Source organism: Phascolarctos cinereus, unplaced genomic scaffold (genome assembly GCF_003287225.1).
Source record: "Phascolarctos cinereus isolate Bilbo 61053 unplaced genomic scaffold, phaCin_HiC Scaffold_4;HRSCAF=312, whole genome shotgun sequence".
NCBI lineage: Eukaryota > Metazoa > Chordata > Mammalia > Diprotodontia > Phascolarctidae > Phascolarctos > Phascolarctos cinereus.
Genome location: NW_027555847.1, coordinates 612683270 through 612971627, shown reverse-complemented (window position 1 = coordinate 612971627; position 288358 = coordinate 612683270).

Genomic DNA, 288358 nt, shown 5'->3' with positions numbered 1-288358 from the left:
TGTTTTTTTCCTTGGATTTTCATTATGTAGTGGAGAGTTTAGAGCATAGGAGGCATTTATTAAAAGCTTGCTCATGAATGAATGACTGATTGTAAACCTAGTGCTGTAATTTGAAAGTTTTCATAGGTCCTCATTAGGGTAGGGAGCAATCCCCCAATGTACTAGTCTACAAGTGGAGGGATGTAGGAACAATTAATTGCTCAGCTCCAGAGTTTACTAAAAATAGTTTTTTAAAAAAAATTTTCAAGGCAGCTATTCTGCTCTTGATCATTTCAATAGATCAACTATATGGAATTCTAAACCACATCACAGTTTCTTCCTTGGTTTATTTATAAAATAGATTTGTTATCAGAGGGCTTTGACTTGAAACCATTGAAAATATTTCCCTTCTTGTTCAATTATAGACTCTTTGAGACCAAGAATTATGTATAATCTACATTTTTGTATGTGCCCCCAGAACTAACATTTAGCACACTGCTCAGTACATACCACAAGTACTTATTAAGGATATGTTGAATGAACAAATTTAAATTTTTGTCACATGCATGTTGGCCTAACTGCTTAAAAATGACCTTCTTCCTAATTGGCAGCTGGAATCAGCCCAACTTCAGGGGAAAAAAGAAAGAAAAAGCTTATTTCAACTATTGTAAAACAAACAAAAAATAGGCTGCAACAATGCTTGTACCAAGTAAAAAACTAAGTTAATAATTCTAATAATTTTATTTGAATGTTTTCACTAAATTTATGGACTTAGAAATCCATGAAATTGATTTTAAGAATCACTTTTGTTGGTCAAAAAGTAGTAAGGCCATTCTATTGTGGTGTTATTTAGAAAATTATATTTGAATTCGTTAAAAAAGTTGGGGTTTTTTTTGCAATTAACTTAATTATTTTTCAATCTCTCTTAAGATTTCCTCTGCAATTGAATAGATTCTGTCTACCAATTTGCAAAAAGGCTATTTTCTGGAAACGAATGTTAACATATATATTTCATTAGTAAGAATGGAACATTCCTTTTTGGAATTTTTTCATATTTCAATAATATTTTAATTAATATGAAAAATGACACTGTAATTAGTAAATATTGTCAACATAAGTTGTCATTAATCATTTAAATAATATTGTTTTAACTCAAAGTATTGTGGATCTGAATTTGGATAAGTGACAATATACTTACAAAATTTAGAATATCTTCCATATTTATTCTAAGAAGTAGAATTTCTCCCTTAATAATATTGGCTTCAGCCTTATATATACTGATATAATAATGATAATTAAAAAAACCGGGGGAAAATTATTGTAGCTGTCTTGTTTTTTATGTATGACTAATTTGGAACTTTTTGTAGGTTTTAGAATACCTGTTTGCCTATTATCTTCCTAATGGGAGCTAAGTTTTTAAAACAAGTAACTATCATCTAATGCTAATAAATTAGGTCATAATTAAACCTAAGAATTTTCTTAAAAAGCAGGCTTTCAAAATGCTGTAAATCACTATCGATTAGAGAAATGCGAATCAAAACAACTCTGAGGTACTACATCACACCTATCAGATTGGCCAACGTGACAAAACAGGAAAATGATAAATGTTGAAGAAGATGAGGGAAAATTGGAACACTATTGCATTATTTGTGGAGTTGTGAAATGATCTGGCCATTTTGGAGAGCAATTTGGAACTATGCCCAAAGGCCTACAAAAATGTGCATACCCTTTGATCCAGCAATAGCACTTCTAGGGCTAGTGGACATTTTTTTTTTCACTATCTGATTTTTTTTCCCCCCTCCAATCATTTGATTCAAAACTTCAGAAATGAGAGTTAGAAGATGGTAGAGTGGAGGCATGAACTCACCTCAACTCTTACAAATTCCCCTCCAAACAACTGTAAAATTATGCCTTAAATCAAATTCTGGAGTGGTGGAGCCAACCAAATGTTGAGATGAAACAATTTTCCATCTCAAGATGACTTAAGAAGTCTGCTGCAAAGGTTGTCAGTGGTGTTTGGGCCTGGAGCACAGTGCAGGCCACACTGAAGCAATGCAAGCAGAAGGCCTTGGAGGCTGCTGCAACAGCAGCAAAAACAGCTTTGAGTACTCTTGGCCCACAGATGGCAAAAGGGTTGGAGAAGTGGTCAGAAAGAAATTACAGGGAACCCATTGCTGGCACTGTGTTCAAGACTGTGTTGCAGTGCCCAGATTGTTCCAAGTCACAATTCAAGTGCAAAGAGGAGAGGCCACAGTGGAGTAAGGGTCCTAGTCATAGTTAAAGGGTAGAGAATAGTGCTTGGGGTCACTCACAAGGAAGCAGAGGCTCTGGTTTCAGTTCTGAGATGTAAAGGAACACTAGTATTTGCAGTCATAGGAGAGCAGGAGCTCTAGTCACAGTTCAATGGCTAAAAGGAGTGATAGCATATGTGACCACAGGGAAGCAGGGGACCTGGTCATAGTTCCAGAGTGGAGAAGAGTGATTGTGGTCACTTGCAAGGGAGTCGGGGCCCTGGTTTCATTTTCAAGGGAGAAAAGAAGGCAAGCACTTGTAGCTGCAGGAGAGCAGGGAACCTGGTCACAGTTTCAGGGCCAACAAGAGTACCAGCAATTTTTGCTACAGGGGAACAAGGCTCTGTACTGGGTAAACATGAGAGTATAGTCCAGGAAAACAGTGAGCATATCCTCTCTTTAGGTCTCTTTAGATCATACCACTTTGGGAACACCAAAAACTTAGAGACCCCCAGAACTAGCTGTGAAAATAACAACAAGAAAAACCTGAAGCTTGGGACCCCTCCACTGTGGGGGCAGAGTTCAACTTTAACATAAAGTTAAAAGTCATGAAATAGACTGGAAAAATGAGCAAAATTGGGGGAAAAAAAGAACCTGACCATAACTATGGCGACAGGGAAGATCAAGAAAGAAACCCAGAGATGATATCTAAAAAATAAAATAAAGGGGTGAGACAGGAATATGCTGGGAGAAGGAGAAAGGGAGAGGTAGAATGTGGTAAATTATCTCACATTAAACAGACAAGAAAAAGCTTTTATAGTAAAGGGCAATTGGGGGAAGGTGAGAGTGAATGAGTGAATCTTACTCTCATTGGATTTTGGATCCTTATCATTTGGATAAGGAAGGAATAGCATATGCACTCAATTGGGTATGGAAATCTTTCTTATACCCTTCACGAAAATAGTGGCAAAGGGAATAAGAGAAAGGGGGATGATAGAAGAAGGGAGGGCAGATTGGGGGAGGGGGTAATTAGAAGCAAATACTTTTGAGAAGGGACATGGTCAAAGGAGAGAACAGAATAAAGTGGGAGGTGATAGGATGAAGGGAAATATAGTTAGTTTTTCACAACATGACTATTATGGAAGTGTTTTACATAACTGCACATATATAACCTGTATTGAGTTGCTTGCCTTCTCAATGAGGGTGGGTGGGGAACGAGGAAGGGAGAGAATTTGGAGCCCAAAGTTTTAAAAACAAATGTTTAAAATTGTTTTTACATGCAACTGGGAAATAAGATATACAGGCAATAGGGTACAGAAATCTATCCTGCCATGTAGGAAAATAGAAGGGGAAAGGGATAAGAGGAGGGGTACTCAGAATGTATGCCATCTTGGATTGGGGAGAGGGGAGAGATGCAGAGAAAATTTGGAACTCGAAATCTTGTGGAAGTGAATGTTAAAAACTAAAAATAAATATATTTATTTAAGGAAAAAGAAAAGAAAGAAACTCAGAAGACAGCAGTGTCAAAACAGCAACAAGCAAAGCCTCAAAGGAAAAAAAAGTGTATTAGACAAAGCCCAACTAGAATTCCTGGAAGAGCTCAAAAGGCATTTTAAAAGTCAAGTAAAAAAGATAGAGGGAAAATTGTGAAGAGTAATGAGAATGATGGAAGAAAATTGTGAAAAGAGGGTCAGTAGCTTGGTAAAAGAAGCACAAAAATACTGAAGAAAATAACAACTTAAAAAACAATGAAAGCAAAGATGGTAGAGAAAAGGGAGAATTTTACCTGAGGTCCCTGAAATTCCCAGCCAAATAACTTTAAACAATGCAACAAAATGAATTCTGTAATGGCAGGACTCACAAAAGAATGGGATGAAACAATTTTCCAGCTCAAGACAACCTAGCAGCAGTAAAGGTCTATTACACAAGGGTAAGAGTGGAGTGCAATATAGCACAGACCATGCTAGTTCAGGCCAGGGCCCAGCAATTCAGCAGCAAGTCTTAGAGATGACTGAATCACGTGACAGCAGCAGCTTCCGGAACTCTTAGCCTACAGAGGGTAAGGGAGTTGGACAAGTGTTCAGAAGGAGATTGCAGGAGTCTCTTTGTTGGCACTGGGCATAGGACTCTTTTATATTGCCCATATATGGATCTGGGTTGTAGTACTGGATTAAAGTCCCAGGGTAAGGAAGAGAACCAGGGTTTGAGTTCACAGGGAAGCAAGGGCCCTGGTTAGGTACACAATACACAGCAGTAAATGACCATAGTAATCTACTATGGCATAAATCCAAATATCCAAATGGACAAGAACTCAACATTTGACAAAAATTACTGGTAAAACTGGAAAGTAGTTTGGCAGAAACTAAGTCTAGACCAGAATCTCACACTATATAGCAAGATAAGATGAAAATGAGTATGATTTAGACATAAAGAATGATACCATGGACAAATTACGGGAGCATGGAATAGTTCAGATCAATGGATGGGGGATGAATTTGTAACCAAACAACAGTTAGAGAGACTTATGGGTTATAAAACAGATAATTTTGATTATGTTAAGTTAAAAAAAAATTTAGACAAAGCCAATGCAGCCAAGATTACAAATAAAGCAGGCAACTTTGAAAATTATAACAAGTTTCTCTAAGAAAGGCTCCATTTCTCAAATATGTAGAGAACTGAGTAAAATCTGTAAAAAACACAAGTCATTCTCCAATTAATAAATGTTAAAGGATATGAACAGGCAATTTTCAGGAGAAATAATTGAAGATATCTATAGTTATGTGAAAAAATACTTTAAATCACCAATGATTAGAGAAATAGAATTTAAAACAACTCAGAGGTACAACCTCACACCTATCAGATTGGCTGATATGACAGAAAAGGAGAATGACAAATGTTGAAGGTGATATGGAAAAATTGGGACACTAGTATATTGTTGGTGGTATTGTGAACTGGTCCAATCATTCTGGAGAGCAATTTGGAACTATACCTATATTTATATGTATGTATGTATGTATGTATGTATCTATCATCTATCTATCTCCCCAAACCTATATAAAATTATACATTTTCTCTGACCTAGCAGTACCACTACTAGCTCTGCATCCTAAAGAGACAGAAGCAAGAAAAAGCACATATGTGTACACAAATATTCATTGCAGCTCTGTTAGTGCTGGCAAAGGATTGGAAATTGAGGGGATGTCCATCAATTGGGGAATGGCTGAACGAAGTTGTGGTGTATGATTGTGCTGGAATACTATTGTGCTATAGAAATGATAAGGAGGATGGTTTCAGAAAAACCGGGGAAGACTTATATGAACTGATTCAAAGTGACATGAGCAGAACCAGGAGACCACTGTACACAGTAAGAATAATATTGTAAGAGTGATCAACTATGAATGACTTAGCTATTCTCAGCAATGCAATGATCCAAGACAGTTCCAAAGGACTTATATGAAAAATGCTATCCATCTCCAGAGAAAGAACTGGTGGAGTCTGAATGCAGGTTGAAACATACTTTTTAAAACTTTTTCTTCTTTTTTTTTTGGATTGTGTTTTCTTTGCAACACGGTAATATAGAAATATGTTTTGCATGATTTCACATGTATGATCTATATTAAATTGCTTGCCTTTTCAAAGAAAGGAATGAAAGATAGGGAAGGAAAGAATTTGGAACTCAATTTTTAAAAAAAGAATGTTAAAATGTTTTTTACTTGAATTGAGAAAAATTAAATAAAGTAAGAGAAAAAAACTGAGTTTTGGCTCTTAGTTATTACTCAAAGGGCTCTAAAAATTGGAAAATGTGATGGTAGTGGAGGAAAAGTAATCAAAGAAGCACAACTTTCTTTGACAATTTGTGGTAACAGTCTTTATCTTTCTCTGATGTCCTTGGACCTTTCTGTAGATCATTTTTTAAAATGATCCAAAGCAGAGAGGAAGTGCTAACATAGTGGATGAAAAATTTAAAAAAATAAAAGGATCCTATAAGACTTTGACAAGCTGGAATCAAAGGTTAAATCTATAGAGATGAAATTTCATGGGGACAAATGAAAACTACTATACTTAGGTTAAAAAAATTGCTTGTACAAATATGGAGTGGGGGAAGGTGGATGGAGACATGTAATGAATCACAATTGATATGGAAAAAAAATAGGTGTTTTAGTGGTCTTCAAATCCAACATGAATCAACAGTATGACTTGGCAATCATAAAAATCAATTCAAAGAACTGGGTGTATTTAGCTTTAAAAAGCAAAAACAGGTTGGGGATAGGTAGTGCATGATTGTTGTCTTAAATTTTTATTGGAGTGTTACGAGGAAGAAATCCTTGACTGGTTTTGCTAGGTGTAGAGATCAAAATTAGAATGAATGGGTGGAATTTACAGAGAGACAGTTATAAGTAAAAAAAAAAAAACCTCCCAACTAAACAAACAAAAAACTTCCTAACAATCAGAGTTGTCTGAAAGTAGAAGGGCTCTCTCAAGGGTAGTGAGTTCCCTATCCCTGAAGGTCTTCAAACAGATTGAGTGATTACTTCTCAGGGATATTGTAGAAGAAATCCATGTTTATGTAAGGATTAGACTTGGATTCTAAAGTATTTTTTCCCCACTTTTCTGATTCTGTGGTTCTATGTTAGTAATTTCTGAAACATACTTTGATAGTACAAAGTTGTTGTTGTCAGGTAGCTAGGTGGTGCAATGATTTGAGTGCTGGTCCAGTAGTCAAGAAGACCTGAGTTCAAATCCGACCTTAAACTCTTACTGTGTGACCCTGGGCAAGTAACTTAACCCTGTTTGCCTGAGTTTCCTCATGTGGAGAAGGGGCTGGAGAAGGAGATGGCAAACCGCTCCAGCATCTTTTCCAAGAAAACCTTAAATGGGGTCACAAGGAATTGTACATGACTGAAATGACAGAGCAACAACAGCAAAATGTTAGTAATTTCCAATACTACAAAGTAGTACTTTAATTACCCAGTGCCTAGAATTCTAGTAGCCTCAAGTATTCAGTGTTAAGATGAAGCCACATTTCAATCAAGAAAACTCAGTGACACTAAGTGACCAAATCCTTTTTGTGCCTAGAGTTGTGTAAAATCAACATGACTTTAACAGTCTTTAGCAACTACATCCAAGATTGCAGATAGCAATCCACAAGATGGCAATGTTGCCCCATGAAGACTAACAGTATGGCTGTCCAAATGAGATGCCATCCTCCCCAATTTTTTAGAGTATGAATTTAATGCAAATGAGATAGTATCTTAAAACTGACAAGGAGGTTGAGGAGGTTACCAATATTGAAATAATAGTGATGAGTTTCAATATAACTGGAAAGTCAAAGAACGCTAACAAAATAAACACAATTTCACTCAGGGCAGGAAAATAAGGAGATGCCCATTTCATGCTGTACTTCAAAAATCAGTGTTTTAGAAAGGCACTAACCTGTCCAGGAGGTCAATCAGCTGCACATTTCTCATTATAATTTCACAGGAAAGAAGTAAGTGACAAGAAAATAAACAGGTATCTTGGATTTATAGACAATGTTCTCTGTCTTCGCCTTGTCTACTGGCTTTTCTGGCTTCTTTCAAGCCTCGCTTAAAATTGTTTCTTCTACAGGAGACCTTTCCCCATTCATCCCTCCTGGTCTCCACACTCACTGCTAAGTGGCTTCCTTCTAAGGTCATCTTTCATTTACTTTCTCTGTATATCTCATATGTACATGGTTATTTGGGCATTGTGTTTCCCATTAGAATGTGAGCTCCATGAGGGCAATGGACTGAGTATTTGCCTTTCCTTCATCTTTCCTGGCTAACAGTTTTTTTTCTTTTTTTCTTTGCTGAATCATTTAGGATTGCGGTCTTTATCATACCTGAATAATGTATGAATACCACTTCCCAAATAGCTAGCTCAGTGAGCTTCTGATGTGTATTGCCTTCATTGTAAGGGCAGAGCAATGATCTACAGGATCATACCAAAGGGCTCTTTCCACTGGACCATATTAATTCTCCAAATTAGTGGTCTTGTATTCAATATCTGCTGAAAATGATAGGCATCCTTCAGCCTAGAGAATCTACTGTTTGAAATACATACCCAAGTAGTTCAATGAAAAAAAAAAGATGACTCAATATATAGCAAAATATTTACTGTGTTGCTTTTTTTCGTGGAAAAAATAAGAACTGCAAACAAAGCAAATGCTCATTGATTTCAGAAGAGCTATGTAAACTGTGGGATATTAGGATATATTATTAAACTATAAGAAACAGTGAATATGATAAATAGAGAACCATGAAAATATTTATTTGAATTTAAGCAAAACAAATTATGCAGAACCAGGAAAACATTATATACAACAATTAAAGCAATAGTGATATAAAAAATAATGAAATTACTGCTGAATGCTATGTAATTGTAATGGCTAAAGTATGGCCACCAAGAAGATATATGAGCATACTTCTCTCATTTCTTTGCAAACATAAAGGACTATGCTTGTAGAATTTCTTATAAAATGTTACTCTTTTCATATTTTGGTGAGTTTTGCTGAACTTTCCCTCCTTTCAAAAAAAAATTAATCATTTTAAGGGATGGTTGAGAGGGATTTGCAGGAGAGACATAATGGAAATGTAAGTGATTTGAAATAAGAGGATATTAACAAAATGTATTTGAAAAATAAAATTATAGGGACCATGCAAATTTGTAGTAATATGAATTGATCTAGACAACAGAACAGCATAATAGAAAGAATAATAGAAGACCACTGTTTCTAGTCTAGGCTTTGCCACAAACTAGTTGCTTAACTTGGTCAAATTAGTTTCTGTTTCTTCAGTTGTAAAACAAACAAACAAAAAATTAACCTGACACTATCCTATGAGGTCAGATTGGAAATGTGGCAACTAAGCATAATGGGAAGCACATGGGTCTTAGATTGAATAGGCCATGATTTGAATTCTGACTCTACCATTGAAGTTTAAGTAAATCACTCATTCGCACTGTGTCTCAGTCTTTTCATCTTTAAAATGGAAATAATATGCTGACAGCAAATTCTGCAAACAGAATTTATAGACTTTGAAGTACCATACAAATGGGAGTTAAATATCCAGCACCAACATTCAGTTAATGAAAGTGCTTTTTTTCTGGCTTACTTTTGGACCCAATTTCTGCCAGTTATTTCTTTTTCTTGGGGAGATTATTATTTCCACAAATACCTAAAATGTAGCTTTCTGATCCAAGATGGGCCCCCCTTGAAATTCTAATCTTCTATAGTAAATGATAGTATTTGCAAATATTTAGCACCTGCAGTTCAGCCTTTCATCGTTGAGATCTTATTTTCATTTAAGAGTAGAGAATATGACCAAGAATAACAGTTTACAGTGTTCAGTTGTAAAAACAAAAACATTAATGGAATTTGAGTGGTTCCATCTGAATTAGGCAGTTTAGACTGACGCAGTGTGGAAATGATGCTGAATTACTGAGGAATTAATGTGAAGTATATGATTTTGGCACAAAAAACCCCTGTGAATAAGACCAATTTGAGAATTTTAAAAGTCTCTAAACTTGTTTACACAGCTGGAGATGTAGTTACAGCCTGATCTCTTTTCTACATGTTTTCAGGTTATTTACAAATGTGTTTTCCCCTGCTTTTTCCTTTATGCATCTGATTTTCCAGTCTGGACTGTAAAGCCCTAGATAGCAATGGAATATTGCAAAATATATTCAGGGATTTATGTTTGTTGCTACATTATCAATTTTAGAGACAAAGATACAATTGGAGTCTAGACATTTCTTTACGGGATATCACCATTCTGTTTAACTTCACTAAAAATAGAAATTAAAAACAAATTCACAACCCAACTAGTTAGTGATCAAAATGAGTTTTAATAGTCTATCCCTTGGCATTTCTCAGGAAAGAGAATGGCTAATCAAAATTTACATTTTCTTTGTCTCTGCATTTTTAACCCAGAATTCCTGAAGCCTAATCTACATTCAGGAAGATGTAGTGGATAGAAGATGAGATGTGAATTCTAAAGATCTATGTCCTAGTCCCTGGTCTGGTTGCTCGCTCTTTGATGATGGAGAAGTTATTTAACCTCTCCAAGCCCTGGCTTCCCCTCCTGTGCAATGGAGTATTATTTTTCAACTACCTCCTTTGTTATATATTATGAGGCCTAATAAGATAATGGGATAGACTTTCCTTCTTGTGCAAGATAGAGTAAACTCCCTTAATCAGAGAGTAGACAATTTTCACTAGTGTGGAATTCCTATTTTTCCCACAACTGCACATGGACAGTGGCCCTACTTGCTGCTGATCCCTTTGCCTGCCTGTCTGCCTCCTGAACATTTCTTGAAAAGGCTATGCTTTGTACAGTGAATTGTGAAACTAAGGAGCACATAGCTGTGGTAATTCTGCATATATTCACTCTTTGGTTCTACCTTCCTAGTCCAGATGTGACTTTATTAAGGTCTATTAGTAAAGAAGTGCACATTGGCCAATTGATGTGTCCACCTGTATATGGGCAGACTTATCCTTTCTCAAAAATAAAACTTATTTCTCCAAAATTAGTCTATTTGCAAAGGAGCAAAGTGTCTCCTTTAAATGCAGATATTTTACTCTATCTACATAAAAGCTAAAGTATTCAAAATTTATTTCTAAAGTTCCTTGTGTAAACTTTTGAGTGGTGGTCCACTCTAACACCAGAAACCTAGGATCTTGGTGTTTGGTACTTTGCACTCCCCTTTGCTGGGAAGACAGGAATCATGTAGGCAGTGGTAGGGTATTTGTTTTTATAATTTTTTTTACGGTTTCTTTACATTGAATTGAGGTTGTGTCATTTGGGGAAAGAGTTAGTTACACTTGCAAATTATGGGGCAATTTGGTCCATTTTTTGTTTATTATACAGGGGTGGAGAACAGAAAATACCATACAATGTCAAAGACAGTACCAGATCCACCATCTTCAGAAAGAAAAGGAATAAAGATGACTGTGTTAGCTACTTTGAGATCTAACTTCACTCTTCAAAAGGCAATGTAGTATAGTAGACTGGCAGTTTCTTTGGAATTAAAAAAATCTAGACTCAAGTGCCATCTGTCATGTAATATGTGACCTTGGGCAAGTCAGTTAGCCTCGTTTGACCTCAGTTTCCACACCATAAAAACGAGTAGGATTAGATAGAATATAAGGTCTCTTCAGGATCTAATTCTAAGATCCTATCTCCCATACAGGTGAAACATTAGAACAGGTTTGATACCCAGGTTAAATAGCATAATGTGAATATATATATATATTTTTAAAGATCAAATTCATTTGGGAGTCAGAGGGATATTATGGGACACTATTGTGAATGTATATGTATGTTTGTGTGTTTGTGTACCATGTGTGTGCACATTTGTGCATGTGAAAGAAATAAAATCATTATGATAAGGGTCCCCTTGGATGGAAACCTCAAGATACTCCATGGCTAGGAAGTTCAAGGGCAGTACTGGTTACTGAGAATCTCACCTGGGGTATGGCTGTTTTGAGCAAGAAACACAACATATGGTTTTTTGTTTTAATTAATTATCTCCACTAATAAGGTGACATTTTCTAGATTCTATTTTGCTAAAGAGTGCTAATGCTCTAAAACCTCTAAATTTCTGTGCCATGTTATAAAACCATTTGTGCTCTATTCTAATTACTGCTTTACAGCAGAATCTTCCTTCATTGGCTATTGCAATGACCTACACAGTACAGAGCATATCTATGCTTGCTGATGAAGCTGGTTGCAACTACTTCAATTATGTCTTCAAGCAGAATGATGAGAGGCCTTGAGTTCGCAACTTGTGAGGCTCAATAGAAGGAACTGGTATGTTAAGCTTGTAGAAGAGAAAACTTTCAGGTATATGTTAGCTATGTTCAACTATTTTGAGGCTATGGATTTGAGATTAAAGTTGCAAAGAGGATAATTTAGTTTTGATATTGGGGAAAAAGAAAAACAACAAAAAAAACTTTGTAATAATGAATTGTCCAGAGGTGAAATAAGATGCCTCAAGAGGTGATGAGATTTTTCTCTTAAGAGATCTTCAATAAGAGGCTAATGAGCTCTTCTAAAACAAAAATCCCCTGCTAGGATTATTTTATATCTAAACTTGAACTTCCCTAACAATACTCGAAGTCTGTGAATTACTGTTATTTTTCCTTCCTTAGTGTATCTAATATTTAACAAATGGCTCCTTCTTGTCACTTTCATGCAGAATAACCCTGGCCTCTTTTATTTAGCACTTTAAGAAAAGGATCTCTGAAGTCCATTTCTGAAAATTCTGTTTATGTGGTCCTGATTAGTTAAATAAACATTTAATAAGTGCCTACTATGCACTAGACGCTATGCTAAGATCTAGAGATATAAAGAAAGGTAACGTCTCCACTCTCAAGAATGACTAGTCAATTAGTGCATAGTGCCCTTAAATTCATTATTTTACAGGAAAATTGAGCTCCACATCTGCTCATTTCACTCCTATTTCTGGTCAGCTATTCTCCAAGTACATGTCTCTACTTATAAGAGGGATGAGGTGAAAGTGTGGCTTGAGAACTGGCACTTTGCTACTAAAAAAAAATCTAAGTCTTTGTGTATCTTGAGTATAGGGAGTTAATTAGGGAGCTTCTTGATCAACTTGAATTAGTAGGGTACTAAGTATTTGGAATTTGGATTGTATTTCATCAATTCGGGATCAGTTATTTGACTCTGAACTTGTGAAATAGAATCATCCCTTTGTATTTGGCTTATAAAAGAGTTTTCTTTTTTTTTCTTTTTTTTTTTTTCTCTAGAGGGAGAACAGGTCTTTTTTCTTTATCTGTAGAGAGCAAGCCTTGATCTCACAGGGTTCCCTCCCAAACCCATCTTAGTCCTGGGAATTACTAATGACCACCTCTGGGTAGAAGCACCTTACAGATCTGACCCAAGTGACCTGAAAAGAAAGGTTCAGTGCCCAAATCAAAAAAGATCCTGCTGGATAGAAGATGGGGAATTTTGGGGACAATGTTGAGTTCCTGAATGCCAAATTCCAGTATTTAGTTTGGAATAAGCATTGGTATAATTCTTCAGATTGAAATATTAGGGCCACGTAGTAGTTCTCAACAGCCTCATTAATACAGGAGATAGAAGTTTCTGGGCAGCATCTCTCTAGGAATCTCAGGTTTCCTAGTTCTGTGACCTAGCCTTCTAGAAAGATAAGGGTCATACTGGACAGTGCTAACCTTTAGGGGAGAAGAGAAGTACATATATATCTTTTGGAGCTGAAAGGATAGCAAGAGAATAAAGCTAGGGAGTGGGAGAGAAAAAAGACCTGAACCCTTAGTTATTACTTAAAGCTATTAAATCAGACAATCTATGTCAAAAGGCAAAAGAATTAAATTTTTAGAAATCCCAAATTAGTTTCCTTTCCACAGGGAATCTGAAATATGGTGTGTTGCTATGAATCTAGCAGACTACAGTAGGACCTTGGAATTGATGAATATGGGATTCATTAATCTCAACAGGTACTGGAATGCCCTGATTGAACAGATATCCTGGGGGTGGGGCTCTTTCCATTCCTTTCCCTCCTCTCCCAGATTACCTAATGTCCAGATACCAGAGGGTCAGTGAAGTGGGCATCATAGGATATTTTCTCCAAAACTTCCTGGCAATGCTCAATCCTTGCTGGACTCTGACCACCCATTCCTACACCCAGAGGAGAAAACCAATAGCCCTAAGCCCACTCTGACCCCTTAACCTGCTTCCCTGTTATCAGTGGTTATGCATGAAGGGCCTTCCCATCTGCTCTTCTGATACAGTCCTTCCCAGTTTACCCCAGCATTGACCTCTAACCTGAAAATTCACCTTAAGGACCCTACACCTTTGTATTTGGCCTATCCGTCTTCCCCAAGACCACCCTAAAGAAAGATAGGTGGAGAAGGGGACATGAGAAGAGAGTGTCTGACAAAAGAGGAATAGTGATAGTCAGATGCATAACACATTTGAGGATGACAGAGTAAAAGGAGAGAAAGTACCATAAACAGGAGGGAAAATAGGATGGAGGGAAATAGATAGTAATCTTAACTGTGAAAAAAAAATTACAGCAAGTTTCACTGATAAAGTCCTCATTTCTCAATTACACAGAGAACTGAGTCAAATTTATAAGACTACAAACCATTTCCCAGTTGTTAGTCAAAGGATATGAACAGGCAGTTTTCAGATGAAATAATCAAAGCTATCTATAATGATTGGGAAAAAAATGCTCTAAATCATTATTGATTAGAGAAATCCAAATCAAACAATTCTGAGGCACCACCCCACATCTGTCAGGTTGGCTAATATGACAGAAAAGGGAAATGACAATTATTAGAGGTGATGTGGGAAAATTGAGACAGTAATGTACTGTTGGTAGAGTTGTATATTGATTCATCCATTCAGTAGAACAATTTGAATTATGCCCAAAGGGCTATAAAACCAGCAATATTACTACTAGCACTGAATCCCAAGGAAATAACAAATGAAAATGAAAAGGAACTATATGTACATACACACACTCACATGCACATGTGTGTGTGTGTGTGTGTGTGTGTATGTGTGTGTGTGTATCAGTTCTTTTAGTGCAGGCAAAGAATGTAAATTGAGTGGATGCTCATCCATTAGGGAATGTCTGAAGAAGTTGTGATATATGATTGTGATGGAATACTATTGTGCTATGAGAAATGAGAAGCAGGATACTCTCAGAAAAACCTTGAAAGATTTATATGAACTGATGTAAAGTGAAATGAGCAGAACCAAGAGAACATTGTACACAGAACAGTAACATTGTAAGGGTATTCAACTGTGAATGACTTAGCTATTCTCAGCAATACGATGATTCAAGACAATTTCAAAGGACTTATATGAAAAATGTTATCCATCTCTAGAGAAAGAACTGATGAAGTCTGAATGCAGATCAAAGCATTCTTTTTAAAACTTTCTTCATTTTTCTTTTATCTACATTTTCTTTTACAACATGACTTACATGGAAATATGTTTTGCATGACTGCATATGTGTAACCTATATCAAATTACTTGCCTTCTTGATGAGTGGGGGAGGAGAGGGAAAGAGAGAGGAAGAGAATTTGGAACTCAAAATTTAAAAAAATGAATGTTAAAAATTGTTTTTACATGTAATTGAGGAAAATAAAATATTAAATACTAACAAAGAAGTTGCAGGATATAAAATAAACTCACATACATCCTTAGCATTTCTAGATACTACCGATATAACTCAGCAAGAAGAGATAGAAAGAGAAATTCCATTTAAAAACACACAGACAATATAAAATGCTTGGGAGTTCATCTGCCAAGACAACCTAGGGACTATATGAATACAATTACAAAATATTCTTCACACATGTAAAGACAGATCTAAACAACTGGAGAAATACTATTTGCTTACAGGTCAACTGAGCCAAAACAATAAAAATGACAATTCTATCTAATTTGCTTATTCAATCCCATACCAACCAAGCTACCAAAGAATTATTTTATACAGGTGAAGAATATAAAGGAAGTAACTGAAAAAAAAATGTGATGGAAGGTGGCCAAGCAGTACCAGATTTCAAACTGTACTACAAAATGGCAATCATGAAAACCACGAAGTACTACCTAAGATATAGAATGGTAGGTCAGTACAATTGGTTAGGTATAAAACACACAATAGTAAACGAACATAGTAACCTATTGTTTGATAAACCCCCAAATTCAAACTTTTGGGGTAAGAAGTCACCATTGAACAAAAATTTCTGGGAAAAATTGGAAAACATTTTGGCAGAAATTAGGCATAGACCAAATTAGGCACACCACATATCAAGATCAGGTCAAAATGGATAAATGATTTACAAATTTATAAATGTTATATTATTATAATTTACGTATTCCAAATTTAAAAATAAAAGGTAATATCATAAGTAAATTAGGGTAGCATAGAAAAATGTATGTCAAATCTATGCATAAGGGAAAAGTATATGATCAACCAAGAAATAGAGAGGATCACAGGAAGCAAAACGGATACTTTTGATTACATGAAATTAAAAAAAAGTTTTACACGAACAAAACAAATACAGCCAAAATTGGAAGAAAACAGGAAATTAGGGGAAAACTTATAACAAGTTTCTCTTATAAAGGTCTAATTTCTCAAATATATAGGGAAATGAGTCAAACAACAACAACAACAACAACTATGATCCATTCACCAATTGGTGAAAGAATAAGGACAGTTTTCAGAAGAAGAAACCAAAGCCATCAATAGTCACATGAAAAAAGAATTGGAAATTGTGGGTATATCTGTCAATTGGGGAATGCCTGAACAGTTGTGATATAGGGTTATGTTGAAATACTGTTGTGCTATAAGAAATGATTAGCAGGAAGATTTCAGAATATGTTTTGCGTGACTTTACATGTATAATCAATATCATATTGCCTTCTCAATGAATGGGAAAAGGATACGAGGAAAGGAGAGAATTTAGAACTCCAATTTTTGAAAAATGAATGTTATTTTTACATATAATTGGGAAACATTTAACAAAATATATCAATAGATATATGTATAAAGTGTTTTATTTGCAGTACTAGTTGTTAAACATTTTCTAGCATATCCTTATTTATTTGTGTCCCCATATTCCCACTCCTACTACAACCACCCTAGTTTAAATCTTCATCATCTCTTGCCTGGTTTATTTAAACAGCCTCTTAATTGGTTTTCCTGTCTCCAAACTCTTCCCTTTCCAATCCTTCCTCCACATTGCTGCAAAATTTATATTGCTAAAACATAAAATCAAGTCACTCCCCTGCTTGGTAAGCTTCACTGGCTCCCTACTGTGTCTAAGAGAAAATATAAATTTCTATGTTTGACATTTAAAGCTCTTCAAAATGTAGCTCTTAATGTATCTTTTTAGGCAGATTACACATTAACACTCCTCTTTCTTTCCACACTCCATTTAAACTAGCCTCTAATATTTCCTGTGCATGATATTCCACTTTCAGCATCTGTGCCTTTGTAAAGACTGTCCTCCATATCTAGAGTGGTGTCCTTCACCTCTGCCTCTCAGGTCTACAGCTCTTTTAACAGCATCTCAGGTGCTACCTCCTTCAAGAGGCTTTTCCTGGTTTCACCATGCCACTATCTTCCACTTTTTATTTGCTTTGTATAGAACTTATATTTACTTTTCTGTGAAATATATTCACTCAGTTTTTCAACTTCTTGAAGTCACAAATTGTCACATTTCCTCATTTATGTCTACAGCACCTTTCTCACTCTGCCAGGTAACTTACACACACACACACACACACACACACACACACACACACACACACACGTATACATATGCATACATGTATATGTATATATACACATATACTTCATATGTTTATACATACATGTATTTACTGATTATAATTTCATAGCTAATGATGATAGTATCCTTATAACTAGAACTTTCTGCATCTGTGAAGTTGTTCAACAATCACTGTATATCACCAATCCTTATTCCAGAAACTCCATAACAAAATGGAGCTATATATATTTATTTACCCAACCCACAATCCTCATTAAGAAGAGTAGATAGAAACAATTTGCCTCTAGGAGACTGAGGATCTCTGTTGGGAATTTGAGGCCATACTGGGAATGATATAGTCTATAATGCTGGATCAGAATGCCTGCCCAAAAGCTTCTGATCTAGCTCATGTCTCACAGAATGAAGATTCTACCAAAGAGCCAGACCTACATTGGTCTAGAAAATACTGAATGTTTCCCATCTATCCAAAACAGTTATTAGTGAGGAAACCTTGATTCCTAGACATCTATAAATTACTCATCTAGAGGTTTAGCAATGTAGGAAATAGTTGCTTAAGTCTCTCCCTACTGCAATCCATCTTCCTTTTACTCACCTGTCAAATTGATCTTCCTAAAACACAAATCTGGCCATATCATCCTGTTATGCAATAAATTCCAATGGCTCCTTAGTCAGGTACCAAATATGAAAGTTCTTCATAATGTGACATCTTCCTACCTTGCCAGTCTTCTTATGCCTTATTCCCCTCCATATTCCCTGTGATCCAGGGACACTGATCTTCGTGTTCCTCATGCATGATGCTCCATCTTTAGACTCTTGCACTTTATCTGTTTTTCTCTCATGTCTGAAATTCTTTCCTTCCTAATCTCTGCTTCTTCATTTATCTAACTTCCTTCAAGTTTCAGGTAAAGCCCTGCCTTCTACCAGAAAGTTTCCCTTAATGCTAGTGCTTTCCTTTTGATATTACTCCCAATTTATTCTGTCTATATTCTGTTTCTGTGTCATTATTTGCATGTCACCTTCCTCAGTACACTGAACCCCATGAAAGTAGGGATTATCTTTTGCCTTTCGTTTTATCACCAACGCTTAGCACAGAACCTGACCTATTCTAGGTTTCTTAATAAATGCTCAGTGGACTAAGAAAGGGCACCATTAGGAACATATGCTGCAATTATTCAAGCTATGAGAGATAATAAGGGTTTCTAAACTCTGGTACCTCATCTTCCCAAAAACCAGTGAAGTGTAATATGGGACTGAACTTCAGGCTTCTATGGTTTCATCAAATACACATTTCCCAGATCCTCTATGACTTGGATATTCTTGAAGAGTTTCTGTGGTTGACTAATTCATTGCCATCTGGCCAATCATAGATCAATCAAAAACTATCGTTGTGTGCCAGGTACTGTACCAAGATAGTGATGAGTTTTTCTAACCTTAGCTAAGCTTTTCCTCTTATTACAGTGATATTTTGTTAAGAACATTGAACTCAAAGTTAGGGAGTCCTGGTTTTGAATCTTGCCTCAGAAACTTTCTAGCTTTGTGACTTTAGACGAGTTATTTAGCCTCTCTGGTCCTCAGCTTTCTCATCTCTAAAATGAAAAAATTAGATTCAATTGTCTCTGTGGTCTCTTCTAGGAGGGGTCTATGAGCCTATGAAAGACATATAAAAGTCTGAGCTTTTCCCAGTTTGGCAGGACCTACCAAGCCTTGTACCCTGTTGTCACATTCTTCAGAAATCTGACCATGCCCTTACCATAAGGCGTGTAGATATGACTTCCATAGAGGAATTCAACAAAATGTCAAAATTTGATCTCCCAAAGATTAAAGAAGTCGCTGTTGAAATTAAAGATTTAAGAGAAGACAAAATTATTTTCCTTATCCTTTTAGGCAGAAGTAAAGAAGACACAAAACAGTTACTATTAAATTATAAAAAGTAATATATTTAAAGATATAAATAGATATAATAAACATTGGTTGATACTACATTTCCGTGTAAGATACATGAGTCTACATGGGTTAAATGAATCTATAGGCCTGGATCATGTGTGGCATGGATAGATATATCTGGAATCTGGTCCACCCCTCTGTAATTTTTACCTTAAAGGAAAGAAGAAAAACTCTATAGTTAGGTTTGCTTCTCTCTTACCTGTTTCCAAAAAGTTACCAGATTAGAGAATCATATTTCTACCTGCCACCCTGCAAATATTTCTGGTATGAAGGTATAGTTCTTTGGAGTTGCACAGTCCTAATACCACTTTCCCTGGTCATTCTTAAGGGACAGTGAAATCTTTAGTTCACACTTGCCAGCTAAGCTCCTCCCATCAAATGCTGGTTGTGCAAACAACCATTACAAATAATGAATAGTGAATAAAACCCATTTATTCAAGCAAATAAGTGCATAGGAACCAGAAAAAACATCTATGGATTAGAATACCTATATACTAGAAAATACACATTTAACAATTATTAAATTGAGAGGAAGATGAAATTTCAGCTTAAACCAAAACAGAAGGCCAGATTTCAATAAAGGGTTTCTATTCTGGCAATCTCTAGAGAGTCAAGGGACATGCATGTTAAGATACCAGCTTGCTTCTGTTACATGTGTGTTGCTTCTCTCCCCATGTGCCTCTCTCATTTGGGATCACACGTCCCTCTCCCAAGAAACTTGGCCCTAACTGTGTTATTTTTACAGGTACAGAGAATCACCTCACATTTTCTCCAGCAATTGGAATTACATCTCATTCCATATACACAGACACACAATAGACACAGAAATAGATACACACACACACACACACACACACACACACACACACATACAGACCCACACAAATCCCCAAGCTTAGTTGGAAGCCTGGTTACATACACATGTGTGAAAAAATAGGAATTCCAAGAATCAAAGTAGATATAAAGTAAAAATGAAAGGTTCTAGGTTAAGTTATATTATAGGTGAAATTATTAGCATTCGTTTTATAAATTCTGGTTTATTGAAGCTATTTTTCTTCCTTGAACAGGAAAGAAGTGATATCTGTATAAAATGTTCTCATTCTATTCTTGTATGGGATGTTCTGCTGATATGGGACACATGACTCTGGACTGAAGTGAAAAATCTGCCAGGAAGCAGAGAGGTTGTTAACTTGGAATTAGGCTACCTGCAGAGAGGGAATGCTTCTTCTCTTTTGGCTGAATATGTCTGGCTGAAGAGGACAATCAGGGAGGGGTCTGGAGGGAACTTTTCTCCCTTAGCACCTGGGAAACATATTCTGCAACACAAAAGGGAGAAATTGAGCTAACTGTCTTACTATCCTAAACTACACGACTACAATTTTCTTCCATTAATGGTTCCCAATCTTTTTTGGCTTGAGGTATCCCTGTGCATATTCTACAGTTCCCATGACAGCCCTAACTTAAAACAATCTCCTTCTGCTTCTAAGACGGACCTCAGTTAACAAATTGGTAAGCTTTCTTACTCATAAGCCCATGTGTCTTGTTTATGATTGCTTCTTTTCCAGATGATAGAAAGTAATTTCAGTGACTCTGTGTCCATATGTGAACCCCTGGGGTCCATTTTTATATTCCATCATGCAGTGAGCCTCCACCACTCTCTCCCTATCTTGAAAGTGTTTCTCTTCTGAGATTTAGATATGGCAGGTATGGCAGCCAACAAAGGACAAAGTATCTTATGTAATGCACTGAAGAATTATGGTTTCCATTTAGAGGGAGTGTGTGATGATATATATACATATTGACCTAATTCTCAGGTGTCTATAAAATACTTAACTTGAGCCATAAGTGTTTACATAGAGCGAACTGTTATGACTAGGTATCTTTATGATATGTACCATATTTTTCCTGGCAGGGAGTCCCTGGGGTGTGTAAAATTCACAGTGTAAGATGGGATTTGAGTATATTCACTGAGGAAGAGGCCTCTAGCCTGATTTTAGAAGGGTGGGAATAGACAGGGACACATCTTCTATATCAGTAATAGTTTTTGTACCTAGCTGAAGGATTCCCTTGCAGCATGGGAATCTTGTGTGAAAAATGTTATATGAAGTAGCCATTTTGTCTCAGTGTGTTACAGACAGGTAAGTGTGTAGGGATTTAATAGGGTTCAAGAAATAGTTATGGGATATATATATGTGTGTGTGTGTGTGTGTGTGTGTGTGTGTATGCACATATACATACATACACACAAGTATATATATCTATATCTATCTCTCTATATATACACACAAGTATGTGTATAAGTATATATGTATGTATATATACACATATGTATGGGTGTTTGTATAAATGGAAGAATTTTGAATTGGGGCTTAGCCAGTCCCATATGTGATAGTGTGCCAAGAAAACCCAGTTTGGTATAGTCTTACCTATTCATCTGAACCAAAAAACAGCACCAAAATGGGCAGCATGTCAGAACAAACCACTCTTCTGGTTTTAGAGCAGATGTACACCTGGAATTTTATTCCAGGGTCTTATTTTCCTCACAGTCAGGAAACCATAATCCCCAACAGAGACCCACAGACACGAGAAAGTCATGCAAAAACTAGGGTGTTAATGATAACTCACATTTCTATGGCATTTTAAGATTTGTTAAACACTTTCTTCAAAGCAATCTTTTGAAGTAAGTAAATGTTTTATTATTTCCATATTTTTTTTTAACCGATGGGAAAACTGAGGTTCTGAGATATTAAGTGAGACTGTGAGATGGGATTGAATTTAGGTCTCCTGACTCTAAATCCAATACTCCATCTAATCTGCCACAGTTGCCTTTACTTCACAGCTTCCTTCCATTGCTCAGAGACAAGTGGTCAGACAGTGAAGACCTCTTCCAACTTGCCTAATGGAAAGGTTGTATTTGAATTTCTATTAGATTAAGTGTTCTTTGCCTTTTTGTGATGTGTCATGGACTCCTTTGACAGCCTGGTAAAGATTATAGAACTTTCCTCAGAATATTTTAATATAAAAAATAAAATATGAAGATTCAATTATATTAAGATACAGCTACGAAATGTAAATTTTAAAAGTTTACAGGCACCAAGTTAAGAATCCTAGTTTTAGGTGAATGGTACACTTCAAAGAACTGTTGTGGGGTATGTGGGGAAAGTCAGTCTGATAATCATGTTGTTACTGTTCATCCTTTATTTTCCAAAAATAACCAATGCCATCACAGGGTGTTGTCTTGACTTGTTTAGTAATTGGATTTAAGTGAAGCAGAGGTGCACAGAGTCATCAGCCTCACTCTTCCAGAGTCATCAAAGTCTGGTGATAAGACAAAAGTTAGGATGATTGGCAATGGCTCAGAGGGCTGCAGTGGATGACCTTGGGGTCTTCTATGTCTGACCAAGCTCTAAATATTCCTCAGCACCTGCTTCAGCTGCCTTCATAGCTAGTGGAACAAATTGTTCTCATCTGTCCATTCTGCTGGAAGGAGTCTTCACATGCTTAGGGTAGACATCCTCCTAACTCACCAACAGGTTTAAGGTCCTTTGGTTACCCTCCACCTAGTATAGTCCTCAGCCAAAACAGTTTTCCTCTGGTATTACCACTGCTTATGCTACAGCTTCTTGAAGCCACAAGTGAGAATTTGGTGAAATGTGAACAACAAAGGAAGATGAGCACCACTAAAAAGGTCTTCGCAAGCCCTCTCATCAGACGTGCTAGTCCTCCTTGAACACCCCATACACTAGCAAGTCAGGTATGTCCTGTGAAGTGTTTTCCAATTGAGAAGAGTTAAAAGTCAGGAGAATGACCATTGAAATAATGACCGTGGACAGTAGCCATGGTCAGAAATGTCTGTGTTCTGACTGAATAGACTTCAGTAGCTACAATGCTGGTTCCAAAGACAAAAAACACTTGACCACAGATTTTGGGTACTGGAGCTGGACTTCTCTAGGATGATAAAAAATGGGAAGTATCAAAGGGAAATTTGTAAGGTAGTAAAAGGAGCAGACTTTAAGGAGGAGTTGAAAATTTAAACAGTAAGCCAAGGAAGAAAAGACTTCCAAGGTCCTCCTTAGCTCAGGTATGAACATGTCTCTTTGTTTCAAGTCAGAAAAAGAATGTTTCTCCCCTAACTTATTAACTCTTTCTTTTCTTTCATTGTGGAGAAGAATGGGGTCTAGTTGCAAGGAAAGGGGAATGAGAAAGAGGCTCTCAAAGCAATGAAGGGCTTAGTAATAATAACAGTAGAAGGAGTAATAGAAAGAGTAATAATGAACATTTATGTAGTGTTTTAATATATCCAAAGCATTTTAAAAACATCATCTCAGTTAATCCTCACAATAACTTTGGAAGGCAGGTACTATTATTATCCCCATTTTACATATAAGCAAACTAAGGCATTTGGAGGTTAAGTGACCTGCTCAAAGTGACACAAGAATTAAGTGTCCCAGCCTGGATTTCAGCTAAGTAGAGACAACCAAGAAAATTTATTGGTTCCATAAGTATGAAGGTTGCAGGATGAAATCTTCCCCCCACTCTTGAACAGATAACTATTTTTTTGGGGGGAGACAATTGGGGTTAAGTGACTTGCCCAGGGTCACACAGCTAGTATGTGTCAAGTGCTTGGTCTGAGGCTGAATTTGAACTCAGGTCCTCCTGACTTCAGGGCCGGTGCTCTCCCCACTGCACCACCTAGCTGCCCCCAACAGATAACTATTTCAACAACCATTTAAATTCAGATAACATTTATTAAGTCTCTACTACATGTAAAATGAGAGTCACTGAAGATTAATAGAAAGACAACTTTTCTTGGAGTCTGGAAGACCTAGGTTGCTCACTATGAATGCTGTTTCTACATACAACTCACTAAGACTTTGAGGAAGAGATTGAGTCATGTAAAAACAACAACAACAACAACAACAACGAATCAGAGGACTTGAAAAACCTGTCTCATGCTTGGAAGAAGCAAATTGTAAAGAACGAAGGTTTAATACAGGATATTTATCCCTATTACTCATACCTATTGGCTAAGTGGTGATTTGTTTCATTCGAGGTATTTTCCTCACTGGAAGCTCCCCCCTTGGATGAAATCATTGTCTGAAAAACAAACAATTTGAGTCCCTGTTAAATTTTAAATCCTTAGTTTATAAAAGTGGAAGGGGATAAATTTTCTCTATCCTTCCTTGTCTACTTTCTTGCTCTAAGCATAATTGTTTCCCTTTCTCTTTTTGTTTGTCATCTAATAGTTTTTTTATTTTATTTTTAATTTATGAGATAAACTAAGCCTTTCTGTAACATAGCAAAATAAAACAGATGGTTGCTCATGAAGCTATAAATCTAATATGTACAACTTGCTATTACTTTTAAATATACAATAAAGTTATCATGCAAATTATTTTTTCTATCACCCCACCATGGAGATGGCTACCATTAGACACAAATATTTACATTTATGTAAAATCATTCTATATATACTTCTGTCTCACATTCCCTAGCATGTGTGCATGCAAGAGAATCCCATTTCACTTTCAGAAAATTCTAAAAAAATTATGTACACCTCAAAGTAACAAGGAGAAAGAGAGAAACTGAGGCATCAAGTGTTTGAAAACAAAACCTTTACTTCTTTTTTGCCTGCTCTCTTTTACCTTGGTGTCTACTCAGTTATGATCTTACTCTCAAAGAAGGGAAAAGTTGTATCTACCTATCTACACTGACAGCTGGTAAGGTTGTATAACTTACATTAGACTGTGCTTCTTTTTGGTTTGCTCTTTCCTAGTCCAAAGGGGATTTTTTGAGTCTTCTCCCTTTTTTGCATTATTCATAATCTCTCCCCCAGAGTCTATGGAAAATGACCTGTGAAATCAGTAGACTACAATGAGTTAATAGGTTAAAAGCCTCAACCTTTCTGTTATAAAACCTACTTAACAGCAAGACTGGTTCTATTATTTACAGACCATTAGAAATAATTACCACATTCCTCTATGGGGCAAAGAAACTTACTACTTTGATGCAAATCTTAAAAAGACAAGGAAATATTTAGCCATTGTTTCAATGATTTAACAATGCCTTCAACTTTCTGCTTCACCCTCACTGATTTCTGGGGACCTGAAGCATCACTTAAAGTTTACAGAATGGTCTGCCTCTTGTCCTTTGCTCCCAAAATGCCAGCCTCTTTAGACTTTTGGCATCCTTAATCTTTTATTGCTCTGTGTGTTAACTCTATATAGCCTTTTTTATGCAGGATGCCAACTAGAGAGATTTATATTTCCTAGTAATTTGGCTTCATGACAATCTATTCCCATTGGGCTATTTGAACTTCATTGTGTCATTGTTCATAATTTCAGGAAAATTAAACTAGATTCTCCTGATGTCTAAGCCAACCTTGGGCAGCAAATTAGGTTCTTCTGAAAGGTCTATAAACTGTTCCATTCCACAAGGATGTAATGCTATGTGGTTCACTTCAATCCAATTTATTGAGTTCCCACTTTGTACATAACACACTGTGCTGGTAGCCATGGGAGTATAGTAATGAGGACTCCTTTTTTCAAGTATGGATTGGGCTTATAGCAGCTGAAGTTCCTTCTAACACTGAAGTTCCGTAAATCTGTTGTAAAAATTAAAAATTAATTAAAATAAGGCCAAGATTTAAGGGACATCTGAGAGCCAAATGCTTGGTGCAGAAAATCAAAACTTAGAGTTTAGAAGAAGGGAAAGGTGGGACTTGAGCTGCTTAGGCCTTGAATGGGTAAGACACGGCTAGACAGAGAAGATAGGTAGGAATTCCATTCAAATGGATCAATCAGAAAAGATACAGCTGCAGGACTGCTTATGACATGTCTAGGGAATAATGGGTATACTAGTTTGGCTAAAACAGAAGATTTACATGATGCAGTAGTGGCAAATAAGATCAGTGAGGTAGGCTGGGGTTCTTTTGTAGAAGTGATTCATGACCAGGGCAGCTAGGTGCTGCAGTGGATAGAGCACCAGTCCTGAAGTCAGGAGGACCTGAGTTCAAATCCGGACTCAGATCAAACACTTCACACTTACTAGTTGTGTGACCCTGGGCAAGTCACTTAACCCCAGTTGCCTAAAAAAAAAAGATTCACCACCAAAGCAAGGAGTTTGGAATTTACCTTCTAGGTATGTATAGAAGGTCTTTGAAGTAGAAAGCATTCAAACATGGCAGTATAGGTAGATATCTGTAGTTTGGAAAAACTTCAGAAGGCTTCTTGAAAGATGTGGAACTGGAGCTGGTCCATAACAAATGGATAGGTTCTGAATAGGTAGAAAGGCAAAAGTAAGATATCATGAGAGAAGAGAATGGCACACAGGTTGCATTAACATGGCCTATGTAGAGAGTTGTGAAATATCTGGCTTAATGGCAAGGAGGGTTTTATTGGCTTTTCCACTGTTTCTCTCACACACTAAATCTCCTGTTTCTTGCTTTTGAACTGGTAGTCCCTAGGATATACTTCCTATTCACCTCTGCCTCTTAGAATCCTTACTTTCAGTCCAGGTCAAGTCAAATACCACCTTCCACATAAGGTGTTTCCTGATTCCTCCAGCTGCTAATGCTTCCTTTTCAACTAAACTTGTATTTATTTCCTATATACTTAAATACATAAACACAAACATCAATAGAACGTGAGCTGCTGGAGAGCCAGTAATATTGCTTTTGTTTCTGTGTCTCCAGTGCTTTGCACAGTACTTAACACACAGTAGGAATTTAATAAATTCTTATCGATCGACAATTACAGGGCTTGTACTTTTTTTGGACTAGAAATAGCATTTAATTGGTATAGAGAACTACTGGTGAGAAAATTTTCTCTACTAATACAGACCAGCATTTACTCTACAACCTAGTACATTTGAGTGAATTGTCTGGGGTCCAACAATGAGTATGTATCAAAGGTGGAATTGGGACTTATTTCTTCCTTTCTCTGATGCCAGCTCTCTATCCACTATGCCATTCTGCTCATCAAGATAATAACTGACATTTGTGTGGTGCTTTGGGGTTTGTAAAGCACTTTACAAATGTTATTTCCTTTGAATTTTACAAAAACCTAGTGAGGCACATATTATAGGTACTATCCCTATTTAACAGATGATAGAATTGAAACTCAAACAGTTTAAGTGATTTCCCCATGGTTGCAAAGCTAGTAAAGGCTGGCAGTGAGATTCATACCCTAGTCTACTTGATTCCAAAAGTGGTGGTATAGTGGATTCAGGAAAATTGGAGTTCAAATCAAGCCTTGGGTATGTTAGCCTAGGCAAGTCACTCAACTTATCTGCTTCAGTGTCTGCAAATGTAAAATGGGTATCACACCTCCCTCTCAGAGATGTTGTGTGGATCAAATGAGTTCATATTTGTAAAACATTTAGCACAGTGCCTGGCACAAAATAGGCTCCTGTTCTCTTTTCCCTTCACTTCTTATCTCATCTACTAGTCAACATTGCATCCCTAGGAATATAATGAAATAAAATTAGAATGGTTGATTGGTATTATATAAAATAATTTGTTAAGTAGTTCTGCCATGGCACCCATTTGGAGATTGTTTACATGTACAACTAGGCACAATACATAGGGTTGTCAGTTATTATCTTGATGAGCAGAATGGCATAGTGGATAGAGAGCTGGCATCAGAGAAAGGAAGAAATAAGTCCCAATTCCACCTTTGAACTCATCTTCATGAGTTCAAATCCAGCCTCAGTCATTTACTAGCTTTGGGACCCTGGGCAAGTCTCTTAACTTTGTTTGCCTCAGTTTCCTCATCAGTTAAATGAGCTGAGAAGGAAATGCAAACCACTCCAGTATGTTTGCCAATAAAACCCCAAATGGGGTCATGAAGAGTTGGACGTGACTTAAATGACTGAATGACAATAACAACATACATGTACCACCATCAATTTAAAAGGCTATATGACTGGCCCCACAGACCTGCCTTAGTACGGTGATTCACAGTTAAGAGCAAGTTACCTTTATTATTATGGGTTCTTGCCTGTTCCATTTGGCCAAACCCCAAAGAAGCTTAGGTCCTCAAGGTCATGATTTGATGTAAATGTTATTGAAAGTAACAAAAAAAAAGATACATTCCCCTATTTAAAATAGAGTTAGTGTACATTTAAACAATTTACAATAAAAAAAATCTCTATTTACCTTTAAAGATTCTAGGCATCGTTGATCATTGTATTACTTTTCTTGTATTATATCTATGTCACAGAGAATGAATAAGGGTTGAATATGTTTCAGAAAGTATTTCACACCTGAATTCAGGTTATTTCTCTGTAATGAACATTAAAATCCTATTTCACCCCCTACACACACACACACACACACACACACACACACACACACCCCTACTAATTAAGAATAAAGGCAACAATGTATTTTATCAGTTTTAGTTAGTGAAGATTTTTAGCCTTTGTGCACAATATTCCACTCCCCCTTTTTGTGGAGAGAAAAAAGAAGAGCAGATCAATTAAATTATCTTCCAAAATAATGTATAGGCCCGGCTCGTGTGTGGCATGGATAGATATATCTGGAATCTGGTCCACCCCTCTGTAGAATGTGGAACAATTTGCAACAAAAAATGAATATGATGGGGTGCTGTGTTAAAACAACGACTCTATAGTGTGCAATTATATATATGTGTGTGTGTGTGTATGTAATATATATCATAACATGTATTATAATTATATTTTATATATATATATTTATACATGGTCATTTCTTATTTTGAGTGGTAGTTTTCAGAGATCATATGATTTTCTGAGGCCATTTTTCTGTACTGTTCAAATGTGGCCAATTAACTTTTCCATACTCAGGGGTAGGGCCAAGATGACGGAGTAGAGGAACACTCAGTGGAGTTCTCACAGCATTCGGTCCAAAAAAAAATTAAAATAGCACCTCAAATTGAATTCTAGAGTGGAAGAGCCAACAAAAGATCAGAATGAGATATTCTTCCAGCTTAAGACAACTTCTGAGGTCAAAGAGAAATCTATGACACTGGTGTGTAGACTAAACAGGAACCCACATGGATGAAACATCAGTGATGGGACCAGGTGGTGGTGACAGAAGCAGCAGTATTGGGAGCTTTCAAACCAGCATCAGTAAGGAGAACCCAGACACTTGTGGGAAAGAGATTACAGGGCAGCACTGAACAAATGACCAGACTCTGCTAGAAACTCCATTGCCTAGGCCCAGTTCTGAGTCATAGTTCAAGGGCAGAGAGAAGCACTGTCATCAAGAGGGAGTGGAAGCCCTGAAGGGCAGTGTCACTGTTGGCCCTAAGGATCCAGGGACCCTGAAGAATAGTATCTTTCCAGTGCCAAGGGAGGAGAGGCCATGAGAAGCAGTATCAACTGAAAAGCCAAGGGATCAAGGGCCCTTCCTGGATAAGGACCAGTGTGTGGAACAAGAAAGCAGTGACCACACCTCTCCCCAGATCACAACACTTAGGAAGGGCCAAAAAAAATTGGGACCCTCAGAACTAGCTCTGAAAACAGCAGTGTGAAAATGCCTGAAGCTTGAGACAGAGCCCTTTTTATCTCCACCCTCCCACTGGGAACAGAGCCTAACATTAACATAAAGTTCTAAATAAAGAAGTAGAATGGAAAATAAGCAAATAAGAAAAAAGAACCTGACCATAAAAAGCTAACAGAAGAACAAGACACAAACTCTGAAAAAGACAGTGAAGTCAAAACACCTACAAGTAAAGCCTCAAAGGAAAAAAAAAGTGAATTAGACACAAGCCCAACCAAAATTTCTGGAAGAGCTAAAAAATCATTTTCATAATCATAGTAGCGGAGGAAAAATTAGGAAAATAAATGAAATAAAAGGAAGAAAATTATGAAAAGATAATTAGCTTGGTTAAAAAAAGGCAAAAAAAATTATTGATGTAAATGAACAACTGTAAAAGCAGAATTGTCCAAATGGAAAAAAAAAGAGGTACAAAAAAGCTTGCTGAAGAAATTGATTCTTTAAATATTAGAATTAAGGAAGTGGAAGATAATGACTCCATGAGACATCAAGAAAGAATAAAACAGTCAAAAAAATGAAAAAAGAAAAACAACATGAAAAATCTCATTGGAAAAACAACTGACTTTGAAAATATATTGGGCAGAGATAATTTAAGGATTATTGGATTACCTGAAAGCTATGGTCAAAGAAAGAGTGTAGATATCTTATTTCAAGAAATTACCACGGAAAATTGCCTTAATATTTTCTAACCAGATAGTAGCATAGAAATTGAAAGAAGCCACTAATCATCTCCTAAAAGAGATCCTAAAATGAAAACTCCCAAGAATATAAGAGCCAAACTCCAGAGCTTCCAGCTCAAAGAGAAAATACTTCAAGTAACTAGAAATTAAACATTCAAATACCATGGAGTCACATATAAGATCATACTAGATTTAACAGCTACCACCCTAAAGGAACAGAGGGCTTGGAATATGATATTCTGGAACTAACTAGATTTGGAATGAAAACCAAGAATAATATACCTTTCAAAACAGAGGATTATTCTTCAAGAGAGAAAAAAGATATTTAATCAAACAGAGGACTTTCAAACATTCCTGATGAAAATATCAGAGCTGAAAAGAAAATTTTACTTTTAAATAAAAGAATCAAGAGGAACATAAAAAGGTAAATAGGAAGAAGAAATCATAAGGCACTCAATAAGGTTAAACTGTTTACTTTCTATATAGGAAAATGCTACATGTATCTTCTAAGACCTTTATCATTATTAGGTCAGGTGGATTCTGCATAGGAAAAAAAACTAGAAAAAGAATAAATTTAAAATCTCCAGTTGAACACCAACATGGAAAGCCTGAAAATCAATGGAGAGAGAAATAAATATGAAAGTTAAAAAAATTCAACTGATAAAAAGGAGCTAGTTTTATGAAAAAAACCAATAAAATAGACAAACCATTGGTTAGTTGGACTAAAAAAAAAAGAAAACCAAAAACTTGTATCAAAAATGAAAAAGGTGAAGATGAAATTAAATTAAATTTCAATGAAGATGAAATTAAAGCAATTGTTAGGAGTTATTTTGCTCAATTCTGTGCCAGTGTAACTGGCAGTCTCAGTGAGATATATGAATATTTACAAAAATATAAATTTCACATATTAAAAAAGAAGAAATATGATATGTAAATAACTCCATCATAAATTGAATAAGACATCAATGAGCTTCCTAAAAAAAAAAAATCTCTGGGACCAGATGGATTTAATAAGTGAATTCTGCCAAACATTTAAGGAACAATTAATCCTAATACTATTAAATAATAAATGAATAAAATTAAATAAAGAAATAAAAATTAAATAATAAACTATTTGAAAAAAATAGGTGGGAAAAGAGGTGTTACTAAATTCCTGTTATGACACAAATACATTTTTAATATCTAAATGAGGTAGAACAATAATAGAGAAATGAACTACAGACTAATTTCCTTAATGAACATAAATGCAAAAATTTTAAGTAAAATATAAGCAAGGAGATTTCAACAATATATCACAAAGATCATATTTTATGACCAGTTGGGAGTTATACTAGGAAATCAAAGGTGACTCAATATTAGGAAAACTATCAGCATAATTGGCCATATCAGTAACAATAACAAACTAATATGATTATGCCTCTAGATGTAAAAAAGGCATTTGACAAAATACAATACTGATTACTATTTTAAACACAAAAAAGCATATAAATCAATGGAGCCTTTCTTAAAATGATAGGTAATATCTATCTAAAATCAAGAGCAAGGATTATCTGCAATGGGATAAGCAAGAAACCTTCCCAATAAGATCAGGAATGATCAAGGATGTCCATTATTACAACTATTATTTAATATTTTACTTGAAATGCTAGTTGTAGCAACAAGACAAGGAAAAGAAATTGGAGGAATAAAAATAGGGAATGAGAAAACAAAGCTATCATTCTTTGCAGTTGATGTGATAGTATACTTAGAGAACTCTAGAGAACCAACTTAAAAAAACTAACTGAAAGAATTAACAACTTTAGCAAAGTTGCAGAATATAAAATAAATTCACATAAGTCATCAGCATTTCTATATACTACCAACAAAACATAGCAGCAAGATAGAAAGAGAAATTTCACTCAAAATAAATGAAGACAATATGAACTACTTGGGAGTCTACCTGCCAATACAAGCCCAGGGATTATGTGAACATGATTTCATAATACTTTACACACAAAGATAGATCTAAATAATTAGAGAAATATTCATTGCTCGTGAGTAGGTTGAGCCAATATAACTGAAATGGCAATTCTACTTAAGTTAATTTACTATTAAATGCCATACCAATCAAATTAACAAAGAATTATTTTATAGAGTTGGAAAAAATGGTAACAAAATATATCTAGAACAACAAAGGGTCAAGAATATCAAAGGAAACAATGAAAACAATATGAAGGAAAACAGTCTATTAGTTCCAGATTTCAAGCTATATTGCAAAGCAGTAATTATGAAAACAATCTGGTATTGTCTAAGAAATAGTGGTGGATCAGTGCAATAGTTAAGGTACACAATATGTAATAGTAAAAGAATGGCACAATCTATAGTTTGATAAACCCCAAAATTCAAGCTTTAGGGGTAAGACCTCAACACTTGACAAAAATGCTAGAAAAACTGGAAAACAGTTTGGCAGAAACTGGACGTAGACCATATGTCTCACCAATATACCAAAGTAAGGTCAAAATGGATAAATGACTTATGTATGAAGGGTGTTATCACAAGTAAATTAAGGGAGCATGGAAAAATGTACCTGTCAGGTCTATGGATAAGGGAAAAGTTTGTGACCAAACAGGAGATGAGGGGATTATGGGAAACAAAGTAGACCATTTTGATTACATGAAATTCAAAAAAAAGTTTCTGCACAAACAAAACTAATAGCCAAAATTAACAGGAAAACAGAAAGGTGGGGGAAATGTTTTGCAGCAAGTTTCCCTTATAAAAGCTTCAGTTTTCAGAATTGAGACCAATTTATGAAAATAAGATCCATTTCCCACTTGACAAATGATTCAAGGATAAGAACAGAAAGTTTCAAAAGAAAAAAAAATCAAAGCTATTAATAGTCACATGAAAAAATACCCTAAATAATTACTGATTAGTAAAATGCAAATTAAAACAACTGTGAGATTCCACCTTACACCTGCCAGATTGGCTAACATGTCAGAAAAAGAAAGTGACAAATGGTGGAGGGGATTGCAACAATAGAGACACAAATGCACTGTTAGTGGAGTTGTGAATCACTCTGGTGAAAGGTTTGGATATATGCCCAAAGGACTATAAAAATACGCATACCTTTTAACCCAGCAATATCACTACTAGGTCTGTATCCTAAAGATGTTTTTTTAAAAAAGGACCTATATGTGTAAAAATATTTATACAGGGATTTTGTGCTGGCAAAAACTGGAAATTGAGGAGATATCCATCAATTGAAGAATGGCTAAACAACTTGTAGTATATGATTGAAATGGAATACCATTGTGCTATAAGAAATGAGGAGCAAGATTGTTTCAGAAAAATCTGGGAAGACAGAGGAATTAACGCAAAGTAAAATGAGTAGAATCAGAAGAATATTGTGTACAATATTGTAATGATGATCTACTGTGACTTAGCTGCTCTGATCAAGATTGTGACCCAAGACAATTCCAAAGGACCCATAAAGAGAAATGCTATCCACCTCCAGAGAGAGAACTGATGAACTCAAAATGTATGACTAATATGGAAATGTTTTGATGACCTCACATGTGTAATTGAAATCAAATCATTTGCCTTCTCAAGGAGAGGGAGGGGCATTAGGGAAAAAATAATTTGAGACTCAAAATTTTTTTTAATGATTGTTATAATTTTTTTACATGCCATTGAGAAATATTTAACAAAATAAATAAATTAATTGTAAAAAATATGCCTGGTTAAACATTAAGAAAAGTTTTTAAAATATCAAACTTTGAATTATATGACTTTTCTGTACAGAAGGAAAAAAACCCCCTCAAACTGGAAGTATAGGTTTGGGGGCAATAATTCAATGTCTACCTATAATCTCTTGTTGTTTGAGTGTGAAACAATTACATAGAGGAAACAGTTCAGAGTAAATGTAATTTATCTCCACATGGTATGCTTAAAATCACTAAATTAGTTTCTATAAATGGCAGGGGAACTTTCTAACCCCAACTTTAAAAACAAAGCATGAGAAGAAATCCAACAGCCTCTCACTGGGGGAGAAGGAAGCAATAGTTGCCTGGATTGGTAGTTCAGCTTACAGATTTGGGGCACTTTGGGGATGTGGGAACAACAATAATAATAATGATTTATAAATGCATTGGCTGATTTTTATTTGATATAGAACAAAGGAATAAGTCTTTTCAAAGTAGGTAAACTCTAGTGATAAAACACAAACCGAGATAAGCATTATTTACAGTACTACATGGGAAGAAGGTAATTAAATAAATATGTATTTATTGGAATCACAGGAACAGAAAAAAAACTAAAAACCATTTTAGAGGGCATGTTCCTATCAATAAACTTGGTTTGTATACAACCAGAGCATTAGGAAGTGGACCAAATATTTTATTATGTTGCAAATATTTTGTTTACTTCCATGTGTACATTTCCCTACCACCAGAATGTAAGCTCCTTGAGGGAAGGGATTGATTAGTTTCAGTCTTTGCATCTCTAGTGTTTTTCTCAGTCCTTGACTAATAGTAGGTGCTTCATAAAGGTTTGTTGATTGATTGCAATACTAAATGTAAAGTCTAAGCAAGATTTCTGTTTTATTGTAAAAAGAAAAATGTGGATATCAATAAGTATTCTATATCTTAGGGGCAGTGGGGTGGCCCAGTGAATAGAGTGCTGGGCCTGGAATCAGGAAGACACTTCTCTTTATTCCTGAGCTCCTGAGGCCCAAGATACTTACTATCTGTGTGACTCCAGTGAAATCACTTGACCTTGTTTGGCTCAGTTTTCTCTTCTATAAAATGAGCTGGAGAAGGAAAAGGCAAACCACTCAGATATCTTTGCAAAGAAAACCCCAAGTGAGGTCATGAAGAATCAGGCACAATTGAAAAAAAAATTGAACAAAATCCTTTTATGATTTTTAAAATATTTATATGTTCCATAACCACTATGCCCATCATTCACTGTTATTTGATAAATATGTCTTTCCATGACAGCAGTCTTAATCAATGACCTAGAAAATTACAGAATTTCAGAGATGGAATGAAATAAGGTCTCACTTTGACCATCCTCTATTTTACAAGTGAGGAAATTAAGGACTAGAGGGGTAAAGTGACTTGCCCAAGTTGGCATTAAAATGAGAACCCAGGTCTCCAGACTCTCAGAAGAATATTCTTTCCACTATATCATATTGCCACTTTGCTTGTGACAGTGATAGGTACATACAAACTTAAAAGGTCCATAAAAACTAGGGAGTAGGGGCAGCTAGGTGGCCAAGCAGATAGAGTGCCAGTCCTGGAATCAGGAGGACCTGAGTTCAAATCTAGCCTCAGACACAATTTACTAGCTGTGTGACCCTGGGCAAGTCACTTAACCCCAATTGCCTCCCCTCCTCCCCTCTCCCTCCCCAAAAAAACAACCTAGGAAGTAGGTGATTAGAGATTTCTTCTTTCTAGTTTTGTTACAAGGATTAAACTAAAAAACAAAATTGTTTTTTCAGATGATTTGACTGAATCTTTTTTTTTTTTAATTTTTGGCTAAGCAATGGGGTTAAGTGACTTACCCAGGGTCATACAGCTAGTAAATATTATGTGTCTGAGGCTGGATTTGAACTCAGGGCCTCCTGAATCCAGGGCCGTTGCTCTATCCACTGCACCACCTAGCTGCCCCTTGATTGAATCTTTAAAAAACCTTAAAGAGGCAAACAAAATTAATTGCTTAAATTAATAACTACAGTCAAGTTGCAGAATAGAAAATACATCCACTGAAATCATTATTATTTCTATATAATACCAGAGACTCAGCAAGAAAAGATAAAGATAAATTTAAAATAACTAGAGAATATGTATTATACATTAAAATCTACATATCAAGAAATACACAAGAACTATAGAAATTCAGCTATAAACCACTGTTTATAGAAATAAAGGTAGGCCTGATTAATTGGAAAATTATTAATTGTTCATGGATAGGCTGAGCTATATTAATGCTGTATCAGCTAATTTACTTAATCAATGTCATACTAATTAGATTATCAAAGGATTAGTTTATACAATTAGTAAAAATAACAAAATTCCTGTGGAAATACAAGAAGTCAAGACCCTCAAATGAAACTATTTTTTAAGAGGAAAAGGAGGTCTAATATTGGTAGATCTCCCAGCAGTAATTCTCCAAACAATTTAGTATTGGTTAAAAGATAGATCAATTGGTAGAACTGATTAGGTAAATATTACTTTGAATTTTGAAAATTGCCGACTAAAGATATTGGGATCAAATCTTTGATATTTTGAAGTGGCTTCAAGTCTACCTGTAGGAGTTTGACTGAAACAGAGGAAGTAACAAAATACATTCTCTCATGTTTAATTCAAATTTTCTCAACAGAACCTTAAACTTAACTATTTTTACAATTGCAGAACTTGATGGGTCCATGCTATTGCCCTCAAATAGATTATCTGCCTTCCTAACTGTATGTATTAAGGCATATGTCTAGAGAAAAGCAGCATTTTTGTTGGACCCAAAAGCACCCATGTTAATAAGGAAGAAATCTTTCATTAAATAAACCCATTATTTATATGGTAATAAGTCAGTTTAAATAGGCTTAATTTATGACCTCATTATCATTGCCAGCATTAGGAGGTGAGGGAAAACCATGTCTCATCTGATACTTCTAAAAACAACAATCAATACTGTAATTTTTTTTTAAATTTATGCAATCCCTTCCTTTTATAGGATATTGTAACCAACAGTTCAGGTATTATTGAGCAAAGTAGCTCAACTGATAGAAAGGGTAGAAAATAAACACAAGAATTAATGTGTCACAAGTGTTAAGATGGCTTGACGTTTGTTATCTAAGCCTTATCTAACTTTTTAAAGCTTTATAAATTTCTTTAGCTCCAGTCGAAAGAATATGAAGACACAATTTGTGTCTCCTGAGAAAGTGCTTTATTAGAGGTTTGTTATTAAGGTTAGTGCCATTCTTCTTACTGAGTCCTTTTCATTCTTCCCTGTCTCCCCATCGTCCCACTACAGACTGCATGGTTCATTCCTTTAAATGGTAGCTCAGAATGTAATATAAATCAGTTTATCTGTATCTGGAGATAAAAACCAATTATAAAACTACATAAAATAAATAAACAAGGTTTTAAAAGAGCAAGAAGTTCCTGAGGATAAGTGATGCCAGTCTATTAGGCATCAATGAGGCAAGAGAGGAAGAGTTAGTGGAGAGTGAATAAATGCACTAGATCTCAAGGCAGGCATAGTCAGATAAACAGAAAACAAAATTTATATGTCCAGGCAGATTACTGATTAAGTGGGTCAGTGAGCCAGATAGGGTTCTAACTGCTCATGATTATGTTCAGTTTGAGGTAGCAGAACCCAGGGGTGCATCTATACCTACAGACTATTATCCTCAAGATGCTCGAAAGTTCCCCAACTTCCCCTGTCCCTCATGGGTTCTCCTTCCCATGGTCCCCCACGTTTTTCTTTCAACTGGAAAAACTGTGCTTCCCACAAACTTCCTTGCCAAAAAAAGCTTAAAAATTATGAGGCAGACAATCATACTACCAGAGTCTCTGGTCCTATGCTTATTTCCATTTTGTGGTTTATTTAGAATACAATTTATTTCCAAATATGGTAAAACTTTACTAATTTGCAGCAACTGGTAGTAATCTGAATTTGTGAAATGTGAATTATAGATATTTTTAGAAAGAAATACAGATCTATTTATTTAAATTTTTATATCATTTTGAATTATATAAAGTGTTCTGTTAAGGTAAAATCCTTAAAAGGCCCCAAGATATATGTAGATGTAATTAGCTTGTCAATTATTCTATGTATACTGGCTGGAAACTCTATAACTCTGAGTCCCCCTGTTAGCTATCCCAGGTTCAAAGCGCTTTGCGAGTCAAAATTCTCTCCAGATCATAGCTCACAAATTTCCACCAATGTATTTACTTTTATTAGAGGCAGCTGGTAGTGCAATAAAATGGATAATAATAGTGCCTACCTTGTGGGGTTGTTGTGAGGATCAAATGAAAGTATTATTTGTAAAAGCACTTAGCCAGGTGCCTAGCACATATTAGGTGCTGTATAAATGCTTATTCCCTTCCTTTCCCCTTCCTAACCTTTTACTAGCCAGTCAGAGGATACATTAAGTTTACATAAAAGTCACTTAGTGACAAAAGACCATTTCCTCTGAAAATACTGATCTTGTTCTCCTATAAATATATACAGCTTCAGTGGGAAGAACCAACTTACATAACAATCACAGGTGGGATATCTGCATGTAGGGAACACAGAAAGGCAAGGTACTTTCATGAAGGGCATGCACACAGGTACAAAGTGACTAGTTTGTATACATGGAGAGGCAACTCAAGCCTGGTGCAAAGCTGTCAGTGTCTTCTGGTGGTACTACACTGCTCTTTATGGGATGAGCTTGTCATAAATCCCTGCTCTCTATTGAGAGAGTAGTAAAACATACTATTAGCTGCATTCTACTGGACATTTCCCCTGCTCCCTGCTGAATGTTGTTTCTTTGTACCATCTTTTTTCAAGGTCACCAAAATCCCTTTTTAACATTCACTAGGGATGGTTTGCTCAGTAAACATTTTCACTATAAGGAAAGTTATGTTACTAGGTCTTTCACCTGCCTCCGCCATTGACTGGGAAACATTTTGGTTAAAAAGCCTCTCCAATGAAGAGAAAGGCTATACTTTTTTCACATTCTTTTTTTCTTTTATTGTGTCTCATGTATAAAGTTAAGTTCAGGTGCTACCTTCAAAGCCATCTGCTATTCTGTCCAAAGGCAACCCATTCAATAAATGGCCATGGGAACTCTCTTCAGGTCTCCTCACTCAGGTTTCTCAGAAATGATTATGATGCTCTTTTTTCTTTCAGAATCTCAGAATTTCAGAGTTGTAAGGAATCACAGTGGCCATCTGGAGCACTCTATACCTAGAAAAGACTCTAAAATACAAAACACCAAACAAGTGGTCATCTAGTATCTGTTTCAGGATCTCCAATGAAGGAAAATCCACAAACTGTCAAGTCTGTTCATTCTGCTAATGAGTTGGTTTAATAGTTAAGATTTTTTTTTCCCTGAAAGGAAGCCTAAAGTTTCCTCTTTCAACTCCTATCTTTGTAGCTTTCCTTTTTCTTCTTTCTTTGGCCAAATAAAATAAGTGTAATCATTCTTTCACATGATCACACATCAAATACTTGAATTCCATCATAATGTCCCTTTGAGTCATCTGTTCTCCATTATAAACATCTCTTGTTTCTTCAACCAAATGGACTCAAGCCCCATCACGACACTATTCATCTTCCTCTGGATATATTTGAACTTATCAATGTTCTTCCTAAACTGCAGTTTCCAGAACAGAAAACAATATTCCAGATGAATTTGAACATGGCACAGTACAGAAAAGCTATCACCTCAGAATTCCTGGAAGCTATGCCTTGCTTAATGCAGTCCAAGATTATATTAGCTGTTTTTGGTAGCCAGATCATACTGTTGACTCAGAATGAGCTTGAAGTTAACTTAAAACTTCACCCCATTTTCAGGCAAACATCTAACTATGCTGACCACACTTTGTACATGTGAAGTATTTTTTTTTAAATCCAAGAGTAATACTATAATTTATGTCTATTACATTTTATCTATTTTTGGATACAGGTGAATACTCTAACCTGACATCATCTAGTTTGTTAGTATCCCTCACAGTTTTGTGCCATTTGCAAATTGAATAAGCACATCATCTACATTTTTATCTAAATCACACCCATACCCCCCCCCACACACACACACAGGCCAAGTGCACAACTCTGGGACACTCAACTTACCAAATTCCTGTCTTCTTGATCCTCTCCTCTCCCATATTCTCAATACACAGCTCCCTCAATTATCTCCTCTCTAATATTCACCCTCTCCAAGCAACTAATTCCTTCCTCACTGCCTTCAGGCATTTTCATGTTTTCCCTATCCTTAAAAAGCCTTTACTAGACAATACCATTCCTCAAGCTATTATTCTATATATGTCCTCAATTTCTCAGCCAAACTCACAGAAAATAAATCCATCTACATTCATTGCTTTCAAGTCTTTTTCTCTCATTTCTCAATTATTTGTCAATTTAGATTCTGGTCTCATCACTCACTCAAAACCACTTTTTTCTAAACCTACCAATGATTTCTTAATTGGCAAATCAGGTAGTCTTTTCTTGGTACTCATTTTTCTTATTCTCTCTGCTACACTTCACACTGCTGACTACTCTCTCCTTTGGTATACTCTGTCTTCTCTGGGTTTTCATGGCAATTCGCTTTTGATTCTTTTTCAACTCATCCAACGGTTTTGAATATACACACACACACACACACACACACACACACACACTCATATATATATATATATATATATATATATATATATATATATATATATATATATATATATATATATAGATATAGATATAGATATAGATATCTCCCTAATTATGTTGTTTTCTCTCCTGGGCTCTGTTCTCAACTTTCTGTGTCATCTCTCTCTTGGTAACCTCATCAGCTCTCACAGCTGATGGTCTTAATGACTATTTCATTTCTATGAAATCACTTAGAGATCTCTGTATCCACTCTTAATCTCCCTCCTGAGCTCTAGTCTGGAATGACCAACTGCTGATTTTACATTTCAGAATGGATCACTAGAAGACAATTCAAACTCAACATGTTCAAAACAGAACTCAAAGTACTTCTCCTCAAACTTTCCAAATTTCATTATTTCTGTCAATGGTCCCACCACTTTTCCAGTTTCCCAAGTTCATTACCTTGGCCTTATGCTTGACTCCTCATTCTCTGGGATTGAGTTTCTGGGATTGAGTTGAGTTGAAATCTGAATTTTTTTTGTTTTTGTTTTTTTGGTGAGACAATCGGGGTTAAGTGACTTGCCCAGGGTCACACAGCTAGTATCAAGTGTCTGAGGCCAGATTTGAACTCAGGTCCTCCTGACTCCAGGGCCCATGCTCTATCTACTGTGCCACTTAGCTACCCCCATTGACTCCTCATTCTCCTTCCTTCCACAAATCCAATCAGTTGGGAAAGCTTGTTTTTACCTCCACAATATCCCTTCTCTCTACTCACATAGCCACCACCTTAGCTCAGGTCCTCATCACCCTTACCAAGATTATTTTAACAAAATTTTAATTGATCTCCATCTCTCAAGTCTCTCCTCACTTCAATCTGCCTTCCACCCAAAAGTCAAAACATTTTTCCACAATTGCAAATTTGACCATGTAACTGTCCTACTCATCACACTTCTTTAGTTCTCTTTGTCTCTATAATCAAAGATAAACTTTTCTGTTTAGCTTTTAAAACTATTTGCATTCTGTCCCCAACCTATCTTTTCAGCCTCATTATATATCCTTGTTCTGGCCTTTGTTTTTATCCTTAGTGCTTAGAAGAGCGTCTGGCATGTATTAAGTACTCAATAAACACTTTCTGACCAACTGATATTATTTCTCTTTCTGCACCCTGAGATCTGATCAGATTGGCTATCTTTTTATATCTGATTCATGATACTCCATTTATTGTCTTGCATTTGCATTGGCCCCTACTCCCTTTCCTAGTACATATCTATTTTTATATATTTATGTACCTTTTGATTCTTGAGAACAAGGGTTGTTTTACTATTTCTACTTATATCCCTAGCACCCAGCACAGTGTATGACATTTAGAAGATGCTTCATAAATAATTATTGTTTGATTGAAATAGACATCAAACCATTGACAACTATTTTTAATGTCTGCCCATTCAACTAGTTCAGTTTAACTATACTAATCTATAGATCAAAACTCTCCACAATAAAGTTTATCGTATATGTGCTAAATTATATCTCTTGAATTCCCAGATTTCACCATTTGTAATCCATTCAAAAAGGAGCGCAAAGTTTGGCTGGCATGACCTAATATTAATAAAAACATACTGACTCTATGTGATCACTGCTTCTGTTTTAAAATGTTTATTAGCCATCCCTTTAATAATCTGTTCTAGAATTATGCTGGTAATAATAATTATGCTTATTGGCCTATAGTTTGTAGATTCTCTTCATTCAGTACACCAAAATATTAGTAAAGCTAGTTTAATATCACCTTTTAGATTTTGTGATCTAATAATTAATTTTCTCTACCATTGTTTCATGAGAGTCTCTCATTTCAACTGTAATTGAACTTACAGGAAAGACACCTCTTGCATGTTTGTTTTGAAGTCTTTTCATACCCCTCCAAATCAGCAAATATTGTCAAATCTCTACTTCCTCAAACAGAAAAGGAGCTGAGTGATAAAGCTCCAATATGCAAATGGTGTGAATTCTCATTAATTCAGGACTTCCTTTGATGAAGATTACAACCCATTAGCATCTTCCCATCTTGTATCACACTGGTCCCTACCTTCCCAGAAGTTTGCCATATGAGTTCCATACAACTTGCTAGAGGGAGGCCTTCCTTTTATTTCTTCCAATAGTGCAAAGGTACTAGTAGAGCACTTTAACTGTCCATGTGTGATATTATGATGGGGGAACCCTTCTCCCTCCAACACACATCAAAGATGAATCAATTAGAACAATCACACCCCAGCTAAAAACAATATAGCTCGATGACCAAAACCTCTCACCTGGAAGCTTAGGGCTTACAATCATTGGATAGGAGGATTTTCCCTTTGGATACCTTTCTGCATGTATAACTGAAGTAGGTAAGTCAAGTTGCAAGCAGTCATCGACAACAGGATTCTTCCTCTCAGTCACTCATTCTAGAGCCCTTTATATTTATCTTGGCTTGTCCAAGCAATTCAGCTCTTGTTGGTACTTCCCCAGGAATAATCTAGCAGATTAAGAAGCATCTATAAGATAAATGACTTTTTACTTTTGTACTATGTAAATAGATAGGATTGAAAAAGCTAAGTACTTTTGCTCAACACCCCCTACAACAGCATGTCATTATAGGATGATCTTCCCCATGTCTTTCCTCAAATGTACAGCTATGTCTTTAGAGTGCTTGCAAACCATGCATTTTCCTTACATTCTTAATTGGCTGATTTTTTTAAATATGAAAAAGAAAACTAAATTAACTCAGTGACTGGCATACACTTGGCACTTAATAAATGTTTGTTCATTTGAATGTAATTGAGCCTGTCCCTGTTTCAGTTAACACATTTCCTAAATTAGCAAAATTCTGGATTAATAAAATTTCATTGTAGTGAAGTTCATTTGCCAAAATTATTAACTGTCTACTATTTTTCAGTCATTGGGAAATTGGTATCTTACACCTGGATGCCTAGAGAAGCAGTGTGGTACATGGAGTGTTTAGAATGTTGGATTTGGAGTAAGGAAGACAAGTTCAAATCTTTCCTCTGAGATCTACAAGCAGTGTGATCACTATGAAATCACTGAATCTTGTAAGTATTAGGTCTTGAAATAGTAACACTTTGGAGTTGTCTGCCCATGTCTTTGGCACCATGTCAGTTCCTGGCAGCAGCAGTAGCTCCTGCCATTCAGCTTATAGATGTTTCTCCATCTGCTAGATTGTTCCTGGGGAAGTACTAACAGGAATTGAATTGCTAGGACAAGCCAAGATAAATAAAAGGGGCTCTAGAATGAGTGACTGAGAGGAAGAATCCTGTTATCTATGATTGATTACAACTTGACTTACAGAGGCACTCTGCCCTTACCTACTCAGTTATACATTCAGAAAGCTGTCCAAATGGAAAACACTCCTATCCAATGACTGTAAGATCTAAGCTTCCAGGTGAGAAGTTTTATTTAGTGAAAACATTGCATTTAGGTGGGGTATGGTCTTCAAATGGATTCATCTTTCATTTCAAAATGTAAGAAGTGATCAAAAAATACTCAGTATTTGCTTCCTTCCAAACTGGGGATGTTTGTGAAGCACTGTTGGTTAATCTAAAGAGAAAACTCTTGAGTGGGAAGGTACATAGCCCTCTTGTAGCTAATTAGTTCTAAAGCACCTCCTTAGGGAGCCCTTCTCTCAGTCCTCCTCCTTAGGCCATGCTTAGCCAGAATTCCAGGTAAGAGCATGGAAACTTGGGGAGGATTTACTTCTGGGCACATGTAATGTACTTCAAAACTTGTGTTAAAAATCCTTTGATTACATCCTATTGGCAATGATGACTCAGGAGTCTATATAGTGTCCTTACATTGACAAAGATTTTAAATTGACTACTTATCTTTGGAAATACTAATGTGGTGTTCTCCACCCCTGAGGCCTGGCTTCTCTGGCAACTTTTGAATGAGAAAAATAACCTTTCACTCAAGCCTTCTGGGCCTCTACACTTGGTGCCTTTATTTCTTTTATGTTTTTCTTTCCCGATCATAGGTGAATGAATATTCTAAAATTCCCAATTCCCGGGTGATTAGTGAGACAGAAATCAATTAAAGCTAAGTAAAATTCCTACCAATGACCACAGTCCTGAAGTTGGTGGAAGAATTACTTGTGTGTGGAGTAATCTTCACACTACCTAAATGACTCATATTGGTAGTGGATTGACCCCTCAGTGGACTGCAGCATGATAGGATGTAGCTCAGCTGAGCAAGGGAATGATTCTTCCATCCCCAGTGCCTTGGCTGGAAATTAAATTGGTTTGGATTGTACAAAGTTTGGCCAGAAGTTGTAAGGTACCCCCTCAACAACACATGTTTACTACTTGTGGGCCTCATTAATTTTGTACTTTATGTTTTAATCTGCTCTCCCCAGAGACCTTCAGTGCTTGTCAGGGGAGAGTGACCCTCCGTTTGGTTGGATTGTTTTGTAACTTCCGCTCTTGTTAGGCTTTCTCAACAGTTGTCCCTTTGTAAAAATCTAACTAATGCCAAGTGCTTGATTGTTATTGGGGAAAAACTAGTTGAAGCTTGTGTGTGGTAACATTAAAAAGTCTAGTCCTCAGGGTTATCCTTGGAATCCTGAGGGGTAGAGGAGTCAGCTATAGAGAGCTATAGAGACACACCCTTCCAGTGGGAGTGGGAGTTAGGGGAATGTGCTACAGTGAAATTAAGGTTCAGTCAGAAAATCAAGGATGGGGGCAGCTAGGTGGTGCAGTGGATAGAGCACCAGCCCTGAATTCAGGAGGACCTGATTTCAAATCCGGCTTCAGACCAAACACTTGGCACTTACTAGCTGTGTGACCCTAGGCAAGTGGCTTAACCCCAATTGCCTTAAAAAAAAAAAAGAAAATCAAGGGTGAAATATTACCTGGTAAACAATCTGTGTACGTTACATTCTTGAAGGAGCAAGCTGAGATCAGGGGCAAAGGCTTTTTCCATACCAAAGAGTCAGTTTAAGCAATTCAGATTTCACAAAACTTACAGAGGAATAACTAGTTAGTATTCATACAACAACGTCAATCTTGAAGAAGATGAGGTAGGCAATAAAGAGTAGTAGTATAGAATCTAGGCTATGGTTACAAATATACACTGACAAACTTACTGGATGCCTAGAGAAATGGGCTCTTATGTTTCAGGGAATGTGGTGCTCAGGCCTTATTCATTACCTGTGGCAATGTCCATGAAGCAGAGAGGGCCTCCAGAGAGCAGTGAAGTCCTGGGCAGGAAAGGTTAAGTTTGCAGAGTCAGAAAGTAAGAAAATCCCAGGTAAGATTGACTCTAGCTGTTGTTTTAGCCTAACATCTCATGTCCTCGCATGTGGCACTTTGTCATGGGGCTAAAATTTCTGGTCTGAGCTACCAGGGGACCTGTGACCAAGAGAGAGACCAGTTGACATCTATTCAATGTGTGGGAGATATGCATGTTCTAAAGGGACTAGAACAAGGGTGGATGGATGGAGTAATAAGACAAAGGCTTCAGACAGGCCAGCTCACATTAGCAATGATTTATCTTTGTGGGTAATATGGAATAATGGAGATAATACCGGTCTTTGGCATAAGCATGATGTATGGCTCTCTGGGGGCCTCTTTTTCTGCTTCATGCATAAGCATGTCCCCTATCTGTGCCTGGCCTGGACATCAACATCCATTTCTTTCATCTTAGCTTACTTGATTTTTTTTTAACCAGTGCTTAGGAAACTAAGAGCTTATACAGAGAAAACTAGAAGCCCAAGATTGCTGAGGTGTAGAGTTCAGGGAACACAATCCTACAATGCCCCTAACCTGGCTCCAGAGCCAGCTTCCTGGGGCAACCAACTCATCCCATAGACTTCCATGTAAATCAAAGTTGTCAAACATGCAGCCAACAACACTCCAAGTGTGAACTGAGCCAGATTAAAATGTAATTGTGAAATATTGAACAAAATAAGAAAAACAAATATGACATTTTAAACTAAAGTCAATATGTGGACCACAGTCATCCTTATATACCAGTTAGTGGACCATTTCTATACCATTACTGTAAAGGATCCAGCCTGGAGCCTTAGACCTTGTAGAACTAGCATTTTGTTACAAATAATGAAGAAAGAAAGGAAGGGAGAGAGGGAGAATTAGCTACCTACTCTGTGCCAGGCACTGTGATAAGCATCAGGGATGCAAAAAGAGGCAAAAGACAGTCCCTATCCTCAAGAAGTTTACAATCTAATGGGGAAGACAACATGCAAACAAATATATGCAAACAAGCTATATACATCAGAAATATAATATACTTCACTCCTAGTACTCTACTTTTGTTAATACAGCCTTAAGTCTCATTATATTTTTCCATGGTTCTGCCACATATTTTGCTCATATTGAACCTACAATCCACTAAAGCCTTCTGGTGTCTGCCATCTAATTAATGCCAAGGTTGCCACTGTAGGAATTGCTAGCATGGGAAAGAATGGTCAATAGCTGAAAATCAGACAACTTGTACAGTAAAGAGAAATTGTGCTGACCCCCACCCCTAAAAAAACCAAGGCTTAAGAAAATGTTTCACTTTTCTGAATTACACCTGGTTTACTATAACTAAGCATATTGAAATTATGTTTATGTCATATAATATTATTTTAATGATAGACAGATTTACAAAATTACAACATTCAGGTTGATTGATGTGTCCTTCATGACAGTTTTTGAGAATGTATCTCTGATTTTGTTGGTGTAATGAACCCTTGCTGAGGAAAATCCTTTACCAGCTACATGACAGAGGTCATTAGGTGGTGTAACACTGTTGAGGTTTAGGGCTTAGAGGTGCTGGGACCGCAAAATCACAAAACATGGGTCCTTCCTGAAAGAATTTGACCCAAGCCTTCTTTCAGCCAAAGATAAGGTTTATTAGAACATCTATCATATTGGGCAGGTTCTTAAGGAGTCTGAACATTACTGAGCTTAGTCACTAGATTCTAAGAATCTGAGTATCTTAATGGAGACAAGATGGATCTTATATACAGAAAGACTATGGGAGGGATCTAAGAGTGGTCAAGTAGTCTATGAGATAATAGAACCCCACGGACCTGGACCACTTGGCAAGGGAGAATGGAGACTAGATAGGATTAAGGGTGGGAAGTGGCTTGGGACCATACGAGGTAATACAAGGGAGGTCTAGCCTAGGTTAAGGGTAACAGAGAATTGGGTGGTTGGGTGTAGGCAATAACAAAAGACCAGTTGATGGGTTTATGGCTTTAGGCAAACACCAGAGATTTGAGTTTTTCCTTTTTGGCATCTAGATGCCATCCTCATCAACATAAGGATCTAGACCTGGAATCAAGAAGATCTGAAATTAAAACTCTACCTCTGACACTTAATGGCTATATGAACTTGGCTAAGTTACTTAAACTTCTGAGGGTTGTTGAGGTTCAGGGGTTTAGGGATGTTGGGACTCCAAAATCACAACATGCGGATCTTGTCTGAAAGAATTCAACCCAAGCCTTCTTTCAACCAAAGACAAGTTTCATTATAACATATGCCATATTGGCCAGACTTCAGGAAGCTGAACATTAGTGAGCTAATGGCTAGGTTAGAAGGATCTGAGCATTTTAATGGAGACAAGATGGACCTTATATACAGAAAGGTTGTGGGATCTAGGAGTGGCCAAGTAGTTCGGACTGAGGAGGAGGGGGTCTAAAGAGGATCTGGATGGGAGGGGCCAGTAAACTGGGGTAAACAGAATCCTGGGACCTGGACCATGAGGCCAAGGGAAAATAGAGCCTAACTAGGATTAAAGGTAGGAAATGGCCAGGGGCCATAGGGAGGTAAGACAATGGAGGGCTGGGCTAGGTTAAAGGTAACTGAGAATTGGGAGATTGGGCATAGATAGCCATAATGAAAGGCCAGTTGATGGGATTACAACCTCAGGCAAATGCCAGATATTTGGCTATCTGGGACAGTCTAGGGTTTTTCCTTTTTGGAGTCTAGATCCCATCCTCATCTGGGACACTGAGAGTTTGTGGTCCAAAGTGACATGGCCAGTACTTGTCAGAGAGAAAATTTGAATTCAGGTCTTCCTTATTCCCAAGACAGATCTCCCTACTCTGCACTACATTATTTCTCACATTAATTACCAAGGGAAAAAATATCAAAGACATTTTTATTGCTCTTTGTTAATTAACTATTTTGTTCAGTAGTTCAAATTGTTTTTTTTCCCCTCTTAGTTTGTAAAATTATTGTTTAACTTCTTTTTTTCATTCCTTACATATTTTTTAAAAAATCTTTGGGAATAGCACATATTGAGCTGCTGGAAAATAGACAAACTGCAATAGTTACAACAGCACGAACAGGGCTATGGGAACATGGTGTGGGTGTGCTCAGTTGGAAATAAGCAGACTGGCTTTGTACAGGAGTGTATTGTAAATTAAAACTTTGGAGACATAGGAAATCAAAGAAGTCAGATAATATAGAAGCAAGTAGGAAAGATCAAAAGAAAGAAAGACAAGAGAAAATGAAGGAAAACAGGTCCTATGGGCTTAGGGTTTTTGTTTTGTTTCTAATTAGTAATGGGGACAGGATCTGGAGCCCAAAAAGGGAAAGCCCTGGACTTTCCCACAGAGGTGCCAGGCATTTGCCTGGAACACCAGGCCTTTCCAAGTTAATAATCTTTCAACTGCCATTTCATTATGGCCTTCTTTGTCTGCACCTGACTCCACCCTAGATCTACACTCCTTGATTCCAATCTAGAGCCCTTCCACAAGGCCTGAGCTCCTGGTATTCACCTGGGGCACCCCAGTCCTTTCAGGTCTTTCTCTATTACCTTCCAGTTACCCTGACTACTTTACCATTCCTAGATCACATCCAGATCTTCCTACACTCTCACTGTATATGTAAGTGTCCATCTTGCCTCCATTAAAGTGCTCAGATTCCTTAAGAGTCTGGCCTGCTTCTCAATACAAGTGTAACAAATGCTCAGATTCTTAAAATCTGACCAGTAGCACAGACTCAGTAGGAATCTCACTCATCCCAATCAGTGTTCTAATAAACCTTGTCTTTGGCTGAAAGAAGGCTTGGGTCAAATTCATTCAAGGCAGGACCTGCATCTCTTGCCCTTGAATTTTGGAGTCCCAGCACCCCTAGACCTCAGAATTTGGACTATGGTACAAGAAGAGAACAGGGAAATTAAAAAAAAGCAACTATGGCAACTAAGGCAGGTTTTCTAAAAGGAGTACAATGCATAGATACCACCCAGTGAATGATTATGGTGGGTATTCTGCTCTGTTTATTAATTCATTTGAGAGGGATTCCCAAAGAATTATATTTGTATTCATTCAAATCATAGGAAGTAAATAATGTTTTATATGAACCATAAGATCATTGATCACTGAAGCAGCCAAGTGGCATGAAAAGATATTTTTAATATATCTACAATAGAAAATAGGATCATAGAATTAAAAATGGAAGGGAATTTAGACACCATCTCTTGTCTAATCCCCTTATCTATAGATGAAAAAAACCTAGGCCTAGAATGATTGAATGACTTCTCCAAGATCAATCAGCTTTAGGAGGTGGAACAAGGATTTAAACCAGGTCTTCAGACTGCAGATCCAAGATACTGTCCACAGTACTATACTTCCTGCTTTAGTTGGTAGGTGTGACACAAATGCTAGAGAAAGATATGTAATATAGACACAATGAGAGGAAGATGGTTCCAACCATTTCCTGGGTGTTTTCAAATTAAGGACAGAGATAGTATAATGAACAGGCAAAGTCATATTGTAGATGGGATTAAAGAAATCATTTGCATCTGAAGTACAGTGAAGAAGAATGAGTTGGGTATGGAGAACCTCCTGTACACAATAGAACTGCATGTAACTCTTGTGGGAAAAATAAACAAGCAAAACAAAAACACAACTTATTTATGCTAAGTTCCCAATAGTATATAGTAATTCAAAGGACTAGATAACAGCTAGGCCAGTATCAAGGCCCTAGAAAGAAAGGAGAAAAGGAAAACAGGTAGTAATAATGCCTAAATGAATGTCTCATTGGCTTGTAAGAGAAGACAGCAAAAAGGGGTACAGAAAGAGATTATGGGAGGAAAAAAAAGGTGAGTAGTAAAGAAAAAGAAAGCCATTCAGAATGAAAATGTAATATGACCAGAAATGGTCAGGGAGAAAATAGCTGTTGCTGAAGTAGAAAGAAAATAAATGCCTGATTTTATTGTCTCATTACACTCTTAGCTGAACTGATGCAGTTTAGGGGTTTGGGGATGCTGTGACCCCAAAATCACAAAATGCAGGTCCTGTCTAAAAGAATTCGACCCAAGCCTTCTTTCAGCCAAAGACAAAGTTTGTTAGAACATCCATCATATTGGGCAGACTCTTAAGGAGTAAGCTATTGGCTAGATTATAAGAATGTGACCAATGGCTAGATTTTAAGAATCTGACAATGGCTAGATTTTAAGAATCTGAGCAGTGGCTAGATTATAAGAATCCAAGCATCTTAATGGAGACAAGGTAGACCTTATATACAGAAGGACTGTGAGAGGGATCTAGGAGTGGCCAGTAAACTGGGGTGAACAGAACTCCCAGGACCTGGACCTTGTGGCCAAGGGAGAATGGAGCCTAGCTAGGATTAAGGGTGGGAAATGGCCAGGGGCCATAGGGAGGTAAAACAATGGAGGAGAGATTGGGTGTAGCCACAATGAAAGGCCAGTTGATGGGATTATAGACTCAGAGGAACATCAGAGATTTGGCCAAGTGGGAAAGTCCAGGGTTTTTCCTTTCCGGGGTCCAGATCCCAGCCCCATCAGAGCTACAAACTCACCTCTCCCACTTATACTGCCCTTATGCTCTGTGGAGAAGATTGAGGCCATCCTAAGTGAGTTGGGTCTCTTACCCATGCTTTTTCATCTTCATTCCTTATAACTTCTTATCATCATTACTTACTTTATCTTCTTTCCTTGACATCAAAAAAATAGTATTTCTACTACGCACTAAAACTCTAGATCTACTTACTAAAGTCTCAGAGTTCCATTGTTAATAGATCTGTCGATTGATAGCTACAAATGACTTTGAAGTAATGGAGTCCAATCCCCTGGTTTTCTAGATGATGAAGCTAAGATATAGAAAAATTAATTTACTCAGCAAATAAATATTTATTAAGTGCCTATTATATGTGCCAGGCACTATTTTAAGTCCTGGGATTACAAAAAAAGGCAAAAGATAGTCTCTTCCCTTGAAAAGTTCACTATTTAATGGGGGAGACAATATGCAAATAATTGCATACAAACAAGATATATAAAGGATAAATAAGAAATAATCAACAGAGGGAAGGCACCAGAATTAAGAAAGATTGAGAAAGGCTTTTTGAATAACTGACTGACAAGTAAGAGGAGAGAAATTGGAGGCATCTATTATAGACAGTTATCTTGAAGAATTTAGCCACAAAAAAAGGGAGAGATATGGAATGATTATTTTGAGGAATAGATGGATCAAGTGAGAGTTTTTGAGGATGAGAAGACATAGTCATGTTTGTAGGCAGTAAGGAAGCAGTCAGTAGACAGGGAAAGACTGAAGATTGTGAGAGAGTGAGAATAATAGAGAAGACAGTCTGTTGGAGCAGAGATGGGATGGAATGGTATCCCTTGTCAGTCAGTTATTCAGTCATCAGCATTTATGAAATGCCAGCTAGGTAGCAGGCACTAATTTAAGACCTGAGGAGAGAGAGAGAAAGAGGCAAAACACAGTGCCTGACTCCACATAACTCACAAGGAGACAACAAGAAAACAAATATGTACAGAAAAGCTGTATATGGAATAAATAGGAAATAATTAAAAGAGGAAAGGTATGAGAATTAAGAAGTGTTGAGGAAGACTTCTTGTAGAAAAATGAAATTTTAGATAGTGTTTGAAGGAGGGAGCAGGAAGGAAGGGGAATGTCCTAGAAGCAAGTGGTCAGTAACTACTAGAATTTTGATTAGGTGGCAGCTATAGAGTGATTGAACCACAAAGAAGAGGTTATTGAATTATGGTGGTAGGGGGAAGAACCTGGCAGTGGCAATGAGGAGCAAGGAGTAGTCCAACGTCTCCACCTTGACTAGTAAGTTAAGGTGATTTTTTTGTGAAAGTACAGCCAATGCTGGAAAGGGCAGATATCATTAAGTGAGAACCAGGTCTTCATGAGAGAAAAAAGATGGAAGAAGTATTAAAGGAAAAGATTTAAAATGAAAGCAAATTGGCTGCAGAACAGACATTTCAGAGCACTTAGGAAGTGGTTGATAGCTTTGGGGTGGAACATTACATTGAGTGGAAAGGATTGGCAATAAAGGATTGGGCAGTGTGGAACAAGAAATGGGATTTACAGGTGATCTCTGGGGGTTCATAATCACTGGCATGGGGAAGATATTAATAGAGGGGATTTTGCTAATTGCAAAAGAAAAATTCAGATAGATTTCCAATGTCCATAGAGTTTTGGCCTCAGGATGAATTCTTTTCAGAGCCTTGGACAGTTCAGGTAAGGAAAAGAAATTACTTGGAGCAGAGGCAATGGTGATGCTCTCCCTCCCACAAGTCAGGAGACCAGGTAGGAAAATTGATGAATGGTGCCTTCTCTCCTCACCACGGCAGCAGAAACTTGGTGTGATTGAAAGTTTCTGCAGGAGAGGCAAGTGAGATGATATGGCTGACTTTCCCAAGATTGCACAGCTAGCAAATATTTGAGGAAGGATTTAAGTCTAGGTTTTCCCATCTCCAACAATAGTGCTAAATCTACATAAGAATGCAAACTATACATAAGCCAGCTCTAGCTGGATTTGCAACTGGCATCTCCAAACTCAACATATTTTAAGCCTATTCCCCCATCTCTTTTTTTCTTCATTCCATTCCTTTACCTTTCTCCATAGTCTTGCTCTTATTGTCATTTCTGGCTCATACATCTTCAACTTCTCCCTTCACTGGCTCCTTACCATCTACCTATAAATATTCTCAGGTCTCTGAAATCCTTAAAAAGCCTCCTTTGGACTCTTCCATGCTATTTGACTAATGCTTCATTTCTAGAGTCTTTTTCATTGGTAAACTTGGAAAAAATCTATACGTTTCATGTGTCTACTTCACATGACTCCTCCTACCCTTATAGCTCTATGAAAATTGTTGTCAAAGGTTACCAATAGCTTCTCAGTTTTGAAATAGAATGGCATTTGTTCATTTTTCAATTGTTTTCACCTTTAGTACTGTAAAATAGCCATTTCCTGCCAAATACTCTCTCCTTTCCCCCCCCTTAAAACTACTTCTTTTTCTCCCCTGTTACTTGTCAGTCTCCTTTTCTCCTTCCCCATACATTTATCTTGGTTTTCCTCTAGGGTTTGTATTTAGCTGGCATTTTGTAACTTTCTATGTTCTTGTCAATCACCTTTAATCTCAGAATATCCACTACTACCACTTCTATGCAGATGGATCCAAAATCTGTATTTCTAATACTGACATAACATGATGATGATCATAATAATGATGCTTTAGACATGTATTTTCAAGTGCTTATAGTGCATCTCCACCTGCTTGTTCCAATGGAAAGTAAAACTCAACATGATAAACCCAAGCCTATTATAATTTCCCCTAAATTTCTTTCTTCATTTGGTTATACTATTTCTACATGAGGCACGAACATTTATTTACCCAGTCTCTCATTTTCAAAACCTTAGGCTTTCTTCGATTTTTCACTTCAATTAAACTCATTCAAGTGTATGTTCTGTCCAAGGTGCTAGGTGCTTAGAGGTGGGGGAGGAGTTGGTATATGATGCAGCGAAGACCAAAAAATCCAAAACAAAACAATCCCTGTCTTCCATGACACCATATTTTATTGAAACTTGCATTTATCTTTTTAATGAGATTTTTTAAAGTGATATAAAACTTTGTCTTATTTTTCTCCCTTCAGCAATGAATTTTTAATGTAGTGTTTTTATTAGCACAAGAAAGTACAACTTCTCTGAATATAATCCTTACTTCATTTTTTTTTTCATTTCAACTTGGGGAAAATCAGTAACAGCAGCTTCTTTGAGCAGTTTCAAAATACCCCAAGAGCCATTTTTTCCCCTTCAGAACTGTAGTTTTTACTTTTATAAAATAACAACAAGGAATTTTTTAAAGTACTAGTAGACATCTATTTTTGTTTTAATATGGAGATGGTTTGACTTGCCTTGAAGGGAAGAATTATTTGTTTGAATTGAATTTTTTATCAAGTTGGAAAGAAACATCCACTGATCTGTGTGTAAAACACATTCAGAGGGTCACAGGGAATTTGGAAATAAGAGAGAAGATTAAAAAAAATAAATCATGTGGTTATATGCTCTGGAAGAACTGGGACAACACTTAAACAAGAGACTGCATTGGAAAGATGGGTTAGAAAGAAAAAATTATGGTGAGCAATCTGACAACTTTACTCCTAATCTTGTAGTAATCAAATTAGGTAAGGAATACATTTTTTTTCCCTTGAAGTACATAAAACATATTGGACTAATAAGGAAGCCTAGTTTTCAGAGGAGTGGTGGTATCATGTCTTGATATGATATTATTAGCTCAATATGAGCAGGAATGGACTACATTAAGTAGAACAAAATTTTGGGAAATGCAAAGGAGATAATGGCGTAGCCCTCCATGTTGGTCAGGTTTGACTTGGGCTGGTCCCTCCATAGTTTAGACTTGATTTTGGAGCACAAAATAGTAGGGTACACTTAAATGCCTTTTTTTTTTAACTCTACTTAGCCATAGCAATAGAAAGATATTCAGTGAGGACACTGTTCATTCAGATGAGTGCAGCTCTCTTGCCTCTGTGTTGGCCATATCAGGGGCCATGTGGACAGGAAAAACAAGCCTGATCTACATGGGTTAAGGTCTTAGGATATTGCCCTCACTTTCTCCCTCTCCTGGAGGGAAATGAATCTCCCTCTTCCTTTCTACAATAGTAGATTTAGAAATTAAAATGAAGGAGATTGCCCGATTTTAGATGGAGAAGCAAGACCTAGTGACAGGATTATAAAGTGTGATATTTGATTTAGAATTTACTGCTAGAAGAAATTTGAGATGTAAGAGCTACTTAAATAATTAGATAAAAAAATGGTAGAATTAAAGTCTGGAACTAAAAGTATATTTGGAAGTTGTTAAATGTTATTTGAAGCTTCATATTATATGTGTGTGTCTCAACAAAAAAATTTAACAAGAAGATAGAGGGGTTCTGGGCTGCAAGAAAAAAAAATGTCATAAATATAGATTACAGAATTAGGCCTGGAAGGGACCACAAAGTCCATCTTGTCTATGTTCCTCATTTTAAGGAAAGAGAAGCTCAAGAGATGGTTCCTTGTCTAAGGTCACATAATAGTTAATTGACATTAAAAAAAAATTGTAATCAACATTCCCTGACTCCAAAGTTAATGTTCTTGTAGTTCTGCCATATAAAAGTCAGATAACAGCTTAAAATGCAACAAACAATAATTGCTGCTAGGCCAAAAAAAGATCTACCTAGTGCAGCATATCTTGAGATTTTATGATAGAATATTTAACTGACCCAGACCAGAGCACAAAAATAACATTTTCAGATATGCCAACTGTAGGAAAAACAAAAAGGGTGTTTCTACCAGAACCCAGAAGAAAGAATGTCATTCTTACATTCAAATTAACTATTAGAGAATCTAGGAATGGCCTTCAAAAAGAATGAATAAGAGATTGAAACAGCTCTTGAAGTGGTATAAATAGTAGCTAAATTGAGTCATCATCATAGACTTAGAAGTGAAAAGGACCTTAGAAGTCAACCAGCTCACCTCTTCATTATAGAAGTTAAGGAACTGTGTCCAAGAAAGGTGATGTAACCTGCCCCAGATCATGTATGGGATAAGTAGGATTTGAACTTGGTTCCATTTGGCTCCAAATCCAGTACTCTTTCCCTTTCCCAACTCTTCCAGTTCTGCACTATTTTTATTTGGAGTTGGAAGAGAAAAGAGAGGTGCCTTGGAGATTTGTTGGTCATAAATACAGGTTCCTGAGCTTGGCCTGGAGATATGTCTTCTGTAAATGTAGGGTGCCTCAATCATGAGAATTTTAGGAACAAAAAGGAGAATGGAGAAAATCCAGAGTAAATAGCAAAGAAAAACCGATATATTTGTGTTTTTTTTAAGGTAGGAAGGATTTGTCGTAACTGATAGTTTCCCAGTTTGAAATATTTTTTAATTTTATCTATAATTCAACCAGGTAGAGAAAGAAAATCTGAAGGGACAAGCTCTTCCAAATGAATGAGAGAGACATCAGACAATCTTACTGGAACATAAATTATTGGGTACAATTTTAAATGAAATTTGACAGTACCCTCTGGCAAATAAGCTGTTTGGGAGTACATCTTGCATTTCATTTTGACCAATTTCAGTTTTTCACAGGTAATAAAGAAGTGATGGTTTTTAAAAACCGTAAATTTATGGGAATTTGGTTTAATGAAGTATAATTGGCTATGGTCCACTTTCGTGAATACATCTGGTTGGCAATAGTTGGATTAAATTATTTATCTATGGCACATTTGAACATTTCTATGGAATTACTGAAGAAATGGTGGTGTCACATATTTGCAGTTGTAGCTACATTGGTATCAGTAGCTATATTCTAATGCAATCAGCATGAAATACTCAAACTAGGAGACAGACCTTGAGTTTTTCTACTAAGTAAACAATTTATTTATGCATTTAAATGTATTAATTAAATTAGAATCAAGATATAGAATTAAGAGGCATTATGGACAAATTAATAGAGAGTAGCCTTGGAGCCAGGAAGGCCTTGGTTCAAGATTTGATGTACTTCTCCCACATAACTTTGTGATCATGGACAAGCAACCCAAATTCTGAGAACCAATGACAAGTCTCAAACTATAATTTATGCATGAATTTCTGGTTTGCATTATGTGGAGGGATGTTCCATAATTACAAAAATTGCAAGTCCAGACTCACCTCCCCCCCAAAAAAGCCTTATGAAATTGACAGTAATTATTTTTATTTCATGTATAGTTAATAACTTATAAGGTTTCATTTAAGTTTTGTGTTCATAATTCCTAATTATACTCTGAAAAGCATTATAAAGCTATGCAATTAATGGATGGGAAAATATTCTTAAAATATTGGAGTTACCTGTATTGTGATGTTTATGTGATATTCGGGGTAAAATTCTATGTTGACATCTACTATAGCTTCTGGAGATGAACTGCTATTCCATTTCATAGATGATGCAAAATACCCCCAATTTATGAAGTACTGATCAAAATTCCCTGAATAAATATAAACTTATTCAGTGTATCTTCAATGAAACATGTGTTAGAGTCTGGAGACAAGCTCAGTAAGTTGTGTTGAAATAGAACTTCAAGTCGTGAACAAACTTAATGGAACATTTGTTTCTTGCCACGAGGATTGTTAATGAGCTAAAATACTAACTGTGAGAGGTACAGAAAGGCCTCACTTCTCTGAAAATGTTCACAGGGTCCAGCCATGACTTTCAGGATTAGGCTTCTATATCTATGACAATAGATTCAAGGTTAGTCATGGGATTGAGTCAGATTTTCTACCTTTTTTTAACTTTTCTCCCATTTTTACCCTCTTAACAAATTGCAATGCTCAAAGATTTCAAAGCTCAGATCTGATAGCAGAGGTAAAATAAAAACAAAGAAAATGAAACGAAATCTTTACTTTCCTAAGGTGTCTGACTTAGGACACCTAGGAAGCAAGGTTGTTCCTAGATCTTTATCTCACAAATTGATCTGATGTGCAGAACACTCAAAGAACTGACAGAAGATCATCTTGAGGTATAGACCTGATAAAAAGCAGTATTTCTCATCTTCAGCTCTTCAAAGGACTACATCCAGTAAAGAATCTTTTTCAAATATTTCACTGGGCTGCGTAGGTTTCATGTGTGGTGTCTCTTTATTTCTATTTTTTTTTAGGCAGTTGGGGATAAGTGATTTGCCCAGAGTCCCACAGCTAGTGAGGGTCAAGTGTTTGGTCTGAGGCAGGATTTGAACTCAGGTCCTCCTGACTTCAGGGCTGGTGCTGTATCCACTGCACCACCTAGCTGCCCCTTTTCCTATTTTTCTAATGTGGTTACTGATCTATCACAAAATTCCTCATTTGAGGAGACAGTTGCCACCAAATAGAGGAATTAAAACAGGTAGACATGATGGCTTCTTTCTATCATTTTAAGAGAAAAATCCTATGAAATCTGAGAAATAGTAGCAATTCAAATCTTCAGTGAGGATCTGACTACCATGATTGAAGTATCAGTGGAAGATACTTTGAGATAACTAACTTTAACTGAGAAATATTGAAAAAAACCTTTGGGGGAAGCTAGGTGGCACAGTGTATAGGGCTTTGGCCTTGGAGTCAGGAGCACCTGAGTTCATATCTAGCCTCAGACATTTGACACTTACTAGCTGTATGACCCTGGGAAAGTCACTTAACCCCAATTGCCTCATGAAAAGAAAAAGCAAAAAAAAAAGCTTTTAATGGTTTTCTCATTTTTTATTCACTCTGCCCCATTTTGGGGGCTAAACTAAATTAAGGTGGTAGACAGTCTCATAAAATTTTTTTCTTTTACAGGAGGATACAGCACTATTAGACTATATTGAAGACAATATATGCATTCAATTTATATCTTTATTAAGTTTGGGGAATATTGATATTTTGGAGCACAAGAATAGTCATTTTGCCCATAGAATTTACTCAAAGGCTACCTTGGAGGGCATTTGTTGAGTCTGAGTTACCTTGAGTACAAAGTACTCTTGTAAGTCCTCTTGAACTTTGAGAAAATAGAACATATGAGACATGAAGGATAGAACTCTGAATTGGGAGGTATAGTTAGGGCAAGTAAATCTTTCAAAATAGCAGTCTTATCATATTCTTTTGGCACATTAAAATGAATGACAATAGATTTAGAAAATACGTAAGCAAGAACCCATAAACTATTAACAAAACCCAAGAACCATCACCTGAAGGAAACTATAGGAAGAGTAACACTTCCTTATCAAAAAGGAGGAAAATGTTTAATAGATGCTCAAGAATACATGATTAACTGGATAAAAACTTAAAAAAATACTTCTGGAAAAGACTCCACTGCACAGAATATGTATGCTAACAATAGTTTTGTTGCATTGGACACACAAAATGTAATTGATGTTCATTTACTTTGGGAGGAAATTACAGACTAACTAAGATGCCAGAGCGGAACTTAAAGGTCTTCCATGGACAACACCCATATGAACTCAATCAGCAATATGTGGACTAAGAAGCATTGAATAGATGGTTGAGTCATGCTGATTTATTTATAGAAATGGACAGCTTTATGATAGTAATAAAGTATAATACCAGGTCATTGCTATCTGAAATTACAGAAATGCCATCCTTAAGGAGTCCAGACCTATTAATTGACACATTTTTGCAAGGAAACAGTATAGCATGTAATACCATGTAGTAAAATTCAGCGTGTACTGAATATCTACCAAAAAAAAAATCAAAACAAAATCAAGGGGCCAGAATTATACAACAAAGCTTATAGCCATATAATAAGAGCCTATAGAAGAGTATTCCAATATTTTCACTCAATAACAAAAAAAAAGTTATTTTATCTAACAGTATAATAGACCACTTATATCTGAACTTCATAGGAAAAATACAAAAGGAATGTTATAATGATAATGTATTGATAATGAAGATTATGCAAGAAAAGTGGCAGCAACTGTGTAACACTGAGTATGATAAAGATTTTAACTCATTAAAATGCTACTTAATGCCTTTAATTTTCTTCCATTAATTAACAGATGACAAATCCCTGTACTAAATATAAAGACCTTAAAATATCAATAACAATACACATAATAAACTATTCTGATACCAGAACATTATTATAGGCAAAACTGTATGTGTGATGACCTAGATGTAATACTGACCACAGCATCTTAAAAAAATTTTTGCGTAGGTGTTGCCAGTCTAAATACTCATAATCTCCAATCCACTTGGAATGAAAAAAAAGTTTTGAAGATATTAGAGAGCAAATGGAAGAGATCAAAACCATGTAGGAAGAAGATAACATACATGCTACTGGAGTTTTCTCAAGAATACTTTTAGTGGACCCAGAAAAGATGAGCGTACATCTTAATGGTTTATTTAATTACAGAAAAAGCAATAACTTTACCTACCTGTGAAATAGTTCATAAAGCATCAAATATTTTTAAAAAAGGATGGAAACAAGTATTTATTAAGCAGCTAGTATGTTTCAGACACAGTGCTATGCATTTTATAAATATTGTCTCATTTGATCCTCACAACAACCCTGGGAAATAGGTTTTATTATAATTCACATTTTATGCTTGAGAATAGCAGGAGAATAAATTGTATCAGGAACATTTCTACTTGAACACCATTAAAATGGGAAGAATGAGACAGTAATAACAAAAACATAGCAAAAATAATAAATAACCGCCATTTATATAATACCTTAAAGTGCTATCTTTACCCCCAACTTACAGATGAGAATACTAAGAATTAGGTTTAAATTATTGGCAAAAGATCACATAGTGGGCAAATATCTCATGTGTGGGTTCAATCAAGTCTTCCTGACAACATGCCAAGTTGCTTTCCCTTTTAAATACCAAAATCTATACAAATTTAGCTTGGTTCTGGACAATAATCTGACTCATGATTCTTGGGCTTCTATGGATGTAATTTATCTATGTTTTCAGAGGAAATTGTAACACATATAGCTGATTACTCTAAAGCCCTATTTACCATGCTTCATTGTGGTGTGGAGAAGACTTTGGCTTCTTAGCAATAATACTAGTAGAACTTGAACTCTGGCAGGAACCCACAACTGGGAAGGCTTTGAAGATGGGTTTAGTGATATCTGACATCTGAAGACCAGATTATTTAAGTGTGAAGGGAGCAATTGCCTAGTCAGCCACAAAGTGATTAATTTTTTCACCAAGAAAACAATCAGAGATTGTCAAGCCATGGAAGAGTCCAAATTTGCATTAGTGGAAGGGATATACATACACTGACCAAATCAAATCATGAGTCTTTAAAGTATTGATTTAAGTGTTAACTTTCAACTACTTAAAGCTAGACTATATGCACATGAACTATTAATTTCTGAAATACTGATTGATTGGTTATATTTGAAATCCTTGTATGACACTCTTCAATCCATGGGATCATCCGTTTATTTCCTGTCTAACTAGGTCATGAATCATTTCCTTTTTTCCCCTGTATTTCATTTAAGACCTTGTAACACCAGTTCCTCATCAAAAGCTAATGCATGTAACTTGACCTTGTTTCTTGAGAAACTGTGTCTCTAGGGACCTAGCTTATCATGGTAAGGTTTTTTTTTTGGTCATGATTCTTATGCAAGCTTTCTTACTTTGATTTTTTGTATTTGCTTATTTTTGATCAACTCTGCTTGACTTGGTTCTGACTAACTTCAACTGACTGTTTTTATCTGGCTTTCATTTACATCTACACTTTTGGTTCCAACATATCAGTTCCTCCATCATTCCTGTCACTCGACCCAACCTCCGTTTGACAGCCATGGGCTTATACAAGCAGTTTCAAGAGAATGTTGGCTTTGGTCCCAATGGCTGGATGTTTAACCCTTTGCCATCTGTTATATTCCAGCTTGCCTCTGACATTCTCGAACTGTTTATTATAGTGCCTAAATGAAAGAGATTCAGGTTCAAATAATAAAGAGATAGTTAATGTCTGAGCAGTGTGTGAGCTGATGTCAGATCAATGTTGCTTCTTTTCCAAAGTTAAATTAATAAAGCTATTAGATTATCTCTTTGAAACATTATTCAGCCTTTTAAATCCATTGTTTTAAATAATCAAGAATGGACTGTAATTAATAAATAGCTCAGTAAGAATCACAGAAGGCAGTGTGGTATTGTAGAAAAGAGGACAGGATGTGAAAGCAGAAGATCTTGGTTCAATTCTGATTCTGTTACTCTTTACCTATGTGACATTTGGCAATCACTTCACTCTTTAGCGCTTAGATTCCTCATTTATAAAATGAAGAGGTTGCAGAAGAAGAACTTTAAGGTGCTTTTCAGCTTAAATCTATGATTCTATTTTTTAAAATGGTGTAATTCAGGGGTGGGGAACCTGCAGTCTTGAGTCCCTGTATGGCCATCTAGGTCCTCAAGTACGGCCCTTTGACAGAATCCAAACTTCACAGAAAAAATCCTGGATTTGTTCTCTGAACATACCTAGAGGGCCACATGTGGCCTCAAGGCCTCAGGTTCCCCACCCCTGACATAGTCCATTCAACTAAAAATAACTCCCAGTGGAAGAGGGGCATTTCAGTTCTTTTGAAAAAAAAAAGCAAGGGGGGCTTCTGATTGAATTATATTTTAGTACTTTAACACATCCATGATCTCATGGACATGTGTATACTCTATGCTAACTGTAACCCATTTAGCTACTTTTGTGTTCTCAAACTCTGAAATTTTTGTCCTTGTCATTTCATCACTCCTCTATAGAAAGTACTATGAGTATTTTACTCTCTTATGAATATTCTGGCTGCATGAGGACTGTTTATGTCTGTCCAAGATATGCATACTGATAGACTAGCTCAATGTTAGTATCCTTGATTTAATACTGCACTGAAATATTCATAATATTTTTAAAAATAATATGGGATAAAGGATGGCCTGTAGGAAAAGGTACTGAACTCAGAATCTTGGGACCTGAATCTATATGTTGGCTCTGCCAACTTTTGCAAGTTACTTAATATCCCTGTTTCAATTTCTTCATTTATAAAATCACATATACAGAGGTAGAAGTTCCTATCAAGTCCAATTCCTTCTCTTCATTTTATAGATGAGGAAACTGAGGCACAGAGATGTAAAGAGATGTTCTGTGATCTGATCAATTAGTAAGGCAGGCAGGATTTGCACGGACATCTGACTCAAAAAGCAAACAACTTTACAACTGTAACAATAATTTTGTTTGAAAAGTTGCTAAAGTGCCTTCTAGCTATCAATCTGAGCCTTAAAAGCTTGTTTTTCTTCATATCCTAGGTGTTTGGCACAGTGCTTAGGACATAGAAAGAACCTAAATACTGATTCTTGATTAAATAACTATTTTTTAAAAATTCCTGCTCCCTTTTCTCATAATGTAGCTATCATATCTTAATGTTGTCATTATTGTTTTGTTTAGAAATGGCATACACAGAAGCCCTCAAATATCATATGTTGAGTAAAAGTCCAGTGGAAAATTACAGAACACCCATGTAAGTAAAGTTATTTCAATAATAAACCAAGCCCTTAGGGGACAGTTTTGTACTATAAAGAAAACAAAATGGGCTTTGAAACAAAAAGGCTGGTTTACAATTCCCCCTTGCCCCCTCCCATCATTTTATGTAGAATATATGAGGGGAAGCCAAAGTATTGGAATTTTTTTTGAAAGTTGAAGAGCTGGAGTTCCATAAATCCAACCATGAGAAAAGCAAATTGAGAGAACCAAAAATGAATCTTGCCCTCAGTGCCCACTGTTGAAATGCATTTGCTGTTCCAGAGCTCCTGCTGGGATGAAATCCTTTGCATTTGCTAATTTCTATTAAGTTATAAGAAGCCATACTAATGAATGGAATAAATGTAGCTGGGTGGAGAAAACAAAACCAGGAACTCATAAGTTTTGTTTTATTTATAGCTGTATGTGAAAAGTCAGTCTGCATTTCCACTTAAAACCACTGATTTTCAGGAGCTCCTGAGTTATAACAATTTTCTTCCTGGATAAAACTAAGAATCACTCATATTCTCTAGTCATTTGAATGATTTGGGACTTTAAAATGTGTTACCAAAAAAGAAATGTTCTGATTTGATTTTTATTTTGTTCTGTTCATAGTCTTCCCTGTTGTAATTAATATTTTGAATGTATTTAAGAGAATGTAAGCTTCTTGTTGGCAACACTGATCTCACTTGTAATGTATTTGTATACTCTGCCCATCAGCAAGGAACTTGATACATAATAGATGCTTAACAAATGTGGACTGATTGCTTTTACTATGTCTGAAAGGGGAAAAAAGTAGGTTTATAAATGATATTTATCTAGGGTGACCAGATTCATCATTACATCTCTGATATTAAAGTTCACTGTGTCAATTAGTCAAAAACTGGGGAAATTTTGCATGAAAATTGTAATGAATCCAAACAAGTTGTGTGCTGTGAATGAATCACTTGCTAAATAGTATATAGTGAAGCATCTTGATGCCTTCAAAGTTAAAGAACTGACATAAAAATGAATAACTTTACCTAAACTTTTCATGATCTATTTCATGAAATAAGCATTAAGTGACTATCCATGCATTCACTATTTATCAGATCATTTATATTCACTAAACAGGGTTGCAGTAAAAAATAAAAAATAAAAAGAGGGAGAGAATGAGAGAGAGAACAATGATTAATAAACTGTGAAGGGAGAAATTAAAGAAAGATGTAGGAAATGAATTAGAATAACAACAACCTCATTTTCCAGCTTTTGTTTCAGTCAATAAACATATCAATCTTGAGTGAGAAATGAATTTTCTTTTCTTTGGTAGCATTTAGTATAATGCCACATAAATATTATTTTGGTCACATATTTTCAGCTTGGTAGACACGGTGTGTTATTTTATTCTTTTGCTAGATGTGTAGTTTCACCAGTCTGGGTATTCCTGTGCCTGATACAGGACAAATCATTTAGCATCTTTGGGCCTCAGTTTTCTCATTTTAAAATTGAAGATGGCCATTCATGCTTCCCCTACTCTAAATCTCTAATCCTATTGCAACCACTCAAATAACTTCATTTCCATCCAGTATAGTAAAATAATTAAATTCATTTCTATTCAATTAAATTGTCTGATTCAGTCCAAAACATTCATTCAACAAACTTTTATCGTGTTTACCATATACAAAACACTGTGCTTCCACACTTTCTCAACCTTTAAATGAAGACAATGACCTCCATTCCTAATAAAATCTCTTTCAGGATTCATCCAAAGTGCTAGAGGTCATACTCTCATGTGTCTGTGTGAGTGTGTGTGTGTGTGTGTGTGTGTGTGTGTGTGTGTAAAAATGTAATTATCTCTCATATGACCAGAACTTGGTTTCCATAAGCTAAAAATGTTCTGTGTTCTGAGATAAGTCAAGAAGTCTTGTTTTTGCTATTTGAATTTTGCCTTTTCTGGCTTCTACCTGTTTTGATATGCAATGTTGCTTCTGACCAAGCCTCGGGTAGGTTTTCCTGAGGGATGGCTCTTGTATATAAATGGAGAGATGTGAGTTTGATTGCATGAGAGAATGCTGAGTTTAACACCTCACACCTGTCTAAGGGAGTTATTTTAGACATACATGTTGAAAGAAGACAGAGATCTAAGCTGTGGACTTCTGAAAGGCCATTAAGAGTCCTGCAGCAATAGACTTCTAAGGCCCACCTCCAAGTTATGTTCTTGTTGTGTAGGATGATTTAACTACTTTGTTGAAATATTTTTATTACTTTTTATAAAATAAAAATAGCAATCATTTTCCCACTTCAGGTCCAAAGCTTTCAGGTCTAGAGACTGCTAAGTATAGACTCCACCTTGATTAAGTCATTCCATCTTTCCTTGATTGAGCTGAGACATTTTATCTTGCTGTCAGACCAAGTTGATTTACTATTACGTATTCATTTGGTTATGGTAAGCAGTATAATTTTGTTTTCTGTTTGTTGCTTTCTTTTATAAAAAAGCTTTACTAGTTTTTCCATATGTTGGTGGGAAGGGGTTAAACAAGTACATGTAAGCCAGGGATCACCCTACACATTGAAAATGATGAGAGAAGTGTTCTTCACTCTGAACTCAGGCTGTATTTTTAGACAAGAGAATTCTGAGGGATAGAAGACAGCTAGAAAGAAGTCTTGTCTGTCGAATCTCTTGAAGATAGAAGAACCACCCTACCTTATAATTTCAGCAGGCTCTGATCCAGTCTGGTTCTTGCCCCAATTAGCCAGAGCAATCTTTCCCCTACCCTTCCACAAAGGCAAGCCAGATTCCAGATCATCTCTTTCTAAACTGCTATCTGTATCTATCTATCCACACATATAAATATATATTTACACATATATACACACATCTACATCTATATGTGTATATTCACATATGCATGTAATCCTGGGCTTGTCTTGGCATGTCCATTTCACCTAACAAGGAAACACCTTTCAGAGGCCTTTGAAATATATTCGTATTGCATAACATGGAGGTCTTTGCACCCCCTACCTTGTAGATGTGTGTATAACCTCCTTTGTTTGGCTGCCTGAATCTTTAAAACTGGTGAGGCGACCAGGTCCCTTTTTCTGCTTCTCTTGAAACTGGGGCAATGTTCTAAAGAAACTGAACTAAACTCTAACAAAATCATCTTCCCAGTTCCCAACTCCCAAAGGCTGAGGTGGTACAAAGGTGTGGGGGAGGCATTATGCCTCCTATGTGTTGGGTGAGTAAGTTTATTATATTTATTATATTACCTTTCTAAGTAAATATTTCAGTGTAAAAGCTAATGTGAATGTTAGTGGCTAAATGGGACTGGAGTGCAGAGGACCACCATTTATGCAAACTGGAGCCATTTGTAGAAGTCTTAACACCCCTCAATTCTCTTAAGCATTTCAGAGTACCTTGGGGGAGGGGCTGAAATTTAACACACTTGGCATTCAGTCAGTGGCAGCTAAAGTGGTGTGATCTATCTGTCTCTCTGTCTATGTCTTCCTTCCCTCCTTATCCCAGGTACCCTTATATTTTGCAAGTAAATTCTGCTGGATTGATTCAGGCTTCTTGAATTTTTTGGAAGACTGGAAGGAATTTCTTAGGGCCAGCAGAATGGAAAGAGTAATGACAAAAAGTACAAAACAGGCCCAAAGCTCTTTGAATATAAGAATGTATAACTTAGGACTTCTTTTACATCTTACACAATGTTGTGCATATACTACATGCCTGGTAAATGCTTTTTAAATGAATAAATAATACTCTCTTTCTTGGTAATGAGAGCACTCTTTTTATGGAGGAGATGTTTTAACATTTTTAATGTATAAAGGGGCCAGTATAATTTTATCCACATGCTGTCCAATGGATATTTGAATGGTTGACTTGCACTGTAGAAAATTCATTTTGACAAATAGTTGCTCAGCACTTACTTTGTGTTCAGCACTTTTCTAAGACTTTGGAACCTTTTATAGAAACAAATATAAAACACTGTCTCCTCTAATTTCTCTGCTCATTCCATGAACCTTTTGTAAAGTCCTATCCAGCTAACTCTACAGCAATGTTTTTTTTTTCCTGGTGAGGCAATTGGGGTTAAGTGACTTGCCCAAGGTCACACAGCTAGTAAGTGTTATGTGTCTGAGGCCGGATTTGAACTCAGGTCTTCCTGACTCCAGGGCTGGTGCTCTATCTACTACGCCACCTAGCTGCCCCTAAAGCAATGTTTTTTACATTCATTCCTTATTCTCAATTGCCATTCTCAGGGCCAGTCTACTGACTCCATTCCTACATTCCTTATTGTTTGTACTATAGAAACCTAACTGGATTCTTTTCTTCTAGTCTCTTGCCTTCTTCAAACCGCATTTTTCAGCTTGCTTACTTTTACTCATGATACACTTTCCACCTAAAATTTCTTTTCTCTATTTTGACCTCTCAAAATTTCAACCATCTTTCAAGGCCCTGGTCAAATGCCACCTTCTGCAAAACTTTTCATAATCAGACCATCCAAGAAGCATGTCTCCCTCTTTGAACTCCTCTAGTCCTTTGTTCATGCTTCTCTTATTTTACTTATCAAGCACCATTTTGGATTCTAGTTATTTGCAGACATGATTTATCTCCTCCCTCCCTCCCTGATAGATTTTAATCTTCTTGAAGGTAAACAGTCTGTATTCTTTTGTCTTTATAACCTTCCAGTGCCTTTCCCAGAGTGGATGGTTAGTACATTTTCATCAAATGTATGGCTCTATACAAAATTTAGTTAATAATCTGATTGGAAAAATGGCTGCTACTTTTATTTTATAAAAAGTAATAAAAATGTTTCAATAAAGTAGTTAGATCATCCTACACAAAATAGAACAAACCTCCTTTTCTTCTGAATGTAGATTTTTTTTTTTAATGGCACAGGGCTGCCAAATCCTTGCCAATACATTTCCTGTTGGACAAGGGGAAAGAGAAATATTTCAACATCTCAACTCGAGGGCTTTTTTTTTTCTATTTAATTTTTCTAGGACACTTTTAATTATCCATAGTAATTAGGAACAACATGGATAAATGAACTCCACAGAGAATCTCAAAGCTTCTTTTTAAATCATAGTTTTAATCTTCATTTACATGAAACATTGTTCCATAAGTGCCTATAACTAACCAAATTAATTAATTTGAAGCTCATGCCCCTATCTCCATTAGTTTGAGCTGCTGCTGTGTAATGAAATGATCAAAAGGCATATATTGTTGGAGACAAGACCTAGAAAAACCAGAAATAGAATATTAAGATCTGAACAATGATGGTCATTTGTCCAAATACCTTATTCTTCAAATTATATAGTAAAGTAGAGCATGAGAGGTAGCATATCATATTGGGTAGAGGGAATTAGGAAGATCTGAATTCAAGAGCTACTTCCTCCACATATTGTTTAATTACAAGAAGGTCAGGCAACCACTCAGTGAGTTGAAAAATTATTTAAGATCCTAAGTTAAAGAAGATTTTTGCTTTTCTTCATCAGTGCAGCAAGTTTCCATACTGGGAATTCCTTACATGGATGAAATTAAAAATGTGGAATGTGTCCTGCCCCAACTGTGTTCTTACCTCTTTTCCAGGGTGAGGAGTAGAGAGACAGGGAGAAAAAAAATAGATATATAGTTGGTAGATAGATAGATAGATAGATAGATAGATAGAGAAACAAAGAGAGACAGAGACAAAGAAACAGAGACAGAGAGACACAGACAAACATACACATATAACAGAATCTTTGTCTTGTACAGTAGAACAAGGAACACACTATGTATTTGGTTCATAAGAGATCAATATTCATCTAGAACACATTTGTAATAACATAAAATTATATATTAATGATTAATAAACATTATAAAATGACTTTTGTTATCTGTGACATAACTTATGAAGAAGTGATTATAGATGTGGCATAAAAGATTTAAATTCTTATGCTGGGTTTTGTTATTCTATAGCTGCTTGAAATATTAATGAAAAGGGGATAGTACATTTCCAGATAACAGAGTAAAGCATCAATAGAAGAACATGCTTCAGTCCAAGTAAATGCAGTAAAGTCTTTTTTAAATATATACTGATTTTACTACTGTGCTTTGTAAAGTATTTTTGTTACAGATTGGTTTGTATATCAACACACTTTATTAAAAGCTAAAAGTAAGTGTCAAAATAATTTTTATATTTAGTCTTAAAACAAAATAAAAAACCCTCGAACTTTAAATGCCACATTAAATTTTATGTTGGACTCCGACATCAGTTGGGAAATATTAAAATGACTATGGTAGTTTATATTATTTCTATAATTATTAAGCCCATATTTTGAAAATGATGAAATCCCATAGCAGGTTTTATAAGATAATACTCTCCTCCATGATCCTGATCAAACCATATCATTCTGTATTTACATGTATGTCTGTTCATGACAAAGGAAGAAGAAAAACATGGAAGAATTAGGCAAAAATTTGTTCTAATTATAAGGACATATGAAATTATTTTTGTGGTTGAATGTTTTGAGAATTTTGATTGGCTTCAAAAAGCCAAGAATGAATTTCCATGTAAATAGCATGACATAATAGGCCATAACCAGTCAATATAAAAAAACTCCTGATCTATCTACATGTATCTCCGATCTGAATTTGAATTTCCTTATAGAGGAAATCAGCCTCCTATCTGACCTGCACCATATGAATTACACACAATGACATCAGAAATCAGAGTCCAGATTCTTGCTCCTTTCCACAATTGCCATTTCTTTGAATACATGCTAATGGTGATGATTAGTTCCTAGAGGATTGTGTCAATGAAGGCTCTCCTGATTCCCTGGCCTACAGGGACAAGAGTTTGCTCTTGGTCTCAAATGTCTAATGTCTGGGGTATGATGTCTTTAATCTCCCTGACTATACCCTAACATATCTGCCTCCACCCATTTTAAAACCAGTCAACAAGCATTTATTAAGTACTTACTGTGTACGGGGTAGTGTGTTAAGTGTTGGGGATGCAAAAAAAGGCAAAAACAGTTCCTTCCTCAAAAGTAGCTCATCGTTTAATATGGGAAACTATATGCAAACAAATACATAGAAACAAAATATGTTGTTTGTTGTTCAGTAGTTTTCATTCATGTTTGACTCTTTGTGACCCCATTTGGGGTGTTCTTGGCAAAGACACTGGAGTGGTTTGTCATTTCCTTTTTCAGCTCAATGTAAGGATGAGGAACTGAGGCAAACAGGATTAAGTGACTTGCCCAGGGTCACACAACTAGTAAATGTCTGAGGCTAGGTTTGAACTCAGGAAAATGAGTCTTCTTGACTCCAGGCCTAGTACTCTGTGTACTGTGCTTGCTAATTTCCCAGAGAAAATATATTCAGGATAAATTTTAAAGTAATATTAGCAGGAAGGCACTAACATTAAAGGGGAACCAGGAAAGGCTTTTTACAAAAAAGGGAATCTTAGCTATGATTTAAAATGAACGATGTATTTCAGGAGGTGGAAATAAGATGGGAGAGCATTCCAGGAATGGGAGATAGGTAGTGAAAGTGCATAGAGTTGAGAGATAGAGTTTTATGAGAAGAACAACAAGAAGGCCAGTTTCACTAGATCATGAAATACATGGAAAGGAGTAAAATGCAAGAAGACTGAAAAGATGGGGAGGGACCATATTTTGAAGGGTTTTAAAAGCCTAACAGAAAATTGATGATTTAATCCTGGAAGTAATAGGGAGCGACTGAAGTTTATTAAATGGTGTGTGTGTGTGTGTGTGTGTGTGTGTGTGTGTGTGATATGGTCAGATATGAGCTTTAAGAGGATAAATTTGACAGTTTTGTAGAAGATGAACTGGAGGGGGAGAGACTAGAGTCAGAGGGAACAACCAGCAAGCTCTGGCAACAGTCCAAACATGAAGTGATGAGGGTGGCAGTCAGAGGAAAGAAGAAGGCACATATAAGAAATGTAATGAAGATACCACCAGCAGGACTTGGAAACTGATTTGATATGGAAGTATGAAAAAATGGGGAATCAAGGATGTCACCTAGGTTGAGAAGCTTTGATGACTGAGATATGGGTAATGCTCTTGACACTTTCTTTCCCTTAAAATCCAGCTCTCTAGGAAGAGGAGGGTTTTGGGGGAAAGACAATGAATTAAGCTTTGGAAATGTTGCATTTAAGAGGTCAATGAGACATCCAGTTTAAGATGTCAGGAGAGAGGTTAGGGCTGGATAAATAAGTCTGAGAATCATTATTATAGAGATGATAATTGTATCCGTGAGGATTAATGAAATCATCAAACCTAATAATATAGAATTAGAAGGTCAGTACAAAGCCTTATGTGATACCCACTCTTAGAGGATGTGACTTGGATAAAGATCCAGCAAAAGAGACTGAGAAAGAATGGTTAGAGAGGTAGAGAGGAGAATTAGCAAAGAATAGTGTCACTTGAATCTAAGGAGAAGAGAATATCAAATATCAATGGTGTCAAAATCTCTGTAGAGATGAAGTAGGATGAGAATTGAAAAAACATCATTGGATTTGGTAATTAAGTGATCACTGATAACTTTGGAAAGAGCAGTTTTACTTGAATAATGAGTTCAGAAGCCAGAATACAGAATCAAGAAAAGAATAAGAGGAAAGGACATGGGAACATCAGTTGTAAATAGTCTGTTTGAGGAGTTTAGCCAAGAAAGAGAGAAGAGATATAGGACAATAGTCAGGATGGATAGATCAGGAATGACTTTTTATTTTTTTGCAAGGCAATGGGGTGAAGTGACTTGCCCAGGGTCACACAGCTAGTGTCAAGTGTTTGAGGCCAAATTTGAACTCAGGTCTTCCTGAATCCAGGGCCAGTGCTTTATCCAGTGCACCAGCTAGCTGTCTCTTCAAGCATGACTTTTTAAGGGTTGAGAATGTATGGGAATGTTTATAAGCAAGAGAAGCAGGCAGTAGACAGGGAGGGAATGAAGATTAGTGAGAGAGTGGAGATAATAGAGGGAGCAATGCTGGAAAAGATGAGATGGAATGACACTTTGTATTCATAGAGAGGGTTTGTTTGTCAGGTAAAAAATCTACCTTTTCATGTGAGTTTGGGATGAAGGAGAAGGGAATGGGAGAAGACATATTAATGACATGGAATGAGTAAGAGAGGAGAAGAGGGAGTTCATAGTGAATGACCTCAATTTTTCTTCAGTGATATATGATGCAAGTTTCTCATCTGAGAGGGCAGCCTGTCAAACAGGAGTTTTGAGAAGGAATGAAAAGATTTACAAAAGCTACTTCAGTAAGTGGGATAGCAAATCAATTAGAGATGTGTAAAAGGTTGCTTGCTACAGTGAGGGCTTAGTTGAGATTATGTAACATAAATTCATAATGGAACCATTCATCATGGTTTTGTGTTTTTTCAATAGCTTTGTTTAGCAGCACATGAGTGGAGTGAAAACAGTGGGTGGTGAGTGTAATCAAGTCGGGGGCTTAACAGGACAAGATCAGCAATACAATAAGAAGCAAGAGACTCAAGAATAAAGGATAATGTAAGGTTTAACTGGTTTATCAAGCATTCAAGATAGTGGAGGGAGAAGAGTTTATTCAAAATAGGGGTAATTGTCTGGAAAAGAACTGAAGGATGGATGGGTTAGAGGTCATGGTTAGTACAATGAATAGGTTAATAGGTTTCAGTGAAAAGGGAAAGATGAATGATAAAAAATATCATTAGATAAAGGAATTTTAGAGTTTATAAATATGGAAATGGAATACATGTAGGTAGTGACAACATCAAGAGTAATACCATGCTATGTGTTAAAGGGTTGAGTTGGGTTAAAGGAGTAGGTTATGGAAATGAGTAAGTTAGAGACTGGAAAGTTAAGGTGTTTGGGGGCATATCAAAATACGGATCTTGAAGCCCTCCAGTATGAGGTCAGGAACTCAGGAGGAGAGAAATACCATGAACCAAGCAATGCAACTAAGCAATGAACTCACTGCAGAAGGAATGAGATTTTGCTAGAAGTCAGTAGATACCAGGTTCCAGAATATTGATTGGTTGATGAATATGAATTGAATGAATCTCAAAGAAGAAGTTGCTGAGTGATGGTGGTAGAAGGGAGGTCTGAGAGTGTCAGTGGAGAGCAAGGTATAGTCTTACTTCCATACTATAACCTTTGAGTGAGTTCAGTAAAAGTGCAACTGGTAGTACAAAGAATGGCTGGGAATGCTTATGATGAAGGGGTGGATCTGACCCTCAACCATCTGAGGTCATTAAATCACTACCTCCCCTAGTGTTATACTTAATAGTCATCCTCAACATGAGAAAGGGCTGGCAAGTACCCAGATTCAGGAGAGAGTCAGATCCTTCAAAACTTGCCACCTTCATAGGGAGAGGCACTCCAAGTCCTAAATAATGGCTCACCTTCATCTAACCTCATCAAGTTGTTCAGTCAACCTTTATTCATGTAAAGAAAAACCTTTGTAAGATACAATAATTATATGTAGCACAATGGTCTTCCTGTAGTGAATGGGATCCACATCAGTGGACATTCAAGTGGAAGCTATTCATGAAGGATATGAAGGGTAATATTGTTTACATATGGTTTTGCTTAGTTGTCTATAGAGTTTCCTTCAAATTCTGAGATTCCATGAGTTGCATTTCTGCTCAGTTTATAACATGAAGATTTTTGTATGCTCATGACCCATGCTTAAGAATTGAAAACCTAAATGTATCATACATGATACTTTACCACAGCCCCAGAATTTGATATAGTTTTTTTTCTGCTAGAAAGGAGCAAGAACATGTCTGATACTTGTCAGGGATGTTAGATTCCTTACTCTTTTAAAGCATGTCTTCCCTAAGACATTACAAAGATGCTGTCTAAATGCAGCCTTTTTTCTCATGAATATGACTACTCCATTTCAGGTTAGTTTTATAGGCATCCATGGTTCATAAGATTTAGAGATGACTTGTCCTTTTAGCTCTTCAAACAATATCAAATCACACTAGTCTCTTCCCATATTTCATCAATTATATTTTCTCTAAAACAGGTCCTTTACGTTTACTCATCTTTTCACTTCTTTTTCACTCTTCATCCTTGCGCTCTTTTTGGCTTGAAGAAGCTTATAATATTCTTGTTTTCTCCTTTGCAGTATTCATTTTAATTATGTCTGCCTTCCTGACTAAGGCATGTTCAGGACCATAGTAATTTGATATACTTGGGGGAAAAAAGAACAAAAGGTTTACATGAGATCATCATCATCATCATTCTCTCTCATTCTTTCTAATTATCTAATTTGTAATATTTGAGTTATCATATCTCAATCCAGTGAAACTTAGAATCTCAATTGTCTTCATATTTATTGAACTGGGGTAGTTACATCAAGAGAAAAATAAAACTACAGCTCTGTGGACATGTAATTTATGTCACTTTGAATAACCTTTTTTGCTATTTAATTTATCACTTGATATTTTTACATTTTAAAGAGATAATACTTGAGTCTCTTTGTATCAAAGTGTACTAAACTATATCTAATTTGCATTGACCTGATTGAGGATGAAAATTAAATTGAAGAGCAGAAACACTTCCTTTGTCCTTTATTCTCTGAAAGCCCTGTCACTTATTTAATTAATAATCTGTGCATTTAAAATAATATTTGCATAGAAGATGTCAGAATGCAACCTTATTTTTTAAGAGAAATGTTTTTCTTCTCTATTACTATGTGAAAATACTGAATAAATTTCACAATTAATGACATGTTTACTTGGCTCATGCTCTACCTTAAAAAAAAATATTCCCTGAGGCAAAATACTACAGTTCTTCAGTATTTATGACATAAATAAAGCTCAATATAAAGGAAAGCATCAATAAATCCATCTATATAAAATGAAACAGTGATTCCCAAACAATCCTAATTAGGCAAGTCCATTCCTTTGCTTTCATCTAATGAAATAACAGTTCTCAATTTACAACATATTTCCTAGGTATGTGGACCAACTAAGATGTATTAGGTAGCTGGATTTATTTTAATCTACTGATTATAGTCTGCCAAGCTTCAGACAGTGCCATCTTGTTTCTAATTAGGTGTTTACAACCTAGAGTCAGCCAAACCTTGAGCTACAGATTGTCAAATGGGGCTTATACTCAAGGGAAATGAAATAGATGATATGAAAAATTGAACTCACTTTTGGCAAGGTGCTGGGCAAAAATGAAAGTTCAGTAAGTCAATTAATCAACAGGTATTCTTAAGTTTTTTATATTGATATCACTGTGGGAGGATATAAGAAGGGAAAAGGAGAAGACATGGTACCAGCTTCTTGGGCCTTAAAATCTAGCTGGAGAAACAAAACATATGTGTATCTGTATATAGTATGTATCTCTGTGTGTGTGTGTGTGTGTGTGTGTGTACATATATATTATATATGTTATATATATATATATATACAAAGAGAGAGGCAGAGAGAAAGAGGTGGTAGAGAGAAAGGGAGGGAGAGAGAGAGGGAAAGGGAGAAGAAGAGGGAGGGGAGAGAACAAAAATCAAGTATGGTATTTTATGGAGTATAATTAGCTTATCTTGTCAGCTATGTCAAGGAAGAAGGTATCAGAATCACAACCATATCAAGAAGAGGCCTTAGAGGACCAATAGTCTAATACTCTTATTTCATAGAGGACAAAACCGAGTCCTAGAGAGGTGAAATAACTTAATTCTGGATATATAGATAGGAAGTATCAGAGTTCAGGATTTGAACCAGTTCCTCTGACTCCAAAACCAATTTTCTTTCCATTATATTACAAGGTTCTTCCCTATGAGTCAATTTTCCAGATAATTCATATTTATTTTTTTAAACTCTGAGGCATGTTTAATTTTTTTATATTATTTTTACAATCTTCATAAAATAAATTACATAGTCCTTACCTTCTTAGGCAAATATATTAAATGTGATTTAATATTTTCCAGAATAACCTGCCTCCTCACAATAAACTTATAAATTATAAGTTCAAAGTGATGATGCAAGCTTATAATAATTGCTATTTGTTCTGTCTTTGTCCTTTCTCTTCCAATCTGCTGTAATCTGAGAAATCTGAAAATTATGAGGATCATAATTATTTATGAAGTGAATCGGTAAGCTCAATGATGACTTAAAGGTCTCATATAGAGTAAGGAGAACATGAACTTTATGACAGCTAGTTCAGAGAGTAAAATTATTTCTAGCTTAGAACCATAACATTTCAGAAATGGAAGAAATCTTTGAGATCATCTAGATTAGCTATCACTCTTTTACTTTTACTATTAGTACCTTAAAATTTACTTATTTACTTATTTATCTTTATGATAAATGGATAATCCCTAACAGACACTTAAACATATTTTTCACTAAATTCATTTCAAGAAAAGCAATTTCTTGATAACAAAAAGTACTGTGCTCTTTAATTTGCATGGTATTTTACCAATAGAGCTCTGTTTCCTTTCCATTTTGACTTTAACTACATTTTTATAGTCATTGTATAAGTTATTCTTCTGTATCTTCACTCTGCATCACTTCATGTAAACTTCCCATGTTTTTCTAATGTCTTCATAATTGTCATTCTTTATCATTGCATGTGTATATCACCATTTGCTTAGTCATTTCCTAGAGACTGAGATAATAGAGCTAGATCCTGATTAGTGTGAGTGCTGAATACCCTGTCCTGATCCCATACATTCATATTCACACTTTTTGAATTTACATTTATGTAGACTATGGTATGTGGTTTTAATACAATTGAAATATGTATTGAGAATGAGATTAATTCAACTACTTCAAGGGATTCATTATTTGCACTAAAAAAGTATTTTGCTTCTAACTTCCTTGTGATCAGATCCCAAAATTTAAAAAAAATGATGAAACTGAGAACAAGAATGATAAAAAATTAGTCATCCAAAGTCACACAATGTTGTAGTGACCAAGCCAGGAACTGAACTCTAGATTCTTGATTCCCTATATGATCACTTTTCTATATGATGGATTCTCAGCTGTGTTCTCAATGGTTGAAATTGTTAGGACTCAGGGGTACTTTGGAAGATGGAAAGGACTAAGAAACGTGGTAGAGAGAGTACATTCAGAACAGCAACTGAGGTACAATGCATTGTCTGGATATTATTGTGACCCACTCTTCCTAAACATCATTTCATCCTGACAGCATTATTCTTCCTAACGCACTACATTCTTTCGCACAAAGAATAACTTTAGTTAAAGTTGCTGCTTGAGTGTTGAATGACTCTAGCTGTCCTGCCTTAGCAAGACAGCTTAATGAACTGGAAGATCATAGTTTAGTGACCTGGAGTTTTGAAAGCTCTATCATTCTCCAAACAGTAGTTTGGATTTAAAATGATTCTCAATGCTTCATTCCAAGAATCACACCATCAGGTAGGACTCATGTGAATCCCCGCAGAGTCACATTGTGTTGTACAACTGGTTAGGCACTTACCCTGGACTTTCAAGGGCGGGTCAGTAAAATTGTTGGCATTTTGTATGAGGTAACTATCAGAATGGTGTGAGGAGATTGGTGGACTTGAGTGACTATTTACTGCTGTTAACTTTCTCTGTTCTTATCACCTGAAAAATCAACAATACAACAGTTCTGGGGAGTTCTCTCTAGTATTCTTGGGGATAATCAGACTTAAGCTTTCTCTGTCTGTCTCTGCTTATAGTCATGCAATACCTGGGCAACTCAATTTTTTTTGACACTGCCTTGGAGACTCTTATTCTTTGTGTTAGACTAAGGTTTGTTAAAAGAAGGCAGCCTTTTTTGTTTTTTCTGATTAGGAAACTTAAGAAGGAAAAGGAAATTCATTATGAACTTTGGAAAGAGCAGGGTTTTTGCTTTTTGTTTTCATTTTGAGTCTGTATCTCCCTACGACACTCAGGCTGGAAGTGTAGTGGCTATTCACAGGCCCCTGATCGAACAGGTGAGCAACACAGAAGCTTTGACCTTCTCGATCAGATGTACACCAGTTTTTCTGTGCTCCTGGGGCCAAATCATATTAGTGTCAGACATAGTGCTGATACCTGATTGACTTCAGTCCTACAACTCAGAACTGTCAAGCTCAAGTAATCCTCAAGAGATATACAGATATCTCAGTCTCCTCAGGAACAGAGATTATAGGTGCAGTGGAAAGAGCAGTTTCTAAGGGCAGAGTACTTTTTGCAACTTCTTTTCCCATGTAATCAGAGAGTTGCTTTAGAGTGAATAGTCTGCTTTGAATAACCGTGTTTTTCAGAGTTAAACAGGTGCAAGATGGAAACATAAGACACAAGGAAAAGGACATAGTGGATAGAGCACCAAGTTTGAAGTCAGGAAGATATGAGTTCAAATCTGGCTTTAGATGCTTACTAGCTGTGTGACCCTGGGCAAGTCATTTAATCTGTTTTTACCTCAGTTTCCTTATCTGTAAAATAGGGACACACTGGAGAAGGAAATGCCAAACCACTCAAGTGTCTTTGCCAAGAAAACCCCATGGAAAACCCTATGGGCTCACATAGGGTCAGAAATGGTTGAATAACAACAAGAAGACAAAATAAATGCCTATTGGATTAGATTTAAAAAAGAGACAAAGCTTTTTAAGAGGACGACTTGACAGAGGTGTTAAGGGAGTCATGGAAAGTCAGCGGAAAGGAAGGAGGAAATGCAAACTGGGGTGAAAGAATAGGTATAAATGTAATTCTTGTCTATTTCAAGAAATGAAGAGCTTGTGTGAACATGCATTGTGGTGGAGGCCCTTCTTTGAGTATGTGAATGCATTTTCCCATGTAATTAGATGCCTAATTGCGCTCTTACCCTTAGTAGACACATTTACAGCAGCCTATAATTGTGATTTATTTCAAAGCTGTTCATAATATGTGCCTAGCATTTCTTACATGTCAATTAAAAGAGCAATGTTCCGTATTTAATGTTAGACACTAGATGGACTAAGTTTTCCAACTTGCTCTGCCTTAGGGTTTGTGGAATTTCAACTCAACACCAAGTTTATATCTATATGTAAATACGTGTAAAATAGATATAACTATAATATATGCAATAATATATAAGGTAATACTTGCAATGTATGAATGTGTAAATATTACAAATCAGAAGAATCAAATAAAAAAAGCTAACATATACCATCAACTGCAGATTTTTTACATCTGATATTTAACAAAGTCAATTGTCAAATGCATTGTACTAGTTTCTGGTAGAGGAAACAGATACTTATCCATGCTTTATCTTCTTTAGAGATAAAACAGAAGTCACATGTGAATGACCTAAAAATTAAAAATTTTAATGGAAAATGCATTAGAAAAAAAAAGGAAGATGAATAAAGAACTTTGGGTTTGCAGAGACAGAATCAAGGTCCAAACTACAGCCCTGCTACTTACTACTGGCAGTTACTTAGATCATTTCATCTCTTTTGGTTTGTTTCCTCCTAGTAGAGGTTAAGGGATTCTGTTTTAATGATCTTTGGGCAGAGATCTCAGATGCTGAGTGCCGAGGGTTAATTTAAATAGTCTTAAAAGTAGTTGTTTAGGCTTCTCCAATGTACCCTTCTCTTTTTCTATTATTGGAGCCATTTTATATTTTTGTCTATTTCATGGGTCACCAACATATTTAGAGTCTGACACAGTCCCCAATTGTTATTTGAGGACATTGAATTGAACTGAAGAAAGCAAAAATGGGAAAAGCAGTTGGACTAGAACAGGACTGTATATATAGAGGCAGATTTCCTTTTGGTCTTTGTTTTCCCTACAATTAGTATAGTGCCTAGCACAGAGGTGGTGCTTAATAAATTCTTAGTGATCTATTGATTCAGTCGGTGTTAGAGGCACAACACAATTTTGTGAGTATTGAGAGATCAATTATCAAGCTATCTAAAAGAGGGGAAGAGGAGCAGCTAGGTGATGCAGTAGATAGAGCACCGGCCCTGAAGTCAGGAGGACCTGAGTTCAAATCCGGCCTCAGACCAAGCACTTGACACTTACTAGCTGTGTGACCCTGGGCAAGTCACTTAACCCCAATTGCCTAAAAGAAGAAAAAAAAAGAAAAAAAAAGAGGGGAGGGTAACAAGTGCTTAGGGGGAAAAAAATCCCATGTCCTGTGAACCCTTCTGGGTATAGAGAAAAGAAGGCATATCTAAAAACCAAGATTCTTTTGCTGCCTAAATCTGTTACAAGAAAAAGTCACTGAAAGTCAGCATTGGCCCACCTACCTACACCTTAGGAGATCATCTTTATTGCAGTCAGACAACAGGATGATTATGTTATGGGGAGCCCAGGCATTATAGGTATGTAGTTAATTTCAGCAAAGCATCTAAGAAGTGGAAAGGAAATCAGGATGAGTGGCAAAGGATGGGATTCATTAATAAAGTCTAGTTGAATTTGAAAAACCGAAATAGAATTTAGGCATGCCTAGTGAGTTATTTTGAAAACTATTGGGATCATCTTAATTCTCTTAAAATGGGAAGACACCTGAAGCCTTTGAGTAACTGTTTTGTGTACTAACATCATCAACTGGCAAAACCAATAATTGGCATGCTACTTAGAGTTTCTTTACTTGTCAAGCAAATAGGATTCTACACTATAATTTTATCATTCCCCCACACCATAGTTACCCCACCCCACCCGAAAAAAGTAGGAGGTAAGGGGAGAGGAGAAACAGTCAGATATTTGCTGTGCCAGCCTCCTCCCCTTGGAAGAGAGCATATCAAGTAAAGGATTTTTTATTCTGAAATCATAAACAATGCTGGAACTGATATGCACTTCCTCAGAAAAGCACTGCAGGGGATTTTGTGGGGCCTGAGTGATCTTCAGGTTTCTATAGACATTAAAATTCAGTTTTCTACATGGAAGGACACAGTTTGCATTAATGATAGATTACTTTACATAGCTTTTCCTTTTCCCTTCCCCAATGCTAGTGCTTTGTCTTTGAGATTACCTTCCATCTACTTGTCTGTATCTTGTATATATATATACACACATACATACACACATGTAGATATAGATATACACATATGTGTATATATGGCTATGTCTATATGTATATGCATATATATATGTGTGCATATACACGCACACACACACACACACACACACATATATATATAAATAAAATATTTTATATTGTCCATCCCACTAGAATATGAGCTTTTTAAGACCGGAGTTCATACTTTTGTCTTTCTTTGTATCCCCAGAAGTTAAAACAAAGTCTGGTACATAGTAAGTACTTAATACATGTTTATTGACTGACTGACCTATCTTTCCTAAGTTGTTCTGATTTTCCTACCCTATTTCATCACAGACCACAGAAGAATTGATCCAGTTCTCTGAAGTGCTCCTTTCCTAGAAATCTTCTGGGTAAATAGGGGGATCTGAAGGTTAATTTATATAGTATTACAGGTGGCAATGGTCTTTTTAAGAGAAGAGAAAAACCTGGCAAAGAAAGTCAGAGGAGTATGGTGGTGAGGGACCTAGGTTCAAATACCACCTCTGATGTTTACTAATTGTGTGCCCTTGCACAAGTCACTTAACTCTCTCCCCACTCCCAAGTCTGTTTTCTTATCTGTAAAATGATGACTAGATGACCACTAAGATCTCATCCATATTTAATCTACAATCATATGATTTTATTATTCTAACCATACAAATTTGAGCCACCCAATTTGAAAAATGTAACTTTCTTTAATCTTTACTTTGTCATTAGATTAATTTTTTTTTCTAGTCTCAAAAAGTAGACTGGAGAAATGCTAGGTTGCAGGAAGCTTACATCATCCAGGAAATGGTGACTTTCATAGTAATTGTGTATGTTCTGCATTAAAGTTAACAATGTAAGTAAAGAATTGAATAGACACTCACACAGGAATTTCATGTGCATATAACTGGGATGATTTTATGGAACAGGAAAATAACACTATGAAAGTTTCAACAAAAGGGACAATGGGAATACATGTAATTTAAATGAAAATTAGATTTCTTAGATGAGTCAAGAATTTGCATTTTGTAGTCCTCATTAGCCTCTGTTAAGAGGTAGAATGATATGAATAGAGGGCTAGCTTTGGAATCAGGAAGACCTAGGTTCAAGTACTGCCTCTGATACATGCTTGATCTGTGGTTCTTGGCAAATTAGAGTAAGGTAGCATGCCAGATTCTGAGAAGTATGTAGCAGTGAATAAAGAGCTGATGTGAAGCAAAGAAGACCCATTTTCAAATCCTGACTATGGCACTTAATGACTGTGCAACCCATGTTATAGGTAATTCTCTAAGTTGCAGAGAATGTACTAACTTGCATTTGTAGGAGTTATTTCCTCATTGAAGTTCCTTGTACCAATGAAATAATAAATTCAGTCACTATACCTGACTGAACTTGATAAATGCAAGGTGGGAGGACATAATACAGGGAGAGGATAGCCTGGAAGAAATCATTAAACAACTATAATTTAATTGTCTTGTGCTTGCCCTAAAACTTACCTGCCTAAGAGGTATTTGGGAAATAAAGCTCTTTATGAACTTTGAAATGCTATAAAAATGAGAGTTATTCTTAAAGACAATGTGGCCTAGTGAAAAGAGAGATGGTCTACAAGTCAGGAAGACTTTGGTTCAAGTTCTGCCTTAGACATCTACTGACCATGTGACTCTGGGTAAGTCACCTAACCTCTCAGTATTCTGGGCAGGTTTGAGAGTCACGTAGTAGGTGCCAATTTGCTTTGGTAAAGGGAATTTCTTCACCTGGGAGTTCCCTATGTCTATGAAATTATAGATCTAGTATTTGTTCTTATTATTATACAGTATTTTGATAACTGTAATGTAATAATGCCTTTTGTTGATCTTTCTCCCATAGCTCAGTGTTTTAAAAATGTTTTCTATTTTTATTAGCATGCATGTGTGCATATGCATGTGTTGCATGAAAGATTTATTTCATTCATTTGTACAACATTCACTTCCCACAAAAATCAACCTTCAGCAATTGGCACCACAATAAGCACTCCATGTTATTTATTTATAATCTTCTTTCACTCCAAGAGTTTCTTAAGGCTAGACCGTTAACAAATGCTTACTAAGCCTACCATGCTTCTGACACTGAACTTGGACATAAAGAATATAAGTATCCCAGTGTGGATAAGTCACTTGGGTCTTAGCCAACTTAAATCATCCCCAGGATGATTTCATGCAAAAACATAGGAAAGATACACTCAGACTCCTCTAGGTAGCATATCTGAGCATCTTCTCAGTTCCTTTCCAAGGTCAAGAGAGGCAAGGGAGCCTTAACAAGATTAAAAGCCAGGTCAAAGGTAGGATCTGTTTTAAGTTTAAAACTGCTTAGAGACAGATGCCCACGAGTTGGTCTCCAAAAAGGGATTTTGTCTCTTGGTGCTTTATAAAGATCTGAGTTAGGAAAATGGACCTACTTTAACTTAGTTCTGATATTCCTGAGATACCAGATGTGTAGTATAGAGAGTGAGTCAAAAGCCCTCCTTCATTTAACATAAAACCATTTTTACCCAGGATCAAAGGAATTTTTCACTCAATTTATATGTGAATGAAGGACACTTGTGATTAAAGGTGTAAAGTGTGTGCTGCCTAGTTTGCAAAATTTTATAGCAGGATGAAGCAAACTGAACTAGCACAAGAATACACAGATTTTTTACTAACAGGGACCAAGAAATTGACATGGGACACATAAAGTAACTTGACAAGGGGCATTTTCATCTAAAGGTCCGGTGTCCCCAAATTCTGGAGAATACCCTTAGCATTACATAAGATTTAGAGATGAAAGGAATCTTTTAGTTTCTTTGTCCAGCTGCATAATTTAACAGATAATAATAAAGAGGCCCAGAAAAGAGTGAATAACCCAAAGTTATACCAGTAGAAAGTAAAAGAGCCAAGATTTGAAATCAGGTCCTTTGACTCCAAGCCCAGTGTTCTTTTTACTCTGCTACATTTCTCTCTTTCTTATACACATCACAAGTATTTCTGTATCTCCTTTAATGTTCCTGCCTGCTGGCTCTGGTCCCACCTTGATTTACCTTTCCTTTGAAATTCTCTCTGCTCTCCTTTTCAACTTGCTGGCATCTTTTGTTCAAAATTCATTCCAAAGACACTTATTACACTGACACTATATGAAAAGCATTTTTTTAGCTTCTATAGGAGCATTTAAAGATGTGTATGTCACAATCCTTTTTAACATGTAGGATTATTGAGAACAAGTGCTATCTCATCTTTCTTGTTATCTCTTGTATCTAGCATGGTACTTTGCACATAGTAGATGCTTAATAAGTATTCATTGAATTGCATTTGGTTAGCTGAATTGTTCTTGAGAATTTTATAATTTATTCAGAAGAATAAAAGGGAGAACATCCCATAACTGAAAGGAAACTTAGAACCATCTAGTCTTACTTGTATCTGATCGAGAATCTACTTTACATACCCAACAAGTGATCATCAACATCCACTGAAGATTTTTATTGGAAAGAGAATTTACCACCCCTCTAGAATAGTCTATCTTCCAATAGCTCTTAATTCTGGGAAATTTTCCTTATACTTATGAAACTGGCCTTCCTGGGACTTCTGCCTATTGCTCCTAGGTCCAGAATTGCCATAATCTCTATCTTGGCACAATTCCAATGTCGTTTCAAGATAAGACACACACAACTATCTATAACAAAAATAATCTAGCTCCCATTTAGAGAGACTTTATAATTAAAAAATCACATTAATATATGTTAAATATATGTAAGCATGGATATATGTTGATGTAAGGTTTTAAATAATGATATGTTCTCTAAATGGGAGCTATGAATATTTTTGCTATAGTTGATTGTGTACATGTCTTATCTTGAGACAATATTGACCCACTGTATGTGTTTGTCTGTGTAAGTACATATAAAATATAATATATATACATATTACAATATTAGCATTATATATCCATATGTATACATACATATATATATCTTTCCATCTCTTTTATTTATCATCATCATAACATTATAACAATATTGACCCAGTGTATGTGTTTGTCTGTGTATGTACATATACAATATAATATATACACATATTACAATATTACCATTATATATACATATGTACACACACACACACACACACACACACACATATATATATATATATATATATAATCTTTCCATCTCTTTTATTTATCATCATCATAACATGATATAGCAGTTCAGTGGAAGGAGAGGTCATTTGTGAATGAGAGGGATCATGGAAGATTAAATGGAGGAACTGAGAGTTGTATTGGATCTTTAAAAAATGTGTAGGATTTCAGTTAGTGGAAAAGGGGAACAGAGAGGCAAGGTAAGGTAACAAGCATTTATTAAGCAATTACTAGGTGTTGAGAACTACAATAAATGGTTCGCATATAAAGATAAACAAAAACAAAGAGAAAGACAGCCCCTCCCCTCAAAGAAATTGCATTGTAATGAAGGAATGCAATATAGTATATAAGAAGGACCTGAAGGATGGGTCAGGAAAGAAGGAAACAAGCATTTACTAAGTACTCACTATGTTTCAGGCTTTACAAAAATTTTCTCATTTAATTGTCCCAACAACCTTTGGAGGAAGGCGCTGTTATTATCCTCATTTTATAAATGAAGAAACTGAGTCAGACAGAAGGTAAGTAATTTGTCCAAGGGCACACAGTTAGTAAGTGTCTAATGGCAGATTTAAATTCAGTTATTCCTGCCTTCAGGCCCAGGGCTGTAACTGTTGAGTAACCTAATTGCACAAAAGCATGGTGACAAAATCCAGAGTACCTGAAGCACAGCTGCTAAGAGAATGGTGGCTGGCTGGCCTGGGCCTGTCCCCAAAATGGAGATTCATAGAAAGAACCCAACCAGTGGGAGAAGGGAGGATGGCATGGTGGAGAGATATCCCAAAGTGGAAGGCTTTTGACTTATAATGGCAAAAATCCCAAGAATCAGAAATGCATTTGCTAGGGGGATGAAATGGCAAAGGTGGGCCTGTCCTGAAAATAAAGGCCCCTTGAAACAACTTATCAATGAGAGAAGGGGGAAGGAGGTAGAGACATTTGTTTAAAACAAAACAAAACAAAACAAAAAAACAATGAGAGGTCCAGTTGGATGGGATTTGGAATGGGAAGAATGGGAAATAAGTGAGGAAGGTAAGCTGGGATGAGACTGTAGAAGGATATAAATGTTAATCAGGAGTCACTGAACTTTTTTGAGAAAAAAAGGGACGTGAATGAAGCTGTACTTAAGAAAAGAAATTCTGTCTATTGTGAGTAATATTTTTTGAAATGCATTAGACATTTTAGGAAGCCGTTTGAATAATTCAGGAAAGAGGTACTGGTAGTAGTGGAAATAGGTAGAAGTGACTGGATTCAAAAGACATTGACTTTGTACTTGGCTAAGAACAGCATGTAGTAATTATGGAAATAATGATATCTTGTTCCATTCCAGCTGGCCTTGAAGGGCAGGATCTGCCAATGTAAATGTATAAGTGATGGAAGAACTCTGGGAGGTCTGATTGTATTGGAAAGTTAGCTTTTAATGCCAAATAGGAAAGAATTCTTCTGATTCTACTGAGCTTTCATTGTAGTGTGCTTCAAAATACCTCTGCCAAAGAATTCAGAAGAGTACAATCTCACCTCCAACTTAGGAACTGGTTAGTAATGGCAGCTCATAAAGAAAGAACCTTTTAATTTGCAAACTGACACCTTTCATTCAGGGCCTTGACCCTCTGACACACAAACGAAAGAAAGAGTTGTCTTGTTATTGACCTTTATTGATTCTCAGTCCTCCAGAAAGAAGAAGGAGAGAGTTTCAAGTAGGAGAGGTGGTCATCAGTGCCAAATATCATAGAGAAGTTAAGGATAATGAGGAAAGAGAATGCTATGGAATTTAAGGATTAGTTTTTTGTTGATGGTCTTTAATGGAACACTAGAATGGTAAAGATATGTTATATGTTACCAGTTATGAAGACTACATGGGGTTAAGAAATGAACAAGTGGTAAATAATTGGAGATCACACATGTAGAATTCTCTGGCAATGTCTCATAAAGAAGAAAATGATAATGGTAGCTTCTATAAATGGAAGTGTTGTACCTTCAGCATCTAGCACAGAGCTTGGCATATGGTAAACACTTAATAAATGCTTGTTGATTCAACCAGGTATAGGTTTGTTTTTTTTTAAATTAAAAACAATTTTAGACTTCAATATCTTCATAAACCAATGGGAAAGGAATGTATGTTATAGTTCAAGATTTAAAATAAAGGCTAATTGATTTATCAAGGTCCTGAAATAGGTATGAGGGCCTAAGATCATGACTACAGGAAAAGGGGAAAAAAGAGTAGGCATTTCTTCTCTGAGGAAGCAGGATACAATTGGAGAAGATGCTTGAAGATAAAGACAATTTTTGAGACAAATAAGATTAAATTTTAGTGAGCTGACATCTGACAGTCTTGATTTAATTAATAGACATAAGACACTGCTGAAAGTAGTGAAACTGATGGGGCTAAGTGTGCCAAAGTTCCTTCCTGTCAGTGAAGACCAGTGACAGCTCTGATTGCATTCTTCTGCATTCCTTGTAAGTGATATCTTGAGGCACACAAAAACAAAGCCAGTGGGACAGGAGACATTTGTTGTCCATGATAGCTTGAACTTCCAATGGATGTTGGGGTAGCAACACCAAAAAAAAAAAATTATAACCCAGTTAAATTTCTCCTTTTATTTTCTCATCTTTTCTCTCTGCTAACTAGGGGTGGGAAGATGAGAGAGGAAATGAAGGAGACAGATGGGGAGAAGAGGAAAAATACAACCATTCCTACAACTTTTTTGTTTTACATAGAATATTTTGTCATCCTCTCAGGAAGTCTGTTTTGGATGAGTAGGATTATTAAACTGTAGGGTTTTAGAATTGAAAGAGATATTGGGGATCTGCATAAATCATAAATGAATTGATTCTGAATAAAGTTTGGTTTGTTAAAAAAAGGCATAACTCATGTTTTCACCAAAAAAGAAAGAGAGATGGAGAAAAAGTCATATTAAATAGACCAGGAAAAAGATGAAATGAAAGAGTTACTTTATATGCTGATGTTGTTGCCTCTTCCTGGCACAAACACAAAGAAAAAATTAAGACCTATTGACTATGCTTCTGGTTTCCAGTGAAAGATTCTATTAGGTTCTGGCATACTTCCAGGCACTTACTTATGACTTCAAGTTATCAATACAATTCAGGTGCATTTGTACCAAGTTTCAGTGCCATATAAATCTGGTTGAGTCAAGCATGGTACCCTTTTCCAGACATGTAAAACATGCCAGCACAATCCTCCATACAGCCGGAACCAGATTAAAATATAATTGGGAAATATTTTAAAAATAAATTAAAATACAATAAAACATAGATAATGTTAATTAGTGCTCATGTTTAACAAGTCAATATTTATCCATAGAGATCCTCTAGGTTTTAGCGGTCTCAGTTTCTGTTTGAGTTTGACACCATTGCCCTGCCCAATTATCCAAGAGCACATGCTAGTAGCCTCAAAATGCAATGCTGAATAACATCTGGGCAAACTGAAGGCAATGCCCATCCACACGAGGACTGTATAAATTCTTTTTTTTTTAAGCAATTGGGGTTAAGTGACTTGCCCAGGGTCACACAGCTAGTAAGTGTCAAGTGCTTGGTCTGAGGCTGGATTTGAACTCAGGTCCTCCTGACTTCAGGGCTGGTGGTCTATCCACTGTGCCACCTAGCTGCCCCGGACTATGTAAATTGTTAGATGAAGCTAGATGGTGTAGGGGATAGAGTGCTGGGCCTGCAGTGAGAAAGATCTGTGTTCAAATCCAGTTTCAGACACTGAATAGCTGTCTGACCTTGACCAAATAATTTAACCTCTATCTGCTTCAGTTTCTTCAACTATAACACGGGGATGCTAAGAGTACCTACTTCCAGGGTTGTTGTGAGGATCAAATGAGATAATACTTTTAAAACACTTAGCACAGTGCTTGTAATTTAATAAATGCTTGGGTCAGTCCTTCTGTAGTTTGCTTCAAGGCCTACCTCCTGGAGAACCCAATCCTATTGTCACTATTTTTCTGGTTCTTGAATTTTATTGTGCTTACTTACTTACATTCATGTTGTATGTCTTTCTCTTTCTGCTCCTTATCCTCTTCAACTTCAGAATGTAAGCTCTTTGAGGGTGGGGCCCATTTTTTTGGGTTCTGTTTTGTCTTTTTATAGTCCATGCTCCTCATTGTGCCTTGTTCATAGGGAAAAGAACTGGACCCATAATTTCATTAGTATATGGAACTTCCAGGTGGCATATCTTTCTCCACCATTCAAAAGGCCAAAACATTTCCTTTGTCTGAAATTTCTACTCCTAACATTTGCTGGAGCTGAGAGTTTAAGTGACTTGTTCATGGACTCACTATCAGTATGTTTCAAAGGCAGGGCTTGAAGCCAAGCTTTCCTCTTCCTCGTTCTGAAGGTGGCTCTTTCTCTACAATGTCATGCTGACTCTCATTTAATCATCATAATACTGTGAGGTAGTTCTCTTATTATCTTCATTTTACAGATGAGGAAGTAAGACTGAGAGAAGTTAAGTGATTATCCAGGGCTGCACAGCTAGTAAGAGTCTTGAGGCACGATTCAAACTCACGTCTTCCTTATTCCATTACCTATACACTCTACCATAGTAATGAAGCTTGGCCCATGGACTACTTGAGAGAGTTTTGATTTGAGGCCTCAGTTTACTATTATTATGGTTTCATAGCTTTAGAGCTGGAAGAGATAATCGAGTTCATCTAGTCTAAGTGTCTTGTTTTCCAGCTGAGGGAACTGAGGTCCAGTGAAGTTACATCCCTTGCCTAAGGGACTTAGGGATTAACTAACACAGGCAGTAAGAAAGAAATGATAATAATAGCTAGCATTTATTTAGGTCTGCTGTGTTCTGAGTACTCTACTACATGCTTCACAAATATAATCTCATTTGATCCTCACAACAACTGTAGGAGGTAAGAGCTATTTATATATGTTTTGAAGAAATTGAGGCAAACAAAGTTCAAATGATTTGCCCAAGATCACACAGCTAGGATATGTCTGACACTACATTTGAACTCAAGGCTTCTCAACTTGGGGTCCAGAGTACTAACTAGTTTGTAATTTAACTGCCTAAGCAGCTAAGGTATAAGAAAGTGTAATTACTCAAGGAGGAAGAAGAGTGAGGACATTCAACCAGTATTCAGAGCTTTACATCTGGAAGAATATGATGTGAAGAGGCTACTCAGGAGAACTTTTCTTTTTTCTTAACTATTCATTTGGAGAAAGATCCACAGTCTCCCTTAAAAAGCTGTGTTTAACAAGTGTTAATGGCCTTACATCTGGGAATGTCAGTACTAGCTTTAGTGGGATTTCATTCTGTTCCTGCCCAGACACATGGAAATGTGAGAGTTGACATATTAATGCTTTTTTATATCTGTGTCTTGACTACACATTCAACATGTCAATATGAATAAGATCTTTTCCATGAGACCCAGAACATGCACTCTAGTAGCTACCATGCTGTCAACAGTAAGATATATCTCTCCTGTTGCAATCTGATAATTGCAGAAATCAGGGATTCTCCCAGATTTACCTTAATTTTGCACTTACTCTAGTGACCATTTGCACATCAAAGAAAGGATGGCTTTCACATTATGTGGTCATAATAAATTTCTCCTCTAAGTAACTCAATAGCATTTATTTCCCCAGTGTACTTTTTGGTCCTGATAATTAATCAGGGGTGGTGTAGTGAAAAGAAGAATTCAAAATAAGATTACAACATCATATTAATAGTTGGTCTCATTCTCTCCTCATCTATCACAACTGATCTGGTATATTTGTATTTGCAGTCAGTTGAGATTCTGTCTGCTCAGTATTTTGTTTACCTAGATTTTGTTAACAGAAAATCCAGATAGTTTTGCTTTAGTTTAACCCTTGTTGAGTACTTAAGAAAATATACCCGTAACAATCATGCAGATTTTCAAATTCTATGAATTTATATTGCTTGAAAATAGTTAAATAATACACTTATGTAGGATTATATTCACTCCAACATTTCTTAAGTGCTTACTATTGTATAAAGCTCTGGAAAAAACAATTCTTGCCCTCAGGGAGATTATGCTCAACTGACATATATTCTACTGGGCTTAACATTCCAGGAAAATTACAGTGAATGCCAGGTTTTTTATTCTATATACCTTTGTTAGTGAATTGTCTGAGAATGCAACTTCTTTATAATAGGCCCAGCCTGTTAAAATAAGCAAAACAAAACAAAATTCATAAAGCACACATGGTTGAGTTGCACATTAGCATTCATATGATAAAAATGCAGTTGCTCTACCTGGGCCTCACATGGTTTATAGTGAATATTATATGATTAAAATAACAATTTAAGTTGGTAAATAAAGGGTTTCTCTTTATCCTGAGTTCTTCTCCTATTGTCTCCACCTTCCACCTTTACAACCTAATGCCTTCTGGTTTTCTCCACCCCACCCCTCTGATAGGTATTCACCATTTACTCTTGTTGGTTGCTAAATTGAGTTTTAGTTAATATTTTTTGCATTCTATCTCTAATTGTACAAGAAAGATATTATCCTCATAAAAGCAATTGTAACTCATAGCCTGAAGATTTGAAGGAAAGGGCTTTTTTTGTTTGTTTGTTTTTAAAGGAAAGAGGACCAGTAGGTGGTCTAAGTAGTGACAGGTTGTAGTAAAAAAAAGGACAGAATTGGATCCTTTGTTAGCCTAGTTTTGTATCCTTTGTCTAGTATTTACTGCTTATGTGACATGGGGCATTTAACCTCTGTGACTCTCAAGTTTCTCCTCTGTAAAAAAAGGAGATGGGGATGTGTGATCTTTTAGGCCCTTTCCAATGTCAAACCCAACCATTTTCTAACTGTAAGGTGTTCTTTTAAGATAAAACAAATTTAAGTCCTTAGGGTGGTTGTAGTGTGTATGTCAGGAGATAGTAATAATTAGTATTTATACATATATGTGTATATATTAATACACACATATATACATACGTATACATACACACACATACATATACACACACATATACATAAAGGTTTATAAAACACTTCACATATGTTTTTTGATTTGAAGGTCAACAACCCCGGGAGGTATCATCATCATCATCATCATTATGCATCTTGATTTAGCAAATAAATGAGGATTTTAACTTGTCTTCCTGACTCTAAGTCTAACACTCTATACCACATCACTGCCTCTACTTGGAGAAGGGTCAGAAGGAACTATCTGCTCACTTAGAGAAAGCAAGTTTATTTTTTTGGAGAGTAATGAGGTAACAGTGGCAGGAATTGTACAGTTCATTCCAGGGAGTGTTATTCTAGTGGTAATGAAAACTAGCAGGAGCCTGAAGAAAGTTGAGCAAAGTAAACTGAGGAAGATTTGTGGAACTCAGGGTCATTGTTGTTCTTTTCCTAATGTTGAACCTTATAGCCTGTGACTAGCACCAGCCATATGTCTTCATTCACTACCACCACCACCCCCAACCCCAAGTCTGTTTTTGACTCTGGTTGCCACCTTGCTTCTAATCCAAATACTTTTTCTGATCTTCTCAGCAACTTGAATACAAACCAACCACTCAGTCACCAATGGAAGTGTGGATGCTCAGCCAATGTCCAAGATAGAGCAGGTATAATGATGACTGGGGAATCTGAAGAGTCCGCAGGGTATCCTTGCTATGGCCATATCCACATGTCACGGCCTAGTGCTAAAGACATCTCTTTTCACTATATTGTGCTGGTACATCCATATTAACATAATTGAGAAGGAAAGGCTTTTCCTTCTGTAATTTCAGGTAAGGTTAGGCAGGAGTTATAGTCATTGTGCTGAAGTTATAGTCATTGTAACTTGATGCCTGTGACCTGTTTATGGACAAAGCTCTGATTTATGATCATACCTAAATTATGATATATTTCAATGAAGTTAGAATAATTTCATCACATATAAAATGAATATATGACTAAAAAAGGTGCTTTCCACATCAAAAATATGAAGTTATATAATATTATAACTGTAGACTGGGACAGTGAAAAGTTTCCTGTTTGGAGTCTGAGGATTTAGGTCCAAATTATTTCTCAGCTTGTTGCTAGCTTTATGACTTTAGTCAAGTCATTTTTATCTGTCTTGCCTCCATTTGCTAATATAGAACTGGATGATGTCCAATTCCATTATAAATCTATAATTTTATGACTCAAGATAAACAAAGACATTTCTAGGACTATTTGACCTACATAGGTAATGCGTAATTTGAAGACTTCTAAACATTGAAAAAATCTCTCTTGAAATAATTTGCATTAATATATTACATTACATAGTTTATATTAAAGTATGCTCAATTTGAGAAAAAAAAATAATCAACAAGCATGTATTAAGCTTGCATCATCAACAAACATGTGTGCCAGACACTGTAGCAGGTGCTGGTGTGAAATACAGATGAAATAGTTCTTGCTCTCAAGGAGTTTATCTTCTATTGAAGGGGACAATATGTACATATATAAATATATTCCACAGTAAAAACAATATAATTTGAGAGAAATCACTAACAACTGGGATGGAAGATCAGGAAAGAAATCATAAAGAAGGTAGTATCTGAATGAACTTTGAAGGAAACCAGGGAGCCTAATAAGTAAAGATGAAAATTTCTCCATAGACAGTTTTTGATCCTTAAAATACTTTATTATGGATTATTTTTCCTACATTTCATTTTTCTTCAAATTATTCTGTTGGTGAATGGCACCCATAATTTATCCCTCAGTCCTTCCTTCCTTTCTTCTTTTGACAATTAGATTCTTTATGATCAGCAAATAACAGCTCTTGGCACCTAGTAGGCATTTAATAAATGTTTGTTGATCAATGGATGAGGACCTGACAATATCTACTGGATCATCTGGTTTACCCTCCAAATTTCCTGCTGATGAAAATGCTTCTTAAATTTTACACAGTGGCCTATTTCAGGTGGAGCAGATTCCCCTCATATCCCAAGAAACCCATGGCAGAAAAGCTGTCTGCTAAGCTCCCCACACACAAAAAAGTTCTGCCTTGTTTATTTTTACTTTTCAGCATTTCCTCCAACTTGCTTGTTCCTGCGACTGTTAGAATGCAAGATTAAATATAAGATTAGGCCAGCTGCTAGGGTTTGCCAGTTTAGAGTCTCTAGACTTTATTAAACTTCCTGCAGAACTCCAGTGAAGTGCATCTGCTTCCTCTGACACTCAAGCCCCAACCCCCTTTACTCAACATTGCTACTTCTTAGTAGTTTCCTCCACAACCCTTTAAGACATTTCACTCTGTGTGTGCAGGATTCAGCTTGCCAAACTGCTGCACAGGAAATCCTTTTTGCCATTTACCTTCCTCTTCTGATGTGATGGATGGGTCTTATTTTACTCTTTTTTTTTGCAATCATTTTTATTGCTGATTTAAAACTTGAGTATATTATATGCTTAAAAAGGGAAGCAAGTTGTTTGTAATTGAGATTTGCAGTTTCATATGTCATCATCTTTTCCTGTTCTACCTTGTATATGGAGATGCTCAATTCATTTGTTGGTTGTTACGTTGATAATTTTTTTTAAAATGAAGAAAGTTTACTGAAAATGAATTTAATTTCCACAACCCCTTCTGCCAATGATTTCTCCCCTTCCTTCTTAGTTTTAAATATTCTCTGTCCTCCTTTATTTTATTTTTCACTATTTGCATTAAATTTTTCGCACACATATGGGATCCTTCTGTATCCTTCAGGAGTTTCTATGAAGGAGAATAGTTGTAGAAATGTAATGTTCACATATAGGATATCAATGGTGTATACTTAATGAGACAATATTTCAAAACATTTTTTCTCAATGATAATAGTAAAGGTATTTAAATAGTTTCATAGTTTAAGAGTCAGAAGGTTTCATAAGTTCATAGACTCAGAAAAAAGATCTTAGCATCTCAGCAGTTAGGCATGAGTAAAGGATAGCTGAGAGAATTCAAATGATATACTCAAGATCACATGGGTAGGAAGTGATAGATCTGGGATTTGAACTTTCATCTTCAGAATCCAAATCCAGAGCTATTTCTATTGAATCACGGATCTAGAAAGTTAAGTAGCTCTCTATAAGGAGGTAAGTTAGTCAATTAACATTTATGAGTACCTATTTTGTGCCATACACTATGCTAGGCACTGGGCATACAAAGAAAGGCAAAAGTCAACTATTGCTGTTAAGCCTTCCTAGTCTAGTGGGGGAGACAACATGTAAACAGCTCTACAAACCACATACAGGATAAATCGGAAATAATTAACAGAAGCCAGACACTAGAATTAAGGGGAAATCATATAGCAGCCCTCCTTCCTGTAGAAGAAAAAGTTTGTGGGACTGTTTCTATACAAGCCCATCTACAACAGCTTGTTCAATCTCTTTTAACAGGCAGGTACCGCCTGTTAAATAGCATTTCATCACTTGTCCATGATTGAAACAACACCATCTTTTCCTGTAGAATACAAATGTTTGCTGAGAACTACGTATATTACTCAGTCAGAGACTTGGGTTAATATCGCCCAGTAACAGAAAGTTGGTTTGCAAATGAGAATTCATCATTCAAATGGAAATTGATGTCAAGGTCAGTTCTTATCTGCAAATTTGCTTCCCTTTTGAAAAAGAAAACAGAACATCTTTTTTTCAGCATGCACTACTATGTTGGAGGGTACATGAAATATGTCTTCCGGTATTGGAAGTACTGTCACCTGAAAAAGGAATTATTTTTGCTCTTTTTGGCCCCAGAGGAAAGTAATAGGAATGCTGGGTGGAAATTGCAAAGAAGTAAATTGAAACTTGATGGAAAGGAACAAAAAACAAAACAAAAAAAAAACCACTTCCTAACAATTTGAACTATCCAAAATTTCAAAGGACTGCCTCAGAAGGATTTCTCTTTTAGAGATTTTTAATCAAAGAATGGATGGCCACCTACAATGTAGGTTTGAGAGGTGATGCTTGTTCAGGGGAGAGCTGAGCTGGCGTCAGAGGCTTCTTCTGTCATTTAAATTCTATGATTTGATCTTGTCCCTTTATTGTCACCCTTTTAGAATATCATGGTGATTAGGCCTTTTGTTACTTATAGAATTATCATTTTGCTGGCTTTAAAAGAGCCATGGGACTCTAGGGGAATTTAAAGGGAACTTTGTCAAAGTGAACTGAATTTTTCAAACTGAACAATGAGGAGAAACATACACACACATACACCCTCCTCATTATTGTTTTTATGCTAGAATTCTGGTATTAGAATAACTCCTCAAGAATTATTGTGTCAGGTGGATGAAAAATAATTCTATAGGGTAATGAATCAAGATTTCAAAAACAAAGTAAGAGACTCTGTAAAAAGATAGAAGAAAAGCTTTTTTTGGGGGGGCGTTTCAGCTGGCAACTATGCCCAGACCTAAGTTCATATTCTAATAATCAAAGGAAGCCTGCCAATAAGAATTGAATTACTGGTCGGGTGTAGGCACAGGTCTCCCCTTTTGCTGACCCCAGGACACTTACTCCTTGCATGATACATTGATTTGGTATGTTGTTCTTCAGTTATTCACATGAGATTGTGCAGAACGAGAGTTTCGAGTCAGAAATGAGAGACTAAGTAATAATCCTGAATCTTCCGTTTGTTTTCTGTGTGATTCTTCCTGAGGCACAAAATGAGTGAATGAAAAGGGTTTGACTAGATCATCTCTAAGGTTCTTGTCAGTTCTAAATCTCTAATCCTATGAATACCATGCCTCAAATACAGGGTGTTCCAAAAATCTTAGTGAAGTTGTAAGCTACTTAAGCTTACGGCTTTAGGAACACCATGCATATGTCTAGTCTATATGGTTTCCCAAAAGTCTTAATGCAGGTTTAGACTTTTAAACTTTATATTTCAATAAGACTTTTCAGACCGAATGTGTGTGTGTGTGTGTGTGTGTACATGTGTATATTCCCCAAAACACCAACCACAGCATTGGTCACAGTGTGATGAATAAAAATTAGGCCAATTTTCAGTTAGATTTTTTGCATCAGAAGAGAATATTGCTAAGTGGAGTACTGTTGGCATAAAATTGGGGGTTTTATTTTTCAGAAAGAATAAGAATGCCTAACATTTATGTTGTGCTTTAAGGTTTACAAAATGCTTTACAAGTATTATGTCATACCACGCAACCACATTGTTGGAAGGAAAAGCTATTATTACCGTTCCTCTTTCATAGAGATGAAGAAACTGAGGCTTCCAGAGGATAAGCTTGCCTAAGGCCACATGGTAAAGAATCAGTCAGGTTTTGAACTCAGGTCTTCCTGATTTTCAGGCCGGCACTGTACTCACCATGCAAATTTTCACAAAACTATTGCTTATGTGATGAATAGAGCTGGGAGATACAGTAGAGAGATCATCTAGTTGAAGGTTCTTTCCATGACTCTCAAGGTCCTTTCGCATTCTTAGATTCTGTGTATCTATGCTTGGTGTGATTATTTAGGACCATGAGAGCAGAGATGAAATCTTCTAATTTGTGATCTAGAGTTTAATACACTACAAGGGGTGGGGAGCTTGCGGACTCAAGGCCACATTTGGCCTCCTAGGTCCTTGGGTTAGGCCTTTTGACTGAGTCTGAGTTTTACAGAACAAATCCTTTTGTTAAAGGGATTTGTTCTGTGAAGTTTGGATTCAGTCAAAGCACCACACTTGAGGACCTAGAGGGCCACATGTGGCCTCAAGGGCACAGGTTCCCGCCCCTGCCAGAGGCATTGCCACTCAGAAAGGATTTATTACATTTGTGGCTCACTGTAGCTGCCCCACATGCTGAAACACCAGTTATCAAAAACAAAAATATAATCAGAATGACACACATTTTGCTACTTTCTCCTTTTGTTGTGTGTGTTGCTAGTAGTCTTGCATACTGCCAGCCTAGTGTCATTGGACACACATACTTTTTTCAAGTGCGGAGAAAAAAAAGATCTTGCCATACTTTCCTATGACTTCTCTTTTCCAAAGAATTCTTGGTTCAATTATCTCTGCTTAAAACTGCATAGTTATTAGGCCATCTCTGCTTAAAATTACACATTATTGTTACCACTCATCCTCTTCACCTCAAAGACAAGAAATCCATAAGGCTCAATTTTATTTAAGAAAAATGTGGCATTTGTATTTGCATCTCTAAACCTCCCAAAAGGGCTTAGTTTTCCCCTCCACACTAGTAATGAATACTCCCAGAGTGCAGGTAGGGATTGCCTTTGCAATTCTTATTCCCAAGACAGGCTTATACTTGGCTCAAGGAGAAATCAGCCTCTGTCTCAAATACTTTTATACTTGGTTAAAGAAAAGTTGGAGCAGGGATCCAGGAGAATTCCCAGGCATACATGATATCAACCTCAGCCCACCTGTTGATTTTCATCTTTGACTCATCTTGTATTTAATCAATATTGAAAGGTTGATTAACAACAATTTTATCATGTCAGATCACAATGACCTTGCAGTGAGGTACTTTTGTACCAGAAAAAAAAAAGGAGAGATTACAAAATGGTGGTTCTGCTGCTTTGCTTTCAGAATGTTCTTCAGTGACTGCACGCTGAATTAGGAGGTGGATAATTCCACAGTGCTCTGCCATGATTAGATCACATTGGGAATGCTCTGTTCGGTTTTGAGTGTCATATCCTAGGTTGTCCATTGATGGGAAGGATAATGTTCAGAGGAGAGAGCAGAAAGGTCTTGAGAACATATGAGGATAAGTTGATGGAACTTGAGGTGGCTTTGCCAACATAGCCATCTTCAAGTATTTTAAGGTTTATTCCCTGATTTAGAAAGGGATTAGATGTATTCTGCTTCTTTGTAGGGCAAAAGAAGGAGCAACCGCTCCATACTTGTAAGGTGGCAAATTTAAGCTTAATATCAAGAAATTTTTTAACAAATTAGAAATACACCAAAGGGAAATTGGCTACCTTTGTAACATTTTTATACAGTCATTTTCTCATTATAGATGTGATTCTTTCAAATTTTTCAAAACTCTATGTTTTACTTTTTACAGTCAACAAAAACAATAAATAAAACAAAATTTAATATCTATCTTTAGCTACATGGCTAAGCAATAGATTGTCCCCTCTTGTCATCCCTGATCTATCACTTATTTTCAATTTCTCCCTGTCGGCATACACTGATACCTACAAACATGCCCATTTCTCCTTCACCTTGAAAAAAAAAAACAAGCTTATTTGATCCTTCTATCCCAGCTAAATATTGTTCTATATCTCTTCTCCCCATATGGCCAAATTTGTTGAAAAGGTCATGTAAAATAGGTCCGTCTATTTTCTCTCCTCTTGATGTTTTCTCAGATACTCATAAGTGGTAATATGACTTTTTGCCTTATTATTCCATTAAAACTGCTCTCTCTAGTTACTGATGATCTCTTAATCACCAAATCCAATGGCCTTTTCTCAATAGTTCTCCATGACCTCATTGCAGACTTTAACACTGTTGATCATGCTTTCTTCCTTGGTATTCTCTTCTCTCTAGGTTTTTGGGGCACCACTCTCTTCCTAACTATTGAATAGCTCATTCTCTGTGTATTTGTGGGATTCCCATCTGGATCCTGCTCTCTAACCACAGGTGTTCCACAGAGGTCTATTCTGAGCCTTCTTCTTCTATATTTCATTTGGTGATCTCATTAACTCCCATGGCAATATCATCTCTGTGCTGCTGATTCACAAATCTACCTATCTTGCCCCAAGCACTCTACTGACCTCCAATCTCACATCTTCAGCTGCCTTTCAGACATCTCAAATTGGATGACCAGTATGCATCTTAAATTCAAAGTGTTTACAATCAAACTCATTATCTTCCTCCTAAACTTCCCCCACTTCACTAACTTCCTATTACTGTAGAGGGCAACATCATCCTCCCTTTCCTTGGACTGATAGCCTAGAAGTCATCCTGGATTCCTCCCAATATCTCACCCTCTGTGTCCAATTTGTTGCTAAGACCTACTGATTTCACTTTTGTGATATCTGCCAAATATCACTCTTCTCTCCTACATTGCTACCCCTCTGATGCAGGCCCTTATCACCTCATGCCTGGCATTGCAATAGCTTATTGGTTAGTCTACCTGTCTCTATTCTTTCCCCATTCCAATTCATCCACCATTCAGCCACCAAAGTGATTTTCCTAACATGCAGGACCAACCATGTCAACCCCCCATTCAAAGCCCTTCATAATCTAGCCCCCTCCCACATTTCCCATCTTCTTACACCTTACTTCTCACCACAAACTGTTCAATTCAGTGACACTGCCTTCTTTGCCATTTCATGAACAAGGTACTCCATGTCTCAGCTCCCAGAATTTTCTCTAGCTGTCCCCTATCCTTTGAATGCTCTCCCTCATCACTTCTGCATACTGGCTTCCTTGACTTCCTTGAAGTCCCAACTAAAATTCTATATTCCACAGGAAACCTTTCCCAATTATTCTTGATTCTAATGCCATCTCTGTTATTTCTTATTTATTTCCTATTTAGCTTTATTTTCCTTATTTTTTTGCTTGTTGTTTCCCAGATCTTTGAGGGCAAGTACTGTGTTTTGCCTCTTTTTGTATCCTCAGCTTTTAGCACAGTCCCTGGCATATAGTAGGTGCTTAACATTTTTTTTTTTATTGACTAAATGACTAAGGACCATCCTTATAACTTGGATGTCATCCTTGACTCATTATCTGTGACCCATCTCCCTCTGCATCTCCAGTCACTTGCCAAGGCCTATTGATTTCACTTTTGTAACATCAATATTCCTCCCTCTCTCCTCTTATACTACTACCATCAGGGTATAGTCCCTCCACCACCTTTCAGTGGTGAGCAAGATCAGTAGTCAACTATTGACATTCTCTGACAGAATTCCTTTGCACCGTCCTGTTGAACTGAAGTCCCTCAGAACATAGTGCTAAGTTAAAAGATTACTCATGCTTGTTAGAGGGAAAGTGAGATTTTTGTGCTACTACTGACCAGCGGTGGGGGTGACAACAAAGAGCTTGTCCCAAGCTTTAAACAAAGGGAAAGGAGATAGGATAGCAATATTTTTAAAGCACATATTATGTGCCAAGCATGGTGCTAAGTACTTACAAAAATTATCTCATTTGATTTTCACAATAACACTGGGAGGTAGTTAGTATTTTCCCCATCTTAAAGTACAGGAGACTGAGTGAGAAAAAGGGAAGGAAGGAAGAAAGAAAGAAAGAAGGAAAGAAGAAAAGTAGGAAGGAAGTCTGATGACAGAGAGATAGTGTGGTGTAGTGGGAAGGATGCATACTCTGGTGTCAAAAGACATCAGTTCAGATCCTACCTCTTACACGATTTTTGTGAGATAAGTAATTCACCTGTGTGGGTCTGAGTTTCTGTCTCTATTAATTGAAGAAGTTGGAATAGGTGGCCTTAGAGGTCTGTTAGAGCTCTAGAGCTATGATGCTTCTCTGATGTAGAGCTTTAGGAGAGCTTTAGAAGTGCATGGTTTACCATATCACTGCAGATGCAAGTATTATCCCTGATTTATGTCTGAGTAATCATTAAAGAGTTTCCCAAATGAGAGCTGAAGGGCACAAAATTAAGAGAAAGAAAGGAAATGCTTTTACTCACTGGAAACTGCACATAAAAGACAGTATAGATTTACAGTATAAATACTTAACAAATAGTTTAGAAGAATTTGCTGACATAATGAGTTTTTAAAAGAAGCATGAATGGGGCAGGTAGGTGGTACAGTGGATAGAGCTCTGGACTTGGAGTAAGGAGGACTTGAGTTCAAATCTGGCCTCAGACACTTGACACTGACTAGCTGTGTGACCCTGGGCAAGTCACTAAACCCCAATTGCCTCACTGAAAAAAAAAAAGAAAAATCTTGAATACTTCGGGGTTTGGGTGGTATATACATGGGCTTTATTGTTGCCAGTGGTAGGATAAACCACATTTTTCCCACAATAGTTTATCTGGTGACATTGTAAAGTTATAAATTTTAATTTAACAGATAGCATCTTTTGATTACCTGTATTACTGTCCAGCTTTTTGAGGTAGAAATATCCATGATCTATAGAATAAACAGACCTTGCTGACCAATCCCCAGTCACTCCCTGTCTGTAGTCTTAGAGGTAGAAAACTAATCAAAAGCCTTGATTGAGACCTCTTTTCCTGACCATAAAGCTTCTGGTCCTTAACTGTTGTTTTTATTACTCTGATAAGTGAGAGGCCCCAAGCTGCCATAATGTGTAGATTAGCTTAATATGTAAACACAGTAAGGTTAGGTTATTCACTGCCCTAATCTTGAAGGTGCCAGACAAACCACATTGGGTAGATATATTTCTTTTGTCTAATTTCTGAGGCAATTTATCACTTACTCTTCAGATTAAGACATTATAATAAAATGCATTATATAGAGCACTTGATATATTGGACTATTAAAAATAAGACTACTTTTTTGGTAATGCTTTCTCTTCTTTCTCTTTTTCCTATTTAATATACATGTCACTTGGTGCCTTATTAAAAAAATTAATTTTGCATAAGAAATGTGATACTTTAAAGATTATTTAAAAAATCAAATTATTTTCTTCTGCAAAAGCCAAAATATAATATTATTGTATTTTTTTTCAGTGCAGACAGAAAATAATTTACTTAAGTTTTATAGCAAAAAGAATCTTCTTGAAATCATTCTTTAGATTGTCATTCTTCTCAGAAGCTTGCAATGTCTACCAACTACTTTGAGGAGCAAATTAAAATTCCTGCTCCTGAGAATTCTTTCCAATTGTCTTCTCTTTGCCTTACTTTCCTCTGCTCTGCTTCCCTGCTCTGCTGTAGCTTGGCAAAAACCATTTATGGTTGTATAATTCTAGTTACTGCTGATGACCCTCTCTCTTCTTTAAAATTTAAAATTAATTTTTAAAGGTCAATTTCAGTGATACATTTTGTTTTCACATTTTAGACTTTCTTGGCTGTCACTATTAGTCCCCACATACCAAATGAACCTTCTGTTGTAAGAAAGAAAAACAGTTCATCAAAACAAACTTCACATAATGACTGAATCTGGCAGTGTATACAACATTCCACAGCAGTTGCCACCTCCTATCTTCTCTCTTGCATACGGGCTGGTACGTCCACTTTTCTTCTCCTGGTCTAAGATTAGTCAGTATATTTGTTCAAAGTTCATTTTAGTAATCCTTTTGTTTACATTTTTGTGGTTATTGTAAATATTGTTATTCAGGTTCTGTTTATTTTACTCTGCTTCCATTCATATACTTTCACATGTGTCTTTGAATATCCTTTTCTTATGGCATAATAATATTCTGTAATCTTCATATACCACGATTTGTTCAGCCATCCCTCAATAAATTGACCAGCCGTCCCTCAATAAATTGACAAAACTTTTGTTTTCAGGTTTTTGCCTCCACAAAAATGTTGCAGTGAATATTTTGGTACGTATCTATTGGCCATTCCTTCTTCCAGAGGTACCTGTTTTCCTCCTCTTGTGTCCCATCTTCAACAACACATTCATCAATTGAGTTTGTTATGAAGGGGATTTTTTCTTCCATGTGGATTATAGATCATAGATTTGAAATATAAAACACTTTAAGGTACCTTACCTTAGAGGCTGAGTCCAAGCTTCTCATTTTACCTATAAGGAAACTGTGACTTAAAAAGGTTAAGTGACTTCCAAAGGTCACCAGTAAGATTTGAACTTATAACTTCCTGACTCCAAGTATGTTGATCTCTCTATTGTGTCATTTAGCTATATAGTTAGGACTTATATAGATGGTCTTTGGTCCCCTTCCACCTATGATGTTCTGTAAGTTAGAAATTCTGTAATGGAAACCCAATCTTTGTCTGAAGCTATTTCCTTGGTATAGGATTTGAGAAAGCAAGATCATTTCCCCAACATAATTTGGTCTTGGAGGAAGATGTTAAAAGACTTGAGCGCTTAGGTATGAGTATAATTAATTAGGTGTGTTTTTGTTTCCTTTTTGTTTTTTTGTTTTTGTTGTTCAGATATCTTTTTTTTTAAAGATTCATTAATTTATTTATTTTTAGTTCTCAACATTTACTTCCACAAGATTTTGAGTTCCAAATTTTCTCTCCATCTTGTCCCTCCCCCCAGCCCTAAGACAATGTACCTTCTGAATACCCCTTCCTCTAATCTGCCCTCCCATCTATCTCCCCCCACACACTTCTTTTATTCTCTTCTGCTTCTATTTTCCTGTAGGGCAGGATAGATTTCTATACCCCATTGACTATGTATCTTATTTCCTAGTTGCCTGTGACAACAATTTTTTAACATTTGTTTTTAAAACTTTAGGTTCCAAATTTTCTCCCTTCCTCCCTCCCCACCCACCCTAATTGAGAAGGCAAGCAACTCGATGCAGGTTATACTTATGTAATCATGCAAAACACTTCCGTAGTAGTCATGCTGTGGAAAGCTATATTTCCCTTCATCCTATCCCACCCATTTATTCTATTCTCTCTTTTGACCCTATCCCTCCTCAGAAGGGTTTGTTTCTGATTACCCCCTGCCTTCTATCATCCCCCCACTCTCTTATCCCCTTCTGCCCTATTTTCCTGTAGGGTAAGATAGCTTTCCATACCCAATTGAGTGTGTATGTTATTCCTTCCTTAAGCCCAATCCAATGAGAATAAGATTCACTGATTCCCTCTCACCTTCCCCACTTCACCTCCACTATAAAAGCCTTTTCTTGTCTGTTTTATGTGAGATAATTTACTCCATTCTACCTCTCCCTTTCTTCTTCTAGTATAATCCTCTCTCACCTCTTGAATTTATTCTCCAGATATCACCCATTGATCTTCAATTCGTCCTGTGCCCTCTATCTATCAATCTATCTATACATATAATTTTTTTCCCCTCCAACCACCCTAATACTGACAAAGATCTCCTAAGTTACAAATATCATCTTTCCATGTAGGAATGTAAACAGTTCAACCTTAATAGGGTCCCTTACGATTACCTCTTCATGCTTCTCTTGAGTCTTTTATTTGAAAGTTGAATTTTCTATTCAGCTCTGGTCTTTTCATCAAGAATGCTTGAAAGTCCTCTGGTTCACTGAATATCCATTCTCCTCCCTGAAGGATTATACTCAATTTTGCTGGGTAGGTGATTCTTGGCTGTCATCCTATCTCCTTTGCCCTCTGGAATATCATATTCCATGCCTGCAGTCCCTTAAAGTAGAAACTGCTAAGTCCTGTGTTATCCTGATTGTGTTTCCACAATACTTGAACTGTTTCTTTCTGGCTGCTTGCAATATTTTCTCCTTGACCTAGGAACTCTCGAATTTGGCTACAATATTCCTAGGAGGTTTCCTTTGGGAATCTCTTTCTAGAGGTATTTGGTGAATTCCTTCAATTTCTATTCTACCCTCTGGTTCTAGAATATCAGGGCAGTTTTCCTTGATACTTTCTTGAAAGATGATTTCTAGGCTCTTTTTTTGATCATGGCTTTCAGATAATCCAATAATTTTTAAATTATCTCTCCTGGATCTACTTTCCAGGTCAGTTGTCTTTCCAATGAGATATTTGACATTGTCTTCTATTTTTTCATTCTTTTGGTTTTGTTTTGCAGTCTCTTGATTTCTCAAAAAGTCACTAGCTTCCAATTGCCCCATTCTAATTTTTAAGGAAATGTTTTCTTCAGTGAGCTTTTGTACTTCCTTTTCTATTTGGCCAATTCTGCTTTTGATGGCACTCTTCTCCTCATTGGCCTTTTGGACCGCTTTTGCCATTTGGGTTAGGCTATTTTTTAAGGTGTTATTTTCTTCAGTATTTTTTAAAGTCTCCTTAAGCAAGCTATTGACTTGTTTTTCATGATTTTCTTGCATCACTCTCAGTTTTTCCTCTACTTCTCTTACTTGCTTCTCAGAATCCTTTTTGAGCTCTTCCATGGCCTGGGACCAATTCATATTTTTTTTGGAGGCTTTGGATGTAGGTGCTTTGACTTTGTTGTCTTCTTCTGGTTGTATGTTTTGATATTCTTTGTCACCAAAGTAAGATTCTATAGTCTGACTCTTTTTGCACTGCTTGGTCATGATCCGAACCAATTATTTGAGTTATAAACTCTTTGTTAAGGTAGAGGTCTGTTTCCGGTGTGGAGAATGTACTGTCCCAAGCTTTGGGGGCTTTATGCAGGTGTTTTCATAACTACTTCTAGGGACCTGTAAGTTTTCAGTTCTTCCAAGATGTTATGATCAAGGGTGAGTTGTTTAGTCCTTTCCTGGCCTGTGCTCTGGTCTATGAGGGACCATGCCAGCATTCCTCCTTGCCCCAGAACCACCACCCAGTACTGTGACCTAATTACAAGCACAGGAAAAGCAAGACAATCCTGCCTCAGCATCAGCAAAGAGATCTCTGCAATCCCCCTCTGATCAACCACTTGATTCCCCCTCAGTCTGTGGGCCAGAAGCTCAGGAAGCAGCCACTGCCCTGGGGTTGCGACAGGACTGGGGCTGGAACCCAGCTTCTCTATTACTGTGATCACAAACTTTTCCTACAGATCTTCTAAGTTGACTTTGGTGTTTGTGTGTTGAGAAGTCTGGAATCTGCCGCAGCTGCCTGTGATTCAGTCCTCTGATGCCTGCTCCAGGTTCAATGAGGCCTGGTCTTTGCCTGTGGGTGCATCCACACTGACCTGCTTTTCTTTCACAGCCTGGTGCAATAGACCTTTCTAACCAACCATCCAGGTTGTCTTGTCCTAGAAATTTGTTTCATTCTGTCTTTTTGTGGGTTCTGCTGCTCTAGAATTTGTTTAGAGCCATTTTTTATAGGTATTTGGAGGGGTTTTGGGGGAGAGCTCAAGCAAGTCACTGCTTTTGCTCCACCATCTTCCAGATATCTTTTTAAGGTCTGTCCCACTATTAGATGATAGGTTCCCTGAAAGCAGGGACTTTGACTTTGGCATCCTTTTTAATACTGTACAGTGCTTAGCAAAGGGATATAAATATAATTGATGATCGGTAGATACTGACTGGGTGAATTTGTTCATCACTAATCACAGAGTACTAATCTGTCATTGTTCTCTTTAGCAAAACAGGATATTAGGAGTTAAATGTGTATAAACAGATCCCAGGGAATTTGAGAAGTAGCTGTAGCAGCATTAATTCTGGTAAAACAGAGATCATTTAGTGTTCTCAAGCAGCAACTTCTTAAATTATGTAAATTATGGTAGCTTGACAAAATTAATATAGATTCCACAAATGTTTACACTCCTTCTCATAAGCAACTGAGTCCTGTAAAAGGTAGATGAAAAGCTCATTGTCACAGCCTTCATCCAACACATTCTCAAATGTTGATCCTCAAACTTCTTTTAATGAACATACATAGCCTGCTAAAATCCATTTACATTTGGTCTGATAGTTAAAGAAGACTTTCACCTGGATCATAGGATTTAATATATTTATAGCTGGAAGGCACCTTAGACACTATTTAATTCAGCCTCCTCACTGTTGTTGTTGTTTAGTCACTCAGTGTGTCCAACTGTTAGTGAGCCTGTGGATCATACTATCCATGGGGTTTTCTTGGCAAAGGTACTGGAGTGGTTTGTCATTTCTTTCCTAATGGATTAAGGCAAACTGAGGGTAAGTGACTTGCCCAGGGTCACACAGCTAGTGTCTACTGGTGAGGAAACTGAGGCCTAGGAAGGTTAAGTAACTTGTCAGAGGGGCTAGCACTCTTTCCAATGTAAAAGAATGCCTCCGAATTTTCAATCCTTAGTTCTGTGTTTTGGGATCTCTAGAGCTTGTGCAAAATTTCAGCAACAAATAATTTGAAACAAAGTGTATGTTCCACTTTGTTCTAGGTTCTCTAAGGAATATAGGAGAAGTCTTTGTTCTGAAGTTAAAACTATTGAAAAGATAAGGTTTACAAAGTAAATACCAAGCATAAAAAAATAGCTTTTTTTTGAGATTTAAAGATAATTTTATTTTGGAGATGATAAGGAATATTATTCATTATTTGCTTTGAGAATCACATTGCAGGCATTTCTATGAAGATGAAATATTTACAAACCAAACATTTCAGAAATAAACAGGATAAACTTCAATAGAGATGAGGGTAGAATTCACATATATAGAACAGGGAAGGTCCAATTGTGGCTGAGATTCAGAAAAATATCATAGATTGACCTCCCCACCTAGAATATATTTCCTACACCCCTCAATCTCTGAGAATCTCTAGTTTCCTAGAAAACTTAAGAAGTTTCCCACTTCTTAAATGAAATCTTTATCATTCTTCCCCAATCACTTTATATATTTTTCATTTAGCTATCTGTGTATATCTTTTCTCCCAATAAAATATAAGCATGTAAAGCTGAGACATTTATTATTTTCAAAAAATCAAATTGTTCATAAAAGATGGCATAAAAGAGGAAGGGACTTACTCAAATTTACCCAGGGAATAAACAAAAAAATTGAGATTCAAACTTTTTATTTCTTAAAACTTTTATTAAATTCAGTGGTCATCTCAAGTGCCACCTCTTAACAGAGCTTTTTCTGGGAGGAAGGAAACAGGTTTTTATTAAGCTCCTACTACGAGCCAGGAATTGTGCTAAGTACTTTATTAAATATTAACTCATTTGATCCTCATGACAGCCCTGGAAGGTTGGTGCTATTATTATTTCCACTTTACAGTTGAGAAAACCAAAGTAGTTAGAAGTTAAGTGACTTGTCCAGGATTGTGTCTGAGGCAGGATTTAAAATCAGGTCTTCCTGAGTCCAGGATCATGGCTTTCTATCTACATGTATCTATCTACATAGCTATGATTTCCGCCCTCTCCTATATGTTTTCTTTTTATTTATCAATTGTTTACTTCAGTATAGTGTGACATTTTCAATAGAAAGATCTCTCTCTCTCTCTCTCTCTCTCTCTCTCTCTCTCTCTTTGTCTCTCTCTCTCTATATCTCTATATATATATCTATATATCTATATAGCTATCTATATATCTATATATTATATCTATCTATATATCTATATATATCTGTCTTCATCTCTCTCTCTCTGTCTATCTCTATTCCAATATCTTTATCTATCTGTCTATTATCTATTAATCTATTAATGTTATATTTTTTCTCTATATATCTCCAGATCCTAATGCAATGTCTCACACAGATTGTTAAATGAATGCTTGTTTGATTGAAGTAAATCAAAGATAAGTATGCCAGAAAAAGAGGACAGCTTTTCATAAAGGCAGATTGAGAGGTGGCCAGATTGCACTGACAATCATTTACCATCAGGAGATCTAGAGAAAGGTCCCAATCTTTGCGTAAAGGCAAGTAGTTCCCTTGCAGAAGATTTATTGAAGTATATGGAAAAAAATTGCACTGGATGAGATAGCAAGGATGGGTTACAATTTATAATATTGATAAGAGTTATCACATGGATGAGACTACAAATTCAGTGGAAATATTGAAGTCAAGTTTGAAGCTGTCAGCAAGAAAAGAGTTCAGAGAAAAGATGTCTTCTAAATAAAAAAGCAGTCTTGTTGTCAGTTGTCTGGATTGAGCACATAAGTAAGGTTCCACAAGAAAACACATTCAATGGCACCATTTGTTCTTACTGACCGTAAGAATTCTGCATGAATAGGCAAGTGTTACTTGCTCTGGTTCCTAAATTACACCCCCTCAATACAGCATCTGGGTGGGACAGAAGCACAATTTCCTTTCCTTCATGATTTATTAGCTGAAAAAAAAATCCAACAGAAAAACAGAAAATTATGTTTCTGTTAAATCCCCTTCTACCTCAATGACTCCAACCAACTTGGGAAATATAAAAAATCTGTAAACTCAAAACAGTTTAAAAATGCCTATATTGTATTTATTTTATACTTACTTTTATTTAGCCTTTTTCCCAAGTCAGTGCTCTAATCTGATTGGACAACGGACAAACAGGAAAGATTTCTTGTCTTCCCATGGGCTTGAGTGAAAATTAAACATTGCCAACCTAATTTCATGTAAATCACAAGAGAAAATATTAACTTTACCATTATTTAGGGCAAAAAATATTTTTGAGATGTTTATAATAACTTTGTACATGATTCTGGACTGTTAGTATGCTTATAATTCTCGTGGCCAGAAGGTAGGGGTCAAATAGATTGGTGGAGGGTTGGCATTCATATTTGGTCAGCTTTCTAAAGCATATACCCTTTGTTCTTTTCCCACCAGGATGGCATTTCAGTTTCTTTCACTAATTCTTGGATGTTTATAGACTTTCCAGTGATTTCATTAAAGGCTTTGTGAATGTAAAATTTGCATGTAGGGAAAATTTAACATATGTAATTGACTCCAAATATAATCACACTTTTGATGAATTAATTTGTTTGTCTTTTATTGGAATTGAGTCTTTGAAATTTTATCTATACTTAGCTACTAAGACAGGCATTCTTCTGGCTATCCTTCATGCATGCATATTCTCCCTATTCATCTTGGTCTCTTGGTTTCCCAAGTTTATTTCAATTCCCTCAAATCTCACCTTCCACAGGAAGCCATTCACAATCTATCTTACTTCTAGTGTCTTCCCTCTAATGATCATTTCCTGTTTTCCTGTATATATCTTGTTTGTTCATATTTTTTAATATTCTCTCTCCCATTAAACTGTGAACTCCTTGAGGTCAGAGATTGTTTCTGCCTTTCTTTTTTTTTGTAACCCCAGTGCTTAACACAGTGCTTGTTATTTAATGATTGCTTAATAAATGTTTATTGAATGACTTTAGCAATAAAAGATTGATTTATGATGTACCTTCAGCACTCGATAAATTTACCTTAAGTTGGTTAATCATTCCCTTCTTTATTTCACCCATCTTGATACTGAATTAATCAATTATAACTCACATGCCTTATCACCTTACACTCATATCTCCCTATTGGGTAAAATAGATTTCTGTAACCAAACGTGTGTGTGTGTGTGTGTGTGTGTGTGTGTGTGTGTGCGTACGCGCGTGTATGAGAGAGAGAGAGAAAGAGAGAGAGAGAGAGAGAGAGAGAGAGAGACGGTATGTATGTGTGTGTATATATGTACATATATATTTACATATATATATGTACATATATACACACACACATATATGTATGTATATTTTTCTTCCCTCTTTTGAACCAATTTTGATGAAAATGAGGTTCAATCATTGCCCACTACACTCCCATTTTTCCTCTACTCTAAAAGCTCTTCCTTGCAATCTACCTTATGTGAGAAAAATTGCCTGATTCTACCTCTCTCTTCTGCCTTCTCATCGCTCTTTCTCACCCTTTCAGTTTTTGGAGATAATTGCAACATAATCAACTTATGCCCATGTCTTCTATGTCAATTCATTTTAACATCCCTAACAATGATAAACTTCTTAGGAGGTACATGTATCATCTTCCCATATAGGAATATAATAACTTTATTGAGATCCTTACAATTACTCTTTCCTGTTTACTATTTTGTGCTTGAGCCTTGTATTTAAATGTCAGATTTTCTATTCAGCTCTGGTCTTTTCATCAGGAATGCTTCAAGGTCCTCTATTTCAATAAATATCAATTCCTTCCCCTCACTGAAAGATTATACTCAGTTTTTCTGAGTAAGTTATTCTTGATTGTAATCCTAGCACCTTTTCCTTCTGGAATGTCATATTCTAATCCCTTAGCTTCTTTTACATGAATTCTGACGGTAGCTCCATGGTATTTCAATTGCTTCTTTCTGGCTTTGAAATATTTTTTCTTTGACCTAGGAACTCTGGAATTTTGCTATAATATTTCTGGAAGTTTTCATTTTTAGATCTCTTTCAGTCAATCATTGGGGAATTCTTTTAATTTCTATTTTACTCTGGGCTAGGTCAAATCAGGGCAGTTTTCCTTGATAATTTCTTAAAACATGATATCTAGGCTCTTTTTTGATCATGGATTACATAGTCCAACATTTGTTAAACTATAACTCATTAATCTGTTTATCAGGTCAGTTCTTTTTCTGATGAGATATTTCACATTTTCTCTTATTTTGTCCATTCTTTCAACTTTGTTTATTGTTTCTTGATATCTCATGAAGTCATTACCTTCTATTTGCCCAATTCTAATTTTTAAGGAATTATTTTCTTCAGTGGGATTTTGTACCTCATTTTCCATTTGGCCAATTCTGTTTTACAGAGTTCTTTTTTTCAGTGAATTTTTGTAACTCCTTTTCCATTTTACCTGTTCCTTTTAATGAGTTCTTTTGTGCCTTTTTTACCATTAGATAAGTTCTGATTTTTTTAAGATGTATTTTCATTAGTATATATTTTTTGTGCCTCTTTTACAAAGCTGTTAATTCTCTTTGCACAATTTTCTTGCATGACATTTATTTTTTCCAATTTTTCGTCTACCACTTTTATCTCTAGCTTTAATTCTTTCAGGAATTCTGTTGGGCTTATATCCAACTACTATTTCTCTTTCATGCTTTGTTTGTAGTTGTTTTCACATTATTGTCTTCTTCTGAGTTGATGTCTCAGTCTTTCATGCCATCATAGTAGCTTTTTATGGTCAAACTCTTTTTGTTGTTTTGATAACTTTCCCAGACTATTTCTTGACTTTGAACTTTATATTAAAGTTGGGATCTGCTCACTTGGAGTTTGGGAGGCACTGTCCCTAGCTTCAGTCTTTTTTGTACTATTTTCTTTTTCTTTTTTTGTTGCACTTAATATTTTTTTATATATTTTTAATTACATGTAAAGATAGTTTTCAGCATTCATTTTTGTAAGATTTTTGAGTTCCAAATTTTTCTCCTTTCTTTCCTTCCCTTTCCCCTCCTCAAGACAGCAATCTGATATAGCTTATACATATACAATTATGATAAACATATTTCCACATTAGTCATGTTGTGAAAGAAGAATAAGAACAAAAGGGAAAAACCATGAGAAAGAAGAAACAAAAAAAAGTGAAAGTAATATACTTTGATCTGCATTCAAACTCCACAGTTTTTTGTCTGGATGTGGATAGCATTTATATCATGAGTCCTTTGGAATTGTCATGCATCATTGCATTGCTGAAAACAGCTAAGTCCATCATAGTTGATCATTGCAAATACTGCTGGTACTGTTCACAATGTTCTCCTGGATCTATTCAATTCACTCAGCATCAGTTCATGTAAGTTGTTCCAGGTTTTTTTCTGAAATCTGCCTGCTCATCATTTCTTATAGCAAAACAATATTCCATTACATCCATATACCACAACTTGTTCAGCAATTCCCTCATTGCTGGGTATCCCCTCAATTTCCAATTCTTTGCCACCACAGAAAGAGTCACCATAAATATTTTTGTAGATGTGGGCCCTTTTCCCTTCTTTATGATCTCTTTGGGATATAGACCTAGTAGTGGTAGTGCTAGCTCAAAGGCATATACATAGTTTTATAGCCCTGTGGGCATAGTTCCAAATTGCTCTCAGGAATGGTTGGATCAGTTCACAACTCTACCAACAATGCATTAGTGTTCCAATTTTCCCACATCTTCTCCAACATTTATCATTTTCCTGTTCTGTCATGTTAGTCAATCTGATAGGTGTGATGTGATACCGCAGAGTTGTTTTGATTTGCATTTCTCTAATGAATAGTGATTTAAAGCATTTTTTCATATGACTACAGATAGCTTTAATTTCATCATCTGAAAACTTCCTGTTATATCCTTTGACCATTTATCAGTTGTAGAATGATTTCTATTCTTCTAGTTTTGACTCAGTTTTCTATACATTTTAGAAGTGAGGTCTTTATCAGAGACACTGGTTATAAAAATTGTTTCCCAGCTTTCTGCTTTCCTTCTCGTCTTGGTTGCATTAGTTTTATGTATGCAAAACCTTTTTAATTTCATGTAATCAAAATTCTCCATCATACGTTTCATAATGTTCTCGGTCTTCTGTTTGGTCACAGATTCTTCCCTTCTCCATATATTGGACAGGCAAACTATTCTTTGCTACCCTAATTTGTTTATAGTAGCACCCTTTATATCTAAATCATGTACCCATTTTCACTTTACCTTGGTATATGATGTAAGATGTTGATCTATGCCTAGTTTCAGCCATACTATTTTCCAATTTTCTAGCATTTTTTTTGTCAAATAGTGAATTCCAGTTCTCCAGAAGCTGGAGTCTTGTGTTTTTCAAACAGTAGATTACTGTAGTCATTGACTACTGTGTCTTGTGTACCTAACCTATTCCACTGATGCACCTCTCTATTTCTTAGTTTTGATGTTTGCTGCTTTATAATAAAAACTAAGATCTGGCATGGCTAGGCCACCTTTAAAATAGCTTTTTCTAAAATTGTCGATGACATGCTAATTAGTAGATCCAATGTCCTTTTTTTCCAATTCTCATTCTTCTTGTCCCTGCCCCACGTTACTTTGCATGTTTTTAAAAAAATATTTCCCTTGCTATTCTTGATGAATTTTGTTATTTTTTCTAGCTCCATAAAATCTTTTTAGTAGTTTGATTGGCATAGCACCAAATGAGTAAATTAATTTAGTTAGAATTCTCATTTTTGTTATATTAGCTCAGCTTACCCAAGAGCAATTGATATTTTTCCAATTATTTAGATCTCACTTTATTTATTTATGTTTTATCATTGTGTTCATATAGTTTCTGGCTTTGTCTTGGCAGGTGTACTCCCAGATATTTTACATTGTCTACAGTGATTTTAAATGGAATTTCTCTTTCTCTTTCTCTTTCTGCTGGGCTTTGTTGGTAATATACAGAAATGCTAATGATTTATGTGGGTTTATTTTATATCCTGCAACTTTGCTAAAGTTGTTAATTTTTTTAGTAGTTTTTTACTTGATTCTCTAGGGGTCTCCAAGTATGCCATTATATATCATCTGCAAAGAGTGATAGTTTGGTGTTCTCATTGCATATTCTAATTACTTCAATTTTTACATCTCTTGAATTTTTTCTTCTTTTATTGCTATAGCTAACATTTCTAGTATAATATTGAACACTAGTGTTGATTATGGGCACCCTTGTTTCACCCTTGATCTTATTGGGAATGCTTCTAGCTTACACCCATTACATATAATTCTTGCTGATGGTTTTAGATAGATATTGCTTATCATTTTAAGGAAAACTCTGTTTATTCCTGTTCTCTCTAGTGTTTTTAATAGGAATAGGGCTGTATTTTGTCAAAAGCTTTTTTGGTATCTATTGAGATAATCATATGATTTCTGTTAGTTTTGTTATTGATATAGGAAATTTTGCTGATAGTTTTCCTAGTGTTGAACCAGGCCTGCATTCCTGGTATAAATCCCACCTGGTCATAGTGTATTATCCTCATGATAAATTGCTTTCATCTCTTTGATAATCTTTTATTCAAAATTTTTGCATCAACATTTGTTAGGAAAATTGGTCTATAACTTTTTTCTCTGTTTTGGCTCTTCCTGGTTTAGGTACCAACACTATATTTGTGTCATAAAAGGAATTTCATTGGACTCCTTTGCCTATTTTTTTCTAAACAGTTTATATAGTATTAGAATTAATTGTTCTTTAAATGTTTTGTAGAATTCATTCATAAATCCATCCTGCCTGGTGATTTTTTGTTAGGAAGTTCATTAATGAGGTGTTTAATTTACTTTTTTTTCTGAAAAAAGGTTATTTAAGCATTTCATTTCCTCTTCTGTTAATCTGGGCAATTTATTATTATTATTTTTTATAAATATTCACCCATTTCATTTAGATTGTCAAATTTATTGGCATACAGTTGGCCAAAATGGCTCCTAATTATTGCTTTGATTTCCTCTTCATTGGGGGTGAATTCACCCTTTTCATTTTTGATATGACTAATTTGGTTTTCTTCTCTTTTAATCAAATTAACAAAAGGTTTATCTATTTTCTTTTCTTTTTGTAAAATTAGTTCTTAGTTTTTATTATTTTAGTTCAATAGTTTTCTTATTTCAGTTTTATTAATCTCTCCTTTGATTTTCAGAAATTCTAATTTTGCATTTAATTGGGGATTTTTAATTTGCTCTTTCTTCAGTTTTTTAGTGGCATGCCCAATTCATTGATCTCCTCTTTATTTTATTCATGTAAACCCTTATATACAATTTCCTTTAAGAATACGTTGGCTGCATCCCATAAGTTTTGGTATGTTGTCTCAGCATTGTCATTCTGTTTGATAAAATTATGGATTGTCTGATTTTTTTTTGTTTGAACCACTTGTTCTTTAGGATTAGATTATTTGGTTTACAATCAACTTTTAGTCTATCTTTCTATGGCCCTTTATTTTACATAATTTTTCTGGCATCATGATCAGGAAAGCATGCATTTAAATTTCTGCCTTTCTGCATTGGATTGTGAGATTTTTATGCCCTACTACATGGTCATTTTTTGTGTAGTGCCATGTACCACTGAGAAAATGGTATATTCCTTTCTACACTCATTCAATTTTCTCCAGAGGTCTATCATATGTAACTTCTCAAAAATTCTATTTACCTCCATAACTTTTTTTCTTTCCGATTTTTGGCTTAGATTTATCTATTTCTGAGAGGGTGAGGTTGAGGTCCTCCAATAGAATCGATTTGCTCTCTACTTCTTCCTAGAACTCCCTGAACTTCTCCTCTAAGAATCTGGATGCTATACCACTTGATGCATATATGTTTAGCATTGATATTAATTCACTGTCTATGGTACCTTTTAGCAAGATGTTGTTTCCTTCCTTATCTCTTTTAATTAAATCTATTTTTGCTTTTGCTTTGTCTTAGGTCAGGATTACTTCTCCTGCCTTTTTTTTTTTTAGCTTTAGCTGAAGTGTAATATATACTCAGCTCCAGCCTTTTAACTTTACACTGTGTGTATCTCTCTGCTTCAAATGTGTTTCTTGTTAGCAATACGCTGTAGGATTCTGGTTTTTAATCCAATCTGCTATCCACTTCTGTTTTATGGGAGAGTTCATCTCATTTCCATTCACAGTTATGATTACTAACTATGTATTTCCCTCCATCCTGTTTTACACCTTCTTTATACTTTTATCTCCTTTCACCCTATCCCTCCTCACCAGTGTTTTGCTTCTGACCTCCACCTCCCTCAATCTGGCCTCAATTCTATTATCTTCCACTCTTTCTTTTTCTTTCCCCTTTCCCCTCCTACTTCCCTATAGCATAAGTCAAATTTTTATACCCAACTGAATGTATTTGTTATTTACCTTTTGAGCTGATTTCAATGAGGGTAAGGTTTAAACAATGCTCACCTCTGTCCTCTCTTTCACCTCACTATAATAGGTCTTTTGTGCCTCTTCATGTGATATAATTTACCCTCTTCTGCCTCCCCCTTTCCTCTTCTCTCAGTACAATCATTTTTTGCCCCTTAATTTTTTTATATCAAAGTCAACTTATATCCACATCATCTGTCTATGCATAATCCTTCTGCCCTAACAGAGATACAGTTCTCAAGAGTTACAAGTACCGTCTTCCCATGAATGGATGTAATCTTATTGAATAACATGTTTTTGTTTGTTCATGCATTCATTTGTCTGTTTTTTTGCTTTTCTGTTTACCTTTTTATGCTTCTCTTGAGTCCTGTATTTAAAGATAAGATTTTCTGTTTAGCTCTGATCTTTTCATCAGGAATATTTGAAAGCCCCCTATTTCACTGAATGTCCATCTTTTCCCCTGAAAGATTATGCTCAGTTTTGCTGGGTAGTTGATTCTTGGTTGTAATCCAAGCTCTTTTGCTTTTCAGAACATTATATTCCAAGCCTGTCAATTTTTTTTAATGTAGAAGCTCCTAAGTCCTGTGTAATCCTTAATGTGGCTCCTTGATATTTGAATTGTTTCTTTTTTAAAAATTTATTTCTTTATTTTTAGTTTTCAACATTCACTTCCACATTTTTCAATGTTCCAAATTTTCTCCTCATCTCTTTCCTCCCCCATCCCAAGATGGCATGGATTCTGATTACCTTTTCCCCCAATCTGCCCTCCCTTCTATCACCCCCCCTTCTTTTATCTCCTTTCTCTTCTATTTTCCTGTAGGGCCGGATAGATTTCTGTACCCCATTGCCTGTATATCTTATTTCCCAGTTGCATGTAAAAACAATTTTTAACATTTGTTTTTAAAACGTTGAGTTCCAAATTCTCTCCCTTCCTCCCTCCCCACCTACTGCCTTTGAGAAGGCTAGCAAATTGATACAGGTTATACATGTATAGTCATGCAAAACATTCCCATAATAGTCATATTGTGAAAGACTAACTATAATTCCCTCCATCCTATCCTGCTGTCACATTTATTCTCTTCTCTTCTGAATTGTTTCTTTCTGGCTGTTTGCAGTATTTCCTCCTTGACCTGATTCAGCTATAATATGCCTTGGAGTTTTCATTTTGGGATTTATTTCAGGAGGTGATTGGTGGATTCTTTCAATTATTCTTACCCTTGGCTTTTAGGATATCGGGACATCTTTTTCCTTGACAATGTTTTGAAAGATGCTGTCTAGTATCATTTTTTTTCCCTCATGGCTTTCAGGTTGTTCAATAATACTTAAATTATCTTTCCTGGATCTATTTTATGGGTCTATTACTTTTCCAATGAGGTATTTTTCATTTTCTTCTGTTTTTTCAGTCTTTTGATTTTGTTGGACTGATTGTTGATATCTCATAGAGTCATTAGCTTCCACCTGTCCAATTCTAATTTTTAAGGAATTATTTTCTTCAATTAGCTTTTGTACCTCCTTTTCCAATTGGCAAATTCTACTTTTAATGGAGTTGTGTTCTTCAGTGGATTTTCCTCCCATGTGGCCAATTTTATTTTTAAGAGTTGTTTTCTTCTGTCAGTTTTTATTGCTTCCTTTCCCAAACTGTTAACTCTTTTTTTCCATAATTCTCCTGTATAACTCTCATTTCTTTTCCCATTTTTTCCCTCCCTCTCTTACTTGATTTAAAAAAATCCTTTATGAGCTCTTCCAATAGGAGTTTTTACACTTGAGACCAATTCATTTTCCCCTTTGAAGCTTCATCTGTAGGCATTCTGACTTTGTTGTCTTCTGAGTTTGGGTTGTGATCTTCCCTTTTGCCATAGTAGCTTTCTATGGTGAAGACTTTTTTTTTTGTTTTTTTGCTCATGTTTTTTTAAAGTTAAGCTCTGCTGCTGGGACTCAGGGGGCACTGTACTAAGCCTCTTGTGCTGGAGACCAGATGCCTGGTCACTGGCTTTTTGTACCAGGACCTCTCTGGTGACTTGCCCAGTGTGCTGGGATTCTCAGCCTAGTCATGTCTGTTGTGCTGGTGTTTCAGAGCTGATAATTTGTCTTCTGCATTGGGCTGGAGGCCTCACAGATGGGCTACTGTGCCACTAGCCTGCTGAGGCAGGACCAAGGGGCCTCCTGATCTCTGCTCTATCTAAGAGCCTCCTTCTGGTTTGCCCAGACCCGGTCTGCCCTGGCTTGTGCTCCCCTTTCACTCAAGTACGACAGACCTTTTCTGAAGTGCTTCTAAGTCATCTTAAGCTGGAAAATGGTTTCATTCCATCTTTTTGTTGGTTCTGTCCCCCTAGAATCCATTTAAAGGCTTGATTTAATGTTGTTTCCAAGGGAAATGGGGGATAGCTCAGGCAACTTCCTGGCTTCTCTCTGCCATTTTGGCTCTATTGTCTTGTGCTATTGTTTTCAAAGATAGTTCTAGGGGTTTGCAAGTTTTTGGTGTTTCCAAGGTGGTGTTATACTGGCAGAGATGTGGTCACTGCTTCCCTGGTCTGCACTATGGTCTTTACCCAGGAAATGCCCTGGACCCTTGTAGCCACAAGCACTAGGACTTTTTGCTTTGGAACTGAGAACATGGTCCCTGCTCCATTGTGACTGATTACAAGTGATCTCTGTCTCAGAACTACAACCCAGAACTGCAACCCAGAGCTGCATATAGGCAGTAGAGTTGCCAATTGGTACCAGCTATACCAATAATTTTCTGATGAATTGTCCGACCCCCTTACCTTCTCTGGGATGAGAACTCTCAAAGATGCTGCTGTTGATGTAGCACTGTTGCTGCATGCGTAGGCTTTGGACACACTTCTACTTGGGTGTCACAAAGTAGTGTAATTAGGTCATAAAGCCATCACTCTAAACTTTGGTGTCTCTGCCACTCCAAAATTTGATTTGAGCTGTTATTTCAAATTTCTTATTGGAAAATGTTAACAGAGTACAGTTGAGTAGCCTCTAATTTGCCATATTGGCTCCAGCCCTATAATCTTTCTTTCTGCACTGGAAGCTCCAATTGGCTTATAAAAATATTGAGGGCTCAAGAATCGTCACCAAAAAAAAGACAAAATAATCACTTTTATTTACAACTCTTTTTTTAATCCACTATTTATTTATTTTGATTAATTTATTTTGATTTATCCACAATCGTTTTCCATAAGCTTTTGAGTTTTAAATTTTTCTCCCCCTCTCTCCTCACCTCCCTCACTAAGATGGCACACAATCTGATATAGGCTACACACATACATTCCTATTAAACATATTTTCACATTAGTGATGTTGTAAGGAAGAATTGGAACCAATAGGAGGAACCACCAGAAAGAGGAAACAAAGCACAACAGACCAAACAAATAGCAAATAACATACTTCAACCTGCATTCCAACTCCACAGTTCTTTCTTCGGATGTGGATAGCATTTTCCATGATGAGGCCTTTGGAGATGTCTTAGATCCTTGTATTGCTGAGAAGAGTTAAGTCTATCAATATTAGTCATCACACAACGTAGCTGTTACTGTATACAATGTTCTCCTGGCTCTGTTCACTTCACTCAGCATCAGACCATACAAGCCTTTCCAGGTTTTTCTAAAGTCTGCCTGTTCATCATTTCTCACAGCACAATAATATTCCATTAAATTTATATACCACAACTTGTTCAGCCACTCCACAATTGATGAGCATATACTTCTATTAATATTTATTATTTATACACACATACATTTATTTTTATTTATTTATATAGCATGGGCACGTATATGGATATGTATACATGTATATGCACATACACACACATACACATACAAGTGTTCTACATCAAAAGACATAATCAGATCTATACAAAAAAGCATTAATCTAGCAGGAGCATGAAAGATAGATTGGAAAAAGAAGATTATTAAGAGATGGTTTCTATAGTCTTGGATTGATGAGAGTCTGTGGTTGTGTATATAAGCATAGAACAAAAAAGACAAAAGGAAATCTATAAAGATTGAATCAATATAATGTAAAAATGAAAGTGTCAAGAAGAACAAATTGTTTTTGATTCATATTTACATAAATAAAGAAATCAGGGAAAGGAATGCATTTTAGCAGATTTATGAGTTCATTTTTGACATGTTGAATGAGATGTGCTAATCAGCATAGGTTATATTTAATATGTAGCTTTAAATATCTGTGTCAAAATCAACAATCAAGAGGCTTATACTTATTATTTAGATTTTGGAGCCACTTAGATAGAAACGATTCTCAAAAGCTTGTAAGGTAGAAGATATATACCCATACATGTACACATACACATATACACATGTATACATATATACATATATGTACATACACATATATACACAGAAAGATTAAGGATCAGAAGAGGTCAGTGGATATGGAAATGTTCAGAGGGGGCAGTTTGTGAAAGTTGAGAAAACAGTTTCACTAGAAGGATGATATTTGCGTCTGTATTTGTGTGTGTGTGTGTGTGTGTGTGAACATATATATTTTCATATACCTATATATCCTTGATTGACCTCAACTCTCTTTTCAGTTGCATAATGTCCTTTCCTCATGTGGCTAAATTTTATGACCATGTCATTGACTTTCACTTATCTGTTCTTTTTCATCCACATCTTCCTTGGCTTCTTCTTGTTCTGCTTTTATCACTGTCACTTTAATGAAATGATCCATTTCTGATTTTTGGCAACTTTTTATGATCAAGTACTATTTTTTCACTTCTCTGTGAATTTGAAAACATTCGTTTTCTTTGCTTTGTGAATTTTGTGAGCCTAGATTTCCAAATTATTGTCACCTGATTTATATTTTCCTAATTTTAAGATAAATTTTCAAAAATAATACTGTCATTGTCATCATTTTGTAATGGTGTACAATCTAGCCACCTGTAGTGGTATTTTGATCTCCTTATTAGTTTGTCCCTCTTTGAAAACAGCTAAGGCATCTTATTTACATCTGTTATCTCACTCTTGTTTTGTACTGACTAAATGTTTGAAAATTGTGTGTGCTCCTAACTTGTAGCAGCAGCATCACCACCATTACCTTTCTCTGGTGTAACTGAGTTAAATATATAATATAGTCTTAGAACCCAAGGATCTTAGAGCCAGAAGGAACAATAAATATCAACTAATCAAGTTGTATAAAACTCAAACAGAGATGAATCATTGTGGGCCTCATTTCAACTCAGAAGATCACAAATTAACATCTCTATTTTTTACCTCTGTTTTATTATATTTTAAAATTTTGTTTTGCTGAATGTTTCCCAATTACATTTTCATACGATCCTGGTAGCATTAGTAGTTTTACAGTCCCATGAAGCTAAAAGCACCAAAATTTTCTACCTCCAATATACTTTCACTCAGCTGTAAAATTTATCTTCTGAAAATACGCATCTCACCAAGTCAAATTCCTAATCAATAAATGCCAAATATGTCCATATTTCCTTTAGTAGCAAATTTTTAAAAATCCTATATTTGGTTTTAAAAGACCTTTATAACCTGCCCCTTCCCAGATTTCCTCTCTCCTTAAATCTTATTCCTCTGCCCTGGCCCCTGACTCTGTGATCCAGTGACACTAGTTTTGCTATTCCTTGAATGAGACACTTCATCTTCTGATGCTGGGCATTTTGATTAGCTATTTCCCATATCTAGATCACACTCTCTCTCTTCATCTCCACATCTTGGTTTCCTTCAAGTCTCAGCTAAAATGTGACCTTTTATAGGAAGCCTTTCCTAATGACCTTTAATTCCAGTGCCTTCTCTTTGTTGATAATCTCCAATTTAACTAACATACATCTAATTTGTACATAATTATCTACATATTATTTCTCTCATTTTGAACTTCTTGAGAACGGGGACTGTCTCTGGCTTTCTTTTTATTTCCATCACTTAACACAGTGTGTGCTAAGTTGCTGACATTTAATATATATTTGACTGAGCACATGGGTAATAAAAATGATAATGATAATATTTTACTAAATACTAAAAATGTTCAGCAAGGGTATCAAAACATCCAGTAGGGGTACACGTTAATGGTGCAACAATAATAATAACTATCAGGGGAATATTTTTTAAAGAAAATTCTATAGGGTTCCTAGTTTATATGGGGTTCATTAAAAAGCAAGCTTTACACATATAACACTCACTGATGTGCGACTCTGGGCAAGTCACTTAACCACAACTATCTCACCAAAAAAAAAAAAAAAGAAAAATAAAGCAAGCCTTGCTACTTTTAGCTGATTCCAATCCTGGGTCACTATGATTAAAAATTACTTATACATTTAAGTCACTGATTGCCAAATAGCTTAGTTAAACCCTTAGGCTGAAGGACTGGGAAAATGTACATCACTCAAGACAGAGCTAAATCCCTAGTAGTCACTTGGACAATATTTGTTCATTGATTTAGTAATTAATTTATGGAATGAACTTTGATTCAAAAAGTATTGTTAAGGATATACTGTGTGTAGGTCACTGTACTAGGTACTGGGTAGGATAGAGAGTTTAGGTAAGACATACCCTGATCTCAGAAAGCTAATAGTCTAAGGTTGCTGTTAGAATGTTTCTGTGGTTTATGAGAGATGGTTACAAAGTCAAAAAATGGATATTAAAAACAATACAAATTTTTTGAGGATTCTTGCCATTTAAGAAGTAAGATAGAGGCTCCAGAATACTGGTAGTCCTTCCGAAAATATGCAGGCATATACATACTACCATCAGATTCAGTTTCAGGCATATGAATATACTGTGGATGTCAGAAGAGACATATGAATTGTTTTTCTATTTGTTTTCTTTGGAAGAGTTGATATCCGGTGACTATGATGGAAAAGTTGTGTACTTGGAGCAATTAGTACAGGAACAAATATAGCTGAATAGTCTGAGGACTAGAGAGTACAAGAGATTACTATTAAAAAAGGAGACGGAATATAGGAAATAAAAATATATAAGAGAATAGATTGGAGGGGAATACATAATTAACCATCATAATTGTGAATATGTATGGAACCATTTCACCCATAAAGGGGGAAAGGACAGCAGAATATGTTAAAAAGCAAAATCTAACAATTTTTTATAAGAAATAAACACAACAAAAACTTCACAGAGTTAAAACAAGGAATTAGAGCAAAATATAAACACAAAAATTGGGGTAATAATTATAATTTCAGACTAGGTAATACCGAAAAGAATTATTTAAAAGAGATAAACAGGGAAAATATATTATGCTGAAAGGTACTACTGACAGTTACTGAATTTCAATACTTAGTGTATATGCATCAAATAAATGCCATAGCATTTAATTGCTTAAAATAAAAATTAAACCAATTGCAAGGAGAAATAGTAAAATTATAATAGTTGGGGACCTTCTTTTAGCCCTGGATAAAATTAAACAAAAACAAATAAGAAATCAGTTAAGAACTTGAATACAACTTTAATAAAGTTAGATATCATAGACCTTGAGATTACTGAATGGGAATAAATGGAAATATGCGTAATTCTCAAATATATATGGCACTTTTACACAAATGATTATTCATTAGTGGACAAAAGCTTCACAACAAATTCCAAAAAGCAGAAATATTAAATACTTTATTAGCCTTAATATAACAGAAGTTTATTAAACAAAAGGGCACTTGAGAAACTCAAGAGAAATGATTAATAATTAAATGACTTTTTAAGAAACTTTTATCAAATCATACACAAATAAATCCCCAAACCTAAATACTATATTCAACTATATGACAATAAACCCAGACTATCTTTAGTCATAGGAAAAAAAAATGTTTCAAATTACTAATAACTAGAAAAATGCAATTTAACATTTATGCAATTTGAAGGAAAATGATAAATATTAGAGGAGTTGTGTGAAAATGGGCATATTGATGTACTGATGGTGGAGGTGTCAATCATTCATTTTGTAAAGCTATTTGATATTATACAGAAAAAAATGCTGAATAGCACATTCCCTTTCTTTGAGTTATACCACATTTAGGCCTATAATTACAAAGATATCAAAGGAAGAGGGCATAGCAATTTATGTAATAAAATAACTATGTAACAGCTCTTTATGGTGGCAGAACAAAACAAAACAAATCCTGGAAACTAAGGGATGTCTATCAAATGAGGAATGGCTGAACAAATTACTGTATTAGAATGTAATATAAATTATTTCGCTATTAGAAATGAGGAAGATGATTTCAAAGAAACACGGAAAGATTTGTATGATCTGATATGGGTATAGTTACCAGAATCAACACAATTTATACTATAAAATCAATATAAATATAAACAATTTTTAAGAATTACATCAACTGGGGCAGTGAGGTGTAGTGGATAGAGCTCTGGCCTTGGAGTCAGGAGGACCTGAGTTCAAATCCAGCCTCAGACACATAACACTCACTAGCTGTGTGACCCTGGGCAAGTCACTTAACCCCAGTTTGCCTCACAAAAAAAAAAACAAAAAGAAAAAGAATTACATCAACTGATGAACAATGAAATAAGTAGAATCAAGTAAGCAATTCATATTTATAAATAAGAATACTTTAAAAACAAATAACTTTGAATACCATAAAGTCTCTCATCAATGCCATGAGTATTTATGATTCCAATGATGAATTATATAAAATTCACCCTGATAAGAATAGTGGACTCAGGATACAATGTGAAACTATATAATTTTAGATATATACAATAAGCAAATTTGTCTTGCTTGACAAGTGTATTTCTTAAAAGGATATTTTTTAATGGAGCAGGGGAGAAAGAGAAAGAAAATAGCTTTTTGATCATTAAAAATTAATTTAATTAAAAATGAGAGTATAGGAGTGATATGATTTGCTAAGTGGTTCTCTTTTATTTTAGTAATTTCATTGCAGAGTAAAATTTTCTGGCCTGTTTTCTTTGCTCTTCACTCATTCATTCTCACTCCCACCTCAAACCCACCAACCTTGCTAGGCAGTTGTGACTAGTTTGTGCTGCTTAGGATTCCTTGCTGCTTACAGCATTGCACAGGGGCTAGAGCACTGGAACTGGAGTAAGGAAGACAGGGTCAAAATGTCAGCTCATATATTAAGCATGTGGGTAATATGGGTCAAGACACGTAATTTCTCTGAATCTCCTTTTCCTCATTTTTCTTGAAGGCAGGTATCATATTTTTGGTCTTTTCTTTTTATCCTCAGGTATAACACAGTATAACACAGCCTACCACATTGTAAGTATTTCATAAATTCTTGACAAACCTTAATAAATGCTTGACAAACCTTAAATTGATCATGTAAGTATGAATTATTGTAATAGATTTGTTCATGCATCAAATCTCTTTTTAGCTAGAGAAAGAAAATAATTCTCTTGACTATTGTCACTAGAGTTTATTTAATGATTATGAGCTCAGATTGAATTTGATATAACTTGAACTTTAAAATACCTACTTAACTATAGAGGAACTGGCTTATGAGCTTTCCTTTGAACAGTAAAGGTTGAGCATGCATAACATAATACTATTGCATTATTGTTCAGTCATGTCCAAATCTTCATGACCTCCTAGATCCTAGACCATATCACACTAATACTGTCTACAGTGTTTTCTTGGCAAAGATACTGGCTTGCCATTTCTTTCTCCAATGAATTAAAGTAAACGGAAGTTAACTGACTTGCCCAGGGTCACACAGCTATTAAGTGTCTGAGGCCATGTCTAAACTCAGGTCTTCCTGATTCCAGGCTAAGTGTTCTATCCACTGAGCCACATAGCTGCCACCAAATATTAGTGTAGCATGCTCGTAATACTGGGTTATAAGAATAGTACTTCTTTTAAAGAATTTCTATGCTGTTTTAATGAGAGAGATATACTTTATTATAAATGAAAAGCAGAAAGCTTAACCAATAATATCCAGAATACAGAAAGCTGCTTTATTATTTTACTTACTTCATCTTTCTGTAATTTTCACTATTGTTTCTCCTCCCATTTATAGTAAACTATTTGAAAAAAAATTATCTACATCACCTGCTTCCACTTCGTCATTACTCCCTCTTATCAACCCCTTAAAATTAGACTAACATGCCCAATAGTCTATTAAAGTGGCTTTTCATTTTTTGTTGAACTTTTTTTAATAATTTATTTTTAGTTTTCAACATTCATTTCCACAAGATTTTGACTTTAAAATTTTCTCCCCCCCCGCCTTCATCCCCAAGACGGCATGCAATCTGATAAATAGGTTCTATATATACATTCCTATTAAACATATTTTCATATTAGTCATGTTGTAAAGAAGAATTAGGATCAATAGAAGGAACCACAAGAAAGAAGAAACAAAACAAAACAGAAGAGAAAACAAAGAGCAAATAGTAAGCTTTGATCTGCATTCCAACTCTACAGTTCTTTCTCTGCATGTGGATAGCATTTTCCAGCATGAGAGTTTTGGAGATGTTGTAGATCCTTATGTTGCTGAGAAGACCTAAGTCTATCAAAGTTAGTCCTCACAAAATGTGGCTGTTACTGTGTACAATGTTCTCCTGGGTCTGCTCACTTACTCAGTAACAGTCCATACAAGTCTTCCCGGTTTTTTCTGAAGTCTGCTTGTACATCATTTCTTATAGCGCCATAGTATTCTGTTACATTCATATACCACAGCTTGTTCAGCCAATCCCAGTTGATGGGCATCCTGTCAGTTTCCAGTTCTTTGCCACCACAGAAAGAGATGATATAAATATTTTTGTACATGCGGCTCCCTTTCCCTTTGGGATACAGACCTAATAGTGGAAGTGCTGGCTCAAAACATATATGTATATATAATTTTCCCACATCTCCAACATTTATCATTTTCCTGTTTTGTCATGTTAGCCAATCTGATAGGTGTGATGTGGTACTTCAGAGTTGTTTTGATTTTCATTTCTAACTACAGATAGTTTTAATTTCTTCTTCTGAAAACTGTCTGTTCATATCCTTTGACCATTTATCAACTGAGGAATGACTTGTATTCTTATAAATTTGATTCAGTTCTCTATATATCTTAGAAATGAGGGCTTCACCAGAGACACTGGTTGTAAAGATTATTTCCCAGTTTTCTGCTTCCCTCCCAATCTTGGTAGCACTTGCTTTGTTTGTGCAAAAGCCTTTCAATTTAATGTGATCTATTTATTATCTATTTTGCATTTCATAATGTTCCCTATCTTTGTTTGGTCATAAGTTCTTCTGTTCTATACAAATCTGACAAATCTCCAAGTCTGTTTATAGTATCAGCCTTTATATCTAAATCGTGTACCCATTTTGACTTTATTTTGGTGTATGGTATAAAATTTTGCTCTGTGCCCAATTTCTGACATACTCTTTTCCAGTTTTCCCAGCAGTTTTTGTCAAATAGTGATTTCTTATTCCAGAACTTGGGATCTTTGGGTTTATCAAACAGTAGATTACTATAGTCATTGACCACTGTGTCTTATGTACCTAACCTATTCCACTGATCCACCACTCTATTTCTTAGCCAGTACCAAGTAGTTTTGATGATTGCTGCTTTATAATAAAATTTAAGATCTGATATGGCTAGGCCACCTTTAAAGTAGCTTTTTCTAAGGTTGATGACTTTCTAATTAGTAGATCCAGTGACCTTTTTTTCAGTTCTTATTCTTCTTGTACCTGCCCCAGTTTTTGACACAGTTGCTACTTCCTTTCTCCTCCACTAGTACACATTCTAGATTCACTTACTTTTTAAAATTTGTCTCCTTTGCTAGCCTGCCATCCTCTTTATGATGACTTAATTTGAATGTTTCCAAAGGTTGTTCTTTTGATCTCCTCTGTTTTTTCTACACTCTCTCCCCTAAGAGCACCATTCATACCTACAACTTCAACAATCATGCTTACACAAATGATTCCCATATTTGTTTCTCTTCATGAACTGTGCTGTGATCTCCAAAGGCACATCTCCACCTACTTATAGGACATCTCCTTCGTGCCATTTAACTCTAATGTCTGAAAGAGAGTCCATTATTTTTAAAAATATATTATGATTTACTGATAAGCTGGAATTCAGAAATTTTTTAAAAAAGAAAAATATTTAGAGAAAGAAGAGATCTTAGAAGTCCCTTTCATTTTATAGATGAGGAAACTGAGTCCCAGATAGGTCAAGTGATTTGACCAAGATCACATAGGTGGTAAACATCATAACTAGGATTTGAATTTCGGTCTTCTGGTTCCAAATCCAGTAATGTTTCCTCTGCTATATCCTTAATCCTCAGCACCAAAGTTATTATTCTTGTTGGAGATAGTCATTTGGAGGTTGGATTGTTAGGAGTATAGGTCTGTGAACTTGACACAAACAGATAATTACTATGAATGTAGGGTGCCTCAATCATACTATGATTTGACTCAGTTATTATCTATTTCCAATCAATTTCCATGTATTATTGATGTAATCTCTGTAACATCAGCATTTCTTGCATTTACCTTTTCTCTCTGTTTCTACTGATACCATTTTAGTGTTTGCACTTATTAATACCCTCCTGGACAACTGTCATATCCTCCTTGCTAATATTCCCAACTCCATTTTTTTTTAAAATAAACTTTTCTCATAGCCATCAGAGTAAGGGGTTTTTTACCCACATGGTCACGTCATTCTTCAAAAACATTCAGTGGCTCCTTCTTGTCTAAAAAGTAAAGCTCATATTCTATTTCACATGCCAAGATAGTCACATGCTTTATGTTTATTTAGCCTTATCTGGGTTACTCCCTTGCATAAACTCTACAATCTAGCCAAGTTGAATAACTTTCTGGCCCTTAATCAGGCACCATGTTTTTATACGTCTGTGCCTTGGCTCAGAATATTCTCTATCCCTGGAATGTTGTGATAAGCTGCAACTAGCCTATATTATAAGTTGGGATGGTGGTGGTGGTGGTGCTAGATAGCCTTGTGGAACAAATGTAACATGAAGGGAAAAATCCCTAGGTTGTGGAATAGATAGGAATAACAAGCCTTGTAGGAATTAGGGGAAAATGTTGACTGGTAGTCTTTGCTACACAGGCAACAAGAGTACAATACTTCTTTTCTTTCAAGCTAATGTAGGCTTTGCACTGGTGATTTGGAGCTGTCATCTTTACAAGTGTGTAAAAAGCTTCTCTCCCGTGGATGTCCCCAGGCTCCTCAGATCTGATGAATCCTCCACTTAGTGTGTGGACTGCAACAGCCACCAGTTTTATTATATGTCTGTTCAACAAAGGGAGACCAGGGGAGTTTGGTGTTTGACAGAATTAGACACAATGCTAAGATTTGTGTACTTTTCCTGTGTTTGACAACTGTATTCTTATAACCTAAGAAAAAATTTTTGTACCATTTTGATACCTGAGTTTAGAATGCCTGCTAAGAGTCTTCCTAAGGCAAGTGACTTTCCTCCCTATATTCTCATAATGAGGCCCTGCTTAGCCTTTAAAGAGAAAAAAGGCACTATATAACAGTTTAGTGGAGAGAATTCTAGACTTGGATGAGGAAGATCTATTAAAATCTCACCTCTGGCTCTTACTAGATTTGTAACCATGGGGAACTCATGTAATTTCTCTGAGCCCCAGTTTCCTAATCTATAAAACAGGTATAACAACACCTGCAGGGTCCACCTTAGAAGTATATCATGAGGTTCAATCAATCAATTAACAAACATTTATTAACTATTATATTCCACGTATTGCACTAAGCATTGAGATACTTAAAAAAAATAAGTAAAAATACTTCGTGTTCTAAAGGATCTTATATTGTAATTTGGGGAACATTGATTACATATAGATATAAAACAGTAGTAGTAACCTTTAAAATTATAACTAACATTTTATATCATTTTAAAGTTTGGTAAATATATATATTATTTCAGTAACTTGGACTCAAAAGCATGGAATAATCATTCTCCACGAATAGGGACAGTTTCATGCGATTTGTCTTGAGCCCTGGGTTACATTCCTTTTGATCATCAAAACAACTTCATGATATATGATATGTACAATGAGTATACAAAGTAACCTTGGGGAAGAGGGCACAAGCAGGTGGTATGGGAAACCAAGAAGTGCTTACTCTGGAAAGTCATATTTGAGATGAATATTTTAAATAATATTTTATTTTTCCTCAATTACATATAAAAACAATTTTAATGTTTATTTTTTTAAAGATTGGAGTTCCAAATTCTATCCTTCCCTCTCTTTCCTCCCTTTTTCTTCAAATGGTAAGCAATATGATATAGGTTATACATGTGTAATTGTGTAAAACATTTACATATTACTCATTTTGTGGAAGGAAAGGTGAACAAGGAAAAAAGAAAGTAAAAAATAGTATTCTTTGGTCTGTATTCAAATGCCATCAATTCTTTCCCTGGAGGTAGATAGCATTTTTCATTACAAGTCCTTTGGGATTATCTTGTATCATTATATTGCTGAGAATAACTAATTCGTTCACAGTTGTTCATTGTACAGTATTGGTGTTACTGTGTAGAATATTCTCCTGGTTCTGCTCACTTCACTCTGTATCAGTACATGTAAGTCTTTCCAAGTTTTTCTGAAAGAATCCTGCTCATCATTTCCTATAGCACAATAATATTCCATTACAACCATATACCACAACTTGTTCAGCCATTCCCCAATTGATGGTCATGCTCAGTTTCCTATTCCTAGATATTTTGTTACAAGAAGAGCTGTTATAAATATTTTTATACAAATTGGTTCCTTCCTTCTTTTTAAAAAAAATCTCTTTGGGATACAGACCTCGTAGTAGTATTACTAGATCAAAAGATATGTACAATTTTATAGCCCTTTGGGCATAATTCAGATGAATCTTGAAGGTAGTCATGAATTCTAAAAGATGAAAGTAGGGAGAGCAGTGCAGACATGGGAGATGGAGCATTATGAGAAAATAAAAATATAGTTAGATTGTATAGTATGTGCAGAGAAGCAATATGTAAGAAGACTGGAAAGGGAGGAAGGAGCCAGCTTGTAAATTCCAAACAGAGAAATTTACTTTTTTTTTCCTAGAAGTAATTGGGAGATACTGGAAGTAAATATAATATCAGAGTGCCATAATAAGACCTGCACTAAAGGAAAATTACTTGGTGGCTGTGTGGATGATATAGTAGGAAAAGACATGAGGTAGGGAGACCCATTAAGAAGTTATTACAGTAATACAGAAGGCTTGAACTAGGATGTGATTGTGTGGAGAGAAGATGTATACAAAAGATGTTATGGAAATAAACAATAACGTTTGGCAACTGATATGGAATGAGTGAGAGTGAGGAGTTGAGGGTGACTCATTGAGAAAACTGGAAGAATGGTGGTATTCTTGACAACAAATGGGAGGTTAAGAAGATTTTTAGGAAAGATAATGAATTAAAATGAGGCTAATATGAGATAATGTACACAGAGGACTTTGCATACTTTAATATGCTATACAAATGCCAGTTATTTTATTGCCATTATAAATGTTGTACTGTAGTGTTTTAAAGTTTTGCTATGTTTTCCATAGTCAATGACAACGTTCATTCATCACCCTTTGGATAGAGGAGAAAAGACAACATGCACTCTCTCTCTCTCTCTCTCTCTCTCTCTCTCTCTCTCTCTCTCCCTCTTTCTCTCTCTCTCTCTCACACACATGCATGTACAGATATACAGAAAGAAGACACATCTGACATGAAGCAGGTCCTCAAATACTAAGGAAAATAACCCATGAAGAACATGTAACATTTCTAAAAATTATATGAATAAGTAAAAATCAATATGGAAGACTGAAGAACATGAATTAAAGGGAAACAATTCATCTAGTCATATCTTTTTTTCCCCAGTAAGAAAGCCTAGTTAAATCATAACTTACCCACTCTAGTACAGTGGAAAGATATCAAATTTGAAGTTGGAGGATATGAGTTTCAATTCTAACTCTGTTATTTACTAGCTGTACTAACTAGGGAAAGTGAAAACTTATCTTGGCCTCAATTTTCTCATCTGTAAAATAAAGGGGTTGAATTGCTTAGTCTCTAACATTTTGAGATCTAAATCTATGATTTTATGATCTTATAACTTCCAATAATGGAAAACTCACCAACTTCCCAAACAATCAAATTTTATATTTGATTACTGACCCTTCCTTGTCTTTTGGAGTCATGGAGATTGTTTAATCCCTCTTACACGTCAGTCTTTTAAATATTTCATGAGAATTATAGTGCAATATCTCCGATGTTTTTCCCATTTTCACACCCACAGTTTCTGCAAGATATCTGCATATGACATGATTTCCAGGTTTTTCCCTTTGCCTTGCTGATTCTCCTTTGTGAACGTTCTCTGAAGTCTCACTGTTTTTAAAATGTGGCATCCTTTGTTGAAGCTCTTCACATTATAATTATCAACTGATAACTTATATCTTACTAATAATTTGAAGGAGGTGTAATAATGTGTCCTCACCCCCAGATTTAGCCAGAATAACAGGAAATGGGGAGCACAATGACTCATGTTACTGAATTGGGAAAGTGGTTTCTGTTGACAGTAATCAACAAATCAGAATGTTCTTTAATCAACACTGAAAATATAAAAAAAGAAAAAGGAGCCCCAATGTCTCCAGCTTTGGCATTGAATTTGAAAGGATATCTGGTTACTATCTACAGTAACACCTCAACAATTCCTGAGGATTGCAGGCAAAATTTAAGGTTAGACATTTTTCAATTGACGGCTCCATTCATCATCTTGTGACTTCCTCAAACAAAATTTCCTTCTTTGGCCACCATCCTGCTGTATGTTGTCTCCTCTTCTTGGAATGTAAGCTCTACAAAGATAGAACTAATATCAAATCAAAAACAACTGGTTTCAAGTCTTGCCTCTGATATATACCATTTGCATGATTCTAAACAAATCACTTAGCCTCTTGTTACCTTATTTTACTCTCTAAGACTCTGTGGAGAAATTGCTGACCTGCTTTGGTGGAAGGAATTTCTTTCTTTGGGAGTTCCCTACTCCAGGAAAATCACTGATCCAGGCCTTATCCCGATCCCTAATGCCTAGCATAGTGCCTGGCTCGTTGTAGGAAATTTTAAATATTTTTTTGTTCATTTTCTCCCCTGGCAGGCAGATAGTAGTTTGATTATACCTTTTATATCTTCCCCCTTCCCTTTCTCTCTGGTTCTATGTTGTTACCATATGGAATTAAGAAGAGCCACATCATAAAAATGCCTCCATGCATCTCATTTTAGTTCTGAGCTTCTAACAATATAAACAATCTACCTATTGAGTGACATTTCAAAGGACGTAGGGACAGTCTGTCCTGATTCATTCTTATTGAATTAATAGTGGCAGTGCAATACTGTGAAGTGTAATGGACTTGAAGTGAGATGACCTTGGTTTAGATCCTACATCTAATATTTCCTAGTTGTATGATCTCGGATAAGTTATTTCAAACTCTCTGAGATTTGCTTTTCTCATCTGTAAAATGGGTGTAATGATACTTGTTTCTACCTAACAGAATTGTTGTGAGGATAAATTTAGATAAAGTGTTCAAAATGCATTGCAAAATTGGGTGTCATATGAAATTCAGCTATTATTACAAAGATCATTTTTGCCCTTTGTAAGTGCTTGCAAGCCATGCTACTAGTAATCTGTGATGGAATTTTAAGAGGAAAGAAGTAGAGCTTGCTGATCTATAGTTTGAACTATATATCACCTTCCATATTTGAAAATTGAGATGTCTTTCTAACTCTAGTGCTGCAGCACCTTTTGCACTTTCTTTGATTTACTTCAGCAATAATATCACGAATTCTTATTGTACCCCGTGATGTATTTCACCCTGTCCTCATTATGTAAGCTTATTTAGGGTAGCCAATAAATCTTTGACCTCTTCATTTGTCTTGTGGTTCTGTCCCCTATTATCATTTTCTTTCACCTTTCACAATCTGAAAAGAATTGTCTTTTAAAGAGAGAACAGAAGGGGAAGAGTTGAGTGTTTGTGTCTTCTTTTCTCTGTCATCATCCCATTTCTCATTTGATCTTCCACTTAGGATTAACAAAACTTAAAAAAACCCTTCAATTAATTTTGTCCTTAACACTTTCTTGAATTTTGAGAAAAAAGAAAAACTACAATAAATGGTTATCGTTATTTAATCATGAAGTTTTTAATATGACCCAAATAATTTTATACAGTGAATATTCTGTATATTTTTTTTAAGCCTGGAAACTTGCAAGTTACTTTAGATTTAGTTTAAATCTAAAATGGTTTATTTTTTAGGAGAGTAACTCTTCTCAGTTCAGTCAAAGCTCAGTGGGAATTGATTGCCTTCCTTTCATTTGTTGTATTTATTTCAGGAGATGCAGGAGTCAAAAATGAATTATAACCATCTTAGTCTGCTTCTGGGCTTGATTGCTCCTACTAACCATGTAGGAATAGGGAGGAATGCAACTGGTCATATTGTCACTGTACTGTATTAAACCAAGAAAAGCTGTTGTATTGAAAACAATGGTGGTTATAGGATATGGTAAAAAAGAGCCTGAGATTCCATGCAAATAAAGAACTTTTTTTTTTTTAGTAAACATTTTATTTGGCTTTGCTAACCTCCTCCTAGCTTTCATTCTCTGTCTATTTATCTATCTATCTATGCCAAACAAGATGCTTTAATTTGAAAGTAATATGAAAATGTCATTTTCTAAAGAGTTTTTTTCTTTTAAACCAATTCAAATGATTAGACTCAATAAACCTCTCTGTAGCACTTTCTATGTGCAAGACATTCTTTTCCATGTTAGAGAAAGAGAAAGAAAAAAAGGAAGGAAGGAAGCTAGGAAGGAAGGAAGAAAGAAAAAGAAAGATGAAGAAAGAGAAGGATGGAAGGAAGAGGGAAGGAAGGTTAATAATTTTGAGGGGGAATGTGAAGTCACTGATGCTGTAGTCCATAGAAAACAGGACCCTGATGTTTGAATTTTCATTTTGATAACTAGGAAGCCACCTTTGATAGTCCTTAGTGAGTATTTGATAGTGTTAATATGAGACTGAGAAACCACATGAGGTAAGTAAGCATCTATTTGGATTTGAATAGTGAAAACTTTCTGTCTTGGACAACTGCAGGCAGATTTCAGTCTGGATGTCCTTGAAAAGTCTGACTATAAATGGATTGTAGATTGTAGTTACTCCCCTGAGTGGCTTCATCCTTAGATAAATTTAGAAAAACCCAGAATCTCTTCCTGGAGTTAACAAGCGAACATCAGTAAGCCTGGAATTTTTCCAAGTGAGCATTGAGGGACTTGTCCAGAGTCTGAATTTCTGTTGCAATAAGAATGTCAGATAAGTATTTATACTAGGAACATTGTGGTCAGTGGGTTCACTGATCTCTATTGTGAATACTCTAGCTGCAGGATGCATGTGAGAATTATATAACCTCTGGTCAGAGCCCTAGTGCCAAAAAGACCCCCTACATTCATGCAGAAAAAGTAATTTGGAATAAATATTCTTTGAATTTTGCAGTCTTTCACAGCTGTGAGGCATTGAAAGTCAAAGTCCTGATTGGTATCCAAGAATAGAAAATTAATTGAAACCCATGGTTATATGGACACTAAATGGCTTCTATTAAAACTTTGTAATGTCTTGTGTTCAAAGGTAATAGGCAAAGTTTTTTTTTTTTTTTTGCTGACTACCTGGAAAAAGGAATGTATTAAAACAGAAGGACATTAGCTTAAAAACAAACATTCAAAAAGAAAACAGCATAATCCAAGACCAAAATTTGTTGCTTATCATCAGCTGTCTTAGAGTCACATGTATGTGTATAATGTATGTATACATACGCCCATAAGACCTTGATATAAAGATTGGGTCTGGGTTTTCATTGGCATAGGAAACTCTTGGATAATATGAAAACTTCATCTAATGATGAAAGTTGATAGTTTTTTTTTTCAATTTATAGTGTTAGGGAGTCTCCTTGATTACCAAGTTTAAGTGATTTGCTCAAGGTGACATAGGTATTGTACATTAGAGTTGGGACTTGAACTTTACTCTAGATCTTTCTGGCTTTGGGTTAACAGTATTTACTATGCCATGCTGTTTCTCTGTATATGTGTGTATGTATGCATATACACATATATTTGTATATAAACACACACATATACATACATTCTTTCTCTTTCTCTTTCTCTCCATCTCTCTCTTTCTTCTTTTTGATGGTCAGTGGGTTAAAATGCCTTGAGGGCTGAAGGCATTATATGTCTGGCCATGGTCTGTCTTAGATATAATCATAGAAAATTTGTACCTTTTGGACTAAGAGAAAACATAAAATCTCTTCCTCCATTTGCCTCTTAACAAATTTTGCTTGCCAGAGAATGATCAAACATTCCAAGGATTGAATATAATTTATTTGTGACTAGTACAATAGTCCGGTTAGGCATATATATTTGGGGAAGTATGGTTGCTATTTAATGTAGGAGAAAGGGACATTGAAAAAGGATGATGTAAAAAGACTTTAAGGTACTCCAAGAGATAAAGTAGCATGGGGTAGTATAGAGGGACCTGGCCAAAGAATCAGGAAGAAAGAGTTAATATATTCTACTTTGAAGCTCACCTTAGAGTGGTGTTACCCATATTGGATGGGGATTAAGTGAATCTTTGCCTTGGCTGTCCCCAGACTAGATTTCCTCTCATCGAGTCAGCCATCAGGATACTAGCACTCAGTCATCATAGGCATCTTCCCAACTGCCTTACATAACATGCCCCACACACTTGACCAACATTTCCTGTATATGTAGAAAAATAATTGATAAGAGAAGCCATATCAGTCAATAAACATTTATTAAGCACTTACTAAATGCTAGACACTGTGCTAAGAAATGTAAAGATAATCCTTATCTTCAAGTAGTGTACATTTTTATGCAGATGTGCATATGTGTGTGTGTATGCACATATATACATATAGGTGGATATATATTTGTATGCGTGTGTGAGTGTATATATATATATATATATATATATATATATATATATATATACATATGCACATATGTACATATATATCCCTACATCTTTATATCTATGTAGGGAAATGAAGCTATTTTCATTATATAGATATAGATATATCTATATCATTATAGATAGATAGACATTTCTATTTATATAGTGACTATATATATATATATATATATATATATATATATATTCCCAAAATGTAAATATATGTGTATATCTATTTATTTACTTTTCTATATGTATTTGGGGGGTAGCTAGGTGGCACAATAGATAGAGCACCGGGCCTGGAGTCAAGAGGACCTGAATTCAAATCTGATTTTGGACACTTACTAGCTATGTGATCCTGGGCAAGTCACTTAACTCTGATTGCCTTAATTTCCTCATATGTAAAATGAGTTGGAGAAGGAAAAGACAAACCACTCCAGTACCTTTACAAGAAAGCCCCAAATGGGGTCAGGAAGAGTCAGACATTACTAAAACAACTGAACAAATAATATGTATGCATATGTATGTTTAAATAAATATATACATGATAAATACAGAGTTAGTAGAATGTAGCTTTAGAAGGGAAGGCACTAATACCAGGTGGCACTAAGAATGACCTCCTGCAAGACATTTTTGAGTTGAGTCTTAGAAGACTACAAAGATTTAATGTTTTAAGATTTAGGAGGGCCACCATTTCAGGCAATACAAAGACATAGAAATGGGACATGGAACATCATGTGTAAAAAATATTAAACAGGAAAATAAACTGGTGAGAGTATGGAAGGGAGTGAGTGCTTTCTGAAAAGATGGGACTGGTAGGAAGGGGTTAGTTTCTGAAATCTTTAAAAGTCAAACATAAGAGTTTCTATTTAATCATAGAGGTCATAGGGAGATATTGGAGTTTATTGAACAGGAGTTGACATGGTTAAAAGTATGCTTTAGGAAAATCATTCTGGCAGTTGTGTGTAGCTGGGGGCTACACAATGACTATTATAACACAGGCCCTTAGTAGATACTTGGTGATTTATTGTCAGAGAAATTATAAACTCTGTTTTTGCTTTTGTAAAGGGACTTCTTTCACTTTTTCTTTACTACTAATTCGGTGCTAGTAGAGAGGGGTCATAAGTATGATCAATCTTGTATAACCAATTAAGTCCACATTCATTACCCAAATCTAGTAGTCTCCCTCTGCCTAATTGACCCTAGCAGTGTTGCCTCCATTGCTGGACAGAGGTGGTTTGCTCCTTGTAACTTTTTTTTTTTCTCACAACAATCAGGGTAACAAAGGGCAACAGGTGGACTTAACAACCCAAAATACATCTGGGATGACTGGTTGGAGATTTAATGCCGGGCTTGGCAAAGGGCTACAATGTACCATTTCAGGTCCTAGGCTGGCTTTAGGGGATATTAGCATATGGGCAGAGAATATTCTCAGAGGTAAGGAGTATTTCTACAAGGCTTGAGGCAGAGATATACTTTATAGGTCCAACAAGTCTACTAATCCCCTGATAGAATATTCAGAGAGTTGTAACTGGGAGTAGATATGGAGGAGTTGGCTAATTTCAGCATGTAATGTTAAAACAAATACAATATAGTAATCATTTAACAGATACCTAGTGTGTGCAATATATAGTGAACTGGTTATTTGGAGAGATGCAGCAATAAAATAAGATTGGTTTCTGTCCTTATGGAACTGATAAGACAAGTGGAGAGATAAGATATAAACATGTCTCTAATTAATCTCCCGGCAAAAGTGCACTAGAAAAAGACACAATACAATATTATATGAGGTGTGAGTGGAAAGGTCATTAACAACCAGGAAGATCATGGAACACTTCAAGGAGAAGATGGCCTTTGAGTTGGGTTTTAAAGTTGAAGAGACTGGGCATAGTGAGCTGGGACAAGAGAAAACTCAGGTTGGACACAATGGCTTTCTATCAGTATTTGAATAGTTGACATGTAGAGAAGGGTTCAGCTTTGTTCAATTTGGCCTAGAAGTTGGAGAAACAAGGGCAGTTGGTGGGCGTTTCAAAGATTTAAACATAGTCTGAATTTAAGGAAAATACTATTAACAATTAGCTGTCCAAAAGTGGAATGGGCTGCCTAGAGAAATGGCTAGTTATTTGTTTTTGGAGATCGTCAAGCAGAGGCTGGATAATTACTTGTTGGGTATGTTATAATGGATATTCTTTTCCTAGAAGGATTGGACTAGATACATGCTTCATTATGTACCCACTTGGTGTCCGGCACTATGTTAAGGACTAAGGATACAAATATGAATAAAATGGCAGTTCCCACCCTCAATGAGCTTATAATAGTTTAATGGAGAAGATAATACTTAAAGGGGAGCTAGAAAGAGTTGGGGGAGAATTTGGCTGGATGGGATGGCTGGCAAAGAGGTAAAGAAGAAATCTTGGGGGCAGCTAGATGGTGCAGCGGATAGAGCTCTGGTCTTGGAGTCAGGAGGACCTGAGTTCAAATATGGCCTCAGACTCTTGACACTTACTAATTGTGTGACCCTGGGCAAGTCACTTAATCCCAATTGGCTCACCAAAAAAAAAAATAAATAAAAAAAAAATAAATCTCTTTTGGATTTAGGAGTGAAGTGGCCACTCTGAGTTCTCTATCTCAGCCTGCCATCTGTTTCTGACTTCATGTCCATAATGGTTTTAAAGACAACGATGAGCTCTTGCAGGATGTGCCCTATAACAGAGAGCCTTGGAGCTTCGTGCGCTGGTGGTTATACAAATAACATGGTCATATTTACATATTGTAGTGGTAGGATAGGGAGGAGGGAATTCCATGTCCTTCTGACACATTCACTGTCAGGTTGCCTGCAATACTTACTTTGCTAGGCTGAATAACCTTCGAGAGTGTATGCTATTATTTCTGCCACAGCATTCTTCTCTCCTTTTAAGCACAGTGCTACTACAGGATAGAATACTGAATGGAGGTCAGTGATGAAAGCAAAGTCTTTTCCTGTCCCTTCCATGCCTGCTTTCATTAGCCCTAGATATCAGATTTAGAGTCTAGATATTAGACGAGGAAAATAAATAAAATCCATTAAGTAAATTATGTTCTTGTATATATACATTTATGATGTCTACTCACATATAGACAGATTACCACTCTCTATATATGTGTATGTACACAGACATACATGCAAATGTGTACACATACGTCTATACAAGTACATACATGTAAACAAACACATACAAAGTCTTACATGCATATACACATCTGTTCACTTTCCATTAAATAGAAGCTAATGACACATTTTAAAAAAGCAATTATGTTGTTTTATATGCTGTCTTTATTCCTCTGTGGTAAACTTAAAAGCTTACAAATACCTTCCATTTCCTTCTCCTGTGATTAAAAAAAATCTCCTAAAACACAATTTTTTTTTTAATAAGCTTTACATTTAGGACTGAAGCAAACTGGTTGGAAACTTAGTCATTTTCCATTCATAAGTTGAATTCTCTGTGAATATTTCCTTTCATAATGAAACCATTTCAACTTAATGAAGTGCTATTTGCTGGGGAAAAAGAAAATATAGCCTCAAATGAATTAGTAGCCCAACCAATTCAGCCTGGCTCTAACCACAGTGCTGTTGGTGGTAGGGAGACAGAACAAGGCTTTGAATGAGGCTAAGTTCCTGTGTAGTTTATCATTCCCATGAGTCTCAGAGCTTATCCATGCTAGAAACACAAAGTAAAGGTAGACATTAACATTGAAAAAGGCATGGTTCTAGTTTCCCCAGCGCCTAAAGCTAGCTATAATTTGGAGGAAAACCCAAATGTGGCAAGTTTACTAGCTTTAAAACCTACGATGGAATGAATTACAGTTGAGCCCAACACCAGAAACTTTTTAGATGAGAAAAATCTGCCTCTTGGATGTGGAAGATCTTCAGGAAAAAACACAAAACTGCTTATTTCATGTTACTTTCAGTTCCACCTGGTGTTTGGTATCAATTTTTTTTTTCTGATCAGGGGAGAAAAGTCTCACAAGTATCTGTCTACTGCGAGTGAATCCATAAAAATCATAGAGATCTCAACCTTTTGTTTATTTATGTGTAGTACAGAGAAAAAAGCAGCTATCCCACCAATTGGACTCCAGAAGTAGAAAGTACAGTAGAAGTAGAAAATTCTAAAAACATTAAAACTTCTGTAGTAAAGAATGAATAGATTTTAGCTTTGTCCAACATAAAATGATGGAGTATTAGAGCAAGCAGGAACCTAAATCATCATTTAGTTCAACCTCCTTATGTTATGGCTGAGAAAACTGAGGTCCAAAGTAACTCATTGAAGGCCATATGATGCATTAGCAGCAGAATTAGAAGATATGAAGATAGTGGCTAGTCTAACAGGAGTTATGAATTTTTAGAAAGTGAATTGGTATTTGTTTATTTAAAGTGAAATGTTTGAGGAATTGCAGCCTGCTAAGCACAGGCACAGCTATGTAAACTAATCCTGGGTCCTGGAAGTAGAAAGAACTTGTGAAAGTGTCACCTAAATATTTCCTCTCTTACTTTCAGTGCAAATGAAATTGAACAATGTGGTTTTTACTTTGTAGATTTTTTTCAAGTGGCATAATGGTAGGAATATTCAATAAAATTAGAAAATATTAGAAAATTTAAGTCGGTAATCTAAAGTGGCATTGGAAATGAATGAAAAGATGATTTTTATATTAGGTATTTGATAAATAAGCAAAGATATTTTAAATATAAAAATAACCTTACTTCTTCTAGTAGTTGATTCAGTATTTTAAGCACTCTATAATGTTTCCCTTTATGTTGGAAGGTATCAAAACTGTAGTTCAAAGTATACTAAACCTAGAGGCAGAGGACTGGGTTCAAATTTCCCTTCTGACATTCATTAGCTATGTAAAAATCGACAAATCATTTGTCCTTTATGAGACTCAGTATATTCATTTGTAATGGACATAATACTAGCACCTACCTTACAGAGTTGAGGATTAAGTGACAGAATATTTACCTAACACAGAGCCTAGCCAGGTACTGCTAGGCTGAGGCCACAGGGGCTAGTGACCTTTGCCAGTCCATTACCTTTACCTGCTTCCATAGTTTGATTTGGGTCTAGGATTGCCTTTCTTCTCAATAAGGGAACTAAGCTCTCCAGGGCCCCCTTTCCACCTTCTACCTCAGATCCCTGATGAATAATTATATTTTTGCCTCCATGCAAAGTAGTCCTCTGCAGGAGGTGAAAGTAGGGTGGAGTTTAAAAAATGCAAATGTGAACCAGGTATGAAATGGGCAGTTTTATTCTCATATAGAAAGAGGAATACTAAACAATTGCTGGAGCATTTGTAACAGGACTTTTTGTTAGCTGTTCTACATTAGCCTTCCTATGAGAACAGCCTGATGGGTGCCAAGCGAACTCTTTCTTTTAGCTCTCTCTCTTTCTCTCTCTCTTCAGTTCCCTTCATGACTAGTCTGCCTCTACTGCTGTTTCTTCAATGGTAGGGTGCTTAAGTAGAGAGAAAGTGCTGGATAACTTTTGAGTTCTCACCAGCTGCTGTATTAAAATTAAGAAGATATAAACAGGATGGCACAGGAGGCCATTTGTTCCTGGCTTGCCATCTGGTGAGAGGAAGCAAATCCTTTTGAGAACTGTCTGATCCTTTGAGAGTTGTCTTTCCCTTGAGGCTAGCAGTAAGAGGAGATAGGAATGTTTGGGATTATGATTATAGGGCAGGTCTGGTGAATATGCTTATGAAATAATATTTGTAAATGAGTTAACAAATGAAAAGTGCTTATCACTGTGCCTGGCACATAGTAGGCACTTAAGAAATAATTTTCCCTCCCTTCCCCTTCCCTTCCTTTCTTTTCCCTTGCTTTCTCTTGCCTTCTGGTCCTTTTCCTTTCACTTCATCCTGTTCAGCCTTAGCAACCTCTGTACCTAGAGGATGCTAGAAAGTTTGCTTCTGGAAGAATCTTGAGGGTATGTAAGGGAAGTGCCTTGGACAGACTATGGAGCGTGCATAGACATTCTTGATCTGTTCTCTATTCTGACATTGTCACAATTCTAGTGAAGTCCTCATTACCTCATGCCTTAATTACTTCAATGGCCTGCTGGTGGGTCTGCCTGCCTCAATTTTCTTCGCATTCTAATTCATCTAAAGTAATTTTCCTAAAGCACAGGTCTGATCATGACCCTGCCTGCCCCCCCACCTCCAACCATGACCAAGTAAGTCCCTACTTAACTCAACAAATCCCAGTGGCTTCCTACTTAAGTCAGGCTCAAATACAAAATGGTCTGTTTGGCATTCAAAGCCCTCAGAACCTAGCCCCACCCTACCTTTCCATTCTTCTTAGACCTTACTCCCCTATAAATACTCTTCCATCTAGTGATACTCACCTCCTGGCTGTTCCATGAACAAGAGACTACATCTCTGGACATTTTCTCCAGCTGTCCCTTCTCTTCCATTTTGATTATTGATCTCCCTGACTTCCTTTAAATACCAATAAAAGCCCTCCTTCTACAGGAGGCTTTTCCCATCCCCTCTTAATTCTAATGACTTCCCTTTGTTAATGACTTTCTTTTTATCCTGTACATAACTTGTTTGGTCCATATCTGTTTGCATGTTTTCTCTCCAGTAAATTGTAAGCTCCTTGAGGGTAGGTACTGTATTTGGCCTTTCTTTTTCTCCCTTGCACTTAGCACAGTACCTGGCATACAGTAATCACTTAATATATGTTTACTGTTTATTTGACTGGTTGGTTGTCTTCAGCTCACCATGTAGTGAAGGGGATGCTCTTTGATTGGCTTCAGAGGCATTTGAAAAGGCCTGTCAGCATCAGCTACCTTCTCTTGTACTACATTCTTACAGAATCTCAGTTTTAGAGTTTCCTCTACTGTCAGGCCATGTGACTAAGAAATAGGCCTTTTTGTTTGTTGTTTTCTCTTTGGGAAAAGGAGTGGAGTTTCAAAGACCTTATGTCTTTGGAAGGGCTGTAATGTTCCTTGGCATCCTGGCATTCTAGTGACTAGGTGACCAGCTAGGTATTGTAGCCAGACCAACATCAATTCCCTAAGGGGAAATGACCTTTTGGACTCAGGCCAGGGGGTGGTTAGAGGTGGATTCATCATCCAGCAGTGATCATGATTTTGGATGTGAACTTTCTGGGACCAGTGCTATACAGGAACTGAAATAAGTTTTGAGCTTACTTACTTAGATTAAAGGAGAGTATGCCCATAAGGTTTTTGTAGGAGGAGGTGGAATCTTTGACTATTTTCTTGCTATATTACTGAAATAAATATCCAGTTTAAAGAACTAATTGATATTAAATGGTTAAAAGTATAATTGAAGTGCTAATCAATGACCCCTAACAATCAGAATAGAATATAGCCAGTGGGCATTTCAATTTATAGCAGTGAAGAAAAGACATCCCAACTCCTCAGGATATTTCAGAAGCCTGAGAGGGAGACGCAATCTGCCTGGCTCTAGGTCCAGAGCATACATATGATGATGCTTCTGTAGTACATCCACGGATTTCTGGCTAAGCAACCAGACTCTAGACAGAATTCTCATGTACCACAGGAAAAGCCAGAGAATACTTGTGCCAATTCTGAAGTAGAGGGGAAGGAAACCTTTATCACAAATCCCAAAGGAGGTGTTTGATATAAAAAGTGCTTTGCAAACCTTGAAGTACTGAGTAATTAAAAAAAAAGATAAGTAGAATGATGAAATGACTGTACCTCATGTCATTTTCTTGTATTGTAGGCAGCAAATAAATGTTTGGAATTATAAACTCCTATAAAAACCAATTTGCCCCATTATATCTTTTTATGCCTCTTGCAGTTTATATGAAAAATTCCTTTTGCTAAAAGCTAAATTATGAGTTTCTATTCTGGAAGTGTGTAAAGTTATTAATAAATCAGTCATACAACATTTATTACGACAAGCAAACTTCAATCTGCTTGAATGCCTTGTTAGTTAAAATTTTTAATCACGGCTAATGGGTGCAATATCTCATGGACAACCAATACTTTCTTATTGACTGTTCTTATACTGTTCTTTTATTTTTCCTTCAATCACACTGACCTGGAGTAAATTTGCTCTTCCCTCTCAGCTTTATTTTCAATTCGGAATTTCCTTTTGAGTTGAACTGGCTGGCTGGCTGCTGCTCTTTTCTCACACAAGCCTGATTGTCTATTACATACAAGACTATCAACATCCCACTTCCTCCTGCTTCTTTCAGCTGTTGGTGCTTTTAGATGGAGGTGGTTCATTTGTATTTTGCTTTAATTATTCTCTCTCAGCTTGTTTATGCTCAGAATGAAGGTATGAAGGTTTGAATGAAGGATATTTAGCAAATCCTGGAGATGTATTTAGATCTGTTATTTCACTTTCATTTAGGACTTTTGTCCTCTGTCCAAAAAGTTGCCAAATGTTCTCAAAGTTTTCAAGATACTATCTTCAGAAATTATTCCAACGCTAGAAACTAGAAACCCAACTGCACCAAATGCCCGAGATTCCAAATTTGCTGCTAGAAAATTCCCTCAAATACATGTCATCACATTAACATGAAAAAGAAATGATTAATAACATTATACTTTCACATTTGAAATACTAATGAGACCTCTGTAGTGGATCTAACTGAAAAGATCAATTTATGACCAGATGTGTATTCATGTTTTTGTACATTTGTGCACACACTCATGTATACTACTGCAGTTGTGATTTTCACGAATGGTTCTTGTTAGTATCTCTACATTAGAGAAAACTTGTTTCTCTTAATGTTATTGTAATTTTTAGACCTTTCATTGAAATACTGATCAAGTTAATGAGTGGTTCATTTGATTAGCTCATTAGGAAAACTCCAACAATCAGAGCATCAATAGTAGTTTTCTTAGGAAATTGATTGACTACATTCTGAATTTATAGTTTGCTAGTCAATTAATGTGGTGGGTAAAATGATCATGATATTAAAAATCTCTTCTGTTTATGAGGCATGTTGACTCCATATTGTCTACATTGTATATCAGGGTAAGGAACCTTTTAATTTTTATTTGAGGGCCAGACATAGAGAAAGAATGAACAATAGTGATGGGCACAAAAAGAAATCAACTTTTCCCCCCTAGAGAAACAGAAAATGTTCAACTTACTTGCTTTTAAATTAAGAATACAGAACATAAAAGCTTGTTAAATAAACATAACTAATACTAAGACCATATGTTTCAATTTATATTATGACTGTGGGGGCCACAGAAGGGTGTGAATGAGAAAGGGAATGGAAGCAAGAAAAAAGGGGAATTGAGAAAAACAGGGAAGAAAAATGAGGATGGTAATGATAAGAATTAACATTTATATAGTGATTAATATTTTGCAAAGTACTTTGTAGGTATTATCTTACTTGAGAAACACTCAGTGGGCATCAGGGAGACAAACACTGGGAAGGAGAGGAAGGCAAAAAAAGTGATAAGAGATATCGGAATAGAATTAAGCAGAAGTAGATTGGAGGAAAGAGGTTAAAGAGTTCTAAGGTGAAATCAATAATCTTTGGTCATCAGATTGTTTATTCAGGCTTCTACCCCCTACTTTCCCCTGCCCTTTGGAAATGTTAGCTGGTTAACCATAGTTCAAATCTATTCAACTATTCTACTCTTTAAAATGTCAAAGGCTCTATTAGGAATAGGATATTTGAAGCTCACAGGTTAAATAGATTGTATCATTTACAAAGGGTTTACTTAACCTAAACCTAGCGAAATGGGTAGCACAAGTATTTCCCCTTTTTCAAATGAAGAAACTGAAGTTCAGAGATTTAAGTGATTGACAAGTGTCACATTGTAAGTTGTAGAATTGAGACACGAGTCAAGTTCTTCTCTTTCCAATGTCATTCCTCCATCAGCTACATCATACTGAGATAAGTTATTAGAGCACTTTCTAGGGTATAAATCACCAGGGATGGGGTAAAGAAGTGGAGACCAGAACAATATTATCATGGTGACAAAGTGAAATGAAATCTGAGGGTAAGAGCCACCTCTTATTTAGCCATATTTCTGCCCAGAACGTTTGCTCAAAAAAAAAAATCACATTCTTTACTATAGTGAAAGTTCCTCTGAAGAGTGTGGTATTAACTGTCCCAAAATTACTTAGTCTTCTGTTGTGATACAAAAAAAAATAGAGGATTGTTAAGAATAACCCTACCCTTGAGAAACCCATTTCACAAATCGGGATATAAGATAAGGACAATGAAAATGATACCGCATACATGAGGGGGCAGAAGTGAAAACTGAAATAGTGATGCAGAACTAAACCAATGTGTGCTGAGGGAATATAGAACAACTGTAGTGATAAGTAAGATATAAATCAAATTAATCTATATGAAGTCTTCTGTGTCTCCTCTAAATTGAATAAAAGTGAAGAGTGAATAAAAATCTTTGTATCCCCTAAAAATCTTCCTTCCTTCCTTCCTTCCTTCCTTCCTTCCTTCCTTCCTTCCTTCCTTCCTTCCTTCCTTCCTATTTCTTTACTTATGTGTATATCTATTCATTTATCTATCATCCATCTATATAATACTGGACTCTCCTGTTTTCACAAAGTATTTCCCAACTTCTGGCATTGCCCTTACTATGAGTAAGTCCCAGATCTTTGGGGGTTTTCTCTTTTGCATTTAAACCTTGGCAAGGATGATTGTTAAAAAGGAGTGAATTGGGGTTTAGTTAAAATGAAATTACAATTGTGTTCTAGACCTTAGAGATCAACATTCTATGTCCTGGAAACTTCTGAAGTTCTAAATATCTTAATTCTACGCTGCTAAATTCTTTGAGTAGCCCTGGTGGAGGGGGTAGGAATGAGGGGGAGATTGGAAATTGAGAAGACATGAAGTTGAGTGTCAATTCTTTTTATTTAAAGTACTGCAAGAAATTACAAGAATACCCAGTGAAAGTAAGATTCGTGGGTGTTGTTAGCATGAAGGCTAAACAAGACCCTCCCTTTATTAGCATTCCACACTTATCTGCAAATCTACCTCCTTCCTAACAGAGAACCTCTTTTACTATAAGATGGGAGTTGGATCAAGAGGTCAAATTTAAGGCCCCTTTTACTTTTCTCTTTGCTGAGTGAAGATAACTAAAGTGAGTTCAAATTCTCTGCCTTTTGAACATATGTTTTCTCAATCCCTTTGTTTTGATACTGAGGTGATGACAATAGATTTTACCTATTTCAAGCATATGTCCATGGGTAATTAACATTTCCTTTCTAGTAGCAATTTTCTGAAATAACAGACTATATAGACACACATACATACATATACATCTATATATGCACACATGTGGACATATATGTATGTATATATTTAGTCTGAATTTATTGATAGATTTTCCAACACAAATAAAGAAAAACTTCCTATCACTGGGAATTTCCCAACACTGAGTTTCATTATTTGAAGGATTCTATTTTTTAAGTATATATATATATATATATATATAATATTCCATTATATATAAATACACATACATATATATCTTCCTTAATATAACATCTATAATTACACACACATATAAAATATATAAATAGAAAAAATCCTCAGCACAAAAACAAAATCCTTCAAATAGTGTATGTGCGTGCGCGAGCGTGTATGTGTATACACATATAGGAAACTAGGTGGCACAGTGGATAAAGTACTGAGCCTGGAGTTCAAAAAGACTTGAGTTCAAATCTGGCTTCAGAAACTTACTACCTGTGTGACCCTAGGCAAGTCACTAACCCTGCTTGCCTCAGTTTGCTCCTGTGTAAAATAAGTTGTGTCATCGGTAAAATAAGGAGTTCGGGCTAGATGGTTCATGAGTCCTCTTCAGCTCTAGATCACTGATCCTATTATTGAGGCAATAATATTATGCCTGTAATTCAAGAAGCGACTATCATTATAATGTGTGTAGTCAAGGTGAAGATGGGAGTTCATTCAGGGAATTCTAGATCAATGCTCAGTAGGATGATAGCCATTGAGGAAATATAATGGTGACCCAGAAGTTAATACGGATAAACACCACGGTGAGATTGTTGTCATGCTCTTTGATCTTCCTCCTACCTTCCCTTGTCATGTGTTGGTAACATCCCTTAAGACACTCCATTTCAAATACTTACATTCTTATCTGACACATCCCCTTCCTTAACTCCCATATCTAATTAGTTTCCAAGTCCTGTTCACTTTAGATTTTGTAATTTTTATTTTTGGATCTGTCATATCTCTCTATGCTAGAGGCATTAAATATGGCTAGCAGATAGCCCACTGCTGGCATAACACTCATGAATGGCCCATTGGAGCAAAATTAAAATTTAATTGGCAAATGTTTAGCAAAATAAATAAAAATATAATAAAACACAGACAGCATTACATTTTAAGACCACCAATATATGGCCAGCAGGAATTCCTCTGTATGAATGTTATTTGAGTTTAACACTGATGCTTAAACAGATTGTTAATTTCCAAGAGATTAGGGACTATGCGATTTCTCATTTCTATAAATTCTCCACAGAAATTCTCTTCATAGGTTCTCTTAATGATGGACATGAATAAAAAGAATCAAGAATGCAAAGGCATAGATGCCTTTCATCATAGATGCCTATCATCTGAAACATCTGAAGAAGCAGCTTCTATGGATCCACTGAGACTCTAACAATACGTGTCTCCATCACCTAGCACAACATTCTACATAGAATAAGGGCTTTAAAGAGTATTTGTTGAATTGAATTTTGTTTGGGATGTCACTTCAGAGTGAGTCCCTGAGGACCTAGACTAAGTTTGTAGCAATGGGAAAAAAAGAAAGAAGGAACATGCGTTTATGTTAAAATAAATATAATTTAACTGACTAGATATGGAGTGAAAACCAAAATATTTTCTAAGTTTTGAGTCCGGTTGACTAAATTAAAACCAGCTATTTTATCAGTTTAAATGAGTGCTATTTTTGTCACTTCTATGCATCTTTATTTTCAATTGTTTAAAAGCAAATAAATCAACTTATCCAAGCTGATGGCAAACAAATCAGAAAAGTAATGCAGATGAGAATGTAACATACAGCTTCCAGAGTGAATGAGCTTTTTCTTTGGGAGCAAGATAATTTAGCTTAACTGAGAGAGTTTCACATCTCAGCCATTCCTGAAATCTCTTGTGTAGTAAGTTAGAGACAGTATAACTATGTTACTTTTCAGAGTCTTTCCCTTTGGGCCAGAGACCTTTAAATGAGAGGGAGATATGGACATTTTCTCCCATCTATCTTAACTCTTACATTTGTTGACAAAGAACTCTTCTTTTTAAAATTTCTTTAAAATTTTTATTTAAACCTTAATAAGGGTCAAATGAGATGAGTACTTTTGTATGTAAAGCCAAACAGAAGAAAATGATTGCCCATTCAGCTCTGAAGCTATACTATCTACACCTTTTTTTCTCCTTCCAATTAAACAGCAAATTCAACGTTATTTTCAAAGCTGTCCTGCTTATCTGTGTCTCCTATAGACTTTCCTTACATCACCTTGTGTACATTCATGAATAAATAATGTTTTCCATGAGTTTCTTTCCTTTTTTTTAAAAAAAGAATATTTTGATGACCCTATAACCAACTTCCCTCTCCTTTATACAGATCCTCCATTTCCCCTGTAATTGAAAGATAGAAAACTTCACAAATATGCAAAATTGAGTAAAATAAATCCCCACATTGGCCATGTCAAATATATATATATATCCCTCATTTTTTTTTTACCTTAAGTTAATTATTTTCTCTTTCTGGAGGTAGGTAATTTATCACTTGTCTTCCAGAGCAATACTGAAACCTCTGTGTCCACTTCCAGATGTACATCTTCAGATGTTTTTCATATTGTAATTAGTTGGTGATCATCAGGGTTTCATAGGCTTAGTTGTTTTTCTTCACAATGTTGTTTTTGTGTAAGTTGTTCTTTAGATTCTACTTCATTCTGCGTCAGTTCAAAAAATTCTTCCCAAGTTTTTCTTAAAGTGTAGCTGCTGTCATTTCTTGTGAAACAATAATATTACATTACATTCTTATACTATAGTTTATTCAGATATTTAGTGAAAGCTTATTGACTGACTAATGGACTGATGACACATCTTTAGTTTGTAGTTCTTAGCAAGGATCTCTTCAAAATAAGTATAGTAACTTAGATAGTATTGTCATTTTTATTAGATTAGCTTGACTTTAGTATTGCAATTAATTTTTCCCTAATTATTTAGATCTTTATTTTATATCTTCTGTTGTCATTTTGAGTGGAATTTCAGAAGCTGGGAATTGTAATGGATAGAATACCGGATTTGGTGTCAGGAAGACATGAGTTCAAATCTTGCCACAGAATACCGGATTTGGTGTCAGGAAGACATGAGTTCAAATCTTGCCACAGACACCTTCTAGTGTTATGACTGTAGACAATTCATTTAACCTTTCTTAACCTTAGTTTCCTCATCTATAAAATGGTGTCAATAACAGTATCTACCTCATAGAGTTGTTGTAAGGATCAAATTAGTTAATGGATTATACTTTGCAAACCTTAAAGCTAGTATTTGTATGCTAGCTATTATTATAATTATAATTATAATTATTATCATTAGCCACAGTATGGAGGAGGGAAAAAATACATATACACATAATTATGTGTTCAAATGCAATTTATGAAAAGATACGCTTTATCTCTGGTTGAAGATGGACATGACGCTGTGATCCTCCAAATCTGAATCCACATGGGGGTGGTGGTGTGGTAGTGCCAAAGATGATTACTCAGGTTCCCCTGTTAAAGTGGAAAAGCCCCATCTCTCGCATGCTAGGAACTGTGAAAATATCTCCCATATTTTAGGAATGCTCCTTGGCTTTTGGAAGGCTCCAGGGTGGTTACTGGTGATAAAACAAAGCATTATCTGCATCCTCCATACACTTTCAGATGTACATCTTCCAATTTTTGAACATTGTAATTAGTTGAAAAGGGTGAAGAGGGCAAAATGGAAGGGTGGACTCAACCCATGTCTGTCTTTAGGCCTGTTTTTATGTAGACAGTTACATGTTCTTCATGGTCTCAGCTGGGATTCTGTGAAACTTTCCCGTGTACAAATGGCCATGAGCTTGTACAAAAGAATAGATTTTTCATAGTTTGTTCATTGCCTGAATTTCTATTTTAACTCAATTCCCTTGTATCAGTCTCTGGATACTAAGCCATGTTACAGGTACAATGAACAAGGTGACATTTACTCCGAGGATTTTTTTCAGAATTTGTAAAAATGATGTGTATCTACGACATGGACCAGCAGGCAATTAACTGAGTCAGTAGTGGTGCTATTGACTCACAGGGAAGTTAAGAGAGTGACCTAATCACATAAATTACTCAGTATATTATTCGTCAGCAATAAAGCTACAAATGACCAATCTGGGTAATTCCCATACATCTGGTTTCTATGAGGGAGATGTAAATGACACTGATGAGTTAGAAGGAGGATTCAGTGAATACTGCGTCTTTTCACTAATTAGAAAGGAAGAGCTTTTTAGATTACAATTCCAAGGCTAGATGTACCTCCAAACTGATGACTATCCCATGAGAATTGATTTTTGTTCTCATGTCCTCAAGAATGCACTTCATCAGAGCTATCTTTGTTTTTTTTTTGTTTTAATTTATCTCATTTATTTATTCATTCATTCATTATTTATTTATTTATTTTTGCTTATGCAAGATGGTGTTATTTTCAGTGGGCTCTGTCTGTAATCTACTTGTCTGTGGGATGAAACAAGCTCTCTTTTCTCTATCAGTATGTCTAAGCTTGCCCTTTCCCAAAGCATTTCCAGATGTAATGTAAGACATGAGGCTTGATCTATCAATTCATTTATACTTAATCTCTTCTGTTACTTCTGTTACTTTAAAATAGTAATACTCTTTCTGTTACTAGACAGAATTAGATACCAATAAATTTCATTTATCTTAGTATCAAATTCTCTCTGTCTTTCCATAGTAATAATGATCATTTGAGGTATTTTTGCTTGATTTCACTAAGACCAAGCCAACTTGGGGCAGCTAGGTGGTGCAGTGAATAGAGCTCCTGCCTTGGAGGCAGGAGGACCTGAGTTCAAATCCAGCCTCAGACACTTGACACTTACTAGCTATGTGACCCTGGCAAGTCACTTAACCCCATTGCCTAGCCAAAAAAAAAAAAAAAAGACCAAGCCAACTTGAGGTGGCTCAGGATAAAGAGAGGATAGCCTTTTTACAATCTAGTCCAAAAACTCTTGAAACTGTCCCTAAGAAGTTTAGTTTACAGGTGTGCTATAGGAACTAATATTAGTCCTAACTGATTTTCTGAGTACAGTATTCTCTTTATATCCTTGTGACCCCCAGTTAAACACACAAAAGCAAGGCATTTCTCAAGTTATTTAGAGACTTAAAACAAACAATGTAAATGAAAACAATGTAAAAATAGAGCACTGGCCCAGGAGCCACAAGGTCCTGAGTTCAAATCCAGATTCTGATATTTACTAGCGCAAGTCACTTAACCCCTATTGCTTCTGAGAGACAGAGAGATGAACAGAAAGAGGAGGAGGGAGGGAGAGAGAGGATGGGGAATAAAGAGAAAGGGAGGGAGGGTAGGAAGGATGGAAGGAGGGGGAGAACAGAGATATAAATAATGTAAATATAATATAATATATATATATATGATAGAAATATAAATGATAGAAACTCATTTAGTACATATATATATATAATACATGTGTGTGCATACATATGTGTGTGTGTGTGTGTGTGTGTGTGTGTGTGTGTGTGTGTGTGTGTGTATTGGGAGAAGGACTGACTAGGCATATGAAGAGAAGAAAAAACCTGGGAGACATACTTGCATGGAGTCAAATGACTAATTTGATTAAATGTGAGTTAGTGATATAGTGCCATTCTGGGAAAAGGGCAACCTAATTTAACGTGTTAAAAGAGCATAGGACATAAAAAGTGGTGAAGACAACTTTAATGCTTTGAAATTATCTGTTTTTAGAAGAATATTATACTTTATTTTTTAACATACTCTTTAAAAAAAGATGCAGTTATATGATCAGTCAAAAAATATTTATTAAGCACTTACCCAGGCACTATGCTAAGCTCTGGGTATATAAAGTAAAGAAAAAACCAAGGTATTGCTCTTGAGAAATCTTCATTCCATGGCTTATATAAGAGGTGTGTGTGGGGGTATATGTGGGTGTGGGTGTGTTGGAGCCAGCTCATACCAGCTCTTCAGAGATGATTGCTAAATTTCCTATGTGAGCATCTACACTTCTGATATCAGCTAATGATACAAATTGCGTTTGTTTTATTACTTTGTTATCTAGGCTCGAAGAAATGATCGAGAAAGTATATATATATATATATATACATATACATATATATACATATATGTATATGCAATATACATATATATGATAGAAATATAAATGACAGAAATTCCTTTAACGTGTGTTTGTGTGTGTGTGTGTGTGTGTGTGTGTGTGTGTGTGTATCAATGTACCACCTAGCTGGTACTATAAATCACACCCTGCCACACTGTCTAAAAGCCTTAGCCTGAGTGGCAGGAGAATTTCGGAGGGCTATTGAAATAACTTTCTTCAATTTATAACATTACTGGTCATCTCAGAAGTACTTTGACATCAATTCAAACTTTGGCACAGGGAAGAAAAAGTGTTAGAGAAGGTTTACTTTACTCAGCAGCTGTATAGCTTCCAAATAGAGCACACTGAACTAGTCCCGTCTGGAGGGAAAAAAAAAGGCAAGAGTGACTGCACTGAGGCTCCTATCAAAGAAAAAAGCTTCCTCATTCATTTTCTCATCCTGCAATCATTGCTGCCTGTTTTTCATAGTAACTTTAAAGGGCCATATCTCCTCTAATATAGGCAATCTTCCATTATGAAGTGGTAGGATGCAAAACCTAAGTGGGAGTGCTCTCCATCCTCTATTGAAGATAGATCACTTCAACTAGACATAGTGGAAGAGTTATGTTATTTCACAGCTCTTTGATCATTCTGAGAGGCAGTGTAATGGAGTGGATGGTGAATCAGCTTCAAATCAGGCAAATCTGGATTAAAATCCTAGATTATGCATCCTAACTCGTGATTCTTCTTCTTCTTCCTCCTCCTCCTCCTCCCTTTTCCTCCTCCTTCTCTCCTCCCTTCTCCTCCTCCTTCTCCTCTTCCTCCTCCTCCTCCTCCTCCTCTTTCTTCTCTTCCTCCTGCTCTCTCTCTCTCTCTCTCTCTCTCTCTCTCTCTCTCTCTCTCTCTCTTTCTCTCTCTCTTTCTTTTCCTCCTTTTATCCCTACTTTGCTCCCTACCTTCCTCTTTTTCTCTCTCCATTCTTGTCTTCCACATTTTCCATTTGCAAAGAGGAGACGAATAGGGCAAAAGAATCTGGAAAAGTAGATATGGGATTTGGATGGTCAAAGAAATTCCATACCTATTATGTTCTCATACAAAGACATCCCTTTTGCCCAGCAAATTGCCTGGCTATAATAGGTGCACAATAAATGCTTGCCCAAGGAATAAATGAATTGGGTATGTTTTGATAAATAGGAAAAAAAATGAATGAAAAGGAAACATATGAAAAGAATTAGAGTTGGCTACAACTTTTAGTCCCTGGCTTCACAAGAGCACTCTTTTCACAACAAGGGGCTCAAATTACCTATATCATTTTATGGTACAAGGCAAAATACGATTTGTGAGGTAGTTGAAGGGAGGGTGTGGGACTTTCCTAAACAGCATTTTTCTTGTGACCTGAGGGTCCCTGCTGCCTTTCTTTCAAAGCAAGGACAAATTCTCTTTTCAAAGTTTTCAGGTAATTTCTGAATTTAAGGTTATTGATTCCCAATTTATTTTCATCTCAGCTATTGTATTTTCTGCTGAATAGAGCTGGGATCCTAACAAGCTTGCTCCATTGTGGTTTCTTCGGCTTCTGGCTTTTTCCTCATTTAGCTACAACTTGCAGCTGATGCCCTCGACACTTTCCATTCGCTTATTGATCCCTTCCAGGCTGCTTGGCACCAAATAAAGTGTGGTATGTAAAAGATTTGACACTTTTTTTTTTACCCTTTTAGATCTAGTGTATCAGGTTGTAATGAAACACTTAAAATGAATGCTTCCTTTGTAGAACACCAAGCACCACCATTCCTGGATTTTCCCTGGGGCTTAAAGGGTAAATCTTTACAATTCCCTTGTTTTGATTTAGACTTTTAGTGTTCCTGTCTTCACTCAAGAAAATTGGGGCAATAAACAAGGGAATAAGGTCGTGTCTGTTGGTGGTATTCACCTTTTAACAGCTACCCCTCCAGAATTATTCTCCCTGTTCACCTATGCCATTTACTTCAATGTCTTCAGCTCCTCCCCCTTCCTTTCTCCCTCGTCCCGAACCCCTTAACAGGACCTGAAGTTACAGAAATGGGAACTACTCCCTTGAAAATGCAATGTGATGTCAGGAGATTCAGGCATTATTTCTGGCTTTGATCCCTGCAGGAAATTTAGAGAATTTCCCTATTTTGGTGTCCTCTTCCTAGGCTGTAAAGGACCAACATGGTAATGGCATTTTGTGGTATTATGAAAACTCTTTATTAGGATTTGGATAGTGTTCTGAGATCAGGGACCTCACCCCTTATTATAATGATGAACTTGCTAAAGTGGTTATGAAGGAGGAAGAAAATGATGTCTACATGGAATCAATGGTAGAGGAAAGGGAAAAATGAATTTCATTTTATGAACTTTACCACTATGACTTGAAGCCTTGTCCCCTGTTAAAATGCAAATGCAAATGACTGGAAGTATGATGAAGTTGACTTTTAATCCTGGAATTTTAGATATAGAAATATAGATATAGAAATGATCTTTTTTATCAAATTGCTGATTTTGAAAATGGGGATATAGAGAGGTCAGGAGCTCTCTGTAGAGCTGATAGATAGTCTTAAGGGGGAAAAAAGATCAATCATTCAATAAGAATCTAAGTATTTTAAACTGTGGAAGGTTCTGATGATACAAAATCAAAAATGAGAAAAAATGCTACCATCAAGGAGCATACATTTCTCCAGAGAATTCAGTAAGTATACATTTAAGTATATACTAACTATAGTTTTGATAGCATTAAACACTGTCTTCTTAGAGACAGATGAACTCTACTGCAGGTAAACCCTGTGGAGTTCTTGTTTTTTTTAATGTAGCAGCTTGTGAATTTTCCCATCATTTTCATCAAACCAGTTTTAATATTTTCTAGTGTTCTGGCACAGATGAATAAATGCAGTGCTGTATATCAAATTTCTGAAAGCTGTTCACTCCTTTTCTGCTCTACAGTTGCCAACCACATGTTGGTTCAACTTTCCCTCTAAGTTAGCAACAAACTATTCATGCATGGAGAAGTGTTTAATGCCATCAAAAGTAAAGTACAAATGAAGCTTAGAGAAGTGCAGGACTTTTAGCTCAATAGGGAGGCAGATGAAATTCAGTTTTACACTGATATTAACAATCCAAAGGGCTTTTATGATGCCCTAATGACTACTTATGAGCCAAAGACCTAAGATGCATTTCAACTATTAGTGTTGCTAGAACCACATTGATTAGTGATGAGGACATAATCCTGGAGAAAAGGGCTGAACACTCCCATAGCATTCTCAACAGACTGTCATCAAACTTGAAGTCAATCTCTCTCTAACTGAACTTCTAACTGAAGAAGAGATTTTGAATGCCATTAACCTCCTCTCATGTTGCAAAGTACCTGGTGCTAATTCTGTTTCAGTTGACATTTACAAGGCAGGGGGTCCACTGCTCATAAAAAAGCTGACTGAAATCTTCCAGGTTATATGGCAAAAGGAGGTTATCCCCCAGGAGTTCAAGGATGCCTTCATTATCCATCTCTGTAAAAGAAAAAGGAAATAGGTTATCCTGTGACAAACACAGGGGTCTCTATCTTAGTCATTGCTGGCAAGATTCTTGCCAGAGTCCTTCTTAAAAGGCTGATCCTTCACTTGGAAGATGGATGTAGCTTCAGAAAAGGTCAAGGAAGAGTTGATATGGTATTTACTGCTCTATGACTCCAGGAAAAAAAAATGCCAGGAAGAGAACAGAGGTCTGTACACAATGTTCAAAATGATCAAGGCCTTTGATACTGTCAGTTTTGAGAGTTTCTGGAAGATCATGGCTGAATTTGGTTGCTCCAAGTTCATCAGTATTGTATGTCAGTTCCATGGTGGCATGCTCTCACAGGTTCTGGACAATGGATAATGCTCTTGTGCTTTCATAATCACCAATGGAGTGAAGCAGGTCTGTATGCTTGCTGTTTTATTATTATTATTATTATTAGTATCATACTGATGTTATTATCACGCTATTTAGCATTATGTTTTCTGGGATGGAGTCAGGTGCCTTCAATTGGAGTGAAAACATTAAGGTCAGCAAGTGTACTGATGATAAATTCTTTAACCTGAAAAGGCTACAAGCCAAGACTAAAGTGGAGAGAGGGTTAGTGCAGGACTTTTTGTTCATAGATGATTGTGCCCTTGATGTAGCCTCTGAGGCTGAGATGCAATAGAATATGGGTCAATTCTTTGATGCTTGTGCTCATTTTGGCTTTACAATTAATACCAAGAAAACAAAAATTCTCCACCAGCCAGTACTACATCATCCATATGTAGAACCATCAGTTATAACAAATGGAGAAATTTTTGAATACTGTGGATAAGTTCACTTACCTTGGCAGTATATTTTCCAGGGATGTACACATAGATGATGAAGTTGTCGCATGCGTTGCTCAGTGTTTGCAAGGCACCAAAGGAAGTGGGAGAGTGGGAGAGAAGAAGTATGAGACTGCCTCCCAAGCTAAAGGTCTAGAGAACCATTGTGCTGACTATTGTATGCCTGTGAAAATTTGGATGGTCTACCAGTGCTATACCAGGAAACTGAATGGCTTCCATTTGAATTGTCTTGGGACGATGCTGAAGATCACTTGGCAAGATAAGGTACTGAACACGGAAATCCTTTCTTGAGCTAAACTGCCATAATTCTATGGCAGAGAGTGCAACTCCAATAGGCTGGCCATGTTGTTCAAATGCCAAATTTACATTTGTCTAAAGGACTATTTTATGGAGAACTCACCCATGGCAAGCACTCACATGGAGGTCAGAATAAGTGATTCAAGGAATTCTCAAGGTCTTTTTGAAGAACTTTGGAAGTGATTGTGAGACATGGGAGACAGTGGCAAAGTCCCACCCAGCATATTGAGCCTGCATCAAAGAAGGCTCTGTACTCAATGAGCAAAGCAGAATTGCAGTGGCTCAAAAGACACGTGAGATGTGCCAATTTAGAGACATCTCCATTCCAAATGTTCTTTGGACTATGTGTGCCTGACCTGTGGTAGAGCCTTCCGAGCTTTTATTGGTTTGATTAGCCCCGGCTGGGAATTTTGTACCTCAACACCAACATAGTGATGTCATTTTGGTCCTCTGAGCATGGAGGGCAACAACCAATGTAAACTATATACAAAATATGGGTTTGTCAGTCAGGAAAGTCTCATGTAGAAGGTGGTGCTTGAGTGGAGCTTAGAAGGGAACTAGGGATTCCAGGAGGAAGAAGTGTCGAGGAAATGCATTATCAGCTTAGAAGAAAGCCTGTGCTTTGCCTGGAGACAAAAGCAGGTGTATTATGTGTTAGGAACAGAAAGGAGGCCAGTTTGACTAGACCACTGATTACATGAAGCTGGAAAGGCCTCTATCTTCCTTCAAGGCACAATTCAGCTTCTATGTCCTATTTGAAGCCTTTCCTCAAACCCCTACTCCTTCCCTCCTGCCTACCCCTCAGTTGTTAGGGATCCTTCCCTCTGGAAATTACTTTGTATATAAACTGTATTTACTTAACTGTGTGCAAGTCTTATCATCCAGCCTCTGATTCCACTCACTGCCCCCCCCCCCCAACCTCACACTCATTAATATGAGCTCTTTGAGGGCAGGAATCATTTAATTTCTTGTCTTTGAGTAACTTCCACATAGGAAGTGCTTAATATGGATTTGTTAAATTGAATGGAAGCCCACACCATTAGCTGCCGAGCTCAATAAAAAGAGGCTACGTTAATAACCAAAGAAAAAATAAAGGATTATGTTTGGGGGTGGGGGAAGTAAGATTGTAGGAGTCAAAGGCAAAAAGATGTCTGGAGTTAGGAACTGTGTCTTAATACTGTTTTCTGTCATATGTAATTTTGTACTTTTTTATTGTTCAGTTGAGTCTGACTCCTCATGACTCTATTTGGGATTTTCTTGGCAAAGATACTAAAAGGGTTTGCTATTTCCTTCTCAAGCTCATTTCACAGATGAGGAAGCTGAGGCAAACAGGGTTAAGTGACTGGCTCAGGTTCATACAGCTAGTAAGTGTCTAAGGTCGGATTTGAACTCAGGTTTTCCTGAATGGAAGTACGGTGGCCTGTTCCCTGAGCCACCTAGATGCCGCCTAACTTTGTTTTTAAAATAGTAGATATTCAATGAATGTATTGAATACAGGCCAGGCCTGGAGTCAGGAACACCTGAATCCAAATTTGACCTCAGACATACTAGCTGTGTGACCCTGGGCAAATCACTTAACCCTATTTGCCTCAGTTTTCTCATCTGCAAAATGGGCTTGAGAAGGAAATGCCAAACCACTTTAATATCTTTGCTAAGAAAACCCCCAAGAGGGGCCAGAAAATCAGACACAACTGAAAACAACTAAGCAGCAACATATGATAAAGAAATCTTAGTACTGGTAGACAGAACAGTGACAGCAACATAAAGGTGGAGACATCTTTGTGAAGAGTGAGGCTTGTCCCCTCCCGTCCCCTCTCCTCCCTTTAAGTTTTGTTGGAAACCTATATGAAAATTAAACTCAATCTTTTAGGTAATCTGTTTCTGCAGAAAGAGCTTTGTATAATCAAAAGCAAAAACCCAAAACGAACTTCCAGTCAAGTGGCCTCAGTATCCAGTATGATTTCAATACTTATGAACTATATGACAGAGGAGGAGAGGAACTCAGATACCATCGACTTTAGGGAGCGGTTTGCAGGAATCAACTCATATTATTCTCTGAAGTCTATTATAATTTCAATGTTAGGCTTTAAACCTTGGGAATTAGCAAAAGATACAAATCAGGCCTTGATTTATTATTTTGTTGATTATTTAGATTTTAACAATGACGGAGAAAGTGCTAATAATGAGGATTAAACTTAAAAATGTGTCCCGAGCATATTTTTTAAAGACAGTTGGTTATTAAACAGTTACCTGAGTTCAAACCTTACTTGAAAAAGAAGTCTGTCAGCAGTATACCTGACAAGTGGTTGCTTAGCTTTTGCTTGAAGAACTCTACTTAAGGATGGGGAAACCCATCCTTGTCCAGAGACAACTTTCCACTTTTGAAAAGCTCTAATTGCTAGGAAGTCTTTCATTATATCAAGCTGATTTTTTTCTCTCTTTGTAGCTTGTACTCATATTTCTGCCTCTGAAGCCAAGCAGAACAATTTTAATCTATCTTCGTTATGACAACCATTCAAATATTTCACATCATCACAAAATCAAAATATTTACAAAGTATAAGAACCTCAATCGTCAATTGGCCCAAACCTTACCTGAAAAAGAACACTTTTTCATACATAATAAGTAGTCATTCAGCTTTTGCTTACAGATGAACAGTGAGGCAAAACCTACTGCATACCAAGACAGCCCTTTGCACTTTAGGATCGTTCTCATTGTTAGAAAGACCTTCCTTACACCAAGTTTAAATCTGCTTCTTTTGAACTTCCACATTCTGGTGCCAAGCAGAAGTCTAAGCCCTCTATGCCATGACAGCTGTTCAAATATTTGAAGACAGCTATTACACTCCAGAGTAAGTTTTCTCTTCTTTAAGTTAAATGTCCCCACTTCTTCTAGCCAATACTTGTACAGCACAGGTTTGAGGCCCTTCATCATCCTGGTTGTTGTTTTGTGTGGTCAACTAAAGTTAGCATTGTAGATTATGTATACAAATGGCTCTATAGTTATATTTTTAAGTTTCCAAAAAGGGGTATTTTTTCTGTCCAAGAAACTTTCACCTATCAATTGATTAAGATTTTATCTTGAGAACTTTAATTATTTGGCTTTAGAATTTCTCTCATATTAAAATACAGCTATCAGTTATTCATACCTTCGTGGAAATCCATCATTTTGGACTATCCTAAAGACATGTTTTGATAGTGAAGCAGATGAAGAAAGCATAATGCCACTCAAAAGCTACTGGAGGGAGGAAAGATTGCTAACAGTTAAAGATGAAATGTGTTGAAATAGGAGTCTGGAGTGTCAAAAGTGAACTTCTCCAATTTTGCATGTATGTTAAATATATGCATGTCTCATTTTACCTATCTAAATATCAAAATCCAATTAAATCCAAAAAATATTTAAGTGAATATCGTGTGTAGGGCCCCGTGTGGCACTTTGATGATGCTAAATATTTAAGTTGCAAACACTATATACATTTCTGAGCACGGACAACTGGCTTCCCCTCACTTCTTGTTTAGTTTATTTGGCATGTAATATGCATATCACAAAATGTGTTACCAAATGGATTTTGTTTTTTATGGTCAATCATATGTTGCTAAACTGACTGGAGAAACTAGCTTGTTGGATTGGACATTAACATTTACTGCTGAGATGCACTGCTGCACACTATTTCTGTGTTCATTAAAACAAGTTAACATCAAAAAGATAGCTTTGGGGAGTAAAAATAAGACTTTTTTAATGAATTGTTTTGCTAAATTATTGCCTTTAGATGAGGATATTTTATAATGGAGGCATATACCAATGGTGCTTTTACTTACAGTGAAATTCCTGAAAACCTTTAATGACTGACTTCTGATTTGGACAGAAATGCAGAAGTTCAGAGCAGTAAACAATTTTCATTGTATGGTGTTTTTTTCATCCAGCAAACCCATGAGATTCTATACTTTTTTTTTTTGCTGAAATATTATGGCAGACTGGGGTAACACAAATGTTTATTCCTTTTACTGATGGTGAATTGGACAAGAATGGGAACAGTTGGAGACTAGCCCATCTCTAGCCACCATCTGCTTGTTATAAAATGGCTGTATGTTGTAATTTTTTTTCCCGTTTTTATTACTGTTATTAACACACTATAAAAATGCATTTAAATAGCATTAAGGTTGTAACACAAACCAACAAAATAGAGACACTCAATCTTTAACTTGCTCTGTTGGACATTACTTTTATTCCTCCTTTTAGACATTGTTTGGAATTATGCAGTTATCCTGCTGTTCGGTTACAGTTAAAACAGGTGTCTGAGAGAGGTAATTATCAATTCTCTCTCTAGTGTTTTCTTTCCTTCTTGATTCAAAGGTGGTTGCTCACTTGTTTTAAAATTCCTAGTGGTTTCGAGTTGATAGATACAAGAATATTTCTAGAGTTGGCCCTCATTGCCAATGATTGTTCTGAGTGAATTAAAATGTTGCGGAAGACTTGAACCATGGATAAACATTATAATAACCTTTCCTCTCCCAAACGAATTCCTCCTCCATAATCAAGGATATTATCCTGTCACATTGTTTGAAACGTATTTCTGATGTATATGAACATCTACTTAATGTAAGCACTATCATAAATGTAAATTGTGAAGTTATACAAATCACCACATTCTCAGGATGTCTGTGGACATACTTTTAAAAACTTAGCAATATAGTATCATTTTTAACCTATAAGGAAGTCTAAACATCTTTTTAAAATTTCCTTTAGTAAATAATAAAACCAACAAACTAAAATGTTTATTGAGTTCTAGATAAGAACTCTGTAAACCTGAACATGAATCTGAACTCTGTTACTTACTATAGGTATGACATTTAGCGAAAAAAAAAAAAGTAATAGTAGTAGTAGCAGTAGTAACTACTTTTCCCAGCCTCAGTTTCTTCATCTGTAAAATAAAGGTGCCCAGTAAAATGACTTCTAAAGTTCCTTTACTTCTAACTCGAAAGACCTTCAAATGCTTTGAGTGTGGGTTGTCATTTTACTGTAGACTGAATGTTTCTGTTCTGTGTTAGGCCATATCCATAAGATATTTGAAGAATTGGTGAATAAAATGACCTATTCTCCCATGTGATTGATTCTGTTGGGCAGAAGGATGTTTAATGCCATCATCATCAAGGGACATTTATTCTGTGCATATCATGCTATGTTTAGGGCCCTGTGTAGGAGCTGACGATACAAAGAAACAAAAGGCACTGTCCCTTCCCTCAGTGGTTTACATTGTAGGTGAAAAAAATGACAAGTACATAAAAATACACTTTATCATAGGGTAATTTCTATTATCTCTTCCTACCTTTTTGTTTACCTTCTGACCTACCGGATTATTACATAAGTCTACTGCCTATGTGGAAAGCCTTTGTGATTAAATTTATAGGGAAGGGAAATAATAGGGAAAGCCAGTTGAGACTTGTTCTCTTTTTTATCCTTTCTGTGTTTTACATTTACCATGTTGGTACGATTGACTTCACTATTCAATTAATCAATAAGAATTTATTAGTACCTACTATGACAGATTTTGTGTTACACATTGAGAATACAAATATAAAAAATAAATAAATAATTCTTATTCTCACTTCTATTTTTAATAGAATAATATGTTTAACTGCAGCAACCCCTCTGGCCCACCTAGAGGCATCTGGTGGTACAGTGGTTAGAATCCTGGTCCTGGAGTCAGGAGGTCCTGAGCTTAAATCCAGCCTCAGACACTTACTAGCTATGTAGTCTTGCTCAAGTCACTTAACCTCTGTTTGTCTCAATTTCCTTAACTGTAAAATAGGTGTAAAAAAAGTATCTGCTTCTCAGGTTATTGTGAGAATTAAATAAGTTAATATTTATAAGAAAAGAAAAAAATAAAACATTTTGCATAATAGTTTCTGGCACATAGTAGGCATTATATAAATGATTATTCCCTTCCCTTCCAAACTTTCTCAGTTGACCTTAACACTCACAATTTGGGCCTTCTGAATTCAAGTAGTTGCTGCTACATCAGGTTCTCATGATACCCTTTGTGCACCTACTTCTAAAACAATAACTCATAAGACTCTACATCCTTAGTGTTCTGCTTCCTTTTAACAGTCAGCCAGTATGTACAATTAGTGTGAAACAAGGGCATTTAATAAGAGCGCACAGCAAGAACAGTACTTAAAAAATGTTTTTTTGCCATGGACATGGAGGATGCTCACCCACAAATATACATAATGTCCATGGGAAGTGTGGGCTCAAACTTAGATTACAGTGTCAGTAAGGTACACATGTAGATAAAATATGTAGCCAAGGCATCCTGTGACTCTTACATTACAGGGTCCTGATTCATAGCAGAAGAGGGAGAGCATTCCAAGCATGGGAAACAGAAAATATTGATAGGTGAGAGATAGAATATCTTGTCTGTGTAACATTCAGGAGATCAGGATGGAAGAGCGCACATTAGAGAGTATGGTATAAGAAGACAGAAAAGGGGGAGGCAAGATGGGTGGGAGGCAATATGACAGAGCAGAGGCAGCCACTTGGCTTAACTTTCCCAACATTCACCTCCAAACAAGTTTAAAATAATACTCAAAGAGAATTTTGAAGTGGCAGAGCCAACAAAAGGTTGGGATGGGACATTTTCCCAGCCCAAGACAGCTTAGCAGCTTGGCCAGATTTCTGTGATGCCTGGGTGGGAGCTGGCCCAGAGCTCAGATCAAGCCATGGCAGCACCAGCATTAGTCCTTGGAGGCAGCTGCAACAGTGGCAGAAGCAGCTTCAAGAGCTCTCAGCCCACAGATGGTGAGGGGGTTCAACCACTGGTCAGAGATTACAGGGGGTCCATTGCTGGAACTGAATGCAGGACCTTGTTGTATTGCCCAAACACAATGCCAGGTCAAAGAGGAACACTACTGCTCGCAACCACAAGTGAGCAGGGGCCCCAGTCACAGTTCCAGGGTAAAGAAGAGTGTTTACAGTTACTCCAGAATGAATTGGGGCAGTAGTCTCAGTTCCAAGGCAAAAAGGAGCAGTAGTGCATGAGGCTGAAGGGAAGCAGAGGCCTACCTAATAGTTTCAGGGCCAAAAGAAGTCATAGCTCTTGTGGCCAAAGAGGAATAAGGTCCCTTTCTAAATAAAGACCTGAGCGTAGTCTAGGAAAGAGTGATGACCCTTGGATCATCCTTAGAAGCAATGGAAACTTGCCAACCCCTAGAATGAACTCTGAAAATAGCTTCACAAAACCCCAAAAACTTAGGATAGTACTCCCTCAATCCCATGAGAAGAGCATGATGTTAGCAAAAATTAAAAATCAAGAAATAGGCTGGAAAAATGAACAAAAACAAATCAACAAACAAATGAACCTGACCATAAGAAGTTATTAGGGTAAAGGAGAAGATCAAGATACAAACTCAGACGACTATGATGACAATAATGTCAAAGCAGCTATAAGCAAAGCCTCAAAATAACATGTAAATTGGACAAAAGCCTAACAAGAATTCCTGGAAGAGCTCAAAAAGTATTTTCAAAATAAAATAAGAAGTAGTAAGTCTAAACAGTGCAAAATACCTGGGAGTAAACCTGCAAAATAAACCCAGGTACTAAATAAACAAAATTATTAAAATACTTTATGCAAATAAAACCAGTCTTAATAATTAGAGAAGTATTAATTGTCCATGGGTAGGCAGGCCAATACAATCAAAACAACAATTTTACCTAAACTAATTTATATAATCAATGCCACCAAAAATTGTTTCACTGAATTAGAAGAAAATAATAACATCCATTTGGAAGAACAAAAACCCAAGAATATCAAAGGAACTAATGAAAAAAGTATAGGAAGCAGATTTAGCAGTACTGGATCTTAAACTATTTTATATAGCCATAATTATCAAAACTATCTCGTATTGGCTAAGAAACAGAAAAGTAGGTTAGTAGAATAGAATACATATACAATTTACATCAGCAAATAAATGTAGCAACCTTATATTTGACAAGTTTAAAGACAAGATTTTGGGATAAAAATCCATTTTTTCGTAGAAATTGTTGGGAAAATTGGAAAGCAGTACAGCAGAAACAGGGCATAGATCAGTATCTTACAGCATTTACCAAGAAAAGCTCAAAAAAGATACATGACATAGATATAAAGAGAGACATTGCAAGAAAATTTGAAGAACATAGAATGTATCAGATTATGGATAGGCAAACAATTTAAGAATAAACAAGAGATAGAGAGTAGAGTAGGTATAAAATGGATAACTTCAATTACATTAAATTAAAATGTTTTTTGTACAAATAAAGCAAATGTAGCCAAGATCAAGGAAAGCAGAAAATTGGGGGAAATTTTTTTTGCCTATGTTTTTTTTCATAGCATGGCTATTATGGATATGTTTTACATGACTACACAAGACAGATTCTGAAATAAAGTTTTTATATGTAAAATCTATAAGAATACTAGTCATTCCCCAATTGATAAATGGTCAAAGGATATGAATAGGAAATTTCCAGTGAAGAAATAAAAACAATTTATAGTCATATAAAAATACTCTAAATCATTATTGATTATAGAAATACAAATTAAAACAACCTTGAGATATCATTTTGCACCTATCAGATTGTTAAAGATTGAAGAGGAAAATGACACATGTTGGAGACAATGTGGAAAAATTTAAAAACTAATTCATTGTTGGTGAAATTGTGAACCGATCCGACCATTTTGGAGAGCAACCTGGAAACACTGAGCAAGAAATTATTAAAATGTCTATAGCCTTTAACCCAGCAGTAAGACTACTAGGTTTATTTCCAAAGATGAAAAAGTAAAGTAACTTATAAAAAAGTAAAAGAACCTATATGTTCTAAAATGTTTATAGCAGCTCTTTTCGTGGTGCAAAGAACCAGAAATTGTGAGAATGCCTCTCAATTAGGAAATGGCTGAGCAAGTTGTCGTATGATTGAATATTACTGTACTATAATAAATGACAAACTCAAAAATCTTAGAAAAACATGGATAACTACTAGGTCTATATCCAAAAAGATATTAAAAAAAAAACAAAAAGGAATAAGACCTATATGTACACAAATATTTATAGTAGCTCTCTTCTGGGCGAAGAATTAGACACTAAGGGGATGCCCATCGATTGGGAAATGGCTAAATAAATGGTTTGTGATTATAATGGAATACAATTATACTATAAGAAATGATGAGCAGGATACTCTTGCAAAAACCTGGAAAGACTTACATGAACTGATGTAAAGTGAAATGTACTGTATGTAAAGTAATAGCATTATTGTAAGATGATCAGCTGTGAATGACTTAGCTATTCTCAGCAATACAATGATCTAAGACAACTCTGAAAGACTTATGAAGAAAAATGTTATCCATCCCCGGAGAAAGAACTGATGGTGTCTGAATACAGATTGAAGCACACTTTTTTTTTAACTTTTTTTATTTTTCTTGAGTTTTTTTTGTCTATGTTTTCTTTCACAGCATGCCTATTATGGATATGTTTTACATGACTACACATGTTTAACCTATATTAAGCTGCTTACCATCTCAATGGGGGGGGTTGGTGAAGGAAGAAAGGAGAGAATGTGGAACTCAAAGTTTTAAAAATGAATGTTAAGCTTGTCTTTATACGTAACTGGGGAAATTAAATATTAGTTAATTCAAAAAAGAAAAAAGATGGATAGACTTGCAAGAAGTAATGAAAAACAAAATGAGCAGAACAAGAGAACAATGTATATAGCAACAACATTATTTTAAGAAAAACAGAGTAACTAAGTAATTTTGAGCATTGTAAATACCAAAATCAACTACAGAGGCCATATAAAGGAAGAGGCTACCTGAATTCAGAGAAAGAACTGATAAATAGAAGTGTGCATGGAATAGTTTCACATATATTTGTGTCTAATGGTAGTGACATCTAGGGTGGGAGGAGGGAAAAAAGAAATTTTCACAATTTTATTATATATTTAAAAAGAATAACGTTGTACATAACAGATTTTTGGTTTCATGTGCAATTATCTTTTTTATTGTATTATGTTATGGAAATGTTTGTTTTATGCCATAAATCAAAAATAAAATAAGAGAAGGAAAGGAAAAATGAGCAAAGAAATTAGTGATACAAGAAAATCCTGAAACGATAGTCAACAGCTAGGTAAAAGAAGCACAAAAAGTATTGAAGGAAATAACACTTAAAAAATAGAAATAGCCTAATGGCAAAAGGAATGCAAAACTCACTGAAGGAAATACTTGAAAAAGATATATATGGACAAGTGGAAGCTAATGACTACAAGACATCAAGAAACAATAAAACAAAGTCAATAGAATTTTAAAAATGGAAGAAAATGAGAACTATCTCAAAGGGGGAAAAATAAAAAACAACTGGCCTGGAAAATATAGTGAGGAGAGATAATTTAAGAATTATTGGACTACCTGAAAGCCATGATAAAAAAAAAAAGATCCTGGACATCCCATTTAAGTGATTATCAAGAAAAACTTCTTTGGTATCCTAGAATTGAAAGAATCTACCAATAATCTCCTGAAAGAGGAATCAGAATAAAAGCTTCCAAGAATGATAAAGCCACATTACCGGCCTTCCATGTCAAGGAGAAAATATTGCAAGCAGCCAGAAAGAAACGATTCCAATACCATGCAGCCACAGTCAATAAAAAGTCAACAAAATTATATAATTACCTCAATAGATGCAGACAAAGCTTTTGAAAAAATGCAGCACTCATTCCCATTAAAACACTAGAAAACATAGTAATAACTGGAGCTTTTCTTAAAATGATAAGTAGCATTGATCTAATACTATCACTAATCGTTATTTGTAGTGGGGATGAGATAGAAGCCTTTCCAATAAGATCAGAGCTAAAACAAGGATGCCCATTATTACCACTATTATTTAATATTATACTTGAAATACTAACCATAGCAATAAGAGAAGAAGAAATCAAAGGAAAAAAATAGGCAATGATTAAACAAAACTGTCACTATTTGCAGGTGATAAGATGGTATACTTGGATAATCCTAAAGAATCAATTGAAAAAAACTGGTCGAAACAATTAGTTGGAAGATATAAAATAAACTTTTATAAATCATCACCTATTTTACATATTACCAACAAAATCCAAAAGGAAGAACTAGAAAAAGCAATTCCATTTAAAATGACTGCGGACAATACTTGCAATTTCCCTGCCAAGACAAATCCAAGAAGTAAATGTATATAATTACCAAACATTTTTCACACTAATAAAGACAGATCTAAACAGTTAAGGGTAAAAAGGTGCAGCTAGGAGGCGAAGTGAATACAGCATCAAGCCTGGAGCTGTGAACTGATCCAATCATTCTGGAGAACAATTTGGAACTATGCACAAAGGGCTAGAAAACCATGCCTACCCATTGATACTAGGTCTGTATTCCAAAGAGATCAAAGAAAAAAGAAACAGACCTCTATGTACAAGCATATTTATATCAGATCTTTTTGTGATGGCAAAGAATTGGAAATTGAGTGGATATCCATTAAACGGAGAGTTGTAGAACAAGCTGTAGTATATGATTGTGCTGAAATACTATTGTGTATTAGAAATGATGAGCAGGATGATTTCAGAAAAACCTGGGAAGACACATATGAACTGATGCAAAGTGAAGTCAGCAGAACCCTTAGGCTATTGTTCACAATAATGATAATACTGTATGATAATCAGCCATAAATGATTTAGCTATTCTGATCAATTCAATGATTCAAAATAATTCCAAAGAACTTGTGATGAAAAATGCTATTCACCTCCAGAGAAAGAACTGCTAAAGACAGTGCAGATTGAAATGTAATTTTTTTCACTTTATTTTTCTTGCTTTATTTTGTGACATTGTTCATACGGAAATATGTTTTGCATGATTTTGCATGTATAATAGATGTCATATTTCTTGCCTTCGCAAGGGGATGGGAGGGAAAGAATTTGGAACTAAATTTTTTTAAATGAATGTTAAAAATAAATAAATAAATTTAAGGGGGAAAAACACTTACTTGGACTAGAACAGTTCTCTACCATGCCAGTCTTCTTGTCCATTAGTATCTCTCCCAAGGCCTTCGTTTTAGATGAAAGGCAAGCCCATCAAACTTTATTCCTTTCTTTGCTGTGCTTCAGACTTTGCAGATTTTACCCCATAGGAACCTTTACTACTGCCCCTCTCCTTTAAAGCTGTCTTTTGGTGTTATGTTCCCTCATTTTAATATGTCACTTGACTGAAGGGGCTGTCTTTCTTTTTGTTGATATTTTTATTCACAGTACTTAGCACAGTTCCTGTCACATTGTAAGCCTTTAATAAAAACATGTTGCTGTTCCTTGCCTCTCAGTTTTTCTTTCAGGACTATGTGTATGATTTTACATAAAAGGGAAACCCAGGGGATCTGTTTTTATTAGGAAGTAACCTGTTTGGGTTTTTTTTTTCTGTTGATTATCCTGAACTTGGTAACTGATTTATAATCCTCTGATTGCTTATTTCTGTCCTATATTTTATAGGACATTCTATAGTCATTCTAAGAATTTTGGCAGACTGTCTTATGTTGGTCCATATCTAGCATCTATTATTGTATGCTTCCTTCGATTTACTCCCCTATCCCCTTCCCTGACATTGACTTCCCCCACTAATATTGATGTAGACCTCCAATCAAATATAACAGCCATTTAATTAAGCACATATACTGTTTTAAGCACCATACTAAGTGGTAAAGTGAATAAAACTGGGCCTGGAGTCAGGAAGATCTCAGTTCTAGTTTACTAGCTGTATGACCCTAAGCAAATCACTTAATCTCTGTTTGCCTCAGTTCTGTCATCTATAAAATGGGGATAATAATTACCAAGTGGTATTAGATTAAAAAGCGAAAATGTGGAAGGTGCTTTGAAAACCTTAAAGCTCTCTATAAATATTGTTGCTGTTATTATTATCACAAGAGGGATACAATGACAAAAAAATGTCTTTTTCCTTAAGGAGCTTATATTCTATTAGGAAAGATCTTTTTCAGATTCCTTCCTCAATTTTAACCTGTTCTCTGCTTTTGGCCTTTTGACTATTACTAATCATTAAGACAAACTTGAGAGAGAAATATTAATTGTTACAATAGTATTTAGATACCAATAATAATATAATTTATAGATCATAAAAGTAACTTTGGAGAGGAAGTGAATCATTTATAGACAATCATTCATAAAAAAAGTTATACATAATCCTTAAATGCAGATACATAGTACAAAGCCAAGCCTTGGCTACCATAACCATATTTGACCTAGAAGAGTAGGTTAAGTGTGAGATTTGGTGTCAAGAATATTTGGGCTCAGATTGTGCCTCTGATACTAACTTTGTGTCTAAGGTCAAGGTGCTTAAACTGTAAGACTGTTTCCTCATTTAAAAAAAATGATAATAAGATCTGTTATACCTGCTTCGGTGGTTGTTATAAGGCCCAAATGAGAAAATCGCTGTAGAACAGTTTGCAGATTTTAAAACAGTACGGAAATGTCCATTATGATATGAACTAAGAGTTAGAAAATGAGTATCTGTCTTTCTCCTGGCCATCATCTAAAACCACACTGTCAAGGCCATTTAATTTTTGTTGTTGTTCTCTTTCACTTATTTTTCTCTTATATCTGGATCTTATCTCTATTTTCTTCTCTTTGGTATTGTCCTGTCATTTGTAGGTCAGTGTGACAGCCATATTATTAAAGTCTAAGTGGGTGAGAGAACCATATTTATAGGAAAGTAACTGAATTACCAAATGATTGTTTCACCTGGGTAGCAAAGGTCTTCTAAACAGCTCTACAATTTTAGAGGCTAGTCAATAATAATTCTATCATGGCTCAATTTCAATTTTTGTGACCTGTATTACATTAACTGAGATTACCTGAATTTATGAAATGCAAGTTCTATTAATTATGAAAGTCAACCATGAATTGGCATTTCAATTATGTTTCATTCATTAATGCATATGCTGTAGTACATACCAGGTGTTGGGGAGAACTGATAATTAACATACAGCACTAATTCTGTCATAATCAGTCTGGACCTTGCAGTTTATTAACTCAATCAGGAAGAAATTTTGAGCTACCAGATTACTGAGGGGGAGGTATTTTATGTTAGTTTAAAATATATATATATATATATATATATGACATATAAATCTATTATCATAAGCAACATATATTTATGTTTACATATGGATATATAAATGTATTTATAGATGAAAAATATATGATCATAAGTGGTATATATGCATACAAAGTTAGTACATATATGTATACATATATGTGACATTCACATATATAGATATAAGCATGTATCCATATATCCATATATAAATGGACATATGCATTCATATATAATCCACATATTTTAATTTATGATAATATATTTTATCTATTATGTATATGTACATTAAAAAGCTCTAACATTGCAAAATATCCTTTTTTCTCCCCTACAATAATCTTCAAAATTTCTGCCTGATTGTCAATATAATTCAAGGCCCAGACTGATTTTTAAAGAGTTAGTACTGTGTGATATTCATCAGTTCTCCACAAACACTTGGTATTATAGTCTATGTGTTAATGAATGTATGTATATATATATATATATATATATATGCATGTATGTATATATATGTGTATGTATGTACATATATACGTATATATGTACATACATGCACATAGAAAGAAGATAGAGAGATAGATAGATGGATGGATGGACAGCTTTAAAGTTGACAAAGGGTCTTTCCATATATCATCTCACTGGAGCCTAACAATAAGCTGATGAACTAGGGACTACAGGTATTATTTTCCCTTTGCTGGGTAAAGCAGGTGGGAAATATTTCAGAAAAGCAACACTACTGCAGAATGTCAGTCATGGAAAGGAAATAGATGTCAGAGTGTGTGTGTGTGTGTGTGTGTGTGTGTGTGTGTGTGTGTGTGTGTTGGGAAATCTAGAGAGGTTTTCTTTTTTCTTTCTTTCTCCACTGTATCTATCTCTACTAGGCTAGTATCTTTTACATGCAACAAGCCATGGACTTTAATCCAAGACACCAAAGCCCTCAGGTTTCAAACATATAGAATTGAGACAAAGTGTTGACATGGCACTAATAGGAGAATGTTTCATCACTGGTAAGCTACAGCGTCAGGGTACTCTTGGAACACTGAATTAGGGTATTTTTTTGGGGGGAGGAGTTGCCTAATAAAGACAAGAAATTACTTGATAGAGACCCAGGAAACAACTCCAACTGCCCCAGGGAGCTGGTGGGTGGAGAGAGGGACAGTACTTGATATTGGTTTCAGGGAGCCTTTAAATTCATGTATGTTGGGTACTGGTGCTGTACAAGTAAAACTAATTTTTACCAACTCATATTCTTCTTTGAACATATAGAAAAAAGAGTCTCAGAAAGGGTTAATACCTTCCTCTTAACACAGTTAAGTGATTGTCAGAGGTAGGATTTGAACGTTTATCTTCCTGACTTAGATGTCATTTTTAAGAACTGTAATTATTGACTAAAGCAACAAAGTGTGTATAGGCCTTCATTATCTTTTTTTGAATAATCTGTGTTTTAGAGTATCTTTTTTAAAGGCTCTAAGCAAGTTTATTTCTCTAACACAACTTAATTAGGGGAATTCACCTTCTGCTATATTTTGGTTTCTTAAGAAAATTGAAATATGATAATAGTTTAAGAAAAACATAATTACCAAGTTAAATATGCTTTAAAAATCAGAGGATATTTTGCACAAATAAATAGAAAAGTCCATTGGTTATTTCCTGTTTTAAAGCAATCATTCTGTTTCATAGATAAGGATTAAAAACTTGTTTTAATATAGAAATACGCATATACTTCCTCCATTAAATCCTATATTAATTGCTCACTGTGTTGTACTATGCCCAAGGATTGCAAAATGTAGAAGATTTTATCAAGAGGAAACTCTTAGAATTATAAAATTGAGGGGGAAGCAGTTTGGCATAGTGGGTAGAGACCCAATCTAAAAAGAAGAAAGCCTTAGTTTTGCGTTTTGCCTCTGACACACCCAGTGTATGTGTGTCGACTCACTCTCCCAAAGCTCAGCTATTACATTTGGTCCTCAGAGTTTCAAGGACTAACCCTGAGAACTTTCCTTTAATGGCATTGGCTTGAGCCCCCAACAGCTATGTTTAACCTCTATTTACATGTCAGTAGTTAGTCTCCTGGGGAAGCTAGGTGGCTCAGTGGACAGAGTGCCTGGCGTCAAGTCAGGATGACCTGAGTTCAAATCTGGCCTCAGAATCTTACTAGCTATGAGACCCTGGGCAAGTCACTAAACCCTTTTAACTCAGTTTCCTCATTTGTAAAATGAACTGGAGAAGGAAATGGCAAACCACTCCAGGATCTTTGCTAAGAAATCCCCAAATGGGCTCACAAAGAGTTGGATACAACTGAAAACAGCAAAACAAGACCGTAGTGTCCCAGATCCACTTAATATTGATTAGCTTTTGCAAAAGGATGTTTATTTCAAAGATACAGAAAGAACAATTGTACAAACATTTCTCCCATAATTTTGATGATATGAATATAGACCAGATAGGCGGGAGTATAATAATTCAATAGGTCAGAATCTCCATCGTATTTGTCTCACCAAGTATATGTGCCTAGATGATGACTCTTTATTGAGTTCTTGACTCAGCTACTGCTATACGTGGTTTCAAAGGTCAATCCTCACTCCTCGCAGCATAAATGCTAAATTGACTCTGAGGTCATAATTCTGGAACACTGGGATGCCAAGACCCTCTTCAGACCTTTCTGTCTCACAAGATCAAAAGCTCCATTCTCTTTACCCAATAAAGAAAAGAACAAGTCCAACAACTAAGGGCCAAGGCCCTTCTCAAAGCCAACCATATGGCCTTAATGGGGAGGAAGCCTAAAGGCTTTCATCTTATTAGATACCGCAAGTGAAGAGCCTACGAAATGAAATCAAGTGAAGTGATCAATGCTGACTCAAGCCTTTTTGAAGATGCCCCCAATTCTGGCTATGTTACTAATTGAAAAAGTTCCCCTCCAGCTACATGGTTAAAGAGACCAGAATGAGGTGTATATAAGTATGTGTATGTATGTGTGTGTATATATATGTATATATGTATACATATATATATACACACACACACACACTTCCTAAGTCTATAAACTGCAGAAAACTTTCCAGGCTGCACCGGTAGAGAGTTTTTTTCTATACCGGAAATTCCTGATGTGAAAAACAGAGCCTGAACCAAAACAGAAACAGAACTAAGGACGGACTAACCACACCTTATCTAAGGACCAGCCTGGCTAAATTCAGAGAGAATAAACATACGGTAATTATTTTTTCCTACCCAAAACAAATTCTATTTCACAAAGGGTTGCAATCCAAATTATTGAAAGAAGTCTCCACCCAAAGGCAATGAATCAAGCAATTAATCAACATATATTTATTAAATAATATGTGCCAAGAATTGGTGATACAAAGACAAAAATGACATAATCACTGACCGCAAGGAGCTTGCATTCTCTCCAGGGTAACAATGTCTATATACTTATTCCAATACTTTATTGATTCCATGATTCAAATGAAGTGGGACTCACTCTTTTAGAGCAAACTGCACCCTGTATGTGCTTTCTCATCCTCCATGATCCTTGCCCAAGTTTTCTCATTGCCTCTTCACAGAAGATTCACATATTGTGCTGAAGCCATTATTCTAGGCCTTTTTTTAAAATTTTGAGCACTTTATCAATAAAGCAGCAAGGCTGTCCATTTGTGATTCCTCATGGGTGCCACATATACTCATGCTGATTAAATAAAACCATCTGCCTGCATTCCAAGGAAGAAGGCTCATGATTTTAAGTAAGTCTCTCTTGTGTTTACAAGTTTTTCCTTATGAAAGAGTAGTAATGTTTCAAAGTCTGGGCTTTCTGAGCTCAGTCAAGGTAAATGAAGGGCACTGTTGGAGCTAGTGGTGGGACTTGTATTCCAATTCCAAACACAAGAATTTAGGATAGTAAGAGAGAGACAGGGACAATATAAAACAGATAATAGATACCATCATTGACAAATTCGGCTCCAAAGTATGATTGCTATTGTGCTGGACAGAGAGAAAAATCTTCTTTGCAAAGAGCACAAAAGTTCTGGTTCAAATCTCTGTTCTTACAACGTAAAGGAGATATAAGTAAGAAGTTTAGCTACCAGATGGGGACTCTTCTAATTAGTTAAGTCTGCTCTAATTTTTGGCGACCAGTTGGCAGATGCAACAGATGCCAAGGGAGTAAACAGAATATGTTGGCAGTTTTGAATCCTAAACCAGTGTATCATAAATAGATTCAATTTAGATTTTTTTTTTAAATCCCCTTTGGTTATATTTTCTAACTCAATTTTGTCAAATGCTGGTCAGATAGAGATGTACTATGAAGAAGGCTTATTTATTTTCACACATTTTATATTTTTGAATATAAAATTTTGGTCATGAAAGCTATGTCTCTAAGCATCCTTTATAAAATACCTAAGCAGCAGCAGTGCTGTTTATGTTAGAATGATGTTCTATCATAAATACAGACTTGGACCTTGCTTAGTGATTAGAAGTCTCTCTAAGGCTTTGGAAATATTTTTGGAAATGGTTAGGAGCAGTGGTGAAACTCATGAAAGAATGTCAACTCTAACTAATGCAATAGCAATTCTGAAGAAATTGAGTTAGTAAGTTGCTGATCCAAACGTCAATTTCAATTTAAAAGGTTTTACCAAGTCTCAGCACTTTGCAGTATAATAAGTAGTAGAAAACATGGGTTTGGTAATATAATTCACAATATCATAGAATCATAGATTTAGAGCTGAAAGGACCTGGAAAGATCATCTAGTCCACCCACTCTCATTTTATAGATGAGCAAATTGAGACGCAGAGAGGTTTAGCCAATGAAATACATAATAAGTGGCAGATCAAAGATCTTATAAGTCCAAATTCAACATTCTTGACAGTTTATCATGTTGCTTCAGTATGTGAGTATAAAGTAGACTGAAATAGAAGTGACTTTGCAGAGTGCTGCTTCCCTCAGTAACAACAGATATAAACTACAGGGTTTTTTTGCCACATCAAAAATTATTACACAGAAATACTTAAATGGATATTTATCATTGTTGATGTGGGTACTATTTCCATTGATTTAGAACCCAATCCATTTATTGTATGTCTTGTGCCATGTTTGTTCTGCCATAAATGTTTCATAGAAGTTCCACCCAATTTTTGGGTTGTTCTTCTTTATCTCTTAACAGTATGAAAATACCCATGTGGCAAGAGGGCAGCCTATTAATTCTTTCTCAGTCTTCATACAGATTTCATACTATCCTGTCAATCGGAAGTCTTGCCAGACAAGATAGAATTAGAAGTCTTTACCTACTTTTTTTATGAATGGAGGATATCGTGAGGTTGAAAGTATGGATAGAATGCTCTTATCTCCATCCCAGTCAGGCTTAGACCTGGTGAAGCTGCTCCAGGCACTCATGCTTCACTGGGAATATTGAGAATGCAATCAGAGGTCTTTAGAGAAAGCAGCCAGATTAGTGATCTCCTCATGTAAGCTGCCAAGATAAAAACCATCTCTGTAATGAAGAATTATTTAAAGGAGCATAAAATCAAGGAATTGAGTTGAAACAGATCTCCTAAAAGGTGCTGTAGAATTGTGGGTAGAAGTCTAAAAGATCAGTACAGTCCTACCTATGTAGAAGAATTTCAACTGAGTTTAAATGATAATTTTGTATTTTTTTCATTCCTGAGAATTTGGGAAGATAACACTTCTTTCTTGAAGACAGATTTTAAAAAATACCTAGGAAAGATTTCTATAGAAGATACATTGTAATGAATGTCTTAACAAAATGTTAATTAGGTATCTTCTCTTTGCCAAAATTTTATTATTTTGATGTGTACTAGTCCTTAATTCTCTGTTCTTCCTTTACTGTGACTATGGCTTCTTTGTAGTAAGTCATATTTTCAGGTATCTTTGAAAAATGCCCTTACAGAATAGGTAGGTTATATGCCTAATAGTTGCTCTATTAGTGGAACACATTGGGAAATATTTAATGGCCAATCAGTAAATTTCTTATGGGACTTAAGTGTAATTTTAATAAAAGGGCTTTTTTTGGGGGGTAGGGGTATAAAATTCCTTAAAAAACATAAAAGTTCCTATCCTTTGCTTCTTTTGTTTAAATGAATAAACCGTGTATGTTTGGAAGGCAGCAAAACAAACAAACAAACAAAGCCTTTTTCTTAAAACAAAACACACACACATACAACCCTTCAAGGCAAAGATATAAGATGCCAACTTTCATCCCTTGGTAAATGTTCATAGCCAAGATGTAAACCCTTGAAAACAGGGTGTATAATTTAAATACTGACATAACCTTAACTAGAGCAGAGGGAGCACTGTTGCCATAATAACTGCCATTCTCTGAAAAGTATTTATGGCAAGCCATCAATCTTGCTAACTGTAGAAATTCAGCACTACAGCTTCCATTGACTGTGGACAAAATGGCAAAAAGAGCAGATACTTGTGGAGGGAACCTTCAGAAGTCAGTCCAGAAGATTTCTTATGTAGTCAAACAATATGTGACACATTCTAGATCTATATTACTGATGTACTTGGAGCAGGAGTTTCTCCAACTCTAGGGGATGGCTTTATGATAATTGTAATTTCTCAAAATTTCCCTCCAGGGAAACTGGAAAGATTTTTCTCTGATTCACAGTCTGTGTGTATTTAAAAAGATATCTTAGAAATTGATGTGTTCATGGCATAATTGATATTAACCAATGGAGGGTGCTCAAAATTGCATTCTTGAACTTGATTGAGCTGGTGTGACTTTTGGGGCCATATGATGACCCAGCATTGAAAATGCCAAGTCATTTAGTCATGATGTAGAAAAGCCTAAGTCTTCCCTTAGTCCCACCTCACTTCATCAACATGGTGCTACATCAATTAAGATTCAGCTTCTGGCTTGGAATTTTTTGTTTAGACTCTCCAATGTAGCAAATAATACACTGTATCTCTAGAGTCCCTATAAGTAGATGGAGGTATGGGTTGTGCTCTTCTCACTCACCTCTGATAATACTCCTACATAGAATATTAACTCAATCAAATGTACTTATCCCTTGTCTAGGTACAAATCAGATTTGCATTTCCTTTTAGGAACAGGTTATTGAACATCATTGATAAAGTGGGTATCTAAACTTGGGGAATCTTGGGTCTAATGAAAGTTCATTTGTGGCAGAGGAAGTTTCTGGATCAGAGAAGATGGCCACTAATTAGAGGATTTACTCAAGGCTGGCCATTTTAACAGTAGGTATTGCCACTTGGTAATGTGGTTGGGATGCATCTGTCTCAGAACTATAAAACTCTGAAGTTGGCTCAAATTTTTGAAGTTATTTTTTTAAATCCATAGATGCCAAGAAGAAACTCCCTACCCCTTAATGCCAGCTCTCTTAATGTCTTCTGGATGCTTTGATAATAACTTTGAGAGGGTAGCCAAAAGCTCTTATTCTCATCTCTAGTACTGGATGATTTTGATTACCCTGATATACACTGAGCTGCTGTTGCGTTAAAATGCAGACATATCCAAACTACTCTTTAATACTCCACCTGGACTCTTTTGACCCCTCTTATTATGGTGTTTGACTAAAGAATAATAGTTTTGATTCTTGGGAGGCAGGTTGGTGGCTCAGTAAATAAAGCACTGAGCCTTTAGTAGGGAAGAACTGAGTTCAAATCCAGCCTCAAACACTTACTAGCTGTGTGACCATGGGAAAATTCCTTAAACTGTTTGCCTTAATATGGTAGAGAAAGGAATGATAAAATAATTGCTTTATTTTTGCCAAGAAAACCCCATGGATGGTATCAGCAAAGGATCATAAGATCCAAGAGGTCACAAAGAGCCAGACATGTCTGAAAGTGCAGATTGGACATAAAATGTAAAATTACTTAATAATAATGAAAACTGCTTTATGATATGATGAGGTTTAAGTATTAGTCTCCTGAGAATAAGTTGTTATTGAATCTTATTTTACAACTTACTATCAATGAGAGTGTTTGTGTTTTAGCTTTTCTTTTGAGTGTAGGAAATAAATACCTGTCTTATACCTGATTTTTACCATACTCAAGCCATTCCCCCTTTGGGTGGGAGTAACCATTGACAAAAGCTATAAGTAAATAGTCCATTAAATGCCAGAATGGAAACGTAAGGTTCTGTTGTTGCTGTTCAATCATTTCAGTCATATCTGATTCTTTGGAACCCTGTTTGGGGTTTTCTTAGCAAAGATATTTCAGTGGCTTGACATTTCCTTCTCCAGCTCATTTTTAGATGAGGAAACTGAGGCAAATAGGGTTAAGTGATGTGCTTAGCGTCACACAGCTAGTAAATGTCTGAAGCCAGATTTGAACTCAGAAAGAGTGATCTTTTCGACTACAGATCCATCACTCTATCCACTATGCCATTTAGCTGCATACAAGTATGAAGTACAGGGCAAATACTTGATAAAATAATAGTAGAGGGAAGAGTAGATAAGGCCCTGTATTTTGGTATTGTGGTATGAATATAGAGAAAGGGATGGATGTGAGAGATGGAACTGGCAAGACAACAAATGATTGAAAACTGTGAGTTGAAGAAAAATGAAGAACTAAGGACTGGAAGTAAATAGGAAAATCAGGAGGAAGGCTAGATTTTTGAAAAAAAAACTAAGTTCTGTTTTGGAAACATTGAATTCAAGATGTTTATGTACTTTCTCTTGGAGAGATCCATTAGACAATTTGATATACAAAGATTAATTGTAGGAGAGATGAAGAGAAACATGTCAAATTGTGAATTATCTGCATAAAGAAGGTTAAATTCCTGGAAGCTGATACAATCACCACAAAAGGGAATGTAAGCAAGAAGAGATGACCCAGGATACATCCCTCTCCACACGTGAGAAGTGGGACTTGAATGATGAACCAGCAAAAAAAGGTTTAAGATGATTGGTTTGACAGGAAGGAAACCATGACAGATTAGCATTAAGGAGGAAAGACTATCCAGAAAGGCTGGTGTCTAAAATCATGGAACAGAAGCAGAGGTGGAGGAAGTAAAATGTTTAACTGAAAGGTTGAGATTTTGAAGGAAGGAAAGTGAAACCAGAGTAGTGCTAAGAAGTAGAATAAAGGGAGACTATGGTGTGAATGAATAATGAGTTAAGAAGAAGTAAGGCACAAAGAAAAATCGAAGATACGAGGTTATGGTCAAATATAAGATTTTCAGAGTAATAGATGCTGGATGTGGAAGATTAGAGAGTACTTACAAAATAAATGGTGTGATTATTCTTATGTGACATCATGGTGTACTGAAGTCAACAATCTGTTTTCTTATATATAAAACAGGGATAATAATAGCACCTATTTCAGCAGGTGGGTGGTCCCATGTTATGACTGAGTGATATTAACTTAAATATTAATTTAGACATCTTCCTATAATTTATGAAAGATCACTCTATACCAGATAATTTTTCAGTTTCCCCAGTAATTTGGGGGATGTTTCAGTTCATCAAATGCTAGACAACTATATTTGTTTGCTTTTTTGTAATATATACCTAATATTTTTCACTAATTTATTTTTTTTTAGTCGGTACCAATCAATTTGCTGATTAATGCTTTGTAGTATAGTTTGGGAACTGACCCCCTTATTTCATATTTTTCATTTATTATTTCTCTTGAGATTCTTGAAATCTTTTCCTTCTAGTTAAAATTCATAATTATTTTTTGGAGGGTTTTATAAAGCAGTCTTTGGAAATTTGATGTTTATGACATTAAATAAATAATTTAGATAGCATCATCTTTTTATTTTATTTTTTGGTCTATTTATAAATAATAAATTTTTTCTTGTTTTATTTCCATAATGCATGTTTTGTAATGGTATTCATGTAATACTCATGTATTTCTTGGTGAATAGACTTGATTAAGTATCTTATATATTCCATAGTTATTTTAAATCACATTTCTCTATCTCTTCCTTTTAAGTTTTGCTGGTAATTGCTGGAAATGCTGATGTTTTTATATGGATTTATTTTATACTTTCTAATTTTGCTGAATTTATTGTTTTCATTAATTTTTAGTTTACTCTTTAGGGTTCTCTAAGTATTCTGTAACATCATATATAAAAGGTCATAGTTTTCTTTCTTGTTTTCCTGTGCTTATTTCCTTATTATTGTGGTACAGCCCAGCCATGAACATTAAATATTCTTCTAAGTTATTTTTTTTCTTTAAGATGCATTTTGTAATTGAATTTATGAAAGCACTTTGTGTTTTGACAGATTGTCTCTGATATATATTATGAAATTTTTTGTTGTTGTTTGGAATGAGATTTCTCTATTATTGTCTCTTGGAGTCTGTTATCATTATATGGAAGTGTTGTTTATATTTGTGAGTTTATTTTGTGGCTTGCAACTTTAGCTTCAATTATCCTATCAGAAAATAGGTGTAGTATTTTTCTCCTTTGTGCCTATATTTATACTTTTAATGTCTTCCTCTTGTCTTATTGTTATTGCTAGGTGTTTTTTTTTTCAATTTTTTTTAGTACTATATCAAATAATAATGGGGAAAGTGAGCATCTTTGCCTGACTTTTGCATTTATTAGGAAAGTTCTAATGTATCTCCACTGCATATGACATTTGATTTCAATTACATTTTAGGACATTATGCCCATACCTTGTAGGTTTTTGTTTTCTTTCTGTTTTTTTTTTTTTAATGAGCATTATAATTTGTCAAAGGTTTATTGGCATTTATTGAGATATTTAGGTGGTCATGGTTATTTCTCAAAATTGTGATTATGTTCATTATTTTCCTCTCAGTGAACTATTCCTTCTCTTTGGTCTTAACCCAACTTGATTATAATGAATAATTTCTTGGATGAGTTGCCGTAGCCCATTTGACACTATTTTATTTAAATTTTTAAAATTAGTTTACTTACTTAATTAAAATATTTAATGATAATATCTTGCAGTTATTTTTTTTATTCCTTATCCATCTCTGGTTTAGGTATTAGGGCAGTATTTATCTCATAAATCTAGGAGAGTGCTTTCTTTCTGCATTTTGGAGAAGAATTTGTGCATTATCAGTACCAATTTTTCTTTAAGAGTTTGATAGAATTCTTCTTAGAATTCATCAGGACCATGAGGTGTTTTTGTTTTGGTTTTGGTAGTTATTACCAAAGTTTGGTACTTTTTGTAGTTGCAGATAGTTATATATTTTTTTTCTGTGATTGGATAATTTAAGACCTTTATCTGTTCTTGTGCTAGTTTGGGTATTTAACATTTTTGAAGATATTCTTCTATTTCTTTTGTGTTTTCAATTTCATTAGCATATCATAGTACAAAGGCAGATTCTGATAATTCTATTGATTTCTTCTGGTTTCACCTTGCTCATTTGATATTTTGTTCACTTGATTTTTTTCCTTCTTCTTCTTATAGGTATTAAATAAATCCTTTACTTCCTCCAGGATATCCTTTGCTTAGATCCTTTTATGAATTTGATGCATGGTAACTATAGTTCTGATTTACATATGGTTCGAACTACCCTTGAAACCGTGTGAGAGGAACATCTCCATTTTCAAAAAAAAAAAGTGGGACTTGTATTATTTTCTGTAGCAGAACAACATTTCATATTTGCATAGCTAAATTAATTCTGTTAAAATGTTAAGATCCCATTGCATATGTTATCTGTTGATTAAAACATACATTCATACACACACACTTGACTTAGTAGAAAAGTCTTAAAATTTCATCTTAAACTATGTTTCTCCCATGCATTTGTTCAGATCATTCAAAATTCCATGAATTATGTCATTATGGACACATTTCTTTCCAATGATACTATAAATTGCAATGTAAAATGAGGCATAAAAAAGAAATTCATATTTTTGCTGGTACTATTTTCCATTGTTGAGGAGAAGGCTGTCTTTCAACGTGCAAGTTCTACAGATGCTTGTCTTTGTGGATTGTATTGTAACAATTGTCCTGAGCCCCAGTATACTTCAGAGGTGCCTTGATGAAAGTTATAGCCACTGTCAAGACATTGACTTAGCTAAAACAAACATACAGATGTGGATAGAAAGGAAATGGTGTTCTCCAGATTATAAGCTATAGTTGGGTGGTCAGCCCGCTGAGTTAGTTCATCAATATATATGTCTTTCAGAGGCACAGTAGATAGATAATTATTCAGGTACAGAATTGAATAGGAGGGTGAGAGCAGGTTGCATTGCATTTGAGAAATTAACCTTCTTACTTGCTGTGTGACCCTGGGCAAGTCACTTAGCCCCATTGCCTAGCCAAAAAAAAAAAAGAGAGAAATTTACCTTAACGATCTGAAGTAACTTATGACTATAAGAACCCATCTCCTTAGCACCAATATTGCTGTCCTGATACCAAGAATAATCAACATGAGAATCAAGGACCACCACATAGTAATCAGAAAAGAAAATTGCAGGTGATTCAATAAATGATAATTGTAGAGAAATGGTCAATAAAAGTATGCTATAACACATTGCCAAAAAATTACTTGTTCATGAAAAGAGGCTTAAGGAAAATCATCATGGACATGTGGAACTGGAAAAGTGATTGATAATAAATAGAAATCCTGAGGGTTATTCCGGTGTCTATCAAATATTAAGACATCCAAAGGAAGACTTCCAGTGCATTGGGCAGGTCTTTATCAAGGATTTATGAAAGGCAATGGCACACATAATATTAAAGGTGAAGGTATAGATGTGTTACCATCTTCCCTTAGGAATGGACTACCCATGAAATGACATTAGAGATCTATTCAAATGTATTATATATCTAAAAGCCAATGAACTCAGAATCAGACTTGCTTTATATTCTTCACCAATAAACCTCTTCTTGAGAGAATTATTAATACTTAATGATAAACAATAATAGTAACAAAAATAGCTCTGCTCCTAAATAAAATGAATTTTTGTTCTGATGAATTTTTATCATCTTATTTTTCTTAATACAACAGTATTTGTGTTAGTGTATGTGTGTGTGCATGTACACATGTGTGTGTGAATGTGTGGGAGAGACAGACAAAAGGAGAGACAGAGGCAGAGAGAGACAGACAGGGAGAAAGAGAGATATGATCAGAGAGTAACAGATGCAAACTTCTGAGTTAGTTCCTCTGCTCTTACTCCTATTGACCATTGCAACCTTTTCATTGTGATTTCATGGTTGATTACTGTGGAGATGATTATGATGCCCCACACAGTGATTAGTAATACACAAGGGGAGGATAAGCAATAGAAGGAAAGGAACACTTCACCAAACAAGGAGTCCATTTTCATGGAAACTTTCTTAGCTTTAAGAAATGGGAAAGAAAACCTAGAAAGAAAATATCAGATAATCATAAATGTCAACCAGTCAAATAATAATTTATTAACAAGCTACCATGTTTTACACACTGTATTAAATGCTGGAGGTACAAAGAAAGGCAAAAGATATTGCCTGTTCTCAAAGAATTTAGTCTAATGGGGGAAAGGAACATGCAATAACTGTATACAAGCAAGTTATATGAGATAAACTGGATATTATCAACTGAGGGCAGGCCCTAGCTTTTGGGGCATCAGGGAAGGCTTTGTGTAGAAGGCAGGATTTTAACTGAGACTTGAAAGAAGCTAGGGCATCCAGGAGATAGACAGAATGAAAGGGGGAAAATTCCAGGCATTAGGGATAACCAATAGAAACAAACAATTGAGAGATAGTGTTTCATGAGAACAGCAAAGAAGCCAGTTACTGGACTGTAGATTATATGGAGGGGAGGAAAGTGTAACAAGACTGGAAAGCTAGAAAGAGGCCAGTTATGGAGGGCTTTCAAAGAAGAAAATGTTATATTTAATCCTTATGTAATAAAGAATTACTGGAGTTTACTGAATGGAGTATGTGTGATGTGGTTAGACCTAAATTTTAGGAAGATCACTTTTGTAGAGATATGGATGATGAACTAGAGTAGGAAAAGTCTTGAGATATACAGAACAACTGGAGAATTATTGCAATTGTTCAAGTGTTGGGACATAGGTACCTACTCCAAGATGACATTTCTATGTCAGAGAAGAAAAGAGAACATACAAAGACATCATAAAGGAAGGAGATAGGATTAGGAAACAGGTTAAATAGTTGGGGGGTAGATTGAGGAGTCAAGGATGAACACTACCTTGAGAGTCTTAATGACTGTGAGGATTTTGATGCCCTTAATAATAACTGGTAGGTTAGGATGGGTGAAGGGATTTGAGAAGAAAATAATTGGTTCTGCTTTGGATATGTTGAGTTTAAGATGTCTATAGGATATCCAGTTCAAAATGTCTATTATGCTGTTGGAAATGTAAGAGTGGAGGTCAGCTAAGAGGTTAGGGATGGATAAGTAGACTTAAGAATCATCAGCATAGAAAGGATAGTTGAGATTCCAATAAGGAATCTGATGTAATCACCAACTAAATATTGTATAGAGAGATGATAACACTCAGAGGAGATAACTTGGGGGAAAACCCGCTGTTTGTTGGCCTGACCTAGGCAAAGACCCACTGAAAGACATTGAGAAGAATGGTCAGATAGATAGGGGAAGCAAGAAAGAATAGTGGCAGAGAAACCTAGATAGAATAGGATATCAAGGAGGAAAGGGTGAATGATAATGTCAAAAAGGACAGAAGGGTCATAAAGACAGAAAAGATCATCAGATTTGTCAGTTAGAAGTGCATTGGTAACTTAGGAGAGAACATTTTCAGTTTAATAATAAGGTTAGAAGCAGGCTATAAAGTAAAAAGCGAATGAGAAAAAAAGGAAGTAGAGATATTGATTGTCAATAGCCTTCTTAAAGAGTTTAACCACAAAAGGGTGGAGAAATATTGAACTATAACTAGTGGGGATGGATAGATCAAATGAATCTTTTTAAGAGAAACGTGGGCATATATGTGGGCAGTAAGGAAGCAGCTGACAGGCAGGAAGATTAAAGATAAGAGTGAATGTAGGAAAGATAGAGGCGGGGATCTGTTGTAAAGGCCGGAATCACTTGTCTATTTGGGGTGAAGTGCCTTGGCAAGGAGAAGGGCCATCTTTATGTCAGACAGAAGCAAAAGAGGAGATAGTAGCAGACAGCATTTGGATGATGTAAGATGAGAAGGCAGGAAGAGAAAGGTCTCAGGGAATGGGATCAGCTTTTTAAAAATTAATATGAAGTAAAGTTCTCATCTGATGGAAGGTATAGGACATTGAAGAAGTGTTGAAATAGTTTAGAAAAACTGTAGTCATGAGTGGTATATTGAATAAATTAGAAAAGTAAATAATTGCTTTACTGAGATTATTTAACATAAATTTGTAATGGATCCAGTTAGTACAATTTTTCTTTTTAATTTTTCTCTGTTTTTTTCAATAGCATTTGAGTAGGGGTGAAGGTAGCAGTGATGAAGTAACCCAAGGATGAGGCATGGAAGGGCAGTATATGCACTAGGATAAAAGGACAAGAGAAATGAAAGGAGAGAAAAAATAGAATTAAACTAGTTCATCAAATAATCAGATGGGGAAGGGAGAAGAGTGTAGACGGTGTAGGGCAGACCTGCACATCCTGTGGCCTTCAGGCTCCTTGTGGCCCGTGAAAAATGTAGAGGATGTTTTCTTGTACATTTTTCACAGGCTGCCCGAAAATCCTTTGCTGGGTCACAGGTTCTGCAGGCCTGGTATAGGGTAATGTCCTGGGGAAGAACTGAGGGACTAATGGATTGTAGGTCACAATGTAGACAGAAGACAGAGTTTGTTGTGGCAAGATAAAAAGAGAGGTGGAATGATGATTGTGATCAAGGCAGCTAGTTGGTGCAATGGATGGAGCACCAGGCCTGGAATCAGGAAGACCTGAGTTCAGCTCTGACTTTAGACTTATAAGCTGTGTGACCCTGAGCAAGTTAATTAATCACTGTTTATTTCCATTTTCTCATCTGTAAAATAGAACTAATTACAGCACCTACCTCCCAAGTTTGTTGTGAAGATCAAAGGAGATAATAATTATTAAGTGCTTAGAACAATAGCAGGCACACAATAAAATCTGCACAAATGTTCGTTGTTGTTGTTATTGTTGCTGTAGTTGCTATCGTTATATAAGAGAATTTTAGAGTTCATGAACATGGAAATAGCAGATTTATAGGGGATAGAAAGATGAAAGATATGAACATTTCTGTGTGTAGCAGAGGTGTTGTGGAATAGAAGGTCATAAGAAATGGGTAAATTCAGGAACTGGGATGTTAACTTCTTTGACAGAGTATCCATATGTTTTCTGATGTCTCCTAGGCTGAGAGCAGGATTTGAGAAAGAAATATTTTGAGCCATGTATTAAACTCTTTGAGAAAACAAGCACAGTGTCCTGGAGGTCAGAAGACAATAGCTTCCAGAATTTTTATTGGTGGGTAGATGTGAGATTTGTGAGATGAAAAGAGTGGGAAAGGAAAAGGTTTAAGATAAAAGAAAGTTTGTTTCTGATAGATCAAGGCTTTCAGAGAGTGCACTGGATGAGGAGAGTATCTTTAGAATGGGAAATTAGGGCAGTTGAGCTGAAGGGGATGGGAATAATGAAAAGGACAGTGGAATATAGAGAATAGGGTTTAAATAATGGCAGCCGTGTTCAGAATCACTAGGATGTGGAAGATATGGCAGGTGGGAATTTGTTGATCATTGGATAATTTGTTCAGGAATATGGCCTCGGGGGAAAGCCTTTGGATTTGTTAGGAAGCACTAGAGAAGGAGGGAGAAGGAGCTAATACAATAGTGTTTTCTCTTCTTTCCCTGGACTGTATATGATTATGGGCAAAGGTACTGGAGGTGATAGAACAAAATCTTTGTCTTCTGCAGGAAGGAATAGAAAAGAAATGTATTTGTTTTAAAATATTTTTAATTTATTCCTTAACTTTTTACATCACTGTCATTTCTGGATAATTTATCCTCCATTTCCCATTCCTCCTGAAGTTGAACTCTACCTTGTAACCAGTCAATCAATCAACCGTTATTGAGTTCTTACAATGCGCTGGGAACCAGGGATACAAAATACAAAAAAAAAAAAATCAAACTTCCTGCCCTCAAAAGTTTTTTGTCTAAAGGAGGAGACATGAAAACAAATAAATATTAAATACCTATATGCAAATAGGTAGACAGATATTAATATCTCTATATCAGTGCATCTATATACATACATATATATACACACATAAATATTAATGCATATTTTATATATATATATGACATAGAAAGAAATATGTGGAGAAAGAACTAACAGCTTAGGGTCTCATGAAGCTTCTTGTGGAGAAAGTAGCCTTTTAGCTGAGCTTTGAAGGAAACTAGGCATTCTGAGAGACAGGTGAGGAGGAAGACAGTTTCAGGTGTTGTGGATAGTATGATAAAGAGCATGGATGGATGGAAGATGGAAAAACTTTAAGCAGGAAAAGATCAGTGCAGTAACAGCATCAGACAGTGTCTTCAGGCCCCTCACCTCTCTGCTGAGAAAAGGGAGGCATTTTAAATTTCTGTGACTGCCATTTAAAAAGAAACATTAATCAGCTTACAATTTCCTTGTATTGATATTTTATTTTCATTTGAAATAAATGGAATATTATATTTTCACGTGCAGTTAGCTACTTGTGAAACAAAGCCAATAGTTACATTTAGATCAATTCAGTAAGGAGAAAGGGAGCAAGAACCATATGCCAATGTGACATAAACAGAACAGTTCTCAAATGCAGAATTTTCAATAAATTCCAGCAACTTTCTAAGCAATATCATCAGTATTATCTCCTTTGTCCCACTTGTCTGTGAAAATTAATATAGAATTGTTACATCAAAAATTGATATTTCCTGCCAGTCTGAAATAAATGATTAACAGTGTCACATAAAATCTCTAGCAAGAGAACTATAGTTCTTTCTCTAAATTTAGATTTGTAGCAACTATAAGGTTTAAAGATAAAGCTATAATTGATTTTTTAAAAAAAGCCTAATATGACTTTAACTTTTCTTTGCAGGTACCCATTTTTTGACAGTAATAGTCAGTAGCTGATTACTACTAATGGTCATAGTCAGATGAGATCCAGACCTAGAAAGATCTTTAACTTACGCCATTTAAAAGAAAATATCCAAAGAAGGGGATTTCAGAAGTATCATGGTACTGTTCCCTTACTTCCCTGTGGTAATGATTCATTCTCTGGTGATGGAAGAGTGAGTCACTTCTTTCAAAGTTCTGTCCCTTGGGAGGTTAAATTGCATAGATATGGCTACCACGTGTGAATGTCTTGGCTCAAATACAGCTGGATAAGTCACAACTTGAGGTTGCTAGTTGGTGAAGTGATTAAAGTACTGGACCTGGAATGAGGAATACTTGAATTCAAATCTCATTCATCCATTCAATAATTGTTTATTAAGCATCTACTATGTTCCAAGCACTCAGCTGTGTGCTGGGGATACAAAAAGAGGCAAAAGATAGTCCCTTCCTTCAAATATTTTATAATCTAATGTTCTCCAACATTTGCTGTCTATATAACTGGGTAATTAATTTACCTTCTGCTGCCTCAGTTTCCTCATCTGCAAAATGGGGATAATAATAGTATCTATTTCACAGGGTTGTTGTGATGCTTAAATGAGATAATGCTTGCAAAGTGCTATGCTCTATAGATCCTACTTATAATAAATTGTAACCCAGGCCTCACAATTTCTATCTGGTATACAATAAAAATGGGGCAGCTAGGTGGTGAGCACGGGGCCTAGAGTCAAGAAGATCTGAGTTCAAATTCAGTCGCAGACACTTATTAGCTGTGTGACTTGGAAAAATCACTAAATCCCATTTACCTAAGTTCCTCATCTGTAAAATGGGGACACACTAGATAAGGAAATGGCAAACTGCTCCAGTATCTTTGCCTAGAAAACCCTGTGAAGAAGGTACATAGAATTGAACATGACTGAACAACAACAATACAGTAAAAATAGCACTTTTTTGAAAAATTCTCTGTATCTTTCTTGTGCAATTTATAATACTAGGAATCCTTCTTATCCTGCATAATTGTTCCTTCCCCCACACATCCCAGGTCTAAAAATGCACAATTTCAAAAATAACCCTAAATGGATGAGATTAATACAATGAATATGAACTTTAGGCAACAGCAAAGTAGAATTTCAAAGAAGAGTTGGGCAATCTTAAATCCTGCATATAAAAGATATTTACGGGCAAAGAACATTTTTTGCTCACCTTATGATCTTGAAAGAATACAGTTCTCTGAACATTTCTGTCTATCTGTCAACTAGTATTTTTGAAGTGCCTATACTGTGCTAAATGATGGGGATACAAAGACAAGTAAAATGATAATGATGAAGATGGTGTTTATAATGATTAATGATGATATGATTTCCATATGCCAAGCACTCCACTAGGTCGTGGGGATATGAAGACATAAATGGAAAGTCCTGTGCCCTATAAGAGAAGAATTTTAGTAGGGAGATACTTATATACATATCAAGGTAACGTAATATATATGGAGGGAGAGAACATTAACTGAGGCTGTCAGGGAACTAATATAGAACAGGGAAGAAGAGGGAAATTAATGTTGCTCTTCACATTTTTCACATCAAGTTATGAGGCAAAGTTTTCTCCTGAGAAGGAAGAGAATAGGTTAATATAAGATATTTGAAAAGAGGTGAGAAAGTTTGCAACAATTTGTGTGGAGTGCAATAGTCAATGGAGAAAAATATAATTAAAATTAGATAACAACTGCAAAGGAAACACAGCATGACTCTGACTTCCACTGGCTTTCAATAGAGACAGAGAAAGAACTCATAGGTGGGAGTAACCTAGAATTGAGGTTTGGGGAGGTGCGAATAGTTGATAGGATGTAGAAGTAAGGGATTCAAGTGTAAAGGAAAGTGTATGTTGCACTGGTTAGCTGGGAAGTCAAGATTATGGAGAGAGGATAGTGAGGTTTGAAGAGTTGTTATACGCAAACTGGGATAAGACTTCTTAGTCCTAATAAACAGAATTAGGTACAATAGGTGAAGGGTGCAAAGAAACACATTTCGATTTGCATAAGAACAAGCTTCCTAATAGTGCTATCTAAAAAATGAAATGTGTAACCTTGACAGAGAGAGGGTTCTCTTCAATAGAAGTATTCAAGCAAAGACCACGTGTTGAATCTGAAGAAGACAATCTTGTTTAGGCAGAGCTGGATAATAAGACCTCTGTGTTCACATCCCACACAGATACTTGGAGCTTTTTGATATACTTATATCTTTGCCATTGACCTGTACTCCCTGATGATTTCACCATGAAGGCCTCAGCAAATAGAAAAGAACCCAGTAATCACATATCAGTCAGGACTGATCTTAGGAGATGGTGGCTGACCATATTGTATCGCTTAATTTGATAATGAGCAGAATTTTCTGTACTCCCTTTTCCAGATATTAAACACATTGTCTACATGTCATTATACAACTACATCTTTATTTCTGTGAATTTCTAGGGTTAGAGGACCTTTCAGAATTCCCTGTTAAACAAAGCTGAGCAAAATGTGAGATAAAAATATAGTGGGATGTTATTACACAGTAAGAAATGAGAAGTATGAGAGAAACAAAAGCATGGGAAGATTTTGATTAACTGATAACATGGTAAAATAAGTACAATGTACATTATGACTGGGGCAGCTAGGTGGTATAGTGGTTAGAGGGTCAGTCCTGGAGTCAGGAAGATTTATCTTCATGAATTCATATATGGCCTCAGAAACTTGCTAACTGTGTCACTTAACTCTGTTTGCTTCAGTTCCTCATCTGTAAAATGAGCTGGAGAAGGAAATGGCAAAACTACTCTGGTATCTTTGCCAAGAAAAGCCCAAATGAAGTCATTAAAAGTCAAACACAACTGAATAAAAAAAATACACCATAACTATAACAATGAGTTTGAAAAGATCCCTCAGAAGGAAATAGAATGTTAGGTAATTGGGGGAAAAAAACCACTTTAGTCTTAGAGAAGAGATATGGAAAAATCCCTTCCCTCTTCTTGACCAAGATATGAGAGGCTACTTGGAAAGAATGTTTTATATGGAATCATTGTGTAAGTTCTTTTTCTCTGTATGTTTGATTGATGTTAAAAAAGAAAATCTAATTTCATGGTGGTGGAACATATCTAGAAATGACTTCAATATAAAAACAAAAACATTAAAACTGATCTATTAAGAAACAAACCAATTGAGGAGATGTTCAATCTTATTAGATAACAACTGGGATGGCATTGGCAGGTGAGAGCATTCACTTTCAGGAATCAGACACAGGAAAACAGGACAGGAAGGGAATAAATATTTACATAATGCTTACTATATGCCAGGTGTTTTACAAATATTATCTCTTTTGATCCTTACAACAACCATGGGAAGTAGATGCTGTTATTATTCTCATTTTAGAGTTGAGGAAACTACAGTAGACAGAAGTTAAGTGACTTCCCCAGGATCACATAGTGAACAAGCATCTGAGACAAGATTTGAGTTCAGGATTTCCTCACTACCGACTCAGTGTTCTATTCTCTGCACTATCTAGCTACCTGTGATGGAATCTTGGGAGAAAAGATTAGAGATAGAAGAGAGGGAAGCTCTCAAAAACAAACTTCTACCTCATAATATTGCAGTGATCATGGTAAATCAGAGTACTTGAACTGGAAGGGACCTTGGAGATTAGGTAGTTAAAACTCTTTTTGTTGCAGCTAGGTGGCACAATGGATAGAGCATCGGCCCTGGAATCAAGAGGACCTGAGTTCAAATTTGACCTCAGACACATAATGCTTCCTAGCTGTGTGACTCTGGGCAAGTCACTTAACCCCAATTGCCTCAATAAAAAAACAAACAAACAAACAACAAACCTCTTTTCTCTGTTTTTGAGATGAAAATTCAGAGAAGTTAACTGAATTGTCTAATTTTAAATAGTTATTAAGTAACAGAGGCAAGATGCAAACTCAGGTCTTGTGGTTCCTAATTCAGTGCTCTCTCATTTCTAATAAACATCCTCTGTATCGTCATAATATCAATGTATGGAAATCACACATTGTTATACCAAGACATGCATCTACTATAAGGGTTAGGTTTCATTATTTTTTTCCTTTCTTCTTCTAATAATCTCAGTTTATTAAAAAATAGTAAAGATAATAATATGAAGAGAGCCTATTCTTCATGATTTCTATTTTCCTTTGAATTTTGCCCTTTCCTCTGACCTATGAACCTCATACTCAATGATAGACAGATTCTCACTATGTGGGCCTCAGAAACTTATTTGGTTTGGAGCAACCTAGTTCATAGCTTGGCAGGCATTAAAGAAAAGATCGTGGGTGTTTGGATAAGTATGGGGACTTTCTCTGTATGAAGAGTTTTAAAGATCATCATGAAATGTTGTGAGATGTAATGTCCCAAATTTGAAAGAATCATTCAATAAATTAAAAACTGGAAGCTAAATAGTGTACATAGATTGATGTACTATAATATAAATCCCATCTCCTCCCCACAACAAAGAATACACTAGGAGCTAGAATAAAGAAATGGCATGTCCTCAAAGCTTTAACCTAGCTCAGATTTTAGCAGTTTTACAAACCAAGCAAACATTCCAGCTCAGGAACCATTTATTGCATTCTATCTTAAAATCTTTCCATTGTGATTAACAGTTTAAATTTTAAGTGCACTTTGCAGTTGGTGTGTGAAACACACATATTGTAATATGTAGAATAACCTAAAGTAGTTGCAATATTTGTGAATCAATTGCTGCTTCACAGTACGCTGTGCTGTGACTGGGCATTAGATTTTGTTGGTCAGATTTTACCCTGGGAGAACCTAGAATATGGCGTGTTGAAAGTGACTAATTTCAGTGTCATAAAGGCATCTTTGTTAGAAACCGAATGAGAATCTGGTCCTTCCATTTTGAACACTGTGCTTTGTGTGTTGAACCACATGGTTACTCTAATATATCACTGGGTAGGAGCATTCCCATTTGGGCCCTTCAAAAACCACATGGATAATTCATTTTTCAACACTCTAGTTATATGTTATTATTATTTATTTTGCTGTCACTTACATTCATTGCTCACACACCTGCAGCAAACTCAAGCCAAACTCCTAGTTAGCCTCTTCTGACAGCAGGAGTCGAGCTGAGTAAACAATGGAAAAAAAAAACCCCACAAAGCAGAAACCCATTCCACCTGTACTCTTCCTGTCACATTTCTCAGGTGTTTTTCTTCTGTTTGGAAGCATCAGTAAAAGGTGGTACCTTTACAGAATACAGGCAAACTCATAAAGTAGCTCTCCTTTTTCCTCACTTCTCATATGGATGTTTTGAGATGAATGTTTTCATGATGATTTCCTGCAGCCGCTCTCTTTGAAGGATAACATCATATGTAACTATTATGTTTTATATGTCTCTTAAGTCTCTGATAACTTCTCACAATTATCCCTTAATGAATTAACTGAATCCACAAGGCACAGTAAAAAAGACTATTTGATTTCAACTTAAGCTGTAGACGCTAGTGAGACATAGTTTATCAGGTAGGGATCAGGTTCTCGGATTAGTAGATTAAAGCATTCAACTTTTCAGAAGGGCTAGATATTGGGAATAAAATAAATGTCTGGGAAATGGGAGGGGAAAATGGGGACCATATGGTACCTGGGCCAAACATGGTATTTGTACATTTTGAAGATGGCAAATTTCAAGCTTACTGAGCGCAGTCATAAGGTATTACAGGTTGTGGTTTGTCTTTTCTTCCCAAAGTGGACCATGACATTAGGAAGATGATGGCATGACTTGCAAGTGAATTGGATTTAAATGAGGCATGGCTGTGCAAAGTCACTAGCCTCACTTTCTCCTCTGTAGCCCTCTAGGTCCGGTGGCTAGATATAGATCAGGATGATTGTAGATGGCCCAGCTAAGGTATTAAGAAATAAGGATGAAGCAACAGCATGGTTATGAAGGGCAATTCAGATATTATGAGCTCGATGGTAGGACAAGGATAAAAAGGATAATCTTTGTCCATGAAGTCTATCAGATACTAGGATCAAAATTTATTCAAACCATTCCAGAATCTGCAGTTAGAATTGTCAAGAAAATCTTATGGACATATTTGTTCTGAGAGTTGCTGTAAGGCTTTCACTGACTTGTATGCAAGAATATTTTAGGACTATTTGTTTATCCTCATACTTCCTGACTATTGTCTATGACTTCAAAGGGACTTTGGAGGGCTTTGACCAGTCCTCTTAGTGTTGTCTGACAAGGGCATACATTACTAACAAATCTTTTCTAATTGAGAGAAAGAAACTCAGAGGGGTCAATACTCAAACTACCTGGGCATTTCTGCTATCATGTCCAAGGTGTGGGCAGAACTCTAGTGTTAATAGGGACTTCAAAAAATGGGACGTCAATGATTAATCATGGTCAAGAAGGAGAAAGCTTATACTCTAGGATACAATAAATCATAAGGTAATTTAAAGGATATAATTTCTGGGCTAAAGAAAAGGCAGTAATAGGAGCCTCTGACAAAGCATGATAATTCATTCCCTTAATTATGAATGAGGGATATATCCAATTCAATTCAATAAGCATTTATTAAGTGATTGTCGTTTGCAGGGCTGTGTGCTAAGTGCTAGGGATACAAATAAGAAAAAAAAGAAATATGGTTCCTAGCCTCAAGCAGCTAACAATCTAATGGAGGAAGATAAAACAAACACACACACACACACACACACACACACACACACACACACACACACACGCACGTACACACACACGCACACACCCCTAAAAAGGAAAGGAGAGCCACCAGGGGATACTGGCACTGGAACATGATGTTTTGTGAAATAAAAATCAAGCAGGGAAGCTCATCGAAAATACTGGCAAACTTCTGAGCTTTATATAAAAGAAGGCTTTCTGGGAAGTTTACTACTCTATCCTCTAGTACTCTGATTAGAAGTGAGAAACATGAGGGAGCTAAGAAGGTGTTGAATAGCAAAACCTGAGTCAATCTATAGGGTCATGAAATTTCAGATGATCAGCTTATTGTGATGGGTGAGGATGGAAATGATGTTCTGTGGAGTGGAACCCAAGCAGAGTGCCCTATAAGCTTCAACTCAGGATGTCATCTCTAGAAAGGTATCCGTTATCTCCTTCATTAGTGTTTTCCCCTTACTCAAAATTTTTGTATTCAGTTATTGTGCTGTATCCTCCATCAGAGGAGGATATCTCAGGCTTTGAAATATTAGCTCAGCAAATGAGGAACTAAGATCACTTGTAATGTTTCAGAAATATAAAAAGAATTGAGTTTGGAGGGTCCTTCTGAAGATACAGAGGCCAGCTGCCATGGTAATTTCAGGGATATAAGTTCAATAAATTGCTTGCTATTGAATTGAACAAATGAGTTATTTGAGATGTGGTAAGATGAAACATCACAAAGAGAGGAAAATCAATATGTTGATCAATTGATATATAAAGTTGGAGCGGGAACTCAGTAAAGTTATCTGTGACTACAAAACATCTGAGTATTTGGCAGGGAGGGGAATAGGGCCAGAAGGGAAGGAGCCAGCAGAATGGGGAGGAGTGCAAGCACAGGTTGAATAAGGGTAAGATTCAGGTGCAGATGAGATTGAGGAAAACATGCAGTAATCATATTAGGGAGGATATAGAAGGAAGCATATTAGATTTGCTTCTTTACATTGTACCTGCAAATCTAGTGGCATAGATGAACTAATCCATGATTAGACTGAGTGGTAAAGCTCTTGAAGTCACCAAGAACCGGGATAATAGCTTGCCTTTCCCTAACTGAAATACTTTTATGGTGGTCTTTCCTTTTATGTTCCTGTGGTTATTGCCCAAACCCCTGATTTCTTTTGGTTGGGAGGGAGAGATAGTGTAGGGAAAGTGGGGCACATCCATTGGTTATTTCATTCCTGGAGGGAAATCCTAATATGAGAACTCCCTCAACAGAAGCAGGTTTATATATCTTTTATAATTTAAAGTCCTGGATAGTTGCCTATTACTCTAAGATATTAAGTAAGGTGCTCGTATCCATACCTCTACTATATATATCTAAAGCAGTACTTGAACTCTGACATCCTGAAAATCACCCCTTTTTGTTCGCTATTCCACAAATAGACCTTCTATCCATGATGCCACACTACTTTTTTACCATACAGTAAGAAAGTTGCCAGGTTTGCTCTATAATTAGCAGAAGGAAGTAATAAGATCTTTGGGATGTTAGAAGCAAGTTATTCAGTCTGGGGAGCTAACAGAGCACCAGTAATGGTGATATAGAAAGGAACTTGTTCTTAAGGCTGAGACTCCTTGAGCTCTAGTTTTCTTTGTATTTCTCATAAGGTGTGCATAATCCTTCACTAAAAGGTGTAGGAAGAATGCAATTGCATCAAGGTGGCACAGCTGACAGAGCATAGTGCCTGGAGTCAGAAAGACCTGAGTCCCTCTAGCTTTAGGCGCTTATTACCTGTATGACCCTGGGCAAGTCAACTAACTTCTGCTTGCTTCAGTATCCTTAACTATAAATTGGTGGTAATAACAGCACCTGCCTCACAGGATTGCAATAAGGATCAAATGGGGTAATATTTTTAAAGTACTTAGCATAGTACTTATCACGGCTAGGTGCTTATTAGATGTTTGTTTCCTTCTCTCTTTCCTTTGGCTACAAACATGAATATACCATTTTTAATATAGTGGTGTTGTTGGAGGCCATACTCACAATGATGAGAACAGAAATCCAAGTTAAAGTATTTATGTAGTTTTTAAGGTTTCCAAAACTCTTTTCTCCAATAATTCTCCAACAGTACAACTATTCCTTGTTGGTAGAGCTCGATTATGTCTTTTATTTTGGGGGAAAATATTTTATTTTTCCCCAATTACATGTATAAACAATTTTTGGCATTCATTTTAAAAAATTTTGAGTTCCAAATTCTCTCCTGCCCCTCCCCCCTCCCTCAGAGAGTAAGCAATTTGATATAGGTTATACATGTGCAATCATGCAAAACATATTTCCATATTAGTCATGTTGTGAAAGAAAACAAAGAAAAAAAACAAAAAAGAAAGTAAAAAAGGCTATGCTTTGATTTATATTCAGACTCCATCAGTTCTTTCTCTGGAGGTAGATAGCATTTCTCATCATCAATCCTTTGGAATTGTCTTGGATCATTGTATTGCCTCAGCAAAATTTTGATATGTACTTTTAGTGGCATTGGGAAACACAGTAGTGATTCACTAGTAAGCTAGAAGGAAAAAAAGTTCTATAACAAAACTCTGAGAGAGAGAGAATAGAAATGTAGAACCATTAGGTAAGTCTCATCTAGATTCAGATCAGACCTCTATGCATACTTGTCCAAACTTTAAGGTGAGGAGGTTAATGTTATCTTATTCAACCAGAAACATCATAAAGGAACATATAAGGATTAATTGCGAAGTACTTGAGATTACAATGGAAAATACAGACTTTGTGGTTTTGACATTATGAAGCAAAACTTTGGAGTCTCAGATGATTTGAAGAATTGAAGCAAAAGAAATAAAGCCAATTATTTGGATAATTGGAGTCAAAAATATATTTGATTCCAGTGTTTTGAGATTTGAATTATCCAGATAATTGCCTTAATTCTTCCACTCCACTTCACTCTGAATGTGTATGTAGATAATGCTTGACACTCAGTTGCCCAGTGTAGTCATCCAATTATCAACTGTCTAGTTTTACATTTACCAGATACAGATATATTCTGTAATGTAAAAATTTGCAGTTATAGAATTTATAAAACAGGGAATAGATGATTCCATAATAAAATCATCCTCATGGATCAAATATCTAAGGAATCCCAAGAGCAAAGTTAGAAGCCTCTGGTTGTGAAAAGAACCTAGTAATGAGTATGCTGATGCATTGACATGCACCACTATTACATATAAGTATAGGGAAACTGATCCAGGGACAATACAAATAATTGCCATTTATATATACTTTAAAGTTTGCAATGCACTTTACAAACATTTGTAAAACACTGGAATCTTGTAAAGGCCTTGTGAGGTAGGCTTCACAGGTGCTGAATTTAAAGGTGGGGAAACTGAGGATCCCAGATAAAGAGATTGCCTATGATTATATAGCTAGTAAATGTGATCACATAGCTAAAAAACCTGGGATCTGAACCCAGGTTTTCCTGACTCTGTCCTGCATGCTATCCATTATGTATCATTACTTCCCTACTACCCTATCTCTCTTCTATTTGGTACTAATTTTTGAAAAGAGAACAAAAGAATCAGAAACGACTGAACTCAGTAACCCCGTGTCCAATAATCCAAGTATATAAAGTGCTTAGGGGATTAATCCCTATTTAATAACAACTGCTGGGAAAATCAGAAAGCAGGATGGCACAAATTAGGCTTAGATCAGCACCTTATACCATATACTACAACAAGTTCAAAATAGTTATATGAGTTGAATATGAAAGGCTACAATATTTTACATAATTAGATGATTATGTCTTTTTTCACATCTGTCCCGTAGTCTTAGCCTTGCATACATCACCTGGAATTTTCACATATCTGGAGTGTGACCAGTACTGATTGATTCCAGTATACCGATAGGTGATGTGGATATAATTATTATTGCCTCCTTTTTTACATGTAAATTAACTGATACAGTGAGAGATCAACTGATTTGTTATGATCACACAGCTAACACCTTTCAAAGGTCGTTGGACCTACATTCAGCACTCTACCACCCTAAAAGTTTGGTGCTCTTATTAGCCTTATTTCACAGATGAGGAAACTGAAGCAGACAGAGGTTAAGTAACTTGCCCAGGATCACACTGCTAGTAAATTTCTGCAGCCAGATTTGAACTCAGGTGTTCCTCAGTTTGGGCACTGTATTCTATCTACTATATCACTGAGCTTTCTGTAAGGATGCTTGATGTGTAATTAGAATACTTGGGTTAAAATCTTGGCTTCAGTTTACTGATCTGAAAAATGAAGGAAGAGGTTGGATAATTTGATCTGTAAAGTCCTTTCTTCTTTAGGACTACTGAATGACTTTGTAATTTGAAGATCTGATCCTGGTGGAGGAAAAGAAAAGAGAATTGGTGCCACGTGGATAATCTTACATTTGGTCTTGCCATATTTCTAAACCTTCCTACTACCTTTGTGTCCTTGAGCAAGTCGCTAAGCTTCTCTGGGTTTCAATTTCCTCATTTGTAAAACGAGGTTGGTTGGACTTGTTAGCCTGCGAGGTCTCTTCTTGCTGTACATATATTAGCCTATGAATATTTAGTTTTGGACTTATATGATAGGGAGCTAGGTGGCATAGTGGATAGAGTGCTAGGCTCAAAGTCAGAAACAGAGTTCAAATCCCACCTGAGACATTTACTAGATATGTGATCCTGGGCAAATCACTTAATCTCTGTCTGCTTCAGTTTCCTCATCTGTAAAATGGGTTTAACAATAGTCCCTGCACCATATAAATGTTAGCTATTGTTATTACTTGGAAGATTTTTGTAGTATGTCTTATAAATGCAATTATTAAGCTTCTATAAATGTAACTTATTGAAAGGACAGGTGAGACTGCAGCATTTTGGCTCCCATGTTACCCTTATGCTTAGGGTGGACATCTGGTAGACTGTTACACTCTGTTAAAGTGATGAATCTGTATTTTTAGTAGTTATATTTCAGCTAAATCTTCACCACCAAGCATCTGCTGAAATCTTGGTATCTCAAGAGACAAAGCAAAGGATCACCTTCTCCTCACGAGCAGGATATGGTTATCCTCATCATGCTTTTAGGAACATATTAGAGCCCGTTTTATGTGTACTATTCTCTTTGACTTAAACCTCTAACTTGAGGTGGGAATGCTTGGGCAAAGCAATCAGAATTTTCTTATATCTGTAGTGTGGTCAGTGCTGATTGATTCCAATATGCCTGGCCCTCTGCTTCAGAAGTGATAAACCACTATTTGGAATGGGATCTCAGTGGGAAGCAAGTATCTCTCATTTGCCAATTGACGTTGATTTATGGTACAGCCTATGGAGTGCGTCCTAAGGGCATTGTACTGTAATTGCACTTCTTCAAAGTGGTCTGACTGTTGTGGCCTCATCCTTCAAATAAAGGGAAGCTGTATAATACTCTGTGTTTATTTGACCTATGATTTATTTCTTTTGAGAGGTTATGTCCTTTTAAACATTCTTTACAACTGGGAACTACTCTTTTTTGTAACAAGGGGAATTTTGGCCTCACGATGCTGCATTTCTTTCATTTCTTTGTCAAGTGCTCTTGACTATTAATCTGCCCCCTGACTCTTTCCTGCCAAATAAGTGTTCCGGGATCCATTTTTTGTGTCCCTTTTGGAAACCATGAGTTCTGCATCAAGGTGGCAATGATAATAACCACAAATTATAGTCATGGATTATATTATGATTATAAAGTTCTTTGCATAATCTTTTATTGGATTCTTATAAAATCCCTGCTGGGGACATATGTTGTTATATTACCTGAAAAGGAATATCTTTATGACATACCTGGCAAGTGGTCATCTAACCTCTTCTTCAATGGGAACCCTTTACTTATGTAGTCAATCTATTTTACTTTGGGATGGCTCTAGCAGTTATGTTGCATTGAACCTCAATCTGATCAAATGAGATTATTTTCATAAGGTGTGGGTAGCACAATGCCCTGCACATAGTAGGTCCTAAATTATGTTTGTTCCCTAGTTCCTTTCCTTGCAACTTCCACACTCTCTCTAGACTTATTTCTATTCCCTGGGGCCAAAATGAACAAACTGAATGTCTATTTTAGGATTCTAAATACTTGTAGGCAGCTATCATCCCCTTTATCCTTCTTCTCTGAAGCCTTCTTCAGACCAGAGATTCCCAGATTCTACTGTTCCTTGTTGGCATAATTCAATCATGTCTTTCTTCACATCTGTCCTCTAATTTCAGCCTTGCATATATCGCCCCCGATCCTTTGTGTCTGGGGCAGGTTTTTGACAGTCAGCTGCTGTATGGTGAGCTGAAATTGGGCAAGCATGAATGGGTAATGACAATCTAATGTTTCATGGACACATCGAAGCACAATTTACAATGTTGCTCACAAGCCCTGGGCTCCTGGGGAATGATAAGGGCCAATAGGGACAACCTACTAATGGGAGAGGATTGGCAAATAGAAAAGTAGCAACTAATAGTGCCAACCTCTGAAAATAGGAGTGCCGCTAACAAACCAAAGGAAGGTTCTTTGTATGAGCAGATGTTCTTTGCAGGCTACAGGGAGACCAAGCACGTTAGGGTATCACCTTTGAATAGGAAGAATTAGAAAGTAAGCCTAGAGGAAAAACCAAAGAGACAAACCCAAATCTATCTTGCTTACTGGTGACAGGCTTGAAAAATTTTCCCTCCTCTGACATGCCTTATTAATGAAATCTAAAATGATTCCCTAGCATTTACACTTCTGAATGTGGGCCTGTCAGTACTGCATTTTTAGGGCTAAAGGATAATAGATTTAGAGCTGGAATGAAAGAAGAAACTGAGGCCTAGAGAGAATTAAGTGACATTCTAATAGTCACACAGGTGCTCCAGAACACAGCTGAAATTCAAACCCAAGTCCTCTGGCTCCAAATTCCACATTCTTCCTGTCATTCTCCCCGCACCCCGCCTCTCATATCTCTCATTTTGCAAGCAGAGTTGGCAGAGATAGCTGCAGGTAATCAGTTGTACACAGGCATTGGAAAGTCAGGTCTCAAACAGAAAGTTTTGAAGATTGGTTATTAGACACAGCTTAGGCACTTAGGATTGTCCAATGAAAGCAGGGTCAGGTTAAATGTGAAAACTAACATAAAGCTCTCAGTAGAACTATCTGCAGCATAAATCTGCAGAGTGGTTCCATAATTCTGTCATACAAATATACCTAACTCCCACAAAGCTTATAAAGATTAACCTGAAGTAGGTACAGTGTGGGAGAAAGGCTCCAGCACAAGCAATATTAGGCCTGAAAATGGAATATAGAATAAACAGATCTAAGGACAGTAAACAGAGGAGCCTGAGAGAAGTGTAAAATTGAAAAAGGAAGGAATGAGAAACAGAAAAAAAAGGGGGAGGGGTTAAAGTTAAGTTCACAGAATATCTTTAAATATTTAAAGAATTAAATGAAAGAGCCTTCCAATATATTAATGAGATCTGTAAAATTCAGCAGTTTTGCACAGTGTATGTGTTTCATAGGCATGAATAACTGTCAGAAAAAAACTTAGGAAAAAGGCTAAAGTTAGAAGGGATGGAAATGTAAGATTATTGGGCCCTGAATTCTGATGAAAGGACAAATTAAGCAGTTGATAACTACTGGGCTTCCTTATACTTTCTTATGAATGATATTCCCCTCCTACCTTACATAACAATAGGAAAAATATGACCAGGACAGTAGTATACATATTTAGAAGTTTTAAAAAGTACAGAAATAGAAAATTTCTTTGCTGTGGTAGATAAGACTGATGCTTGGTCCCTCTGAGTCTCGACTAGAAGCCTAAAAATATGTGTGTGTGCTCATTTGCATATATTTGCCACCATAGGGGGTGATAAAAAGAGTAGGTAGGAAATATATTCAGGCAATACGATTTTTGTTAAAAAAAATTTTCATGAAAACCACATGTTGAGAAATTTTGTCAATAAATTTACATGGCTAGGCTCCTTTTACCAATAAACACTGTTTACCTATTCTTCAAAGCATATGACTGAGAAACCAACCAGAGAATCTTAGTAGTTGGAAGGGATTTGGGAGATTAACTGTGCAAAAATCACACAACCTCAAAATTGGGAGAGAAGTCTAACCTCATTAATACCCAAATGGGCATCCCCTTTGTAACACAACTGACCTGTGGTCCCATCTAGTGTCCACTTGGAAACCTCCAGTGCAGGGAACTCACTACCTTCTGAGGCAACCCATTCTAGTTGTCGAATTGTTAGGAAGTGATTTATTATTCAAACTGACTCATTATCTACTTCCCTGTAGGGAAGAGAATAAGCATTTATATCATGCCTATTAAGTATTTTACAAATATTACCTCACAATAACCCTGCTATTAGTTCTACCCTCTGACCCTAAGCAAAACAAATCTAATGTATTTTCCACAAGAAACCCCAAGTTAAACATTCCTACATCGTTCAGTCCATACTTGTGTACCTTTAAGAATGTCTTATAATATTACCTGCCTCAGAGGGAATAACATAATAGAATCATTTAAACCATACTAAGGAAGGGATCTTAAAAGTTACTTCAAAAATTCTCTCACCCAAATTAGGAATGATCTCTATTTCTTCTACCAATAACATCTCTATTATGCTACATCTGAACATGTGTAGTAATTTTGAGCTCATTACTTTACAGATAAGGATCCCTATAACTTCTAGCCATTGGTCTCATATCTTTTGCAAATATTTAGAAGATATCAAATCTATATAATCACATGACAGGCAGAGCTCATGCATCTGTTCCTGTAATATCTCATATGATATACATTCTAGAGCCTACAATAACCTTTTTACCACTTATTTTTTCCTGGACTCACTCTAAAGGATTGACATCTCTCTTAAAATGTGGCACCTAGAATTAATACATGACTTCATATGTGCTTTCATCAAGACACAATTCATTGAGGCCATCATCTGAATATTTTAAGATTTTTTATTTCTAGTAGTGCATTTGAAGAATATGTTGGTGTTTGAATATCTGCCCACATAAGTGCCCAGATCTTTGTCACATGAACTTTTTCAGCAAAATCTCCCTCATACTTTATTACTTTAATTTGTTTTAAAAACTATCAAAGAATTTTTCATTTATTCATGTTCAATTTATTATTATTGATCAACAATTCTAGTCTACTATGATTAAAAAAAATAATTCTGGTTTTGTCATCCAGCATATTATCTATTCCTCTGAGCTATGTCTTAAAAGCCAGTATGAAAGGTAAACTTTACTCTATGGTAGAGTCTAGTTTCACAGCACTAAAAGATTCCTTATAAGATGATATTTGATCAACCAATCATTACCCTTCAGGTTTTATCTTTCTACTAGATCGATACTCACCCAAATGCGCTATTAACCAGTCCACATCTCATCATCTTATCTGCAAGGATAACCTGACAGACCTTTCTAAGGTTTCGCTGAAATCAATCCCTGCTGTATCTATGGCATCCTCTTGATAGGTCCAAAAAAAAAAAAAAGAAATTCTAAATAATTTGACCACACAGTTGTGAAAAGAACATAAGGAGTAGCTGTGGTTCATCTTTCATTATGAAGAGGACCATTTGGCATCATGGTGTGCTATCTTGACTTGCATGTTAATTGGATTTAAATGAGGCAGAGTTACACAAAGTCATCAGCCTCACTGTTTCTTCCAGAGTCATTGAAGTCCAGTGGTGAAATAAAAGTCAGGATAATTGGCAATGGCCCAGGATGCAGTGCATGACCTTGGCATCTTCAATGTCTGAATGAGCTCTAAGCACTCCACAGTGCATACTTTGGCTGACTTCATAGCCATTAGAACAAATTGTTCTCATCTTCCCATTCTGCCTGGGGAAGTCTTCACATGCTTGCGGTAGGCACCCCCTAACCAACCAGTGGGTTTGAGGCCTGATAGTTGTCTTCAACCACAGTTTTACCAGGTTGTGGCCACTGCATATGCTATAGCTTCTTGGAGCCACAGGTGAGAGTTGGATGGCAAGGGCTTGGCAAGCCCTCACAACTGAGATGCTGGTGCTCTCTGAATACCCAATATACCTCGAGATATACCCATAAAGGATTAGTTGGGTTTTAGTTGGGGATATCAATTAGAAGATGATCCTTTCTAAATTTATTCATTCAACTGTAGGAAATATGTTTAAATATATTCACCTTTACCCTTAATGTAGGATGTGAATCACTATAAATGGTTACTAACCAAAGTTCAAACACCTTCCTTGGAACAGCCACTTGTTAATTCTTTTACAAGTTGAGCCAGTTTCCGGGTTTCTATAACTTCAACAATTTTATAAAAATAAATTAAAATTAAAAAAAAATGAGCTCATCTCCTTTCTACATGGTAGTCTTCCATCATTTGAAAAAAGGTATCATGTTTTCCCTAAACCTAATGTCATGGAAAGGATTCTAGATTTAGAGTCAAATGACCTGGCTTGAATTCTGCCACCAGTGTGACATTGGGTATCAGATTTCTCTTCTGCAAAATTAGGGCTCTGAACTACATGTCTTTTAAAGGTCCTACAACTACTGAATAATCAGTAGAATTGGAATAAAGGGACTTGAGTTTGAATTCTACCTCTGTCGTCTTTTAAACAAAATCTGTGTGAATTTTGGTATGTCATTAAATTCTCCGATCCAGTTTCTCACCTGTAATATGAGAGGTTGGACTAAATGGTCTTTAAGACTTCTTCCAGATCTAAATCTGTGATTGGATGATTCTAAGAGCTGTGGCTCTTTAGTTGTTTTCTGTATGATATTATTTACAAATTGCCTGTCCCCCTTATCATTCTTATTTAAATGCTCCACACTTCATCAATGACCTTCTTAAATGTGACACAACATTAATAATCTTGTTGTCAGGTCCAGTAAGGCTACAAGAGAATAATTATATCTCATGATCTGAACACCACGGTTCTATTAGTATAGCCTAAGATGGTAATTTTTTTAAAGCTGCAACAACTGATTTTTGTTATTGTTGTTGTGCTACAAGATATCATGGTGATTTGACCTTAAAAAAATGAATTGACTAGGTGTTTGCCCGAAGGACTGTTTTTGTTTGTTTGTTAGGGGTGTGTGTGTGTGTGTGTGTGTGTGTGTTTTGGCAGATCCCTCATTAGACTCATACACACATTAGTGATACTTCCACTCTGCAGGTTATGACTCATACCTATCATTAAGCCTTCACTAGAGGGGATTCATGACTGGAATATGGCAATAGATGGACATACTTTATTTAAAATTAACCCAAAGGATAGAGTGGAAGATTTCTGTTGGAGATTCAAGATAGTTTAAAAAAATCTATTGCATACAATATGTTGGGCAAAAGTCTGGGGGATAGAAAGATGAAAAAGCAATATATCTAGTCCTTGCCCTTGAAGAACTTAAAATCTTTTTATGGGAATAGAACATGTAACCAGGTACAAAGAACATAGAGACAGTCACAAACAAGTTATTTCACTGAGTAGACAAAAGGGGATGCTTTCTAGAGAGACCAGTTTGGCTTCATATCAGCCAAATTTTCTATTTTTAGAAAAGACATTTATAGACATGGGAATCAAGACCAGGTAAATGAGGATGACAAAAAAAAAAACCTTCACAGTCCTGCAAGAATTATGTCAGAAGAACCAGAATGAGCTGAGGCTTGTGATGAATACTAAGGCCAATGGGTACAGAGAAGGGCTTTTTGAAATGGTTAAATACGGTCAAAAAGAGGATCAAAGAAGGGTTAGGAAAAACACAGATGATAAATGAAACAATGGAAAAAGGTAATTATTTATTTATTTCTATTGGTCTTTCTAGCACACAGAGAAATATAGAATAAAAAAAGTTATCTGGGATAGAGAATTGAGCTTGGAAGGCTAGGGGATTTTTCCATCAACTTAAAGAAAATGTTTTTTTTCCTGGCAGTTCTGTGAGTACTAAATAACATAGCAACTGCATATAGACTTTTTGTTTGGTCCGTACTCAACTTAAATTGGTCTTTCTAAAGTATGGGCCTGAACATATCACTCTATATTTAGTGACCTCCATTGACTCCCTATTACCTTCAGGATCGAATATAAAATCCTCTGACATTCAAAGCCCTTCATAACCTGGCCTCTTCTTTCCTTTCCAGTCTTCTTTTATCTTACTCATATCCATGTGCTCTGCAACTGAGTGACATCAGCCTCCTTGCTGTTTCTTGCACAAGGCGCTCCATTTCCCATCTCCAACCATTTCCTTTGGCTATGGAATTCTCATGTATGGAATTCTCTCTCTCCTCATCTCTGCCTTGCAGTTTCCCTGGCTTCCCTGCTTTAAAATCCCAGTTAAAATCCTACCTTCTCCAAGAGGACTTTCTTGATCCCCCTTCATTCTAATTATTGCTCTGTTTCCTTGTCTGTCACAGTATTTATATGTTGTCTCAATCATGTGCTCCTTGAGAACAAGAACTATCTTTTTTTTGAAATTTTTGTATCCCCAGTGCCTTGCACTGTACATGGCATGTAAGAGTCACTTAATAAATGCTTATGGACTAGAGATGAATATGATTGACTAGGATAGGAGGCAAAAAGCCAAGAGGAATCTTTCTTTACTCTCCCATTCAGAGAATGGAGAATGAAATATTTCTTGAAAGAATTGAGAGGTGGTAGGAAGTTGAGCAAATGTGTACACAAGGAAACAAAGAGGAAATAGAATCCAAGGAGTTATATGGCAAGAGTAGAACTGTCTATGGAGGTGAGAGGATAGAAGATTATAACACAAATAATGGTGGCTTTTCCTGCATGAATCCTTATGTACAGTATAAGGCTGTATCTGTTGAAAAGGAAGAAGCTTCTCATGCCCAAATGACTTATAGTGAAGATCTACAGTTATTCCTTATAGAGAGAATAAACAGCTAAAGGTGGTCAGTACCTCCTATTGACACATTACAAAGTAGTCCTATTTGATGAAAATCTTGAGACTTATAAATATAATGAGTACAGCTCATTTCTATTTATTCACATGGCAGTAAATGATTACATAATTAATAAAAGTACTTTGGGAAAGTATTAAAATATAAATGGATTCCAAATAATAGTGCATCTCAAAAGTTTTGAGATGCAGTCAAAAAAGTCATCACAGTAAATTGATAGCAAAACATTTTCAAGAGGGAGAAAAATATTGATTGGGCATGCAACTAAAGAAAAACAAGTATAAGAGCAATGCATAAATCCCTAGACTCCTAATATTAGTTAAAGAAAAAGAAAACTGCTTGGAAAATTGGAAAGCTTTCCGGCAGAAATTAGGTTTAGGTCTACATGTCATATTATATACCAGAGTAAACTCCAAATAACTTAAACATAAAATTTTATATCATGAAAAAATTAGTTGACAGTATAAGGGGATACTTCTTATAAAAACAGTTTTTGACCAAATAAGAGAGAGAGATAATAATGAAAGCTAAAATGTACAATTTTGATACACAGAATTGCTAAGCATTTGAACAAACAAAATGTAGGTAGAATTAAATGGTAGACAGTTAAATAAGAATGCTTTGAAGCAAATTCCTCTAATAGATGTAACATATACAACAAATAAGTTGCTTTGGTATGGATATGTAAGAATAATCACCATTCCCCAGGAGATAAATAGTCAAAGCATATGGACAGGCAGCATTCAAAATAAGAAATGAAAGCTATTACAAAAATAAAAATGCCCTAGCTCTTTACTAATAAGAGAAAATAGAAATAACTCTGATATTCCAACTCATATCTATCAGATTGAGAAAAGTGGTCAAAAAAAAAAAAGAGATAAATGAACAATTTTCAAAGGAGATAGGAAAAACATGCAAATGAATAGGCTGTTAGAGAAGCTGCAAATTGGTGCCGCCATTGCGGAAAGTAATGTTGATCTTTACCCAAATAGTCACAGAACTGTGAATGCTTTTGAACTAGAAAGAAGACAGAATGGAAAACTTCATATATTGCATTCTGTTAAAAGAAAAAAAGCTAAAAACATTCTCAACTTACTTTAATGATAAGTGAATTCTTCAAATGTTTAAGTTTGTGAGCTCCTGGAAGGCAGGGAGTGTTTTTATCTTTCATTGTATCCCTAGCACTTAGATATGGCACATAGTAGATGCTTGAAAAGTATTTGTTGAGTTACTAATAAATGTATGTTAACTTAAGTTGTAAAGAGAAGAAATAATGTTCTATACCTGATTTTGACCAATAAGAGGGAACTGATTACAAGGAACCTGAGGAAGAACTTAATGCTGCATATTTGAGTTCATGACATATAGTGACAGAAAACTGCATAAAACTGGGAATATAACCTATATTTTGGGTGATAAAATTTCACATATTTGAGACAAAAATAATTAGGATCGCATCTCTCATTCATTCTCATTCATTGTAAAAATTATATGTGTATCTGAAGAAAACCAATCTCTTAGAAATACAATTGGCTAATTGGAGAAGGAAGTAAAAAACTAACAGAAGAAAACAATCTGTTAAAAGCTAGAATTGGACAAATGGAAACTAATGACTCTATGAGAAAGCAAAAATTAGCCAAACAGAAACAAAAAAAGAAAAAAATAGATGAAAACTTAAAATACCTCATTGGTAAAACAACCAACCTGGAAAATTGATCCAGGAGAGACAATCTAAAAATTATTGGACTACCTGAAAATCACAATGAAAAAAAGAGCCTGGACAGTTCTTTCAGGAAATCATAAAGGAAAACTGCCCTGAAGTCCTAGAACCAGAAGGTAAAATTACCATAGAAAAAATACACTGCTCACAACCTCAAAGAGATCCCAAATTGACAATGCCAAGGAATATAATAGCAAAATTCCAAAATTGCCAGATGAAAGAGAAGGTGCTGCAAGCAGCCAGAAAGAAAAAATTTAAATATCATGGAATATAGTCAGAATTACACAGGACCTTGCAGCTTCTACACTAAAAGTTGCAGGGTGTGGAACACGATATTCCATAAGGCAAAGGAGCTTGGATTGCAGCCAAGGATCAACTACCCTGCAAAAATGAGCATGATTTTTCAAGGACGGAGATGGATGTTCAATGAAATAGGGGCCTTACAAACCTTCCTGATAAAAAGACCAGAGCTCAACAAAAATTTGATCTTTAAGTACAAGATTCAAGAAAGACATAAAAAGGTAAATGGGACAGAAAGATACAATACGTTGTTAATAAGAGTGGAATGTTTACATCCCTGCAAGGGAAGATGATGCTTGCAACTCTTCAGAACTGTGTTGTTATTACACCATGTCAAAGGAGTATACATAAAGGGGGTGAATAATAATTGACTTTGATGTAGTGATAAAAAAAAAACTAATCAAATGGGTTAAATGGATCCAAGTAAGTGGATTAGTCTAATTTTAGAAAATGTACTGAGAAAGGAGGAAGTAGACAAGAGTAAATTACATTACAGGAAAAGACACAAAATCCTACTACAGCAGAGGGAAAGAAGGGAGGGGAGTGAGTATCAGATTTGGCTCAAGAAGGAAACCTAATCAGTTAGGTATAGACATCTAACTTGCCATATAGGCAGTAGGAGGGAAAAGGGGAAAGAAAAGGGAGGGGGGATAGAAGGGAGGGAAGAAGCAGTAAGGCTAAAGGGTGAGAAAAGGGAAAGGGAGGGAGGGACTGAGGGAGGCAGTGGTCGAAAGCAAAACACTAGTGAGTAATTTTTACTTACATCTTCACTAATGTGAAAATATGTATAATAGGAATGTAAATGTATAGCCTATATCAGATTGTGCATCATCTTGAGGAGGGTGGTGGGGAGGAAGGAGGAGAAAAATTTTGAATTAAAAACACATGGAAGTGATTATTGATAAATCAAAATAAATTAATAAAATTTTTTAAAAGAAAAAAAATTACATGTGTATACCTTTAAAATATCATTGGTGTAAATCTATAAGGAAATAAGTAGATTTTCATTTATTCTTTATGGCATTTTTTATTATTATGTAATCTAATGTGAGGTATAGAAATTGAAAGTCACAGTAATTCAACAAAATTTTATAAAGTTCCTACTCATAAGTACTCTGTCTTTGCTGATTTTTAAAAAGCATTTAGGTTACTAGAATAAGTACATCACAAGTATAAGTGGATTTTTGATCATTAATACAATGGGTATTGAAATCCAGTGGTGAGGAAATTATAGACCGTTGCTCAATGTTTTGGAAAACATTCTGCACAAACTCTAGGTGAAAGAAGCCTTCACTATCAGAGTCAAGGTATTCCTAATGCTCCTACAGAGAGATGAAATTGAATAAATCCCACCAATCCTAAAATAATACAAAGATTTTTATTGAAAAATTTGAAGCATCTCAAAAATATTAGCCTAACCATCCACACTAGGAAAACATAGGTGAAAAAGTATATTGCATATTCTATGATAAAAAACTGAATGGATGTAATATCAAATAAGCCCATCCACATGCATTTATCACATGTAAAATTTAAAAGGAGATGGGCTTCTAGTAATGTAGAGGGTATGAATATAACATAACAAGATTTACACTAGTATCTATAGAAGAAACAATCCAAAGAATCAACAAAATAATTTATGGAGAATGTGCACATGGAACTGTTTAAGAGTTGCACAGCATGAGAAATCAAGGCTGTTTTGTGAATTATATGACCAAAGTTAGTACTAAAAATTGTCAGATAATAGCACCATCTTTCTTGTTGAAGTAAGATCAAACACAATTTTGGTATAGAGGAGGTATTTATGATAGATGGAGTTTACAGCAGTGAGCAGTTTGGAGTCAATGAAATGACTGCATTATTTTCACAGTCTCTTCATTCTTATCAAATTTGACTGAGGAATATCTATAAAATGAACTCTCTCTCTCTCTCCTTCTCTCTTTCTCTCTCATATTCATATACATAGAGTGGTAGGCAATATCCAGTGGAATGATGGTCAGATCTTAGCTTTTTCCTGTAGTGTTTAATATATATGTATGTTTATGTGTGTATTTCTACACATATGTATGCATATGTATACACACAGATCTATGACTAGAACAAAGAAATGGGTCACATGTTTATCAAATTTGCAGATATCTGAAACCAAAAGTATAGTTAGCCCATGAAGATTTAAGATGCCAAAACATTCTAATAGACTTGAACATTTGACTTAATTTAAAAAGTTGAAATCCAACAGGGATAATGTTTAGGTCAAAACAAACATACATCTTCCCTAGCACATAATGAGGAGGAACAGATAGATAACTACTTTTATGAGCAAGATCTAGTGGGCTTAGTAGATTTGAAACTTAACAGGAGTCAGCATTATGACATGGTAATTTAAAAAAGTTAATGCTATATTAAGAGGGTCAACTTTGAGGAATAAGGTGATGGTTCCTCTGTACTCTGTCAGAACACATTTGGAATACTCTGTTCAGTTCCGGCCACCACATCTCAAGCAGTACATGAGTAAATTATAGAAAATAGTGAAGGGCTTTAAGTCTAAATTATATGAGGATTATTTGAAGGAACTAGAGAATTCTAGTTCCAAAAGAAGACTGGCAGAAACCCAACTGCTCTTTCCAAGTCTGTAACATGGAAGACTGATAACACTAATTCTGTATAGTCCAAGAACCAAGGACCATGGATAGAAGTTGCAAAGAGGCAAATTTTGATGTGATGTCAGAAAAACAAAACAAAGGAAAAATAAAACTTTCCAATAATTGGAACTATCAAAAAAGTGAAATGGGAGAACTTGAAAGATTGTGGTTTCCTTCTTTTAGATTTCATTGTAAAGAACTCAGTGACCAAATGACTTGGTGAGTGTATTAGACTGGAGATTGCTTTCAAGAATGATTTAAGCTGGATGGCCACTGAGGACACTTTCAACCCTTAAACTTCTGTGATTCGTTGTAGTAACCACTTCCTATGGTTTTTATGATGAATGAATGGGATAATGTCAATTTCTTTTTAACCTTAAAGTTTTGTTTAAATTGTTACCATTATTAAGATCCAACATGTTATACAAAAGACATCATTAATAACAATAATATCTAGCATTTTTATAGCACTTCAATTTTTGCAAATATCTTTTTTTTTTTATCCTCACAATAATCCTGGAAGGTGGGCATCGTTATGATTAACATTTTTCGGATAAGGACGCTGATTCCAGAGAGAGGTTAAGTGACTTGATCAGGGTCACACAACTACTGAGTGTCTAAGGCTGGATTTGAAATTAATTTTTCCTGACTCTAAGATAGTGCTGTATCCATTGTGCCACCTAGCTGCCTCATTAACAACATGAGTGATTAGAAAATGATTCAGGTCAATCATGCAGTAATGGAGAGAAAGACAATAAAGATACAGTCTGTGTGTGATATTGGTGTCCCTAAGTAAACAGAGAGAGACACTCTGAGTAGAGTTTAAGTAATGAGTTTTGAAGGCATAATGGAGATAGATTCCAGTTCCTGATCTAATACATTATCACTCTACTGTTTCCCTTTCCTCATTCGCTCTTCCTTCCATACTCTTTCTGAATTCCATACTCTTTCTCTTTCCTCACCCTGTTTCTTTCTCAGTCCCTGTTTAATTATCCCTTGTCTATTAGTACAATTCTACGCAACAAACAATGGCATGGACAGTTGATTTGGCAAAATAAGACCACATAGGGAATTGGGATAGGAAGGTTTGAGTAATAGGCAAATGATTAGAAGAATCCTTACAAATTATAAACTAGAATTTGGTTTAATCAAGTAACAAATAAGACCGATTGAAGATAGGAAAGGGCAGAGCTTTGCTCAAAATTTTCCTGATTTGAAAGAGCATTTTACTGTACAGATTGCTTCCAAAAACATTTGCTCTTTTTTTTTGCTTTACCAGATTATGTTTTTGTGTCATTGTTGTGGTTGTTCCACTTGGAAGAAACAAAAAAAAAAATGTACCTCTGATAGTTCACTTAAGGTCATGGAGAAAAGGTAGGGTGTTAAACAAAAGATTATTGGATTGAGAAAGACAGGTTTGAATTTCACTTGAGACACTTTTAACTGGCTCTCCCTGGACAATATACCTTTCTGAGTCTCATTTTGCTCATCTGTAATATGGGATTCCTGAAATCACTTACTGCATGGGTTGTTCTGAGATTCAAATGATGTAATAAACACAGAAGTGCTTCACAAATCTTCAAATAGTATATGAATGTGAGAGGTTATGCATTGTATTTTGACCTCCTAGAGCAGTGTTTCTCAATTTTTTTTAAATTTCAGGACATATTTAAGTTGTCAAAATTATTAAAATTTGATCTGTGTTATCTTATTGATATTTATCATATTAGAAATTAAAATATCTTAGTAATATTATTAGAATAGTTTTGAGCACATGGACTCTTTGAAAAAAAAGTCTTGGGGATGCCCGTTATTGCCTAGATCATGGATTGAGAACTTCTGCTCTAAAGTTATCTATTATAATGCTAGACAGCCTTAGGCCTCTTAGAGTACATGGTTAAGACCTATTGGCAGACTTGACATGGTTTGATACTGGAAATAAATCATATCTGGTAAGCATTTTTAGTTTTACATTTTGTAATTCTTAAAAGTAAATGGAAAAATTGAAGTGTAACTATATGCTGGCAGGGAAAGGATGTTGACTAAGAGATTTTGGGAATCTGAAATAGCAATAAAAAAGAAGCCATAAAGTTCTTAAGCTGCAAAATAAATAATTAGAAGAGAAATCTGCAAACTCAAAGCTTGCTTTGTGAGAGGGAGTGTATGTGTGGATATGGGGAAGAGAAAGAGGAAATCAAAACCTACCCAGGGAATCAGGAACTTACTGATTTTGAGTCATGACAGTGATCTCATTCCTCCAGTTCTACATCTTTTACCTCTGAGTCAGAAAGAAGCAACGCCCTAAGTTGCAATACGATTGGCTAGGTATAAACAGTGAGGCAAGAAGCAGAAATAGCATCTGCTCTGACAATCATATTCTGGAAAAAGAGGTATTTTTTTCTTTTCTTTTTTAATGTATCACATCTTAAACACAGATGCTCTATGGGTTAGGTCAAGACTCATGCAAGTACGTGGTGAAAAAAAAAATCAAGCACAATCCTGGAAATAAAGACATGTCAGTTCCAATCTAGAATCTGCCATTTGATCTCAGGGGAGCCACTTTACCTTTTGGAGCTTCTATTTCCACATCTGTAAAAGAAAGGGACACCATATGTATAAAAGTGGAGGTGCTTTTTGCCATGGAAAAGAACTAGAAACAAACTGGGCACCTGTCAATTGAGGAATAGCATAAAATCATCATGAATGTATATAATAGAATATTATTGAACAGTAAGGAAGGAGGAAGGGGATGGATTCAGAGAAATCTGAGGAGACTTGAATGAACTCATGTGGACTGAAATGATGAGAATAGAAAGAATAATTTGTACAATAGCTACAACATTATAAAGAAAAGAATGCAATGCACTCACTTAAGAGGTAAACCTCTCTGAGGTCTTTAAGCAAAAACTGAGTATCCATTTGTCAATTATGTCATAATGAGGATTTCTTTGGTATATAGGCTAGACTAGAGAACTATTGAGGTCCCAGATTTGAAATTCTGTGTTTCAGAACACTTTGCTTGATTTAAGAACTATGGTCAATGAAATGATCAAACACAATTCCAGGAGACTGAGTCATAAGAATATCATTAAAGAAGAGACATTAACACCTACTTTGATGCCACAACCTAATAGCCATGGGACTTTTCCTTCTGACTTGCAGCTGAAAAAATTCCGTTAATGTTGTCTACCCTATGTGAATTCCTTGTGAGAAGAGACTATATGAGTTTCCTATTTGTATCCCAGGAACTTTGCACAACATAACAAGCAATTAATAAATACTTCATTCATTCAATCATACTTCACACTTCTTGGCAGAGAGGTGATATATAAGATGAAGGTATTAATTCCATTTATTTATGTACATGGACTGATAGTTGGAATAAGAGAGGAAATGAAGAAATTATATTTGCTGAGAATACCTGAGTGATTTCTGTGATAAATAGAATGATGTAGTCATATTTGATAGTGTCATAATCTGGGACTTTCTCTGAAATGGAATGTTCCATGATCCAGCTGCTTTGGCCCATGGTTGCTTCCCCCTCTTTTAAATCTTTACTTTTCAAAGAGACTCTATATAATTTCAATAAAGATGTTCATGATAAGGACTGAAATTACTTTAGATAATTATTTTGCCTTAATATTTTCACATAATCATGATTGCTCTTAAATGATGAGTCAGTTCTTTATGATAATGGAATCATTTGCCATCTCTCTGAATCTTAAATTTAACTTATTTTTTTTTATCAAAATCAAGTAAGATCAAATTTAAGTGGACTAAATGTAAAGATTTACACGTAGGGTTAAAAATTAACTTCATAAATGCAAATTTTGGGGGCATAGAAAGCAGCTTATCTAAAAACTCAAGGGCTTTCAATGAACTGCAAACTTATTTAGTCAAAAGTATGACATGGCAGCCAAAAAGTCAATGCAACCTTAGGCTTCACGAAGACCAACGCAGTGTAAAATACAAGCCTGAGGAGGTCTTAGTCTCACTATACTGTTTCCTTATCAGACTCCATCTTGATTATTGTGCTTATTTCTGGATGACAAATTTTATAAAGAAAATTCTTAAACTGCAGATTGTCCAAGGAGGTCAACTAGAATGGTGAAATGTTGAGAGCATGCTGTATGAGGTTTAGATGAAATACTTGTGGTTCTTTAGTCCAGAGAAGAGAAGACTTAGAGCATTTGGATGCAGGGACAGATAAAAATAGATGTTTTCAAATATTTAAAGGGCCCTTATATGTGAGAGAGAATAGGTTTTTTCTTCTTATCCTTCAAAGCTCATAATTGAGGGAAATGGATGGAAATAAAAGAAATCAGTTGATAGCTTAATACAAAGAAAAAATTCCTAACAATTGGATTTTTCAAAAAGTTGAATGTAGTTGGAAGGTGTCCTTTAATTTAAGTCAGATGTGCTTTCTATCCATTTGTCATACTCTCATTGTTCTTTAAAGCTGATCCCACAATCACCAGGGACTTTGTGTGTGAAAGGTGATAGCATGTCTCTAGGTTGGGTCTAAAGTTTTGCGATTATAGTTTTTTTTTCCTACATTTTCTCAGGAAATAAATTTTTGGGGGGAGGGAGGGAACTACAAAGTGAGTTGTATAAGGAAGTAGTGGTTTCCCATATCCCAGAAAGTCTTTAATCAGTCATTCAATAAGTGTCAGGCACTATGCTAAGCACAGATAATGTTGAAGAAGATTGTTGTTATTGTTGTGGTTGTTGTTCGTCCTTTATTTTTGAAGAGGACCAATGACATCATGATAGTGATATCTTATGTTTGTTTAGTAACAAGTTGGGCTAGGTAGTTTCTTTCAATCCTGAGATTCTGTGATTCTCTGATATCTTCTAGGGCAAATTTCCAAAGCCTTTACTAAGAATGAGAATAAGGCTGAGATTATCGTGGTAAAACAATTTCACTTTCACATTTAGACTAAAGAGGTTTGGATTTTGTGAGAATCTATGTCCATTCTCTACTCCATTTTTTAAAATGGGGTTACATTCCATATTTTGATCCTAACCTCAACACACTCAAAAATTATCCAGATCAAAGTTTCCAATATCATTAAGAATGGTGGTATAAAATTCAAATAGAAATGCTCCCTGAGGCCTGCACAATAGCTTAGAAAACAAAACAATTAAAATTATCTGTGAAAGATTAGGAATGATCTCAGGGAAACTGGAACAAATGGCTTTACATTGTTTTTAGGTATCTGGGATCAATGGAAGAAATATATTTAAAAACCAGTGAAAATAGGGATAGCTAAAAATCTACAAGCCTCTTCCATTCATTTTTTGAAATTGTAGTAATTTAGAACCAGGAATCAGCATTATAGCTATATCATGTTTTTATGGTACAGTTAATTATTATAAGGAAATCTGTTATTGCATGATTGATATACCTCCCCTTAATAATAGTGGTAATTGAAACCTACTGTCTATAAAGCAGGAGTAGCATTATTAGGTAGCAAGGTACTAGGGTGGAAACATCTGTTTTAAGATCCTACTTAGTAATATGAGAGAAACACTAATCCAGTGTATGACAGATAACCACCACCAAAATATTAACTTCAAACCATGATCAAGGTAGAAAAATAATATAGACCAAACTTAATAATTGTTTTGTGCCTCAGTAAGTTAACCTGTTCAGAGATGGCTGCCATTTTCATTTTGTTACTCAATCTGTATTTTTCATTGTTATTGAGAAAAAGCAATGATATGGAAAAATTTTCTTACCTCTCATCTATCCTATTACATTTTTCCTAGGGATTGTTTAAGATTGTACCTAAATAGAGTATGCTGAACATAAGAGAATTCCATTATGTGTTGAGGAAGTAAGACATTCTGGTTTTTTTTGGTTGTTAGGGGTTTTTTTTTTGCATTTTTTGTCTGTTTTGTTCTGTGTTATTTTGGTGGTGGGAGGGAGGGAAAAAAAAACATAACCACAGTTTGGATAAGCAAGCAATGTTGGATTCTCTAAGTCAAAAATTTAAAGGGGAAGGATTGTATATTAGATTAAGGTTTCTTCTATTTCTAATGATATTTCGGTCTATGGCTTACATATGAACTAATATTTGTCCTTCTCCTAGTGGCAACACATGGTGGGTCTCCAAAAGTTTCAAAGACAACAATGTACACATCAAATAGTAACCACAGGAGGGAAAAGCCTTCTACTTTCTTGCCTGGTCTGTGTTTACAGGTTCTGCATGCTGTATGCCCTTTCAATTCCTTTTTTAAAAATTCCCCCCCCCCCAAAATACTTAATGAGAAGTAGTTGAGCTTCAAGAGCTATTTTCTGCAAAAAGGCTGTTTCTATGTGGGTATGAGTTCTGTTTTCTTCCCCTAGAAACATGTCTTTGCTTAGCTTAGAAAGGATTCTTGAAGGGAAATGAGGTTGCTCAGCCTTGATGGTTATACTGTGGATAATCTCATTATTAGGAATCCAAGTCTTCTGTCATTTCTTGCAACAGTGATGGATGGTTCTTTGCATTATGCCAATGCAAACCAGACTGAGAACCCCAACTTTGTTTTCACACATCACTCAATTTCTCTCAGTCAACAGTAAGTCCTGGTCAAGACCAAGTTCCAAACTGGGGCTAACGTTAATCTTGATGAAGCAGAACATTCAGCTAAACAGAAACGTCCCCCTCTCCAAAAAATGTCAACACGCATTTTATTTTTTTAAAAGGTGCTTGTTTTATTTTTCATTCATGAGACTTTCATGACTATATTTGGGATCACAGGGCTGACATTCTGATAGCTTTTGTTCAATTGTGTGGCAAATTGTGGAAAAACTTGCAAAGTTCAGGAGAGAAGAAAAGTAACTAAAATGTGAATCTCCCCCACTCTAAGATGTATGGAATATTTAGAGCTGATCTTCACTTAGCCTAGAGTAAAGAAGTCTGATACACAAAATAAGCTATAGAACCAGTGTCTCTCTAAATATATACTTTTACAAAGGAACCTGGGGAGAGATTAGCTTGATGTTATTGTTAGCTTCTTTTTAGCTTCTGTCAAGTGTAGAAGAAAAGAAATAAATTGAACTTGACGGATCTTATGTAAGTTAGTGTATGATTTGATCTTCCTATCTTGTTTCTCCCAACTCTTATCCATCCTCATCAAGATTCCACAGCAATTTTCCTAAAGGGAAGCTTTGGCCTTATCATTTTTCTACTCAATAACATCCAATGACTCCCTAATACTTTTGGGATCAAATACAACTCATCTTTTTGGCAATTAAACACTTTCATAACCTAGCCCCTTACAAACTTTGCAATGTTTTTATGTATTACTCTCCTTTATGCACAGTGTGTTGAGCCCAAGTGAGCTTCTTACTAGTCATCAGATGTATAGTACTCCATCTCCCAGATCTACCTGTGCACTTGTCCCCCATTTCTGCAATGTGATCTTTCCTCATCTCTGCCTCTTTGAATATCTTCAATACTCAGTTCAAGCACCTTCAACCTCTTATTTCAAATAAGCTACTGGTGTATTCTCCCTTCAAGTCATCTTTCAAGCTATATATGTGTATGTGTGTGTATATATGCACACGCATAATTAATTAATTACATTGAGCATTATATTTTATTAAATGTTAATATTAAAATTTTATACATACATATATACATACATATATATATACACATATATGTGTGTATGTGTGTATATATATATATATATATATATATATATATATATACAATGTACATGTTTTTCACAGTAGCCTGTAAGTTGCTTGAAAGCAGGGCCTTGTCACCTTTGTCTTTGTATGCCTAATGCCCAGCATGGTGCCAGGTACATGGTAGTTGCTTGATAAATGCTTATTGATTGGTTTAAGTTTATTTGCACCAAGTCAAAGTATCTCCTTCCCTGGAGGAGCCAAAAGGGATTTGAGAAGTCATTTAGTCTATCTTCTTGCTTTCAGATAGATGTTAATCAATCATGTTTTTATAGACCTTACTCTCCAATGATAGAATGCTTTAACTTCAACATTTACTATTAGAAAAATTTCCCATGTGCCTAACTTTATTCTGCAGTTTCAGTTCATTTCCTCTTTTTTCAGGACTACATAGAGATAAAGACCAGCTCTTCATGATCTATATAATATTCTTGTGTACTTTAAGGTTATTATGGAATTAGTTCTCCATATCCTCTTTTTTCAATAAGTTTTATTCTAATTTATTGAGGCTTTTTTCATAAATGGTGGTCTTTAATTGATTTTTGACCTCTGAAATGTCTCCAAATTCCCCATTATGTTTCTAAGTTGGAGTAGTCCCCCAGTTGACACAAGATCTCAGTAACTGCTGAGTATTAATAGAGTTATTGGCCCTTGGTTTCTAACAGTTATATTTCTGTTTGTGCTGTCTAGAACTCTGATTAGCTTATGATTAAGATTATGATTTTAAAATATAACCTTCTATCTTGACTTTAATTAACTTTTCTTTTTACTCAGCTTTTACTTGTTTATTACAATGCCTCCCTGTAACTATTAATATATCTCTATTTGTATAATATGCTCATATTTCTTTAATATAATACCCTTCACTTTTCTCTAGTAAACTTTTATTCCATTTGGCTTTTACTATCTGTATAAGTAAATGTGGCTAACCGTGCATGACAGTCCTTTCCACATGATGACATAAGAAAATCACCATTGAGAGGGAACATAGGGCAATGACAAGTATACTGGACTCAAATAAGAATGGTTTAAATCTCAGATACCTGTGTGGTTGGGGGCAAATAACAATTTCTCTAGGTTTTTATCTTCTTGGTTTCACGCATAAAATAAAGGGAGAGGTCAAAAGAGGAAATACAGACTTCTAGAAATCATTTGAGGAAATGCTTGACATCACTGATGATCAATCAAGAAGATGGGCATTAAAACAAAACCAGAAGCAGCGCTTTCTTCACCAAAAATTATTAAAATCAACAAAACTTAAAACTGGTGATGTTGTGGAGAACGTCCTATGCTCATGTATTACTCGTAGGTTTATGAGTTAACAGAAGTTTTTTGAAAGTAATCTGGCAATAAAAATTTACAAAAATTATCATCTCAGTAGACCTTACAGTGCCTTTTTGAAGAATAGGCAACCCTATATCATTAAAAGTCATAAGACATAGCAAAAGAAAGGTCTCTTTGTTCAAAATTTTTTTTATAAATGTGAATAAATAAAAACGGGTAGCCTTCTATGCCCACAAAGAAGGGGATAGTTGAGTTAAATGTTTCAGTTTCAAATCTGACCTTTGATTCTTGATATCTATATGATTTTGGGAAATGTCACTTAAATTTCCAGGACCTCAGTTTTTTTACCTGGAAAATAAGTAACACGGATTAGATGACCCCTGAGGTCCCTTTTAACTGTGAGTATCTTATGTTCCTAAATTTAGGTTTGTGCTTTCAAAAATTTTTAATTGTGGATTCTTATTAGAAAAAAGAATGAATATGCACCTTTACTATGTGTATATATACCTGTCTATAAATTACATAACTGAACTACTCATCTAACAATTATATATATATATATATATATGTACACATATATATTATATATGCATGCATGCATGTATATGTGTATATATATGTATGTATACACACAACATATATAATGATTTTTTTGAAAGAATGAGTTAAAATTAAATAGTTAATGGGTTTTTAAAAAATGAGTTTTATTTAATTTTATCCTTACAACAATCCTGGGAGCTAGGTGCTATTAGTATCTTTTTTTGTAGATGAGGAAGCTAAGGCAAACAGAGATTAATTGACTTACCCAGGGTCTCACTGCTAGTAAGTGTTTGAGGTCAAATTTTAACTTATTTTCCTGACTTCAGGCCCCGTGCCCTATCCCCTGAGGCCGTATAAGCACATAATAAATGCTTGTTGGCTTAACTTCATGTCTTCAATGCAGATTTCACCTGACCAGGCCTCCATACATTCAATCCTGGGCAACTTCCCTCTCCACTTCTTCCTCAAAAAGTTGAGGAAGCGGGGCTCTTAGTAGCTGTTTCTCTGGAATACAGTGCCCCTTTGAGGAGTGCCTGACAGAGCCTGGAAGTGATCTGGGGGTAAGAAATTGATATCTTGGAGGGTAGGGGAAGAATTCTGGAGGTAACCTGACTGAAAGATATGGTGGATGTTGGTATACTAATTAGGTTATAACAGGTCTAAAAGGCCAAGCCTGGCTCAGTAGGTAAGAGGTATTCTCCATTTCTACTTAAGAAGAAGAATAGTAAAGCTGTAAATTTATAGAACATATCCAAAATAGAACTGAGACTTAATTCTAAAGCAGAAATAATTAGACCATTACCTTAAGCCATCAGTTGTTGATCACAAGATTAATGGCCTTTTTGCCAACTGATTAAAACAATTTAAATGCTATAGTAATATTATAGTTAAACAAGCCTCTAATAATTGTGCAATTGTTTTAGATATCTGTGATTTATAGCAACTTTATTCAACCCTGAAGTCCTTGCATATTCATGATTTGTCATGACTTAACACTGCAAATGAATCTTTGATTTGTTTTCTTTTTCTATTAGGAAAAAAAAACACATTCTGTTCTTGGATTGCAACTATAATTCAAGACATGTTCTAGGTTACTGTGAAGAATTTTTAGGAGCCACTTCAAAGGTCTATTAATTCAATGACTTCCTTGTTATTTGGTATTCTTGGTTGGTAAGGGAGAATTAATGGGAGTTAAAAATACTCTTAGCATTTGCTTGATGCATCTATAAATAAATATAAATATAAAAATTTATGTAAATATATAAATGATAAATACACATAAATAAAATCAAGAAATTTGGTCAATAAATAAATAAATTCTCTGTATCTCTAATAGTTCCAGATCTTATCCCCTAAAACAAAATGGAGTAACTCAGTTTATTTGCTTCAGTGGAGGAGAGAAAAAGAAGAAATGAGATTTGAATAATGATGTTTGTTTTTTATCACCAGAAAATAATCAGGCATATTTTATTGAAGAAAAGAAATTTTTTTTTCTGTAAAGTTGTTAAATATACTTTAAAATGAGTTTTTAAGCATTTTGACATGAAATATTTTAATGGTACCTGCCAAAGAAAGGGAATCAGGAGCTTCTCCACCTAATCCTACCCATTAACTTCTTGAGTAGGCAAATGATTTAAAATATTTAGAATTTTAGTGGTTTCTCATCCTGAAGATAATAATTGAAGAATCTTAATGTACAGCGAGGTGGTGCAGTGGATAGAGTGTTGGTCCTACAGTCAGGAAGATTCATCTTCGTGAGCTCAAATCTGGCCTCAGACACTTACTAGCTGTGTGACCCTGGTCAAGTCACTTAGCCGTATTTGTCTCAGTTCCTCATCAGTGAAATGAATTGGAGAAGGAAACAGAAAACCACTCCAACATCTTTGCCAAGAAAACTCCAAATGTGGTCATGAAGAGTCAGTCTTGACTGAACAACAACTAAGGTTAGCAGGGACAAAGAGAAGTTATCTCACTGAAATGTTATGTGGCTATGCTGCTCAGACTAGAGGATTCAACAGCATTGATGCAAGCCAATGGAAAAGTTGCAGAGAGCAGTAGTATATAAAATGGAGTGGGCCTGTTACCAAGGGGTTTTGATCAACAAGTTATAGGGTTGGAAGATCAGTTGCATTCTATCTTCCTTACAATAGCCAGTCAATTGTAGGGTTTGTCTGCTATGCCATTACACCTACCCTTATCCCTGACAACTCCCTAATTCTGTCCCTCCCTCCTATACACAAGCTCCTGACCTCTTACCTATGAGGCCTGGCTTGGTCTTTCAGGCCTGTTATAACCTAATTACCATATGATGACCCATGATATCTTTTAAGCAGTTTGCATTGGGAATTCCTCCCTACCCTCCAGGATATCACCTCCTGACCTCCAGATCACTTCCAGGGTCTAGTAAGCATCCCTTAAAGGGGCATTGTGTTCCCTAGTAAGTGTCCTGACTTTCCACTTTTTTGGGGAGAAGAGGTATGAATGGTAGGACACAATGAATTTCCCAGGACTGAATATTTGGAGGCCTTGTTCAGGTAAATGCTACACCAGAGATATCAAATTAAGTCAACAAGCATTTATTCTGTGCTGATGTGGCCTTATTGGATAAAGCACAGGGCATGGAGTCAGGAAAATCTGAGTTCATATCTGGTCTCCTCTTGTTGTATAACCCAGAAGATGTCAGTCAACTTCTGAATGAGCAGTGGAGCCCTCTGCATTGTAGATCTCTCTTGGGTTGGAATCAGTGTCAGGCACTTTGCCACATGAAAGATGCTTACTGCCATTCAGTTTTTCATCTTCAGCTGGAAATTCTGCTAGAGAGAAATTGACTTCAACCTGAGGTATATGGTCAATGGCTTCAGCACTGGTTGATGATGGTCTGTTGAGAATACTATTTTACTATCTTACCAACCTTGAAGTCCTGTGGTGATGAGTGAAAGACAAAGATTTAGGTGTGGATACACTGGGAACTGTAGACACAAGCCTGCACACAGGTAGCCCAAGGCATAGTGTCCTCCTCTCCTTGGACTGAAGCAGCAGTGGGATTTGGTGGCCCCCAGGTCTCTGAGCAGCTCTCTCTCTCTCTCTCTCTCTCTCTCTCTCTCTCTCTCTCTCTCTCTCTCTCTCTCTTAGGAATGCACTGTTCATTTCCTTGAGTGAGGAAGGGGCTAGAAAATGTGCTTAGAAAATTGTCTGCTTCACCCAACTCTGGCCTGCTTATGGCAGTAGGTGGGGACTCCACCCTATAGTCAAAACACAAAAAAGAAAAATGCACAAAAAATTTTGTTAACATGATTCCACTCATCATTAGTACATGGAATGTATGCATTCTCATGGACAACAAGAAATACAGTAAACCTGGAGATTACTGCAGATAAGGAGGACTTAATTTGTCATCAAATACTTATTGAGTGAACCAAAACATTATTCTAGAAAATTATCGAATTATTTTATTTTAAAAGTGCCTTTTTGGGAGAATTGTAGAGGGTTAAGCATATTAAAATTATTGTCCCACTTTTTACTTCACAATTTTCACAGGGTAGATAGCTTAATATGAAAAAGATGTGCTTTAGGCTAAATATTTGAGTATTATTCACCGATAAACACCTTGTTTTTGTAATGTTAGAACATACTTCAGATGTGTGAGAAAATGGCAAAGACTTTTAAAAGGCAATTCTAAATTCCTATCACCCAACTTGTGATTTTACAATTTTTTTCTCTTTTGGAATTTGAGTTTTTCTTATATAATTTAAAAGATAAAATTTTAAAATGGTGTTTGTTCAGTTTTCAAAACAAAACACCTTTCATGGAATCAAATGAAATTGAGAATGAGAGTGAGAGAAAATGAGATTTTGTGTGTGTTTGTGTGTGTGTGTGTGTGTGTGTGTGTGTGTGTGTGTGTGTGTATGAGAGAGAGAGAGAGAGAGAGAGAGAGAGAGAGAGAGAGAGAGAGAGAGAGGGAGGGAGGGAGGAGAGGGAGATCTACCCACCCCCATCTAGGGGTATGGTGTGTTTTTCTTCAGGAAGCTGAGAACTCTGAGGACATGTACTTGAGACTATTACATGAATCATACTGACACTGAAACATAACTAAACTCATTTCTATTTTCCTCTGTGCCCCATGGAATTGCATACAGGAGTTTGGTCTGGAGTCAAGGCATAACATTCCCTCTGAAGTCAATGAGAGCTCCCTACTTAGATCAGCACTATGTGGGATAGAGCAAGGCTAGTCTGATTCTTTTTTCTTGCCACATTTTAAAACTGCATCTGTTTCCAATGCAGGGTATTGGATAGTCTGTCTGAATGCTTCATTTTCCCTTACCCCAATGTGTTAAGCATATATTTTATAGTCAACTGGATAGATTTAGTAAGATACTCCAATACTGTTACTTTTTTTTCTTTGAAATGAAGTTCCGATCGCGCAAAATTGTCGATGAGACTGAACTCCATTGCTAAGCAATTGTATTTTAAAACTCCAACACAAGTGCTTCAGGTTTGCTCTAAATGACTTGATGCAAACATATGATTTAGATCTTCAAGGAAGAGCTACAGAAGCTATGCCAGGTTCCATTATTCAGTCTTGAAGTTTCCATTATTTCCAGACATCTCAAAGGAGGATCCTGCCAAGAAATGGGAGGAACAGAAGGCTCTATCAAGAGATGTCCTGCCAGGGAGATGACAAGACAGATATAATTTCAACACCATTCCAATTTACTTTGCTGACCAGAAGGGGAAGACTCCAGCTTCCCAGTCAACAAAAATACTCCACCAACTTCAAACTCTATCTCAAACACTGGCCGCAAAATAATCTTTCTACTTCCTACTCATGCCTCTTTTTTGCCAGGTACAGAGTGCTGGCCATCTTAAGAAGGTGACTAGTATGGGAGCAGGGGAAGGGAGATTGGGGAATGGTATTAACAATATAGCTTACCTATATGCTTCCTGTATTTTACAAAATTTGTGTTATCTATATTTGTTTTTAGGTGACATCATTAACACAAATGTGTTCTTCATCTTGGTTTAGTGAAAAATGCATTCTAGAAAATACTTGGAAAAGACATTAGACATTATGATGGATTACTGAGTAAATCTATGGAATATCATGTACATTCTGTCTGAAGAGAATAAATGGTCATATGTCTGTGTGGCTTGGATTTAGTCCTTCCTGCATGAGGGACGAGATCATAAACTATATTAGGTCCACTTCTAAACACATGATTCCATATATACTCATACCTGAATAGACACAGTATCCTGCTATTTATTCTCTAGAAAATTATGTTAAACATTCTTAGAAATGTGTAAAATATGTTCTAGTTTTGAAATAATTATCTTTTCTTTGTCTTTATTTAACAAAAATAAAGGTCATATTTTGGATAAGAAATTATACCCAACGATAAATTACAGGGGCTACTGATGAATTTTATAAGATGGATGATTTTTAAAAATGAGCATAATTATGGAAATTCTAAAATCTGTTATCTTTTTACTTCCTTTATATATCTTTGCTCTTTGACCAACATTTTTTACTACTGACACTTTCATTTAGTATTTTTAAATAATTTTGTAGGGAAAGAACACCAATCCATTATTATAACTTAACAAATGACCTTAAATTTATATAAATCTCTGTCTCTGTCTCTCTCTTCCCCCCCCCTCCTTCTCCCTCTGTCTCATATATACACACATTCTAGCTAGCTAGCTATCTTTTTTGAAGGGTATTTGATGATATAATGAATGTCACTACAGATTCATATTCTCAAAACTCCACTGAATCCTGATTGTTAAACACAAGTTGTTTTTATTAATCTTTGGTTATCTGTCACTCCAGGGTCAATTCTATGCCTTAGCATCCCCCAAATTACCCCCAATCTTCTTTTTTATATGGATGACATTGACTCTTACATTACTAAAAATGATTTAAACTTTGCATCATGAACCACTCATCTCCTCTCCAAACCTCTCTATATCCTCTTTTATCCAATCATCCTTTACCATAATCTGAGAAGATGAGGCAATCCTTTTTCTTGCCAATAATCATTTACAGGAGCTAGCCTGTTCAGTGAGCTAACCTATATCATACTCCTTGACCCATGTTCAGCATTAAGCACTGTTGATCACTCCTTACTTCTGAATACTCTTTTTTCAACTTCCATGACACTGCTTTCTCCTTGTTTTCCTTTGAGTTTGACCACAATTTCTCATTTACTTTTCTAGCATGTTATCTTTCTTTTGCTCTTGCTATTTGTGGGCATCCCTCAAGGCTCTGTCTAGGACTCTCCTTACTTCTCTGACTGTACTCTCTCCCTTGGTGATCTCATCTGCCTGCATGTATTAAATCATATCGTAGATCCAGATGATTCCAGATCTATACATCTAGCTCTAATCTTCTCCCTTCCCACCAAAAACATTCCCTTCTTTTCAATTTCTGTATTTTTACTGATGATATCACTATACTTATTCACCTTAGCTTGAAACCAGAGAGATATCTTTTACTTCTCCCAAAGATTCCCCAAGTCCTGTTGATTTTACCTACACAACTATTAAATCAAGTCCACTTGTTCTCTAATCCATCCTTTCCAATGTTTCCAACATGGTCATTTGAAGGTATGAAGGCATGGAGGTACCATGCCCTATTAAAAATTCAGTGGCTTCATGTTTCCACTAAAAAAATACAATTATATTTAAGATTTGCTATAATATGGTTAGAACCTGCTTTTCCAGTCACATCCTCTATTATTTCCCTTCATAAAATCTGTATTGCAGTTATATTGAACTACTGATTGTTTCTTAATTTTAACATGGTATCACCCACTTCATTGTATCTTCCCAGGCCATTCCTCAGGTTTGGATTTTATGGTCATATAGCTTAATCTGGAAGGAATCTTAAGGGTTACCAAATCCAACCCATTCATCTTAAATAGAAGTGAGCCTACAATCAGAGAAGTTAAGTGTCTTGATACCCAGGGAGTAAGTAAGAAGGGCAAGATTTGAGCTCAGGTCCTCTGACTCTAAGTCCAATACTCTTCACACTAATATACTCTCTTTTCACAATTTTTATCTTCCTTCCATATTTCTATCAGGCAAGAACAAAAACAAAAACAAAAACCTTCTGCATGAAGTTCTCCCTAATCCCAACAACTGAAAAGTTTACTTCCTACTAAGTTTTTATTAAAAAAATTTGTCTTGATCGATTTTCTAACCTTGATTCTTCACTAAAATGTCATATGTTTATCTGAGAGCCAATCATGCCCTCTTTCCCTACCCCTTGTACATGAGATAATCTCTTAAAAGCATGAAATATCATTTAAAGGAACTTTTTATCCTTTGTGCTTAGCATAGTACATTGTACTTTATAGAACTTTAATTATTATTAGTTAAACTAATGAATACTATGTGAAAAGTTCAGTAGAATGATAATTTTGAATGAGACAAAATATGAATCACAAAATCTGAGAGCTGGAAGGGAACACTGAGAATATGTAATGCAACAGTGTGCTGGAGATAGTTGCAACCAGCTTGTGATGGCTGATTGTTAAATTTTCAGTGTGAAGATTTATACCTCTGAAATGTGCAAAAACTACAATTCCCAGCTTTCTTTATTGATTTGATTACCTGCACAAGAAATGATGGGGAAAACATTAATTCTGCAGGTTAAATTTGGGTTATACATTTTTTTTCCTGGAGAGCTGGCTGTTATACATTTACTAACATAACCACGATGCAGTCCATATTTGAACAAGATTTTCCTCTACAACCTACCCAGCAAGTGGTCAACCTGCCTTTAATTTAAGTTCATTGATATAGTTGGACATATTACCTTTTAAGGGAACTTATTCCACTTTCAGATAGCTTTAATGGATAAGATGCCTTTATTTCTCTGTTTACAACTTTTATTCTTTACTCACATTCTGCCTTCCATCTAGAGAGAATCAGAACAAGTCTGATCTCTCTTCTACATTAAAGTCTTTCAAACATTTATAAACTCTTAGAACGACAGATTTGGAGTTCAAAGTGGGAGGGGAATGGTAGATAAGAAGGATTTATTAAGTGCCTACTATGTGTCAGATACTATGCTCAGCACTTTACAAATATCTTCACAAATATTTTATCCTCACAAAAATTCTGTGAGGTAGGTGCCATTGTTATCTATATTTTACAGCTGGGGGGACTGAGGCAGGCAGAAAATGTGACTTCCTCAGGGTCACACAGCTAGGAAGTGTTTGAGGTTAGATTTCAACTCATGTCTTCCTGACTTCAGGCCTGGTGCTTCACCTACCACATAGCTGTGTTGTTGTCTTCAGAGGTCATCAAATCTAATTCCCTCCTTTTACAGATAAGGAAGCTGAGTTTCAGAAAGACTAAGTGACTTGTCCAGGGTCATAGCTATTAAGTGTTTAGGGCAGACTCAAAACCTGGGTCTTTTGGACTCTAATTTTTGTGCCTTATCCATTATACCATATTAACTCTATAAGACAGCTACTGTGTGCTAGGATTCTTCTTTTCTCTAACCTAAACATACCCATTTCCTTTGTTTCTCGTACAACATGATCTGGGGTCCTTCCTCAGGTCCTTATAGTTTATCAATATTATTCTAAAATGGGACAACCAGAGCTGAATATCATACTCCAGATGTGTTTTGATTGGGAACCTCTGCCTCAGTTTCTTTAACTATAAAATGGGGCTCATAATAATATTTGCCTCCCAGAGTTGTGAGATATTTGTAAAGTTTCTGGCATTGTAAACTGCTTAGCACAGTACCTAGTATATAGTAGCTACCTAGGAAATATTTGTTCCTTTATCCTTCCTGAAAACATCACCTTATGTAACTTTCCTAGTGCATAAAATGGCACGAAATGTTTCTGATGAAGCTGCACTGAATAGTTGTGATCACCACTTCCTTTTCTAGGTGTTACATTAGCCATCCCTTTAATAATATGTTCTTGAGATGAATATCTTCAATTCCCTGTTCCTGGCAAGACTAAGGCTGGTGGATCACTTGAAGAACTTAGAAGTTTTGAAATGCAGTAAGATGAAGGTTGATTGGATGTCCACATAAAGTTTGGCACCAATACGATAAGCTCTTGGAAGCAAAGCACCACTAAGCTTTCTAAGTAGGACTGAACTGCCTCAGGTCAGAAAAATGGATCAGGTCAAAGGCTCTTGGCTGATAAGCATTGGAATCAGGGAATAAGTGGCCACTGTAGTTCTAGTCTGGATGAGTTAAGGAGACCCAGGGTATAACAACAACTGCAGCAATTACAATACATCTTCAATAACAAATTCTTAAAATATTTCAGGAATAAGATTTAACTTAATGGCACATAGTTTATAGACTTTATCTTTCTTTTTTATATCTATTTGTACATCTGGACATTTTACCTTATGCAAGCAAATAGTACCACTCTCAGACTCACTGATATTGCAAAGATTACTGCAAGAAGTTCAGGAATTCCTTCTGCCTATTCTTAATCTTACACCATTACACTAGAGATAGTTCCTCTGGGAGCAGGCAAGTTGAATTTATCAAGGTCATCCAGGTAAGTACTCCCTTACTGGCTCTCCATTGACTTGGGTGAATTATGGAAAGATTAAGAAAGACCTGGCACCTGGATTCTAATACTTCCTCTGACACATAAACTGTAAGACTCTGGTCAAGTGCCTTAGTCTTTCCAAACCCAGTTTTCCCTACTTTTTAAATGAATATAATTGTAGCATTTTACTCACAGGGAAGTTATGAGGATCAAATGAGATTTTTCAAATAAAATAGTTTGCAAACTTTAAATTGCCACATCAACTTTAACAACTAACATCTAAAGCATCAACTTTCTATTGGCCAATTTGTTCGGGTTTTTTTTAGATTTTTTTTCTCATCCAGAGTGAAATTCCTTGGCAGAGAAAAGATAACAAAATTAGAGTTGAACAATTTTGCCTTCTCTTTGTCATCCATTTCCAATGGCCTCAGCCTAAGCAGTGATCCAATCTCAATCTCTTCTGTTTTCTTCCTCTCTCCATCATTGTGACTAATACAACTTGTATTGTTCTTAGCTTCCTTGTAAGCCTCTGCTCATTGAGAACTTTAACATTCTTCACACATTTTTCAGCACTCTAGCACTCTTTTGTGTTGACTCACCAATATATATCCTTGTTCTCATCTTCTCTTTCTTTTTAAAATTGGTCTGAATTCTCTGTATACACACTCAATCTTTCTAGACAACTCATTTTCTTTCTCAGAATTCTTTTTTTGTGTGTCTTCAAAATTCGTGGTTAAAAATTATCTATGCTTCCTAGGCTGACCTCTAGATAATTTTCACTTTATGGGATGCTTTACTCTAAACCTTTTAAAATTGGTTCCCCTCAAATCTACTGTAAATTATAAAATGAGGTCCTCACTTTTCCTCAAATGTCTCCAACACCAAATTACTTATTGTTGCTAAGAATTAGATCTATAATTGCATTTCCCCTCATCAGTTCCTCCGTATTTTAAGGGAGGAAATTATTATTTAGGTATTTCAAGAAATTATTAGTTGCTTTTTTTTTTCTCAGGCAGAGAGTGTTCCAGCAGATGTTCAGAGAATTGAAGTCCCCCATCACTATACTATTATGCCTGTGAGTCAGGCTTGTGATCTATTTCCTGAACTCATATGTTTCTCTTTTATGTCCAGGTGTCTGTTATAAACCCCAATGACAATAACACTTCTGTTTCTGCCTCCACTAATCTTAACCAAAATATTTTCAACCATGATTACCTTCTCTGGTTCGTGGATTTTCCTCACATAAGCATATCTTCTTAATAAACAATGAAATTCAGCCCTTCTCTACAACTTTTCCTTTTCCTTTTTTACCAATGTACAATCTTCCAGAGTCATATTGTAGTAATTAATAATAGATCTCATCTTACCTAGTCTCAGTAATACCTAGGAACCAAAATATATCTCCTTACCTTACAATCTCTAATTTCTCTTATTTATTATTCACATTATATATTTGCATATAGGTAGTCAAAACATGGATTTTACTGCTATATTTTTCTTTGTCTCTTGTAAATTATAAGAGTCTTTCCTTTTTTCTTGATAATTCTTAGTCCTGTACTGTAGATAAATTCTATGTTGTCTAACTAGGAGGTTATATGTAGGCAGTTTTATCCTTCCCCCTTACTTTTCAGGTTAAGGGAAAGAAATAAGTAACAAAACTTAGAAAGGAATACTTATAGGTTGACTGAATTTAGGTGGCAAGGAATAGTGATTCTCATAAAACGTAAGCGAATTAAGTCAGATTCAATATTTAAATGTCAAGGTTATATTGTTTAATTGTTATCTTAATTAGAATTTTATAAAAATTCATACGATAAAGATTGACTTTTCTACTTGATATGTGGTCTCTCCTATTCATCCTTTATGGTTTGCCCTGGTTCATATAATTCATATAGTCTGAAATTCTGTACCCCTCTCTCTTTCTGTTCAAGTCCAACAAACAGTTATTAAGAATTCACTGTTTGCAGAACATTCTTCTTGGTAATATTGAAAGAAATATAAAGGTAGAATGAAATACAAGCTCTGCCTTCATGTAGCTTTTGATTTAACTCTGTGGATATGAAATAGATACTGATAACCATTGCAAAGTCCCCCTGAAATGCTTTATTTTAGCATATTAGTGAGCCTGAAAGACCATGCACCAAAGGCTTTGATTATAGTCTCAGCAATAGACTATATTTAATTTCTAAAAACCACTTTAGCTAATAATGGAGTTCAACAAAAGTAGACTGGTGATTTAGTGATGAATTCTTTGGCTATTGCAACTCATGAAAAACAGTAAAATATAAAATTGCCCAATGTCCTGTTTGACTCCCTTCCAATTCTGCAGTGACAGGGGAAAATGAGGGCAGTGTGTGCTCAGAATAATATAGAATTTAGGTCATTCATAAAGATTTACTTAGCTGTTCTTACCATAAATATGATATACTTAATATAGTTCCGTTTACTTGTCCAAAGACCAATGATTGTACACAGTCCTGGAGGAACCGTATCATATCAATGTCTAACTATAAACCAGAAGATAGAAAGTATAGCTAAAATAAAGGATAACTTACTAGTTCTCATTGGAGAGACAAAGAAGTCAAAAATAGTTTAATTATCATCCGAGGCAATAAGAAACATTATTCCTTGAGACATTTGGTCATGTCATAATGCTCATGATAACAACTTGCAAAAAAGACCACAACAAAAACAATTACATTTTATTCATCAGCATCTGTTGCAGAGGATGAAAAATTGGAGTTCTGTAAAAGCTCTATAAGATGCTCAAAATTAAATAAACATATCCTTTGATTTTCAGTAACTTCCATGTAAAAGAGGAACTAGGTGAGGGCAAAAATAATTTATAAAAATATGACTCTGGTCAAAAGGAATAAAAACAAGCATTTTTTATCTGTACCACCTAGAGCCTACAAGTCTGCAAATCTCATGCCTAGACAGCATTAACATTTTCATTGATGTAGTTATTAATAGGCAGCATTATCAAATTAGAAAATAAAAATAAATCATTTTAAGTCAGGAAATAACTTATTGATAATGCAAAAATAAAGCAAACAAACATTATTAAGTTTGTTCTAGGCACTGTGTTAAGCATGGAGGATACAAAGAAAGGCAAAATCATTGTTCCTGACTTCATGGAACTCACATTTTAAAAAGTAAGAGCTCGTGCAAAAACAAAACCAAAACTATTTACATATAAGAAACACACATACACATATAGCTAGGTCAGCTATGTGATATAGTGGGTAAAGCTCTGGGCCTGGAATAGAGAAGACTTGAGTTTAAATCCTGTTTCAGACACTTATTAGCTATGTGACCCTGGGCAAGTTACTTAACTTCTGTTTAACTTCAGTTTCCTCATCTGTAAGATGACTTAATAGCAACTATCTCTCAAGTTGTGAGAACTAAAAAAAATTTGTAAAGCACTTAGAACTGTGCCTGGCACATAGTAAGTACTAAATAAATATTAGCTATTATTAACTATTAATCATTATTAGTGTTATACACATATATGTCTATCTATATACTTTAAGTATATACCTATTTATATCTGTATCTTTTTATATAGATACACATAGAGATATAGATGAGATAGAGATATACACATTAGGTAGGTGTAGATACAGGTATAGCTTAGATAAGTGGGTAAGGCCTGGAGACTAATGATGTAGACAACAATTGAAATGAAATGAGAGGGAAGAATTATAGTATTAGAGGCCCTATATATTTATGCTTCAATAGTCTTATTTAGCCTAATCTCATACTACTTTCAGTCACTAGATAAATTGGGCCATTCACCATTCCATATTTTTCTTCTTCCTTTCCATATTCCTTCTTCATTCCTTTGGTCAGACTCTCATCCAGAATAGATTTTACTTAGATCCAATTTTTGTCTATGGCTGTATTGTAAACATCAATCATAGTACCTGGCACTCAGGAAGCACTTAATGAATTTGTAGAATGTTGAATTTCTTGTTTTTATAACTCACAAGATACAGGGAATCAGGAAGAGTTAAGAATCAAAGATGACTTCAAGGTACTTAGCCTGGTTAATTGAGTGGATGGTGATGTCATTAATTGAAACAAAGAAGCAGGGAAAAAGAGAGATTTGAGGAAAAGATGATAATTTCATTTTCAAATATGTTGAGTTTGTGGTGCATAACACATCTCCAATTTATTCATGCATCTATCTTTTTAAAAACCTGCAAACATGATCTAGCTGTGTTAAGATACAGTTATATCGGATCCAAAACTAATACTTGCTTTTAATTAACTTGTTTATAGATAGCATGTTGATTTCATAGGTCCAAACAATTAAATTGGAAGGCTTTTTTTAAATTTAATTCTAGCCATTAATATAGGCCCAGCCTTAGAACATCTTATTTCAAGTAATTTTTTTTTTTACCAGGGTGAAACAGGCATTTTTTTTTTCAACTTCCCATAAATATTTCCATTCTGGATTATTTTCCATTTTTTATTCCTATCTTTTCCTCATTTACTTGGAGGTGGTATTTTCATTGTGAATAGAATTTCATTAAACTAAGTGATTTTCCACTGCTGGCAATAAAATAGATGGAAAATTCTCCATTTCAAGAATACAATTCTCCTTGTAATTTCATTTGAATCAGATAATTCACATTTTAAAGTTTAGAATAATGGAATGGAGGGGAACAATGAGTCTGATCTAGCAGAAAAGATTATCTTCAAACTTCTTGAGCCCTGTAAAGCCACAGATGCTATTCAGAAGGCCAACCCATTCAGAGAAAATTTCAGCTTTCCACAAAGGCCAATTAAAAAACCACTACCTTCTCATGAGCCAAAAATGATGGAGCCATCTGGGATATAGAAGAACAAATTGATTAAACATTTAGTATGAAATGAGTACATTTTATTTGAGAAGGTTGGGGATTTATTCATCTTGAGTTTGAGTTATTATATTTTCCAGACATTGCCAATTGTGATTTGTGGTTTAAAAAGAGGAGGTATATTCATAATTGTTGGTTTGTAGAAAGCACAAGGAAAATTAATCTTTTACAAGGAGGGCATATATTTGTACATGACAGCATGCTTTGGTAGGCATTTGTGCAGTGATCTTTACACAGAGGTTGTCAAGCTTCAAATAAGACAGTTTGTTAAAGAGGAAGAAAAAAAGAAACAACAACCCTAAAACAACAAAGTCGACAGCAGGAGATAGTGTACATCAGCAGGACACAGATTTTCAATTGGTTAACACTTATTACTTGCCAGTACAAGGGCTCTGCTCTGGTAATATAGAACAGCTTTCATTCTTTTGCAAACTCCTACAAGCTGGGACTTTTGTGAAACACAAAACTTTCCAATGACTTTCTGAATGGCTAACATTTTCATAGGAGCCTGGCTATTCTAATGTTATGCTGTATTTCATATTAAGTTTTTAAAAAATCAGAGAGACCGTCTTCAAAATTTATCAGTTTCTCAATGAGTACTTTTGCTGTCCTTGGTAACAGGGAGGTAGTTGGATCAAACTAAACCAAAAACTAGAATTAAGTTCATTAATTTGGCTACCTTGAATCTAATGAAATCAAAATAGTCTTTATTAAAATCAATTGCAAACTGAATAATTATTTCAAGAGCACCCAGTGAATTAATTATGACAAAATAATTCTAGGAGGCAACATGGATGGAGAGCTAATCTCAGTCAGAAAGATCTGGGTTCAAGTTCTGTTTCTAACACCTACTGGCTATGTGACCTTAGATAATTCAGTTAAACTCAATGTTTTAGCCAACTTTCTAAGATCATACATTGCAGAACAAATAATAATCTATGATGATTGAGGGTGTTTTTCATTAGTGAATCCTTATTCTAATAAAATCATGTTTGATCTCATTCCCAGCATTCTTCCCATGGCCCCTATATAAGGATATATTAATACTTTTTTTTTTAACATAGCAACCACTTCTGGTTATGCCTCACTCCTATACTGAATCCTCCCTTTTAACAAAGACAATCATAAAATAAGAAAATATAGTGACTGCTACTGAGAGCATATGATGTTCTGTAGCTGTATTTCCTCACTTAAACTCATAGAATCCACACGATCTTAGATTAAGAGATTAAAGAGACTTCATAAGTTTACTACTCCAACTTCCTCATTTTACAAGTGAGGAAAGTGAGGAAGGGAGAAAAGAAATTATTTGATGGGTAGTTACTGATAGAGCTGAGATTTAAACACTGGTGCACTGGTTAACATTTAACAACACACTGTTAATACTATACCATGTTACTTTATGTTTCATTATCTTAAAACGAAACAGCTAATACTCCATTGGGCTACATTTAGAGTGTCATAACTTCCAGAAATAGGGAACTAATTGTCTCCTTTTATAGTCCCTTCCCTCACATGAAGGGCAGTCAGGTGGAATAAAAGATAGAGTGCTGGGCCTGTAGTTAGTAAGACTCATCTTCTTCAGTTCAAATCTAGCCTCAGACACCTTACTAGTTGCAAGTCACTAACTCTGTTCTGTCTCAGTTTCCTCATCTGTAAAATGAGTTAGAAAAGGAAATGGAAATCTACTCCAGTATCTTTGCCAAGAGAATCCAAATAGAATCATAAAGAGCATATGACTGAAAATGACTGAACAATAACCCTCATATGACCTCATTTGTAGTATTGTATTTAGTTCTAAGAGCAAAGGTTTATGAACAACAATAATAAATTAGACTGTCAACAAGAAGACAGCAAAGCTAGCAAAAGGTCTTGAGTCCATGTGAGATGAGGGTAAGTTGAATGACTGGGAAAGTTTAACTTAGAGAAGAGAAGCCTCCAGGGAAACAGAGCATCTATCTTCATGAATTTGAAGGTCTCTTATGTGGAAGAAGTAATAGACTTGCTCTTTTTGGCTTCAGAAAGCAGAACTAGGAATAGTTCCAGGATAGCTCAAAGTTGTCAAGAAGCCAATCTGGGTTTGATATCCAGGAAAACAAAACAAAACAAAACAAAACAAAACAAAACAAACTGACCTGAAGCAAAGTGAGTTTCTCTTCCTTGGAGTTGTTCTATCAGAGTCTGAATAACCACTTTTGGGCTCTATTAGAGTACAGATTTCTTTCCTATATGTGTTGGATACTAATGTCCTATTTAACTCTATTTCAATAATTCTGTGATTCTACAGGCAGTTCAATGTAATAGAAAGACAACCAAATCTGAAATCATAGTCCCCACTCTGCCCCTTTACTATGTGGCATTGGGCAAGCTATTTTGATACTCTGATCCTCAGTTTCCTTGTGAGGTAATTGGAAAATACTAGACATATTTCAAGGAAAATATCCTGTGAACCTTAAAATACTGTGCAAGTGTGATTTATTATTACTGCATCTATTAATACTTCTAATATCCATAAAATATTGGTCCTTGTTATTGTTCAGTTCTTTCAGTCATGTCCAATTCTTTGTGATCCATTTCCTTCTCCAGTTCATTTTGCTGATGAAGAAACTGATGTAAATAGGGTTAGGTGACCTGCCTAGAGTCACACAGCTAGTAAGTGTTTGAAGCCAGATTTGAATTCAGGTCTTCCTAACTCCAGGCATGGTGCTCCATCTGCTGTACCACCTAGTTGTTCTTACATTATGCCTTATGAATGGTTTCCTTTTCTTAAAATCATATTGTAAGATTAAACAGAGCTATAAGGGACCTTAGAGGTCAATGATACCTTTTTTCTCATTTTACAGATGAGGGTATTGAGGCCCAGAGAGGTTAGGTGAATTCCCTCAGCTCAGACATGAGGTAAGTGGAAGAGCTGAACACTATCGTAGGTGATATGACTCGAAATCCAGTCATCTTTCCACAGCGCCATGTTGTCTATCTTTCTAAAATCTTTAAACAGCTAATGTCAAAATAACATGTAAGTTATAAATAAAAGTTTTAAATGAGAAGTACTGTTGAGATCAAATCCTGAGGTGCTGTACCCTTCCCTCTCTACTAAAGGGCTCCTTTAATTTGAGACTCATTTTTGTGGTTCAGCCTATTTAGTCCTTGGGGAGTCTGATCAGTTAAATGGAAGGTCAGAATCCTTTTCTTATAGTCATCAATTTATTATTCCGTTACTCCAAGAACAAAATAATTTCAATATTAGCCTTTGGTCATATGTAGGGTCTTCCTAAAGTAAGAGAGTAAGAAGATATTCAATGTACAATGTAAATCAGGAATGAAGCTGGTATTTCTTCCTGTAAACAAAATCAATGTTAAACACAAGGTTTTTTAGCCAGCTCACTTTGGAAAAAAAAAAAGTAAATGTAATTCAATAACTTATAACTGCTGTTAAACCGATCATATGATGACAACAACTTAAGCAAACTAAGCCAACAACCACGATCATATTGGTTATATACTTTGTGAAGGTTGAGACTTAAACCTAATTGGATCATGAAGCTGTTTTGGTGACAACTAAGCAGGCCTGGTTACATTTGGCTTTGGCTCTGCGTAATGCTCTTAATGTTTATGACTTTTGTTCCAGCAAATGATGTCTTGTCTTCTTATTGTTGGCCATCTTTTCTAATGCAGAAATTTTAAATGCATCCTGTCCCCTCTGACCGTTGAACACAAGATGGCAGAACTTTCTAGATCTCGTAAAGTTGCCTCTAAGACTAGATAATGAAGTTAATGCTTGCTTGCTTATACCCAAGAAACAAAGCACATACAGTTAACACTCAGATCCAGACTCAGGCTTGATTAGATATAATATATGCTTTAGTTGCCATGTATTCACTGCTTTATGGCGGCTAGAGTGGGAAAAATGATGAGTGACCTTTCTCTATCTCATCATAGGATATCCTAAAAATACTTGACGTCACCTGGCAGGTGGAAGAAAGACAGGCAGAGGAGGAATGACTCCTTTTTAGAAGATCACTGAGTCATTGTCTGTTCCTGTGGAATAGCCAATACAAGAACTCTTTTGACATTGACAGAGTGCCCAAGCACTGAATCACACATGATCAACAGGATCATCAAGGGAGTTCACCATTCTCAAAGCACCCATTAGCTGAGCTAACACATGTGGTCACCTGAAAGCAATCAGGAAAACTTTGCACATTTTATGTTCCTGCAGGTAAATGCAAAGAAGCTATTAATAGAATTAGAAAGGCATGAATTTTAATTACTATATGTAAAGTTGACTATGCAATAAAATAAAAATTAGAAAGAAAAACAGGATAGAAATATAAGCCTACTTTGAAGAATAAATACTAATTTATTAAATAATGATTGGGTTAAACATAGATTATAAATGTTTGAATATGTTTGATATTTATGGAAATTCACATTTAAATAAAAAAAATAAAAAAGGCAACAAAAACCATTGTGTAGAAGACTAATTCAGAAGAATCATTCTAGTTGTCTAACTTCACAATCTGCTTTTCCTGTAGAGAAATCTCCCTATGTTGGATAGAATTCTTTGAACAAAAATTTTAGACAATTTCACTCGGAAGCATTATAAGTTCCATGGTAAAGAGATTGTTCCTTCTTTCTTTCCTGCTTCGTTTCTTCCTTCTTTTCTCCATCCCTCAATGTGTCACAAGCATGTTCCAAAGGCAGATTAAAATTTGATGGTTGATCAAGGAAAGAAACATTTTAACAAAAACACAGTTCATCTTATTCAATATTGCTCATATAAATCCCATCAATATCTAAGTGGCTTAATATCTACTTGTATTTTATTTTTTAAAATTTAAAGTCATAAATGAAATCAACACTTAAAGTTCTTAGTTTTCAAAATGTGTAATGCATTTTATCCTTTCATAACAACCCAAAAAAGCAACTAGTCTAGCAATAATAGCTATTACTTATCTATATCATTTATATTTTGTTTATTTTTATTTTACAGGTAAGGAAACTAAAGCAGAGAGGTCACCCAGCTATTCACAACATATTTAGAGATATCATATTTGCATGTTCCTTTGTAGTGCATATACTTAAATTAGAATGAAACAGAGAAGATTGGCATGTGGGTGTCCCACTTTTACTCATAGTCTAGCACATTGGTGTGTCCCACTTTTAGATACAGTCTCACGCACACTTAGCACACCCCTTGTTTCTTGGGCACTTAGTTGTTAGTGTTTACCAACGAAAAACAAGAGATTCTTGAGTTCAATTTTTAACTTTAACCTAACACTATCAGGGTAAAAGGGACTTAACTTTCATTTTTTCACCGGAGCTAGAATATAGCTTTGGCATAGATCTAGGAAATCTGTCTCCATTTCAATACTGGTAAACTGAATTCCAGTTTATGAATGAATAAAAGCAATATTTCTATTTTTGGCATCTTTTTGATGGTAATAATATCTGAGAACTTCTGTACTGTGTAAGACAGTGGCAGACTGCTGTTTTAATTGGCATGGGGACAAATTGCAATTTACAGTCAAGTACCCAAACATACTTCATTTGTTGATAATTGTAAGCATTGTATGTGAGAAATCAGTAAACTGGAAATTTTATAAAGCCCTTCTGTTTTGCTATTGAGATTATTGTAAATCACATCTCTTCATCATAATTTCTTTTGTTACCTGAGGGTAATTCTGTACAAGAATTGGAATAGCAATGCCCTAACCATCTGGGATGTTTCTTTTGAAACAGTAAAGGAGTTTTTGACATCATAAAGATTTGGGTAAATTTATTGGCTGATAAAAGATGTAAAGTCAGAATGACAGTGATTAGAAGAGATGATAATAATAATAATAATACCATTAACAGCAACAAAAAAACTATAATCCACCTCAATAATAGTGCAAATAATATTAAATATGAACAATAACAGCAAAATGATAACTTGTCCCAGGGCCAGGTCTATTGAAACTCAAAAAACAGTGAGAAGAAAAATATAGAGAATAATATTGATATTAATTATAACTGATTTTTACTTAGTTCTTTCAAGTTTGCAAAGCACTTTATGTATATAATCCTCACAGAACTCTATAACATGGGTACTTCAGGTATCATTATCTCCATTATTCAATCGAGAAGACTGATATTCAGAGGTGTTAAATTATTTGTCCAAGGTCAAACAGCTGGAAAGTACCAGAGCTAAGATGAGAACCTGTAGTCTGTTTCCAAGTCCAGGCTACTTTTAACAATACCATAGCTTCAATTTTATGAGAAGTAGAATTTGTTGGGAGTGGGGAGATTCATGAACGATAACAAAAATAAATAATAGGATTTGTTATTCTTTTACAATTTCTCATCATTTTAAATCGAAGCCATGGGACCTTAGTGGTCATTGGGTCTCCAATGTTGCTATCTGCTTCCTTGACAATAATAAGAACATACAACTTTTGTAAGCGGTACTTCTTTACAAGGCATGTACTCATTGGAACATAGATTTAGAACTGTGACACAACTTAGAGGTCATTATATACAACTTCTTTATTTAACAGTTTAGGAAACTGAGCCCCTGAAAGATTGTCACTTGTCCATGGTCATGCAGGTCAAAAATTGTAAAAAAAAAATTCATCATTGCCACTGTACCCCATTGGGAAAGATATTATCTGCCCAATATGTGTTCTTTTTGTAATTATTTATTCAGACTTCTACTATGTGCCATCATAGTATTTCTTTTATACCAGAAGAAATGAGTACAATTTAAATACTTTGAAATGTTTTAAGTAAAACCAATGCACTACTGGTATATATCTTCACCACATTAACTGATATGGGTGATTTAATTGGAATATACAAAAATGTACAGTCAGAGTGATGAGAACTCGAAAAGATAATGATGAAAGTAAGAGCAAACTACTATCCACCTATGCAACACTCCCTATAGTATTAAATTCAAATGAACACTACTAATAGAATAATGACTTGTCCCAGAACCATTTCCAAAGGAACTCCATTGCAAAAGATGAGAAAAATAAGTTAATAATACTAATTGAAAGTGACTTTTATATAGTGCTTTAAAGTTTGCTAAGCACTTTTGGCATGTGATCCTCAAATGTGTGAAATAAATGTTCTATAATATTCTTGTTCTCTTTAACCTATCTAACCAATTTGCCTCTCTCTGTCTCTCTCTGTCTCTGTCTTTCTGTCTCTCTGTCTCTCTCTCTCTCTTTCTCTCTCTGTCTGTCTCTAACTTTTTTATACTATCCCTGCCTAGCATTCCCTTAAGGGTACATTAAAGGATGTTATAACATTCTAAGACTCTTTTATTAAAACTCCTTTTGTTTTACTTTGTTCTTCCATCTCAAGGCATGTGGACTAACTAATGCTACGTGCATATAAAGCAGTAAACTTTGCCTTTCCACACATGTATCTGATCTGATGTGGTCATCTCCTGAGACCATTTCATCCACTTTCCTAATTGTCTTTTGAGTGACCAGCCCTTTTATTTTTTTGTCAGAGTGAAGGTGAACCCTGATCTAGTTGCAACACATCCATTAGTAATTGAAAGCCTTAGGGAGTTACTTGAGGTTTAGAAAGGTTAAATTAGTTACCCAGGGTCAAATAGCTACTAATGGAAGTTTCAAAGAGGTAAGTTTAGGATTGTCAGAGAAAGGAAAAAAAAAATCCTAATGGTTAGATCTGTCCAAAATCAAATAGCTTGCCTTGTGATTTGGTAGGTGTCCCCTTCTTGGAAGTCTTCAGACGGTAGATGAACATTTGGAAGTACATTTTAGTGGTGATTCCTTTGGTGTCCAAATTGGAATAATGTCTACTGAGGTTTCTTCCAACTCTCAAAAAAATTCTGATTATGTAACGTATCAGAGGCAAGAAAAAAATACAGGTCTTCCTAACTCTATATCCAGCATACAATACTGCTTTGCCTTGATGTCTCTATTTCCTTCTTATTTCTTTCTTCAATTGAGTTAGCTGATTCTTTCTTTTCTCTTTTTTACTTTTTCTTTCTCTTTTTTTTGAATTGGACAGGCCCCTTTATCTTTCATCTGGTTCATCTAAATATTTACTATACAAAACAATTAACATCTAAATGTATAAAATCTATACTCTTCTTTAACTTTTTGTTTTAATAATCTAATCAACTCCCATGTGCGTATGTACATATGTATATATGTATATGTAAACATAAACATGTGTGTGTGTGTGTGTGTGTGTGTGTGTGTGTGTGAGATAGTTGACTCTGAAAATCTTCTTATTATCTACTTTGACAGAAGAGACCATGCCTTGGTAGACCTAATATATTAAACATTGCAGTTCTTAACTGGACACCCATACTATCTACTCAATGAAAATGTCCATCTATTCTCACTACATCTTCCCATATGTCACTTATCAGTGACTCCAATGCTTCTTGTTCCACCTAAGAATCATCTTATTTCCCAATCTAAACCACCTCCAGTTTTTGCCCCTTGTAAATTTATATTTGTTTACTTTGTATATATTTAGAACATGCTTATGCATTTCACTCTCCCTGTAAAATGTAATGTTATGGAGAGAAGGGATTGTTCCTCATTTTATGGTCTTAATATCTCTAGGGCCTAGCTCACTGCATGGCACATAATAGGTGCTTAATAAATGTTTGTTGAATTGAACTGTCTTATTAGTGATTTGCATGGATAGAGAAGTGCTTTGTTCAGTTAATTATTCTCTTGCAAAGGAATGTCTTGGACCTGTTTCATCTATTTTATATTGCTACCTCTCTTCTTATTAAATGGTGTGTCTGAAAGTAATATTGATACCAACATAATAATACTTTACTGACATATTTTTGGTTTACCTGTAAATGAGAAGCCACTTAGAATTCTTTCCTTTTTCTGTTAAACAATAATTATTGCAGTTATTCAAACTACCTACAAAAAAGTCTTTACGGGGCAGCGAGGTGGCACACTGGCCCTGAAGTCAGGAGGACCCGAGTTCAAATCCAACCTCAGACCAAACACTTGACACTTACTAGCTGTGTGACCCTGGGCAAGTCACTTAGCCCTAATTGCCTAAAAAAAAAAAGAAGTCTTTATATCAGCATAAAGAATCTTTCTGTTCTATGGCAAGTTTTAAGGTTTTTTTTAAAATTTATTATTTTAGTAATAGCAAAGATCTGAAAACAAATTAGGTACATATTGATAAAGATATGGCTAATCAAATTGTGTTATAATTATGTGATGGGTCAATGTCCTATAAAAATATATGAATGTAAAGAATTCAGAAAAAACACGGGAGACTTATTTGAATTGATGTAGAGTGAAGAAGAACTAAGAAAAGAAGTTGACACAATAACTACACCAATATAAGCAGAGGGAGGAAAAGAAAGCATAAAAATTGAAAGTGAACACTATGTAATTAAAATGAGCAAAGCTGGCCCAGAAAACAAGGTGAGAAAGATTAGAAAGTGTACCTTTGGTGAAATTGTGAACTGTCCCAGCCGTTTTAGAGAGCAATCTGGAATTATGCCAAAAGAGTTATTAAACTACCTATACCCTATGACCCAGTAATAGCACTACTAGGTCTTTTTCCGAAGACGATTAGGGAGAAAGGAAAACAACTTATGTATTTTAAAATGTATATAGCAGGTCTTTGGGGTGACAAAGAATTGAAAATTTCAGGGATGTTCATCAGTTGAGGAATGGCTGAACAAGTTGTGGCATATGATTGTGGTGGAATACTACTGTGCTATAAGAAATGATGAACTTAATGACCACAGAAAAACCTATTTGTGTCTAATGATGGCCACCTCTAGGGGTGAGGGAGAGAAGGAAAAAAAATTTACATGATAACTTAGTTGTATATTTAAAAAGGATAGCAAGTTATATACAGTAGATTTGCAGTTTCATTTGCAATCATCTTTTTTTGTTTGTTTTTTGCTTTAGGCAATTGGGGTTAAGTGACTTGCCCAGGGTCACACAGCTAGTGTCAAGTGTTTGGTCTGAGGCTGGATTTGAACTCAGGTCCTCCTGATTGCAGGGCTGGTGCTCTATCCACTGCACCACCTAGCTGCCCCTGCAATCATCTTTTTAAAAAATTATACTATATTAAGGAAATGCTTGTTTTATTCCATAAATTAAAAATAAAAAAGAAAGTGTGCCTCCTTCCCTTCTTTACAAAGGTAGGACACTCTGATGAGGAATACTGCCTATACTGTCAGATTTTTTTGATGTATTGGCTTGTTTTTGCTGAGCTTCTTTTTTGTCTTTGTCTTTTAAACATTACCTTTCTTGGTAGGGGTAAGAAAATCCAGAAATGGATGTGAGGTTAAAATAAAAGATCAATAACATAAAAAAATGAAGAAGTGTAAGTATAGCAGGACATTTAATTACCACTTTAGTTATTTAGGGTAGACAGTGAAAATTTAAATTTGTTTCAAATATAGCACTCATAAAGTTTAGTTCTTTCCTACTATTCTTTGAGCTATAATTTCCTTTTATTTATTCAGTTAGGCATCCTCTTAATTTAGTTTCAACTAAAATTATAATACATTTTTCGGTGTGTATTCAAGCAAGTGATGAAAATAATTTAGGGATATTTCCAAGAGCACCAACTTCAAATTTTTTCTCCACTGGATTCAGAAGCAGCTAATTGGTTCAGGACTTGTACCAAATTCACTAGGTGTTTTAAAATTCTCTTCATGATTCTAATTATTGTGATCTGATAAGTTCCATTCTTCTCATGTTTGGCCTACATTTCCTTCCAACCTCCAACAGCTTTTTTACTCTGAAAATGTTTTGTTTGTAAACCACTCCACACTCTTAACTATTGCTACACTTTGACAAATGATTCAGTATCTTCAGGACTTGAGAGTCTATAGCTTTTTCTACATAAGCAAAAGACAATGCCAGCTTGTTAGTTATAAGCCAGAAATTATGTTTATATCCATTGTGTAGAGATTTTTAAAAGAGCAAACCATACAAATTAGAAAATTCACTGAAACTCTTAGGGACTCGTCAAGACAAATTAATTGGAGAACATGTACAAGCGTGACCTGGAATGGGCAGGTATGGCTAAGTTGTGACCCACATTGTGTATTAACAATAACTACATTGATAAGAATAGACCATCGAAGTATTTTGACACTGGAATACTAGCAACCTAATGACTTTCAAGATAGACTTATTCTTACATTGCACTAGGATATATATCTCAGGAACACTGTCTTTGATAACTAAGTATTGGAGAATTTGCTTGATATTTTTCATATAAAATATAGAAATTACAGTCTGTATATGTCATCTGCAATGAGTCATCATGATTGTAACTCAGGAAAAAAATCTTGATAAGTTATAATCTTAATGACTGGAACTGAATTCAGCAAAAGTTTCTGTTAGATATTTTTTAACTGAGCATTTTGTAGAAACTGTCTCATTTTACAGTTACATTCCCATGAAATGAGATTTTTTACCGTATGAGTGGAATGGCTATGACAGTTTAAATAGCAGAATGACATGAAGATGTGATTTTTTTTTATTTCTAAAGAGGAGCTTATTTTTCATGAGAACAGTACAAAGTAGGGGAGAGGAAGCTTGGGAAACATGGTGGAATTTTGAACAAGAGTTTTGTAAATAGTTGCTAGCAGCAATTTAAAAAAATATTTTATTTTTATTTTTCACCAGTTACATGTAAAAATAATTTTTAGCATTTGTTATTAAAACTTTGACTTCCAAATTCTCTCCCTTTCTCCCTTCCCATCCAACCACCCCATTGAGAAGGTAAGCAGTTTGATATAGGTTATACTTGTGCAGTCATGCAAAACATATCCATGATAGTCATGTTCTGAAAGAAAACACAGACAAAAAAGTTTTTAAAAAAAACCTCAAAAACGGGGCAGCTAGGTGGCACAGTGGATAGAGCACTGGCCTTGAAGTCAGACGGACCTGAGTTCAAATCCAGCCTCAGACACATAACACTTACTAGCTGTATGACCCTGGTCAAGTCACTTAACCCCAACTGACCCCCCAAAAAAAACTCAAGAAAAATAAAGTAAAAAAGTATGCTTCAATCTGTATTCAGACACCATCCATTCTTTCTCTGGTGATGGAAAGCATTTTTCATCATAAGTCCTTCAAAGTTGTCTTGGATTATTGTATCACTGAGAATAGCCAAGTTATTCACAGCTGATCATCTTTACTTTGTACACAATACATTTGTATCTTGCATCATCCTATGCAAGTGTTTCCAGGTTTTTCTGAGAGCAGTCTCTCATCATTTCTTATAGAACAATAGTATTCCATCATAATCACATACGCAACATATTCAGCCATTCCTCAATTGACGGGCATCCCCTCAACTTCTAATTATTTGCTTCTAGAAAAGGTTTGCTATAAGTAGTTTTGTATGTATAGGTCCTTTTCCTTTTTGCTTTTTATCTCTTTTGGGATACAGACCTAATACCTTTTATCACAAAGTCAAGGGTATGCATGGTTTTAAGGCTATTTGCTAATAGTTAGTTACAAATTGCTCTTATAGAATGGTTGAATCTGTTTTTAACTCCACCAACAGAGCATTAATGTCTCATTTTCCCCACATTCTCTCCAACATTTCTCATTTACCTTTTCTGTCCTATTAGCCAATCTAATAGGCATGAGGTTGTACCTCAGAATTGTTTTAATTTGTATTTCTCCAATCAATAGTGAGTTAGATTATTTTTTTATTTGGCTATCAATGGCCTTGATTACTTCATCTGAAAACTGATCGCAACTGTGATCATTTATTAATTGGGGAATCACTCTTAATTTTGTGAATTTCACTCAGTTCTCTATATACTTGAGAAAGGAGGCTTTTACCAGAAAAACTTGCTTCAATTTTTTTTTTCACAATTGTTGTTGCTAATTGTATTTCCCTCCATCCTACTGCCCCCATTTACTCTATTCTCTCTCTCCTTTCATCCTGGCCATCCTCAAAAGACTTTTGTATCTGATTATCCTCTCTCCCAATCTGCCCTCCCTTTTATTACCCATCCAACCCCCACACCCACACAAACACACAGACTTCTCTTCTTTCCTTCCCCTCCTACTTTCCTGTAGGGTAAGATAGATTTCTACACCCATTTGAGTGGGTATGTTATTCCTTCTTTGAGCTGATTCTGATGAGGTAAGCCTCACTCTCTCCCCCTCAACCTCCCTTCCCCTACATTGTAAAGGCATTTTCTGGCCTCTTTTATGTGAGTTAATTTACCCATTCGACCTCTCCCTTTCTCTTTCTCCCATTACATTCCTCTTTCATCCCTTAATTTTACTTTTTAGATAACATCCCTTCATGTTCAACTCATACCTATGCCCTCAGTCTATATATACTCCTTCTAATTACCCTAATAATGATAAAGATCTTATGAGTTACAAATGTAACTAGTTTAACAAATGTAAATAGTTTAACCTTATGAAGTCCTTTTTGATTTCCCTTTTCTGTTTACCTTTATATACTTCTGTTGAGTCTTATATTTGAAAGTCAAATTTTCTACTGAGCTCTGGTCTTTTCATCAATAATGCTTGAAAATCCTTTATATTATTGAATGCTATTTTTTTTCCCTGAAGGATTATACTCAGTTTTACTGGGTAGATGATTCTTGATTGCATTTCTAGCTCCTTTGCCCTCTGGAATGTCATATTTTAACCCTTCCAATCTTTTAATATAGAAGCTGCTAAATCTTGTGTTATCCCGACTGTGGCTCCACCATACTTGAATTGTTTCTTTCTGGCTGCTTACAATATTTTCTCCTTGATCTGGGAACTCAGGAATTTGGGTATAATATTCCTGGAAGTTTTGATTTGGGTATCTCAGGAGGTGATTGGTGGATTTTTTCAATTTCTATTTTACCCTCGGGATCTAGAATATCAGGGTAGTTTTCCTTGATAATTTCTTGAAAGATGATGTCTAGGCTTTTTTCTTTTGTCATGGCTTTCAGGTAATCCAATAATTTTTCAGTTATCTCTCCTGGATGTATTTTCTAGGTCAGTTGCTTTTCCAATGAGATATTTAATATTGTTTCTATTTTTTCATTCCTTTGGTTTTGTTTTGTTGTTTCTTGACTTCTCATACATTAGCTTCCATTTGCTCCATTCCAATTCTTAAGAAATTGTTTTCTTCAGTGAGTTTTTTTACCTTTGGCCAATTCTGATTTTTAAGGCATTCTTCTCCTCATTTGCTTTTTGAACCTCTTTCACCATTTGGCCTAGTCTGTTTTTTTTTTTTCTTCAGAGTGATGTTTGTATCTCCTTTGCCAAGTTGTTGACTCATTTTTCATCATTTTCTTGCATCCCTCTCATTTCTTATCCCAATTTTTCCTCTACCTCTCTTATTTGATTTTCAAAATATTTTTTGAGTTCTTCCATGGCCTGAGACCAGTTCATATTTTTCTTGTAGGCTTTGGATGTAGGAGCTTTGATTTTGTTGTCTTCTTTGTGTGTGTTTTGATCTTCGTTGTCACCATAGCAACTTTCTATAGTGAGAATTTTTTCCATTGTTTGCTCGTTTTCCTATTACTTGACATTTAACTCTCTGTTGAAGGAGGGCTCTTCTTCCAGTGAGGAAGACGTACTACCCCAACCTTCAGGTGTTTTGTGCAGCTGTTTTCAGAGGTACTTCTAATGACGTGTAAGTTTTCAATTCTTCAAGGTGAGATGATCTAAGGAGAGGTGTTTACTGCTCTCCTGGCCAGTGCCCTGGTCTGTGAATGACCACAAGCTCTCTTTCCTGCTCTGGATCTGTAAGGAGGGTTCCCCTCACCCCGGACTGTGGCCACAAGCTCTGCTATGCTAGTGTTCCTCCTCACCCAGGATTGTGATCCAGATCCAAGTATCAGCAAAGCAACAGAGTCCTACCTCAGTGATAGCAAAAAGACACCTGCAATCTCCTTCTGACCAGATGTTCAACTACCTTGTCATCAGCCGGCTACAGTTCCTGAAGCAGCTGCTGCCACTGTCACTGTCACTGCTAATTCAGTCACTCCTAGGGCCTGCTCCTAGTTTCCTGGAACTAAAATGGCCTATGTTGGAGTGGGCTCCATTCTCACCCAGGTGCAAAAGACCCTTCCTGCTGACCTTCTAAGTCGTCTTTAATATCTGCTGGCTGAGAGGTCTGGAAACTGCCACTGCTGCAGGTGATTCAGTTGCCCTGAGTCCTGCTCCTAGTTTTCTGGGCCCAGTCTGTACTGGCATAGCCTACACTGGACTGAGGTACTCTCTCACCCTGGTGTAACAGACGTTTCCTGTCAATGTTCCGAGTTGTCTTGGGCTGGAAATTTGTTTCACTATGTCTTTTTGTAGGTTCTCCTTCTCTAGAATTTGTTTAGAGTCATTATTTAAAGGTATTTTGAGAGATTTGGGGGAGAGCTCAGATGAGACTCTGCTTTTGCTACACCATCTTGGCTTCCATCTGCAGCAAACAATTTTTCTTCATGAATGATCCTATAAAATAATTCTGACTTTATTTTTGAGAAAGTAGAAAAATGGTTAAGAACAGAATTAAAGCCAAAGAATTTCCAGGTGGCAAAGGCCTTTAAATAACACATAATTAAAGTTCTTAGTTTCCATATATAATACTGGCAATGATAATTATAAAAATGGACAATTCTATGGCATATGAAATTTTATAAAATGTATTAATATTTTATTTGACATCATTTTCCTCAGATAAGGAAACTGATGAGTAAATGGGTTAAGGAACTAGACAAAAGTTATGCATTTTATGGAAGAGTCAAGATTAGAACCTAGTTCTCAGAATAAGTCTTAAATTTGAGCACAGTATATTCTTTTTGTGTGTGAGGCAGTTGGGGTTAAGTGACTTGCGTAGGGTCACACAGCTAGTAAGTGTCAAGTGTCTGGTCTGAGACCAGATTTGAACTCAGGTGCTTCTGAATCCAGAGCTGGTGCTCTATCTGCTATGCCACCTAGCTTCTCCTGAGTACAGTATATTCTATATGTTATCAGGCCATTTCACAATCCTCACAAGTTTTCAGGAATGCCTTGACTCACCCCTTGACATCCGTTGATGGGGTACTCAATATATATTCAATAGCCCATTTTAATTTTGGAAATATCTAAATGTTAGACATTTCCTGCTTACATTAAAAAAAATATATCTTTTTTTAACATCCAAACATTTCATTCGCTTCTTCCCTCCTCAAATTATGCAGATTGAAAAAACTCTTCATTCAAATGCCGTTTCTTCATATAATTGAATGTAACTATTATATATTCCCATCACCTTGCAGAGGCAACATAATATAGTGGAGATGAGAGAGACAGACATTATCTATTTATCTATCCATCCATCTATCTATCTATCTATCTATCTATCTATCAATACATAGATATCTTTCTCTCCCTATCCCTACCGTACCCCTATCTCTCTATCTCTATCACTCTGGAATAGATAGGATATTTAGTATAGTATATATCCTTTTTGAAAGATGAAATTATCATAACAAATGAAAAATATATCAGTCATTCTTTTGTTCAGAGTTCCAACATACATGCCAAGATAGTTGAAGTTCCCTATCACTACAATATCTCCCACCCCCATTTATTCTCTTCTCTCTTTTGACCTTGTCCCTGAAGTGTTTGCTTCTGATTACCCCCCCAATCTGCTCTCCCCTCTATCATCCCCCTGCTCTCTTGTCCCCTTCCCCCCTTATTTTCCTGTAGGGTAAGATAGATTGAGGAATAGTATTCTACTAAGCTTCAGTGATAGCTGTGTAGTCATATTTTACCTCTTTGTGTTAGAATTCACTCATCTCTTTCACTACCAACATATCTTAAAAAGAATATATAGAATATGGAAGTAACAGAAGGTAACTATAAGAGCATTGCAACATTCTACAAAAGATGCCAAGAATACTAAAAATCCTCAAAAGCCGAGTCACAAGAGATACTAAGGACAATAAGAAGGGTGGGTTTTTTTTTTAAAGATCCTCATACTATATATATTTGTATAAAAATATGTGGGACTTTGGTTTTTATCTCTCTCTCTTTTTCCTGAATATTGTATCCCATGAATTTTTCTTCCTTTCTTGTTTTGTACTTCTTCCTCATTTTCATCTGCTACTCTCAATGGCATTACATTTTGAAGATATATAGAAACAACTTTCTCTTCCCCATCCTAATTACACTGAAAATTTAAATTCCTCTAGTTCACATTCACAAAACTCTAAGCAAACTTTTTGTTGAATTTACCAGCCTTTGTGAGGTATAATTCACCCCTTTCCAATATCCCACTATCTTTTTACTTTAAGTTATGGTCTGAGAATGTAAATTCCCTCCTCAGATACAGATCTTCTTAGCCAGTTGTTAAATTCCCAAATTGACGTTTTCTTCTGAATCCTTTTCCGGAAATTTTGTTCCAGTTATGATTCTCAGTAAAAGGGAGGTTCCATTTGTTGAGTGGAAATTATAAGAACCCTGAAAGGAAGTTATCACTCTCTCTTAGAGTAATGAAAGAGAGGAAATCCATCCATAGTCTGACATACAGTCTAGAGGTAAATCAGATTTCAAGATTTCTGTAAGACTGATATGTTGGATCCTATGGAAAAAGCTGTACAGGAAAAAAAACCAGCTAAGGAATTATGGCAAATTCACGAAAATTAAATTCTCAAAATGTGAAGTGAAACAATTCCAAAGAATTTCACTTCTTGCCCCATCTTCTTGGCAGCCTCATCCAGAAAGCAGGAACTATGTCCCTGGAGTTTTTAATCTTCCCTCTCTGGAATGTCTAGCCTTGACTCCCTCTGTACTTATTAGTGACTGATTTGCAGGCAGCAGCTATGTTTCACTTTACTACCTACTCCCTGGCAATCTTCTTACCAGCTGCTTTGAACATTTATAATTTTGATCCCTACCTTCTCTATTTCTGTTGAAGTTACCACCACACTAACAGCTTCTCAAGTACATAACCTCATCATTATCCTTGATGTCTCATTCTCACACAACTTATTGATTTAGTTAGGAAATCTTGCCTTTCTATTTCCATAGCATCTATGAAATCAATTCAGTCTTCTACACTCACACCTTCCTCTAGGTCTTCATCACTTCTTGCTTATATTACTGTAATGATCTCCTTACTAGTCTCCCCTCTTCAAGTCTCTCACTCCTCCAAACTCCCTTCATGATGGTGAAAGTAACTTTCCATAAGTTAAGTTTGGACTACGTGACTTCCCTATTTAATCAACTTCAACTTTATTGGCCTATTATGGACTATGGGACAAAAAAAATTAATAATAAAAGAAAAAAAACAAACAAAACCATTTTTGGGTTTTGAAGTCCTTCAGACCTGGCCCTAACCTATCTTACATAATTTCTGCCACACCTTCTAGCATCCAGCCAAATCACCCTTTTCTCTTACTCACAAACAACATCCTATCCTACCCCTCCACCATGAATATACTTCCTTTTACCTCACCACAAAGAGTCTATTTAAATGCTTCTTAAACTGTACAGCAAAGAACTCTGACACACCATAATTTTTTTAATGAACATTATGTTGTTTGTTAATAGGCATTAAAATCATAATTTTAAATGATCTTACTACAAAGCTTCTGACAAAGTTTTATTTAAATTGAAGGGTTCTACCACTACTGCAATGCTTGAGAACCACTGTTTAATTCCTTTAAAAAGTTGCACAAGCACAATATTTTATATAAAACTTCTTGGTTCTCCCAAAATGCTGACATCTTTCCTTTAAAACTAACCTGTAATTAATTATTTTTTTAATTTATTCATCTCATATTAATATTTACATATTTATTTGCTTTCTCCTCCATTTGAGAGCTCCTTGTGAGTAAGAATCTTTTCTTTTTTTTTGTACTTATATCTCTATCTCCTACTACAGTGCTGGCACATGCTAAACATTGAATAAAGGCTTTTTGTTTGTTTATTTGATTGTTTGGAACCATGATTTAATCAGTTGCTTTCAGAAGACTCATATCCATTACTTCTTTATGGTCCCATTCATCACACAAGACCCAAGAGATGCTCTTTAGTTACTTCTCCCCAATGTGTATTGTCTCCTACCCTCCCCCAATTAGAATATAAGCTTATTGAATTCACGGGCTATCTTTTGTACTGTTATATCAAGTGATTAGCACAATGCTTGGTACATACTCAATGCTATACATACATACATGCATGCATACATACACACACACACATATATATATATGTATATATATATATATATATATACATATATATATATATATATATATATATATATATATATATATATATTCTTTTATTTAGTCAGTGAGGAAGAAAAATGAGATTTGTTTGAGCCCAAGGTGCTTGCTCACTGCCTTACATCATTTAAAGAAATGTAGTAAAAATGCTAGTAGGGCCAGGTCAATGAGTACAATTATAAAAACATGTCATGTTATAGTAAAAAGTGTCAGGAACATTAAAATTCCAAATGAGCTGAGTCTGGCAATAAAAACTAAGAACAAAAAAAGGTTGGATTTTTAAAAGATATGTTTGGAGAGAAAAAAAGACCATCAAAGAAAGGATCGGATCTTTGTGTGTCGTGGATGGGATCATGATAATTGACTACATAGTGAAGTGAGAGCTATTTCTCATTTTACTTCTGTTTTCTCTTCCAAGAAGAATGACTGGAAATTTAAGAACAAAAACAACTAAGAAGGAATTGACACTCAAGATAAGTAGGAAGATAGGTAGTAGAGCACCTGGCTACCTTTGATAATTTCAGATCAACTGGTTCAGAGAAATTACATTCATTTTAATGGAAAAAATTGTCATATGTCATTGTTAGTAGCATGGCAATTGACTTTGACAGATCATGGAAAATGGGTAAGGCACTCAAGATTGGTGTCCTGGTTTTTTTTAAAGTGAGGCAAAGTAGTATAGTCTGCAAAACAGAGGCCAGTGATTTTGACTTCTAGTATAAAAAGACAGTGTGGCTTCAAGAACTAATCTACTTCCTTTTTGGGAAGGATAAGGGGGACGTAACACATATAATTTAACTAGATTTTAGCAAATGTTTTGATAAAATAACTGTGACTATTCGTGTGTATGTGGTTTTTTTTCCTCTGAAAAATGTAAGCTCCCTCTGAGCAGGGACAGTCTTATTTTTATTTTTGTATTCTCTGCACAGAGCATGATACCTTGCAAACAGTAGGTGCTAAACAAATACTTGTTGATTGATTGTTGTTTGTTGTACTTTTGAGGGAAGAAATTGTCACCGAGATAGTTGAGGACTGTTAAGTGTTCAGGTTTTAGAAGGAAGATTGTTCAAAAAACTTGACTAAATGAATCTTACATGCAAAGTAGATAACTACTTCTAGTAGGCGTATGGGGGGAAAAGCAGCATAGCATTAAGATTGGAAGAACTGGCTTTGGATCCTCGGTTTGCTACGTACAACCTTTGACACCCGGGGTAAGTCACTTAAAATCTTGGAGTCTTAGTTTTTTATTTTTTTTAATTTGTAAAATACAGAAAGAGAGAGGGAGAGAGAGAGAGAGAGAGACAGACAGACAGACAGACAGACAGACAGACAGAGACAGACAGACAGAGACAGACAGAAAGATAAGGACTATGGAATTAACCTGGGTTTCAATCCTGGCTCTGATGGACAGTAGCTGATTCTTCTAGAGCAAGTCCTTTGAATTCCTAATTGGTAAAATGGGTATCCTAATATTTTCATTATATATCTCTAACTTGTTATGAGGAAAATGCTTTGTAAACCTTAAAAGAAAAATATAAAATTGGGTTATTTTATTATTGTTATTTTCTGGTCATAAAGTTCATCACTTGCACAAAAACTTTTTTATACCCTAAAAGTCACATTCGCTTCCTTCGGTAAAAATTTCAAACATGATTACTTGACTACCCATGTTTTCCAGATTAATGAACAGACATCCGAGGTTATAAATCTCATCCATAATTTGCTTCTTCATTGCTTTGTACTTTGAATTACCCACCTCTTCCTACACTGTTTTTCTTTCTATGGCCTAGTTCTTTTTCTATTTAGTATTCAGGTTACATTGTTACATGAACTTTTTCTTCTTGCCCCTCACATTTCAATTTAAACCTATTTTAAGAAAGGGGAACTTTTTTCTTTTTCTATAAAGATATCATGGTTTTGTCACACTATTTCTGCTATTCTTACCAGTGAATATATTATATTACATCAGTTACTTGTGTGTTTATTATTTCTCCCCTACTAGTGAATAAATTCTATGTGGGCAAAGACAATTTCTTAAGTAAATTAATATTTTCTTCAGAATCTAGCAGAATCTTCTACACACATAACATGTTTAATAAATATTTGTTGAATCTGGTTGAATAGAATTTTGAAAAAATAAAAGTCCTAAATGTATTATTTAACCTAAGTTTGTTACAGTAAATCACTCAATATTTGAGATCAGGAAAAGATCTCAATCAAACTCTAGTCCAAACCACATGTGAAAGGAATCCCCACTTTAGCATTCATGACAAGTCATTCAGCCTCTGCACAATGTCCTCTGAGGAGGGAAAACACACCAGTTTTTCGATAGTCAATTCAACTTCTGGAGAGCTGGAAGTTTTTACTGACATTAAAATAAGCTTGTCTTTTTGCAGTTTCCATGATTTTTTTCCCTAGTTCTGCCCTTTGGGGCTAAAAGAAATAAACTCATTTTCCTTCCCAAATTACTGATGCTTCTTCCAGCCAGTGCCCACCTCTTTCACGTCCTCCTCTATTTTTTCAGGGCTAAGTGACTCCTCTCCTGCTTTAGTACATCTATCATGTCTAACCATAGCCTGGAAGTGACCTCGAATTCTCAAACTCAGTGCCAGAAAATCAAAAGTACTGCTAAGTCTTATCAAATTGGAAAGATTCCAAGCACAGTCTTAGTGACTTGGTTGTCTGAGAACTAGCCAAGCTAATTTTGGAGGGGCTCTCCACCAGGTTTGCTATAACACAATTTTTTTCAACTATAATAACACCTAAATTGTAAAGGGATCACATATTCTTGAAATATTTAAGTATATATTTTACCCTTAATCTATTGACAGCATATAGTTTTCTCTCCAAGCCCATATTTCCCTGAAAAGAAAATGAGTGAATATAAATTTGAGATTATGCTTATTTTCCTTCCTGAATCAGTCAATTATTTAACTTTTTCTATTTAATACTTTATGCTTTTTCCAGGGCAACATATTTTACTATATATACACACATATATACTTATATTTAAATATTTATCTCTCTCTGTCTCTTTATCTCTGTTCATCCACTAAAGTGTTTTCCTAAAGCATAGGTCTGATCATATCGACATCCCTTACTCCCATTCAATAAACTCCACTGGTTTTCGTATTAACACATGTTCTTTGATGTAGGAACACAAGCCTCCTTACTGTTCCTTGAACATCTTACATATCAGGGAATTTCCCCCTGATGTTTCCCCATGCCTGGAATGTTTTCCTTCTTCTTCTACACCTACTGGCTTCCTTGGCATCCTTTAAGTCCCAGTTAAAATTTTACCTTCTATAGGAAGCTTTTCCCAATCTCTCCGAATGCTAGTGCCTTCCTCATATTATTTCCTGTTTATTCTGTACAAAGCTGATGTGTATATAATAACACACACCCATGTACATTTCTGCCCATTAGGTTATGAATTCTTTGAGTTCAAGGAGAGTCTTTTGACTTTCTTTGTATTCTCATGACTCAGCACAATGCTTGACACATGCTATCGTTCAGTCATTTCAGCTGTGTCTGACACTTTGTGGCCCCATTTGCAATTTTCTTGGCAAATACACTGGAGTGGTTTGCCATTTCCTTCTCCAGTTCATTTACCTATCAGGAACTGAGGCAAACAAGATTAGGTGACTTGTCCAGGGTCCAGGCCCAAAGCTCTATCCCTGAGCTACCTAGCTGCCCCGGCTTCATACACAGTAGGCACTTAATAAATGTTGACTTCAATCAGGTCTCTTCTGTGTTTGAGGCTCTATCTCATGTGCTGGGAACATAAAAGTGAAAATCAAAAAGTCCCTGCCCATGAAGAGTTTACATTATTCTGTTATATTCTATATGTTACATTATTCTGACATAAGTATAGAGAATATTGTTCTTAAAATGGAGTAAACAAACTTTATAATATTTTATATCTGTATTTCAATGTTTTTGCTTACTTTTGTAATTCTGTGTTTTATTTTATACATGTAAAGATATTATTCTTTGAAGGGGTTCATAGGCATTACCAGTGAATTAGTCAGTCATCAAGAATTTATAAAGTACATACTCTATGGTCTTGTGGAGTTGCTTGAAGGCACTAAGAGGTTAGGTCAATCAGTCAGTCAATAAATGTTTATTAAGTTCTTATATACACACTATTCACCAGGCACTATATAAGACCTGAGGTTAGAAAAAAAGGCAAAAAGTCCATTTTTGCAAGGGGCTAGTCAAGGAGACAGCATACAGATAGCAAAGTGCTAATAAGATATTCAGAATAAGTTGGAAAACTTAATAGAGAGAAGGTACTAGTATTAAGGGACATAGGGAAAGGCTTTTTGTGGAAGGTGTAATTTTATATGGGAATTGAAAGATACAAGGGAATCCAAGGGAAGCCAGGAGATGGAAATGAGGAGGGAGAGAATTCCAGCCATGGGAGACAGTCGGTGACAATACTCAATCAGGTGATAGAGTGTTTTATGAGAAGCACAGCAAGGAGGCCAGAACTGGGTTGCGGCATACATGATGGTGAATAAGTTATAAGAATTCTGAAAGGCATAGGCAATCAGGTTATGGTGAGCTCTGAATGTGAAACACAAGATTTTATATTTAATCCTATAGGTCACCAGGAGCTCCTGGGTTTTATTGAATATAAGTGTGCTGTGTGATGTGGGGGTGAGAGTTGGTCAGATTTGTGCTTTAGTGAGGAGTGGAGTGCAACTTGAGGTGGGCACACCAACAAATAGACTATTGCAATTGTCTGGGACTTAGGTGATGAAAACTTGTACTGGGGTGGTAACAGGGTCAGAGGAAAGAAAGGGCAAATATGAGGAATTTTATGAAGGCAACCTCAAGAAGACTTGTTGAATTCTGTTTGGGATAGGTTAGATTTAACATGTCGAAAGGCATCCAGTTCTTAATATTCAACAGCCAGTTGGAGATATGAGTCTGGAGGTTAGATGAGAGATCAGGGTTGGATAAGTGGATTTGAGATTCATCAGTATAATTGAATCCATTGGACCTGATAGGACCAACTAAAATAGAAGAGATGAAGGCCTAGAAAAGACCCCTGGGGTGCCCTTCATTACTGAGCATAACCTGGAGGGAGAGCCAGCAAAGAAAACTGAAAAAGAATGAACAGATAGGAATGAGGAGAACCAACATCGAGTTGTCCCACAGACATCAACAGGTAGAGATAATGAAGAAGCCAATCAACTGTGTTATAAGCTGCAAAAAGGTCAACAAGATTGAGAATTGGGAAAAAAAAGTGTTTATTTTTAGATTTGCGGTGCAGACCTATCATAACTTGATCTTCACAAGTCCTTAGTGGCCAAAACTAGCACAGGACTAAGAGCTGATTGATAAATGTCTGTCAGAGAATTTCAGGATTTCATGATCAAGTAAGGCTGGATCCTACAACAGAAAGTCAAATGCATTTTCTAAATTTAACATGTCTTACATATGATGTTGATGCCAGTGTGTATGCCACCACATTTCCCTTTTCATGAATAATGCCCGTACAACTCCCATACAAAAAATTAGAAAAGAGTACTAGGAATCAAAATTTTTGTGTTGGAGAAAACTACAAATATTCTATCTTAATTATTGAATTAAAGAGTTATTGGGATAATTCCATATCATTAATATATATGTATATATATTTGTAGGTGGTACATTAGATTTGGCGATTAACAGATCATTGGTGTCTTTGGAGAGTAGTTTTGTTTGAATGATGAGGAGGGAAGAAAAGGTTTGGGAAAAGTGTTGTGGCTGGGGGCATAGTGATTCAATTAGAAATATATTAAAGGATATTGTAATGTGAATTTGTAATAGACACAATCAGCACAGTTTCTGGATTTATCTGCAAATGTGGTCCATGCCACATATGCAAAAAGTTAAGAATCTATGTTTTAGAGAGAGATGTATACAAAGTACTGTGTGAAGTCTGAGGAATAGTGCTACTAATACTAATAATGGCTATTATTATTATTATAGTTACCATTTATATAGGATTTACTGTGTTCCAGACATTGTATTTAGCACTTCACATTTGATCCTCACAATACTCCCCCAAAATAGGTGTTATTATTATCCACATTACATAGATTAGGAAACTGAGGCAAATAGCTCAAGTAATTTGCGTAAGGTCACACAGATAGGCAGTATCCGAAATAGGAATTAAATTCATGATTTCCTGACTCCAGAAACAGCATTCTATCTACTGCACCACTTACCTTACCCTACCTATTACTAATGCAGGAATAAAATGATACATTCCAAGTAACTACTAAAAAAAAAAGCGCATATGATGTACTTCACAAATTGATGAGGGCACCAGAAATGTTACACACACACACACACACACACACACACACACACACACACACATTAATGATATGAAATTATCTTGTTAACTCTTTAATTTAATAATTAAGATGGAATATTTGTATTTTTCTCCAACACAAAAATTTTGATTCTTAGTATTCCTTTCTGATTTTTGGACGAGAGTTGTACAAGCATTATTCATGGAAGGAGAAATGTGTTGGCATGCACACTGGCCTCAACATCACATATAAGACATTTCAAATTTTGAAAGTGCATTTGACTTTCTGTTGTAGGATCCAAGCTTGCTTAATCATGAAATCCTGAAATTCTCTGACAAACATTCACCAATCAGCACCTAGCCTTGTGCTATAACTACTGTCTTTGGAAGCCAAGGATTTGTGAAGATGAAGTTATGATATTTCTACACTGCAAAAGGATCCTGTACACATTACATTTCACATTGTTGAGTAATCTTGTTAGTGGGTGTGTGAGTGAATATGTGTGCATTCATTCTGGCTATGCAACTACCACAAAATAATAGCTCTGCTGGACAAAATTTCCCATCAATTTCACTTCCAGCTGATTCTGTAAACTCCCTTTGTACTTCTCTGTAAATTAGCCTTCCATCCACACATTGTAAAGTTCTGGTTGAACTACACTCCTTAAGCAAGCTGTCTGAATTCTAGCATTCAGTAACTATTCACATGTGTATTACTATGGGGGAGGTAGATATGAACAGTGATTTATACCCCAACATCCAGAAAATTAAGAGTTATAAGCATAAAAAGTATTTCCAGGACAACTGTCTGTGGTATGTGGTAATAAGTATGACATTTTAAAAAAAATATGGCACCTTTCAATTAAATCAAAATCATTTTTGATGATTATCTAATTAAATTTAAATTGAGTCTCATTATAGTAAAAAAAATCACAACTTCTGCCCCTAAATAATGATCATTTTCATTATCTGATTTGAGAAACTAAGGCATAAACATAGGTTTATTGACTACAGTGCTCTAGGGAAAATTGTAAAATAGTGGAAAGAATGCTATGTTTGGAGTTTGAGGATGTGAGTTCAAATATCATCTTTCTGAAATATCAGCTCTGTGTAACTCTACACAAATTACCTAAATCTGCCTCAAATTCCTGATTTGAAAAAATAAAGGGGGGGTGGTTTACAAGATGGCTTCTAATGTCCATTTTAGCTTTAAGGCTTTGAACCTATGTTATTAATGGAATGGAACACTTATTGGTCCTATAATCTGAAGAGCTATATTTGAGTAGCTATACGCTCCAAGGTTTGTGACCTTGGGCAAGTCATTGTAACCTTTCTGAGTATTATTTCTTCACTTAGATAGTGATTGTGGTTATACTTTTATTACCTACATTTTATGAAAGTCATTTGTAAATTGTGTAAGTGTGAGTCATTTATGATATTGCTTTTCTACCAAAGAAATTAGTTTTATGATAGAGAGAGTGACAGAACTAGGCATTGTAGCCTGCTAGACTGAGGTAACAAAACAGAGGTTTGGGGATAATTTTGGTTCTTAACTGCATTTGGGAAGTAACTCAATGTGTTTTAAAGCTTCTTCTTAGAGAGCTACAGGAGAAAGAGAAATTCAAATTTTTTTTTTCCTATCAAGAAAAAAAAATAAAAAACTATTAAGACAAAAAAAAAACTTAAAATATTTTTAATAGCCTGTGGCTCATATGTCTTTATATTACAACATATTTTCCACCTGCAAGCTAAAACTACAGAAGTTTGCATCATGTGTCAGTGGATATTTCTGTAGAAAGGTGTTAATTTTCCCAGGGTAGCATATGGACCATTAGATCTGATAAGTACAGATTGACTTGTGCAGTAAACTTTTGAAAATTATTAGAAGATTTGTTACATTAGGAACAGAATTTTTAGAGACATAAAATCAAAATACCAGCTTGAAGATGATAATAATACTTTGCAATTATATCGCACCTTTCTCAAAATGTTTCACACATATTCTCATCTACACAACATCCTGTGAGTGAGAAATGACATAGGTATTATCATTCACTTCATTGATGAACAGAAAATTCTGTATCTCAGGCCATACTTCTATTCACTTGAATATAAGTCATGTCAAACAATAAACTAAGCTTTATTTGTTTGTAGATCACGGTAAGAGTTAAGGCACAGTATTTATATGCCCGCAGCAAGGTTGGGAATATTCACTTTCCTGAGTGTTTTTGTCTATATGATCCGTGAATCTTCACTGGAATGCATGCATCTCCACAGCACAAAATAAAGCTTTCTTTTTGTCATATAAAAAATGGGATTTCTTTGCATAAAATATATGCATTTAAAAAAAGAATGTTAAAAAGCTTCCCTTTTTTGTACTCACTTTTGAGTTGTACTGCCACACAACTGCTGGAGGATTTTATGTTGTTACCACCTAATTTTCACAATTCTGATTTTAACTCTTATTGTAGCTTCTGATATGTAGATAGATGCCCACATACACAGACAGATAGTATACTTATCACCAACAGCATGAATAATAATGAAAAGCACCTGACCAAGGAGAAGAGTTCCTAGAATTTCATTCCCTAAAATAATTGAAACTTGGAGTGTTCTTCATTGGGAAATATTCTGTGGACTAGTTTTCCCAGAGGACTATATATAAATCCACAGTGCAATGAAGTCACTGGGTAAGAGCTCTGATTGGTGTAAAGCTATGTTTACAAGGCAGAAGTTTAAAAAAAATAATACTTCTGAAGTCATGTTTTCTTTTTTTGAGAAGGGCATTGGATTGTGATTTTTTTTAAAAGGAAGAGAAACATCTGGATGAGTCTTAGAGAACTAAATGCACACAAAATAAGAAAAGCAAGGCTGTAGGAACTTTGCTATTGCTGTGGGATAGAAAGAGAAACATGGGATTAAGGATGGCTGCAGGGAAACTGGCCTTGGAATCCACAAACTGAGAAGTTGTATGGCTTTATCTTGATGATACCAGAGTAGAGGTGAAATATTTCTATCCTACTTTGAGAGACTCTCAAAAACAACAACAACAATTAAACCAGGGTTGTGTTGGAGCCAGTATAAATTATGAAATTTTCAGTGTGAGGATTTATACTTTGGAAATTGGCTAGTTCCACAAATCAGGCCTTGATGTATTGTTTTTGTTGCATATCTAAATTTAAGGAAGTGATGGAGGAATAATGGGGGGTTAAGCTTAAAAGTATAATGTAGATACATTTTCCCACACAGAGTCCATTGTTAAACATTTACCTTTATGTCACTGAATAAAATCTTCTAGCAGGCAGTGGTATGGAGTCTGAATAATTTGCTCTTAGGTTGGGATATAAGTTTTGAATTTGTGCCAGCCACTTTTTCTGGCTTGGAACATCAGTACAGATTAATGTGGAATGCATTGTTATTCCTCTTATGTGTAGGTGATAGTATTTATCTGTGTAGGTCTGCCAAAAATAATTTTACTATTTGAATCTCTTCCTTGTTATTTACATTGATTTATATATTAATTAAATGCTGTCCTGGAAAAAAGAGAATGTATTAAATGAGGGTTTGGTCCATGAATTACATGATTAACTACCTCCAACACCCCAGACTGACCTTGGATAAAGTATCAATAGTAATGTATGCTTATCTTTCTATTTCATAGGTCACACATATTGTCTACATGTGACGAATTTAATTCAGGACCACTGGGTAGGAATCTCATGTTTTATGGATAAAGATTATGATGTGATTCTTATTTAATGAAATAGAACCCAAGGATGATTATTGTTTATGTGACAGAAAAATCAAAATGATGTCAGGAATTTCTTCTCTTCTGCATACAGTTTCATTAACATTTTGTTAAAATATTATGTTGCTTTTGATTGTTTTAGAATTTTTTAAAGTTATTGGTAGGAGGAAGAAGTTATGCAAATTGTAGTCAGTCAATATATGCAGTTCTTATTAAATAACACAAAAATAAGAGCATTTTAATGACACATTTCAATTCAGTTCAATAACCATTTGTCAAATGCCTAGTACATTCAAGGAACTGTGCTATGTGTTGAGGATAGAAAGACTTTCAGTTAATAAAATTTGATCTTTACCTTCAAGGAGTTTACATTTTATTAGGAGGATAAAAAAAATGCATTTCAACAGGAGGTAGCAGGTGGTTAGAGATTTTAAAAGAAGGGATTACATTCCAGTTTTTGCAACAGGTTGTATAAAGCCACAGAGACAGGAGATGGATAGCCCAGTTTGCGAATGAGAGAGTGGGTCCATGTATCTGCAATGTAGGGTACTGGTATGGGAATAATGTAAAGAAAGTCTGAAACAATTAGTCTGGAGTCAGATTGTGAAAGACTAAGTGGTGGAGTTTTTGTTTTAGCCTAGAGCCAATAGATAATAAGTGATAATTCTTGAAGAGAGGAGTGACATGATTAAACCTGTGCTTCAGGAAAAATGATTTTGTAAACTGAGGGGGGGATGGATTAGAGAGGGAGAAAGTAGAAATTAAGAGGCTACTTAGGAGGATGTTGCAATAATTCAGCAACATGTTTTGAAGATCTGAAAGTGGGGATCGGCCATTTGAGAGAAGTGCAGAAAGTGTATGTGGGAGATATAGAAAAATGTAAGCCACAAACTAAGATTTGTTGGAGGTGATGCAGAAACTTCTTGATGATGCTCAGAAATAGTGAATTCAAAGACTTGAACACTAAGGCATAGGAGAAGATGATGAAAACTACTGAAAAAATTTCTGTGTTATTTTAAGGAATAGAAATAACTGCTATTTGTACAGCAATCTAAGATTATCAAAATGTTTTGAACACATTATCTTATCTAGTTCATAAAAAGGGCCAGTAAGAAAGTGTTATTATTATCCCCATATTTTCAGGTGATCAAATTGAGTTTAAGATTCTTTAAGTGATTTGCTCAGCTAGTAAGCATCTGAGGTAAGATTCAAACCTAGTTTTTATTGACTCTATCCACTATACCATTTTGCTAAGATGAGTTAAGTTTTTTTTAGTATGAATAAATTCTTTAAGAATAATCATTAAGTTTTGGATTGTCTGTCCCTAAATATGATAAAGCAAATGAAACTAACTACATAGCAACCCATAGAACACTTTTGGGTTATAGACATAGCAGTCATTTCAGAGTCAGATACCTGTTTACATTCTGATCCCAGTTGCACAGAGCAAAGGTCAAAGTAAATGATAAAAACTGGAATAAGGCCTCCATATGATTAGAGAAACTCTGACCTGCTCTATTTAAACACCTTTGTTAACAGGGCAAGTAGAAAAATTGATCAAAAAGAAATCATTGACATCAACTATGACAAGTTTAACAGACACAAAATGCTTGTCATAAAAAGGAGTTAAAAATCACCTCATCTAGCAGATCTTAAATTTCCTTGCAAAGGTGTGAAGTATGTTTGCCAAAGACTAGAGTAATAGGAATATGAAGTACTACAGGAATAGATGACAGAAAGTTATAAGCAGCATTCCCTCACAGAGTATCAAAAAATATTTAGATTATGCATATACTTTGTCCCAGCAAGATTATGCATATACTTTGTCCCAGCAACAGCACTACTAGGTCTCTATATCCCAAAGAGATCAAATAAAAAGGAAAAGGAGTTATGTGAACAAAAATATTCATAGCAGCTTTTTTGTGGTGGCAAAGAATTGGAAATTGAGGGAATACACACATATATGCATACATACATACATTACATATATATATATATATATATATACACACACACACACACACATATGGAAATTGAGGGAATGTCCATTAATTGGGGAATGACTGAAGAAACTGTGATATATGATTATGGAAGAATATTATTGTGATATAAGAAATGAGAGGAGATTGTCTCATTTAAAAAAAAACATGGGAAGACTTATGTGAACTGATGCAAAGTGAAGTAATCAGAACCTGGAGAACATTGTATATAGTAACAGCAATGTTGCAACAATGGTCAACTATGAAAGACTAAGCTACTCTAATTAATACAATTATCCAAAAAAATTCTAAAGGACTCATGATGAAAAATGTTATCCACTTCCAGAGGGAGAACAGATATACTCTGAGGACAGATTGAAACATACGTTTTTTTCACTTACTTTATATTTCTTGGGTTTTTTTGACATAACTAGTAATTAATATCACATTGTTTGCCTTCTCAATGGGTTGAGGAGTGGATGGAGGTAGGATGAGAAATTGGAAGTTAAATTTTTTTAAATGAATGTTAAAGTGAATAAAGTGTACACACACACACACACACACACACACACACACACACACACACACACATAGAGTCAAAAAAAAAGCAAGATGGCAAAGAACCTGTACTAAGACCCAGGTAAATCACACTGTTCCAAGCATATTTATAGTCCACAAAACTACAAAGATGGAGTCCAAAGAGTTGAATGGGAAGAATGCTATATTTGGAATCAAAGGACGTGGGTTCAAAATCTTGTACAATCTTGTGACTTTGATTTTTATCTCTCTAGGTCTCAGTTTCTCATCTCTAAAATGAGGCCTGGAATAAATGGAATGTAAGAGCCCTTCTAGATCTAAATTTGTGAACTTTTAGGTTGTTTGTTTATCACCTTATCTTTGTAGATGAGGAAATGAAAGCCATGAAGAGTAACATCATATGCCAAAAGTCACATAGTAAGTGGTGGGGATGGGATTTGATCCAAGACCTCTTCTGTTCAGAATCAATGCTTTTCTCACCAAGGAACAGACTGAGGTTAAGGAATGCAAAATTTGGACAGGTCCCAATAGCATGACTTGGAGTCAGGAGAAATCTGGGTTTGAATCCTAGCTTTGTGACTTCATAGCTGTTTAAAACTGGGCCAGTCATTTAACATCTTGGAGCTTCAACTACTTTATCTATAAAATTAGGATAATGAGACACTTACCTCATATGGCTGTTGTAAATAAGACAGGGCATATAAAGACCTCTGTAAGCACTAAAAGTCCTATATAAATAACTTTTATTCTTTTATCATTAGGAAAATTCACAGGATCAAAGTTTTAGTGTTGGAAGGGATCTGACAGGCCAGTTAGACTAACCCGCTCATATTCAAGATGAAGAAATTGAGCTCAACACAAGTTAAGTGACTTGTCCACATTTATACAGATAAGAAGTCAAAGTGATGAATTTTGTACTCAAGTCTTCAAATTCCAGTGTTCTTTCTATTACAATTGTGTAAGTCTAGACTGGTTCACCTTTGCAAATCAGCACAACTGTGGGTCACAATTGGTATAACTATGCAATCTATATCATGATGAACAGTTCAAAACAGTTACCCCAAGTTAGCCATTCTTTCAATTTCATATAAAATGCAAATTTACTATGAATTTTCATGAGTCATGAAACAAATTAGGCAATTGAGCCAATGATCCTTTCTACTCAAGAGGGAAGTCACCAACAAACTAATACTTCATTATATACTTATTTTTTTTTTCAAAGTCAGTCAATAGGAATGTATTAAGCATTTCTAATGTGTCAGGCACTGAGGGTACAAAGAATGTCAAAAATATGTTTCTGGTCCCCAAAGAACTCACATTATAATGAGGAAGACTACATGTAAGTAACTAAAAAAATATATTGATTAGATGGAAGGTAATCTTTGAGGGAAGGCATTGGCAATGGTGGAGCGTGAAAATGGGATAGGGAAAAGGCCACCTTCAGGAGGAGGTCTTTGAGCTGAGTGTTGAAGAAATTTAGGGAATCTAAGAGGCAAAGGGAAGATGGAAGTGCTTTTCCCTTCATTAGGACAACCACTACTAAGACAGATTGATTTCCCAGTTGTCATTCTTTCCCTCATTTTGCTCACCAAACAAACTGGCACCTTCCCATGTTCATTTTTACATTTTATCCTGTGAGCTAGGTAGGCCAAGTATTAATTAACACTGTTTTACTGAGGAATAGGGAAGTTATGCAGTATTGCCCAAGGTGACACAAGTGAATAATGGTACTAGAACCCACTTTAACTTGTAGTTCCCCTCCATTTTTTTCCTAGAAGATCTTTAGTGACAGCTAATCTATTATCTTCTGAGGTAGCCTATTCAGCTTTTAGACATCTCTATTTTGGGGGGAAATTTTCATTACATCAAACCTGCAAATATTTCTCTGCTGCTTCCACCTATTGCTCTCATTACTGTTTTCTGGGACTGAAAAAAAAAAAGAATTTATTCCTTCTACATATTAGCCCTTCCACTATAGAAAACAGTTCTTATGTTTCTTTTAAGTCCTTGTTTCCAGGCAAATAACATCAGCTGTTTCAATTGATCAAGACATGGCATAATGTCCAGTCCACTCTCACCCTACTGGTTGGATTTTTAGAATGCCTATTTTCTTACTGAAATGTGGCATGAGAACAGAACACCATATTCTAATTGATGTCTGATTAGGGCAGCATGAAATGGAACTCTCACCTCCCTTTCTGGACACTTTGGCTCATGTAGTCCAGGAAAATTGGCTTTTTAGGTATCAATGACATACTATTTGCTTATATTTAACTTACAGTCAATGTAATTCATAAAAAAAATAATTTAGTGCCTACTATGTTCAAGACATTGTGTTAGGTGCTAGAGGGATAAAGTAAAGATGAAACAAAATCATGCCATGAAGGCTGTTACATTTTACTGATTTATAAAATCCACAGATTTCCCCTCATACACACACACACACACACACACACACACACACACACACACAGAAGAATTTTTTGGTTAGCCATGATATTCTGTAGTTGTGAAAAATTGATTTTTGAACCAGATATGAAATAATCTTTATATTTGTCCCTACTTAATTTCAGCATGTTGTTTTTGCCTACCAAGAATTAGTCATCCTTCAAGTTTCATGCTATATACAAATTTGATTAATGTTGTATAACCTTTTATCTGAGTCATTAATTTAGAAGAAAGCAATATTCAATAACATAGGGTCAGGAACAGATCTCTGAGGATTTCTATTAGAGAACTCCTTCTCAACTGAAATGAGTATCAATCCTCTAATTTTACTAGTGAAGAAACTGAATCACAGAGATGTGAAAATGCTTGTCTAAAGCAGAGTTGTCAAGTTTAATGCCCACAGACTTAGTCAGATTAAAATTCAACTGGGAGATGTTTAATAAAAATTAAAATAAAGTGAATCATAGATAATGTTAATTTGTGCTTTCATATCAATGTATAACTGGTAAGGGTCCACTTTTACTGGAGTTTATACTGGATAAGGTCACACAGCTATAGTATTGTTTGATATGGGATTTTAAAACCAGATCTTCTTAACTTTAAGTCTAATTGTCTATACAAAGAACAGCCCCTCTTTTCTTTGTGCCTGTTAATGGGATAAGTTCTGAATTCACCTGAATTGTCTGACGACTTGACTATATATTTCAATTTTGTCCCCAAGGATAACATTACAGAATTTATTAAATGCTTTATAATAAAATACGATATGTTTTCTGTGTCCATCTGATATACTAATTTAATTACTATGCCAAAAGAAGATGAGGTTACTTTATCATGATTTGTTCTTGAAAGCAATATTGTTATTGTTGCTTCCCATTCTAAATGTTAACAAACCATCCTTTTAATATGTTCAAATTACTCCAGGGATCAAGCTGAGTGAAGAAACCACGCTTTTTCCCTCTTTAAAACCTATTAAGTTTGTACATCAGACATTCTCCATGATCTTTTAAAATATAAATTGTTTCTCTCTTTCTATCTTACCAGCATCATTGGACATACCTCATTCTCTAGTCAGACTGGCTTTCTCTCTATATCTCATACTAGATACTTCATCTCCCTTCTCTGAACCTTTGTACTTTTTAAGCCCTATTTCTGGAATGCACTCTTTCCTTATAGCTGCCTCATAGAATCTCTGCCTTCCAAGGTTCAACTGAAATCTTTGTCTATATTAAATTTTTCCTGATCCCTCCCAAATAATCTTGTATTTATTCTCTCTCTCTCTCTCTCTCTCTCTCTCTCTCTCTCTCTCTCTCTCTCTGTATATATATATCTATATATATATCTATATATATATATATATATCTATATCTATATCTATCTCATGCTCTATTTCCTATGTCCCCAACTAGAAAGTAAGCTTCTTAAAAATAAGAATTGTTTCATTCCTCATAATGTATCTTTAGTGCCTAGCACAGTCCCTGGCATACCACAGGTGCTTAATAAGTGCTTGTTCATTGATTCCAAGATCACTAGCAGTGGCACTGTCAGGTATGATTAAAATCCTAATAAGCACATTCTGAGCTACATACTATTTCCTGCTATTTGCCATAACACAGTGCAGGAAACTGGGTTGAAAAGAACCATTATGAAAAATCGGCCTTTTCCCCCCATATAACCACTATATTAGCCTGAAATTACCATCTTTTACCACTAGATGATGCTACTGCATAAACAAGATGAAATGATAATAGAACTGGGTAGGTGAATGGCTAGATCAGCAGCAGAGGCTGATGAGTAAGCAAAACAGAGGTGAAACGCGAAGTTCACATTTTTTCCCCCCCACAAGTACAGATGAATGGATTAGCAAGATTTCTTGTAGTGAATAGTCAGAGCTACCTGCAATGTCAATTGGTTCCAAATTGAAATTCTGGCAGTGTGAATAGGCAACAGAGGAGTGAGAGCAGAAGCAGGTTGTTGACCTTGGAGATTATCCTGCAGGGATTCTTAAATGTATTTGCTAGTGAATTTACTGCTTACATTTGCATGATAAGGGAGTTGTCAGGGATCTGCTAAATAATTATTATTCACACCTGGGAGAGTAAAAGATTAGCAGGGGAAGTTCTGGGAGAGAATACTTTGGCCTCCTTTTTAAAAAAAAGTGGGCTCTGGAGGTCAACCTGACAAAGGAACAGGTGGTGCAAACAGCATGTTTGCTGCGGCATTTAGCTGCTCCAGCTAGTCAAAAAATCTGAATTTTAGTAGATATTGAATGAGGAGTAGGGTTTCAATTCCTTTGGAGACTATGTTTCATATTTCTCCTTTAGGCATTAAGTGCAAATTGACCTCCCCGTAAGATTAAATCTTAAACCAATGTATATATAAACATATTGGCCTCTCCATTTTCTGAGTTGTCAGGGATGATGGAGCATCTTCAGCAAAATGGAAAATAAGGACTAAGAGGAGAACAAAAAAGAATTAGATGGTAAGAACACCGAAAGGAATTCAAATCAATGGCATGAGCCTAGAGAGCCTGGAAGTTAGAAGAACGTGGCACAGAGTTAGAGACTAGAAGTACCTCTGAACAGCTAGAATTAAATACAGTTCATTGCATATAAGATGAAATGGAACCTTCTGAGAAAGAAGATTCTTACGCTCCACATAAGAAAAAAAGCTATCCACCCATACTACATAGAATAAAGACTATTTTTCCCCAGTTCCAAGATGAAAGCACGTGTCACAATGAAGACAAGGATTTACTGTTAAATATGGAGGATGCTATATGTCAATTGGACGTAAACAGCTATGAATTAGGACATGCATCCCCCAGGACATACAACCAGGATATGACTTGAAAGCCTCCCTCCCACAACTTTTAAGAAGTGATGGGGGCCACCCACTTCTGGTGATTCATGTGTAAACACAGGGAGAATCTCTAGGGATTAAGAAGATCTGAGCAGGAAACTGAAGGAATTAGGAGTACGGATAACATTTTCATCCATGCTATTGGTTCAAGGTAAAGATCTTAGAATGGGAAGTAAAATGTGGCAAGTCAAAAGCTGGGTGATATGGTGCTGTCAGAGAATAGAGTTTAGCTTTCTAGATTTCACAAAGGACAAAAGAACAATGAATTATTGGCCACAGACAGAGAGGCCCTAATAAGGTCTAGGGTGAAGGTATTCGCCCTGAATCTTCTTGATCAGATTAAGATGGATTTAAATGAAAGGACAGGGAGAAAGAACAGCACACAGTTTTATCAGCTAAACTATATGATATACAAAACTTTCAGGTTGACAGAAAAAAAATGCAATAGAATTACCAAGAATTACAGAATTTGAATGTAACAAGGAACCTTAGTGACCATTTGATATGACCCATGCACAGAATTAACCCCAATTATAATATAGCTGACAAATAGTCATCCAACCTCTGCTTGAAGAACAGTGGAAATAATAACAAAGCAAAGGGTTAGAAACAATACACATAAGAGTACATATCTAATCACCAGTCTCCTGAGTATAACTAACAAAAAAAAATGAGTTTGAGGAAATTAATATGACCTCACAGGAGTTACTGAGAATTAATGGGCTGCTACTTAAGCCTGGAATACAGTTTGAACAAATTATAGAGAAAGGCAGTAGAATGACAGTATGCATCATGAATGGAAGTCCATGAACTGTATGAAGATCTGTTATCTGAAGTGGGAAAGACAAAAAGAATATTTTGGATGAGAAGAATTTCAGAGGCAAAAGGAAAATTTGGAGAAGTAAAATTCCAAATGGGAAGTTAGTCCTGGAGGGGAGGGAAGATCTTAAGAATGAAATTCAGATGATAAATCAAGAAACAATTCTGGTGAGGAGGAAAAATGAGTTTCTTATCTAAAGATAGCATGGGAATTTGCCAGTGAACTTAGATTTTTAAGGCCATTTACAGAAGATGTAAATATGAAGATAAGAAGATGATTTCAAAAGTATAACATCGTTCAGTTAGAATAATAACAATGCTAAATCCCAAAATGAGCTACTACTAATAAAGAAAGCTAAGATCAACACACAATGTTTTCTTTATCATTGAAAACAAGGTCTGGTATTAGAGTGACACATTTTTTAAAAGGCCAAACAGCTAGGACACCGGTGATTAGCCTTTCTGTTTTTATCCAGGTTGGTCCTCAGAAAGCCTTTTGAAAATGGTAAAACTTACCAAAGGATGTATATATCTTGGGTAATCTTCCAGTACCCAGAGTCAACTTCAAAACATAACAAGGCATCAAAATGTATCTTACTGAAAGTCTTCAAATATTCAAAGGAAGTTATAAAATAAAAACAGAATAATTATTTAGCATGGCATAGCAGAAAGAGTGCTAGATTTAGAGTCAGAAAATGGAGAGATAAGAGAGGGATTTTTAGAGGGAACATTACTCACATCGGATCTGGGTTAAATGGAGAATAATATATACATTTAAAGGGGAATAAAAGTTTTCTAAATTTATAAAGAAATAAGAGGGTTAGGGGAATAGCATAAGGTAGATTATAGAAGGGTATCTACATTAACAAGAATGGAATAAAGAGGAAATATTATATATATATATTTGGAGGGCTATAAAAGTCTTCTAAATTCAAATAGAAACAAGAGGATAAGGGCAAAGGTTGGGGCAGGGGAAAAGATAAGAGAGGTATTTTTGGAGGGATAGGTTAAGTAATAGGAGGGCAAGGTAGTAGGTAGAAGGAAAGTAAAAGAGTCAGTAGGGATAGAAAATAAGAGATATATACAAAAATAAAATAAAGTAGAATTTATTAGGGGAAAAAAGCAGGACTAGTAATCATGATCACAGACAAAGTTAAAGCTGAAATACATTTAACGAAAAGAGAAAAACAGAAACTACACAATATGTCAGCCATATTAATCAATATTGTTTTAGATTATTTAAAATAGCTAGACAATATAAGGTTGGAATATTTCTGTGGTATAGGAAATAATGAGTTGGTGGAATTAGAAAAAATATCTAAAGACTTGGACTTATCAAGGAAGATGTTGTCTACCCTCAGAAAAATAGGACAAACATAGTATGGTCTTACACAGATACATATGAATGCATATATCTATATATAAGTATGATTATAGATATCTAAGTATATGTATATTTAAGTATGTATGTAATGGTATATATATACATATATATATATACATATATATGTATATATATGCAGGTAAAATGTTTGTGTGTATTTGTGTATATATGTATTTGTATGTATGTGTTCATAATTATAACCTTGTTGGGGGAGATGGGGAGGGAGAAAAAAAGAACAAAGTAAAAAGTGCACAGCAGAGAACAAAAGAAAACTTACAAGGAAGCAAGAAAAGATGGACAGCCCTGAACACAATGGGTAGTATTTATTATATGGGCTTTCTTGAAATGGACATTTATTGCTGTGTATTTTGAATCCTCTCTTATGTTTTCCTGTTCACATGGCAATGCTTTCCCCTCCCCCTTCTTATTGTGTATTTAAGTTTAAAATAAATTAATTTTTAAAAATAGAGTCAAGAGATTTGGATTTGACTTTATACTCTCCCATTTACTAGCTACATACCTAGGCACCAGTCACTTCAAATCTCTGAGCTTCATTTTTTTCATCTTAAATGGCATAATAATTCTTGAATTTCCTGTCTCAAAGAGTTGGTTTTTTTTTAAAATAAGGAAAACAATCGGTAAATCTCAGGACCCCCTAAAAATGTTATTATTCTGTGTTGTTTAACAGGAGTGTTGGGCAAATATTATAGGGAAAGATATTTGTTTTCAGTGAACAAAGAACTTTGTGACAACAATAGACTTGGGTGCCCTGGTGGGCTTTTTCAACACTGGAACTGTTCAGAAAGTGAATGACATTTTTTTTTATGAATGATATAAGGAAGTTAATATATTAGCCAGTTTGCCTAGTTGATAGTAAATTTTCTTCTTTCTCTTGGATTCATTCATTCTATGAGCATTTGTTAAGCATATGACATATTCTAGGGAGGATGATAGTATGGTATAGTACATGTTGAGCTGGCCTCAGTCAGGAAGACCTGAGTTCCAGTCTTGTTTTTGACATATTCTGACTTTCTGATCCAGTCATTCAACATGTGTGCACCTCCAGACAACTCTCTAAGAGTATAAATTACAAAAGGTTTCTCATTTTGTTTTGATAAATGAAATTCCCTCAAAATGTTTTCTGTAGACCAAAGGAAATCATAAGTTTGGACCCAAACAAAACACTATCTTCTAGCAACAGGGGACTTACAAAAATAAATGAGTCAGGCACTGTGGTGGGTCACAGTAATACAAAGACAACAATGACGAAGTCCCTGCCTACAAGGAGCATACATTTTTCTCGTCCATTTTATAATATTCAAACAAATTGTAGAGAAAACTTGGACCATTTATAAGAATTGGAATGTAAACAATGTAGGGAAGATTAAATGAAAGGATATAAACATAAATGCCTTGACAGTAGGCATTGTTTAATAGGGAGCTTTTGTCAATGTTCCAGAGATTAAGCTGTAGATAAAACAAATATCAAATATAATGAATTGACTTAATTATAGAAGAACAACATGAATCACTATAATAAGACAATTTAATTCAGCAAACATTAAAAAGTACCTACTATGTGGTATCACGAAAGGCTTTAAAAATAAGTCAGCAATCCTACCAATTTTTTCTTTTATGACACAAATATGGTAGTAATACTTAAATCAGGAAGGGCAAGAAACAGACAAAGAAAACTATAGACAAATTTCCCTAATGAATATTAATGCAAAAATTTAAAAAAAAATACTAACAAGAACATTATAGCAATATATCCCAAAGATCATCTATGATGACCAAGTAGAACTTATACCAGTAATGAAGGACTGGTTCAATATTTGGAAAACTACTAACATAATCAGCCATGTCAATAAAATAACATATGATTATCTCAATAAATGCAGAAGGCTTTTGACAAAATATAACCATCGGTCCTATTAAAAACATTAAAAAAAACATAAGAATAAATGGAACTTTCCTTAAAATGATAAATAGTATCTATCTAAATTTATTATAAATAATAGTTTTTTAAAGAGGAAAAAAAGTTTTTTTAAATGAGTTCCTTCTACCCACTACCTTGCCCTCTTACTACTTAACCTACCCCCCTCCAAAGATATCTCCTTTGTCTTCTTCCCTCACTCTTACCCCCTACCCTCTTGTTCTATCTGAATTTAGAGGACTTTTATATCCTCCACATATATGTTATTCCTTCCTTATCTCATTCCTGTTAATCTGGACAGCCTTCTATACCCCACCTTACTCTATTCCCTAACCCTCTTATTTCTTTATAAACTTAGAAGACTTTTATTCCCTTCTAAATGTGTATATTATTATCTCTTTAAACCAGATCTGATATGAGTAGGGTTCTCTCTAAAACAACAGAGTTTCCCAAAATGGGTGACACTGTCCCCTGGGGGGCACTGAAACAATCCAAGGGGTTGGTAGTAGTCTCAGATACAATTGGGGGCCATTGAATAAAAATAAGGGGGTGATGGAAGCACCAGGAAAGAAAAGAAGAAAATTTTGAAAAATTGTACATATTTGTTTCATCTACTGGGTAACAGAGTTAAAGCCATAGTGATTGCATTATTTTCCAAATAAACACACAAAATGCAAGTTATAACTGCTCAGTGGTCAAGTCTGCTGGCAGGCCTTAACAAGCAGGTGTTGGCAATAGAGTGGGTTGCACGTTATAGGGAAGTCCAGCATGCATCTACAAAAATATGTGTGTATAATGACTTGTTTACATTATGATGCTATATGGTTACATGATGCAATGTGCATGAAATGTAAGAATGCAGGATATAGAGAAAAACACAAATTTATATGAATTATTGAATTTAAGATGCGTCATTTTAAAAAAAATCATATTTTTTGAAATGACACAAATTTCAAAAAAAACATTAAAGGGTTAAAGAAAGAAGGCTTCCTGGGGGGCACTGAGTAAATTTTTTAAAAAATGGGCATAAGCCAAATAAGTTTGGGAACCTCTCATCTAAAACCACCAGCAAACATCATCTGTAATGGGACAAGCTAGAAGCCTTCTCAATAAGATCAGGAGTGAAGCAAGTATGTACATTATCATTAATATTATTCAATATTGTACTAGAAATGTTAGCTTTAGCAATAAGAGAAAAAAAAAGAAATTGAAGGAATTAGAATAACCTATGAAGAAAGAAAACTATCCCTCTCTACAGATGATATGATATACTTAGAAAACCCTAGAAAACTAAAAATTAATTGAAATAATTAACAACTTCAACAAAGTTGCAGGATATAGCCCACATAAATCACCAGCATGTGCATATATTACCAACAAAGTTAATCATCAGATAGAAAGAGAAATTCCATTTAAAATAACTGTGGCAATATAAAATACTTGGAAGTCTACCTGCCAACATAAACTCAGGAACTATATGAACACAATTACAAAACACACACAAATAAAGTCAAATCTAAACAATTACAAAAACATTAATTTGCTCATTGGTAGACTGAGCCAATATAATAAAAATTAAAATTATATTTAAATTAATTTACTTATTCAGTGCCATGCAACTTAACTACCAGAATTACTTTATAGGGTTAGAAAAAAATTAACAAAATTCATCTGGAAGAATAAAAGGTCAAGAATATCAATGGAATCAATGAAAAACAATGTGAAGGGAGGTAGCCTAGTAGTGCCATATCTCAAACTGCTAACAAAGCAGAAATCATCAAAACAATATGGTACTGGCTAAGAAATAGAATTGTGGATCAGTGGAATAGATTAGGTACACAATACACAGTAATAAATGACCATAATAGTCTAGTGTTTGATAAGCTTTAAGATCCAATCTGTTGGGACAGGAACTTAGCATTTGACAAAAATACCTAAACAAACAGGAAAACAGTTTGGTGGAAACTAGGTACACACCAACATTCACACTATATACCAGGATAAGATCATGTGGGAACATGGTTTAGACAGAGATGGTAATATCATAAGCCAAAAAGGGGAGCATGGACAATTTTACCTGTAAGATCTATGAAAAATGGAAGAATTTATGATCAAACAAAAGATTGTGACATTTGCGGGTTTTAAAATGGATAATTTAATTACATCAAATTAAGAAAAAAAAGGTTTTGTACAAACGAAACCAAGGAAGCAAAGATGAAAAGGAAATAAAAAACTAACAGATTTATGATGTTTCTGTGATAAAGGCCTCATTTCTCAAAACAATAGAGAATTGAGTCAAATTTGTAAAAGTATGAATCAGTTCACAACTGATAAAGCATCAAAGGATAAAGCATCAAGGTAGTTTTTTATATGTAATTGAGAAATAAATAAGATAAAATAAGAAAAAGTAGCATTTCAACTGAACTTTGAATAGGAATTTATCACATAAAGTAGGGAAAGAAGGCTACTCCGGGCATAATGATCAATGTGAGCAAATATACGGTAAGAAGTTTGGAAGAGAACATTAATGGTACGGTAACTGAAATGACAACTAATTATTGATTGGATAAGAGAGATGTGAATGTGGATGTAGTTATATTCTTATGTCCTGGATAATGTGGTATTTGAGGGTAAACTTTGTGAAAATATGACCATGATGGTAAATTTCCTAGCCTTTTATAATCATTCTTATTCTAAAAGGATATATGTGTATATTATACATACACATACCTACATATATGTGGATCTTTTTCTCTCTCACTATATACACACATATATGTATACATATGCATATACATATATACACACATGTATATATGTATTTCAGTTATTCCTTCCATGACTTATCTGGTGCAAATGACAAATAATTTACTTTCAGAATGAACTAAATCCATATGATTACTATTAAAACTAAAAAAAAAAACAAATTTTATTTGGTTAAATTTATTTCTTGTTTCTATAATTACCAAATTGAAAAGAATACTAATTACAGGCCATGATTTTTCATAAAATCATAGAATTTTAGAATTGTAAGAGAACTCAATAGTCATCTAGTGCAAACCCCTACTAGTTACATAAGTCACTTCTTTATCAGAGACAAGTTTTCATGAAGCTTTTGCTTGAATACTTGAGAGCTAGGTTCAAATATTCAATAATTGATGATGCTTTAAAATATGCATATGTATGTATATGCACATATGTAACTATCCATAGATATACTCTATCTATATTTCACATGCTCTATAAAAATTCTATATAAATCCTTATATACAGTTATTGTAGAATGTATAATCTCCTAAAATCATAAAACTTTAGATACTCACTTTGATGATGAGTAACCTTGTACAGTAGATATAGAGTTGCTCTTGGGCTTCAGGAAGACATGATCTCAAAGCCTGTCTCTGTCAAATAACTGTTGTATGACACTGAGAAATCACTTAACTTCCTAGTAAGCCCAGGCAACTCTCCAAGATGTCTTAGTTGCAAAACATTTGTAGACCTACCCTGCTACAAAATTTCCTTGCTGGGATTTTATTCCACTTTTACCATCAGGTTTGGACCATTTTAATAGATAGTTCTAAAAAAGGTCTTAGAGGTAACTATCTTAACTTCTTCATCTGACACACGAAAAAAAAACTGTGACCCAGAGAAATTAGATCATTTACCCCCACTCCCATTTTATAGATCTAATAAATGGCTACAATAAGACTCCAGCTCAGACTAGACTTGTAGGCCATTGTTCTTTCCACCATAACGCTCTCCTTTAACATACTATACCACAATTGGTATTTTGTGTCTACATATTGGCCATGTCTTCCTGTAATTTTATTTCTTTTTATTTATGAACTTATGGCCTGTGGGCACAGGCATGTGTATTTTTAGCTGACTGACTATATTCAACAACTAATCAAATAAGGCTGTGTGTTCTGTTTCATCAAAGGCCAGTTTTTAACCTACCTGCTTAGTGAATACTTTAAAATAATCTTTAATCAACTACTCTGACCACATTGCTGTCCTTCAAGATATCTGGGTTTGCATAGACACAGTTTATGTTTCATCATTATTATATCTGCTCTCTCCATTTGACTTTTCCCATTCTGAAGCATTTTCCAGTTACAACTTAATTGTAAGTGATAATACCTCTGCACCTGATAGTTATTTAAATCCAGGATTCCTCATGGGGACACAATGGGGTCTCAGTCTTGTTTTGAAATGGCTAGTCCTCACCCACAACACCACTAGGTCATCAAGATAGTCTGGTGAGTTCTAGCCAATAGTCTAACAGATGTTCTAGCCAGACGCTACTCAGCTCCAGGGCAGGAAATGGCATTTTAAAATGGAGATCTTGCTTCCAGATACAGATCTTATAGAAGATAGTATATTTTGCATATTTAGGACTAATACTGATCTAAGAAAAATATTTTTCCTGGAAAAAGTTCACACAAACAAACAATTTTAGCTAGCAAATACATATTTTTGTTGGGGAGAGGGGAACACTGGAGAGTGATAAATTCAATCTATTGTCTACATTGTTAGTTTCATCATATAAATATGAATACACCATTTTGTCCTCCGTGATTAATCCTTTATTATATCTTCAATTATTCCTTCTATTCATAAGACTCCCAAATATATATAAATACGCTTGGCCTCATTGCTTGCCTCCATTCTAGCATTTCTCCATTCTAGCATCTTCTGGACAAATTTCCATCTGTTTATCATACCCATATGTAGCTAAAAGAAATGTTATCTTCTTTCCCTCCACCCAGTTAAGATAATTCTTTTGAAGTTAACCATTCCTTCTAGCAGTACCAGTAATCCAGATACAAGTCCACTTTGACTCCTGCTTCATCTTTACCTTCTATACTCAATTACAAATGTCTTCCAGTTCTGGGCTTTATAATATCTCCCAACTACAACCCCTAACCGCACTATTTAAAGCCCTTATTATTTATTACCTGGATTATCATGTTCACAGAAAGAAAACATTTTAGAGCTATAGGGTTCTTTGGCAGCCATCGAGAACCTCAAAATGACCTCTATTATAGCATAACTGTAAATAAGTGGTCATCTAACATCTCTTTGAAAATCTTTAATGGGGGTAACTGGAGGTTGTGCAGTGGATAGATCGCCAGCCCTGGAATCATGAATAAATGAGTTCAAATTTGTCCTCAGTCACTTGACACTAGTTGTGTGACCCTAAGCAAGTCACTTAACTCTGATTGCCTTGCCAAAACAAACAAACAAACAAACAAACAAACTTCAATGAAGAAGGATTTGTTGTTTCCTCAAGGAAACCCATTCTAAGTTTGGATAACTCTAATTATTAAGAAATTTGTCGTAAAATGTTTCTTTTCTAAATTTTCTTCTTTGCCATCTGTTGTCCTTAGTTCTGTTCTGTGCAGATAAAAAAGAATGGGCAAAATCTCCCTTGCACATGCTAACTTTTCAGATAATGGAAGAATGCTTTTATGTTCTTCCCAAGTTT